This window comes from Cupressus sempervirens, chromosome 9 (assembly GCF_028749045.1).
Source record: "Cupressus sempervirens isolate cs-2001-9-10 chromosome 9, ASM2874904v1, whole genome shotgun sequence".
Classification (NCBI taxonomy): domain Eukaryota; kingdom Viridiplantae; phylum Streptophyta; class Pinopsida; order Cupressales; family Cupressaceae; genus Cupressus; species Cupressus sempervirens.
The window spans coordinates 583,491,290-583,779,647 of NC_143126.1; the positions used below are offsets into that span (position 1 = coordinate 583,491,290).

The window sequence follows — 288,358 nt, forward strand, 5'->3', positions numbered from 1 at the left end:
ACTAAATTGGTGTAGTGATGCTAAGTAATTGCATGACATTTTTTTATGACAAATGAATCAATTATTAAATTGTCATTTGATTGCCTTAGTGTTTTCAATATGTTACTAGATATTATATGAATAAAGTTGTTATCCTAAAGTTTCATAGTAGCTACTAGTTGTGGTATGTTTCTAAAGTTATTATTCTAAACTTTCATAGTAGCTACTTAATCCTAGCATAACTGGTGTAATGATGCTAAGTAATTGCATGACATATTTGATGACGAATGAATCAATTATTAAATTTGTCATTTGATTGACTTTATGTTTTCACTATGTTACTAGATATTGTATAATAAAGAATGATTTGTGGTATGTTTTTAAAGTTGTTATTTTAAACAGCCATAGTATCTACTTAATGCTAGCATAACAAGTGCAATGATGCTAAGTGACTGCATAACAAATTTGATGGCAAATAAATCAATTATTAAATTGTCATTTGATTGACTTGGTGTTTTCAATATGTTACTAGATATTGTATGAATAAAGAATGAGTTGTATGTTTCTAAAGCTAAGTGATTGCATGACATATTTGATAACAAATGAATCGATTATATTGTATGAATAAAGAATGAGTTGTGGTATGTTTCTAAACCTAAGAATGAGTTGTGGTATGTTTCTAAACCTAAGTGATTGCATAACATATTTGATAACAAATGAATCGATTATTAAATTGTCATTTGATTGACTTGATGTTTTCAATATGTTACTAGGTACTGTATGAATAATGAATGAGTTGCGATATGTTCCTAAAGTTGTTATTCTAAAGGACGATTGTATTATGTATCATGATATTACATAGGTGCTCCAAAACTTTTGATATGAAAATGAAATTGGGTAACTGCTAAAATAATTGTTAGTGATTTGAATGTTATTTGAATGAAAAATGTTTGAAAACATAATTAAAAATTAAAATTAAGTAATTTGAATGTTATTTAAATAAAAAATCTTCAAAAACGTAATTAAAAATTAAAAAATAGTCGTCGACTAATTGTTGCACATAAGTATACAACTACTATCACATTACTCTTATCGAGTAAGAGGAAATCGTTGTCTTATAGACCTAAATTTGTTAAACCATAAAAATGAATACCCAATCTTGTTTTCTTGAACAGCTGTTCTGAGTATATGATTTGAACGAATAAAATTGACTCACAGGCTCTAATCCTTAAAAGTTGATTTCAAAGTTATCCAACTTAAGCTACCCGTCTGTCCGAGCTCAAACTCCTCATCTGTCAGTAATAAAACTACCCATCATTTGTTTCATTAATTTACCACACCAGACACCGTGGTAGCCAGCTCTTTCTATAGATTTTCATCATCCTCCGATCCACACGAGTTATTCAGCTTTAAAATGGAACTGCCACCCCTCCGACCCAAAGAAGAAGAAGAAGAAGAAAAATGGATCACATTCGCAAATGGCACTGTCCGTGAAAATTGTTCATATTTTATACAGACATTTCAACATGGCTAGTTGATAGAATAAAGAATAAAGACAAATGCTGCCTGTAAAAACAATAACTATTCTCGAATGAGATTTATAAGTGGAATGCACAAACAGATGCTTAAATTTCTACAAAACGACTTTCAGAAAATAACAATCAAGTCGTGCCCAAAATGGATTGATCCTAATATGCAAGCAAAACTGATATCTTGATCCAGATATTACAAAAAAGAAATGGTTTTGTTTGAGAATTGGGTATCGGCAGCACTGCAGCGATTTACAGATTTAGAGATGGTGAACATTTGAAGTAGCCACGAGTAAAGCCAAAAACAATAGCTAAAAGACAATTGGCAAGACCCAGTTACAGTGCAAAATGGGGAATCTATCATGTCTTTCTAAAATTAGGTTTTGTTCTTTTATTTATGGAGTGTTTCTGTGCTGAGTTTTGTCTCGTTCTTCGACATTGAATTCAATATAATAAAAACTTGATAATTGCATTTAAAATAGCAAGGGCTCATGGATATATTGGATGAGGAGGATAACATCCGAGACGAAGATTCAAGCTTTTCTTCGATTTAATACACAGAAGGAGTAAGACATATATATGATTCACTCTGCTGAAACAAAGCATGAGAGCATTGAGCTGAAAAAACCCTTTCATCAACAGCCCAAAAGCCTGAGAGAAATAAAGAGCTTAGCTTGGCTTGTGATGAAGTGAACTCCACCGGTGGGCTCTCCAAGAGAAGTTAGAATGAATGAAGAATGAGCATTGATCAACTGGAAGAGGAATCCATGATTCTCCCAGCACCTCCCCTTTCTGCAACACAATGAATACAGTCACTCCCACTGGATATCTCAACTCAACTGCAAATTTCTAACATTAACAACAGATTTGCACATTATGGTACGAAAAGTATGATCCTTCCAACACAATGTAGTATATAAAACAATGTCTAGATGTAGTTTTCCCCCAACAGTATATATATTACTGAGTCTCTAAACCATGAGAATGAGGAAACCGTGGAGGTGAGGTCATTGTAAAGTCCTAGCTGTGATCTTCTATGGAGGGAGAAGGGCTTATGAGGAAGCAATTTGGCTTGATGAATCTGTTTTGGAAGTTGTTGTGCTGTTGGTGTCTGAAACACAACCAAATGTTTTCTGTAGAACACCTGTTGGTGATGATGCAATGCAGCTTCCATGGCTTTGTTTAAGCTCCTCACGTTTGATGCTGTTGTTCTTGTTGTTGCTATTGTTGTTGTTGTCTTCCTCCATGAGATTGAGCCCCGTCTTGTTCCCTCCTGACTGAAGAACCTCTGCCAAAGGACCCAACATCCCCATTGGATTGTTCTCCCATGCAATGGGTATCCAACTATGAGGCCGGCCATCATGCCTTTCAGCTTCTTCCACCTCCATATTCATGTTCATATTCATCCCCACACCGAGACCCATTTCAATGGAATCCATTTGAATAGGATCCTCCTCGTTTCCATCCCCGGACATTGTCAGTTTGAGAGGGGAAAGTGATAACTTGCCCCGAGGAGACCAGCTGTTTGTGGCACTGGGAATCGATATGGAGAGCTGGGTGGTAGAGGAGTTGTTATTCTGTTTTGATCTCGAAGTTTCCTCGGTATCTGATCTCGGCCAATCATCCAAGAAATGCCGCAACGGCCGTTCCTCCCGCCCACTCCCACCCAAAAATGAATGCTGGTGCTGCTTTGAATCGAAATTCTCAGCCTTGTTTCTTTCACCCAGAACCCCAAATTGCTGACCCATTAGGCTTTTCAGCTGTGGAGAAGACCCATGATTGTATTTGGCCGCCACCCCCATCCGCCATTCATGGCTGCTCGAAACCTTCATATCATCCTCCCCTTTGTTTCCATTCAAGTACCTGTAAAAACCATTGCATTCCATTCCACAATTAACATTACAAAAAAGGGGTTTGGGGTTTGCAAAATTGGATTACGATGGGTGCTGATAAATTTTTTTGTGCTAATGGCCAAGTTTACCTGATATCTTTGGTTTCATTTAGTGGGGCAGATGGCCCACAATGGCCACCACCAGCATATTGCACTGAAAAGTGCTGAAATTGGTTCCCATCACTGGTGAAGGACAAGTCTTTTCTACCATGGTGAAGATGAAGATTACTACTAGTAGCATTGGCAGTACTAGTGGCGGTTGGGCCTTCCACAGGCTTTCTTGAACCGCGATGTCGGCCCCTGTGCATATGCCGTTCACAGTATTTCTGATCGGGAACCACGTCTCTGGAGCACCGCCATTTTTTCCCATCAGTTCTCCGACATCTGCCTGGCTCAGGATCCACATTTCCGCCATAGCCCATCTGAAAAGGGCTCCAAGCACTCACTGCAAACGACAATTATGCCCTCATTTTCTGAGGTTACAACACAAAAAAGGCCTTAACTACTAATTGAATCGTCTAAAACATAAACTGAAACGTAAATCTTACCAAGGGGTACACTCAGTTAAGTGTTCCCTTAGTTTTAGTTTATGTTTCAGCCAATACCCTTACCAATTGGGTATGGAAAAATTTGAGGTTTGAACTTACGTGTTGTGTGAGGAAGACGATGATAGGGCGATGATCCTGCAAAGGAGGGCAGGCTTTTTCGAAAGGAGATGAGCAGATCTGATGGGACTGTAATCCCTGCAGTCATGTACTTGAAAATCAAGGCCTGCTGTTCCAGTTCCCGCCATTGTGATGGGCTGAATGGAGAACGTACTGCTGCTGCCATTCCCATCTCTCTTCCCACTGGTGGAAAACTCAAAGGCAAAGGCAATGGCATCCCTGCAAAACAACAACAATCACACAAACAACCACAACAACATCAACAAACAAGCCAACCAACCAGCCTCGTGAAACCGACATGTAGTCGGTAGAGTGACCCATAGTACTCATATTTGCCATGCAAGAATATTAAATTCGTTGTTGTGTTGCATGTGAAGGGGCAGTAAATTTGGGGGCGGTGTTCTTGTGATCAGCCACCACCACGGCACAAAATCACTGTACCTGATAATACCACCTGAACTTCTCAAATCATTCATCTCAATCAGATGTTTCATATGAATCAAATGATTCAGCTCAGGCACAAACCCAAAGGATGGTGAGAGAAGAAACCCGAAACATGAAATGGAATTCAATTGAGCCCAATTACCTGAAGGTTTGTAGTGGTGAAGGTGGAATGGAACAGAGTCGCCTCTGCAAAAACTGCCGCTGCTTTCATGACTGAATATGATCGCCTCAGAAGGAGTTGAATTTGAATTTTCTGACACAAGACAACTGCTGCTGCTGCTGCTCTGCCCACTGTTACGCATCAGATGATCAGTATCAGTGGCAGTGGCAGAGGAAGCAACAGAGCCCATTTCCATTTTTGACTCAGGGCAGTTGAATGCGTCAGTCCGAGGCATCTTCCATGTCCCCCCACCGCCCATCTTCCATGAAAACTTCTCCATACAAATACAACCCTAGCATAAAACACAATACAATACAAATACAATACAAGACCTTTACGCAAGATTCTCAAATACCCAATTCTCAGCACAATGCTCCATCTCTCAGAGAAGCCCCAAAACAGGACGAGACGCCATTTTTATGCAAGAATTTCCTCAACATGTAGTTTCTCCTCGTCCCATCAATGTCAAAACCCTAAGACGACACAGCACCTGCGTGAATGTAAGTGATTCGGTGGCAACCCAAAACTCCTTTTTGTGCTGATCCATACTCATACTCATCCAGAGCATACCCATACTTCCAAAACAGCAATGCCCATGATCATCTAGCAAACCTGGACTTTCAATTCAATTCAACTCAACTCAAATCCGTACCATTTTCATGACTGGATTCCCACATACATGAACGAATGGATGAATATGAAAGGTATCATGTCTCTACACCTCAGACAATTGCGGGGAAGGGGAAAGTATGGAGTATAAATGCATGGATGATTCAGGCGGCGATGGAAGAGACGTGTTGAATAGAGAGTTCACCACGTGAGAAGGGGCAGGCCCACCCGTACAGCCAAAATCTAGCCACATCCAAAACTCGCCCTTTTCACAGCCTCCGAGGGGAGTCGGGAAGGAAGTTTGTAAGTGCGTTCCTCCTTCCCTCACATCCATCCATTATTCCTACACTCCTATTCATTCATTGCACCAGGCACGCACCTCTAGGCTCCCCCCACAATTATTACTTTGTTTTTTGGTTTGTAGAGAGCTTGAAAGCGATGAGAGCCCCTTGGACCAGAGGTTTTTCGGTGTTGTCCTAAACTAGAGGCGCAGTACCCACTGCTTCCCAAAAAGTGCCCTTTCACATGGTGAAAAGTATATAAATAGAGCGGAAAGCTTTTACCTTGCAGGCCTATAAATCACCTAACTAGTTGGTCAGTAGTGAGGTGGTCCTCACTGGTCCTCACTAGCATGATAATCCCTATCATCATAATGGTAAGGAGAGAGAGGGGAGGTGGTTAGGGATTAGCACAAATAATCAGAGTTGTTTAGGCTAATTTTGGGTATTTAGAATTTTTAAATTGTATTTTGGATTTTGTCAAAAACTTATGAGTGAAGAACTTAAAGCTAAGGTTTCTAACTTTTGGTATTCGCGGATCTTTTATAAGGATAGTGTAAAGTGGTCAAAAGTTCTATTTCAAAACATTTGTCTAATACCTGTTATGACCACAACTAAAGAACACGACTACTTGTGGTTAAATATCCTAGTATTGTCAAGGAAACGACATAGTAGCCGCCCAAGCTAACTTTGGCCCCTACAGTTCTTAATCCGTAAATTGAAATTTGTTGATTTATTCAGTGAACTCTATGGGTGAGTGAAGAGCTTAAAGCTAATCTTTCAGTTTTCCCGCATTTACGGAGCTCTTTGTAGAACTTGTAGAGTGCAAGGTGATCTAAAAGTGTCATATTAAAACGTTCACCCGATACCCACTGCTAAGACCCCCAATAGCCACTATAGTACTTTTTGCACAAATTGACCAATCAGTAACCAAGAAAACTAAAAAATGATCAACTATTAGTACATGTGTGATCTGTTATTAGTACATGTGTGATCATTTTTTGGAGCTTTTTATGGCGATAATTGGGGGGGAAGGTAGCGGTAATGAGGTTTGGATGTGGTGGCAATGCGTACATGGCAGCAAGTGGCTCATTTCCCCTATATGAAATATCTCAATAGTGGTGCACAAATTGGTCAATCACCAATCAAACAAGCTAAAACAATATCAACTACTAGGGGAAACGGCCCAGTAGCCTCCCAAGCTAACTTCATGCACCTATGGTTCCTACTCCGTATGTTAAAATTTGCCAACTTTTTATGTGAACTTATGTAGGTGAGTGAAGAGCTTAAAGCTAACCTTTTGGCTTTCTTGCATTCACGAAGCTCTTTGTAAAACTCATAGAGTACGAGGTCTAAAAGCGTCATTTTAAAATTTTCTTCCATAACCCATTATATTCACCCCCTAATAGCCACTCACAAATGGACCAATCAACAACCAAAAAAACTAAAAAATGATTAACTATTAGTACATGTGTGATGGATTAGTAGTACATGTGCGATCATTTTTTGGAGCTTTTTATGAGCAGTAATTGGACTTTCTGATGTGGCAGTCATTCATGCATGGGTGGAAACTAACTTGTTTCCCCTACTACATATGTAATCGACTATTTGTACATGGCTTATTATTTTTTAGGCTCTTTTAAGAACGGTAATTGCAGGGCATTTATGACAACACTAACACGGTTATTAGACCCCCTTAGGTTATTGAGTCTCTTCTCTTATAACACATTTCTACAATCCATAGTAAATAACTTAGAATGTTTTCGAATGCAAGAATTCAAGGATACAAAAGATTCTGCGGATTCCACAAAATTGAAGAAATTTCAATAATCACGCATTCCATGCATTTTTTTTTGGCAAGTAATTAGTTCATTTGTGCATCGCTATTAAGGCAAACAACTCGATAGCCGCCCAAGCTAACTTGACACACCTACATTTCCTAATCTGTATGTCAAAATTTATTTATTTATTCGGTAAACCTCTATAGGTGAGTGAAGAGCTTAAAGCTAACCTTTTGGCTTTCCCTCATTTTTGGAGCTCTTTGTAGAACTCGTAGAGTGCGAGATGGTAAAAAAAGTGTCATTTAAAACATTATCTCAAAACCCACTACTAAGACCCCCCAACAGTCACTCACCCAAAAAATAGTACTTTTTGCACAAATGGACCAATCAACAACCAAGAAAACTAAAAAATGATCAACTACTAGTACATGTGTGATCATTTATTAGTACATGTGCCATCGCTTATTAGTACATGTGCAATCATTTTTGGGGGCTTTTATGAGTGGGTAATTGGGGTGGAAAGGTAGCGGTGGAATTGGTGGTAATACAAATATGGGCGACAATTGGCTCATTTCCCCTAGCAATTGTTTACAATTTTGAGTGAACAATTAATGATGTCAAATGACACTTTTGAAACATCCACTTTTTTACGACTCTTGGAAGAAGTCTTGTTAATAATGCTCAGAAGTGCCAACTTGCATACAAACACAACAAAGAAAGTGTCAGAACCCAATTAGAGTGTGTGAGTATTGTTGTTCTTCCCCTTGCTTAGTAGTTCAATGCTAAGCAAATTTGTAAGAGCATTGATAATTTGCACATTTGTGCATGGCAAATCTAAGTGAACAATTATGGGTGCATCTTTGAGTAGGTATGCGACATCATTTTGAAAAAATAACTAACTCTTTGATCTTTTGATGTTTGACAATGCATTCAAAAAATTTCCACATTATTCCATTTAGAAAATATCAACTGACATACATCAAAATCCAACATTTAATTTATACTCTACAACATGCAAATTCTCTTCCCCTATATTCATAATTGTGAGACAAGAAGAAGCCAATAGCTTAGCAACTCAATGCTCGTGGTTTTCAATTCCTCAGTATCCTCTTTACTTGCCTTAACAAGCCGGTAAATAGTAAATATGCTTTGGACAGACATGTTAAATTGAGTTGTACGTACGAAAGACCACCTCGGAGAAAGAGCCTCCTCCGGTGGGTCCCGCATCTGACCATTGCCGGGGATTTAAACTGGCGTCGGCCGAAAGTTCTATAAAACTTTTTAACTCCATAATAATTGGAGAAGTTAAAAAATTACACGCAAACAATTGGAAAGCCGAAAATGAAGATGGGATTTAAATGACTTTACCTTTCACTATGAGTAAAAACAATTAATGTATCATAATATTATTTAAATGTACGAGGATAAAATCATATTAAAAGGAGCACGTAGAAGATTCTACATGAGAGAATAAGGAATATAATGTAGAAGTAACGAAATTTATGAGCAATCTAGCATCCATCTATAAATAAATAAAAGTACATTTATAAGAATTTTGGATCTGTATATTTTTAAAAGAGTATTACCTAGTATAGTTAATTTTGTTTAATTTAAGTTTTCAAATAGTATATTGGGTTGGATAAATATCATGTTTAAAATTAATGAGTTTGAAAAATATCCTTGGTATGGTAGGGACACTTAATTTTGTTTATATTAAGTTTTAAATGGTATATTCGATGAATTTTTTTTTTTTTAAATATTAGATTTTTATAGTATATATGAATGTTAAGATAGTTTTTGAATTTGATTGGACTATATGGTTGTTATCATTTTTTTATGCAATTTAATTTTTGATGGTAGTAGTAAAGATGGATATTGTTGAATTTGTTATTGATTAAAGGGTCAAAAAGTAGTCATTTCAAAATGTCATATAATACTTATTTTCTATTGTCTCATTCCTAGTCCACTTTGACAATTAAAAAATGTGCACAATTGATCTAATATGTATGCACAAGTGTCCTCATCAATTGTGCAAACGAAAATAAAAAGAGTGGAGTAACTTGCTTCATGGAATGGATTCCAAAATGAGTGTTTGACATGCAAAATTTTGTAAATTTGGTACCAATATAGTTGCACAATTGATCTAATTACCGTTTTTTTCTTAGAAAAAAGGGTTGTTATTAGTCCACTAGATATTTTTTACCAGCTTTTAATTAAAGAAATCCAATGAATGATAATTAGAATATAGACTGATTCTCCTACCCAAGTAAAGAAGAATACAATTGTTTTTTTCAATTATGATTCTTTATGTTTTTTGTCTTAAAATATCTCTTTATTGAACAAACTTTTAATTATTAAAAAAAATATATACATTATTTCAATGACCAAATTTTTGTGTTTATTGTCTTTAATGAATTCTTGTTAATATGTAGTTTTAAAAAAATAAAAAGAAGAATAATATTTGAATTTGTTAGATAATATCAAGCAAAAATGGTAGTTGTTATATCTTTGTTGGAAGTGGACATATCCTAAATTGTGGAAGTACAAAAATTAGTGTGGGAAAAGTTAGATCATGGGACAATGAATTACCAAGATTAAAAAAATCATAAAATAGCTCTAAGAAAAAGGACAATCAAAATTTTATGGATTATATTTAGGGTATTTTTTTCATGATGGTAAGTCTTAAAAGACAATGTAAGTGAATTTGATGTTATCATTTGACATGGGAATGTTGTTTGAAAATTGTTTTAGATTGTCTTATTACAAAAAAAAATTGTTGGACATCCTAACTAAAATACAACAAAAATGTGTCTTTTCTACATATCAAACAACCTAGAATTGACTCTACATAAGAGAATGTTCCACATGCAATATCATTGAGGCTAATCATAGAACGACATATACAAAATATCTATGTCTACCATATTTTTTAAATATGTAGATGATAAATATTTTAACTTATTGGGTAAAAGCATGAACTTGTGTCACTCTTTTATAAGTAAAAGGCTAGCAAAAGTATAACTATTCAACTTCAATGATATAAAACTGGTATTATTATTTAGAGTTTGAAAATGAAGTAAACTAATAGAATGTGTATAAATGGACAAAGTTTAGGACTATTTTTTTTAATGATTATTTGAAATTAGAATTGATATATTTTCCTAATTTTTAAGGATAATTTTTTAGTTGCTAAAAAACATTGAAAATGAGGGCTCTAGTTCCCACCAAAAAAACTATTTGGAAATAAACATTTTCCCCTTTGATCTTGGATTATGTTATAGATGACATATATAGCTAGTTCAATCAAAAATAAAAATTGACTTTTGACCTATATTTTCTCTTTTATTATGATTCAAATTTTAACTAACCTGAAATTGATAGTTTTCATCTCCTACCACATTTTTCAAAATAAATCTATTCTAACCAAAACAAAAATTATGCATTTTGGAAGAGGACTTTGTCCTCTAGAATGTCATATGATTTTTAAATTTTTTTAATAATATTTACTTTTTTTTCTTTCTCAAAATCAACATCTTCTCGAATGTTAAAATACTTACTTATGGTATTTTTTAATTACAATATACTATATCTAAGTAAAACACTATGAACTCTATATGACAATATTCTCAACTTTGATCTCTATAAAATGGTGCTTATAAGTTACTAAAAAAATCAGAAAGAGTAAGAGTTATTGAAATGTTAGTTTTCTGAGGGGTAAAAAAAAAAACCTTTAGTAATTGGACACAAACTACTATAAACATGCATTTAATAGACATTTCCAATTGGAAGAGTGTGAGAACATATCTAACTTAGCTAGAATGAATTTATTTAGATCAAATGTTAAAAATAAAATTGATTTTTAGATAGAAATACTAGAATTCAGTCATTCTGAAAAGTAAGCTTGAAAGGTGACACAACTATGTACTTTTACCTTATTATAGTAATTTCCTAATCTCGAGAGTTCAAGTCATATGAATTTGTTTAGTACTAATGATCAAGGGATCTCTGATCCACTAAAGTTATTTGTGATTAAAAAAATGTAGAAATATGGTCAAGCTCTATAATAAGAGAAATGTCATTTGAAAATAGAAAGATAGTTGGGTGAGTGCAGCGAGATGGTGTACAAAAAGGGGGTATAAGTGGACACTTTTTTTCTAAAATCAGGTAAACCTAAACTTGGACGAGACATTTGAGGGTCATCCACTAAAAATGACAAGATGTATAAAACATATAAATTGTAGTAGTCTGAATCTACTTTCTAAACTACTAGAGTTTTTACGAAATGGATAAGATTAGGTGGGTCAAACCTTGGGCACACAAAAAATAGTTCCTGATTTTTTTAGAAAACATAACATAGTTGTTTTTGTATGCGCAAAAGATCAAGTTATATTTAGTATCTTGTATATCCCTTTGGTAGAATGATAGTTAAGAGTCATATCTAGAATTTGTGTATTTTTTTGTAATTTTATGATGAGTATTCTTTTAATTATGAATTGTTGAACTAACTACATCCTAAAAAATTTGTACATGTTCATGTGTTGAGCATAACTTGCATCAAAATAATCGAAAATGAATTATTATTTTTAGTGTATAAAATCAAGTGTAGAATAGTAATATATAATTTATTTTGAATTTAGTTAAGTATATAAAAATTTATTTTAAAAATGGTAGACATATGTCTATGAGGAATGTCAAGGCATTGGAAAAAGTAATTAAACTTTGCAATGTTAATGTTGTCTAAAAAAAGAAAAATTTATATGGTTAGAAAGCTAAGAAGACATGTAAGATTATGGTGGTGATTTTAGAGATACACAATTCACCATTAGAGAACCTGATGAAGGCAAAGATGAGAATTCATCTTAGAAGATGAAAAAATGTCTAAAGGAAAAAAATGGAGGGAAAACGGTCTCCCAAGCCTTTGGTGATGCGGAGCAATCACATACTTGAGTATAAAACAAAAAGTATCGAACCAAAAACATAGGGAACCTGATGCGGAGCAATCACATACTTGAGTATAAAACACAAAGTACCGAACCAAATCCTTATACTTTTGGATTCGTTTTAATACAATTTAACCAATTCAATCTTCTTAGAGGTGACGTGAAAACTTTGTTTAAAAAAAAAACTTAATAGATGACCCATTACAATAATATGAATTCTAAGGGTAAGGTGGTGCCCTTGCACCATTTGGGTCATTTTCCTAGGCTATAACCAAGTCATAACCCGATCGGGTTATGAAAATAAAAAATGTATTCAAAACCCGATCAAGTTCTACAAAACCTAATCGAGTTTTGTATTACTACTTCACAAGGTCATATTGAGAGATATATATATATATATATATCAGGTTATGTATTCTAATAAAAAAAGTGTCTATCATATCCTTGTCTCCATCCCATCCTTTCTTTACATCACTCCCCCTCTCTCATTTTCACTCTTTATCCTATCCTTGTCTCTCTTTCTCCTATACCCTTCTCTCTCTCACTCTTTATATCGTATCCCTTAATCTCTCTCTCCTATCCCCCCTCCCTCTTTCTCCTATCCCCTTCTCTCTCACACTCTTTCTATCTTTTCCCAAAACCTCTCTTTCTCTCTCTCATCTCCTTCTCTCTCACATCCCCTTCTCTCTCTCACTCTTTCTATCATATCCTCTAATTCTTCTATCTATCTCATCCTCTCTCTCATCCCCTTTTCTCTCTCACTCTTTCTATCATATCCTCTAATTTTTCTATCCATCCCATCCTCTCTCTCTCCCTCCCTCTCCCTCTCTCACCCCCTTCTCTATCTCACTCTTTCTATCATATCCTCTAATTCTTCTATCCATCCCATCCTCTCTCTCTCTCTCTCTCTCTCTCTCTCTCTCATCCCCTTCTCTCACAATATTTCTATCATATCCTCTAATTCTTCTATCCATCCCATCCTCTCTCTCTCATTCTCTTTGTCATACCCCCCCTCTCTTTCTGCTATCCTCTTCTCTCCCTCTCTCTCATTCTCTCTATCTCTCTCACTCTTTCTATCATATCACCTAATCTCTCTCTCTCTCTCTCTCTCTCTCTCTCTCTCTCTCTCTCTCTCTCTCTCTCTCTCTCTCTCTCTCACACACACACACACACACACACACACACATTCTCTCTTTGTCCTATCCCCCCTCTCTTTCTGTTATCCCCTTATCTCCCCCCCTCTCTCTCTCTCTCTCTCTCTCTCTCTCTCTCTCTCATATCCCCTCTCTCTCTGTTTCTCCTATCCCCTAACCTCTCTCTCTCCCTCTCTCTCTCACTCTCATGTCCCCTCTCTCTTTCTCCTATCCCCTAACCCTTCTCTCTCTATCATCCCCTTCTCTCTCTCACTCTTTCTATCATATCCCCTAATTGTTCTATCCATCCCATCCTCTCTTTCTCTCTCTCTCTCATTCTCTCTTTGTCCTATCCTCCCTCTCTCTCTCCATCTCATCCTCTCTCTCTCTCATTCTCTTTGTCTTATCCCCCCTCTCTTTCTTTTATCTCTTTCTCTCCCTCTCTCTTATTCTCTCCATCTCTCTCACTCTTTCTATCATATCCCCTAATCTCTCTCTCTCTCTCTCTCTCTCTCTCTCTCTCTCTCTCTCTCTCTCTCTCTCTCTCTCCATCCCATCCTCTCTCTCTCATTCTCTCTTTGTCCTAACCCCCCTCTCTTTCTGTTATCCCCTTCTCTCTCTCTCTCTCTCTCTCTCTCTCTCTCTCTCTCTCTCTCTCTCTCTCTCTCTCTCTCTCTCTCTCTCTCTCTCTCTCTCCATCTCTCTTAGTCACTCTCCCTCTTCATATCCCCTTCTATCTCTTTATCTACCTTTGTGGAGTAGTAAATCATAACTCAATCAGGTTATACAAAAACTGATCAGGTTATTTGTCCAGTGCAATCAGAACTCAATAACCCGATTGTGTTATTGAAAACTATAAATAAAACAACATGTCAATGGTTATTATGTTGTTCCAGTGCAGTTTGGACTAGATTCTACTATTATTTACATGTATTTGTATACCAAGTATGCAAGTTTATGTTTCTTTATGCTTGGAAATGCTAAATTTGATATTTTTCATGTGCCAACATCTTATTTTATGTTAGTATCTTATGATTGAGCATAAAATAATCATATTAGTGTCTTATTTCTTATTTGATTCAAGTTATTATTTGTAGGGTAATATGCATCTACAATAATGGGAAAGAACAATAGAGGAACAATTGAAAAATGAGAGGCAGCAAAGGCAAAAATAAGGGTGCATATGAGGAGATTATGTGAAGGTACGTCATCAAATGCCTCCAATGTAAGTGAAGAAAATCTACCTATTGATATTGATGTTGAAAACACACCTAATTTGACAAACAAAAATGTTCAACATACCCCAATTGACATGATTATGACAAATACACTTACATCACTTGGTGCCCCTAATGCAACATCTCAAGTTGAAATGATGAATGCACATGATGTAAGTAATGAAAATATAGAGCATGCTCATACATCAACATCTCCTAAAATAATTCATAGAAAACCAAAGTTTCTAATTGACATTGATGAAAATATTTTGAAGCCAATGCCTAATAAAATGTTAGAAAGAAATTATAGGAGAATTGTTCAAAAGATTTGGAATAACTATTTTGAAAATTTAAATCAAAGTGGAAGATGCCAACTTGTTGTTGAAATGGTTAAAAATCTGAAATTTAGAGAGAGAATGAGAATTTTGGGGTTAAGAACATACGAAAATAGTAGTGAAAGAACTACTGTTAGAAATTTCTTTGATGCATACAAATCCATTGGTTCAAAATCATGTACTAAAGATGCTAGTACAATTCGACAGGTCCTCACATCAACCATAATGGGAAAGGAAATGACAAAAACTCGTATGGTAAGCAAAACAATTAAATCATTAAGGATAAGTAGAACAATATTATTCAAAGCCTTAGTGAGGCGAGAGAAAATTGCAAATTCTAATGAGACTTCTTTGTGGTCATTCCAAGGTAGACTCCCACATAACGATAAAGTTATTGTTGATGCACAAAGAACATTAATTTAGAAAACTTTTGGCATGACAACACGAGGGCTTCACCAAACCAAAAAGATGTTGTCAAAAGATGAATTGGAAAAAAAAACCATTAGCCACATGTAAAACATTTTTTGGATACGACTCAAACACAATTTTATAAAATGTTTCTTCAAATATTTCCTCAAATTAAAATCAGCTAAAGGTTTTTTGAGATGACAAAACCATTCTACGTGAAGATAAATCATACACACACTACATGTTGTTGTAGGGTTCATGTTGAGTTTTCTATGCATTATGATGTTTATCGTTATATATGTTGTACTTTGCACACTAACGAAATATTATGGGAATGTGATCTACAGTTACCTCCTATGTCATCGAGAGAATTTATTGCAAGTGTACTATGCAAACAAGATGATGGGTGCATTTATTATAAGACCATGTGTTTGAAAGGTTTTTGCCCTCAATGTGGTGGTTTGCAAAAGTTGCACGGATGCCTACATCTAGATAACACACATGAAATTGGTAAGACACTAGTTTCTCTTGCAAAGTACAAATTAGTTATATATGATGTTAAAGATGGAAAATAATTAAAGAGGTGTGAGTTAGTGAAAACTGATGTATGTGTAGTTGATTTTATGAAATTATTTCAAGAGAAAATAGTTTATGACTAAATAGGTCATACACATAGAGCTAGATGGTTAGATGAGCAATTCAAGTTGTGTAAGGACACTTTTCCCTTGGGTACAATTGTGTCAGTTGTTGACTTCACTGAAAAATATACACTAAAACCTCAAAATTAAGTGCAACCAATGTATTACAACTCTATACAAGTGCCAATTTTTGTACACATAGCATTTATTCATGTATATGATAGCACAAACCATGATAGAAAAATATTAAGAGAGTATCACTTCTATATTGCTGATGATCGAACTCATCCATCAGAGTTTGTGCAAGGATGTTTTAGAGTTTTCTATGACAATTTGAGGGAAAGAGATGAAAGATACAATCAACACATTATATGGTCAGACAATTGCACCACACAATTCAAGAATGCAAGGATGCTCTATTGGTTGAGTAGGATGCATGTGACAAGTGGAGTGCAACACATTTGGAATTTCATTGGGATATGACATGGAAAGGGAGAGCATGATGGTGCTAGAGCATGTGTGAAAAGAGCCCTTAGTAGAGAGGAATTAAAGTATGAAGGTGGTGCAATATTAGAAAATGCTGAAACAATTGTCCAATGGTGTAATTTTACAATGGGACTAGGTAATACAGGTAAGTCTATGGTTTCTAGATATTTTTGGTTGATATGTGAACCTAAAATTGAAAATTTGCAAGATTGTTGTACACTTACAGGATCAAGTGAGATGCATTCATTTCGAAGCTCAAATGCAATGTCACTAGCTATTCATACTAGAAAGCTTGCATGCTTTTGCTCTTCATGTATGCATTATTTATGGGATGAATGTGAATCAAAAGAGTGGTTTGACTAATGGCCTTGTAGACCTTTGCATCCAATTGATTCATATCAACTTCCTACATCATGATAACTCAACCAAGTTGAAGCATCAATAGATTTTGAGCATGTATCTGACCTAGTTGAACCAGGTACTAAGTTATCAATTTAATACTTGGTTAAAATATATTACTTTGAATTTTTCCATTAACTTATCCTTCTATATAATGAAGGTCATGTATATATAGTTATTACATATGAGAATAATGATGAAGGAACAAATTAATTTCTATGTATTGAGCCCAAAACACTAAGCGAAAAAATTATAGATTTGGATACCCATTTGGCTTCTCTACAACATATGAAAAACTTGGATTAGGTTGTTTTGGACCATGTCCTTTTTGTCACATTATGTCACCCCTTTTTAGGCTTAAATTAGCCCTCTGATTGGCACAAGGCATGATGATGACATCATCATGAGGTCAATAAGGTCCAGAAGAGTTAGGGTTAGATTTTTACCATAGATAAGTTTTGTGGTTAAGTTTGAGGTAGAGTCAATTTGTAACTTTTTGCAAAAATTGCACAAGTAACTTTTTGAGCAACTTTGCAACTTTTGAGCAATTTTGTTGTTGACATCTTTTGGTCAAATGGGTCCATCTAGGACTATTCTAGGACCCTAGTTAAGATTCCTAGGAATATTTAGTAACCTAATACCTCAGTTGCTCATCTCTAACAATTTTTAACCTATTCAACAACTTTTCGCTTATTGGGCAACTTTTGACCAACTTAGGACCTAATCAACAATGTTGGCTTTTCCTAGAAATCCACGGCTGCTCTGTTAGCTTGGGTTTGTTGGGTTTTGTCTAGGACCAACCTTGTTTCAGCCACAACGTCCCTCTGATGGTATCAACCACATTGAATGAAAGCATCCCTAAGGGTCTTTAAGCACCATCGGGCTACAATCTTTGGTCAGGCATTTCTCTGAGCTCGTGCAAGGTATTGATGAACTCTCAGGTGCTACAAGATCCTGTTATCTAGGCCCACAATAACCTATCTTAGTTGTTAGAGATTTGAATTTGTTTGGATTTGGCACCTATATCTCACCTATTGCCAAAAGTTGTAATGTTACTTAGTTAAAATGAGCAAGGTTGTGTATATTTCAAATTGTTGGTCCTTGGATTGAATTCTTTGATCTGTTAGCTCAGGTCAGTTGGGTTTAGGCTAGGAACAACCTCATTTTAGCCACAACATCCCTTCAACGATATCGACCACACTGAACGGAAGTGTCCCTAAGGGTCTCTAAGCACCATCGGGCTGCAATATTTAATCTGGTATTTCTCTGAGCTTGTGCTAGGTATTGATAAATTGTCAGGTGCTATAGGATCATGTTATCTAGGCTCACAACAGCCTATCTCAATTTTTAGAGATTTGACTTTGTTTGGATTTGGCACCCATATCTCACTTATTGCCAAAAGTTGCAATGTTGCTCATTTAAAATGAGCAAGGTTGTGTATATTTCAAACCGTTGGTCCTAGGATCAAATTGTCTACTCCATTAGCTCCAGTTGGTTAGGTTAAGGCTAGGACCAACCTCATTTTAGCCACAACGTCCCTCCAACGATATCGACCACGCTGAATGGAAGTGTCCCTCAGGGGTAAAAGCACCATCGGGCTACGATATTTGATCGGGCATTTCTATGAGCTCATGCAAGGTATTAATAAGCTATCAAGTGTTATAAGATTGCATTATCTAGGCCCACAACAACCTATCTCAATTTTTAGAGATTCGACTTTGTTTGGATTTGGCACCTGTATCTCACCTATCACTAAAAGTTGTAATGTTCCTTAGTAAAAATGAGCAAGGCTATGTATATTTCAAACCATTGGTCCTAGGATCAAATCATCTTCTCTTTTAGCTCCAATTGGTCGAGTTTGGGCTAGGACCAACCTCATTTTAGCCACAACGTCCATCCGACGATATCGACCCCACTTAACGGAAGCATCCCTAAGGGTCTCTAAGCACCATTGAGTTGTGATCTTTGATTGGGCATTTCTATGAGCTCATGCAAGGTATTGACAAATTTTCAGGTGTTACAGGATCATGTTATCTAGGTCCACAACAACCTATCTCAGTTTTTAGAGTTTGACTTTGTTTGGGTTTTGCACTTGTATCTTGCATATTGCCAAAAGTTGCAATGTTGCTCAATTAAAATGAGCAAGGTTGTGTATATTTCAAACTATTGGTCCTAGGATCAAATTGTTTACTCTGTTAGCTCTAGTTGGTTGGGTTTAGGCTAGGACCAAGCTCGTTTTAGCCACAACATCCCTCCAATGACATCGACCACACTGAATAGAAGTGTCCCTAAGGGTCTCTAAGCACCATCGGGCTATGATCTTTGATCAAGCATTTCGCTTAGCTTGTGCAAGGTATTGATGAACTTTTAGGTGGTATAGGATTGCATTATCTAGGTGCACAACAACCTATCTCAATTTTTAAAGATTTGACTTGTTGGACTAACCGCCAATGTTCCCCTTCAAGATTCATAACATGGCTTAACCACCTCCTTTTTTCTATAAGTCTAGTGGTTATATTAGAAATTAACAAGTCAATGTTTTGGTGCAACGACAACTTTAGCTTGTAACAAGTGGTATCAGAGCTTGGTCATAGGTTCGAATCTCCTTGGGTAACGCTGAGGGGGGATTGTTGGACTAACTGCAATTGTTCCCCTTCAAGATTTGTGACATGGCTTAACCACCTTCTGTGTTCTATAAGTCTAGTGGTTGTATCGGGCATTAACAGGTCAATCTTTTGGTGCAACAAGAACTCTAGCTTGTAACATGACTTTGTTTGGATTTGGCACCTGTATCTCACCTATTGCCAAAAGTTGCAATGTTGCTCAGTTAAAATGAGCAAGGTTGTGTATATTTCAAACCGTTGGTCCTAGGATCAAATTTTCTACTCTGTTAGCTCCGGTTAGTCAGGTTTAGGCTAGGACCAACCTTGTTTTAGCCACAATGTCCCTCTGACGATATTGACCACACTGAACAAAAGCGTCCCTAAGGATCTCTAAACACCATCCAACTACGATCTTTGATCAAGCATTTCTCTAATCTCGTGCAAGGTATTGATGAACTATCAAGTGATAAATTATCTAGGCCCACAATAACCTATCTAAGTTTTTAGAGAATTGACTTTGTTTGGATTTGGCACCTGTATCTCGTCTATTGCCAAAGGTTGCAATGTTGCTCAATTAAAATAAGCAAGGTTGTGTATATTTCAAACCATTGGTCCTAGGATCGAATCATTTTCTTTGTTAGCTCTAATTGGTTGGGTTTAGGCTAGGACCAACCTCATTTTAGCCACAATGTCCCTCTGACGGTATCGACTACATTGACATCCCTAAGGGTCTCTAAGCACCATCATGCTATGATCTTTGATTGAGCATTTCTCTGAGCTCGTGAAAGGTATTGATGAACTATCAAGTGCTACAAGATCATGTTTATCTAGGGGCCCACAACAACTTATCTCAATTTTTAGAGATTTGACTTTGTTTGGATTTGGCACATGTATCATGCCTATTGCCAAAAGTTACAATGTTTCTTAGTTAAAATGAGTAAGGTTGTGTATATTTAAATCCATTGGTCTTAGGATCGAATCGTCTGCTCTATTAGCTCTGGTTAGTCAAGTTTAGGCTAGGACTAACCTCATTTCGACTACAACGTTCGTATGATGGTATTGACCACACTGAATGAAATCATCCCTAAGGGTCTTTAAGCACCATCGGGTTGCGATCTTTGATCGGGCATTTCTTTGAGCTCGTGCAAGGTATTGACAAACTATCAAGTGCTATAGGATCATGTTATCTAAGCCCACAACAACCTATATCAATTTTTAGAGATTCAACTTTGTTTGGATTTGGCACCCATATATCGCCTATTGCCAAAAGTTGCAATGTTGCTCAGATAAAATGAGCAAGGTTGTGTATATTTCAAACCATTGGTCCTAGGATCGAATCATCTACTCTATTAGCTCTGGTTGGTCGAGTTTAGGCTAGGACCAACCTCATTTCAGCTACAACATCCATCCTATAGTATCCACCACACTGAATGGAAGTGTCCCTAAGGGTCTCTATGCACTATTGAGCTACGATCTTTGACACAAATACAAAAATCATGACATATTTTTACTTTTCATGTCTTATTACATCAAAATAAGTGACATGTGATTACATGTTATAATGAATTTGATAAACATGTTACATTTTCTATATTAAATAATGAACATTCATGTGTTTGATTAATTGCAAGAAAGTAAGGTGAAATACAAGTTTGTATGCACACATTGAACAAGTTGGATGGAAATCCAGGTTTAATTTATATCAAAATGAACAATATATTATGTTATATCAATCATATAGTTACAAAAAGATGTTACATCTCATCAATACAATACAAAAGTCGAATACCTGACAAATGTCGAATACCTAACAAATGTCGAATGTGTACAATAGAAATGTCGAATGTCCACAATACAAATATTGAATATATACAATACAAAAGTTGAATACCCGACAAATGTTGAATGCATACAATATAAATGTTGAATATTCACAATACAAATCTTGAATATATACAATACAAAAGTTAAATTTATGTCAATGTCATGTGCTGACCACAACTTCATATGTATATCACTTACAATATCTATGACTGTGCATAATCATCAAAATTGAGCCTCTTTGGCACAATTGTGGCTCGCTAAGTGTCCGGAGAAGAAAAATTAAAATACACCATCAAATATCTTATCTATAAGTAATATGAAAATAATTAGAAATTGGATTCTAAATTATGGATAGTTGAGTTGTTCATTACCTCATCCCTTTGTCCCACAGTTGGACTGAATGATAGCGGTAATGGGCTCCTTCATCGGTGGGTGGAACTCCTCACAAAATGATGAGGTAGAGTGACTATGGGAGACACAACTACCGATGAATCAATGCTCATGGAAGACGCAACCTGTATGATAAGTGATAAAATATTAGCATTATAGAGTGGCATTAGGGATTACAAATAGAGTTTAAAAAAAAAAAATGAAAAACGTATTGCAGCCTAAGCTAGATCTCTAGTGCTAGCAGGAGTTACAAGCATTGATGAATCAATGCTACTATGAGGCACAACCTATATGGTAAGAATTAAAATTTTAGAATTGTAGAGTAGGTGTTATGGATTTCTATTACATACACAAGCAATCCAAATTGAGATCACAAAAGGGCTTCAACTAAGACTCTACATACATACCTCTAGCCTCAATTGTGTTTAACCTTGTCTTTGATGCTTGGGCTCCTAACAAAATGAAATGGGAAAGGATTTGTATGAAGTCTCAAAGACTTTTATAACAAGTAAAAGATATATAACATGTGTTAATAAGAAAAATTGTTGATAATTATTATAAAACTAAAAAAAAAACATGTACTCATTTGTAAATGCAACTATTTAATATTTACATAGAATAAATGCATACTATGACCTAAAATTTATGAGAAGGAAAATATGAAATTTTACCTCTTCCATTGCCTCAACATCGACAGTCTTGAGAGCATTCATCAACTCTACAAAACTAAATTGTTTCTACATATATTCAACAAACAAGTCAACATGTATTCATCAATATTGAGTACATGTATATACATTCATTCTTATTAAATTTCAAAATATAAACTTGACTTGTATTTAATACCATTTTTTGTTCTAGTGCTCTTGCTGATTTCTTTCCCTTTCCTCTAGACGTTGAACTATGTGGAGTACCCTAAAGAAGAAATAAATATAAAATAAGAGGAATCAATAAGACACATCATGCGTTCAACTCAAACCATAAACTTGATAGGTCTGCAAGCTATGATACCGCATAGCTCTCAAGGCCAAAGTTAATGGCAGAAAGTGTGGCATCATCAAGTTGAGAAATTTCATCCCCCGACAAGCCCTATAAAATAGTAAACAGTATTATTATAAATAGAAGGATAATGTTGTAAATGGAAAGAAGGCACAATAACAACAAGAAGATCATCTGAGGGCAAGAAGACAAAAGGACTTGAAGGACGATATTGAAAGGATAGTACAAGGCCTATAAATTGAAAACAAAGAGATTGAGAAGGAAAAGAGAGATGTGAATAAACTTTTGGCACCTTGTCAAGAAATAAAAGTGGAGATTCATGATCTCCACACTCCTTCAAGACACCTTATGTGATATGGAGGTGCTTCATGCTTATGGGTATATGGAGGATGAACTCACATGAGGTTGATTAGATGGAGTTCGAGTATGCTAGGAGCAAGATATGTGGATGGGAATTGGATGGATTTGATGAATTTGGGAGGATTTCAATGATGGTAGGGGATGGAAAGGTATTATTGTAATTTTAAGAATACCAATTAAGAAACAATATTTTAAATCCAATGTATTATTGTACTTTTAAGAATATTTGAAAAACTTTACCTCAATTGTTCTTGCTCCTAGCCTCACACCTCTGGCAGAATGAGTACTATGTGGTGTTCTCATACCGCTTGTTGCACCCTACATTGCATATTGTTTAAACATATCAATCTAAAGTTCTCTATAATTAATTAAAAAAAAATTACTTTTACGATATTTCTAGGTGATTAAATAATGTCATGTCAAAACTAATGAGATTCATTAGATGGGGGTTGGGTAATGCTAGGAGCAAGAGATGTGGATGGGAATTGGATGGGTTTGATGAATGAGAGGGGTTTCAGTGATGGTAGGAGATGGAAGAGGATCTATAAGTGAGTTGTTAGTGTCATACCAATTAAGAAACAATATTTCAAGGCCAATGTATTATTGCACTTTTAAGAATATTTAATTTTTTTTACCTTAGGTGTTCTTGCTCCTAGCCTTGTACCTCTAGCAGAATGAGTACTATGTAGTGTTCTTGTACCACTTTTTGCACCCTGTATTGCATATTTTTTGAACATATCAATCTAAATTCTCTATAATTTTTTTAAAAAAATTACTTTTACAATATTATAGGTGATTAAATAATATCATGTCAAAACTAACGAGGTTCATTAAATGGGGTTTGGGTAATGCTAGGAGCAAGAGATGTGGATGGGAATTGGATGGATTTGATGAATGGGAGGGTTCAATGACAGTAGGAGATGGAAGAGGATCTATAAGTGGGTTGTTAGTTTCATACCAATAAAGAAACAATATTTTAAAGCCAATGCATTATTATACTTTTAAGAATATTTTAAAAACTTTACCTCGGGTGTTCTTGCTCCTAGCCTCACACCTCTAGCAAAACAAGTACTATGTGGGGTTCTCATATTGCTTGTTGCACCTTGCATTGCATATTGTTCACATATCAATCTAGAGTGATCTATAAAATATATTTATTTTAAACTTTTATGATATTTATGTGATTAAATAATATCATGTCAAAACTCAAACAAACAAACAAACCTGTGTCCCCTATCCACCAAAGACCATCACCATCAAATCATCTATGAGTGTGAAATCTCCACCTCCTTATATGAATAACAAGTATGTCCACAATGTACACATGGATGAGATAAAACTCCATCCTGAGACACATCTATATCTATCCCATCACACATGCTGACAACTAAAACAAAAATGTTGATTGAACCCTGAAGACTGTAATGATGCACGTGATGATGATGCAGGTGGAACAAGTGAGGATGACATTGGTGGTGTAGATGTCACAAGCAAAGATGATACTAGTGGTGCAGGTGACACAAGCAAAGATGACACTGGTGGTGCAGGTGATGCTGATGGAGTCATTGTAGGTTGTGATGATCGAGGTGTCATAGGTGATGATGATGGAGTTGTCACATGATGTGATGACCTTGGTGCCATAGGTGATGATGATGGAGTTGTCGCATGTTGTGATGACCCTAAAAGTGCATCTAATGATGGTCAAGGTGCCATAGGTGAAGGAAAACCACCTAACTGTGAGCCATGTTGAATGATAACATCTATCAATGATGCAGCTGCATGAAGAGTTTGTAAATCAATAGACTCCTTTACAATTGATGGGAGCACAACATGAGGCATGGTTTTTCATGTTGTACATCTCCTCTCATGTTGTGGTACCACCCTATGAGCCCCAAGTCTATCTTGCGTAGAGCCTCTCCCTCTACCTTGGAACTGACAAATGTCAAAGTAATTTGGCTTCTCGCCAAAGATGAACTCACAATATAGCTTTCTCAAAAAATATAGAGGCACCTCATAATTATTACATGGTGGTAGGTCAAATACCATATACCACCTATCCCAAAAACATGATCTCATCCTAGCATGAGTGCACTAATAAATAGGATAAGTTTTGATTGTGTGTAATAGGGAGTTGTCAGATATAGGATTGGTGAAAAGAGAACATATGGTACCTTTCTTTATGTCTTTATCTTTCATTTGCTGATATGATAACCCATTGGCATAAAATGCACGAAACCTATCCCTCTATGTACCCCATTTCGTAACCTTCCTAGACACATCATTTTCATTTTAGGCCATTTGTTCAAGTGTATTTGCTAGGGTTGAGTGGTGATCAAGTGTAGATGACCACAACCTATTGACCATTTGGGTAATGTTAGCACTATTTTGTGAGAGGCAATTTATGAGATCCTCTTGTGTAGGAGTTAAATTGTGTAATTTTATGTGCAAAGGGTTTATAGGAGGCAATGGTTATTGAATAGGAACTTTGAGTGGAGGGTCTTGTGGTTGTGTCACTACAGGTGGAGGTTTTTGTGGTTGTGTCACAATGGGGGGAGTGTTTTTTGGTTGTGTCATGATGGGTGGAGAGTTTTGTGGTTGTGTCACAACAGGGGAAGTGTTTTGTGGTTGTGTCATGATGGGTGGAGGGTTTGATTGTGTAGGAGGTGGTCTTTCTTCTCTCCCTCGTTTTCTTGGATTCTTTGATGCATCTATATTTAAAAAAATTTAAAAACAATTACAAAACTTATAAATTACAAAACCAAATTATAAAATTTGATTAAAAAAATACATAAACGATGAATAGAATGGAGAATTACCTTGATTGTAGGGCACCATGGATGGAGATGCAACTGAAAATTGTATTTTATGGTAAACTCAATTGGGTTTTGCTGGTCTCCTTCGCAATTCAAGCTGCTGATGTCATTTGAGGGTTAAAAAATGCCCTCAAATGTGACATCAATACAAATATATAGTTCACAAAACCCGGTCGGGTTTTGTAAACTATAATGGCCAAGCTTGGATACCAAGCCTGGCCGACATTTCACTTTTCAAATAACCCAATCGAGTTATTGAAATTTTCTTCTTCTTTTTTGTTGGGGGGCGGGGGGGGGGGGGTGGGGTTGGGAGGGTGTCCACTTTTTTTTGTAAATCATCATGGTGCACTTACCCACTTAAGATTCAAACTAAACCATAAATAAGGAAGTAGTTTTCTAATGTTGAAATAATCAAATTTTCTTAGTGCGAAAAATTAAGTAATGGCTATTCCAACAAGAGACACAAAACATCATAGTTTATGTCATATACATAATGGTTGTAGTGTTGTAGGTTGAAAAAATAAAGAGTTGAAATGAAGTGAGAAAAAAAATTAGAAGAATTGAGAAAAAAAGAATAAATACTACAAACAAATTAAAAAGTATCAATGGAATGATATATTTATTTAAAAATAGTTATATAATTTACAAGAACCCCTATTACCAAAATGAACAACTTTTAAAGCGGTGTGTACATTCAAATTAGAAGACACTAAAATAAATAGACATGAGATGCTTTATTAAAAAAAAGTTACAGACTTAGGTTGACATGGGTGCTATATTTAAGCATCAATAGAAAGTAATTTAATTTCAACTTGGTGCATAAATTTCTTGGTGTTCAACTAAACTCTAAGTCCACCTAAAATGTTATGCATACTAATATTATTGAAGATATAGAGAAGAGTAAAGGATGGATAAATTTCTTCCTATTAAACTAAAAGATAAGCCCACCCAATAATATTTACCAAAATACAGATAGGCATAGTGGAAGTTGTTACACAAATATTAGAAAAATAATCATGTTGTGTGGGTATAGTAGCCAAAGCAATAGTGAGCTTTATGCCACCCACTACACTTAGCCAGGAAGTGTACCGTGACGTATAAAAGAAACAAAGTTTCCTAGAGGCATATTATTAAACTATCATGTTGTGTAAATGTAACATGTAAATGATGTTTAAAAACTTTGTGTGCATTTAGTTATAAATCAAAGTTTCCTAGAGGCATATTATTAAACTATCATGTTGTGTGAATGTAACATGTAAATGATATTTAAAAAAATTGTATACATTTAGGTATAAATCTCACAAATGTGAGAAAACTACTTAAACAATTTGATTGATGCCACTATATAACTCTTTATTTATCTTAAATATCTCAAGTTTCATTCTTCAGTAATTCAACAATGTACAATGGTTTTTAATAACAACAAAAATATCTATTTAAAACTTATCGTTTTCTGTGTTTCTTATTTGTTGATTTGTATTCTACTTTGCTGAAATTATGACAATAATTTAGTAGTGAAGAATAAAAAATAAAAATCCCTATTTCACTTGTAGACAACATTTTCACAAAAGGCAAATTCAAAGGCTACAATATTATGGATAAATGCAACAATTGATGAAGATTTGCATTTTTAAAAAATCAACTTAAAATTTGACTGGAACAAATTATGCATGAGTAGCTAGAGTGATATATGTTGCTCTAACTGAGTTATGAGAACTTGGCATTTGTTCACCTGTGCATGTGGCCTATCCATGCTTTCACAACTTGCGTTCTATTTTAAATGTTTTATCAAAGAAATAATTGAATGCTTCTTTAATTATCATTGATTGCTGTGTTGAATTCATTATGGAGGAACAAATTAAAGACTATAAGGAGTGAATGCTTAATAGTCAAATACAATATTAAAGATGTAAAAAATTCCTACAACCATTCTTAGGTTCTTCAAAGTTTTGCTGGGAGATTTTTCTGAAAAACTGGTAGAATGCATACAAGTTTCATTATTTTCTTTTGCTTGTTCTTGAGAGCTCATTTGTTATTATCTTGTTTACTCTATTGCAATGTATTCCTCTTGAATTTGTTCTGAATATCATAGATGAGGTTTGTGCCAATATGGTCTTGCATGATCCAAATGGACATCAATAAATTGTAAAATTATGGAGTACAAGTACATGACTAGCATTTGGGCAAAGATGGGGGAATTTTGTGCATAACTGGATATTACAAATGAGAGATTTTTTTTATGTTTAAATATATCTCTAGGTCCAATTTTAGAGTTTGGAAATTTGGGAGAAATGGGTGTGAAAAAACCATTGATTTTGGTGAATCTAAGGAGACCCTTTACGATTTACAGAATCGATGCCCTGTTAATCCTAGTATGAGAAGTTTCCCCTCAATTCTTGAATAATCGTTTGTTGAATGATTGGGTTTCTGATAAGAAAGAAAATAATCAGGGGAAAAGACCCAAATCGTCTTCTTCATCTCACAATAAGTATTTCAGTTTCTGAATGAAATAATTTGTTGACTCAATTTTATTTCAGTTTCTGAATGAAAACATTGATATAGGCAACATAAGCACTAGATCTTAGTCGCCCCATTATTACCCAAGATCAGAGGGAAAACATAGAACCAACCCATTATTGGAGGAGAGTACAAGCTTTTCTAGGCCCCCAGACTCCAAGATAGCTCACCTAATCGATGATGCCACACGTACCCATGAAAAATGCAGGAATGAAGTTTTTTCCCAAGGAGAAGAAGACATAGAAGACATGCCAAAAAAGAGCGAGAGTAGTTAGAACTCAACATAGTTATGTGGGGGAGAACAATCTCCCTCTTCTTCCCAAAAATGTCCTGTCGAGTCTATGATGAAACCCATTTGACAAAACCAATGAGAAAATAAATTAGATTTTGGGAACTTGACATAACTCAATCCTCCATTAGATTCAATTTTCTGTAGTTAATCTCATGTGGATTGTCAAAAATGCTGGCGTTTAAAAGAACTACATAAAAATAATAAAAACACAATGTTTTCTTGTCACAATGAACATTATGTACATGCTACGCACCGATATTAAATGCATCTGAGTTACCATCGTTTGGATCTCCATTAGTTGCTTCATTCTGTATAGGTTCGTTGAGTTTGCAATGACTCCACCAAGCTTTCTAGCAACGTAAACTATTGCTTCGATCTTTTTATCCTCGAGGGTTCCTGCCCAATCCTAACTGTTATTCATTAACATTGTTCCAACCTTCTCTTTAATGTGATAGTTAGAATATCTGCTAACAATTTGTTATAAATAGGGAATATTGAGGGAGGTTGGGGGGTGAATTAGTATTCTACAAACTTTTTTCGCCAACTAGATATTATTAAATTTTTTTTCCATGCATAAAAAAGTAAACAAGAAATGTTGAACAATAATAACCACCATACACAAAGAGAACTCATAACACCATATTTTGTTAATTAGGGAAACCCTGGCAAAGGGAAAACCTTGGTGGGGATGGTACCCACTAGATGATATATTGATATATATGTTTCTTGTTAGAGGATGGACCTTGTTAGGAGTCAATGAGAAAATTTAGTATAAAGAGTCCCTATTAGGAGAATTTGAATCCTTGTTAGGAGATTCCAACCCTATTAGGAGTTGCAGTACAATAGATGCAAGAAGAGCTCACTGTCCAAACATGCACTCCCAATTACAAGAAGAGCTCACTGCCCAAACAAGTAACTAAACTCTAAGTTCCTCAAATATAGATGTATAGATGCTATAATTTCTTCTAGGTTGATCTATGACCTCAGCTCGATCCCAAATCACAAAATCAAGTTCTCAAAAACTTCACATATATCGCTTTACAGAAAGTTCACATATCGTTTTTCATATCACAAAAGCATACATCAAAACCATTCTTAATCTTGCAAGATGTCCTTTGCATAAATACCATGCCTTTTCACAAATTGCTGCTACGTCGGCTAAGATAATAGTATACTTTTCCAACTTAGAGTAAACATCTAGGATGTCGACCCTAATTGGTCAAGTAATTATTTTGTAAACAAAATAATTCCTTTACCTTTAATTCTATTGTTTTGTTTCATTGGTAAATCGTGACTATCTCTTTTCCATATTGTTTGTACTAATGTCCAAGGTTATACACATCATCACCAACATGTATACTGTCTCCATCTAACTTCGCTAGTCATAATATGATGTCAGAAATATTTTACATATAAAAAAATGTATTGTTGTAAACTAATTTCATACTTAGACAATTTTCTGAGTACCAAAAGTTAAGTATCTTAATTTTTGAGGTTCACTACAAGCATGTATATCATGTGTTGCCATTAATGACAACAATTACATCACTACATATAGCCAATTGTCAACATAATCTATGAACCTTGTTCATCAAGTCAACATATGAATTAGTATTATGCTCTAGCATGATTGTGTACACCTCCAAGCTGTTATTTGCTACATTTTTTCACCTCATGCATGAAAATGGTTATCGACTTGTGAGATCTTTAGGGGCTACCCCAACACGAGTGTCAGTTGATTCTAATAATGATGTTCAGATTCAAACAAAGGTTGTTACATAAATTATAAAGATTAGCAAATGGGCAGGAAAAAAAATAGGCTAGGTGGACCTCAAAAAGCAATTCATTTCAATAACTATGTAATGCTCATTTTGGACAAATTTGAATTAAAATAAGAATTAGAGTAATTCCACCTATTTATATGGAAGAGAAACTATAGGTTTTGGGGGGTAAATGAGCATTACCAAATTCTGATTTCTTCAAATTCCAATTTCAATTTTGCAGACCCAAACAACGATTAGAAATTTTTAAGTATTCCAAATGCCAATTCCATTCTAATTTTGGCAACCAAATGGGCCCTAAGGGAAGATCATCCAATGCACAAGAAAGGTGTGATGAGAATGGACAAGTGAAATAAAATCTTTAACATGGTAATAAGCTATACTCATCAACAAAATTGCTTCTACAAAGAAGAAAGCATCTATATGAGATGGTTTTCTACAATTCCAATGAAAACCCTTGTGTTGAGAAACTATAATATCAATGCAGTTCACTATGTACACACCTATACATCATTTGGATATGATTTGTTTTACCGACTTTATTGATAGTTGCATAAACACTTTCTTTGCTTGAGTAAGGTTCAATCAATCCATCTTCTTTTGATGCCCTAATTTATAGCAGTGGAAGTGAGGAGGTCTTCTATGTCCTTTTTGATCAAGGGGGCATTCCCCACATTTGTGTCAAATTCTTGGATAAGGTAAAAGAGAGAGCTTTCTAGAAAGTTCTTCCGTAGAGCTTTTTGGAAGCTTGATGCAATTTTCAACTCTTTTTAAAATATAATTGAATTTTTCCTTACCATTTTTCATAAGAACCAATAGAATTATCAATAATTACTTATTTAAGATTTTTAAAATATATACAAATTCTTAAACTTTAGATCAAACATAAATGTAAGAAAAATAATCAAATGTGATTGGTTGGATTAGTTGAATTAATTGGTTCTATTGCATTAAATGAATGCAATAGTATCATGCATATGACAGGAACTAATAAAGCCATTTGTAACACAAAAGAGGAATGTTGAAATATAATGAAATTTTAATATTACGAGAAATCTTCTAAGGTGGTAAAATAATGAAGATTTAAACTGAACCACAAATACATATTTTTTGCAATGCATAAATTGTCAAATTTCCTAAAGCTAATGACTTAAGGATTTATTTTACTTATGACACAAAAAAGAGATGTTAAAATTAAATTGATCAATTCCAAACTGAACCTTACACAAATATATTCTTATAGAACAATTAATTAACCGCTAGTCTATTGGTGAAGTTAAAAGGCTTTAAATGAGTCCACCAGGGATCAAGTCTTGTTGAGTGCAAGGCTCCAACATCATAAGGGATGAGGTCGAGATTGTGTTGCAGACAATTTTTTCAGAATGGATACCCTTTAGACTTTGGCTTCTAATTGAAGAGGTTTCAATCTATAGGCTCGTGCTCCCATATTCGGTAGAAAAACATTCTTTGTATGGCCACTCTCGTTGGGACTAGTTTACTCGCAACCTTCATGTGCCTTTAATGGACAATCTTACTTGTAAGTCTGAACCTCCATAAAAAAAAAAAGTGCTAATAATTAAGGAATGTTTATTCCACTGAAAATTGAAAAATGATCACATTCGACAATAAAATAATGAACCATTGATATTAAGAAAATTAATTAAAAAGAATAGTAAAGATTTAGATTTAACACTTTAAATTTCAAAAATCTATTTTTCCCTAAAACATTCAAATTCTTCAACCGTAAAACTTATTCTCTAAATATCATAAACTATCTTTACAAAAAAAAAATTCAAATAGATTGATGGATCACTATATCGTATGCGACATACATCCAAATCAAAAAGTATCTTTCAATTGAATTATTGAGGAAGAGAAATCAGATCAACAAATACAACGAAAATTGATTCCAATCTAATCATATCTTTAAAAAATTATATTTGTTCCCAATTGAAAAATATAACATTGAATCTTTACCATATATCTTTATGATCAAACTGAAAAACAAAACATAATAAATCATCTTCAACATAGATCTCTACAGCTTGATGCAAGATATAATTAACCATCTTCATAACAACAAATTAATTAGATAGATATATGCTTCTCTATCATTTAAGTAGACCACAATTATCTTTATAAAATATATGTGAATTGTATAGAAATTTCTTACTCTATTATTTAAATGGATGACCACATTGTAAGTGGTAGGTATACATTAAATAAAACGACATATTTAAATTGAATTGTCGAGCAAGAGAAATCATATTACAAACACAAGGAAAATTAAATCCAACCCAATCATACCTTAAAATTTGTAATTTTCTCAATTAAAATTATACCATCACCTTCACCATAAATCTCCATAGTAAAATAAAACATATATAACGTCATCTTCACCATAAATCTCTATGATCTAGTGTGAGATCTCATAAGCTATCATTACATAAACAATTTAATTAGATAGATATATGCATTTCTATCATTTAAGTATGGTACAACTATCTTTATAAAAGTGAAGTGGATTAGATAGAATTTTTTTTTCTCTATCATTTACGTAGATCACTATGTCATAAGTGGCGTACATGTAAATCGAAATGTATCTTTTAATTGATTAATCGAACAAGAGAAATTAGATTGTCACCCATAGAAATAATTTAATCCAACCTCATTCTACCTTCAAAAAAATTACTTTTCACAATGGGAATACATAATATCAGCTTCACTGTATATATATATATATATCTATGTTCTAATTGAAAAACATGTCATCTTCACCATAAATCTTCCACAAAGTTGTATGATCCAATTGAAAAACATATCATAATCTTCACCATAAATCTCTATGATCCAATTGAAAAAAATACCATCATCTTCATGATAAAACTCTATGAATCAATCAAAAAATCATACCATCCTAGCTTCACCATAAATCTCTATGATTTAATTAAACTTCACATCACTATCTTCTCCATAAATCTCCATGATTCAATCAAAAAACACACCACCATCTTCACTGCAAATCTCTGAGCCAATCAAAAAATTCATACCATCATCTTCAACACAAATCTCTACAAACTAATCAATAAATTAAACAACATACTTTCATCTTCACCATAAGTCTATTTGATCCAATCCAAAAACATAATACCATCTTCACTATAACTCTCTATGATCCAAACTAAAAACATATCGTTGCCATAAATAATTATGATCCAATCTAAAAATCTTACAACTTCCCCATAAATCTCTACTATCTAATTGAACCATAGATCTCTATGATCCAGTCTACAAACTATCCATCATCTTCATCGTAAATCTCTACAATCCAATATCAAAAAACTATATAACCATCTTCACCATTAATCTCTATTATCTAATTAAAAAGCATACTACCAACTTCCCTATAAACCTCTACGATCATATCAAGCCATAAATCTCTATGATCCAATGAAAAAACATACCATCATCTTCACCATATAAATGTATGATTCAATAAAAAAACATAATATCATCTTCACCATAAATCCCTACGACCTAATCGAAAAACATGCAACCATATCCATCATAAATCTTTACTATACCCAATCCACAAAAAGAGCACTTACAATCAAACAAACATACCATCATCTTCACCATAAACTTCTATGATCCAATCTAAAAACATACCATCATCTTCACCATAAAGAATTCAAAAACATACCAGCTCTTCACCATAAATCTTTATTGTCCAATCCAAAAAAAGAACATCCACAATTTTAAAAAAAGGTACCATCATCTTTACCACAGATCTCTAGGATCGAATAAAAAAACATACCACCATTTCTAACATAAATCTTTACTATTCAATCCAAAAAAAGAGCACCCACCAACAAAAACAAACATACAATCATCTTCCCCATAAATCTCTATGATCTAATCGAAAATATACCCCAATCTTCACCATAAACATTAAGTATTCAATCCAAACAAATCAACCAACATCTTCATCACAAATCTCCATCCAATCTTAAGACATACCATCATCATCACCGTAAATATCTGGAATCCAAAAGCATACCAAGATATTCATTGTAAATCTCTACTATCCCATCCAAATAAAGCAACCACCATCTTCATCATAAATCTTTATGGTTCAATCGAAAAAAATCTTTGCTATCCCATCAAAAAAAAGTCACCACCATCTTCTCCATAAATCTTTACCATCTAACAGAAAACATACCACCATCTTCATCATAAATCTCTATGATTCAATCGAAAAAAGTCTTTACTATCCTATAAAAAAAGATCACCACCATAAATCTTTACCATATAATGGAAACATACCACTATCTTCATCATAAATCTCAACCATTCAATTGAAAAAAATCTTTACTATCCCATAAAAAAATCACCACCATAAATGTATACCATCTAAGGGAAACTTGCCACCAACTTCATCATAAATCTCTATGATTCAATCGAAAAAAGTCTTTACTATGTCATTAAAAAAATCACCACTATCTTCACCATAAATCTTTACCATAAAATCGAAAACATACCACCATCTTCATCATAAATCTCTATGATTCAATAAAAAGAATCTTTACTATCCCATAAAAAAACCAAGTTATCTTCACCATCCATCTTTACTCTCTAATAGAAAAGCATACCACCACCTTCTCATAAATATCTATGATTCAAGTGAAAGAGTTATCACTATATATGGCCATCTTCTCATAACTATCTATGATTCAAGTGAAAGAGTCCTCATAAATATCTATGATTCAAGTGAAAGAGTTCTCATAAATATCTATGAATCAAGTGAAAGCGTTATCACTATATATACCATCTTCTCACAAATATCTATGATTCAAGGGAAAGAGTTCTCATAAATATCTATGATTCAAGTGAAAGAGTTATCACTATATATACCATCTTCTCACAAATATCTATGATTCAAGTGAAAGAGTATCTTCACCGAAGACCTAGATATTGTCCAATCTTAAAAACATGCCACCATCCTGATATGCCAGTGGATACGGGGCAACATATATGCACCCCTCCCAAGTGTTAAATAGTGGAAGTCTTTTATACTTCCACTGAATAATGGTACATATATGTTATCCTGTAGACAACGCCTCTTGATATTGGCTAAAACCCAAACTACAACTTAAGTAAGAGAGAAATTTGAGGAAGTTCAAACAAAAACAAAAACTAAGTGTCCTCCTTGGTAAGCAATGAGTTTTAGTTTAACATTTTGACGTCGCTGGCCACCCCCATCACACACTAAGGAAAAAATTAAGCTTGGTAAAAAAAAATTCAACTTTGACTATTTAACAAGTTTCGTTTAGAAATTGAACTTAGTGTGCGATGTTTAAACCTTCCAATGTCGCCCACCATCTTCCCCATAAAATCTATATTATCCAATAATAAAGTCCTTTTTTTCACAGTGCCCAAAATTGAGAACGGTGATAGTAGAGGGTCCCCAGATTGAACCCTACCTAGTGCACTTCAGCTGAGCTCCGTAATGGCAACGAAATCGTCGGTCAAAGTCGATGTCAGCCGTCAGATTTCTACTCGGGAAAATCCCGACAGTCGGCACTGCTCACGGACAACCCTAACGGAGACCAGACCCCATTCTTTATTATTATTATTATTATTATTATTATTATTTTCCAATTATTTATTTATTGTTTAATTCCTGAAGAAAGAATTTTTGAAAGGGGCGCCAGCATCTGACATGTGTCCCTGTAGAAGGCAGACCAGGCCAATATGGAATTTAGAAATAGACACCTTCATTATTGTCTCCTTCGCCCGCGCATTATTTTACATGTTTCCGCCTGGGGAAGAGCAAGGAATATCATCTTATTTTATTTTCATTTGTCATTTCCAACGCACACCTGAAAACTAGAGCCAAACCTTCCTTCCTCCGTAGATTCTCTGCTGAACTTGGAACGCACACATTTTCATTACCTCTAAATTCAGTTGCGCAGACAAGATGCAGCCTTGAGCCATCATTTGACCTGCTTTTACCATTTTCTTTGTACCTCCTCTATACTTTCATTGTTGAGGGCGATGGTTTTTTTATATTTTCAAGATGTGAATGTATTTCAATTATGACTTAATATTTATATTTGTTGATTTAATATTTACAATTGTTGTATTTTATTTTATATTGTACTCATCATGTGATGTCATATCAGTTGTTCAAGTCGAACTGTCTCTTTTGTTGAACCATTTTTTAGGTTGTTTTAGACACATTAGTTAAAAAACACTTATGATGTGGCCCTAAACCTTAACTATAAGTAAGTTGTAGAAAGCAAATTTCCACAATCCATAGAATACTTAGAATGTTTCTGGATTCAATTGTGTTACTGTTTTTTTATGAAAAAAAACAGTAACACAATTGAATCCATAAACATTCTAAGCAGGTTTTTGATGGTCGTTCTAGCCGTTTTTCCACTTTTGAGCCGTATATGATGGGCTGAAAATTTGTTGGATTGTATTGATTGACAGGCCAATTTTTTATAAAACCATCAATATGATACTTAATTTTATTAATAAACCGTCAAAATTTGTTACAGGCAAAATTAAAATATTAGTATACAAAATATAAGCTTAGAATTTTTAAAAAAAATTAAAATATATTGCTAATTTATAATTGTTTTATAAAATCTTATATTATTTTATAAAATATATAAACTTACAAACTTCTAAATAGAAGATTTTTTTTAAATATTACTAATTTATACTTATATATTGATTAAATGTTAAAATTTACAAGGACTATTAAATTAGTAAAAGCAAAATGAGAAGTCAATATTTATTATAAAGCTTAAAATAAAAGGTATTATCATCTGTCATAAAAAATACTCATGATAGGAGTAAGTTGCTATGAAAAATCTAAGTATACAACTACCAAGTTCTTTGTCCTACCAAGTATATAACAAGTGTCAATGTGCCACATAGTGGCTAAGTACTCTATTTAGTTATAGTGAAAACTATCTAAAAGTAATAGTATATTGATTTTCTAATTATTATTATTTTATTTTTTTGATCAGTAAATGGTCGTAGCCATGATTAATTTTATTAAATTAAAACTTAAAAATACAAGTAGTCCCTCGTTCTGACAAGCACTAGTAGGAAAGAATGGAGAAAGAAAACTTCCAGTCTTGCCAAGGACCAAAGTCCTATATTATACATCAATAAGAGGGGCATACCCCAATTATTACATCATAATGGCGTCAAAAGACGATATCTTTATCTTTCTTGAGGAGTTCTAAAAGAATGGAGAAAATGATAATCTAAAATCTGCCAACAAGTCACCACATCCAACAACACATTAGGGGTTAGAGACAAACATAATCCTTAAAACCTCTTTGTAAGACTAGAGGGAGCTTATTTCATTAAATATTTAAGATAAGAGATTTTAAGGAACTGAATAATTAATTGATTAACTAATTTCATTATAATTATTAATCATGTTGAAATATGGTAAGTTATAATTACAGATTGTAAAAGTTAATGATTAAATTAGGAGTTTGGGTTTAGGAATCATTAAAGCTTAATATGAGTAGTACTGGTGATAGCTATACAAAAGATAGTTATCAGTACAAAATTAAATAATTTTAAAAACTAAACCCAGGGGGAGCAAACCAAGAACATGGCACCTGAATAATGAGAAGAACACCCAAGCTGTAATGTAGGAGTGATAAGAGAGCCAAAACTAAGGGTGTGGTAAAAGTAGTACTCATACTCTATTTACCGATTTAATAAATGCTTGAGACTTAGTGAATCAATATACAAAACCCAGCCAATTAAAGAATTGAGATAAACCAAAATTAATTTGGAAGCTTAACCAGAAGAGCCGAAATGATATCTAGATCAAAACTGAAACCAAATCCATATAATGAGGCTAGATTTTAGCTTTAAAACGATTTTCATTAATATATTGATTGATATATATATAGAAACAAAAGTTACATTGTTTAATATTGATAGGGACACTATATTTAAAATGTGCCCTGTATACTAATTTTGACCAAAAGTAAAGGCAAAAAGACTATCTACAGTGGTGTCCATAGTAATGGCATAGCGTTAATAACAAAAATTTTGGGTCTCAGTTTCAAACAAAATGACCCAACTTACATATATTTATCATATTTTCCTAAAAACCATAATGATTTCCGTAGATACATGTAGAGAGGTGGCCTTAGATCTTGGGGGAAACTCAAAAGTTGATCTTCTCCTACTAGTCTTGTCATAATTTGGCAAACAGAATTTCGCATCCTCCAAGTTATTGAGGTCTACATCCAGATGAATGTAAGCATCATATGCCCTCAGGTAGTTGATGAGCCAGTCCCTACCTAGGTCTTCGACGATTCCCCTCCATCTTAATAGAAAGTTGATACTTGATTCCATTCGTGGCCATTCCTAGAAGAACTAAACATTGTCCCTGATTACCAAGCATGGTTGCCTTGGACTTCTGCCAATTTTAGGGCTACCCACTTCAAATTCCACATAGGCTTCAAGGAGAGGGATACGAAGCCTTTCATCAGTATTTGTAGCTACAATTTCCAACCCAACTAACCAATAGGGATTGAAAATGTTTTGGGTGAGCCTAATAATATCCCATTTTTCTACTCGAGCCCTAGCCAAACAACCTACCTAGAGCCCTATAATGTTTTTGTTGGTCCTCCATGAGTATTCATAGCTAAAAGTACCCTCTCTTAAAGCCTGACTGACTGCAACACGACTCATATCATCTATGGGCCGAAGGAGCCGATTCCATCTCTCTTATTTAATTGGCCCACATAATGCCATGGTATGATTTTCAAAAGCATGGAACAGACTTATATTGGAATCCATAAAGCCTAGCCCAAACCGCTACCTATCTCACAGGTGAAATCAATTCGCAAGCTAAGATGAAATGTGAGTAAGCCTCAATTTCACTTATAAATATGTGAAGGCAAAAATTTTGGAAGCATAATAACGGTGATGGCATTCTAATGATTAATGCGGTTCCTCTCAAATTCATCATTTAAAGGATAATATAACTCAAGTGAAAGATTTTTCTCAAATTTGGTACTCTGTCCAATACGTATGAAATCACTTCACACGTAGGAAAAATTATACCATAATCAATGAAGATTAATGGATATGATTAAAAGTTAAGGTATTAAAACCATCAGTGCCTAGATTAGCTAATTTATCAGCCTCCTTGTTGCCTTCTCTGTAAATATGCACATATCTAACTTCTTCAAATACTGAAAGGGATTTGATGATAGTTTCTAATTTGGAATTTAAGACCCAATTTGGGGTTGCTCCTTTTCTGAGAGCATTGATGATAATTTGGGAGTCCCCTTCTATTATAAGTTTTTTAATTTTAAGTTTAATACATACTTTGATTCCCTCTTCTACAGCTTCGAGTTTGGCAATATTATTTGATGCCATATCTAAGGATTTTGATCATTTTATGATCCACTCTCTTGATTCATCCCTTAAGATACATCCAATTCCAGCTTTGCCTAGATTTCCTTTTGATGCCCCATCAAAATTCAGCTTCTTCCATCTTGGCGGGAGGGGGGGGGGGGGGGGGGGGTTCCCATTTACATGTTTGTCTGGCTAGATCGTTCTTCTTTTTGTAATACAGGGGGGGTTGATTAATAGAGGCCATTGTTTTTTGATTTCTGCATCCCATTCAGAGAAGGATCCTTCTTCTCTTGGTCTCATCCTGAGATCACTATTCATAACTTCTGAAATTGCCACTTCTATTTTCTCATAAAGAGCTTTCTTACAAAGACATTGATTTAAGAAAATCTAGCAATTTCATTGTTTCCAAATTTCCCATAAAGCAATTGCTAGGGTGATATTCCAAAGTTTACCATAGATTTTCTTTGGATCATCTTTAGGCCATCCCAATAAGTGGTCAACCCATTTGCCTGCTAATGGGGAGGACCAAGATAATTTACTTTGAAGCCACCTCCAACATTCCTGAGAATATTTGCATGCATATAATAGGTGTTATGTGTTTTCTTCTTCTTCTTTGCACATAATACACCTTGAGGGCCCTTCGAATCCCATTTTTTGGATTCTATCTGCTATTAGTATTCTCTTTTGCATGGCTGCCCAGAGAAACATTCTTGCTTTAGGAAGACTAGCTGGATCCCAGCATAGGTTCATGAGGAGGGTACTGATTTCCCATTTCTGCGAATTTGTGATCATTCTGTATCCTTCTTTAACTTTGTATGTCCCATCTTTTGATGTAGCCCAAATTAACTTGTCCTCCCTATCTTTAAATGTAATAGTTTGATTCCTTAGAGTGTTTTCAAATTTCTCTTTATCCTCTTGGTTAATGCCACAGTCTGATAACAATTTCCATTTCCATATCTTACCCATATCTGAGTCAATTTCCTCTATATAATCTTTCACCTCTATTCCCCATAAATTTTTTAGGAGAGATATTACTTCTAAAGACAAGTTTGTCCCAATTAGAGGGGAATTTCCATTCCAAGAATCTTCCTAGAACAATGCTTCATCTCCATTCCCTATGTCCCAAGTTAGGTATTTGGAAATTAAACTTTAGTTATTCATAAGGAAATTCCAACTTCCGAATCCTTTGGGGGGGGGGGGGGGGGATTTAGTTTTGAATAATGAAGTTTTGTCTAAGGGGTTAAGATATTTATTAAATAATATTTTAGCCCATTTTCTATCCCTTTCTTGATAAAGTCTCCATACTTGTTTGGCTCCTAATGCTTCATTCTGCTATTCTAATTTTTTTATTCTTAGTCCGCCAAATTCTTTCGGTTTGCAAATTTTACTCCAGCTGATTAAGGCTGCTTTTTTCTTGTCCTCTAATCCTTTCCAGAAGAAGTTGTGTAGTTTACTTTCCAATTTGGTGTTGATATTTTTGGGCAGATGTGAGCAAGAAAGTTGGTAAGATGGGATAGCTACTAGGACTGCTTTGACCTTTGTTGTTCTCCCTGCCTTTGTTAACCATCTTCCTTTCCAAGATTCAATCTGGTTATCAACTTTCTTGAGGACATGTTCGCATCCCAAGTTAGAATGATTGCTCTTGTCAAGGTAGATCCCTAGCTATCTGAATGGTAATTTGCCTTTTTAAAATCCTAATCTCTAATAGATTTGATCTTCAACTTCTATATCAGTATTTAGGAAAAAGATTTCTGATTTCTCAGCATTGATCATTTGCCCGAAAGCTTTTGTATATGTCTCCAAGATGTTTTTTATATGGTCAGCCTCTTGCAAGGTGTTGATTCTAGCGAGTATAGTATCATCAACAAATTGTTGGTGGGTAGTATTGTCAACTTCGTCTGTGACTTTCACCCCTTTGATTTTACTTTCCTCTTGTGCTGCCTTGATTGCCCTTCCAAATGCATCTGCCATAATGATGAACATGAATGGGGAGATCGAGTCTTCTTGTCTAATGCCCCTTGAGATATTAAAGAAACCTTCCAAGGTTCCATTAATGAGAATAAAAAATTTGGGGGTTGAGATACATTGAAAAACAATCTTGATCCATTGTTTAGAGAAGCCAAATGCCTCTAATGTTTTACATAGAAATCTCCAATCTATCTTGTCATATGTTTTCTAGATATCTAGTTTAAGCAACATATACGCTTCCCTATTTTTAATTGCCGAATGAATAGTTTCCTGTATAATCAAGATGCCATCTAATATAGATCTACTAGGGACAAATCTAGTTTGTTCTTCTGAAATGAGTTTAGGGAGGAAACTTTTGAGATGATTAGCTAAGATTTTTGAGAACACTTTATATATAGTGTTACATAAAGAAATAGGCCTGAAATCCCTAGGCACTACACTTTCATTCTTTTTGGGAACGAGAGTAATAAACGTATGATTAATTTCTGTTAAAATTGATCCTCCATTACATGTGGCTTCTAAGGCTCTTCATAACTCCTCTCCTAGAATGTCGGGCAACATTGTTGAAAAAATAATGCTTGGAAGCCATCTAGACCCGATGATTTATCTAGGTTCATACTGAAGAGTGCAGATTTCACCTCTAGAAGGGTGAAGGGTTCATTAAGGAATTTATTATCCTCCTTTGAGATCAACTTAGGAATGTGTTTTAACATCTCATTATTGGCAGATTTGTTTGAAGAGTCAAAATTATTGAGCGTATCATAGAAATACTTTATGAGTGTATCAACAATTTCCTCTGAATTTTCAATTTGCTCCCCCTTTGAATTCTCAATTTTGGAAATGTTTATATAATTTATATTGTTAATAGTGCTATTTTGAAAAAAAAATTGTATTTCGTTCCCCTTCTAGGAGCCATTTTTCTCTAGGATTTTGTCTCTAGAATATTTCTTCTTTAGCGAGAATTTCTTCATGTTTTAAAAGGCACTCTTTTTCTAATTGGTAAGATTCATTATTCATTCCTTTCAAGAGGATCTCTTTACTTAATTTGCTCATTTTTTCTTCAATTTCAAGTTTTTCTTTAAAAATATAGGTTATTCCATTTTAAGATCTTTTGTTTTATACTTTTCAGTTTGGAGACCAAACAAAACATTTTTGAACCCTCAAACTATTCCTCCTACCACCAATCTCTAATCTGGTCCATAAAAGTGTTATCCATAAACCACATTTTCTCGCATTTAAAGGGGTTTCTGTTAGGTTTTATCTGCTCTTTGATTTCCATTTTCACTGGGAAGTGGTTTGATCCAACCATTGGTAATATTTCTGCATTTATTAGATTATCCATACTGAGTTCTCCTTTTAGAAGAAACCTATCTAGTCTTTCTGCTATATAACAAAATCCTTTCCTTTGATTATTCCAAGTGTAGATGCCATTCTTTGTTTTGATATCCATAAGAGAGTCTTTTTGTATCCACTTTTTAAAATCTTCCATAGCTTTGCTTATTTGATTACTGCCTCCCTATTTTTCTTCCTTGCTTAAGACAGCATTAAAGTCTCCTCCTACAATGACAATTTCTTGGGGCAAAGAATTAATAAAGGTATTAATCTCATTCCAGACTACAAGCTTGTCTTTTGTAGGTGTCGATCCATAAACATTAATTATAACTACCTGCAAGTTAGATTTTGTACTGACAACTCTAACTCCCATCCAATTTATTTGTGAGGAGAGTACTTCAACATTGATTTTCCGAGGATTCCATATTAGACCAAGTCCTCTTGAGGCACCCTATGACTGCTGAAATTCTGATTTCCATTTTCCTAATTTCTGACTCAGTTTTATTCCTTCTTCTTTGTTTAATTTAGTTTCTTCTAATAATGGAATATTTGAATCAAATAAAGTGAGATTATGCTTTAGCAAGCATTTTTTGCTAGAGGCATTAAGGCCCCTAGCATTCTAGGTTGTGATTTTCATTGCTCCTTGGGAAGGAACTTCCCCTTCCCACTGTAAAGTATATCAAAAATCTTTGTCTAACCCTTGACTTGCCCTGTAGCCTCTTTGAGTTATTTTAGAGATTTCCTACCACATTTCTATTTTGATTTTCCACAAATTGGTGTTTTCATTCCTTCCTAATTCATAGCTATACCAATTCTTTCAAAGATTTTTCTCTTCTAATACCTTTTCTGCGATAGCAAAGACCTTGCCCTCCTAGTTTTCTTTCGAGATGATTTCCTTGATTAACTTTTTGTTGATTTGTTGGTCCTTTCCTTTTAATACCTCAGCTTCTTTGTAGCAATCTTTTTTGTTAGGACTCTCCATTGACTCACTCCCCCAATTGTGTTCTATGTCTGCTGAATGTAATGATTCTCTTAAGGCTGATCTAGTGTTCTCTGTTTCTACTACAAACATATATTTTCCATCATTAGGTGTTTGCCAAAACTTATAACTTTTCTTTTTCCCTTTCTTCCTGATGGTTATATTGCTCCCCTAGGCAGAGTGTACTGGTGGGATGATAATCTCTTGCTCTTTTACTCCCTCTTGAGTAGCCTCTTCTTGCAGTATTTCCGAATCTTGTTCTACTCTTCTTTCTGACCTTTGCTCCTTTTGTCTTGGTTCATTAATTTCAATGTGGTCAAATTCGTCCTCCTGCCTCTGATCCTTATTCTGACTTGCACAAATTCCTAATGTCTCCCCTATTTTTGTGATTTGAATCCTCTTCCCTTTATGTTCCTTATGTATTTCTTCTGCTAATAGACTTTGATCAATTAAGTCATTTTGAATTAGGAGAGTTTCATGGAGGAGCTTGTTTAATTTGATGATATTCAAGTCCATTTCTTCAATAACTTCTTTTTCCAACTAACAGTCCTTACAATTCTTGAATTTATTAAGTGAATGCTGGTAACTAATATTATCCTTCCACTCTGTTTCCTTTGATCTGTCCAAATGCTTCCCATTATTTATTTGGTTATGTTATGCTCTCTATAGATCCTTTTTTAGGAATGTTTGCTACTACTTCTTCATTCAAATCTTCTTTGAGGTTTGAGGTTTTTATTATAGCCTCATCCTTCTTTTCTGATTTTTGGTCTGGTCTCCTTTTTGTGGTTATATGGTCTTGATATTATTTTTAATACAAGATTTTGAGAAGTTTGCATCTAAGATTTTATTAATTTCTCCTGCATATTCTTTAAAAGTTAAATTGTATATAGATCTATTTGTGATGATCTTCTTACTGACTGGATTGTTTTGGTTAGTTTTAACCAAAACCTTGATTTTGTTGGTTTTATTTAGATTATCTTCAAATCTAATTACAGTTCCTAATGAGTTACCAATTTTTTTAATAGTGGTCTCCTCCATTAATTTTGATGGGATTTTTATGTTCTCCATCCATTTGATAGTTAGTATATTATTAATATGGTTTTTGTTAAAGTTTGGTTTCCATCTTAGAAATTTAATATGATATCCTTTATAGAAGAGAAGATCTATTTTCAAAATTTCCTCTTTATCTTGTGCATTTCGACATAAAATGAACCAAAATTTATCTACAAATGAGTTAAGAGTACTTACCTTGTCACCCCAAATCTTAAAAATGATGCGTACCAGCCTAGAATTTTTCCTTGATAGACCATTCCAATACATGTAGATACTCTTATCCTCACAATCCATCCACTTTCTTTCACTGTGTAAATTGCTGATGATTACTTTGTCACAATTTGCGCTCTTATCTAAGAAACTTTGCTTTAACCTTTCTACTATTCTTTCTTTGGATGTTGTTGGATCGATCTTCCAATGTGGCAAGATATAAACTAATTTTCCTTTATCGAAGTTTTTAATTCATGGATTCCTATCGTGTGATTGCTTTGAAGGAGCCATGGTATTTTTGGGGAAATTTCCCATACCTCGTCCTAGAGGGATAGGATTAGCTTCAGAAATCCATCATGGTCTTTCTGGTTGCTCCTTTTGATTGAGGTATTTTCCTAACTTGAAGTTAGGGTTAGTCTCTGGTTTTGATGCATATTTGATTTGACAATAGAAGACTTTTTGTTTCTGGATTTTTTCTCCCATTCCTTCTTGTTCATGCTGAATCTAGGGTTGCTTTCTTCTTCTATGCACAGATTGCCAGCCATCTTCTTTTTTGTGGATTTGAATGTCACGAATTTCCAAATTTTGTCTGGTATGTTGCTTGATGAATGATTCAAATTTGTTTTGGTCAGCATCGCGAGTTTCTCCTTGATCTAAGTGTCATTGTGAAAGGGCTTCATATTTATTTTTAATTGCTAGAGGAGGCTACAAATAAGTCTTCTACTGATATGCAACGAATCTCGAAATGGGGTGACTGAGTTTTGATTGAAATTTTGCTTTTTTCACCATTATAGCAGAGCAAAGTGGAAATTAATTATTTTATTTTTTATGAATATAATAGAAATAAAATATTTTGTTATTAACATATAGTAATAATTAGTAATAATATTCATATAGTTAAAAACTACTCTAAAAGTAATAGTATATTGATTTTCTAATATATATATATATATATAATAGAAATAAAAAAAATAAAAATTTACAAATAGTAATCATTAATCACAGTAATAATATTAATATAGTTAAAAATTTAAGAGTGAAAATTAATTATAATTCTAAAAGGTATTAAATTCCAGTAGACTTAATCACAATTTATGATTGTGTTGTAGGCTCTTGCCTACTTTTAAAAAAAATATTATTGTTTTAAATATTTATAATTTATAATAAATTTAAATATTTATTTTAATTTTATTTGTATCATTTCTCTTAATTTATTTATTACTATATATTTTAATTTTACATCATCAATATGAAAATGATAATTTTTCATATGGCAATAAGAGCTCAAAGACTAATATATAATTTTTCAATATTATAAACATAAAAATAATAATTTCATAAGAAAAATGACAACTTCTAATTAGTTTATAAATTATTATTATTTTTAAATTGGTAAAGTCAAAACCTTTTTATTATAATATAATATTAAATAAAATTATAAAGTCTTCGTTCAAAAGTCTTGCCTAGACCAAGGTCTTATACTATACAAAGAACAAGTGCCACATAGTGACATGTATTTGGTGTAATTTATAATAGCTTAATTAGATAGAGTAGTAAAGTTAAAATTTTAATAGAATTTAATAAATTTTATTAATATTTAATTAATACTTTAAATTTTTTAAAAATACTGTTACATTAAAATTCTAGTTTGTAATTTAGAAAGATTAAAAAATAAATTTTTTATTTTGAATATTTAAATATTTAAAAGAAAAAAAATTAATAAAAAAAATTATAATTAAAAGTAATTTCCAATTAAATATAAATGTAATCGTACTATTATAACTAATTAAGTTGTATCTTAAAGTATTAATATTTTATTTAAACTAAAAATATATTATATAAGATATTATTCATAAAATAAAAAAATTTAATAAAGATAATTATAATTAAAAGTAATTTCTAATTAAATATAAATGTCATTGTACTATTATAACTAATTAAGTTGTATCTTAAAGTATTAATATTTTATTTAAACTAAAAATATATTATATAAGATATTATTCATAAAATATAATCAAAGAAAAATATATTATTAAAATAATTGTACAATATATTATTCATGTAATAGTTTTACATAACAAAATATTTTTATACTTTCATGTATTTATGTATATAGTTAATAGCCCTCTTTCATATTATAAAAGTTAATATGATGTATATTTTTCATTCTAAAATATGCGGCAATGCTTCCTCAAAGTCTCTCTTATAAGACCCCAAATTTATAAGCCAATGAAATTCAAGTAAAATAAACTTTTAAATTTTAAAAATTAAAAATCTCACAAATAAACATTACAAAAATTAAAAGCTAAAATCAAAATGAAAAATACTTACATCTAATTGGTTGAGATAGAACAAATTAATAACTATTGTGATATTGCTATCATGATTTAACACTGTGATTTTTGAGTCAAACTCATTGACCCATGTTTCATGAGTAATGATTCAACATGAATCCATCTCTCATGAGAATAAATGGAACACTTAGCACTCATTAGATCCAGGTGATGTGGAAATTATCTCCTACTTATCAAATTAATAACTAGTTAAGTACAATTGATTGCAATAGTATAGCCTACAAAAAATAAAATAGAAGGGCTTGAGAGGTTGTCCATTCTTACAAATACTTAAACATGACATCTTGTTGGTAAACATATTTGTCATTGTACAAATTGTCCAATGGAGTGTATGTGGCAAACCCTTCACAATAGTTGGATAGGCCCTTGTTATGTGGCCTTCCTCTGTGTTTAGAGGGGCAACTCCCTCGTATGATATAATTTTAAAAGATTTTCAAATAAAGAATCTAATATTTTAAAAATCAAGAGAAAGCTGTTTAGGATGAATGCACCACACAACCTCACAACTTTCTTGAGTCAACAAAGAATGATAACAAAGGCAATCAAGAACTATGCTTGGAAATGACCATTATTACCATGTTGATTCATGATTCACAAACATTCACACAATACCATGAGAACACTCACTACAAAAGAATCAATAGTTTATACTGCAACAATCTTGATTTTAGAACAAGAAACCAAAAGCATATCTCATTTCATTTTCTTGCACCAAGAACATAATAGAGATTTTCAATTTCAAAGACAAAAGTTATACATAGTTTCTAAAATTTATCTCCTAATCAAAATTTCAGCATAGTGTTCCCTTATTCTAAAGTCGAAAAAGTCCTTCTTACAAAGCCAAAAAGAGCCCTTATATAGACATAGAGGTTAATAACTACCTCTTTGTGGTTAGTAACCACCTCCAAAATACGTAATTCTGGAGAGGTTAATTAACCTCAATAAAATTAACCTATACAAGGAAAACTTTCAAAAACAAAACTTTAGCTAGAATTTCTAAGGATGTATACATATTCAATCACTAGTCTTCTAGCTATGAACTCTATCTAATCGAACATGACTGACTTATCCCAGAAAACTCTGTAAGCATCAAGGATGATCATCATCAAATCATAATTCGAAATGAACACATTCTTCATCCCGAGTTTGGCTGTGAAGTATTTATCTTGGATCTCTTCTAACTCTTATCAATAGGCTGAAATGTTGCAATCTTCCAAAGTGATTGCGAACCAGACTGAGCTTCATCATAGTTTTGACATCCGATACTTGATTCTCTATTTCTGAATGAATTTGGATACTGAAAGAGTCAAGAAGAAATTGGCAATCACTATGTTGAAGATCACCTACTGCCGCCCCACCTGTGATAGTAGAGATTAATTCATCGATAACTTTCATTTTTAGTTGCTCCCAAGAAGTTATTAGTTTTTCAAACTTAGTGATCCCTTTGCTGATATTTATCATTTTCCAATTAACACTTTTACTCTAGATATGTGTATGATTCTCACTTGGATCAGCAATAATTTTCTCAAGAACTAGAGTGCTTGTGTCTAACTTGAACATTTCTTATAATTCATCAGCTACTTTTTGCCAGGTGACTTTCTGTTCTTTGCTACTTTCTAGCTCTTTAGAAATTTTCTTTATCTGCTCGATGGCTTTTCCATATATTGCCTTCACTCCAGTAATGAGTTTTGAAGTATTTTCTATCATTATGCTTATCTAAGCTTCGATCATCATACTGTGTGACTTTTGTTTGTTTACTCTTTCAACAACAACATGATCAAGAATGCCATTAGGACCTGCGAAGGCTGGTGAAGTAACTACTATCTTCACATTAGAGGAATTACTAATCAAATTGATGTAAGACACCAGCATCTGAACTTGCTCCTTGAGTTGCTCCTTGGTTCTTTTCTCCTTTTCTCTTTGTAATTTTTGGGCAGCAATCACTTCAAAATTTTGAAAGTCTCTTTCTATAGTAGATGGACCAAGGTCAACCTTATCCAAAATGAAATCTGACTCAGATGCTTCATCAACATTCTTTTCAATTATGGGCTTGGCTATTTCTATGCATAGATTGCATGAAGTTTTATCAATGACTAACCTCAATATCACTTTAGTCTTTTTCACTTTAGGAGGCTTCTGAAGGAAACAAGAGATCACATCAAATGGAGGCGAGATCAATTGAACAACTTTCTTCTTCTTCTGAAGATTGGTCTAGAACCGTGAATGTGTAGTATCTGAAACTTGCATGTCACCTATTATATTTTCAATGATCATCATTAAATCTTCTAAATTAGAAAATTGATTATCCAACTGTGTGATATCTATTAATGATATCTCAGGAGGAGAGAGACTTGAATGAGGAATTCCTACATCATGAGAAGATGTAACGAGGATGTGTGGTTCAATAGCTTGAGGAATTCTTTGATCCTTCTCATTATATTCATTTCCTTCCTAATTCACTCTAGTAAGTTTACCTTTCATTTTCATCCTTCTTCTTTTGACTGTAAACTTAGCTAGCTGATTTAGATCTTCATCTTGATCTAGAACACTTGTATCTAATTGTTGTATTTTCTCACTAGAAGTTGCCTTTAATGCCATTCGAGATGATTCTCCTTGATCACCTCTTCTCTCTCTATTTTGGAATTCAACAGTCACCTTTTCTACTTTGACTTTACTAACCCAATCTCTTGTACTTTTAAGGACATAGGTAGTTCTTTCTTTTAGGCTTTTTAACTCCTGAACTGACCAATCAATAGGAGGAAGATCTAGTAATTCGATTTTATCATAGTAGAAGGGATTGACCAAGGAACCTTCATCGTCATTTACACCTGTCACATCAATATCCACCTTGAAGTCTATTACTTGCCTTACTGTAAGTCGCATCCAATCTCTCTTCCTGACTTCGAAATCATTTTCATAATCCTCCCAGAAGTCCTCTAGAGCCGAAAAGTGATCGAGGTTGGGGTTTAGCTTTAACTCATTAACTGCATAGCCTTTACTATCATAAGGGAAACACATAGTATAAGGATGCAAATTTATTGTGGAAATGGATCCCTCTATATTCCTCACATCTGATGTAGTGTCACAACTATAATATCTGATGCCGATAGGAAAAGCTATTTCATCTATCCTCCTATTCTTGCAAAGTTTGTTGATTTGACTAATCTTCTTGCACATTTCAATCAAGAGCAATTTATCATCAACAAATCTAGGTAGCATTAGGGGACACCCATCATAGGTAGCTAACCTAATATAAGTGAACTTCGGGAACTATATGAAGACACTTTCATATTTTTGTACTTTCATCGCTACTTCTGGTGAAATTCTGAGTCCCATGTTTCCTTGGATTTCTCTTACAATCAACATTGTGAACGCATCATTCACTCTTCTAAAATGGTATAGGCTATTGTCATACTATATCTGAGGAAGATGATTGTAAATAATAGCTGTATCATCATATATACCTTGCCGATTAAGCCTTGGCCAACTTTTAGTACTTGCAATAGCATAGAAAAGGTATGAAGTCATGTAGAAGCAATCATTTTCCTAAAGTTCCATGAGTTGTCTATGCAGTGAGTCACTGATAATTTCAGCCCAATCAATGTGTTTCTTCCCTTCGCAGACCATGTTAATAAACATGAACATCCAACCTTCGAACTCATGTGAATACTGAAGTCCTATTATCCTGCTTAATAGAGTTACCATGTTCGCTACATCTTCCTTTAACAATTATCTGTGGATGGATTTGGCTAGTTGAGATTTCCCTTTCCTTGGCTGCAAGAGCCATGACCAGACAAAAATGTTTAAACACTGATTTTGATTCACCATATAATACTCCTTAGCAGTTCTTGGATTGACATTGGTGTATTGCACTTTGGTAGGTAGTTGGAAGGCAATGACAATAGAAACAGGATCCAGATGGACAATCGCTTTATTATTTGATGAAATGACTTCCCTGGTATTCGGATGATAGGCTTTCATGCATTCTAGTACTGGATTAGGGCACTGTGCTGAAATGGGATGCCCTCTGGCTCGAGCTAGGCCGCTTTCCAATATCTTTTGAGCTAAAGGGGTCCTCTCCTCGCTCTCAGGAGATGACCAAATATCTTGAAGGCAAACACTTCCTAAAATTGTATCACCAATGTCTGGAAGTGTACTTTTTAAAATATGTGCATAATTTGGCCTTTGATATTTGTATTTCATGGTTCGATTATTGATTTTTTCTCGATTACACCAAATGTCTTCAACCTCACATTGCCTCTTTATTTATAGCTTCAAAGTAATAAACTAGACATTCTATCAAAAGGATCTGTCAACATTATTCACTATGTATTTGATTGAGGATCACCATGTTTTGGAGCTCGTATTAGGCATTCACAAGGATATTGTTGACGATCATTTACTCACACCTACAAATTGTAATGAATTGAATATTTATGTGTGATTCTTCTAATGCCACCTTGATATATCTGTTACCTTTATTTTTGATTGTTGTAATATTATTGCCTTGTGATTATTTTGTCATGTCTAACCTATCATTTCCTCAAGGATTTGGGTAACATATATGACACCCCAGTCTATATGTAGGTTTCCAGTTGCCAAAGAAGATAAGGATGATAATATGAATTTGGATGGCTTAATGTTTGGAGATAAACTCAGTGAAGCTTCTAGAGCTACGGGCTAGGAGGAAGACACGAGCATTTCATTTTGTCAAGCATTTCACATGCTTTGCCATCCTTTTTATATTCTCACCAAGTCATTGAGTTTAGCATGGCATGGTTTTGAGTCCATTCAAAATCTATTGCGAGAAGAGATTCAATGCTTGCAGATTTGATGTCAATGGAGTTGATTCTTAGTGATATTGCACAATTTCCTCCCACTTGATCAAGATTGCAGATGCATACTGAAACTCTTTGCATTATATGACTTCTCTATAATGACCATAAGCTTGTCAATCATTTTGTTAAACATTTTACATGCTTTGTCCATGCTCACCACCTTTATATCAAGACATTACATCAAATGATCTATGACTGTGGTTGTAACTCCACCATTCCGGATACCGTGGGTTGAGAGTAGAGATGTTCAAATTTTCAAACAATAGGTAGTATTGTGGGTTGGCAATGAGGTGATCAAAGAATTCCTTACCCACATGGATTGTTCACATTCATGGCGTGAGGCTATGTAATACGTTGCAGGTTCATTTTTGTTGACTGCTCATGTGAATATGTCCCTTTTGTGCGCAGACATGAAGGAGAGAATAGTGCATCTATGTTGACCCATATACAATCTTGATGTTTTAGATTAATCCCAAGCTAATGAAGGCAATTCTAGCAATCAATATTTTTAGAGCATTTGGTCAAACAGTTGCTGTGTTTCCATGCATGAAGTTTGTACCTTCATTGTAATCATGTATATGGCCAATTCACAAGCTGTCATAACTAGAGGCACCCCATACTTAATCTTTATTAGGTCACTAGTATTGCCATTATCTTGAAATAATAAATCTGATCGACAACACATTAAACCCCCTAATTTCCTCACAACCGCATGTAGAGAAGACTCAAAATCATAAGAAGAGAATTGCAAACCACAATGAAGCACTTGGGTAAGGATATTGTTCTTTGACCTATATTTCATAGTTCACAATCTCCATCACGTCTATATTGAAGTGTCTCCTTACACCTAAACTTTATTTCATGTGATGTCTTCTTCTAAGAGATGTTCATATTTATCACCCTTGTTCATGTAACATGTCTTTAATGCTGAGGAGTGTATGGGATATTATTTGAAACTTCAAATTTTCTACTCCCGATGCTAAGACTTTTATGTCAGATAGATTACATGCTTAAATTGCCAGTTACTACTTCCACATTTGAACACCCTTCAACTTTGGAAATCGAAACACAAATTTTCATTGCCTCTACCTTTCATTCCCTTCACTTTATCATTTGAAAGGTTAATAACTGCCTCAAAAATGTGTATTTTGGACTTGAATATTAACCTCTTTTTAAGAGGTTAATGGTTAATGATTTGTTTCAAAATACGTGTTTTGACCCATGAACCTTAACCTTTTAAGAGGTTAATGACGAGAGGGAGAACACGTAATTTTGGAGAGGTTAATTAACCTCCTCCAAAATATGTAATTTGAAACTTAACCTTTTGAGAGGTTAATGGTTAATGATAAAACTGAAAATACGTATTTTTGGGTCTCTCCATTAACCTGCGATAACTTTGGGCTCAAAAGCTGGATTTTGAAAATTTAAAGTCCTGAGCAAAGCTGGGAATGAGCTGGGGATATTGGAGGGCAAAAATTCTCAAAAACACAGAGATGAAATAACCATTTCAACGGTTAAAACAAGGCATATTTCAAAAATAACCATAGGATTAACAAGATCAAAATTGAGACAATTTTGATAACCTAGTAACACATCTTTACAAAGATTTTCCTTTATATTAGAATGCTTCTCTTATTTGTACATTTTACATCATTTGTTTATTACAATTTGTTAAATTTGCACAAGTTTGCCCTTTATTCGATATGAATGTCCTTCCTCATCCTGTAGAGTTAGAAATCTGCAAAGGGAACATCTTTTTTCGCCAAGATCTTTGTTAGGAAGAAAATAAACCATGTGAGAAATATAGATTGTAACAACTTGAATTAATTGTTGTTAGATTGAGAATTTCATTAGCCTTGTTTTAAGTCTTGGGGATCTTAATGAAGTTTATAAATATAATTTTAATTACTAATTAACCTGTTCAAAAAGTTTGAGTGAGATTGTTTGTCTTAAGGTGAAGCTAATTATGGTTGAAATGTTATAATTTGATGCATTTGCAAATGACCTTTAGAAACATCAAAGTTTAAATGAGTTTATAATAGAAAAATAATTATTATGAACTTTTAAAATGAGCCACTAAATTCAAAATTGAGTAACCTCAAATAAATCCTCAAAATTCACATTTTCCATTAAATACGACTTAAATGTAATAAGCACTAATTTAACTAACCATATTCATAAAAGAATGTGTAACATCATCATTTTATTAAAAAAAATAAAAAATCAATATTTTTTAAATTAAAAATTATGAAATTCCATAGAAGTAGCCTCTCAAGAATCCTCAATATTCAAATATCACTTAAATACGAAGCAGACTACTTATATTCAATAAAAAAAATCTACAAACATCATGTTTATAAAAAAGTAAACAAACTTAATTAAAAACTATAATATTATAAATATTTATAATTTAATAAATGTATTTATCATATTATAATGTATGTTTCCTAATTTAAATGTTTTTTTAACTCCTCGTATTAAAGTCTACTTTAAAAAGTGCTTCTATTAAAAATGAACAAATTTAAAGGAGACAAGAAATAAAATGCGTGCATGCAACTTTTTCCTAAGATCTCCAACACACCATGTGTTAAGCAATTATTTAACAAAGCATAAGTTTGAATTATCTTTTTAAAACTTAAACTTTATCTTTAATCCACAAAACATACAAATTAATCTTAGTATCAAGCAAGCTTTAATCACGTGCTCACGTGCAAACAATACTTCGATTTTACTTTTTGGCCGGATGTTTGTGAACTCGTAAATTTTACTTTATTCAAACATTATGGTTAAGCTGTTAATTATATTAATAATAACTATTGAATTCATTTAAAAAGGAATGTTGGTATATAATTTAAAATATTTATTAAAATAAATAACTTGAGAAACTAAAGTGTATTTTATAATAAAATATAATAATAGTAATGAATACAAATAATTTAGTTTTTCAATTTTTTTAAAACAAAAACAAATATCTAAACATTTATGTAAAAGACGTTGAGATTTGTAAGATATCATTTTGAAGTTTATAATATGATTGAATAATTAACTAGCAGTCGCATGCTTTTGTAAGTGGGTCGATAAGAGATGAGATTTAAGAGAAAAATGTAGAATGAACTTTAAATAATGTAAATATAAGCTTTCTAAAATGAAAATACAAAAATAAAAAAGTTGATGATTAAAACATAGATATAAAATTTACAATATTTAGGAAATTTGAATATTGCTTAAGAAAAGTGTTCAATAATTTCAATATTTTACAATTAAATTCAATTTATCAAATATGAAAAAAAATCATTTAAAAACAAATCAAAATATTTATTACGAAAAATTAATAAAAGAAATACAAAAAATAATAATATGAAAAATAGTAACATCTCTAACAAATATTCTATTGACTAAATAAATTATATAAAGTGAAAAAATAATATTTAAAGAAAAAATTAAACTAATAAAAAAAATAAGTTAAAGTAATTTAAAAACTAAAAGCTAAATCAATTTAAAAAATCAAGAGTTTAATAAATAGAGATCACATAATCTAATGAATAAGAAAACACAAACAATAGTTAAAAGTGGATATTTAAATTATAATCTTATGTAAACAAATTAGATTATTAATAATTTTTAATTTAGATAACATAATATTTACTAAAATCTTTTTAATAGATTAATAAATATTATTTATTTAAATTAAATTTATCAAAAATGAAAAAAAAAATCATTTAAGAAAGCCCATAAAAAATTCTATTATGAAAAATTAATAAGAGAAATAAAAATAATAATATGTCTACTAAATATTCTATTGACTAGATAAATTATAGACACTAAAAAATAATATTTAAAAAAATCTAAATTAATAAAAAAAAAAAAAATTTAAAAACTGAAATCTAAATCATTTTAAAAGTCAAAAGTTAACTGAATAGATCACAACATGAGCTAATGTGGAGATCACAACTAATAAATAGAAACAGAAAAACAATAGTTAAAAGTGAAGATAACAACTGATAAATATCAAAACAAGAGTTAAAAGTGGAGGGAGATAAAAATTGGCCAGTAAATAATTAACGGGAAGGATTTTCTATTTTCCAGCCAAACTCTTGCAAATTTTCCGTCAAAATTTTAATTTCCGAGAACAAAGTTCCCACAAATAGCCTATCAGCTAAAGTAATAATATTTTCATATTTTATTTATTTATATTGATCTAGAAAATCATTATATTTTTGTTAGTTAATTTTTAAAACTAGATAATTAAATAATGTTTGAAGATAATTCATAAAATTATATTGTGTACATTTCAAAAAATTATTAAAAAAGAAATATCATTAAAATGCTTGCGAGTTGTTTTCAAATTTGATTGTGTAAGAGTTTTTAACATCAACGTTTTGGATTACACATGCTGATGTTAAAAATTCTTACACAAAAAAACTCTACAACATTTGAGGTCAAATTGTGACAACAGCGTTGGTATTGCAACACCTGCATGAGCATAAACAAAAAAAAGAAAAAAAATGACATAAATCATTCCCTATTTCTTTTGATTGTGCGCGAAAGAGGTGGAGAGCTCTGAATGAGGGTGGAGAGTTGTGAACGTTGTCCTGCCCTTGTGATTGGTGCATTTCATTGTTATGCCCTTGTGATCTCTGCATTTCATTGTTATGCCCTTGTGATCTCTGCATTTCATTGTCATGCCCTTGCAACTCTATGATTTCATTCCAGTGTTGTGCCCTTGTGATCTATGTGCCCTTGCTCTGCGATTTTCTTCAAGGGTGAGAAGAGCTGCCTATGTAAATGCCCTTTTCTTTTTCTTCTAAACATGTATGTCTTTATATTTCCTTCTAAACATGTATCTCTTTATATATTCAGAGAAATATTTTTTAAGGTGTTTATTACATATTAGCTCATAACAAAAAAATTGATCCAACTGCATACATACTCTAGAATCCAAATAATAAAACAATAAAACTTGCTCAACCCGTACTAAATGACTTACCTCAAGATCCTGCACAAAAATAATGCAGACCATGAAAAATGGGCAGAGTTCGCAATAAATTTTACAAAAACATATCATAGCAAATATTTTTAGAAAGAAACAAGCCATAACCTAGTCTTTATATATACAAAGAGATCTTTTTGAAGGTGCTTATTACATATTAACACAACAGTAAAATTGATCTAGTTGCATACATATTCCAGAATCAAAATAATAAAATTATAAAACTCACTCAATTCGTGCTAAGTGACTTAGCTCAAGATGCTGCACAAAAATAATACAGACCATGAAAAATGGGTAGAGTTCGCAATAAATTTTACAAAAACATATCATAGTAGATATTTTTAGAAAGAAACAAGCCATAACCTAGTCTTTATATATACAGAGAGATCTTTTTAAAGGTGCTTATTACATATAAGCACAATAAAAAAAATTGATCCAACTACATACATATTCTTGAATCCAAATAATAAAACAATAAAACTCACTTAACTTGTGCTAAGTGACTTAGCTCAAGATGTTGCATAAAAATAATGTAGACCACGAAAAATGGGCAGAGTTCACAAGAAATTTTACAAAAACATATCATGTAGCATATATTTTTAGATAGAAACAAGCAATAACCTAGTTAAATTCGTCTAGTTGATGATTAGCTAGGTTGATTACAAATTCTTGTAGAACTGTCATCATATTAGGTACAATAAAATGAGCAATCAATTGTTCCCAGCTAGCAGGATCAAATACAGTTTCTGAAGGTGATAAAATTGCATATGTTGATGCATCACTTGCATGCCAGGCATGAAGTGCATTCCCCAACTTATAACACATGGTTGGATATAAAGGCTCCATATGTTGGCCCAACAATGGAAGCCAAGGATGTAACCATGCATGTATTGGCACACTCTCCTTGGGAGGATCCCAAGTATCTATTGTTGCTATTAATTTGGGCATCCTATGTGATCAAGAATGTTATGAAGTACTAAATCTGGTAGTAGCTTCTCCCATGTCTCTAGAAAATGTAGCATAGCTATTCTCACTACTGGAAGAATAACTTCAGTGAGGAGTTGAGTGAAAGGAGTTGAAGAAGCAAGTTATGCTTTTGTGTAGATGCCATAATCATGACGCTCATTCCCTTGCAGAAGCCTCTCCCACAATGACATTGTCTCTAAACCATGCAAAGGATGTTGAAGTGGTTCCCAACCTTGAAAAACTCTTATAAGCAATGAAAAAACAAATATAGATGTAATATATTATAAATTCCAAGGTGATCAGATGTTATTTCCAAGGTGATCATGACAAATCCTAATATCTTAATATCTTAAATGCAATAAATTGGAGGGTAAGAATCTTGTGAGAAGTGTGTTTTCTTTAAAGATCCCATGCCAAATCTAGGAAAGCACATTGTTTGACTACAAATAATTAGAGAACAAATATAAGCTCAAAAAATTCAAGAGAGTATGTTGACAATTAGTATGAATGAAAGCAACAATCAACTATAGAAGCAACTCATATAGTTGAGTTACTATACCCTCCAATTTATTGGATTTAAGATATTAGGATATGTTGGTTTAAGCAAATGCACATGTTATTTCCAAGGTGATCATGACACAACAAGAAAGAATGTAATTCCTAGTATGGATTGGTTGAACAAAGATGAAGTTTTGACACAATAATGATTCACGTTTAACACCATTCACTCGCACATGGATAAACCAATAGATGGTTAAGTTGAAGCAAAAAATAATTCCATTGAAATATGAACTAATCAAAGATTTAGAAGAACCAAATGAGGAATCACGTGAACAACTCCCTTAATGTTCAAGAAAACAAGAAGGCCAAAACAAGAAGAAGAATGGAGGCAGTGACAAGAAGTTACAAACAAGAGGAATGAAGAGGAAGGGGATAGAGGACAAGGGGCCACCTCAAAAGAAGAAAAGGTCACCCTTATGTCCAAGTAAGCAAGAGATAGATTCCCCCTCTAATGAAAGTAAAGAACAACATATTGAGAGACATCTTGTGGTCAACTTTCAAGCTCTTTCAAATGATGTTTGGGACATTAATTTGAGCACCCAAGATCGTGATTAAGGAATTCAAAGTCATGAGGATGAACTAGGTGAGATCACCTCCCTAACATGGCTATCAAAGTGAATGCGATGGGAACAAATCATAATAGCCCAACCCATTAGGAATTAGCAAGGTAGATCTAATATTTGCCTTTGGATTTGGTTTTATCAATGCAATCTTATTTACCCCAACACTTTCCTAGATTCTATCTAGTGTTCCCATAGTATCCTCTATGTTGTCTAGTTGTTGTTTATGTCATGCAGTCTCTTTCTGAAGACACTCCTCCTTCTGGTATATTGTCATAGACTCTCTCTTGTGCCTTAAATTTTGATCAAAATTTTGAATATCTGCCTTTACCATATCTAAAATCAACTCCACATTGTGTTGCAACTCTGGCATAGGTGTTTGATCCTCGATAGCTTTCATTACAACATTCAAGTTTTTAAGATTGGTCAACACCCTCACTTGCGGATCTCTCATGTCAAGCACTTTCTATATTGTTTCAACACCGTGTTCTTGCTTCTGAGTAGGGTAAACTTTAAGAAACTCCCCTCCAGAAAAATATATAAATTATTGGCGAATCTTTCATTATTTTGAAAAAAAATAAAAATCAAAGAATCTCTCATTTTTTTTTTAATATTATTTACATTGGTGATTATTTTGGAATCATAAATTTTGAGTAGAAAATATTAGCAAATTTCAATAATAATAGGAAGTTCACTAATCATCATGGAATATTACAAATTAAAATTGAACATGTTTTATCTCATGAGAATTATGAGGGTAATTACATTATATTTAAATCAATAGTGAAAATTAATTGGTAATATATCCCTAAAGTAACCAATAATTATGATAATTATTGGTGAATTAATTTTAATTTCTTTGATAATATATAATATTTAGGTGAACCAAATCTAATCATGTATTGAATATTGTGGTGAATCTTTGAGTTTAATTTTTTTAATAAAATAAATTATTGAGCGATTTTAAATATTTTAGAACTAAATTTAACAAAAATGTGGTGATTTAGGTTGCAATAAATCTTAAATTATTAGCCAAATTAATCACAAAAAAATTCTAAAATTCACAAAATTACAAATATTCATCACTAGAAAAATACCCTACTTCTGAGCTAACAGTTCTTCAAGTCTATTTTCTTGTAAAAAATTAAATGCATTCTTGTTTTCTATTACCACTGACAAGCTTCCCTTGAACGAAATCAAAATGAAGAGGCACAAATACACCAAATATTTCTTTCAAAACCATATGTGTAGATATAAACATTAAGTACAATATGTCCAATATTTTTGCAGATATACACATTAATTACACCAAATTTTTCTTTCAAAACCATATGTGCAGATATAAACATTAAGTACAACATGTCCTATATTTTTGCATATATACACATTAATTACACCAAATTTTTCTTTCAAAACCATATGTCCAGATATAAACATTAAGTACAACATGTCCAATATTTATGTAGATATACACATTAATTACACCAAATTTTTCTTTCAAAACCATATGTGCAGATATAAACATTAAGTACAACATGTCTAATATTTTTGTAGATATACACAACCAACTCAGTAAGGGTACAAGAATAAGTTATTCTCATGAAGAAGGATCATGTTAGATAATACAAGGGGATTTGATCAAAATAGGGAAACAATCAATAGATTGTTGTCTAACTTTCAAAGAGAAGGCGATGACAAATGTTATTGTCCTTGCACTAGTACATTTTGACTCATTTTTTGACAAAAAATGGTCAAATTTTTTACCAAATGCTTTGTTGCTATTTTTTTCATCAAAAATTTGACCAATTCTTGTAGGTGTTGAAATTGTGACAATGCATTTGGTCAAAAATGGTCTCCCTTGTTAATAAAACCATTGGTTAAAATTTCAACCAAGTTTGGTCAAAATGTCAACCAAAGCATTGACTAGGATGCCAAACCCATGACGATATCCTAGTTGATGCTTTGGTCAAAATTTCCACCAAAGGTTGGTCAAAAGTTCAACCAATTTTGGCCCTAGATCGACCAGGTTGCCAAACCCATGACAACAATTTTGACAAATCTTTGGTAGAAATTGTGACCAAGATTGATCAAAATTTCCACCAATGTTTACCAACATTGGTTGAAATTTTGACCAACATGTTTTGTTTAAAAAATTTTTACTGGAAGATAAATATCCAAAGCAATCATCGACGACAACCTAGTCAGTGATTAGTTTTGACATTTATTGTTAGGTGTTTGGTGGGTCTACCACCACCCTGAGATGAGATTTCATAGACCTATATTGATGGCACTACAAGTGGCTATAGATGGATGAGGTTCTCATCTATTAGGGTGTCTCATTTCCTACATCTAGACCATGGAGAGGGAGAGAATATATGTTATTGCTTAATTAAATGAATCTAACTACAAGAGAATTGCATTGCCTCGAGCAGTCATTGCTTGAGGAGATGTAACCTCAGACTCACGAGTAACCTTAACACATCATCAATTCAGTCACTTTATTCCTCTGAAATAGTACATAGTAGAAAATTGTAGTAACAAATTAGCGAATAAAAAATAAAGGTAAAATTCAAGTATATCACATGTGCATTAGTTGATCCACCAATTGTTGGCAAAACTGAACTTTATACATAGTCTGAGAGAGTGGGCTTAGTTACATCTTAAATTCTGCTAGGGAGACATGTTACATCTCCCTAACATTGAGGGTGAATTATTCCTTTATGAAACTAAAAGTCCTCAACTAACTAAAAGGTGTCTCAATCATGTTTGAACTCTTAATTAGCAGACAAGAATACAAGAACATGCAAGAATCACTACATAAGTTAATGAAACATGAAAACTCCTCTAGATCCTTTGGGTGTTAATTCCTTTCAAGATAGAGTTGGCAAAGTTTTTTGGCAATTGCATTTGGTTTGTGTCCTCTAACTTCTTCTACACAGGTTGCAAGGGCCCTCTTAACAAACAAGCATCCATTCACATTTTACCATTAATAACAATATGACAGTATAATAGCCATGGAAATCAGATACCATAATCATTCATTATATATAACATATATATCATAATTAAGTGAAAACAATGTCCACACATTAAAGTTTGATGGAAGTAATGAATAGGATAAAGAAGCTAAAATAGAACTAATTGCAGGGCTTGTAATTTCCCCCATTACACTTTTAGTTGTCCTCACACAAACAAGGGCCTAAGATTAAAATATACCACATCACATCTATAACCTATGAATTTTTACTCAGTATCTTTTTTAATTGATTTTTATTATTTTATTATTTTGGTCTGAGTAGAATTTTTTTAAGAGTTTCAGTGTCTTCCATCTCATCATCAACATCTTCTGCCTCCTCCCCTGCATCATCATTCTCATGGTCTTGCTAATACAAAACTTAACTAAGAAAATTTGAAACTTCATATAAAGCACTACTATTATTTCAAGCTTAAATGCAAAAAATGAAAATCAATCATTACCTCATGTTGATGTCCAGAAAATAAGTTGGCATTTAGTATTTACTAGTTTATCTAAAAAAAAAATTATAAAAGTTGAATTAGACTTACCCTAAGTGGCATATCATTGTCGGACAAGTCATATTCTAAAGCAATATCTTAAACTCCTCTTCTTGTCACTTGCATATCTTTCCCAGTCAAAACCCACAATTCCCACAACATCAATTCATCATTCCCTAAATATCTCATACCAAAATGTAATGTGCCCTTCAATTGCAATAACTCATTGTATCTACCTTGACTATTTCAAAGACTATTTCTAACATAACTAATAGATGTGTATTGTATGTCAAAATACAAATCAAAATGGCATGTTCTTTGGAAAAAAACGTATTGTGGTTGTTTGGGGGAAAAATCATTAAAATGAGCGCTCTTTGAAAAAACCACTCAATTGGAAGTTATCAATTTAGGAACTGGCATGGTAATGGGTTTTGAAAGACCATTTGGCTATAATGAATTCCCTTTATTTGGCAATAAAGATGTAAATTAACCTGTATTGGCACCTCCAACATTTACCTCATAGATTTGACTACTTCTAAAGCTAAACCAAACAATGGATATATGGTGACATGATGAAGTTTGGTGGTAAGATAGACATGTTGGCTCCAATTTTCTATATAGTAAAATAAAATGAGTACACCCATTATTTAGCATAGTAATATAGGATATCATTTTTCAAAAAACTCTTGCCATTATAAAATAATCAAGAAGCAGAGAAAGGTCAAATTAGCTAATGAATTGAAAAATAATGATTCAAAAAAGCTACACAAATTAGATGTTGTAACATGTAGTAGGATACAATTAATATTGATAAACATCTTACTTGGGATCTTGAGTTATGCGGTGCAACACAAACAATGACTCCACGGTCTCAGGTTGTAGAAGATTATGGTAGTCTACATATCTAATTATTATGTCATCTAGGACCTCATAAATTTTATTCCCTCCATCTAATACATCTTCATAAAATTCTCATTTTAAAAGTTTCAAATTCATACAAGCTATAGAAAACATGAGCAGTAAGAAAAATAACAAAATGTATTTGATGTAGGTTATTAATTCCTCCAAAATATCTCACTTGTGTATGAAAATGTGCAATTTTAGGTGCCAGGCCAACCAATAATTATTACAGAATACATCTCATAACAAGTCTTCATGATATCCTCTATAGGCTTCAAGTTTTCTATGTCCTCAATAGTCATTAAAAATTCTTGCATTTCCCTCTATTTTGTCAGGCCTCTAGTTGCCCCAAGTGCAAGGATGCCAGGTAGGAAACATACCTTCAAATACAATTATAGGAAAAATTGTTGGGTTCTAATAGAAACAACTGATCAATGTAACATGAAACATGAGCAAGAAACTCATTTACCTAATTCTTAAGTTCTTAACAATGATGATGAAAGCATGACATCAGTTCAATTGAGAATCAAGAAAATAGATTGCAATCAACTCTTCCATCAGTTAGATCCGACTGTATAAATCATTCATACATCAAATGGTACAAGAGAATAAATTCATAGAAAATTATTCTAAAACAATATCTTACATCTAAAAAATAATTAAAACTTCTTTTAAAACAATATTTTATATCTCAAAAGACCATAAGTGATATTGAGATGTTCTCATTGATAACCATTTAAGTAGATATATAAAACAGTTAAGGGAGTGTTGATAATTTTTTATTAGATTATAAAGACATTCCAATACAAAAGAAGAGAGCAACTATTTGAGCCACATTTTAGGTACTATTTTTCAAGTCAATTGTCCTTTTTATGGCATATAAGTGGATGATAGAGTTAAAAACATCAATAGACTTTGAGTTGAGAATTTGCAAGAGTATATGTACAAGGTGCAATGGAAAGTTAAAGCATGTGAAGCATTCCCTTTTGATGGGATAGTTGCTAGAGAAATCTATCAAGATGTTTAAAGAGAAATTGTATTAGACATGTTTTGAGAGAGATTAAGATAAATAAGTGCACAAGACTAGCACATGACTTCTACCAAGGCATGTGTTAAAGTGCCTAATACCTATATTAACATGCATAATAGTTTCACTATATGTCTAAAGTAATAATCTCTATAGTGATTAAAAACAAACACTGGTTTTTTGTATAACACTGATGTTTCACCTATATGAAAACCATCCAGATGCAATAAATGTTTGGTAAATTTTAAGCTTCTAAAATATAATTTCTTAAATTTTTTTATAAAACATATAACTAAATATTAAGAAAACATAACAAATCATAAGTCAAAAAACTAAATTGTAACAAGAATTTATAGTCACATAATTAATAATAATAAGATTAGGTATCACAACAATTGCATAGAACTCATCTACATAAAATTCCAAAATGTGTATATGATATTTATTAACAATGTGCAGGACATCTTCAGGGATTTAGTTTTTGCAAATGCTTGAGCTCAATATCTTTTCTTGCAATGATTTCCTTCAATTTGGAAATTTGTTCCTTGAGATCTCTAACATCCTTACTTTCCTTGTTGCTATGTGTAACACCCAATCCAAGCTAGACACTCTCTTTGCAAATTTCAAAGTGTTGATTGTCTCCGAGTAAGAGTTAGTGTTTGGATTGAGATGTACAAACATGAGTGTCTTTGCTTGGCCATCCAGGGAATCTTGAAGAATTTAGGTCAGCTTGCTATTATGATATGGGACATGTGCAATCTTATTAGCTAAAGAAAATATAACATCCCCAATAGAAGATAGAGATTTTTTTATATATGTTGCTTCTTTAAGTCTTTCCCTAGTGACCTCTAACTTGTCAATCCTCTCACTCCCTACAAGATCAATCAAATTAAGCCACCCTCTTACACTTGCTCCACAAAATAAGTCTATCCCTTTTGGTGGAGCTCAACATTTTGTAAATATTTGTTCACCTTTTACCTACTTTCATTTCTTACCTTTTTATGTCCTAGATAGATTTTTTTATCAAAATAAGGAATCATTTATTGCATCTCTTTGTGTTTTAACAAAAAATAGTTATTTATCATTCAAGTCAAAGAATCTATTATAGAATTGCACTCCTAGGTCTTACTCATCACATGGAAATATCCATTGATCAATCTAGGACTTGGTCCTATTTGAATTCATGAACATAGCCTCATTTTTTAGATTACCACTATAGCTATAGCGATGAGGCGTCAAATATCGGGGTATCTTTCAACAATTACAGTTTGGGTAGCTTGAAGTAGGGTATGATATTGCTATAGCATATAGTGATTGGATTCATTGTTGTGTGCAGAAGACTCATTATTGATATGGCAATGAGCGATGAAATGTAATTATCACTATAACTTATAGCAATATATCTTATTGGTGAGTGGAGAATATGAAATTTTAGTATAACGATGAGTGATAAGTCTTCATATATCATTGTATGTTATAGAGATCATGATATATCGTTGAGCGGTGAGAGCACAAAAAGGATATAGCGATTGTAATACCCCAAAATTGGCACATTTCCATATTAACCAATTCTAGTCTATTAAGTTCTTCCTAAGTCCTATTTTACTAGGCAATTCTAGATTATCGCTACTTGACCTAGGTGTCAAATGCAGAAAACCCTAATATGCATTAATCACATTATTTATTTAATTCCTAAAGTATTGACTCAAATTAGCTATAATAAACCTATTGATTTAATTTAATCTAATTATAAGTGTTCATACTTCAATTAAATTAAAATCACCTGTTTAGCTAATGTACAAAGGAATTAAATGTATTTGATTTAATAAGATATCTCCTCTTTTTAATTATTGAATTTAATTATTCTATTAATTAAAGTTTATCTATTTATGAGGTCATATAATATTTTATTAAATTAAAAATTCTCTTCAAATCTTCTCCTTAGTTCAAAAATGGAAACTCTGGATGAACTAAAATAAAAAAAAAGGAATTAAATCAGTTAACTCCTTATTCCACTCAAAAGCAATCAGTTAACTCCCTTTTCATAAGGAATCTTTCATTATGACTGAGTCTCATCTTCAATCTTGATCGTCCATTTTGATTAATCTTGACCGTTGATCGATTTTGAGGTTCTATCTAAGAAGCCTTTGATTCCTCATTACAGAGGTGGAATTGAATTTGCATCGAACTTATGCTAGAATATCTACTCATTTGCTCTTGCATTCTTAGCTTAATATTCTTGCATATCAATCTCATATAGTTTAATAATGCATCCATTTAGATTAATTGTTCTTTCTTATTCTTAGAATAATATTGCATACATTTAGATTAATCTTGCATAATCTTGCAATATACTTAGAATAATCTTGCATATCTCATATAGCTTAAAATCTTGCATATCTCAAATAGCTTAAAATCCTGCATTCTAAAGGTCTGGTTGCCCGCTTCTCATTCTGAGAGAAATGACAAAATCCTTCTAGTTAGAAGGCAATAGGTCAAACTGTTGGATTACTTGGATGAATAATCTCATATTCATTCCAGGATGATCTTTCAGATAATGACTGTGTTGAAGTGTGTGTGAGGATCTGAGGCCCACATTTCACATATACAATGATTAGAAATGAAACTTGCATATCATTGTAACTTATAGCAATGGATGGTTGTACTATTAAAAGGACATCATTGTGAGTTGCATCGATAAGTTGAATGTGATCGCTGATCACATTTTGTGTTATGAAGATATAGCAATCATTAATGAGTTGTGGGATATCGCTACATGTCATAGTGATATTTCAAGTGCCAATATCGAAGGCTGAAGTTGTAGTGCCTCTCCCATTTGAATTTTGTAAGTCATCCTAATGGATGCAACCTTGTTGATCTTTTTTTGAGATGGGATCATGATTGTGACCATGAGTGGTCTACACAGTTGAGGTGATGTTTCTATATCAATTGCTTTAATTATGCTTTGGCTAATTTATGAGATTATGATGTGATTTTTGGTTCACTAAGGTTTGTACTAGTGGTTACTAGGATTGATGTGGTATCATGAGGTTGTTCTGTGATTACCTTGAGATGTGTGTAGATATTGCATTGTGTACTATTACCATGCTACATTGGACTAGGCTCCTATAGTAGTGGTTAGCCATGTTTGTGACTGTGTTTTAAGTACCTTTTTATATTTTTTAATCAACCATTATTAAATGCTTAAATGATTAGAAATGGATTGTCCATGTTGGATTATTTGGTTATGTGCTGTGAACATTTACCTTGTTATATTTTGATTTGAGAGATATTTATTACTTATGTTTTACATTTGAGAGGACCTGAGGGTCAGATGTTATAATTTGATTTTAGTATCATAAATGTTAGACTACTATGCTGTTCATTTGATCATTTTGCATGATGATGTCATTTTGAGATGACAATGTGTTTTATGATTGTTAGTGAATAGTTTTGTCCTTCGAATAGAAATGCAGACAATGACTCAATATGTTTTAAAAGAAGAACAAAATGCACTAAAAATTGGATAAATTATCATTTTATTGATAATCTTCCTCTGAATTGAGAGGTCCAACTCCCTCATAAAGGATATTCAATGAAAGTGATATCTGGTTATGTCTTTAACTTGAAGACACAAAGGGTTTTTTAGACATTCATCCATCAATATGGAATAAATGCGATTAAAAAATTGCTAAACTGGAAATGAATGAAAAACCAATAAATAGCCACAGGACTATCTACCATGTTTTCATATTACAAAGAAAATTGAGGAAGCTGTAAACATCTTTATGCAAAAACGTGAATACATAACCACAAGACTACATATATCACAGCCAACATAGTAATAAAGAACTACATCTAAAATAGAAATAAAAGGACTTAAAATCCTTCCAGATTAGAAACACAAATGTATATGACTGTAAAATCAAACACACTAATGTTCCTCTTTATTTCAGAAACATGATAAAACAATAATAGTACTATTCAATCCCCTTATCACAGTCGATCTGCATAAAGAAAAACTACTTCCTCTATTACAAAATAGAACTATCTTCTCCCTATAGCAACAGTTGTAGAACTCCCATCCCCTAAAAAAGAAGAACCCCTCATTGTGTAGAAATCTTCACAATAAATAATAAATTTCACTTGCATTTCGGTTCTGGTAACTTGTTTCTTGAATATCATTTTAATCATTCTCAGGAATAATATTCTTCTTATCACTGTATAATATTTAATAGTTGATCCATTTTAAAGTTTCATAGATTATAAAAAATATATTTACCAAAATTAAAATGAATCCCATGTGCATTCTTGGATAGGTGGCATATGCTAGTAACAAACTGTTGTCATGATCTTGTAACAATCATTGATATATTTCTGCACTTAAATAGTCATAACTTTTGATCTGTTGTGAATTTTACAAAACGACTTAGAGAGAATTTAGATAATTAGGTGTCATCAAACATATCCAAAATTCAGCTCAATCCAATGGTCAGATTAAAATCTATGAACCCCACAAAATGACTTTTTTTTTTTCTAACTACAACACATTTGTATTTGTTGGTATGTTGGCAGATCTGCATACAGTCCATTATAACTTTTGACTTTGGCTAAATTTTGAAGATCGCTTCAATTCACATTTAGAAAACTTGATTTTGGGCAACATATCCAAAATTCAATAAGATCCAATGGTGGAGCTAAAAGTTATGCCCCCAACATTGTGATTGTTATTTTAATCTAACATAAATCTATGGTTACAGGCTGTATTAAAACTTATAACATTATATACACCAATACGTGCACATGAATCACATGTTGGAATTTACTTGCTGTACATCTCATTATCCACCACCCTCTTCTAGCCTTGGATCTTGGGCTTGGAACATTGAAATAGGATCTGAGCTTGATTTTGAACTTGAGCCACAAATTCGAACTGATGAATCTAGGCCTTTGATCTATGAACTGCATACTTGTAATTGTTCACGAGCTTTGAACTTAATAATGGTGAATTCTTTTTAGGCTTCACCATTTCAAATACATGTCTAAAGATCCCAATCTTGATTGAGTCATAATGATTCTCAAGCTTCTGATTGCCAGGGCTAAAACTGAAACTTTGAATCTACATCTTCAAATATGAACTTATTGAAACTTTATATCTCTGAACCACTGAACTACACCTATAATCATTTCTCTGAACATAACTCTGAATTAGAAGCTAAACTTCGGTTGAAGTTGGACTCAAACTAGAACTTTGACTTTACAGACTTCGACATGAACTTGAAGTTGAAGTTGAACTAACCCAAAACTTCAACTTCAACTTCAACTTTCCCATATGCGAATAGGAATGCTGACGAATAGGAGAAGGACTGGCCTATTTTTAAGATTTTGTGCTAGAGACATAACTTGAAGTTGAACTTGAATTGGCTGAAGGTTCAACTTAACCTTCGACTTAGGCACTCCCATGACTTAAACAATTGACTTTAAGGCTGAAGAAAAATACAAGTGTAACAATGACGATATCTGGTTATCTGGTATTTGGACATACCTTTGATTATGTTATGTGATGGATTAATGCTATGGTTATTTACTTCATTCCTACATTGTTATGCTTTATGTGAATGTGAGTGATGTAAATAGATTATTTTAATATAATTAAATAAATGGTTAAATTAGGTGATTTGATGCATTTATTGCTTCAGCTATGTTATTATATGCAATTGCTCTTGATTGTGTTGTTTAGTGTGCAGGATTTATATCCCCAACAGTGGCACATAGAGTTAATGATTCAGCTATTCATATTTTACCAATGTCATCCCTATATGGTTGACGTATCCTTATTTTAATTGTTTAATTAAACCTTTCAATGATTATTAAATCTAAATTCATTTGCATTATGTGATTAGACGAGTGAGCATGTCTGTGCATTTAGAGTTTCACATTGTCGTGAAAGTTGTTAAGGATATTTTTGTGTTTTTGGGTTTTTGGGCTTTTAAAGTGATTTATTTTAATTTTTGGTAGCTTTTCCATAGATGAATTTCTATTACTAGGAATAGCCTATTTTTATTTGGGTCAATTCAGGGTTTAACTAGGTTGGCTGGTTATTTTCTCTAATCGATTATTCACTCAAAAAGTGAATAAATATCCAAAAAGGGATTTAATTCTTGACTTCTCACTTTTGAATTAGAAAGTTGGAGAGTAAAACCCCAAAATTCTTTTCATGAGGATTTATTGTTTTGTTCATTGTGGGAGCTACGAGCATGGGATCATCACGAGGTTGAGCTCATTGGATCTAGCTCGGGAAAACCTTGGATTGTTGCAATTTTAAGCTACTTCTGCGACCTATTTATTTTATGGTTCACATTCCCATTTTTCCCTTTTGGCTGTGAGGTAGGGCTTTCCTATTTTATTGTTTCGGCTCCATTTCTGCTTTTGTTTTTGGTAGCCATTTGTTTAGAGACTGAGAATTAATGTTTCTCTCTGTTTCTATATGTTAGTTCTACCCAATTGGTCAGGTATGAACATTTCCCTATTTTTTGAGATGAGGGTTTGGGGTTTTGCGCTGTTATGGTAGCCATTTTTGCATATTGTGTTTGAACTTGATTATTTTTGGATTTTTGGAGATTTTGTACCCAAAGGCCAAATGGGTTTTAGTTTCAAAGTGTTTTCAAAATTTGGGGTTTTTACATCATTTTGTGTATTGCCCTATTTTCTCAAGTTTTCTTAGCACAATGTGGGTCATGGACTTTGATGATCCATTTGGATATCAGTTAGACCACTATTACACTTTTATATTTTCATTGGGATGTGTGTCACATTCGTACTCCCAACTTTGTGTTCGGTTGAGTTATTTTATACCTATTATTTTGGTTTCTTTAGATGTTTGTTATTGTTTCATGGACACTAGGATTCATGTAGAATCCATACTCCTAGATTGAGGCCGGTTGAGTGAGTTCATGATATTTGGTCTTGTTGCATCATTGGGATTCATGGAGAATCCATACTCCTTTTGATTGAGGCCAGTTGAGTGATTTCATGATGTGTGGTTTTATTGTATTTGGGATTCGTGGAGAATCCATCCTTCGAGTTGTTTTTAGTTGAGTGATCTTTTGCATTGTGTTCTCATCCAAGCCTTGTGTTATGATCTTTGTGATGGTGGTGCACCACACACAAGTACATGCACATACATTTTTTGGGTGACTTGCAAGGCCTAATCTTCTATGGATTTGCTAGAACTTATGATCATTGGGGTTGGGTTGGGAGTATGCCTGCCCACGGGCACTTGTCGTAGGATGAGCATGGGTAGGGTAGGGTAGCATATGGAGGGGATTCTATCTAGCAACTTGGTGTCCATTTCCTGGTTGGAAGAGGAAGTTTTATATAAGTGATAACTAAATAAAATGTGTAAATGTTAATAAAACTTAAGATAATAAAATGTGTGAGCACCTGATTAAGTTTGAGGACACAATGTGTGAGCACCCATTTAAGTTTGAGGATACATGATCCAAGCTTGGGCTTGTCGATGCCAAGTGACTATCCATGATGTTAGCCCCTACTTAGTAGTCTATTGAGTGTCTGACCAAGATGTATACTCCTTGTATTGTCTTAGGTTGTTGGTTACAACCATCATACTGTCTGGTGTGAGTGTTAGCCTTGGATGTTGTGCTTTATGTGTGTTTGTGGTTGGATCATTATCTCCATCAGCATGGCGGGTGTGGACCTATGGGTACCACATGGTTGGGAGGCATAGCTAACTTCACCACTGCTAGGGATTGGTGTACAGAGATGATCTTTTGTCCTAGTGCAACCGTTGCTAGATGTTTTCACTTAATACTTCAGGTTTCAGAGTATGCTTTCTTGTGATTTATGCTTTCATTGGAATGCTTGGATATCATGTTTAGATGATGTTATTTTATTTGGTGCATTCCCATATTATGATGTTTAGCATATGACTAGATGATATGAATTGTTGTATTGGATTATCTATTGCTTATTGGTTTAGCATGTTAGATTTCCTTATTACGATGATCAACATGTGATAGGTGATGTTATCTACTTGTAGGATTATCTTATACTTTACTACTAGCAAGTTAGATTTCTTTATGCTTATATTGTAGCATGTTTTAGTAGTGATGTCCCTATTACAATAGTACTAATGATTTGATCAATGACTTGGGATGTTATGTGTAGGGGATGGCTAGGATCCATGATGGTCTTATGATGCTATTGACAGTTGGGAGGAATTGCGTACTTAGTTTGGTTGTTTATTTATTGAGATGTATTTCTGTACATTAAGATGTTGCTTCTATTCACTGTGATGTTTCTTTCAGTATGTTCTTTACTACTATGGTTTAGATGGATAGATGTTCCTCTTTCCTTGTTGTTTATGCACTTAAGTGTCCATTCCATGATTTACGTGGATCTGGTACTCCCCAATGTGAAGGTTTTCATGTTTTGATGCTATTTATTTATGTTCTTTTATCGCGTTGATGTGTTTTCTCGCATGGAAAGGTAGTTCCTTGTGCAAGAATGTTCTTCCTCATATGAGAATGTACTTCCTTGTGCAAGAATGTATTTCCTCATGCAAGGATGCAAATCCTCATGTGGTGTGCACTGAATCCTCGTGCAGAGCTATGCACTTTCTCGTGCGTAGTGATGCAAGGTCTCGCACAAAACTCAAGACCAGTGCACTTTCTCGCACGAGAAATAGGGGGTAGTTAGACTTGGTTGAGGAAGGTTTGAAAGTTGGTTTTGGACACCTTATTGGATCTCACACCTTTCTAGTTCAAAACAATCTTTCTTAGGGGTTTAAAATATATCGTTTAAGTACAAGTTGACATATATTTAATTCCTTATACTTAAAATATATTTTATATGTGGCAAATCTTTTGAGATAGGTTTTAAACCTCTCCAAGATAAGATAAAGATTCTAGGAAATTTCAGGGCTTCAAGATTTTAGACTTAGCCAAATTTTAGGATTCTACATTTTACCTCAGCTTTGTGTTTTGTTGATGAGTGGTCATTTCTTTCTTCCCTCATCATGTGCATGGTTGTTATTGACTTTTGTTTGCATGTGTTAGTTTGGTAGTGGCATTCAGAGATTCATTGGATGCCGAGATTGTGGTGAAGTCTTCTGTTGCGATCCTTGTGATCCCTGTATGATGTTGTCATGTGCATTCATACTTGTAAAAAAAAAATATTGGCTTGTATTGAATCCTTGTTCCAAGGATCTTTGGGCGGGGCATTATAGAAGTTTTGATATTGCCATACCTAATAGTGAGAAAGTGTATCAGAGATCATAGATGAAGGGTTTCTAGTATAGTCATAAGCAATAGTGATGTTGTCATTGTTATGGTGATAGACATGAAGTTAAAAGTAATTCATTATTTGTGAGAATTTCCTTTTCCCTACGAGAACTCTCACTACCTGTGAGAATCCTTGCCATTTGAAGCACTTGGACATATTTTTTAGAAGAAGTAATAATATAATTTAGATACATCAGATAAAAATTTGGAGGAAGGGGTGTTGATTTTTTTATTTGCATGTGAGAACACTCATTTAATTGATTGGTACAAACTTTTAAAGTAGAACATTTCTTTCATTATCATCTATTTCTGAATTCAATATCTTCTTCAAAAGAATATGTCTTTACTTTCTTGGCTACTCTTGGTTTTCTCCATACTCACTGCTTGTCATGAGAATAGCAATTATTTTCTACAATTCAGAAGAAAGCGATATTGACAAGGATTCAACTTGTTGGGTCTATTTGTAGTTTGATTAGAATGTACAGTACAAAGTATCTAGATTATCAAATAAGTTTTCTTCTTTCACATGATCCAATCTGAGAGTGTAGGAGAGTAGGTTTGTGAAATTAGGTAATTACAACCTTGATTACACTAATATCAAGACACGACAACTTGCTATTAGAAAAGTGAATTTTATTAATGGTGTTTCAAGTTACTTTCCTAGTTTCTCTACAAGACCATATACACCTTCATCAAGCATCATGTACATACTATTGTAAACTTTAGTAAATAGATAACATTTAGGAACTTATTGCATTGGACATTGTTGCCTTCTTTCAGCCTCTACCACCATTTGCTAGCTTGAAATCTTTTGTATCATTCTTTTCATTAGCCCTCCCTCTTCTATTCCAACCCCTACCAACACCTCTTACCTTAGGCCAAGGAACTTTTGCATCACTGTTCTCATTTGAGCCCTACTTTTCCATGATATAATTAGAAGACTAGTATGCAACAACTACAAGAATTATTTTAAAATAAGAAACATAAAATAAAAAAGGAAAAATCTTCATCTCATCTTCCAATACAGATATTGGTGAATCAACATCTCCTTCAACCTTGGCAGCCACAACATTAACCATTTTCAAAATCTGCATGATGAAATGGAAATTAAACCCAAAAAAATCAAAAGAAGGAAAAATTACAACCATCAAAATATGAGGTTTCTACTTTGGTTATTGAATAAACCAACAAAATGAATGCACAAGCAACCTTTTAGTTATGATTAATCATGAAAGACTAGAAAAGAGGTATCACCTGAAATGTCCCTTTCTCTAATTTTTTATGATATTTCAAGCCTCAAATCAGATCTTTAAAATCAAACAACCAATATTCCGAAGATCCACCAATTTCTCAATAAACCCCAAATCGGGTATGCCAGAAATAGTGCCAAAAGCTTCACAGCTTCACCTATTATTAATAAATCTGAAAGTGGACATTTTTACAAAAATTTGAGAAGCATAACAGCCTATAAAATGATATTTCTAGATCTGTATAACATGCACACAATAGCTCCCAAATGGAGGACAAAAACAATGCTCATCGGGCTCCCAAAAATAACACAAAATAGCTCGGAATCACCACAAAAACTTAATAATCTATCACAGAAGTATAATCATATCCAAATAAATATATTTATCTCTATTTTAACATTTAAAAGTTTTATATACATCAGCAACCCAAACTGATATGAAATACTTAACCGGAAACACCAAACTCTTACAAAAAACACACCCGAAAACTCACAAAACTGCACTGTTCAACACAAAAGAAAACTCTGCATGAGCATGCACATGGAATGGCTTCAAAATCCCATCCTTATCCTTCCTAGAAACCTGAAAACTCCCATTCTTGGGTCTCCTTCTCCACAGGTTTGGCAGCCTCTGAAGAACAACAAAGCAATGCGCAAAAATCAAGTTCTGGAATGAGCCCAAAAGGCCTCCAAACCCCTTAAAAGAGGGAATAACCCAACTCACGTCCAAGAGGGGTTAATAAAACATATTTTAATAATAATTTTCATTTATTAGTCCATTCGCTTCCAAAGATTATCCCCTTTTGTTGAAACTTCGCATTTTTGGGCCTGCCTGCCTTAGCAAAGATTATTATTTTTTAATTATTTGAAAAGGGGACATGACAAGTCCTCCCCTCCCAAATATTGCTTGTCCTCAAGAAATGGCTAAACAATAAACCAATCAATCCACTTGGATCCCAAATGTAGTCATGAACTATACTACTACCAATTAACACAGGCTCTTGCAATATCCTCTGCAATATGACCAAGAGGAATCCATAATCAAACTAACAATTATAGCTCAACCAAACTCCAAAATCACCACTGCCACAGTCAGAAACCCATGAGACACAAACTCTTAGAATATCAAAATTGAAGTAAAGTGGACAAATCAAACTGCCAACACAGTAAATACCATCAACACATCCCACTAGCCTATATGGAATGTACAATCCAACTCTGCAACAATGGTGAATGCTGTCGAATGAAACTGTACCAAGTATGGAGAATCCACACACTATACAACTCCTGCAGTCAACACAACTCTGCAAATCACTGGCCACTGTCTCATAACCATAACTCCCATGCACTGTTGATGGTGAAAAGACATTATAAGATAAAGAGTAAGAAATGGAACCCAAACCAAATTTGCCATGAACAAGTGATATAGCCCACTGTGACTGACCACCAGCTAAGTCAGGAGATGTCATAGCCAAAGGAGTAGAATTAGTAATAACAACTGCTAAAGCATCACTTCCAAACTCCTGCTCTAAGTCATGTATTATCAAGATGTCAACTGCATAACCTATTGCCATGTCATGCCCATCACAACTCTCATCCCGAGGCGTCAAACCATCCCATAACTGATGACAAGCACTAGGAACCAAAGTACATCTCTGTATCATCATCTCATCAACATGGTCATCAAAGGTGAATTGATGAGCATACCTCACAATGTAATGTTGATAGAATGTGCCAGTCTCAGTCAGTGGCTCAAACTGCAATCCAGATGTAGCTAACTGCAATCGGTCACTAACCAGGTTGGAACTGACTACTACCTCTAAAGACATCACCAAGGGAGTAGTATTACTAGCAAGAACCATGCCAACTATTAGCTCACCAACACCACACATGGTCTTTGATACAACATCTCTAGTCTTCATGCCATTAGTACTAGAGGTCACCACCATGTCAGGCATACCACAACAATCTGCTGCAGCATCCAACTCAACTGAACCTAACTCTAGTGTGGATGAACCTGATATGCTAATGTTAGTATCAAGGATGGATGCATCCCCATCTCCACTATCTTTGACAATCTTGACCATGGACATCCTCAGATCACCAGACACCATAGCTTGTGACTGTATAGAATTTGGTAAAGACTGTAGTTGCTCTAACTCCATGGTCACCTTAGCCAAATGAAACTGTGACTCCTTGAAAGCCAACTGTGTACTCTCAAGAATCTCAGAAGTCACCTCGAGTTGCTGAGTAAGCTCACTCACCTCATCTTCCTTGGCCAATAATGCGTCATATGCTATAATCCCCCACTCCATAAGATAATCTCTGTCAACTACCAACTGCATATAATTCTATCTCAAAATTCGAATAGCCTCCCATAAAGAGTGGATCTCTATCAAGGAAAGATAACTACCTTCCCACTCATCACTAGTAGGAGAACCCCATCCATAAACTGCTAACAATTGACGAGCAGCATCGAAATGCTGGCAAGCGATAGTAATGTCTCGCTCACTAACTCTCAACTGATTAGACACATGATGGCACTGTCTAGACTGTCTCCTACAAACCTCCTCTAGTGCACTGCCTAAAGGAATATCCTCAGAGTTACTAGTCTCTAGAGTATTACCATCCATATCTTGTGAATCAAATCCAAAGCTCATATCAACATACAGAGTATCAAAAACTATAGCACTATTTTCCAACTCCTTTGTACCAAAAGAAACTGCCAAGGAAACTAAGTCTTCAAAATTGCCCACTGCATCCTCTTGGATGTCATCAATGCCAATATGATCCTGGGACTCATTTGTACACACTGCCAAATATGAAAGAACATCAACACATTCTGGCAAGTATGGTCGACTGGATATATGAACAAAGCCCAACATCGGTGTATAAAAACTAATACCAACATCAGACAATCTGCTAGCACAAGAAAAGACAACACTGTGCAATCTGCTAATCAAATCCATGATAGCACCCAAACAAACACTGCTACCAAAAAGTGTTAAAGATCTCCAGTCAACTGAATCCCAAACGCCAATATAACAATCTTGAGTCCATATCCATAAACTAGAATTAGCTGGTAACTCAAACAAACTCCTCACTTGAATAATATGACCAATACCAACTAACTCCACATACCTGTCATGATGAGATAATGAAGTCACAATACTGTCTTTGTTCACTTTCGGTTGGTTGGACAAATCATGTGAAGTACTACTAGCCTCAACCTCATGTGACAAAGCATCTAATTGTGCCTAGTACTCTTTCTCAGCAAAGTCATGAATGCTCAATGTCTGCTCATCTCTATCAGGTATCTCACCATCATGCACAACAACATCCTCATAATCATCATGTAAACCCACTACCTCCTGTGGCAGAGTAGAATCTGAGACCTCTGCTTGGCTATAAGCTAGTTTCTCAAACTCCTCATGCAAGTCCTTGGTAATTGTGTCATCTGCCCTGTGAGAAAATCTGCCAAATAGAAATCTAGTCAACTTATCCACCTTAGCTGGGTTAGATAACATGTCATTCATCATACGGTGGTGCTCAACCAACTGTTCAGACATGTCATGGCTTATTTTCCTAAGTTTATCATGAATGTCTAAATAACCATCCTTTCTACTGTTCTGACTCTGGATATCAATTGTCCAAGATCGTGTCCACTGAGACTCTGTACTATACCTGTCCATTCTGGATAAAGTAGAGTATAACCCCAATAGGTTATAACTTCTTCAAACACCAAGAACTAACATGCAAATGATTAGAAGTAACATGCAACCATAGATTTTGACATGCAACTGATTAGAAGCAACATGCAACCACCAAATTCACCAAGAACTAACATGCAAATGATCAGAAGTAGCATGCAACCATAAATTTTGACATGTAGCTGATTAGAAGCAACATGCAACCATAAATTATGACATGCAAGATTTGGGTAGTTCTCAAAACTGACATGCAAACTTCTACAAACCCTTAGGCTAGCGAGATCATAGCTCTGATACCACTGAAATGTCCCTTTCTCTAATTTTTAATGATATTTGAAGCCTTAAATCAGATCTTTAAAATCAAACAACCAATATTCCAAAGATCCACCAATTTTTCAATAAACCCCAAATCAGGTATGCCAGAAATAGTGCCAAAAGCTTCACAGCTTCACCTATTATTAATAAATCTGAAAGTGGACGTTTTTACAGAAATTTGAGTAGCATAAAAGCTTATAAAATGATATTTCTAGATCTGTATAACATGCACACAATAGCTCCCAAATGGAGGACAAAAATAATGCTCATCGGGCTCTCGAAAATAGCACAAAATAGCTCAGAATCACCACAAAAACTTAATAATATATCACAGAAGTATAATCATATCCAAATACATATATTCAGCTCTATTTTAAAATTTAAAAGTATGATATACAGTAGCAACCCAAACTGATATGAAATACTTAACCGGAAACACCAAACTCTTACAAAAAACACACCCAAAAACTCACAAAACTGCACTGTTCAGCACAAAGGCAAACTCTGTATGAGAATGCACATGGAATGGCTTCAAAATTTCATCCTTAGCCTTCCTAGAAACTTGAAAACTCCCATTCTTGGGTCTCCTTCTCCACAGGTTTGGCAGCCTTTGAAGAACAACAAAGCAATGCGCAAAAATCAAGTTCTGGAATGAGCCCAAAATGCCTCCAAACCCCTTAAAAGAGGACATAACCCTAACTCACATCCAAGAGGGGTTAATAAAACATATTTTAATAATAATTTTCATTTATTAGTCCATTCACTTCCAAAGATTATCCCCTTTTGTTGAAACTTCACCTTTTTGGGCCTGCCTGCCTTAGCAAATATTATTATTTTTTAATTATTTGAAAAGGGGACATGACATCACCTCTAAGGAAATATTGGCAATTCACCCTTACCAAATGGAAGAGATATAGGTGTAGAATAGTTCAAGTTTCCAAAAACTAAATTAGAGTCCCTTGAAGATGCTACATACAACTTTAGCCACATGGTATTCAAAAACCAAAGCTACATGCTTTAACATTTATGATAACCACATTCAAATAGATATACTATTTCAGATTATTCATCATTAGCAAGCAACTAAACAAAAGCTATCAATTAAGAATAGCTCAAATAAAGAAAAAAATTTTTATTTTCAAAGAATACCTATACCATAAAGTATCATCCCATCATTATAGACCTACAATGAGTGAAATTTGATTAATTAATAAAGGTATGTTAGTTTGAGCTTCACTTGGTTTCAAAAATACTTTAATTCTCTACTAAATGAAGCCAACCACAAGAAGGTGGAAGCTCATCTGGCCTCAACCCCCCCCCCCCCCCCCCCCCCCAATCAATCTAAATTTCCCATTATCATCTAATTACATACTTCATTCATTCATTCATTCATCTATTTATGAATTGTTACATTCAATCAATACAATCACATTACATTCATTAATACACAATACTAACTGTAAGAATTTGGCATAGGCCAGAATTCACCCAAGAACTAAAGAACTCAACATAAGCACACAGTAGACCAAAATAGATAGAGTATGATCGGAATGATGATATTCATTCAATAATTGGATTCAAGAGTACACTAGGAGTGCCTGAATGTAGAGGCCTCATGAGAGCTTCTAAAATGCCTAGAAGTTAGCATCATGATATGTCATACAACTAGGCACATGTCCACCAAAGATGGATTACCCTCTATTAAGCACGAGATTAAGTGCAATGATGTGAGGATAAGCCTACAATGGTGTAGCATGCAAATCAGTGGAGTAGACAACATGTGCTAAATGAGGAGTGCTAATAACTGTGTTGTCATCATAACAACTCAGTGAATGATGCATACTCCTGTGTTGTAGACACCATGTGCATAATTAGAGTTGCATAACTCAATGAGAGTTCACAAACTCCTAAGTGTCTCACCTAAAATAATAATAAAATAATGCAAAATAATTAAATAATGCATTAACCTAAGTAAAACTTAAGTAACTGTAATAAGTAAATACTTATTTACACCAACACCCCCCCTTAAGTACAACTTAGAGGAATTCCCTTAAGCTTACGAAATCTAGGATGCAATGCAATATGGATCCCGGCTACAAGGCCATGTTAGGTACCCATGTACATAGTGATATGCAATCTCTCATAAAGCAGGGAAAGAGGGAAAACCTCATGGGAAAAACCCTCCCCCAAAAAGAGAGATAAAGGAGGATGCATGGATTGATGGAGTAATCAAGACCCCCCCATTATGACATACATCCAATATATACATAAGAGAATGATAAGAAGAGGAAGAGAGACAAGATTGGCTCCCCCTCCCAAAGAAGAATGTCGAACAATGACTGCTTTGATAAAGAAGCTAATCCAAGACTGCAGAATGGTGTTCCTCCCCTTAAGAAGAAACAATGCCAAGGGTACAAATGAGATGCTTCTGCTATGTGTGGAAAGAATCCCATGGATAAGTGATGTCTCTGAAACCTACTCAACTAGCTGAAGAACCCGTCCCAAAGAACTATCTGACTCTGCAACTGATGAAGAACCCTGCTGCAACTGCTAATCATAAGTATCCACAATCACTTCAACCTATGAGGATCGATCATGTAGAGAATGAACAAGAGAGTCAAATGGATCCCTCATGACAACTGAAGAAGGAACTTCTACATCAAGAAGAAGAGGCAGATCATCAATACTGTCCCCCAAATCTGTCACTGAACCTGTCTTTGGAAGACTGGATGTACCCTACTATTTTGGACCTATCATTGTGGCGATGTATGCATGTGGACTGAACTAATGAAGTGACCTCTCACTGTATCTGTCGACAAAACTCCATGTGTTTGAATCTGTTGAAGCACTCTTGCTGGAATCACTATTAGTATCCACACTATATGATGTGCGAAGAGGAGTAAAGGACAAGCTGGGTGAACTTTCCTCAAAATGAACATCCTTCTCCACAAATATTTGATGTGTCTCAGGATCTAGAAGTCTATATGCCTTCACAATGTCTTCATAACCAATTAAGGTACAAGGCTGAGATGACTATGGCTTGCATCCCCTGGAAGATCTCTTTGCCCATTCAGGACAACTGAAGACTCTGAAGTGTGTCACAATAGGTTTTCTGTCGTACCATGCCTCAAAAAGAGTTTTTCCATCTAAGGTTGGATGAGGAGAAAAATTAAGAATGTGAGTGGCACTAGAGATTGCTTCGACTTCTAATGATGGATCGAGAGACTTGGCATGAATCATGCAACTTGCCATAGACTTAAGAGTTTGAATCCTCAATGCTGCAACATCTGTCTTATGCGGACCGAATGCTGGTGGAGTCTGAAGATTAATTCCCTCATGTTTGCAAAAATCCTTAAGTCTTTTGTTCACATCAATGTTACCATTGTCCAAGCAGAGTACTTTGATGGCCTTTCTAGATTTCCTTTCTACATGAGCCTTGAAGTCTAGAAACTTGTCCAACACTTCACTCTTACTATGCAAAAAGTAGACCCAAGTAAACCTTGAAAAGTCATCAACTAAGGTGAGTATGTAGCGACCCTAGCTGAATGCAAAAGGACCTGCTAATACCATGTGAACCATCTGTAGAACACTTATTGCTCTAGAAGACTTCCCTCTTTGTAACTTCTCATCTGGATGCATATCCACTAAATCTGTTGAACATTTACCCTTAGAAAATTTGATTTGAGGTAGACCTTTCACCATGTGGTATGTGCAAAGTTGCTAAAGATAGCGGTAGTCAAGATGACCATGTCGCTCATGCCATTATTGCATGTTTGAATGTGATTGAGATAACAAGGCTTTTGAAGAAGACTTGGGCACAAAATGAGAGAAAGAGTACAACCTCTTATGATCATTCACTTTTCCCAATGCAACCAAGGAATCATCTTTAACATTGTGCACTTCTACTGAGTCTGGAAGGAACTCAACTCTATGTCCATCTCCGAAGTGAGTGACTTGGTAGATTGAAAGGAGATTTAAACTTAGGTTTGGAACATAGAGAACCTCTTGAAACTCTCCATTTTCCATTTCCACATTACCTTTTCCTTCAAGTTCCATTTTGCTATCATTCCCCATGAAGATGTGTGGTACCTTTGAGTGATTCAATGAAGAAAAATCCCCTTTTGAAGAACCCATATGATATGAGGCACCAGAGTCAAATATCCATTCCTTTGAAGAGTTTGCATTTTCCATGAATGCTTGCCCTTTTCCCTTTGGATGTAAAGAAGATCCCTTCTCCTTATAAGCATTAGGTAATGGAACATTATGTTTCTTCATGATGTTGGTTAACTCATCAATCTTTTTAATATAACACTCATGCTCTTCATGACCCATTTTCTTGCAATAAGCACACTTCTTCTTCTCCTTATTATTGTCCCCTTTCTTGTTGGAATTTGAGGACTTTCCTTGTTGATTTGATTGAGGTGTCGTCTTTTCTACATCCTCAGATTTACTCTTCCATTTCTTCTTACCCTTTCCTTTGTTTGAAGATTGTCCAGCTGAATGTTGAGAACCCTCATTGGCCACCAGGATTGAAGAGATTTGAGAATCCCCATTGATTTAAACTTCTTTTCTTCATCATCCAACAGTTTTGCATATTCATCAAAAGTGACTTTCTTGTAGGCAAACCCTAAGATAGTCTTTGATGTGTTAAAAGAAGATACAAATGTGGAATACTCTGATGGCAGCTTGTTATGGATGAGACAGATCAGTTTGTCATCTTTGATAGAACTCCCACAATTAGTAAGCTTCATCCTTAATTCATTCACCTTAATGATGAAGTCTTGTACTGAGTCATACGACTTAGGATCTAAGGATACAAGCCCATCTTCTATTTTGAAAACATCCTCTTCAAACACTATACCATAAAGGTTTTCAAGGGTATCCCAAGTGTCCTTGGATGTAGTACATTTCTTAATTTGATACATGATCTTATCATCTACCCCCAAACATATATCACCTAGGGCTTTCCTATCCATGGCTACCCATTCAAAAATTTCACTTGTTGATACATTATCACCTGTTGGTTTAGGAAGAGTACCATCTACATATTGTGAAACTCCATTATGCATTAAGTGATACAACATTTTGATTGACCATGAAGCATAGTTATGAGGAGTTAATTTAGGAAACTTAAAGTTTCCCATAATGCAGAAAATGAAAGAAAATTGCCGAAAAGAGAGAACACAACACCAAGAACACCCCCCCTTTTCACTAAATCAAGAAACCCCTCCCCCCAAAAAAAAGATGCTTTGGGCACTTTATCAATAGTGCGATTACAATGGGCCACTTGCCAATTTTGGCCTTCGTGGAATTCTAATTTTGCTTGTTACAACCTCTCAATGGAATACAAATCTGAAACTTTACAATGTGCTACAACTCTGAAGTATTACAAAGAAAAGAAAGGCCCTATTGCTGAAAGTGACAATTTTGTCCACACAACACTACAATTTGATGCCAGATCTGGAAAGTAGATAAAAAAATATGCACTTAAAAAAAAAATAGAACCTGTTTTCGACTCCAGATGTGCCCGTATGGAGCATCTGAAGTTGCAAAATGCAAGATTATCTAGGTACAGTTGCCAAAAAATGCAATTTTTGAACAATCTGTGCACCAAAACTAGAAAATAGCCACACCACTGAAAAATGTAGAAAATTTTACCCAATTTAAAAAAAAATTACACTTGATTTGGAGTCTGGATGTGTGAGTTATGGCCTCTTGAAGTTGGACTACCAAAACCAAAATCAATTGGGTGAGGGGTTGCATCAGTGAATGAAAGGGTTAAATTTGACGATCATATGACTGTCACAGTAGTTCCAATTTGGCCTGTGATGACGTATAGACAGACATCAATTTTAGGCTCGTACAAATGATGACATCAGCAAAAATTTGTCCCTTAATTGATGTGGCAGTGACGTGTCTCTTCCGTACCATACAGATGGTACAAAGAAAAAGTGTGGCAGATGATTGTATAGTCTAGTCACTGCTGACTATGCAGATGATGTGGTTGCACATGTGTCTGCTGGCATATGGATCCGGTCAGATGTTAACTGTACAATCAATGATCTGAATAACACATGGTAGGAGTGGATTCACCCACATGGCAATGAAGGAGCCCCATATTATACTTAGAATGCTAATTTTTTTCATATCACGCGCCGAAATTCTGTCAACATCGTCGGACTGTGCTAAAGGCGATGCCGAAGATCGAGCAGGGCTTGCCAATGTTTTTGAGGATTTATCCCACATGCGTGGGTCGAGTAGCTTATTCGCTCTTTAAAATGGAGAGCTTGTGACCTTAATTTCAAAGCAAAGGCAAAGGTGCCAGTTAATTGTGATCGCTTGGAATTGGTGAATGGCTGATAATTGCTACTGGAAATTTAGGATAGGCTGATTTGCGGAATTGGAACTTAAGTGGAATATTTACAAGATTTGCAGGTGGTAGGGCTGCTTGTAATTTAATTAGCCCATCAACAATAATAGAGCTCTGCAAAATAATTAATTCCACCACACAAAAATATAGAGCCGAGTTGAGGTGTCACTGCCCAATTCGACAAAAGATTTTCTCTACCTGATTATAGAAATAAATTCAAAAATATCTAGATTCAAAAATTAATTGCAAAGAAGAAAAAAATATTTAGATCTGGAAAATAAATAAATTAGATTCGAAAATGACCATACCCGAATTGCAAGTCGGGGCCTCCAAGGTCCATTTGCAAATTTTTTTTGCCTCACAATCAACTTTCATCCAATATAGGCAAATTTATAGTTGATCTTCATCGAATTGACACTCCAGATGCAACGGTGAGGTCAGATTTGGCTCTAGATGCTTCCAATTTTTTTGGATCCTCTAGATGCGTGTCAAAGTGTTGAAGCATGAATGGTCTCAAATGGCTACATGATGAGAATCTTCCTTAGCTCTAATACCATGTAAGAATTTGGCTTAGGCTAGAATTCACCCAAGAACTAAAGAACTCAACACAAGCACACAGTAGACCAAAATAGACAGAGTATGATCAGAATGACAATATTCATTCAATAATTGAATTCAAGAGTACACTTAGAGTGCCTGAATATAAAGGCCTCAGGAGAGCTTCTAGATTGCCTAGAAGTTAGCATCATGATATGTCATACAACCAGACACATGTCCACCAGATATGAATTATCCTTTATTAAGCACAGGATTAAGTGCGATGATGTGAGGATATGCCTACAATGGTGTAGCACGCAAATCAGCGGAGTAGACAACATGTGCTAAATGAGGAGTGCTAATAATTGTGTTGTCATCATGACAACTCAGTGAATGATGCATACTCCTGTGTTGTAGACACCATGTACATAATTAGAGTTGCTTAACTCAATGAGAGTTCACAAACTCCTAAGTGTCTCACCTAAAATAATAATAAAATAATGCAAAATAATTAAATAATGCATTAACTTAAGTAAAACTTAAGTGTAATAAGTAAATACTTATTTACACCAAAACTAACCAAGACTTCATTAGCACATAACCATATTTATTAACATGACATAAAAATCAATGTTAATACACAAGATTCATAGATAATTACTTAAAACAACGTTCTTTCATTATCCAACAAAGTTTATCAAACAAGGTTTATCAAAGAGCATTTAAAAAAAAAATTATTTCTTCTTTTTGTTTTTCTTAGCCTTCTTAAGGAAAAGGCTGATAGGAGCATCAATATCTTCCTCATTCTCCTCCTCTTGTGGCACATTTAATGTCAAATTATGATTGGAAGAACATAGCACTTATCTCCAACTAGCTCAAATGACTTTGTATTAATCATTGTAAATCCATTATCATATTTAATAGTAGTCCTATCAGGATCATTTTGATTTAGCCATAGCTTGTACCATTTGAAAAAAAATAGAACTAGTTTGCATGGATTAAAGTCACACTCAAGTATATCATTCAAAATGCCATAGTATCTATTTTCATATTGCTAAAGATGTATGTCATTTCTAGATGAAATATTGGTGACCTCAAAGATTGCACTTATCCCAAAATCACAAGTTTTTTTCATTTTGTCTAACTTTTTAGTGCAAAATTTACAACCATGGTAGTACATAGCTTTATGGTGTTTGATCTACAAATTTAAAAATATGTTAAGATTATTTGCATCAATTTGTGAGTTGATATTAAACTTATGGGTCATGATTGGTAATCTTTTATGTACCTTTCTATCTATTAAGCCATATGCTAGATCAGGTACCATTGGCATAACAATGGGATGTCCATTATGATGAGCTTCTTTAACCAATGATGCAACATTGTCCCATGTTAACGAGCGACCATTTTCTTGAGACTGTTGAATCCATACTCTCATCCAATCAAAATTATCTGCAATATACAAATGTAGTACATCCCATTCATGACCAACTATAAAGAAAATAACTAGACTAGTTAGAAACAACTTATATTGATGATGAATAATAATTAATTAAGTACAATAACATCTTATAATTACCTATCACTTTCTTCAATCTACCTTTCCTTGTCAAGTACTCCTCTTTGAATCTGTTAATGGAGTTGGGATCCCAAATGTGATCTACATAGAACTTTGATGCAAACTTGGAAAGATATTCACTAATGTACACCGTGGTCTAGTATACCATATATCCCTCTACCATAGAACCCTCAGGATGTTCTATTTGTTGAACCAAACCCTTAATAAATTTTAAGTGCCTCTCAACCATCCACATTGACTTAGTTTGTACAGGTCCACACAATTCAATCTCCTCAACTTGATGTATGAGGTAGTGTTCGTAAACATTGAAAAAAGTTAAAGCTAGACACTTTTACATTTTACACATAAGCTATGGAATTTTTCTCTTCCAATATATATATATATATATATATAATCAATTTCTTTAGATGATAATCACCTAAAAGAGATTCAACATGCAAGAATATATAAACATGATTATAGATAAAAATATACAATAAATTACATAAAAAGCAAAGTAAGTCATAAATATAATGTATGTACAAAAAATCTGAGAAATAACACTTCTAACTTCATGTATTTTCTAAAATCATATATAACTTATTTAATATTATTTTCAAACCAGTGTTAGAGAGATAGAGGTAGGACATATTGCAATCATTAAAAATGATCTTTTCAATATATTATGAAATAATACAATAGGTAGTACATGCAATTTTACAAATATATTGTAAATAGAGAACATGACTTACCTTGACAAAGGTATGCTAATAATGTGTTTTCAACCCTAACCCAAAATCACCTTTCTTTGATACAAGACTACTTATATTTGCAAAAAATCCAGTGAATTTTTTTTTTAATGACTTCTTTTAATGCATCACTTTTTTGCTCCATTAATAACCAAGGAAGGACATCCATAGTTCTGCAGTCTACATTGCCATTTGATTTAATAAATTTTTTCAATGCATAATTGGATTCATGAATGTCATTACAAATTTTATTAATTTTTCTCTATCATGCCTTCCATCCAATATTTTCCATAGTGTCTATGTTGCATTCTTTTCAATATGCATGGGATCAAACAAATGCATGATTGGAAGATCCTTGTAGTACGACAACCTACTAAATTGAGTAGGATAACTTTTTATTCCTCTAGGAAGTTGGTCATTGATGGCTTGACAAACTTCACGAGCATAGGTTATATCATTATTATAATAACAAAATATAAATTTCAAACTTTGGACCACAAACTAGACATTGCCTCAACAATTTAGTTAATCTTATTCCAACTTCCATAGATTAGGTGTCATGCTTCGTGGCCTTGATGTTTTCTCTTCTTTCGCATTAAAAAGATGTTTTTTAGTAATTCAATACTTATGATGATTGTGGAGAAAGTTCCTAAACCCATCGAACATCTGTTTTCCTAAACTTCTTGAATGATGAAATCTCATCTTCAGACCACAAATTGGACATGAAAATTTTCTCTTTGTCTAAAAACCTAAAAAATAATGTACACTTATCATGCGCAACTTAAACATACAACAATAACATGTAAGCACTATAACAGATCAAAAATATGTAACCTTAATAATATTACATACCACAAAAATGAGTTAGTCTAGGGGCATCATGTATTGTCCACACAAACATTGCATAGAATTGAAATTGTCTTTGTCCTATTTATCTAAAGATGTCATACATAGTGACCCCATTCCACAACTTCAATGACTCATCAATAAGGGGCTCAATATATACATTCATGTCTTTAACTTGGTGCTTACCTAGTAATTGAATAAAGAAAACATTACATAGTTATTATGACCATTTTGATGCAATGTTTATAAATTATTTTAGATAACTATGAAATAAAAAAATACATGGTACAATCATTTACAACATTATGTTCTCTCTCTTTATGGAGATCCAAGGAGGAATGTTATTGTTAATAACAAAAATAGGCCACATTGAGTAAACATAGCTCATATCTCCAAATAGATTGACACCATCTTCTGTCAATAAAAGCTTGAGATTACGAGATTCTTCTTTAAAGTGTGGCCATATTTTCTCTCTCTTTAAATGCATAACCATCCACATGCATTCACATAATGTCATCTTGATGTCTATTGCTTACATGGTAATCCATAAATTGTGCCAAGCTAGTGCAGCTAAATAATTGTTCAAGATGTGGAATAATGGAAATGTACCATAGAACCTTGTGAGGTACTTTTTTGTTATTTGATCTAACCGATATCTACTAATATGAAAATCACGGCATTCAATTGTAAAGTCATGTTGTTTATTATATAGAATGTGATCATTGGGACATGCATGTATTTTATGATACTTTATTCTAATTTGATTAATAATGGTAGACAATCTTGGTACGAAAGAGGAAGAATGTTTGATGGTGGCAAAAAAAATTAACTCATCAATCTACAAAAACAAATATGAATTGTTAAAATAATGAATAGTAATGGTATGCTAACATCGAAAATGAAAAAAATGACACACCTTAGCATACGTGGCATTTCTACATTGGATAAACCATTCATAACCTTAAAGTTCACCAACAACACTATAACAAAAAAAATAGTTGTTTGGGAGCCTTGGTATAGGTGTTGGTATGCCTTCTCAAGTATAGATATATCAAAACCATCTTCATCATCATTATTAGATGTGCTCGTACCATCATTGTGATCATCTTCATCAACTACACCAATACCATCTTCTTCAATCATGTCCTCTAGCACATTATCATCTTCTTCCATGGGAGCATTATCCTTGTCTTGGATGTTCACACCTCCATGTTCCTCTATTTGAAAATCCACATTCACCAAACAACAAAAATTGTGCCCCACTTCAACATGACCATGTTGCCTATAATGACTCTGAGTTGCTGCAATTACAATTCTTTGATTCTTTAAGCCCTTACACTTTTTGCAAAGACAATTACATTTATCAACTTTTCTTCAAAACTGAGACCATAATCTAGCAATTGTCTTATTATTTTGTTCTGGGTTCATATTGCCAAGCATGGTCTTTCTTTATAGGAAAATATATCTGCAAAATTATTAGACATGTTGTACTTAATGTTTATAGTTGCACATATGGGTTTGAAATAAAAATTTGATGTAATTAATGTGTATATCTACAAAAATATTGGACATGTTTTACTTAATGTTTATATCTGCACATATGGTTTTGAAAGAAAAATTTGGTCTAATTAATGTGTATATCTACAAAAATATTGGACATGTTTTACTTAATGTTTATATCTGCACAGATGGTTTTGAAAGAAAAATTGGTCTAGTTAATGTGTATATCTACAAAAATATTGGAAATGATATACTTGATGTTTATATTTGCACATATAGCTTTGAAAGAAAAAATTGGTCATCTCACTCAAATTCACCCATATAATAATCAAAGAATATTTTTCCCTTATAATGCTTTGTTAATATCCTCCTTTATGTGACTTCATTCTTAATTCTTCTTGAAGATGTAAATTCTTAAATAGTTTTGATTTCACTAGTTTATGAACTTCATTATTAAAACACCTAATTCTTGGTTTATGAGTGTTTTGGTGTTCAATAATGGAAAACAAGTTTGTTTCACCTTAGACATGCATTTCCTACAATTCCTAAAGGTTTGGGATCAATTGGTGTCCATTAGGATTAAAAATGCAAAAATGCAAAACATTATCATATTTGACAAGAAATTGGAAATATGCAAAAATACAATTTTGGAAAAGTTGTCAAAAATGTTTTTTTGGCCTCCCAACATTCATAACCATCAAAAGCTAGTTTGAACATATTGGATGAAGGTATTTAAGACTCATTGTCTCTATTTCATAACTGATCATCAAGTTGTTCTGATGTAATATCTAGATTGTATCCTCACACTACTTCATGATATTTATGCTGGTCAATAATTTGGTATACATAAGGCAATTAGGATTTCATATATTGAATACAAATATTTTTACAGACAAAACAAGTGAACACTTTCACTATCTATATATCAATGCCAGTATGCTGGAATTTCTCATTTACATACAATTGTAAATTGATTCCATGATTGGTAGGGTTTTATTCCAACATGCCTAACTATACTCCCATTGCAAAAGAATGCAAATATACTTGCAATTTGTCATGTCACTTCTAAAAAATATATCTTTTGTTCCAACATCACAGCTTCTCATTTTTTCATGATCAAAGTTGATTCATTCTTCCCACCATTCTTGGTTTTAGATGGTTCAATGCAAGTCATTAATTAGAAAACCTTTTATTTTCTGTCACACTATTATGCAATTCACACTCATTTTAGTGTATCACACTCTCCACCATCATGCAAATATGTTGTATTTGTCATGCCCAAAATTCAACAAGGCAGATACACAACTAATCTTTTCTAAAAGATATGTTAATGTTTATAATTTAGTTGAATGACTTGATGTTTAATTTAAAAGGGTTTACACTCATATCAGGTTGTGGCTATTCTTGAATGGTACTCGTTATGACTGAATGAGTATAAGTTGCATTCTAAGGTTACAGGATTATGCCAAAAATTTAGATACTGCTGATTGATTTGAGTTTTTGATTACATAAGAAGATACATAATCTACACTTTAACTTGGAGATGTTAAAGTTAGTTGATGGGACAAAGATTGTGCCATTTAAAATCTAGATTCAAGTTTTCTATGGTAGGTTGTCGGGTTAACTATCAATGTTTACAATACTAAGTTAAAATGATATTTTGGGTTATAACAGGGCATTTAGCATTTTACAAAATATAATTGAAGAGGTTGTTAGCAAAACCACAAAAGTATGGAAGATTATTTACAAGAAAATTGATGATGTATTTGATGAAGAATACAAGGTAGAAGCAAGTGCCCAAAACAAGGGAAATAAAAGAAGCAAGAAGGAAGAAGGTAGAGGAGAAGAAAGTAGAAGAGAAGAAAGTGGAAGAAGAAAAGAAAGATGAAGAAGAGAAGGAGGAGGAAATGAGTAAAGAAGAAGAAAAAAGGATAGATGAGCAACAAAAATAGAGTGTGCATGACACACAACTGCCACCTCCTAGCCCTTCTCATTCTACCATCACACCTACAGAAAAAATCAAGATAAAGGATGTTGTTGATACTTCTAGTCAAAACATCAATCCATTAACTACAAAGGATCTAGTAAAGATCCTTGACCAATCAACATAAGCAGCTAGACTATGCTCAAGCCCAATATTGTTTAGTGTTGACGAGTTGTAGAAGGTAGTAGTGAAATTAAAAGAAGTCAAGGTGCAAACAGAAGAACCACATATGACCGCACAATCTACTAGAATTCTACTCCTTCCACCTCCATCTCCACCAAAAGCAATCACACAAGCACTTCAGGAGCCGAGTGCAGTAGCAAGGGATGATAAAGACAAATCAGAACAATCAATAGGTACACCCCCAACCAAAATGACAACATAAGAGAAAGAAGAGAAAAAAGATAAGGATGAATCTGCAATACAAACTTTTATTGAACTACCCAAAATAGGCACTCCTACAAAAAATCTTCACCAGCTGAGCACTCAAATGTTAGAATTTCAAATTAGAACACCAAGCTCGAGCTCAACTAGGGTAGCTAGGACAATTCATTATGGAATTCCTAAGCTTGATGAAGAAATAAAGATACCCTATTATGAATCCAACACTCTTATAGATGAAAAGATGAATGATATATAAATTGCATTGAATAGAAGAAGGAGACAAGAGGCACTTAGAAAGGATTATAAATATAGGAAAACATTAAATGAAATCAAGGACATATTCATGGATGCCTTCAGCCTACTGTCTCCAGATGAATCAAGACCAATTATAGAGCAACTATCAAATATAGTTGATCATGTAACAAATGATGACCATGACACCAATGCTAAACTAATGGACTGGTAAGAGAATAAATTCCAAGGTAAGGTCAATAAGAAGATATCAAATGATATCATTTTGGGACAAGTTGACCAAGCTAAGAAATTAGATAGAGTCAAAATTGTACTTGGAAATGTATTCTCACTTTACAATAAATTGTGTGATTTTTCCAATTTCACACAAGAGATTAGCCAAAAGATATTGAGCTTAGAGAGAAATCTAAGGATTTCTAGCATGCAACTTCCTACCAATCTAGCTCAAAGTGAGAAGCATTTTTCTCAGACGCTTCACACTCAAAGGGAACTAGCTATATTAATAACAGAGGAGGCTAACATAAAAGCCAGGCTAATGCAAATTCAATCCTCCATCACCCCTCACTTGGAATTACTTTACAAGGAGCAGATATATGCAGAGATAGTACTAAAGAAGGATCCCAATCTTTAAACACATGAAGGACTTGTAGACCTGACAGCAGAGCTTGCACTCCAACACAAGTCATTGGATATTGCATTAAACAACTGGGATGTAGCTCTAAAGATACTCTTGGAGGTTAATAGCTCATTTTTTTCCAAACAAGGTATTACTCCATAGGACCCTTTAACATCAGTGTCAAAAAAGGGGGAGATAGATTATAGGAGGAGTAAGTAAAGGAGGAGACATGTAGATACTATGGGTAATTACCACATTTTGACAAATTTTGACAATTTTGATTACATTCTCTCACTCCATTCTTTCATTCATTTTGAGAATAAAAGTGGAATGATTGTAAATAGCCAAAAAAGGGAGACAAGGAATAAACGAGTGAAGGAGAGATGTAAAATTTTGGTAATCACATGGAATACAGGGACATCACATAGATCAGATACAACATACAGGCTCATAATGCAAAAATAGGTCAAAGGATAGGGAGGATTAGGCACATTGGTACAAAATTTCAATTTTAAAGGCATAATCAACTCAGGGGAGTCATAAGGTATATTGCTACTCATAATTTTTGAAACTCTTGAAATTTTGCATATAAGTCGAGCAAGTAAAGAATGTATTCAATAAGGTTAAGATCACTAATGCATAGTTAAGTGTTTTTGACACTCTTGTCAAAGGGGCAGATTGTTGGTTAAATAAATAGTATTGAAAAATGAGTGTCAATGAACTTAACCATTTTCATCATACATGCTGAGTACACAATGTATGCTGAGCCATAATTTCAATGGGTGCCAAGTCATAGTTAGTGCTGAGCAGATCACAGTGTAGTATGTGTTGAGTGATACAAAATTATTCATGTGCTGAGTAATAGAATCATTCAAATGTCGAGTAATTTAGAACAACATATGCCAAGTAATACATGATATAACAGGTGTCGAGCGAACCAAAAATCATAGTTGATGCTAAGCAATCCAGAAATAGTATGTGCCGAGCATCAGTAATACTTCATGTGCCGAGAAATGTAGAATTAACATATGAGTTTGTGCCCTCAAAAACTAAGATGTAAACCATTTTTGGAGCTGACTTAGAGGAATTTTGAAGGAGAAAAGGGATAAGAATGAATCATTTACATTCCCTATGTAATATGCATGCAACTAATTAGAGAAATGGTGAAGGCATGCAACCAATAAGAAAAGTGCAAAGTATGAGTGGGAATTTGAGATTCAATATGGATCATAGATCCATACCTAACCCTAAGTCTTTGCACTCTTTATAAGGAGAATGAATGCATCATTGTGTGTAGTTGAAGAAAATAGAAAAAGGGGATATTATAAGAAAATTTCAGTGTGAAGAGAAAAGACTTAGTGGAAAGAACAACATATATACATCTAGTTAATCAGAGTAGAATAGGGGACATATTCAAAGATCAAATCAAGCAAGGATTAGAAGAGGACGAGTAGATAAAGTGCCAGAACTCAACAATTTGAGATTGTATTCAATTAGGTTAAAAGTTCTAATACTCTCTAACAATTCTATTAGAGGTTGAAATCCTATGGTGATAGGTTAACTTAACAACTAGCTAGGAGAGTCTTTGGAGAAGGTCAAGAAAATCCTATGTATTAGGTGGGTTTAACAACCTATTTAAAATCCTTTAACAGGGTGACACTTCATGTAAGTATTTGTAAATCCTTTAACTAGGTCACTATTGACATAGTGTAAAGCCTTTAACAGAGAAAACCATCAAAAATGGTTGAACTCATTGCTACCGTGATTTTTGTGGGTGTCATCCCCACCCTAGTTTTACCTTCTTATTCTTGGAGGGTTTTTGGGTTACCAAATCTTTGTGTTATGTGTTGATGCATGCTTTCATTTCATGTTTGTTTACATATTTACTTGCATGCATGTTAGTTTCATTTATATGTTATTAAGAGTTAGAAAAGAATAAGAATTGTGTACTTCCAATTCAACTCCCCCCCCCCCCCCCCCCCACTCTTAGAAGTACTTTTCTCATTTGAACATTCTAAAAATTGGTATCAAAGCATTAGTTCTCTTAAGAAGAAGCCTAAAAACTTGGAGAAAAAGGTCAAAAGATGAAAGTTTTCAAATTTGGGAAGATCATTGATAGTCAGGTGATTGATGTGCAACTAGCTCTACACAAAGTAGTGGAAGCTAGGGAGGAACTGAGAAAATCTTTGAAAAGAAGAAATGACATAGCCATAGCTGAAAATGACATACACTACAAGGAGATTGACACCTCACAAGTGTTTTCCAATGGAGACTCCAAGGAATTTGATGCAGCAATAGTAGAATTAATGGAGAGAAAAAAACACTACTACATCTGAGGCCATTTTTTGACCATTATTGGTCAAAATTTTGACCCACTTTTCGACCAAACTTCGACCAACTTTGACCAACTCATTGGTCAACATTTTTTTGGTCAAAAGTTTGACCAACCTTCTGGTTGGTCAAAATTTTGACCAATACTTTGGTCGAAAAACTTCAATATCGATAGTGCAAGTTTTGCCAAGAATTGGTCAAAATTTTGACCAATAAAGGTAGAAATTTTGACCAATAAAGGCGAAAAGTTTGACAAATGAAGGTAGGAAATGTTGACCAAGAAAGGTATAAATTTTGACCAATGAAGGTAGAAAATGTTGACCAAGAAAGGTAAAAATTTTGACCAATGATGGTCGAAAAGTTTGACCATTGAAGGTAGGAAATGTTGACCAAAAAAGGTAGAACTTTCGACCAATGAAGGTCAAAAATTTTGACCAATGAAGGTAGAAATTTTGACCAATGCCTGGGTGTAAATTTTTTTTCAGGCATTCTATAAAATAGTTCACATGCTTTGCATATGATATGACCTTTTGCATGCATCCTGCAGTCTCTCATTCGACTGATGATGGATTACGAAGAGTGATCTGAAATGATGACGCTAAAAAAAACACAATCAAATCCAAAATGAACTTGCATTACAAATGGATTGTGGAAATCTGATATTGTAAGCATCACCTTTATCATATGCTGTTGGTGTTGATCATATGCAGGACTGAACACTTGTGAATAACATTTAGTGGTCAGAATCCACCTTAATGAAGGCTGCACCCAAGATTTTCAAAGTAGATTCAGGTGCTGAGAATGAAAAATCACTAAAACATAGCTATTTAGGAGCTTGGAAAACCTTAGGAATAGTCCATTACAGCTTGCAAGACCAAACATGACCATCTTCATCTTCACATCTAAGGTTTATCAAGCTAGAAAAAGTGTGTAACTGTTGAACGAAATTTGAAAATGTTTTGCTTAAATGGTATACTCTCAATTAAGCATCTAGTTGTTATATGTTGTTAGTTTTGCCTTGGACTAAAAGCTTCAATGGAAAGATAAAACTGAAGCTAACTACAGTATAAATTATTATTACTTTCTTGCACGAACAAGTCTCGAAACATTCTCTTCAAGTACACCCTACTCCCTCTTATATATCTATAATAGCGGCTCCCTCTTACATATATAAGACTTCACAATATAACCAATTCAACCAACTGCTGTTGGGTTGAAAGGTTCCTTGTTAGATGAATTTGAACCAATGGTATCATCTGAGGAACATCCACAAAACTTCTAACAAACAAAAACCTTGAAGATGGATTAAGTATCTAGCACCAATTTAGAAAGATTCATACCTGTCTAAGCCAGTTGTTGGTTTATCCAGAAACAACAACCTTGGCCTCATTAGAATTTCTAAGGCAATGCTCACTCTTCTCTTTTCTCCACCACTGATTCCCCTCAGGTGCCAAATTCCTATGGGAGTGTTGGTGTTAGTGTAGTTTTTTATTTTTCCTATTTTGCTAGTTTTTTCCTACACTTTTTAATAATCTCGCTTAGGTTAATAAAGCATGTCTTATTAGGTGAATGGTTGTGAGCTGTCATCTTCCTACATATGAGCATCCATTAGCTATCTTGGGAAGATACTTTGCTATCTTTAGTTCGATAGATGGTTGCTCCTCATTGGTTGGTGTTGCCACCTCCTCCCTCTTCCTAGCCTATATAAGCATGCTACCTAGCTTGTATTTGCATCTCTTGTTTTTGCATCCTCTTAATGCTATTTTGCTTCCAGCATTTGCATTACTCTCTTGGAGACTAACTCTATGATGCTATTTTGATCTTGTATCATTTGCATTCATAGTTTAGATATTTACTCTTTGCACTAGTTTTCTGGGTTATTAATCTTTTCAGATTCTAACAGTTGGCACATTCCTAAAGACCCATTTCCACAAGTGTAGACTCTACTAATGCTGATTTCTTTGACCAGTCCATTTTATCAAGGAGCCTTACACGACCAGAGCATGCTATGCTTTCTCGCACCATCAATGTCCCAATTAGAGTATCCTCTTGAGTTACATATGCCTACAAGAAAAAAGAGGAGAGGAAAACAAAACCCATGTAAGAATATAACATCAAACATCAACAATTCACCCAAAAAAAACTTCTTTGATTAAATCATACAATAGTTCCAAAGGAGAGGTTTTGCTTTCGGCCATTCAACTTGATAGATCCAACTGAAATGCATTAGTTGCCAATCTACCTAATTTCCACAACACAAATCAAACATCTAAAAAGCTTCATGAATTGATACTGACTAGAGGAGCCACATGAGTTGATGTTCTTTTTCACGTAACAGGAGACCCTGTAGTAATGGAGTCGTGTTTCCCTAGCACAAGATCCAATTCATCATTCAATGCAAGACCCTGACCAAGAAGCTCCTCATTCCATGACATGCATCTTGTTCCATGAAATGCACCCTCCCATCAGCATATCCAATCCAAATTCTTGTTCCTAAAGCACACAAACATTGAATAGCAGCAGATGAATGCATGACTTCCTGAATACTTAAGTTATTATTTGTTAAGCTATATAATCCGAGCAGACAACAATGCGAATAGGAGATTGAATACACTAGGTGCTCACAATATAGGCATCTGGGCAAAGATACTAGAGAAATAGAATTAAATAATTAAAAATAGTGTTTAGATTGAATCAGGTACAAAACTAAATAAACAAAAATTGGACTTACATATTTTACTCAAACTAAACTCAGGTTGGGTTTGGAATTCATGGTATGGTAGTTCTATATATCAAGATCTCTTCCAATTCGATATCAGAACAACTATCAAGAAAATATTTTAAAAATTAATGTGCACCCCAAAATAAATGTGCTTTTAAACAAAGAAACTGTAATAAAATGTAAATACAATCATTCATTAAACAATTGTATGATAAAACAAACTTGTATAAAAACAAATTTGTGCATAACATAAGGTCAAGAAAAATACCATCAGATAGCAAAATAATTTATATAGTATTAAATCCTTTCAGTCTCTGTAAAGTAGACAATAAGCTCAAGGAAATACATTTTTCAAAATACCATTAGATACCAAACAAACACTTACACATAATCCTGAAAATAAATTAGTGTGTAAAACATACTGCCATTTGAAGTAGAGAAGAAATATCTCATTCATAGGGTTCACAAATAGCACTTGTTAAATGTCTCTGGGATAAAATATAGGCATGACTCTTTTTTCATTAAGTACATATTGCCATATTGCAACAATGTTTGATTGTAGAAGATGGGCTTAGTTAAATTCCCAATATCAATATCAAGTGATAAATCAAGATCAACAATAAAAATATGAATCAACTTTCTAATATTATTTAGATTACATTTCATGATTCATTATAGTAGAAAGTAAATAAATGCTAAGCAATTGTATACAAAAATATTATATACTTAATATTATAGATTGCAGAAATCTCTTCATCTCTCTGATAAAAGATACATTTCTTACAAATATATGAATACATCATCAAAGTTTCCAAATAGTCATTAACAAATTAGGATTTCAAGATTTATTATTCTATAGACTATCAATAACCTGATAGAAGCTAAAATTCTTCGTTTCTATTATAGTCAAAAACACACATTTGTAGAAATAAGAGTGAAGTGTAAGGGGAATGAAGCCTGGTTCGAGAATGTGACCCATAAAATATTGGAAGTTCTTTTGAAAGTACAGGCTTGAATCAAGCCACATTCCCCATAGAGAAACTCTCATTGAAAACTCAAACAACTTTTAGTGTGCAGAGATAACAAATAACTACCTACCTATAAGTCGGCATTAAGAAAAGGCACTAGACACCTCTGAGATCACTGATATCTTTTGCCAGACAACAACAAAGTCCAAGGAAGCTTCAACATTTTCTTTGGCATCTTTGAATGTTGGTATTTTTCTTGAAATACAATCAAGTTGATGGAGTCCTTTGGCATCTTGACCTGCAATCAATTAAAACATTTGATTAATACTGCTTTATGGATTACTCACACATGTTGTCTCCCACTGCACCAATGTTGTCTCCCTATTTTCCCTATCTTCTGATAGCTATCCCTTGTTGTCTCCTGAAAATGGCCCAAAAGTATGCCTGCACCAAAAACACATCTTGTTACCAAAACTTGGAGGAGCAAAAGCCATAAACCACTCACTCTACACGAATACTATTTAGAAATTAAAGGAAACACACATGAATGATTAAGGTGACTTGGTAGGCTCATCTGAGGATATAAGGTAGCTGCTCCAAGTGGGGACATGAAGTTTTACAAGCTCTCAATAAATATTTCTATGTGGTGCTAGTTGCTCCTAACTATCACAATCATATATCCTTTGGGGACATGTCAGATGTAAGAGGGATGTGGGGGAAATTTGAGGTAAGGTCGCACATGTGTTAGTAGAAATATACTACTCTTCTACCATCTATAAAAGGAAACAACTAATACCATAAGCATGTAAGGGCATTGCCCTAGCCAGTAAACTTGGAGTTGAGCTCCAGGTCTACCAGCCTCGCCTTCTCTGTAGTCTATAGGGCATTCTTAGACATTAATCACATACAAGGCTATTGCTGACTTCTAAGTGGTGTTGTCTATCAATTATAAAGGCGTATGCATACAAACCATCATTTTAATCTTTGAGAAAGCTCAGAATAATACTTATTCTCCTTTATCTAATTTTGCATGTAAGAAATCTATCTTGTAAAAGGAAATACCAAAAATAGTCCAAGGTGACAATATGAACCTGGACATCGATTGGTCCAAAGGTGGAATTTGATTTAGATTTTGTTTTCTAGGTTGATTTAGTAGTTTTGAGTCTTAGAATGATCACTCAGAATGGTTAGAACCCATTTAGGTTGGAGGTTAGTTGGAATTCCAAAAATGCATAAAAATTGCAAAATTGCATTAGCAATTTTTGCAACAAATTAGCAACTTTTTGCAAATAACCATAAAACTATCATTGGTTGGTTAAAACTATTGGAAAATCCCTTTATAGGCCCTGTACACCTGAATGAGAGGGCAAGAGAAGTTTTCAAATGTATTTTGCTTCCAAAATCTAATAGAGAACCTGCTGTTACAACATTTTCACTCTTTTTTCCATACTATACGAAATTTTTAATGGTTGTAAGGTTGCTGTTTTGCATTGTTCAGTTGGAGGTTGTATTTTAGAGAATTTTGGCATCGGTTTGGAGGGAAGATCAATTTCCATTTGAAAGTTACACATTTTTCTTCCTCACTGCCTGTGAAACCCTCAAAACAAGGGTTTGGCCAAAGAAATGGCCCTAGTTTGAACTCCCACCATTGGAAATCCTTCCAAATTTGTATGGGGCAAGCTAGGGTAATGAAATTCCATATTTTGAAGGTTTGGAGGCAGGAGGTTGCAGCAAGGATTTATGGGAGAAAGCCCTAGGTCTAATATGCCCATGTATTAGACCTTATTTGATGCAATTTGATGAATCAGTGTGAAAGAGGGAAGTTGAGAGTTGTGAAGACAAAGAACCTTTATTTGGACTAGAAGCACACTCTAAAGTTGGGAGTTTGATCCATGAACCCATATCATGGCCATTTTCCTTGTAGACCAAGCCGAAACTTGCTAATTAGGCCTGAGTGCACGGTTGGGTTAATGCATGTTGGAGTGGAGTCAGGGTTCAAAACTTTGGAGTCTTTTAGCACTTTGAAAAGGGTATTTGAAACTTGTCTTAGATTGCCAAGTCCTTTGTACAAAAATTAAGTGGTTGGTGAAAAATAGTGTTGAGAGACCTAATTGCCTACTAGGTTTGTGGTATCAATGTTCATTATTTGCTGGCTGCAGGGATTCTAATTAGTGGTATTCCTTGTTTCGATCATTATGAATGTGTCTTAAACCATCTTTGGTGTTTGGAAGTTGTGAAGTCTAAAAATCCCACTTTTGCTACTTTGTGAAACAAGCCTAAATGCTGCATTCTTATTTGGGTGCTGACAACAGTCAAGCTGCTCATAAATCTGATCACTATTTGGTATAGATGTTTTCTAGGCCCCTACTATTGTTCGAAGGTTTGAGGGGGTTGAGAACACTTTGTTTTAAGTTGAGTGTGGAGGGAGTCTTGCTTGGTGCAAGGGAGAAGAAGTTGGGGTTCAGCCTAATGTGGAGTATTGGGTTGTGAAACCTGTTGGACAGTGGTAAACAACAATATATTCCCTTTCGATGTGAGCCAAACACTGAATAACCCTGTGGTGTTAAGGAAATTTGGAGTAGCAACTTGATTTTTCTTGATACCTCCAAGGCGCTTAGACTTGTTTGGTGCTTCCAAAGTATTGCCTCTGCATCATATTGTGTAACCTATACTCTTGAAAGCCTCTCATCCACCATGTTTTTTGACTGAAGGCTTGTTGGTTGTAGTCTACGGGGCTTCAAATCATTCCAATCTACAAAACCAAAAGAAAGGAAAAAAATATGGTTTTGGCAATACATAATATTTACAAAACCAACTCCAAATAATCACTATATAACCTAAAACTAATCCAAGTTCATGTTTAAAAGAACTATTCATTCCTACTAGCTTTTTCAAGAGCCTTAGATATTCACGAAGATAACCCGCAGGTTTTGGTTATGGACTTGTTGGCTACCATTTCTTTACCTTTAGTTTGGGACATGCTGAGAACATCCATGATAGAGAGAGAACCATCAGACCTCAAGGGCATAGTAGTATAGAATGGCCCCCCTCCACCTTGTCCGTATCTGTGATGAGTTATACTTGAAAGAGGATCCCTACCCCCTAAATGGGGTGAGAGGGAGAATGCAAGCCAGCTATTATTGTTAGTGGTATTCATAGATTTCACTAGGTCTTATCACACAGACCACAACGCTTCAGCACCGGTGTAAAGAATATAGCCAATATGCTTATGATTTCATTGAAAAAACTTCATCTAACTTAGAGAATTTCATACATTAATCAATGCAGGTTAATCAATAATTTCATCGCCAATATTGCGTCAATGCAAATATAAGACAATTCTATTTTAAGGATTTGTTTATATGTCAAGTTAAAATTATAAAAAACATGCATCCAATACATGATACAAACCTGCATGGCCAATACAAGGAAATAAAGAACATAATGATATTTTCCCAAGATGATCAACTTCATTTCCAAACACGCATGGAGCAAAGTTATAATACCAGCTACTGCAGAGCTGCAAAACAATTTAGGTTTTAGATTAGCAAGACACGAAACAAATAAATAGAAAAAAAGTGCAAGGAACCTAGTAGGCCAATTATATAGATAACAAGCTGCTAAAGTCCCAATATATCCAAATCAATATAAAACAAGTGCAAAGAGTGAAGCAAATTGAATACAAGTAGATGGGTTCAAAAGTTTGCAATTTTAAAATCTTGCTTCAGGAATGCAATATGTAGGTACTTACTATGACAACAAAAAGTGGTCTGAATGATATGGAGTCAGTGTTAACAACCCTTTTCCTAAATGAACCAAACCTTGAGCAATGCAGACCTACAATATATCTATTTATGTCAAATTTCTTGAATTAAGATTTGTTAGACATTGTTAAACTTAGAAAATAAAATTGTAGCATCAACATTAATAATTGGCAATATAGCATACACAGAATATAAGGCTGGGATCTTTGTAATAATAGCTCGATAGATTTCATAGCATGCTAGCTCATTGATCATTATTTGTTCTAGCACCAATTAATCCTAGAGCTAGTCTTGCAGCCTATAAATACACATTGTTATTTAGATTGTCAAATTTTAATCAAATTCATAAGAAAAACCTATCTGGTGGAAATTGGAAAGATTATAAAGAAATATTATAATGAATACCACTCACCATAGCAACTTCTGAATTGGTATCATGACTAAGCCTACTCAAAGTATCCATCACGTTGACCTAATATAGATGTTTACATGTCAAATTTCAGCAATAAACTTCTATCACATAAATAATCAAGCAAATTAAGGGGCCAAGAATTGAGTATTTAAGCAAATGGAAGGACAAAAAAATGAACATTACTTTTGGATTTGATATTGACAATAGGCCTAGAGCCAATGGGACTGCTCTTCTAATATTCTACTCTCCATACTATAGGAGACGCTCCAAAGAATGAATGGCCATTTCAAGTCCTAGTTCTTCAGCCATTGCAACTAATGCAATTCAAATTGAAGGAATATTCTTGAAGAACTACAATGATAGTTGGTTGCTGACTAAGAACAAGCCCTGGATAGACACTAGTCATATTAAAAGTTATTTACTTCAGGATTGAAGATTTTTGGTGATCAAATGCGTATGGGGGGATCAGTTATGAAGTGTTTATGCAATTATTTTGTTCTGGTGATTTGGTTAGAGGTCCTGTTGAATAGGCCCTAGATTAGTGACCCCAAAACCAAGGGTTTGGTGGCAAATGTGTTGTGTAAAGGGCAGAACCTTAAAATATTGAAAATCTATTATTTCTCAACCCCTAGAAGGATTTTTTCACCCTTTGGAATCATAGGGTTGAGTGGAGTTGTGGGTTGCTATGTAAAATTAGAGAATTAGGCCTAGTGTAGATAGGCTAGGGGTATCGAATCTTGGGTATGGTCCAAAAGAGTTGATATTGAAACTTTGGGAGGATGTATAGATCCCAAAAGGGTATCTTAATTAGGTTTTAATTTCCCTAGTTGTTTGGGAACTATTGGAGAGAAATCCAAATTAGTGACTGGTGAGGGCTACTAGATTTAAGGCTAGATATGAATGTTGGGTAAGAGATTAGTTTTCCAAAATGAATGGATGGATGGAACATGGTGGAAAAGCCATGAGGGGATGATTCAAAAAGGAAGAATGAAGGTTGAAGCCTTGGAAGAAGTTATGGTGTTTGGGAAACTCTAAGTGCACTTGGGGTAGCCTGGAAGGTAAGTCCTTGAAGGGACATTAGAGTAAAGATTTGTTGCTAAATGAATGGATTTTCTATCTCATATGAAGAAGATGGATACTACACACCACCTCTGCATCATAGACCAAGAGTGCATTGCGCTTGTTATGGCGCTTGGGAATGTAGTTTCTTCATGTGATGCATTGGTCTTGGGGATCAATCTTGATTGGGTGTCAATGTTGGGATTTCTCAACAAGAAGTAATGGAACTGGTTGGGATCCACTGGAGTGACCTTGGAAGATATAAGGATGAAAGTTTCAGATGTTTAGGTGTTATTCACCATTTGACTAGTCACTTTGTGTCCCTGTTTCATCTAGAGATTGATTGGGACAAGATTCTCAATAAGGATTGGAGCATTGATCAAATTGGTACACTTGAGATCGTTGCTTGGCAATCCTTGGTGAAGGAAGGCCATTCCTTTAATTTTGAACTTATTGGTTGGTTGCAGAACAGCCACACCACTTTGTAGTTTTCCATAATAGTAGAGAGTTGGCAAGTTCTTCTTGGCCAAGGCGGGGAGAGTTCATAGTCTCAGACTCGTGTAGGCTTCTTCCAGCCACTTCTAAGGCAATCTGGACTGAGGCATTACTCAAAATTCATGCTAAGACTATAGGCCACTCCTATTCTTCGAATAGAGTGTTGAAATTGGTGATATCAGAATGTATTTCACAAATTCATGTTATGGGCAGCAGCAGTCGTGGATCATTTTAGACCTACCACATGCGAAGTGTCCATTTTATGTTAGTTTGAGCTTCACTTGGTTTCAAGAATACTATAATATTCTCTACTTAACAAGGCCAACCACGTGAAGGTGGAAGCTCATCTAGCCTCACCCCCCTCCTCCTAACATCAATCTAAAGTACCCATTATCATCTAATTACATACTTCGTTGATTCATTCATCCATTTATGAACTATAACATTCAATCAATACAATCACATAACATTCATTAATATGATATAAAATTCATTAATACACAATGTTAATCAAGACTTCATTAAGACATAACAATATTCATTAACATAGGATAAAAATTAGTACTAATACGCATCATTCATACATAATTACTTTAAAAAAAGTTCTTTCATTATCCAACAAGGTTTATCAAAGAAGATTTTTAAAACATCATTTCTTCTTTTTGTTTTTATGAGCTCTCTTAAGAAAAGCACTCATAGGAGCATCCATATCTGTATCATTCTCCTCCTCTTCTGGCATGTGTAATGTCAAATTATGATGGCTCCTTCTCTTTGAAGGAGCATGAGGCTGCTACACTAAAGGGGGCTCTATTGCAAGAACAAGTGAATGGGATAAATTGGCATACTCTTTTTCTTTTTTTAACTGTTACTAGTCTATAATTAAGTACTAGTACAACATAACATGCATTTTTCTTACCTGACAATGCCACATCATGTACATTAACATTTTGATCTGCCGCCATGTCAACATGTTGAACACTTGGAAGATGTTCCACTCCTTCGACATGATGTTCAACATGCTCTGAAATATTCAAAAAAATATTATCATGAGAGATGGATTCATTTTGGGCACTGCGCATGAAATATGAGTCAATAAATTTGACTCAAATACTACACAGTTAAATCATGATAGCAATATCACAATATTTACTCTATGAGATTTGTTATAACAAATAATTTATCAAAGTACAGAGTTGGAAATCATAATCAACTACTGATCAAAAGCTTAAAGATCCCTATTTTAAAATAATGAATATGTTTCAGCAACCATAGATAATCTTTAAAGTAGTGATGTTAGAGAAATAAGAAAAAAATTATGTGTCAGTTCCAAATCATATAATAAATTGCCTTGCCAATCTATAAACTTGGTTGTCATTGCTCAAGAATACCCTAAATACATAATACAAGAAATGCAAACAGTTTACTTAACCCAAATCAGAAAAATAGTAGACAGTAAGGAGAGATAACAGTTTTCCTGAAATCATGTTATATTTTTGTTACCATTTGCTTCATAGTGATTAAAGTCTGTTATCCTCTTTCAACTATGACCAATATTTGAACTTAGATGGTGTATATTCAAAAAGACTCTCGACGACTATAAAGTATAAAGATACACACATCTTAAAGACTGGGAAGTCAAGTCTCTCATGTCATTTGAGATGCATATTCTTGAGGATGCTAATAAGTGGTCTTTTATTATATTTTTATTAGCATGGAACCCTCACTTGGAGAAAAGTTTGAAGAGGTTGTAGTCTTTAAACAATACATTTTCTAAAAGATCTGCACAATGAGCATAGAATATATGTTTAGATAAGACCATGCTTGGACAATAAATGGAAGGAGAACATTTCATATTTCTGATTGCATAATTAATTTCCAATAGAAAATTAATACCTCCACCACTATAATGCACATTATGGCCTTCGTCACGAGCAGGTTCTGTGGTAGGATATGAAGGCTGCAATAAAATGTTATGCACACTGTTATGTAGTCAATTTATGTTCAAAACTAATACCAAAAAAGAAAAGGATCAACTATTCAATTTCATTTACTTTTCATCTAACCAATTTACCTGTGAGATATCATTTGGTGAACTAGATTCTTGGGCAAGGCTTACAGATTCTTCGCGTAGGCGTGCAGCCACGACTTTGTAGCCTTCCTTCAAGGCAAGTTTTCTATCTTCATCTGTGACCTCCACATTGAATTTTGTGCCCTGTATTTTTTGCTTAATATCATCAGTTTTGTATGTATGGTTTCACTAAACAAAATTGTTTACAACATTATATTAAAAAAAATGATTTCATTTCATTGCTCCTACTTACAACTCGAGACTGGAGATTCATATATCCACCAGAGCCAAGTTTGTGTTGGCCAAACTTTTCTAGTCTCTCTTTTGTAGCCATGGATGTGTCCTGCAATCTATGAACAATTTCAAACATCTTAGATTATATATTTACAAATATGAATAATTAGTGCATGATTACAATGTACTTAATACTATCATGACATACCTCTTTTTGCCCTGTGCTGCTTCATTATCTCTATCTTCACATAGCCTTTTCTCCTTTGCATCTTGTACTATTTCATTCCACTCCATTGGTGGAATCATAGCTAGATGGTTGTACTTTGGGTTATCCTTAAGAGCCCTTCTATATTGATCCCTCACAGTCTTTATATGCTTTGCTGCTCTTTTGAGAAGTAGGCCATTGTCAAACATGTCTTTTCCAAATTTCTCGTCAAAAGGTGCAATTAGCTGATTTTTTAATTCCATGGTTTATAAATCCCACCTTTTTAAAAACAAATAGATTGTTAGATCAATAGCTTTAATATATTACAGTAAATGGAAGAAAAGAAAAATTATGTAGCAATGATATGAAACTACGTACCTGTTATGTATGGTGGGTCCGAATAGTCTCAATGTCAATGAAAAAGATGTTCAAAGAAAACATTATTACCTACAAAAACATAAAGGATTTATCAGTCCAAAATGAGTAATATAAAAATAAATTAAATTTACCCTTTAAATTAACACAATTCTAAAGCACCTGGAAGCTTTCGTTCTTTTAATGGAAACATAGTTTTCTTATTCAACAATAATGTCCCTTCATATGAACCAGTACTAATGAAATGAACTACTCAAGGAAATGGATCAACTTCAGCAGTACCGCTCTCTACTGGTCTATCAACTAAAACATCGTGACAATTAAAGCAGACACCAAATGAATTAAAGCATACTTATGGATATAATCAAATTGAAGAAATTGACTAGCAAAAATGTTTTTTCCTCACATTCCATTAAGGATTTAATTCAGGATTTGCTTTCCATTTATCTTATTAATAAGATCACATTTTTGGAAAATCATTCATTCTAGACATAATGTTTGATATTGGAGTAGATAGTGTCGGATTTGTTTCCATGAAGCAGTTGTGGTGTAGGACACCTAACCAATGAGGCAGGGGAACAAGTATCTACGAGGCAAGAGAACAAGTACCTATGATGCAGGACACCTTGCCACTCCATGAAAGGGAGATACAAGACATAACCCACTTTGTCCATTTCTAGTAAACCCAATTCTTACCATTACATATCTAAGAAAATTCCAATTAACCCTTTTGTATGCTTTCAAATTATCCAATTTTAGGATCATAGATGGGCTAACTTCAAACTTGATAGATTGTAGAACTTCATGGGCCACAAAACCTCCTTGTTGATTTGAAATAATAGATGAAATAACCTTGGCTAGTATAGAGGCAATTGCCTCGGTGAAGATCTAGTATATTGTATTACACAATGAGATTGGTTTGAAATCTCTAAAGGTGGATGGTTGATGACACTTTGGAATAAGTTTAATAAATGTAGTGTTGAAATATTTCAATATGTAGCTATAGATTCTTGGCTCCTCTACCACCCTCCAAATATATATGCCCATGAGAACCCAACAGTTTAGAAACAAATGAGGGCTGAAAACATCTGGGCTTAGATCCTTGTCAACCACTAGAGAAAACTTTATTTTTATAATTCCATCTAGAGAGAAAGGTTCTATTAGCTTAGAGATTTTCGAGTTAGAGAGAAACTTAGGAATTCAATCTGACACCTTATTAGTATCTTGGGATGGAAAATCTTGAACATTCAATATCCCTTTAAAGACCCAAAAATATAGAAAGAAAGGTTCCATGAGAATAGAGTTTTGTTGGTCAGAGACCAACTTCAGAACACAATCTAGCACCTTATCACTATCATGGAATGGAAAATCTTGAACATTCAATAGAGTGGATATTTTTACAAACAATTGGTTCATCTAAATGTAGAGATGAATTTTGGTTATCAATAAAATAATATCATTTCTTATAAACACATTTAATATCATAATGTAAGTAACTCATAGCTTCATTATTCTTATTCAAGAATATAGTAGGGTTTTGAGAAATAGAGATAATAGGTTTTGAAGCTACTCAAGAAATTTTGCAACAAGGTAAAAATGAGTAGAACATGTGTAAATCACCATAATATCAAGATAATTGTTAATATTAGACACATTGTTATAATGAGATTATAACCATTTAAACAATATTCATTTTTGTAAATTGAGGAAAATGTTTGAAGTATAAGAGGAATTGTTGATAAGTCTTGTGAATTATAGTAATTAGAGAAAAGAAAGATGCATAGTTATTTTTCTTAGTATGATATATATATATATATATATATATATATATATATATATATATATATATATATATATATAAAACTATGGGATGGGTTTTCTATAATCAACATAAAGATTAAAAGATCTACTTTTTCCTGAAGTATTCATGTATGTAAATAGATTGTCACATAGGCACTATGATAAACTTAACGATAGAAGTCTAGTGGAAATTATAGCTTTAGTATCTAGTGACCAATGCTATAATTGTGGTTTACTTCACTACCATTCATGTAGTTCTAGAAAGATCATGAAGGTTGCACTGGCACTAAATCCAAATAAACCACATTGTTTATGTGATTCTTGTTTTGAACTGGCAATGGTATCTTATAATAACAACCAAAACATGCTTCCTACGCATTTGAATGATATATGAGATAGACCATAAAAATTAAAAAGAAAACATTCAAAGACACAATCTACAACTCTGGAAGTAAAGACCCAAGGCGACAAGTGTGGCATAGAGCTAAAATCTTCATCCCAAGTACCTCCTTTGCTACAGCTCAAGGATATTACTATCTCAAACTTACTTGATTCACAAGAAACACAAACAAAAGCAGCTATTTCAATTCCATAGTCAACAAACAACTTACAATCAATATCACCACTCTCAAGGAGATCTAGTCCAACACCTTGTTCTACAACAACAACTACACCAACTCCAACAATGGGAGCCCTTTCTTCTAACAGAGGTCTGTTTGAAAACCTTAAGAAGACAAATTAAGTCTTTAGTGAAGAAGTCCTCAAGTTGCAAAGGCAGGTACTTCAATTATTCAATAACATTTTCATTATATAAAAATGTAACTCTGTTCCATAACACTTTGTAATTCAATATGGGGCCTAGAGCACTGGCCTCATTTCATTATCAGTGCCTGTAGAACCAGAATCAGTATGCAAAGAACATTAACAAATAAAGTAAATATTCACAAACCAAAAACTAAATTCACATATATGCTTAGACAAAGAAAGAGAACAAGAAGTACAAACCTCACAAGAGAAAACACTCCATGCTTTCTTGATTCTGTAGATGTGTCCTTTTGCTGTGGATGTATGCTCAAGATGCTCAAAAGCTGCTTCAATGGAGATGGGTAATGGCAAATTGGTAGCTTTGTGAGCTCTCAATTTGGCATTATAAGGGTAATATTGATGACTTTGGTTCTCAAAATAGCATGGTAACTTTAGCTCAAATATTGTTGATGAAATGGCTTGGGATGGGATTCAATTTATAGGCTAAGGGGTAGAGGGATGGAGGGCTTAGATGCAAGGATGGATGAAGGCTTAAGGAGGGCTAAGATGCACTCAAAGGGGAGCACATGTATTGTGCTTGTTTAGCACCAATGGTAAGGTGACACTTGTCACAAGGAGGATGAGTGTGAGAGGGTAGGGTTAAGGGTTGGTTAAAGTCATGATGAGTGGGGTTGAGTATGTAAGAGGGATGTAAGAGGAATGAGTGTGGAAGAGGGAAGAGTGTGGAAGATGGGTGTAAGAGTCATGAGTGGGTCTGTAAGAGTCTTTTATGTTTTGTAAGAGCACTCATGACTTAGTGGTTGGGTTTTTTGAGGGGAGACTTTGTTTTGGATTAGGAAAGTCTTAAACTTGTTTAAGGAATGTGACAACATTAGGGGGTGGATTAGGCTTGGGTTTAGGATTAGATTAGGGATGTTAGAGATGTGCAAGTGGATGGCATTAATGAGGGTGGGTGAGTTAGTGGCTAAGCTTGGTTAGTATGGGTGGATGGGGTGGATTAGGCTAAATGGAGGATTAGAGATAGGTTAGGGGTTTTTGAATTTGAGGATTTCATTTATCAAATAGATTTATTTAATAAATGGGGATTTTTGGAATTAGATAGAAGAATAGGATTTAATTGATAAATAATAGATTATTTGATTTATCAATTAGGACTATAGATGATTAATTAAATTAATCAACTAGGGGATGACAAAGGATTAATTAAATAGAAATTTAATTAATAATGCCTTTTTAGATAACTAAATAGGATTACTAAAATAGTGTAATCAAATTTAGGTGTCTACATTTTGCCCCTCTTTGACATAGTGTTGAGACAACACTATTTCAAAGAAGTTCGAATGAAGACGACACGAGGAAGATGTTTTTGCAACGAAGTTGCCCCAGTCTTAGATAAGAAGAGGAGAGACTAGACTTAGATGATGCCCCCTCAAGAAGGTGACGGGGAGAGAAATGAGGTTCGATGACTTCTTGAAAAGTACAAGAATTTGAGGCGAGCTAAGACGCAGGTTAGCGAAGAGAAGGGGCTGAATTAGCTCAAACTCTCACTATGGGAGAATGATAAAGGGAAATCAGAGGCACAATAGTAAAGCAATCTTAAGACTTTCCAAGATGGGGGGGGGGGGAGATGGAGGAGCGGAGCGCTATAAAAGGAATCCATTGAAGCTTTTTGAGCGGGGGGATACTTCAAAGAGAAGTACCACCATGTAGTTGAGCACTAGATTTGCTATAGGACTGTTGGTTAATTTCCAAGGTTACCAAGAACATCAAGGCCTTTTCACCAACTTTCCAGAGGACTGACGAACTGACTCAAAAAAAACACACAAGGATTGCCCCAGTATCACACATGAATCCCAGAGGAAGCAGCGTGGAAACGACACTAGGTAACCCACAAGCAGAAAAAGAAAACAAGCAAAAGACCTGATCAAGACCTTATGCTCTAATTGCCCCATTTGCAGCATACCATGATATGGAAGATCGTGGAAACCTTGAGGAGGGAACAAGGAGATTGCTTGGAAAAGATATTTCAAGACCCAAAAGGGAAGATCCCAAACCAAAAGAAAGTGAAAATCCAAAAGAGAACTGTTTGCCAACGAGATGGGTAGGACGAGGTACTAACGGACCAAGATTAGACATGAGGAAAGCTATATCCTGCAAGGACCTATCGGAGAGCACCTAAGCTGATGGATCGGGATGAGTAATGCATCTGGCAAGATGAACTAAGAAGGATAGCACTTTGGTGACATGAGATCTAGCTAAAGGATGCATTGGAATAGCTAACCAATGTGTGCGATGTGTGCAAGATGTTGATCAAGGACAAACTGACACGAACGCTGGATAGATACAATGATACTAAGCTAAAGAGGATATACAAGCTGATAGACCAAGATATGTTACAAATGTACAAGTTTGTTCATGTTTTGTTTTTTTGTGAGATGGAAATGTTTGTGAAGGATGGGGTGTCTATAATAGTTGATAGGTGGATAGGTAGATGGTTTGTGAAAAGCTTAAGGAAAATGGGATTCTGTGTGTGCATGTGATAGGATACAAGCTAGGATACAAGATCATTTACAAGATGGAATATGGTACAAGCTTTGGATATATACAAGGTATGGTACAAGATTTACAAGGTATAATACAAGCTTTGGTACAAGATTTACAAGCTGTATAGGAGGTATTGACAAGCTCCATCAGATTTTGGATATTTGATTGGAACACCAAGGGAACAAGCAGGTGTTTTATGGGAAGGTGGGTGGATGGATGAGGGATAGGATAGTGATAGATAATGGATTAGTCTTTAGCACACAAGGTGCCTGAATTACCAGGTTTTCACCAAGGTACCTATCCAAGGCGCTTGAATTGCCAAGTTTTCACCATTGGACGCTTATTTCTCTTTACTATTTTTTTCTTGTATTTTTCAAAAGCTGGGTATACCAAGGATCTTCAAGCATAGAACTTCTTGAGATGAATGATGTTAGTGGGATCATTCAAGAGTTCTCCTTCTAGTGTAGATAATTGATAGGCTCCGGAGCCAAAGGAGGCAGTAACCACATAGGGACCAAGCCATGTAGGTTCAAACTTGCCTTTCTTTTCTCGATCTGCTTGGACTTTCATATTTTCTTTGAGGACCATGTCACCTGGCTGAAAGTGTCGTGGGAGCACCTTCTTGTTGAAATTCCTTTTGAGAAGAGTTTGATAGACTATGAGATGGTCATAGGCTTGTTGTCTCTTCTCATCTAAGAGATCTAGCTGGGTGAGTCGAGCTACTCTATATTCTTCATCTGAGATTTGTCCTCGCAAAGATATGCGTAGTGAGGGAAGTTCAACTTCTATAGGTAATTGAAATGTCCCTTTTCTAATTTTACATGATATTTCCAACCTTTAATCAGATCTTTAAGATCAAACAACTAATATCACAAAGATCCTCCAAATTTCTCAAGAAACCCCAAATCGGGTATGCCAGAAATTGTGCCAAAAGCTTCACAGCTTCACCAATTACTAATAAATCTGAAAATGGAAATTTTTACAGAACTTTCAGCAGCATAACAGCCTACAAATTGACATTTCCAGATCCGTATAGCCTTTACACAACAGCTCAAAAATGTAGGACCAAAACTATGCTCATCGGGCTCCCGAAATAGCACAAAATATGCCCGGAAACACCACAAGAACACTAATAATCTATCTCAGAAGTTTAATCACGTCCCAATATATATATTCAGATCTATTTTAATAGCTTAAAGTCTAAAATACAGCAGCAACCAAAACTGATATGAAATACTCAACCGGAAACACCAAACTCTTACAAAAATACACCCGGAAACTCACAAATCTGCACTGTTTAGCACAAAGGCAAACTCTGTATGAGCATGCACATGGAATGGCTTCAAACTCCCGTCCTTAGCCTTCCTGGAAACCTGCAAACTCCCGTTCTTGGGTCTCCCTGGAAACCTGCAAACTCCCGTTCTTGGGTCTCCTTCTCCACAGGTTTGGCAGCCTCTGAAGAATAACAAAGAATGAGCGAAAATCAAGTCTGGAATCCCCCCAAAATGCCTCCAAACCTCTTTAAAAAGGGCATAACTGTAACTCACGTCCAAGAGAGGTTAATGAAACATATTTTAATAATAATTATCATTTATTAGTCCAACGGTTTCCAAAGATTAACTCCCTTTTTCCGAAACTTCACTTTTTTGGGCCTGCCTGCCTTAGCAAAGATTTTCTTTTTTTTAAATTATTTGAAAAGGGGACATGACAGTAATATCGCTTCGGCACCATAGACTAGGGAGTGTGGAGTTGTGCCTGTGGATGTACGGAAGGAAGTTCGATAGGCCCATAGAGCCAGATTTATTTGAAGGTGCCAATTACGTCCAGAATCATTGACAACTTTCTTTAGGATTTTGAGGAGGGTTTTATTAGTTGCCTCTGCCTGGCCGTTACCTTGTGGGAAATATAGGCTAGAAAAGTGGTGATGGATGCGGAGGGAAGTGTATAATTCTTCCATGTTGAGATTTTCAAAGTTACCTCCGTGGTCAGTGAAGATGGTGGATGGGATGCCGAAGCGGCAAACAATGTGGTACAAGATGAACTTGGAGACTTGAACTCCTGTAGCTGAGACTAGGGGGACTGCTTCCACCCACTTAGTGAAATAGTCTGTAGCTGTTATTATCCATTTATGTCCATCAGATGAGAGAGGGGTGATAGTTCCAACTAGATCAAGGCCCCAACAAGCGAAAGGCCAAGGTGGTGCAATAGGCTGTAGATCCTGTGCTGGAGCGTGCACAAGATTTGCACGCTGCTGACATGGGAGACACTTTCTGACAAAGTCACAAGAGTCTTCTTCAATGGTAGGCCAATAGTAGCCTGCTCTAAGGATTTGTCGTGCTAGGACAATAACACTCGTGTGGGCACCGCAAAGTCTGGAATGTACTTCTTTTAATGCCATTGTGGCCTCATTTTCATCTAAACATCGAGAGAGAGTATCGTGATAACCCTGACGATATAGGGTATTGGCTATGATAACATAGCGGGATGATTTTTGGATGAGGTTCTGGCGTTGGGTGCGTGTGAGGTGAGGGGATATGATACCATCGTTAAGGTAAGCGTGAATTTCATGGTACCAAGGGGATTGGGGACCAACCAAGATACAAACACTGTTTGAATCCTCATTCGCATAAGCGGGTGTGAGGAGCTGCTCAACTAAAAATTCATACTGCGTAGCATCTTGGGGAATTTCCAAGAGCGAGCCGATAGTGGCCATGGCATCTGCTGCCTTGTTCTGCATTCGAGGCACTTGGGTAAACTGAAGCTTTGTAAAATGCTGGGTCAACTGATCAACTAGCTCTTTGTAGGGTAATAGCTTTTCATCTTTGGTTTGATATTCATTTAAGACTTGTTTGATAATGAGTTGGGAATCACCAAAGATTTCTAACTCAGTGATATTCCATTCTGCAGCTATCTTTAATCCTGCTACAAGAGCTTCATATTCTGCTATATTGTTGGTGCTAGGGAATTGTAGCTTGAAGGCTTTTGGAATGTAATCTCCTTGATGTGTAACTAATAATATTCCTGCCCCTGATCCATGAGAGGTGTATGAGCCATCAAAATAAAGCTTCCATGGGGGCTGTTCTTCAATTAGGCAGATATGCTCATCTGGAAATTCTGTGAGCAAAGGATATGCATCTACTAGAGGTGCATCAGCTAGGTGATCTGCTATAGCTTGCCCTTTGATTGCCTTTCTGTCCACATACTGGATGTCAAACTCACTTAGTAGCATAACCCATTTGGCCAAACGGCCTGTAAGTGCTGTTCTGGAGAGCATATACTTGAGAGGGTCAATCTTGGAGACTAGTTGGATGGTATGACTTAGCATGTAGTGGTGAAGCTTTTGAGTTGAGAAAACAACTGCCAAACAAACTTTTTCCATAGGAGTGTAATTGATTTCATAACCAACTAGGGTTCTACTGATATAGTAGATGGCTCTCTCTCTACTATAATCATCATGTTGTGCTAGAAGTGCCCCTAGAGCAGTAGGTGTTGCTGATATATACAAGATCAAGGGACGACCAGGAACTGGTGGAACCAAGATAGGGGGATTGGTGAGATACTGCTTGAGCTGATCGAAGCTACGCTGACATAAAAGATCCCACTTGAAGTTCTCATTCTTCTTTAGCAAGTGTGAAAATGGTTTACACTTATTTGCAAGTTGGGAGATGAAGCGCCGAACAGATTGAAGTTTCCCCTAAAGAGAGCAAAGTTGTCGCAGTGTCTGGGGAGGAGGCATGTCTAAGATAGCCTTGACCTTTTTGGGGTCGATTTCTATACCTCTTTTAGAAACTATGAAGCCTAGAAGCTTGCCAGATGTGACCCCAAAGACACACTTCTTGGGATTTAGCATGAGATGATATTGGGCCAACCTATCAAAGACTTTTTCCAGGTTAGCAAGATGATCCATGAAGGTGTGAGATTTGACTAGGATATCGTCCACATAATCTTCCAAAATGCTATGGATAAGATCATGGAAAATGGCTGTCATAGTTCTTTGATAGGTAGCCCCAGCATTCTTTAGGCCAAAAGGCATCATGGTGTAGCAAAAGGTTCCCCAAGGGGTAGTGAATGCTTTCTTATGCTGGTCCTCTTCTGCAATCTTGATCTGATTATACCCGGAAAATCCATCCATAAGGGACAGAATTTCATGTCCAGCTGTGAGATCTACAATCATATCTATGTTGGGCAAGGGAAAATCATCCTTTGGACAAGCTTTGTTAAGATCTCTAAAATCAGTGCAGATTCTGATGTCACCGGAAGGCTTAGTGACAGGGACCATGTTGGAGATCCATTCTGAGTAGTCGATAGGTCGGATAACCTTAGCAGCTAACATTCTTTTTAGTTCAGCTTTGACTAGTAATGCCACCTTGGGGTGCATTTTTGTGAGCTTTTGTCTGACGGGCTTGATCTTTGGATCGACTGCAAGATGATGAACTACAAGCTTTGGATCAAGTCCTAGCATGTCCTGATATGACCATGCAAATCGGCCAATGTTCTCTCATAAAACCTCAAAGAGGAGGTCAGCTTGGTCTTGTGATATGGATGCAGCAATGTGAACAGTTCTAGGGATCTCTGAAGAACCAATGTTGACTTCTCTAGTATCCTCTATTAGAATAGAAGACACCTCTGGTCGATTATCTTGAGGAGGCAATACTAAATCCTCATGTTCTGCTTGTGGCTCTGGATTTTCTTGCTAAGGGGTTCTCTTTGCTGCCTTAGCTAGTCCCGGTTTTACCTTAGTTCCAGTTTTGGGTGTATCGAAACTAGGTTGGGGATTTTCTCCAAAATACCCCTTGGGATCTAGCTTGTAGATGTAGGCAGAATCTGGCTTTGTCTTCTTATGAGGAGTTTCGGCTCCCATGAATCTTAGAAGCGCTTCCTCTGATGCGAACTCATCAATATGTATGACACTTGGTTGGTCCCAATCTATGAGTTGTGGATGAGCAAGTGGTAGGTCAATGAGATGGATGGATAGTTCTCGGAGAACAGAGTCTCCTAGGAAGATTTGGTCTAGGATATCGTTGTAGGCTCTCTTTTCAACTTCCTTAGGAATGTCTTCGATTTCGACAAGGTCGCGGTGGATGTTCAAAAAAGCGTGACCATTCTCGTTGGTGCCCCCAGTTGTGGGTATGCCAAAGCCAAGACCTGACTTTATCTCCCAATCATGTGCTTCGATGGGACATTGCATGCCCCTTTCTTCTGGTCCTAGTCCACCTCCTTGATAGTTCCATTTTTCAGTTACAAGCTTATGTTGTTGGGGATACTTCTGGCTGAAGTGATCAAGGCGCGCTTGATTTCTTGGAGGTGCATCCTTATGTAGGCAATTGTTGATATCTGAAGTGAGCTCCTCATGAAGAGGGGTTTTTGAGGACACAAAGGTGGTTGGGCCAAACTGTTTGTATCGAGGAGGTGGAATCTCCTTAGCTTTGTGATATGTTGGCCGTCCATGGGTATGTGGATCAAGTGGGATTGCTCCGACAGCAAATGCATCTGATAGAATATATTCTCCACATCCTTTGTTGTTGATCTTTACAGTAGATAGGGTGGAGGCAAGGATGGTTTTTGCGTCATTACAAGTGTGGGATGAGCTGGCGATGGCTGTGCCGATGTCTATTCCAGGGCAATGGTTTGTATATGAAGCTTCAACTGCATTGCAGTAAGCAAAGGGTTCTGGATCGGCATGGATGGTTACCTCAGTGCCTTGATGCGAAAATTTGATGCACTGATGGTAGGTGGATGGAACGACCTTCATAGCATGAATCCATGGGCGACCGAGGAGGATGTTAAATGGTAGGTTTAGATCAACAACATGGCAAACTGTCTCTTGAATGACTGGCCCAACCTTGATTGGTAGCAAAATAGTCCCTTCTGTGGTCCTTTCCAAGTTGTCATAAGCTTTGATGGTGATAACCTCACTGATCATATCTGCCTCAGTATACCCAGCTTGTTTTATGAATTTTAGGGTGCAAATGTTCAAGGCTGATCCATTATCTATCATTACTCTTTTCACGGCAAAATTGGATACCATGATGGCTATGCGAAGTGGAAGGGTGTGATCTGGCTCAACCGCGGGTATGTTGGTGGGTTTGAAAGATAGGGCACATGAGGATGAAAGGTGTCCAACAAGATTACAAAAATCAGTAGCATTGATATCAGAAGGGACACGGGATTCTATGAGAGCACTGTCAAGGATGTCTTTGTACACAGGACTAGTGCGGAGAAGGTCTAAAATGGATATTTGGGCTGGCATGTTCCCAAGGTGTTCCAAGATATTGTACCAGCTTTTTGATGGAGCTGATGGTGTTGATGAAACTGGTGGGCCTGCGATGTTAAATCGTGCTCTTCGAGTGGTGACCACACACTCATTGTCTGGTCCTCGGATATTGATAAGATTGACAGAAGGCTCTTTCTCAGATATACAACCTATAAGGCTACCATAGTCTATATAGGATGAAGTGTGGTCATTGTTCTTCCCATGCTGTTGGTTTGGCTGGCGGTTGTTGGTGTGGTTTTGGATAGGTGCTTTTCCAGGATTTTGGTTGTTGTGTGGAGGAAAAGCATTTTGATAAATCTGTAAGCCTGCATTGGGAGAGGTTTGGGCACCAACAATGATTTCCTTCTGATCAATGAGGTCTTGCACATAGTCTTTCAGTTTCATGCATCTGAGGGTGGTGTGACCGTTTACCCTATGGAACTTGCAATACTCATTGTCCTTGTACCATGCAGCTTTGGATTGGCTTGGATCAATTTGCTGGGTAGGAGGAAATTTGATGAGGTTTTACTTAGCCAATTTCTCAAAAATAACATCCAATGGCTCACCAAGGGGTGTATAGTTTCTAGGTGCAGGTTGGAATCTGGGCTTTTGCCCTACAGCTACATTGATGGCATTAGCTTGATTGTTAGACCCTTGAAAGTTGGGTCTTGTATTGTGGTTTTGATAGCTTTGGTTATTTTGTTGTTGGTAATTGGTAGCTTGTTGGTTGTTTGTTTGATATGGTGGGTTAGACTGGTTTTGAGAAGGACCAACGATATTCACATGTCTGGTGTCAGTAACCCCATCTGTTGCAACATGCTTGTTTTTGTTCCAATACCTAGACTTGTCATTGGAATGTGATTGATTTTGGTTGGCCTCTTTGTAAATCTTTACCACACCATCTTTGATGAGTCCTTGCTCAAGGATCATTCCTTTCTCTTTGATATCCTTATAGGTATGCAAACAGTTCATGGTCATGTGGTGAGCCAAGCTGGGATGTGCATTATCAATAAACATTTTCACCACATGGCATTCTGGCAAGGTGCAGGATATGCGGGTGGTAAGGGTTTGCCATCTTTGCAGGTATTCGGCAAGGCTTTCTCCACCTTTTTGCTTGGTGTGGACAAGATCAACTATTGATAGCTCTGTTTCAACAAGATGGGCATATTGGGCTACAAATGCCTCAGATGATTCAACAAAGTTTTTAATTGTGCCATTGGGGATTCTATAAAACCATTCAAGAGCTGGTCCAGCCAAGCTTTTGGGAAAAAGGCGCAAGAGGAAGACATCATTGTATGCCACGTCCTGGCAATGCATGTAAAATTCTTTGATATGTGTGACAGGGTCTCCTTTTCCTCTGAACTTGTCAAATTTAGGTACCTCAAAGTGTTTGGGAAATGGTGTCGTGGTAATGGCTCTGTCAAATGGGTAAGGACACACATTCTCAAACTTGAATGTCTTTGGATCATTCCCTTCTTGGATGGCTTTCAGAGCTGTCTTCATTTGCTCCCACTTTGAATTGATAGGTGATGGTTGGGGTGCCCCCAATGTAGGAGTGCCTTGAGGTAGGTATGTGCTGGATGGGGCCACTGAATATGGATGGCTATGAGGGATTTCCTGATAGGGATTGTACATTGTTTGGGCAGCTGCATGGTGGATGACGGGTTTTTGAGGGGGAGGTGGCGCATATTGCTGCATGTGCTGCGAGGCTTGCTGTTGATATGGGATTTGAGGTTGGGATTGAGGAACATAAGCTGGCTGTGGGATAAATGGATTGCTTTGTGGAGGTAAGGTATAAGGTGGTTGTGAGGCTTGGGGAAAGGATTGGAGGGCTTGTGGGGTTTGACCAATGTATGTGGGTTGTGCCCCCATTTGGGATGGCATTTGCAAATAATTGGTGGTTGGCTGGGGTGGTGGATTACCTCCTAGAAGTGGGATTGAAAAGTAGTTGGTAATTGGAGGTAATGGATTAGTTGGTGGTGGAGGTGGTGGGAATTGAAAGCTTGGGAATGAAACTGATGGGGTTTGATAGCTTTGTGGCTGGATTTGGAAGCTTGGTAGAGTGGTGGTGGGAGCTAGGGTCACTTGGGAGCTTGGTAGAAGATTGGGAGTAGCTTGTGGGTTTTGATAGCTTTGTGGAGTGAAGGTAGTAGCTTGTGGATTTGTGGCTGGTGGTATTGAGCTCCCAAGACCTAATAGAAATGATGGGATTGTGCTTTGGGCTGTGGTGAACAAGCTGGGGTTGATGAAAGGTTGATTACTTGGCCCCATGGGTGGCATCCCTGTTGTATATTGCTGAGGTTGGCCAAAGATGCTAGCACTGATTTGGGAGATGGGTGGATTGGGAAGGCTAGGTTGGGGAGCAGTAGCAATAGTGAAGGGGGTGAATGGTGAGGTGTTTTGGGTAAAGGGGGTTTGGAGCGGAGAGGTATGAACCAAGGATGGAGTGGTGGTGGTTGGGTTGGCTTGCGGCATGGAGATTTCAACTTGGTTGGATGATGGTATGTTTGGGTCTGTTGGGTCATATGGATTGGCTGGAGGCTCTTCTTTTGGAATAAATTGAGGATAATTTGGATCATAAGAGCCTATGGGTGGTGGCAGCTGCCCAAACAATGGGTGAGATGAATCTAATAATGGAGGGGGTCTTAAAAAGTCAAAGGTTCCTACATTGTCCCTTCGAAAAAATTAGCCATGATTGTCTCTTTGTTTTTGTCTATAATGGCGTTTACCAATACTGCATTTCCTGGTTGGTTCATGAAAGCTTCAATGTTAGTAGGTGATGGCATAGCTTGCTCTAGGCTGAAGGATGGCTGAGTGCTCAAGGGGGGTGAGGCTGTTCAATCCAAATGATAGGGCTCCATTGTTTCTTTCTTCTTGGCTAAGCGAGTGACGGGTGGCATGAAAAATGCTCCTAGGGATGAGATGCAATAATGCTGATGGATGCAAAAGGGGGAAGGCTTTTCTATGCAAATGATTTCCTAGGTTGAGGCAAAGCTATATGAAAAAACCTAAGGAGGATTGGGTTGGGGATTCTAACTTCAAAGATATGTTGTCAAAGTACAAAAGGTCTGCTTTCCTATGTGCAAGCTTGGTGGTGATTGTGTCAACTTAAGGATAGACTGATGATCCTTTAGGAAGAACACAAGATTGACCACTTGCGAATCCCAACCTTTAGCTCAAGGTGATGAGGGATAAAAAGTGACAAAGCTAGATTACCCTAGACAAAGCTCTGTCAAAGGGATAACCTTGGTGAGATTGGTGGATTTGGAAGATTTTAGGAATGGCAAACTTTTAGCAAGGTGACAACAATTTTGAAAACTTAGATGTACAGATTTTCGATTACTAGCTAGATGGTATGATTCTAAATGAGATGGATGAGCTAATAATGCTTAAGGGGATAAGCTAAGATGGCTAGCTTTTCTACAAAGATGACTCTAAAGTGAAGCTTATCCAAGAATATGTGGAGAAACAAGGGTGTCTAATCATAGAAATCATGCCTAGTTGGTAAGGCATAAGCAGGATTAACTCCTGGATGTTGGCTAAATTTGATGGTGCGCTCTAACCAGGCCTCTTGAAGTGCTTCGTCGGTAGCTTTTTCCTCTACTTTGTGGAGTTTGGAAATTCGTGGGCTTGGTGTTATTGCTTTTCTCTTGGCTAAAAGTTCTTGGTATGCTAGAGATGGCTTGAGTTTGACCTTGTGAAACTTCTATTTGGGTTTGGGTTTGGGTTGTTCCGACATAAATTCTTGAATCTGCTTGGCTTTGGAAAAAATCTCAGTTGTTTTGCTTCAACTTGTTCAACTTCCAAAATAGGCAGCGACTACGCTAAGTGTGCCCTAAGCTAGGATTGACCAAGTTTGGCAAACATTCATTCAACAAGTAAAATAAAAACAAGCAATAGATAGGAACACCCAGATAGAAGTTTGTGGTTCTCAGAATGTGGTACTTGCGCCAAGGAGTGTGTATGTTCTAAAAATGTTTTGATCAGTCACTCCAAACACATTAACATCCTAGATGGTTTTCTGCAAGGCAGACAATTGGTTTAGCTAGGGAGTCCTCAATATAGGCAAGGTACATGAGGCCCAAATCCGTAGATGAGACCAAAAGGATGTCACACAGCCGAGAGGAGCGGTAACCCACTTCTCCTCTTTCACTTCTCAAGGGTATAAAGTTCCTTGAGGCTTAGCCCGAATGACAAAATCTTGATCCCAAGAGAGGTGTCTTTCGATTCACCTCCCGATTCTTATACTCCGCCGGAACGCTGGAGTTGAGGTCGTCCAAGGGGTGATGAAATCCCCAAGCAGGCCTCCTAAAAAAGAAACAAGGTTTTGGATCCTAATCTTATGCACCCAAGATGGCCTCGAAAGACGACAAGGGGAGAGAAGACTCGGATGACCTTGGGCTAAAAAACATGCTTGTTCTTTTACCAATTGACTCTTATGTGTGCTAATCTAGACTTTGCAAGCACTCATGTTTAAGAGACAATGTTCAATTCCAACTTGAAGCGCCAACAAAAGTAAATCGATCGAAGAATGCACACAATAAGAAGAGTTAGGGTCAACAAAAGAAAACTCGCGCGCCCAGAGGCCCTCCACGTCAAGTATCGATTAATTTTCTTTAAGGCATTCAAGATTGAGTGTGAGTTTGTTTTAAGCCCAAAACAAAAGTGTGTAAGATTCCATTTCAAGCGCATGCCCGGAGGCTCTCCACGTCAGTTGTTGTTCAATTTTAGTGCCCAAACTTGAAGTGTGATCGATTTAATCTAGAGTTTTGGCCATTTAAGAATTTTGATAAAGTTAAAGCAAACATTCAAAGACCAAGTGAGTGAGTTAGATTGTGGAACATTTAACACCTTTTTGAAGTAGACCCATCCCCATAAATGGCGCTGAAATTGCAACCAATGGTTAATATTTGATGGGTGATTAGAAAAGAGGTGAGTCCAAGGAACTACTCAAATTGATTTTTGTAAATTTGTATTTTAACTTAACAAAGTTTCTTAAATGTCCAAAAATCAAACTTTACCTGGATTGCCTGTGAAAAAGAGATTTGTAATGGTTAATTGATCCTTGGCATTCAAGATTGGATTTTTTTGTTTTAAGCATGCATTCCAAAGAAAGTTGATTTTAATCCATGACATTCAAAAGTGTGTTTTTGAGCAACATTCATTCAATGAAAAATGTGTTTAACCATTCAAGTTCATTTTTTTTTTTAGCAACATGCATTCAAAGACAAATGGTTAAACATTCAAGTTCATTTTTTAGCAACATGAAAACTTGCAAGAAACATGGTTAGTGGTTCCATATGTGCTCCAACCTGCAATGAGACAAAAAAAAAGCAATTTAGTTAGTTAGTCAAAATCTTCAAAAATGAGAGCTTAACTATGGGAAAATTTTTTTAAACTTTTTTTGTTGTTTTTTCTACACGTAAAAATGCTTAAAATGGTCTAAATCCTATGGAACCACTAAAAGTCAAATGTTGATTTATACTCTTTTTTTTTTTTTTTTTTTAAGCTACAAAGTGCAGAAATAATAAAGCAGAAATGGAACATAAGCAAGCAGAGAAGACAGTCTGTCAAAATATGAAGACGCTGAAATACAGAGATGCCAAAATACGAAGAGGACAAAACAGATTTGCAGCACAGAACACAGGTGAGACGCCGATTTGCGCAGATGCGGATTTTCGCAGACGACGATTTTCGCAGACGCGAATTTTCGCAGATGTCAATTTTCACAGATGTCGATTTTCGCAGACGCCAATTTTTGCAGACGCGGATTTTTGCAGATGTCGATTTGCGCAGATGCAAATTTTCGCAGACGTCAATTTTTGCAGACAGAACAGGTTGCAGACGCCAAAACTGTGCCAAAAAAGCTGAAAAACGCGAATTTTTTTTTAAATTTTTTATAGATGGTATTTCTTCTTCCTAAGTGCGTTCTTTAACCTGCAAAAATAAGCAAAACACCCTCACAGCACACTCAAACAACAACAAACATTAGATGGTTAGAAAAATGACATATAGATGAAAATAGATGATTAAATGACCCATAGTGGGGTCCCACCGGGCGTGCCAAAATGTAGAACCAGAATCAGTATGCAAAGAACATTAACAAATAAAGTAAATATTCACAAACCAAAAACTAAATTCACATATATGCTTAGACAAAGAAAGAGAACAAGAAGTGCAAACCTCACAAGAGAAAACACTCCATGCTTTCTTGATTCTGTAGATGTGTCCTTTTGCTGTGGATGTATGCTCAAGATGCTCAAAAGCTTCTTCAATGGAGATGGGTAATGGAAAATTGGTAGCTTTGTGAGCTCTCAATTTGGCATTATAAGGGTAATATTGATGACTTTGGTTCTCAAAATAGCATGGTAACTTTAGCTCAAAGATTGTTGATGAAATGGCTTGGGATGGGATTCAATTTATAGGCTAAGGGGTAGAGGGATGGAGGGCTTAGATGCAAGGATGGATGAAGGCTTAAGGAGGGCTAAGATGCACTCAAAGGGGAGCACATGGATTGTGCTTGTTTAGCACCAATGGGAAGGTGACACTTGTCACAAGGAGGATGAGTGTGAGAGGGTAGGGTTAAGGGTTGGTTAAAGTCATGATGAGTGGGGTTGAGTATGTAAGAGGGATGTAAGAGGAATGAGTGTGGAAGAGGGAAGAGTGTGGAAGATGGGTGTAAGAGTCATGAGTGGGTTTGTAAGAGTCTTTTATGTTTTGTAAGAGAACTCATGACTTAGTGGTTGGGTTTTTTGAGGGGAGACTTTGTTTTGGATTAGGAAAGTCTTAAACTTGTTTAAGGAATGTGACAACATTAGGGGGTGGATTAGGCTTGGGTTTAGGATTAGATTAGGGATGTTAGAGATGTGCAAGTGGATGGCATTAATGAGGGTGGGTGAGTTAGTGGCTAAGCTTGGTTAGTATGGGTGGATGGGGTGGATTAGGCTAAATGGAGGATTAGAGATAGGTTAGGGGTTTTTGAATTTGAGGATTTCATTTATCAAATAGATTTATTTAATAAATGGGGATTTTTGGAATTAGATAGAAGAATAGGATTTAATTGATAAATAATAGATTATTTGATTTATCAATTAGGACTATAGATGATTAATTAAATTAATCAACTAGGGGATGACAAAGGATTAATTAAATAGAAATTTAATTAATAATGCCTTTTTAGATAACTAAATAGGATTACTAAAATAGTGTAATCAAATTTAGGTGTCTATAGTGCCTAGTAAAGCCATGCAGCTTCAAGATCTTAAAAATTAGCATGCAAAGAAGGCACAAGAAGCCCTATCTTTTGCTGTGGCAGAATCTTGTAAATGCAAAGCTGCAAAAGAAGCAATCAAATCCTTGAGTGAACAAGTAGATTCATCTAGAATTCAAGCATATTATGTAAACTTGGTTTTCACACTGATTTGCTTTGAGAAAATGGTTGGGCACTACTGTTATTTGTCACTTAAACTTGTTATACCCCTTTCTTACAAGAACCACTGCAAAGGAAAGAATGTATATGATAGCATGCTTTTTATTACAATATTTTCTAGATGTTGGACTTGGGATGTTAAAGGCAAGCCCAACTAATTACAATATGAATATTCTTCATTATAAAAACTACGAGTTTTATGGAAAATTATCTTTTCTGCACTCTGGCCATTCTATTTATAGCAGTTGGCATAGATATTGCTTTTTGTTCCAATTAAGTCTTAATAGTTGAAATATTTCAAGATTTGAATTTTTTGTGCATTCAAAGGGGAAGATTGATTGGAAATTATTCCATTGTATGATTCAACACTACAGATTTAAGTTTCCTTGTGTTGATTGAAACGAAAATTTAACAATGCAACTCAATGCTTCTTACGAGACTATGACTGACATCTATAGATCATATATTCATCAGGTCATTGCACAAATGCTCATATATATGCTTGTAGTCTCTGCATATAATATATCTGACCCTAATCTATGCTAGGATCAAAATGTGATTTGTCTGGTCCATAAGATTGTTTCCTCAACTAATGTGAGAACTGGTTATGCTTCTTACAACTTTTATGAACAAGTACTATTCTACTCACTACTCATGAAACATGGGTCGATGAGTTTTAATCTTTAGGTGCATTAGAAGTCTGGTGGAAAACTTCTAGGGGAGGGTATGTCATGGTAAAACTTGGATGGTTCACACTTGTATAAGGTGTCTTGACCAGCTAGGGATGCATTCCAATGTCCAGGATACTCAAGCTTAGGAAATGGTGAACCAGAACCAAAAACTCCTGGCTTTGGTGATACTAGTTGACTAGTAGGACTCCTTAGATATAGTTGGTATGCAGCTTGAAGATCACTTGTAGCAACATAACCTGATGTTATATAAGGAGAGCATGAGAAAGTCACACCATTCTCCTTATTGACAGTTTTTACATCTAATGAAGATGCAAGTAATTGAGAAAAAGGCACATCTGGGGATGATGGAGTTGTGAGATGAGCTAATTCGGGTGGGGGAGTTAATGGAGCAGTTGAAGGTTTAGTAGTAAATATTGAGAAAATAAGAGGTGATACTGATTGAGTCTCGTGTGCATATGGTCCTGTAGCAAACATGGTTGATGTTGGTCCACCAGGTGAACAAACATTGGCAGATAGAGACAAGAAAAAATTTGGTGACTGAATGGTATAAGGATTGCCTGAATTTGTAAATGAAGCCGAGGAAGAGGGAGGTGCCAGTAAGGATGGATTTAAACCTATGGGTTGATTAGCAACACTAGCTAGTTGAGATCCATTTCCTTGATTAGCTGATGTATTTCCTTCTAGAGTACATGATGTTGGCACAATCCGACATGCTCGTTTCTGTGATCCAAAACATGATAATCCTTTCCAACAACCTATCTTCCATCTTCTATGCTGTTACATGCATGCATAATAGGATTCAGAATGACAAACTTGAAAACATGTGACAACATAATTTGTGGATCAAATAACCATGAAACTTATCAAACAACTATAAATAGAAACTAAGAACTTAAAAGCCTATCCCTAGTAAGGCAAAGAACAATAGTATTGGGATAACCAAGACCTAATGACCACATAACTAACATTCTGAGAAGTTCTACTGGAGAAAAAGAGAAAAAGTCTCAAAGAATCCATGAAGTTATAAGTACATTTTCAAAAAATGATTTATAAAACACCCACATACAACCAACAATACATGAGTTTTTCAAAAAACTAAATACAAAAATAGTGTATTAAAGATACCATATTTTTAGAATTCATGATGTATTATTGTTTATGTTTATGATAAGATAATGTGTGATTTTAATAATCTATGTTTAGGATAGCTTTCAATGGTCCATGGTCTATTATCACAGTGAGAGTTCAAGAATATAAAAGTATCTATGCACATACATTGTAGAGAAACATAAAAGACAAAATTAAAATATATTTTTTAAATGATGTTTCAGTTTACTTTTGGATTCAAAAGTTAGAGTGTTTTTTCCATGTGAATCTGAAACATTAATTCAAAAAGTAGCACAATTTTATTTTCATAAATGCATATATAAAAAATTCTTAAATAGTAGGTTGAGTAGAAATATATGCAAAATGATTTTTATTTAATCTTTTAATAAATCTTTAAATAGAGTAGAAATTTCTCAAATAGTGATCAAATGAGATATTTTTAACAATCAAATTTTGTAATAGTTTATAAGGATTTTATGAGTAGTTAGTTCACAAGAATTCATCTCTCATGAATGGAACACATAGCAATCATTGCATCTAAGCAGGGTATACAATATCCGGTGACAAAATCTTGCCTACTTAGTACAATAAATGTATGCATGTATGTATGCGTGGTGTGTGTATGCATGTGTTTGTGTGTACGCAGGCTTCTGTAGACATCATTTAAGCATTGATATGCTACGTCGTTGTTCATCAACTTGTACAAATACATTACAAAATATAGCAAAACAATGTTTTACCAATTCTAGTGGGCATAGATGAGGATGTTTGCATGGCCCTTGTTGCCAACAATGCACTAGGCAATAGTGGATCGGCAATCGAAGGAGGAGTCTGCACTTCATCATGAGCTGAAGAATACAATATTATTAGCAAAGACATTTGCAATGGGTAAAGATCAAATGGGATACTAGCTAGAAATATCCAAAAAAAAAGAGTAAGTGTTATAATGTTGATGAAAACAAACAAAGTGCTACTTACACGAAGGTTGTGCGCAATGACTGTCACCATGTTCACCATGTGATGTCACAAATGGCACAAATGTCTATACAAGTACACATAAAATTAGAGATCAAGATCCATAAGATAGTATAAAATATTCATATCTATTAAACTTCTATTATTGCTTTAGTCGAATTACTGCTTACCTATAAAGATTGGATTCTACGGCCCAATTTTGTTCTCAATGCCTCTTTCTCCTCACTTTTGTCACCCTTGATGATAATGTTAAAAAGTTCATCAGTGTATCTTTGCTTGATTTTCTGGGTGATGAACATAGGGTTAGTACTAAGGGTGATGTTATGTAGATATGAAGCCCGTATTTTAGATTGCATTTGATCAGCGGTCATTCTAGCTTTTTCCTATCATTTGTGACATCAAATATTAGTAAAATTTCATCAAAACAACTCCAAAGCCATAAAGAAAAGAACATAATAATACAACATTTGTTTTTATATTAACATTAAAATTTACAATATTTAATGTTTACCTCTACTGAAGGTGTCTGAGATGGTGCATCCATATCGCCCTGTGAAAAAAATTAGTAAGTCTTAGAAATCAGCAGCAAAATTAAAGTAATGGAATTATCAAAATAATAATAATAATAATAAAGTAGATTGTATATGTAAATCATTTGTCTTAAGTTAAAAATTTAGTGTGACTAATGTGTATATCTAAAAAAATATTTGACATGTTCTACTTAATGTTTATATGTGCACATATGGTTTAAAAATAAAAGTTTGGTTATACAAGACCCCATCATAGTTGACATTGATCCTAGCTAGACATTTCATTGATCATCATGATCTTCATCCATGTCATCATCATCATCATCATCACCATCACCATCATCGTATTTGTCACTTTGATGTTCATCATCACCACCACCATCTTCTTCGCCATCATCACCATCTTCATCACCATCATCATCATCTTCATCACCATCATCATCATGACCATCATCACTATGATCATGATCGTCATCAACATCATCATCATCATTATCACCATTATTGTCAGCATGACCAAAATCATCACCATCTTCTTCATCTTCATCACTAGGTAACTATTGTTCCTGATAATCATTTCCTTCCTCTTCTGCTTCTTTAATTTCTTCTTCTTCGATCATATTATACTTTACTTGCCTTCCTCTTGGGTCATGTCTAACAACAAATGACCAACCTAGTTTCTGTGGAACACCAAAATAAAACACTTGCTCGCACTAGCTTGGAAGAACATAGGGCTCATATCTGACTGGCTCAAATGACCTTGTATTAATCATAGTAAATCCACTATCATGTTCAATAATAGTCCTATCAGGAAAATTTCAGTTCAGTTGTAACCTGAACCATTTGACAACAAATAGAACTATTTTGAATGAATTAATGTCACACTTAATTATATCATCCAAAATTCCATAGTATCAATTTTCAGATCATTGAGGATGTATGTCAGTTCTAGATGAAATATTGGTGACCACAAAGATACCACTTATCCCAGAATCACATGTTTTTTTCATTTCATCTAACTTTTTTGTGCAGAATTTATAGCAATGGTAGTACATAGCTTTGTGGTGTTTGACCTGCAATTATTCAAACATGTCAAGATTATTTGCATCGATCTGTGAGTTGATATTAAACTTATGTGTAATGATTAGTAATCTTATGCCTACCTTTGTATCTCTTAAGCCATATATTAGATCAAGTACCATTTTTGTAACATTGGGATCTCCATTACGATGAACTTCTGTAACCAACGATACAACACCATCCCATGTTAATGAGCGACCATTTTCTTGAGACTATTCAATCCATATCGTCATCCAATCAAGATTGTTTGCAATATACAAGTGTAGTGCATCCCACTCACGACCACCTATAAAGAAGACAATTACACTAGTTAGAAACAACTTATATATATTGATGATGAATAATAATTATTAAACTAAAAAAAAAAAAATTCTAATTACCTCTCACCCTCCTCAATCTACCTTTCCCCATCAGGTACTCCCCTTCGAATTTGTCATTAGAGTTGGGATCCCAAATGCGATCTACATGGATATCTGATGCAAACTTTGGAAGATATTTAGTAATGTACACCATGGTCTGGTATATCATATATCCCTCTATCATAGAACCCTCAGGATGTTCTCTTTGTCGAACCAAGCCCTTCATAAATTTCAAGTGCCTCTCAACCATCCACATTTATCTAGCTTGTACAGGTCCACACAATTCAATCTCCTCAACTTGATGTATGAGGTAGTGTTCTTGAGCATTGAAAAAGGTTGGAGGTAAACACTTTTGCATTTCACACATAAGCTGTGGAATTTTTCTCTTCTAATATTTTATATCTTTTTTGCCAATTTCTTTAGATGATAACCACCTAAAAGAGATTCAACACACAAAACCACATAAACGAGAAAATTATACAATAGATTTTAGAGAAAAAGCTACAAATCTAAGAAAAAATACTTCTAACCTCATGTATTTTCCAAGATCATATATAACTTGTTTAATACTGTTCTAAAACTATTGTGGAAGGGATAGAGGTAGGAAAAACTGCAATCATTAAAAATGATCATTTCAATATATTATTAAATAATGCAATAGGTAGTACATTCAATCTTACAAATATATTATAAATAGAGAACATGACTTACCTTGATGAAGGTATGCCAATCATGCGTTTTCAACCCAGGCCCAAAATCACCTTTCTTTGATAGAAGAGTGCTTATATTTGTAGCAAATCCTATTGGAAATTTTTTTTTTTTATGACTTCTTTTAATGCATCACTTTATTGCTCCATTAATAGCCAAGGAAGGACACTTGTATTTATGCAGTCTCCATTGCTATTTGATTCAATGGAAGCTTTTAGTACATGATTGGATTCATGAATGCTGGTATAGATTTTGGCAATTTGTTCTCTATCACACCTTCCATCCAACATTTTCCATAGTGTCTCTATTACATTATTTCCAATATGCATAGCATCAACATATGTGCAATTGGGAGATCCTTGTAGTACAGTAACCTACTAAATTGAGTAGAATAACTTTTCATTCCTCTAGAAAGTTGGTCATTGATGCCTTGATGACCTTCACAAGCATCAATTACAATGTTAGTAAATATAAGACAATATTAAAATACAAATTTTAAACTTCAGATGACAAATTGGATATTACCTTGACAATTTAGTCGATCATATTCCAACTTCCATAAATGAGGTGTCATTCTTCATGGCCTTGATGATGTCTCTTCTTTCCCATTGAAAAGATGCTTTTCAATAATTCGATACCTATGATTATTTTGGAGAAAGTGTCTTAACTCATCAAACACCTACTTTCTTAAAGTTCTCGAATAACGAGATTTCATCTTTGGACCACAAATTGGACATGCAAATTTTCCCTTTGTCTGAAGACCTACAAGATCATGTAGAAGTGGATGATGTACAATTATCATGCACAACTTAAATATTTGATAGTAATGTGTAAGCACTATAACAGACCAAAAATATGTGATATTAACAATATAACATACTGCAAAAATGAGTTAGCCCAGGGGCATCATGTATTGTCTATACAAGCATTGCATGGAATTGAAATTGTCGATGTCCTATCAGTCTAGAGATGTCATACATAGTGATGCCATTCCATAACTTCATCAACTCGTCAATTAGGGGCTCAATATACACATTCATATCTTTAACTTGGTATTTACCTAGTAATTGAATGAACATAAACATTACACTATTATTATGACCATTTTCATGCACTATTTATAAATTAATTTAGATAACTATAAAATGAAAAAAATACCTGGCACAATCATTGACAATATTATGTGCTCCCTCTTTATGGACATCCAAGGAGGAATGTTATTGTTAATAACAAAAATAGGCCACACTGAGTAAACAGATCTCATATCTCCATATGGATTGACACCGTCCGCTACCAATGAAAGCTTCAGATTACAAGGTTCTTCTTTAAAGTGTGACCATGTTTCTTCTATCTCTTTAAATGCAAAACCATCGGCAGGCATTTGCATAATTTCATTCTGACTTCTATTGCGTGCATGGTAATCCATAAATTGTGCCAAGGTAGCGCACCTTAATAACTGTTGAAGACGCTGAATAATGGGAATGTACCAAAGAACCTTGTGAGGCACTTTTTTTGTTATTTGATCTAACCAATATCTACTACTATGACAATCAGGGCATTCTGCTGCAAATTCATATTGTTTATGATATAGAATGTGATCATTAGGACATGTATGTATTGTTTGATACTTCATTCCAATCTGATCCATAATGTTAGATAATTCTCGGTACGAACGAGGCAAAATGTTTGATGGTGGTAACAAAAACTCACTAATCAACCTACAACAAAAAATATGCATTGTTAATATAATGAATAGTAACTGTATGCTAACATTGAAGATGAAAAAAATGACATACCTTAGCATACATGACATTGCTACATTGGATATACCATTCATAACCTTTAAGTTCACCAACAACACTATAGTCGAGAGTAGAGTTGTTTGGGAGCCTTCGTATAAGGGCTGGTGTGCCTTCTCAAGTAAAGGTATATCAAGACCATCTTCATCATCATTATCAGATTCACTAGTACCATCATTGTGAGCCTCTTCATCGCCTGCCCCAATACCATCTTCTTCAATCATGTCCTCTGGCACATTATCATCTTCTTCCATGAGAGTGTTATCCTCAGATTGGATATTCACACCTCCATGTTCCTCCAGTAGGAAATCCACATTCAAAAATGGACAAAAATTGTGGCCCCCTTCAACATGACCATGTTGCCTACAATGACTCTAGGCTATTGTGATTAAAATTCTTCGAGTCTTTAAGCCTTTACACTTCTTGCAAGGACAATAACATTTATTAGGTTTTCTTTGGAATTGAGCCCACAATGCAGCTATTGTCTCATTTTGTTCAGCGTTCATATTGTTAGGCATGGTCTTTCTTCACAGGAAAATATATCTACAAATAAATTGGACATGTTGTGATTAATGTTTATATCTGCACATATGGTTTTTCTTGATTAATGTTTTCAAATGCAACTAAAATGATCCTATAATTTCTAGAAGGCGTAGATGTTTGCAAAATTTGCAGTACCACCCTTCTACCAAAAAAATACACCTAGTATACAATAATGGATAAGATCAAGACAACAATAATACTGGTCCTTCTGTTGATATGCCTTTTGAAGGTTGAATAAGATCCAAATTTTGCTAACCCACTCTGTTTTATCTGCTATACTTTCTGCTTTCAACACAATTGCACTATGTGCTAGAATAGAAAGCCATGAAACAAAGATCAACAACCATTTGAGCATAGAAGGCGCCAATATAATATACAAATATATGCACTTGCAGTTTGAAATTTGAACCCCAAAAAGACACACACCTTTTAGTACTATTTTGTATGAAACCTTGTTGTTGATTTTGAATGTAAGACTTATAGCTACAGCATCAGGACCATTTGCCTTTTTTGAGTTTTTAGAACTTGATTTAGCTAGAGTTGGAGAATCAGAAGTACCATCATTAATTCATTAATTCATTAAAAAGTTTTGTGGTGCTTGCTAGATAATCAAGAAAACCAAATACTCCATATAAAATTACACAATGGATAAACAGACAGAAACAATCAATCTCATTTTTCCGTTACTTGATTTAGAAGTTTAAAGGTTCCAATTACAAAACAATTTTTGTATCCTTTGGGGAACTTTTGAAAAAGACCAAAAGACTTTACAATCACAAGATATAAACTTATAGTATACTTAAATGTTAGTAAAGATCTGCATTGTAAAGTTTCTTGGAAGTGACTGGCGCACATTACAATTACTATGCCACTTAGGCACCACGATATTGCCACATAGGCACTACGATAAACTTAACCATTTCTATTGGTTGGATAGGCTATGGTGAATTAAAGCATATTGTTGTGAAGGAAGAAGGTATTCTCATCAAAACCTTATTAGAGTAGTTGGAAATATATTAGTAAAGTTCACAATAAATCTTCATGTGAGAATCTTTTCCATGAAGAGTTGGGCTGCTAATAACTTCATAGTCCACATGTTCAGTTGATGGTATAAATAGCTATGTAGTTCGTACTTCTAGCCATCTTAAGCTAGGCATTACTTTCTTATGTCAATCATATTGCCTGAATTGGGCATAGCAAGTCAGCAAGAACAAGGCACATCAAAATCCTTTAAGAGCACTCAAAAGTCTTGGCACTAATTGGTGGATACTTGCTGTAACAACTTGGTCATCCATTGCTATCTCGGATCTTGGTCATCCATTACAATTTTAAGAAAATTTTTGGTAAATATTGTAGTTTGATGTGAACCAATATTAGGAATTAGAAGATAAGGAATCATATTAAGAAGTCAAATGATATGAAGGTATCATGTCGATACTAATGATAAATGAATTCAATCAAATAAGACATATTCATATGGAATTATTGAGTAAGACCACTCTTAAAGAGGAGAGATCCACTTTTAGAGTAGGCCACTGGTGTTCATCATTTACCTTGACATCCTAGTAGGTGCTTCCAGGTCTACCAAGACACAAACAAATATGTTGCCATGCATCCTCTTTTGAATAGGGCAGCCAAAACCATATGTCTATAAAGGGCTTTCAAAAGCCCACATCTGTGATATATGGGATATTTAGGACTTTCATTTGGCCTGTAAGTCGGGCATGCTTAATACATAAAGAAGAATGCCTAATCACTTGAAGAAGAATAGATACATATATACTTGAAGGTGCTTTCCCATGATTAGCTTCTCTGAGAATGCTCCCACATGCATGGCTAGCAAATCTCCCCAAAGTCTTGGGAGCATTTAGTTGAACAGAAGCATGTTGTGTATTAACTGATTCAAAGGTCTTTCTTTTCTTCTAATTTTCTCCATAAGTTGATATTCCTTGCAAGGATGGAATTGACTGCACACTATCTGAAAAGCAATGCTTTCAACTACTTATTTTTGGAGTTATGTCAGATGTGTTACCATGACAAGTTAAAGAATCTAATGTTTGACCTATAAGATGTATACCTCATGCATTAGCTAGGTGATATTCAGTTAAAAATAGAAGGCATACAACAGACACAATTGACATGCCCAACCCAACATGCTACCATTTTCCATCTGAAAAGTATAGTGAATTAGAAATAGAAACTTGCATGCTGGGGGGATCATGTGAAAGCTAGTTGCAAACCGTTTGAATATAGTTGATGTTTGACCACCAGTTGAAGTCTTAACAAGAGAAGACCTTAACTGTTGAATGGAATTCCTATGCACTAATGATATTCTTGCTATATATGACGAACTAGTTTTCTAATGAGTAGAATGTGATGGGAGCCCCTCCTTTGGAGAATCCATTACTTTTCTTAGATGATTATCCTCCATTGATGGATAACCTAAAGTGTCTCCCAGATGCAATGGAGACTTTGAAGAAGTGAGAACATGGTTAAAATAATACTTTGTAGATGATTATAGTTTATTAAAAGATTGGATCCTTGCAGGGTTGAGTGTGGATGTATTGGCTCCATAATTGTGTCCACCAGCTGGGGGGCTTGAGCCAGTTTTCCATATATTCTTATTATTTGGTTCAAACATCAACCTAGTGTTAAAAGGTGAGCTTCCAATAGAAGTTTTTCTAGTATTATTAATTAAGGAAAACTGAGAGTTCCTATCCCATGTAGTTGATGGACCATACTTTCCTCCTTGCTGAATACCCTACACAACACTTAGATGATTTGATGGTGAAGATTCAACAAGAAAATTATGTTTTGGTGAATATCAAGATAATGGCATTCCCTTGTCAAACTTAAATACATCATCTACTAGAGATGAAAATGTTGACTACAAGCACCCTTGGCCCTGAAGATCAGAATCTGTAAATGCATCAAGATTAGACACAAATTCTAACATTAAATTTGAAAATTTTGTTATCTCTTTCTCTAGAGATGATTGCCCATTGTCTAAAAGGCTCAAGTTCACCTCATGATCCACCATTTGCATTCTTCTAATATCAATCTTGTTGAAATGAAACATGTGGATGGAACTCGAAAGAAGACCAGATCTGCTTGTTGAGTCTTGCTTGGACTCCAAAAGGGTAAAAAGAGGCTTGAAATCCATATCCAATTGTATTAGAAGGTAATAAGAATTTCCATAGTTTAGAAAACCCATGAGCAGTAATTTTGAGCCTTTAGTTATTGATTTAGGAAGCTTAACTGTAGCCACACCTTTTTCATACACTTGTAATAGGAACTATCGATAAACCAAAGCCATTAAAAAGCATGTAAAAACATTTTAGTATGATTCTATTTCAAAAAAACATCTATACACTTTTCATACAAAAATAATGGCAAAAATTGGATAAGAAATAAGTTCATAAATGCTCTGTCTTGCTAAAAAATATTGGCAGGCATACAAAAAATAAAAAATATGGTTTCTTAGATAAACTATTAGAAGTGCATTTAATGGACTAAATGGAACATTATGTTTCAATAAAAGAAGTTTTTACAGGTATTCAACAAGTCTCAGAAACCCAATGCACATCTCTATACCCAATTTGGATCTTGCATCCCTATAGAGCCCATATCCACTCCTCAAGATGAACATACATGTATACCATGTTCCTTGAAATCAACCTCGAAGAACATTCTATCTTTAAATGGAAGTGTATTACAAGGGTTACTAGTCAACGTATGATCTTTCCAATGAATGAGAACCATGTACTTGTCTATTATCTAGATACTAGAAACAAAAGTACATTACCTTGCTCCCCACAAAGAGCTTCAAAGATACTCTAGACTTCTAGAATTGCATTGTGAGACTAAAGCATCCCTAGGTTAATAATATTTTGTATTTCCCTTGCATCTCTAACTAGTGCAAGTTCCTTTGAACTGAAGTTACATTGATGAATGAATCACACAATACACTCACTCTTTACAAGATTAGTTAATGTCAATGCTAAGTAGTGGTCATTCTATTTGAGTCAAACACTGAATAGCTTTTCTGATAGCATGCTAAGCTTGAAAGGAAAAAAGAATGTCAGTTCAGATTTGTTGAGGAATTGTTGGATTGTTCTTTGTTAAATTGCACCTCGCTGGCTCAGCTAAACAGGGGGGAAAGACTTCTTTTGAAGGCATGGAAGACTAGATAATCATAAGATAACCATAGTAAATTCTGGCCTAAGATATAAGACAGTTCTAATATGCATAAAGGGAGCATAGGAATTAAGGAAGGATTGATGGAAGAAGGGAGGGGAAGATAGTAAGGAAGTACCTTCATTTGGTCAACAATGATGAAGAGTTTGACCTTATTTGAAGGGTGGTAATTGTGAAAGGCTGTGACCAATGCAAGGGGCACATGTGGTGAAGAGAAGTGACTCTTACATTGTAAGATATAAAGAAGAGGTTTCGTTTGAGGAGGGCATCCAAGGGAGATAAAGTTGGGGAATAACATATTAATCTAAAGTGGTGATTCAATTTTTATGACAGGTGTTGAACCTTCCACGAATAATATATAAAAGAAGAATTTTTTTTATGATCATTTACCATTTATCACTTCCAAATACATTAAATCAACACACAATCATCACTCCTCAATTTATGAATTACAACATTCATTTAGTCATCATTCACTATCTATCAAATTGTCAAATCAAAGGAAATAATTCTATCATTCATCAAACATCAGTTGGGAATCAAATAGACTTGCAATCAATTCTTCAATTAATTCAATCAGTCTATATTAATCATTCAATCGTCCTGAGTGAATAAAGAAATATAAAAGACAAGAAGACCATATGATTTAGATTATTGGGTATTCTTATTTGGTAGTTTAGCTTTAAACTCATGTTTTGTTGAAATCTTGACTAGTGCTATGTTTATGCCTATTCTTGGCCTGATTTTGTTGATAAAATTTTAACTAGGGTATTGGAGAAAGAAGAGTTGATCAAATTTTAGAACTGCGAGAAACTTCCCAGAGGGCTTGAAGGAGGTAGTTATATCTTTGAATGTATTTAAAAGTATTTTTTGACGAATGAATTTTTGTGGGAATATTTTTGCTAAGTAATACACTAATTTTGTTTTGCAGCTCCGTGATCTGCAAATACAAAACATGTTCAAGAGTACAGCTCAGCAAGACTTTGGTTGAAACAAAAAGAGTTGTTCCCTGTGTTAAGCCTTATTTTTTGTAATATATGACCTCTTCTATGCCAAAAATTTGGCATTCATTCTCGAAGTATGAGGAAAAGCTACTTTTTCCCTTAAAATGGTAGACAAAGGATATAACTTCTAAAATTCAGGAAGTGTGAGATACTCATCCTCTAATCATATGAGCAACATGAGTCGTGTATTTTTAGATACCTCTTGACGCTTCTTGGAAGTTCATTCCACATAATTTCTATGAGCTAGAGGGTTCTCTAAAGTCCAATTGAATATGAGAATTATTCTTAAAAGATACTGTGTTCTCTTCGAACTTTGGAGCTTTAAGTGGTAGCTGAGAAATTGTCAAAAATTACTAATTCAGTTCCATGGACTAAGAAGGTGTTGAGTTCTTGATTGGGAAAGAAGACTAGGCACAAGGTCTACATGGAATACCTAATCAAATGGAAGGGAAAGCTAGATATTGAAGCTACATGGATACCACTAACTGATTTCAAGAAGAAGGGAATAGATCTAAACTTGATTTCTCCCACAGTCCCATGAGGACTTCTTTTGTTGGGGAGAATGGTGTAGTAGCACTCTAGGACATGTCAAGGTCCTATTGAAATTTTTTTGTGTTTGGCTCTTTGATTGGCCATGGTATCTAATAATAGATAAATGAAATCTCAAAGTGATATCCAAGTGCATCTTGGCATGTTTTCTAAGTCAAAATTCAAAAGTTGTGGAAAAAGATGTAAAGTTGCATTCCCTAGGTAAAAAGTTGTCAATGGGTCCAATTGTCTCTAGGAGTATAGTATATGATCCAAGGTGTAGAATGGCTTGGAATAGAGTCTAGACTCATGTGAGATTGGGGAACCATTTGGTAAGGTTCTACACACCTAGGCTGAAAGGAACCAAACATTTCCAAAAGTTGTCAAGAAATTGAAAAGTTGTCAAGTCGCAAGTTTGACAACTTTATGTGAAACTTTTGTAACTTGGTTCAATATTTTACCAATTAGTCACCCACTCCCAGAATTTAGTTTGGGGAAGGTTTAGGAAGGCTATTTAAGCCCATCCAAACTAGTTTGTACGGTTGGATGTTGTGTTTTTCAACTAGAAGCAATTGAATGCTAAGCAATTTTGACTGTACAACTATGCAATGGTGAACATCCAAGATCATATTGATTGAAATTTGAGTTATTTTACATTTAGTAGTTAGAGTATGTGGTCTTGATATTCCATCGATAATTGTGTGTATTCTTGATTATTATTTTTGGGTTAATACTTATTATTTTGTACTCTGCTAGTCACTGGAAAAAACCCAAGCAGTTTCAAAAAAATGGAGTCTAGATTCATTTCTTGTGGTTAAAAATGCATGGAATTATGGGAAATGAAAGAAGACGCTATATAAATTATGTTATTTTTCATTGGAATGGAGGAGTTACAATTTGCTATTGTTACTAGCCATCCCTAGGCGTGCCCTACAACAACCTGGCTAGGTGGTTGATAGAGAAATGTGCTTGGACATTGCAGGAGTGGATTGAACTTCAAGAAATTAATTTGGATTGTGTTAGGGGAATGTATAAGGAGTATGCAATATCCTTGGTAGGAATTGATCAAACCATTTGAAGGGGTATTAAAAGCCTAATTCAAGACTGGTTTGTGTAGACCTACAAACCCATGGAAACCATCACCTTTGGGTTTGATATATATGTTTCCTGCCTTGTAGGATAGAAAGGTCTTCTAATGAGCCTATTCAAAATAATTTCTTTCTATTGTGAGATTTTTAGGATTTTAATTAAATTGACATTTCACATTATTTTTCGGCATGCTATAATGTTGTACATTATATCTGGCAGAATGAAAACTTCTCTATTGTTTTCTTCATGTAAATAAAGCCAAGACAATTTGTGTATTTTTCATCAGTATAGATTTTACCTTGTGAAACATCTGCATAACATCATGAATTTGATTTTGCTTTCTTCTAATGTCTTCCAAAGGCTACCAATAATAGAAACCATTAACCTTTTTTTTCAATTGGCCCTTTGAGCATTTAGAGGGCTGAAGACTCTATTATTGATGAAGTTTAATATTCTAATCACTTGTTCACCTTTGCTCATCCCTAAGAACCCTAACGTTGGCATGATACCCTCAAACTATCTAGCATAGTTGGCTCGATTACATAGTGATAGATTTGTAGGTTATTCTAGTAGTTGATTTTATTATTTTGAAGCAAACTTTTTCTAAGCTTCATCTAGATTGATCTAGTAAGATGCATACATGTGTATAGAATGAATGTTGTAAGTATGGATAAGTTTGTAATTATACACAGGGATAGTAGATGCAAATTAGATAGGGATACTCAACTTTTTTATAATAGATATTCTTTTTGACAATTTTGGAATTTGAATTGTCTAGAGTTTAGAAATGATAGGGGTAATACCTTGGATTTCATCTAAGGATTATTATTGGAGGGCCTTTTTGTGCCCATTGATTAGATCTTGATAGTTTTGTGTTCTATTTTTTGACTCATCAAATTTATTTTCCTTGCTTTTGGATTACTGGTATTTATAAATATCTTAGGAGGTTGTTATAAGCACTAGTTTGAAAACTCAAGTTAGGGAACAAAGCAAATGAGAAATTTCTAGTCCAAAAAAAGGCAAACATTGTATAGGGATGGAATCATTAATAGATATCAAAACTAAAAATATAAGTTTTTGGCTTAGAGGAGCCTACATTATTCATATCAAGTCCTTATATTGTGGCAAGTCATGCTCTGGCATTTTAAGATAGGTCTTTGATGATGATGTAGCCATGATATTAGCTTGCATCTTAATGATAGGTGTTCTTGAACCCTTCAAGACTGTATTTTTGTGTCTCTTCAATTTGAGCCATTAAAATCTTGCATAAGTGGGCACTTTGTTGGTCATTCATGACATCTTGGGTGTCATTTACATGCAGTTTGAACTTAAAATTCCATTGTCTATATTTGCAAGGAAACATGTGAATTAATTCAAGATTTTAATATGTGCACAATGGAAAACACTCCTTTATGTAGATTCAAACCATACATTTTCCCCATCCAAAATATTGGCTACTAATAGCCCAAAAATATTTGGAAGCTAAACAACCATAATCCCTGTTGGCATGCATATAAATATATTCAAAACAAGGCAAGAAAGAAAGCAATCAAAGTGCAAATTACAATGACTGATGATTTTGTAGAAATGGGGTGGATTATTAAGAGTATGATGAGATCAAATGTCAATCTATAAAACAAAACTTGAACTCGCCTTTGTAACGCTAGGAAGGAGACTCTTCAACATTTCCACCTGTTATTTTATCCTTATATGCTACCTTCTTTTTGAAATCTCTTTCAATGGATCAACTTTGAAGCATTCACGAGCTCTCCTCTGCTACATTCAACCAATAAAGAACCCAAGATGTCAAACCCTACTGGTACTGATGCTATAAAACCCTTTTGGTGTGTACTTCTGGCCAAAAAAATGCAGTGATAGCAAATGGTTTAGTGCACGAGCTATCTTCTAGGTCGCGTAACAATAAGATTAGGGTGGCAAATGACACTTTTTTCAGTTTTTACATAGTGTGAGCCCATGTTGGTTGAAATTTTGACCAACATGGGCTCAAATTTAACAAAAGTCATCACAATTTGACCAAATTGACCCCAATTTATCATATGGTTGAAAGTTTTGGTCAAAAATTAGGCTCAAATGTACTAGTGAAAGTACAAGCTAAAGATATTAGATTACTCAAGCTTGAACAAGAATCACAAGTTATAATGCTTTGTGAAGTGATTGAACAAAAGAAGAGAGAAATTGAAGACAAGGCCATGGTAGAATATGACAAGAGAAATCTCATCAATAGGCTGGAAGAGAAGACAATTGTATTTGAAAAGATTTCAAACATGTAGTTAGACACCTTAAGCCAGATAATGAATGCTCATCATGAGCTAAACATGAAGGATATTGAGATCTCCACCTTAAAGATACAAAATGAACAATTGCAGAATGAATTGAAGAGAGAAAAGTAAATAGCAAAAAGTTACAATAAAACTAATGAGGCCATCAAGTACTTTGAGCAATTGTTGAAATCACCAAGGGCTAGTAATGACACTACAGGACTTGGCTATATTAGCACTAAACAAGGAGAATCATCCAAGCCTGTAGAAGAAAGAAGCAAAAAAGGTAAGAAAACTAAACCTACTTGTCATTTTTGTGGTAAAAAAGGACATACCTCAAATGTATGAAGAAGCAAGAATAGTCATCAGCATGATAAGCCTACAAATGCAAATTTTTGTAACAATTGCAAACAGCAAGGACATTTAACACAAGACTGCAGAACCAAGGCCATGAGGACACCATTGGGCATAGAGCATTTGAATGTAGATCAAAGCCTATGTGGATACCTAATCAGCCTACAAGAGGAATCAATCATGCACATCACTACAATTGGCATTACAATACCAGGTATAGCTGTCACTATTGTCAAGAGTATGGACACATTCCTAAAAATTACATAAGGACACATTTCAAGGGAAAATATAGTAGATGGTTAAATCAAACTACTTGTTTTAGTTGCTTGAAGACTGGTCATATCAGTAGAAATTGTCCAACAAAGGTCAAATCACCCAATACTAAAGGTAACAAGGGCAAAGAAAAAGTTAATGTGGAACACATCAGGGAAGATATGAAAAAGACGTGGTAGAAGAAAAGTGAATGCAACACATTAAATGGAGAGATCACTTCACCCAAAAGGTCAAGTGATCACACCTCATCAAATTATGCACTAGAAAGGCACATGAGGCTGATACATATAAAGATGTATCATACATCAGCCCAAAAGAACATAGGAGCGCTGCAAAGAAGAAATCTGCATAAGTTAAGATGTCAGGATAAAAGTTGGAAGATGATGTTGAGCTACCTTTGGTTGCCTAGTAAAACTCCATTACATGCTGAGTTGAACAGTATAGTGGATGCCAAGTAAAGAGATGTTAGTGGCTATTGAGTAATTGAAAAAGGTTTAGTTGATGATGAGTAAAATAAGATAGTGGCTACCGAGTAATTAGCAAGATTAGTAACTGCTGAGTGAATGAAATAGAATTGATGCTGAGTTGGAAAATCCTTTGGAAGCTGAGTGTACAGCTATAAAGCATGAATGCAATAAATGCTAGGTTTGAAGCCTAATAAAAGTAAAAATTGATCATTTTCTTATCATTCGAACAAAGAGCAAAGATGAGTAAAATGATTAAGCAATTTCTTAGTGATCAAAAGGCAATTTACAATGATTCAACAACAACCCAACTTCATTTCATTGATTTACCAGGTATTTCATTCAAGTGCTGAGTTACATAGTTTGAAAAGTTTGTTTAAATAGTAAACCCTAGTTTGGTTAGAAATGGCATCTGGTTCTAAGTTTGCAAAGGGAAAGGAAGGTTTGGAGATTGAATTAGTTAGCAACAAAATTAAACAACTTGAGTTCAAACCAATCCCAGAGGTTGCCTATAGAAATGATCCCGCTGGTGCCCTATCTATGATTCCTGATAAAGTAGTAATGGTTCAGGATGTACGCAAATGCTACAACTGTAAAATTGGAGCAATAAGAGATTTAGAGATTTTGAATGCATTTGATAAGCTTTGTGAAAATGGGAAACTTAAAAATGAATTCTCCATAGTTGAGAAGAAGGGTTGAACCAAAACCCTAGTTTTCTCTATTGTCTTTAAAATGGAATGGATACACATTGTGTTAAGAAAAATCCATGATGGAGCTTTCTAGTTAGAAAGAGGGCCAGTAAGATTCACAAGGAATACTGTACATAGGGTTACTAGTATTCCAACCATAGATCGGCCCAAGACCCTAAGGAGTGATAGGAGGGAGGCAATTGAGAAAAAGATTGGTGCCAAGTGGAACAATAGGCGTATGACAATTGACACCATCAAAGATCGCCTACTAGATTTTGCTGTAAGGATTATATCTCACAAATTATACCAATCCAGTAGGTTAAATAGTGTACCCTGCATAGCAATGGATGTTGTTTACAAGCTAGTGAAAAAGGATCATACATATGATCTTGCAGAGTTGATGATGCAACAAATCAATGAAAACTTGGGAGCCATAAGGAAATAAAAAGGGGCTCAATGCAAGTTTGGCTCAATCTTGATTTGCATGTTTTTCTACATTATGAAAGAATTCTGTTCAGTAGGGAAGGTGAAATGGGATCCAAAAAAGACTATTGTTGACCAAATAAATGGATTCATTGATCAAATGGGTGAAAAATTTGATGCCCAAGTGACTAGTTACTTTTAGGACTTCAAGAAGTCCATGAAACAAAGAATGAGGATACTAGTCTCACTGGTTGAGAAGCATGAAAAGGACATTTTCTTTCTAGTAGATATTGATTATACTTACATACAAGTAGTCATCCCTAGAGTCAAATGGCTTAGACCACTGGGTTATGAACTTGATGTGGATCAGGCTTCAACAGCTATTAGAGCATTGCTTGCAGAGGAAATTGATAAGATTGCAAAACACTTTGGAACATATGATGTTGTCAAATCAAAGGTGGTCACAAACCTCAAGACAAAAACAATAGTCAAGAAGAAGGACAAGATTTTAAAGAAACTTAAGAAGAAATTTGGTGTTGAAGAGGCATGCACAACAAAAGAAATAAGTGCTGATGAAGAAGAAGAAGACAATGAGAAACATGAAGATGAGTCAGAGCAAGGGCCACTTCAGTTAACTCAAGGCCTAGGTGAATATGAGGATCAAAGTGATAAGGAAGAACAAGGCAAGGAAACATCCATCGAAACCAAGGTCATCAAAAGAAAGGCAAAAGCACCACCTGCTCCTCAACCCAAGCCAAAGAAAGTGACAAAGCCTGCACCTAAGAAGCCTTCTACTAGAGCTACTACACAAAAGGCAAAGGAAGAGGCAACTAAGAGGAATGAATCTACAAAGAAGACTAAAGAAGAGCCAAAGAAAAGAAGAAAATTTGTGGCTCAACCTAATTCAGATGAAGAAAGGACAGAATCAGAAGACCATAGTCAGTTTAAAGTGGTAAGTCATCCACCTAAGTTTTCTATTGAAAAATTATGTGCTAAGATTAGGAATGATGACATGAATGACCTGAAGAATGTAGATTTTAATAAACTCACAAAGGATGAGCAGAATAAAATAGAGAAATCTATCTATAGTATGATGGCAGAATATAAACATACGGCTCTTGAATTGGATGGCTCATTGGCAAACGAATTATATAAGCTTGTAGAGGATAAATCAATTTTTTGTCTACAAATTGAAAAGGAAATAAGGGAGTTTACCTTAGTAGGGATGTTGCTTGATTTGAATAAAAGTCAAATAACAAATGCATTCAAAAGGCACAACAATAGATTTACTCCCAAATATAGGGCATTTAACATTTTACAATATAAAATTGAAGATGTTGTGAGAAAAACCACAAAAGTATGGAAGATTATTTGCAACAAAATTGATGATGTATTTGATGAAGAATACAAGGTAGAAGCAAGTGCCAAAACAAAGGAAATAAAAGAAGCGAGAAGGAAGAAGATAGAGAAGAAGAAAGTGGAAGAAGAAAAGAAGGATGAAGAAGAGAAGGAGGAGGAAATGAGTAAAGAAGAAGAAAATGGGATAGATGAGCAACAAGAACAGAGTGTGCATGACACACAACTACTACCTCCTAGCCCTCCTCATTCTACCATCACACCTTTAGAAACAATCAAGATAAAGGATGTTGTTGATACTTCTAGTTGAATCATCAATCTATTAACTACAGAGGATCTAGCAAAGATCCTTGACCAATCAACACAAGCAACTAGACTATGCTCAAGCCCAATATTGTTTAGTGTTGATGAGTTGTAGAAGGCAGTAGTGAAATTAAAAGAAGTCAAGGTGCAAACACAAGAACCACCTATGACCACACAATCTACTAGACTTGTACTCCTTCCACCTCCATCTCCACCAAAAGAAATCACACAAGCACTTCAAGAGCTAAGTGTACTAGTAGGGGATGATAAACACAAATCAATACTATCAATAGGTACACCTCCAACTAGAATGACAACAGAAGAGAAAGAAGAGATAAAAGATAAGGAGGAATTTGCAATACAAAATTTGGTTGAACTACCCAAAATAGGTACTCCTACAAAAGCTCTTCAGTAGCCGAGCACTAGAATGTTAGAATTGCAAATTAGAACACTAGACTTGAGCTCAACTAGGGTAGCCAAGACAATTCATTATGGAATTCCTGAGCTTGATGAAGAAATAAAGATACCCTATTATGAATCCAACACTCTCATAGAAGAAAAGATGAATGAGATATAAAGTGCATTGGATAGAAGAAGGAGACAAGAGGCACTTAGAGAGGATTATAGATGCAGGCAAGCATTAAATGAAATCAAGGACATATTCATGGATGCCTTCAGCCTATAGTCTCCAGATGAATCAAGACCAAGTATAGAGCAACTATCAGATATAGTTGATTAGGTAACAAATGAAGACCATGACACCAACGCTAAACTAATGGACTGGCTAGAGAAGAAATTCCAAGGTAAGGTCAATAAGAAGATATCAAATGATATCATTTCGGGACAAGTTGACCTAGCTAAGAAATTAGATAGAGTCAAAATTGTACTTGGAAATATATTCTCCCTTTACAATAAATTGTGTGATTTTTCCAATTTCACACAAGAGATTAGCCAGAAGATATTAAGCTTGGAGAGAAATCTAAAGATTTCTAGCATGCAAATTCCTACCAATCCAACTCAAATTTAGAAGCATTTTGCTCAGATGCTTCACACTCAAAGGGAACTAGTTGTATTAACAAAAGATGAGGTTAACATAAAAGCCAAGCTAATGCAAATTCAATCCTCCATCACCCCTCACTTGGAAGTACTTCACAAGGAGCAGATATATGTAGAGATAGTCCTAAAGAGAGATCCTAATCTTTCAACACATGAAGGACTTGTAGACCTAGCAGCAGAGCTTGCACTCCAACAAAAGTCATTGGATATTGCATTAAACAACTAGGATGCAGCTCTCAAGATACTCATGGAGGTTAACAACTCATTTTTGGCTAAACATGGTATTAATCCATAAGATCCTTTGACATCAGTGTCAAAAAAGGGGGAGATATATTATAGGGCGAGTTAGCAAAGGAGGAGATATGTATATACTATGGGTAATTACCACATTTTCACAAATTTTGATCATTTTGATTACATTCTCTCACTCCATCTCCATTCTTTCATTCATTTTGAGAATAAAAGTGGAATGATTGTAAATAGCCAAACAAGGGAGACAACGAATAAAGGAGTGAACGAGAGATGTAAAATTTTGGTAATTACATGGAATACAGGGACATCACACAGATCAGATACAACATATAGGCTTAGAATGCAGAAACAGGTCAAAGGACAGGGAGGATTAGGCACATCGGTACAAAATTTCAATTTCAAAGGCATAATCAACTCAACAGAGTCATAAGGTATATTGTGACTCATAATTTTTGAAACTCCTGAAATTTTTTATATAAGCCAAGTAAGTAAAGAATATACTCAATAAGGTTAGGATCACCAATGCATAGTTAAGTGTTTTTGACACTCATGTCAAAGGGGGAGATTGTTGGTCAAATAAATAGTATTGACAAATGAGTGTCAACACACTTAACCATTTTCATTATACATGCCGAGTACATAATGTATGCCGAACCAGAATTTCAATAGGTGTCGAGTCACAGTTAGTGCCAAGAAAATCACAGTGTAGTATGTGCTGAGTGATACAGAATTGTTCATGTGCCGAGTAACAAAATAATTTATATGTCAAGTAATTCATAACAACATATGCTGAGAAATACAGGATATAACATGTGCCGATCAAAGTAGAAAAGATAGTTTATGCCGAGCAATCCAAAAATAGTATGTGCTAAGAATTAGTAATACTTCATGTGCCTAGCAATGCCAAATTAACATATGAGTTTTTTCCCTCACAAACTAAGATGTACACCATTTTTGGAGCTAGCTTAGAGGAATTTCAAAGGAGAAAAAGTATAAGAATAAATCATTTACATTCCCTATGTAATCTGCATGCAATCAATCGAAAAAATGGTGAAGGCATGCAACCAATAAGAAAAATGCAAAGTATGAGCAAGAATTTGAGATTCAATATGGATCATAGATCTATACCTAATCCTAAGTCTTTGCACTCTTTATAAGGAGAATGAATGCACCATTGTGTGTAGTTGAAGAAAACAACAAAAGGGGAGATTATAGTGAAATTTTGGTGGGAAGAGAAAAGACTTAGTGGAAAGAACAACATAAACACATCTAGTTAATCAAAATAGAACAAGGGACATATTCATAGATCAAATCAAGCAAGGATCAGAAGAGGATGAGCATATCAAGTGCCTGAACTCAGCAATTTGAGATCGTATTCAATCAAGTTAAAAGTTCTAATACTCTCTCACAATTTTATTAGAGATTGAAATCCTATGGTGATAGGTTAGCTTATGAGCTAGGTAAGAGAGCCTTTGGAGAAGGTCAAGAAAATCCTATGTATTAGGTGGGTTTAACAACCTATTGTAAATCCTTTAATAGGGTGACACTTCATGTAAGTGTTTGTAAATCCTTTAACTGGGTCACTATTGACATAGTGTAAAGCCTTTAAGAGGGCAGGCCTTTAACAGGGCAAACCATCAAAAGTGGTTGAACCCATTGTTGTAGTGATTTTTGTGGGTGTCATCCCCACCCTAGTTTTACTTTCTTATTCTTGGAGGGTTTATGGGTTACCAAATCTTTGTGTTATGTGTTGATGCATGCTTTCATTTCATGTTTGTTTACATATTTACTTGCATGCATGTTAGTTTCAATTATATGTTATTAAGAGTTAGAAAAGAATAAGAATTTTTTACTTCTTATTCACACCCCCCCACCCCTCATAAGTACTCTTCTCATTTGAACATTCCAACACAAGGGAAAAATGGTTGTACACCTTCACATTCACATACCATGCGAACTATAAGAACACAATAGAATATAACCCATCCCAAGGCTTGCACATAGATTCTACCATAGAATCAAGATATAGGGTGAAGCTGGGCTCTCTTAATGAGGAGAATTTCAAATCTATTAATCACATATATTCAGATATTCTTATAAGTAACATGCCCTTTCAAGGCTTAACAATGTCTTCCTTCTTCATACACCTCCTTATACCTCCCAAGAATGCAAGTAATCATGAAGTGCATACTCCATTGAATCACATCAAAATTATATCCACACATGGGAGAGTTTTCTCAACTACATGGGTGAGCTCAACTAACCCCTTCACCCAATCATCTCTTCCCTCCCAAGGGTGAGTGATGCTTCACACCCATTTTACACAAAAAATCAACATGAACAAAACAAGATTCAAGAAAGAAATCTAATAAAACTTCTCACATTCAACACATGTACCACAAGATTCTTCACAAAACCACATCTACTCCATAAAAAATTTACAATGCAATGAAGAAACACCATAGAAAATCTATAATGAAATGAAGAGACACCATGGATCATGGATACCAACCTTATTCCAAGAAATGGCAAATGAAAGTTGTAGTAGAGCTCATTATCCTCTTCCTCCAAACCCTAAATGTCTCTAAAGTTAGAGAGTGGGCAAGTGGGTTTCCAGTTTGGCCATGCCCCTATATATGACTCTTTTTGGGGTCTCTTAGGTCTTGTAGGCATCCTAGTGGTAACTATTAGCCCCCTAACTTAAAGTATTATCATGGGTAGGGTTTATTTTCACCACAAATTCACCTTAGAGCTACTTTTTGGCCGTCACAATGCTAGGTAAAGTCCAATTCCAAATTTCTTATGGGGTAACCCTTATTTCCCTTACTAAATCAAGGTAATTAAGTCTAATTCTTAATTAAGGAATTTAACTTGAGATAAGGTGGCTACATGATCCATCTTCAGAGAATATGTCATTTCCACATAATGAGTACAAGTGTCAAGTGACACACAAAATTTCACTATACATCACACATGTTATGTTATGAATCTACTTGTTAAATACATACTACACACATACATCTCACGTTTATAAAATAAACACATCACAATGAGCTTTACAAATCTTCTAAAGATTCACCTTGGTAGTGTCATATTAACATGTGTTTATACCTTGTTTCCTGTTATGTTTCCATGGTTCCTTTCCTGCACACTAAACTCGAGCATCAGTAATCCAATGAATAGTCCCATATAAAATACATATGAAAGTAAAGATACATGATAAATTTTTTTAGTCTACATTTCACATATAACACATTTCATTATTAACTTCCTATTCTCCATCATTTGCTTGCATACATTTACTCATTAAACCTCAAAATCTTAATATTATTGACTTTCCTAACAAGATCAATTTAAACATTTTGAATCACAACATAATTCCATTTTTTTTTTTATCATAGTAGCAAAGTACTAAATAAATATCCATTAATTCATTGATTATGCCAAATGAAGTCCTAATAAATATCATAATGGAAAATCACAAGGTAAATATCATTCGATATGTAGCAAAATTTATTGTCCATCAAGTATCAATATATATGTTGAGATATCCAGTCCTAAATAACAAAATGGAAATACAATATCTATGCTATGATTGGTTAAGGTGAGGCCTCATAGTATTTAAATATTTATAATGTAATCTAAACTATTCACTTGACAACAATAACCATCAAATATTTTGTACAATATAATGACTTTTGTGCAATCTATAATAAGTGCTCGCCTTGTCTGCACAAATTGAACATTAGTCATTTACATCTCAAGCCAGACTATTTCAAATGTTTCAATTATGTAAGGAGGAAGCTTCTAGACAAAAAAAAAATTGAATCAATTTAAAATCTTAATGGAAAAAACCATCTAAGAAACTGTCACCTTCAGTCACAAAAATACCACAATCAGTTATCTAATATTATATGACGAGGAAACCAAACAAAGAAACCTCTCATTGTAGATAGTTGTGTATATGATAACTAATTGAGGATTTTATATCATTCATAATATCTTCTTGTTATTTAATATAAAAGGAGTACTAGTCGATTTCTTTATTATATAACCTTGATACCAAACTCAACCATGTTTGATAACCATAAAGTAAATAATAGACTCTCTAAAGTTTACTACTTGGAATGATACACCAATTAAAAAGAAAAAGACTATGACATGATTTTTTTTACCAATTTGATACCTTGATGCAAGATCAGCCACCAAGTATAACACATATACATCTTAGCATGGGAAATCTTACCATGGGACTTACCACAAGTTCGACACCCAACACAAAAAGCCACTAAATACTCCAAAGATTGAAACTTTCTAGTATTAAACTTAGGAAAAGAGAAATAGCCTATTTCAAAATGAATTAGTCCAATATAAACCTCATACTATTTTTGACACTTACATAATAGAGATTGAGTATGGTAGAAAAAAAATAGCACCTTTCCTGTTGTCATTCTTTTATTATTTTAAACTAGATCTTAGTATGCAATTGGAGGCAATACTTCACCAAGAAATGAGATAATTGATAGGATGTTGGGATTGGGAATAAGTTATTATATAGTCTAGAAACTGATTTGGTATTTTCCTTTTAATTTCTCCAATGCTTGGTCTCACAGATTTTGGCTTATGTTCATGCCTAAGCGCATAAGTGTGTTTCTCCAGAACTTTATAGATGTTTTTGTTTCATTTCATATGTCTATTATCTTAAATTAAAATTATTTCTAATTGCTACTCATCTTTGAACCTGTGATCAAATATAAATTTCCATTATAATAAGAAGATATCCTCATTCGTTTTGATACAAAACAACTCAAGCAAAATAGGAATAGGTGACAATAACCAAATGAAGTTGTCACACTTTTCACCATCTTTGTAGCATCTTAGAAATATATTGCTAAAGTAATCTACTGTAATGATATAAATATGGAAGAAAGGAACCATCACTTGCATCATTAAACACTCATATTTTTCCTTAAATCTAAATTAACTTGGTTGAATTACTAAGCAAGTAAAGGGTGAAAGACCTGGTAGACTCTACTTCACACTCACTACAACTAAGATTGAGTACCATAGGCTACATTCCCTTGAAGAATATTCTTATTTTAGGAAAATACCATAGATGCACGTGATGTGCTTGATCAAAATAATGGTATCATTTATTAGTTAGCTCTCATGGTTTTAGGCAAATCTCTTATAGCTTTATGTAATTACTCTGTGTGTGTGTGTGTGTGTGTGTGTGTGTGTGTGTGTAGGGTTTAGTTTTTTTCACCAGATATTTTCCAAGACATGTCTTAGTGGAACTCAATCCAATGGTCAACTTTGGTGGTCTTGACAATGTGGAATTCCTCACAACAAATTATGGGAGGCTCAATGTGCCTTGTGATGCCAAATTTCTAAAGATTTTAATTTGGGTTTAGCTATATCCCATTATCATAAAATTCATCACAATAGTTTCTATTCTTGTTTGGTAATCAGGTTCAATTGGATGCTAGCAATAAGTTATGGTAGGGCTGGTCTAATCTTCATAATCAAATGAGAATTTCAACAGGTATGACCTAGCCTTGGTTTAATCTTCACATGCAACTCGTTGTTTTCAAACACACATTTATTGATAACTTGTTACACTTCATGTTGTTGGGCTAACACCGATGAAGTTTCGAGATTTGATGTTGCCTCCTTAAATGTATGTCATAATTTAGTAAGCATTGCTTAGCTAGTAAACAATGACCTAAGAATGCAATAATCCTTCTAATGATGGAAAAGTTAAAAAGAAGCAAATTTAGCCAAAACATAAAATTCAAAGAAGAATATAATAATCTTGGTGAGAAAATGAGAAAGTTGAAAAACATATTGCGAAAATGTAATTGACCTTGAATTAGCTTGGATGAGATAATTGAGTACATATAGTTATAAATGGAAAATCAAAACTATTAAAGAGGAACACAAATGGGGCCATAAATTATCTTGCATATGCACTAACTTGAAATGGCTCTCATGTTGTAGACCACTGCCAAACACACTCTGCCAAATAACAAATGAAGAACACGTTATTATTATTATTTTTTTATGAACCTGATATGGTCAAAATTTCAACCCAATTGGGAAACCCTAATTTGGTTAAAATTTTGACCAACACAGGCATAAAATAAATTTAAAAAGTATTCAACAAGTCCATGTAGGGCTTGGTGAAAATAAAAGGTCAAAAATTGATCTATAATGTACTAGTGTTGCAATTGTAACAACTTAAAGATAAGAAGAATCGAAATCAAAATAGCTAAGAGACATTGTAGGGAGAATGGTCACACTAAATTTGGGTTTGATTATTATCCATTAGTAAGTTGTATGTTATATTATTTTTGCAATTAATATACATATGAACTATAGAATATAGGTTTGATTATCATCATTTTTATATCAGTCGATCTCCCCAAGGTAGTACATGATATGGACCAACACATCTTAGAGGAACATGGAGGTGTTAATATGGAGGAACATGGAGGTGTGGGTATTGAAGGAGAATATCACGATCCCATGGAAGATGATGATCATGTGCTAGAAAACACATTTGAAGATGATGGTATGAATGCATTGATCCATGACACATTTGGTACTAGTGATGCTATTGATGATGATGATTATGATGAGGATGACATTGAGGCTATCCATGATTGACCTCTATGTGACAAGGAGATCATGAATGTTTATGAAGGATCTCAAACAAATCTTCTCTTTGTTGTATTGTTTTTGGTGAATTTGAAGGTTATGAATGGTTTATCCAACATAAAAATGGCACGTATGCTAAGGTTTGTGATATATGTCATTATAGTATATAAAAGGTGAGATATGTACTTTTAAGATTGTTTATACTAATGACTTATATTTTTTTGTTGTAGATTGATAGGTGATTATTTATTACCACCATCAATTATTCTCCCTTGCTCGTATATATGACACTATGAAACATATCGGAATGAAGTATCAATCAATAGATGCTTGTCTTGAAGATCATGTAATTCATCATAAAGAACACAAAAATGCAACAGAATGCCCTGAATGCCATATGAGAAAATATCAAGATGATCAAGTGACAAAAAAGGTGCCTCGCAAGGTCCTTCATGACATCCCAATTACTCCACATCTTAAATGAATATTAAGGTGCAATAGCTTGGTACAATTTATGGATTACCATGCAGGAAATAGAAGTCAAGATGACATTATTCAAATACATGTGGATGGTTCAACATTTATGGACTTAGAGGAAAAGTGGCCACACTTTAAAGAAGAACCTCGAAGTCTTAGGCTTTCTGTGGCAACTGATGGTGTCAATCCATTTAGAGAGATGAGATCTGTTTACTAGGTGTGGCCTACTTTTTTTATCAACAATAATCTTCCTCCATGAATGTCAATAAAGAAGGGAGCCCATTATGTTAGAAATGATTGTTCCAGGTGTTTTATTATTTTATTGTTAGCTACATGTAATTATAAGTCTTGGAGTGAAATGACCAAAATAATTAACTAATATTGTTCATTCAACTAGGTAAGTACCAATTGAAGGATATGAATGCATATATTACACCTCTTATCAACAAGTTACTGGTGTTATGGAATGGTTTCACTATGTATGATATCTCTATATCAATTGGACAAAACAAATTTCAATTCCATGCAATGCTTGTATGGAAAATTCATGATGACCCAAGGTTGACACATTTTTGTGGCATGTTATGCTGAAATCTAGTTGTACAAAATAATACTAACTCCAAAAATGAACATATTTAATCCAATTGTATCATTGTCTTATAGGTTTTCAAAGGGAAAATTTGCATGTCCAATGTGTGGTCCAAAGATGAAATATCATCATTCCAAAAGTTTAAGAAAGCACGTGTTTGATGAGAATAAGCACTTCCTACACAAATCATAAGTATCAAAGTGCCAAAAAAAAATCAATGGGAAAGAAGAAACTACATCAAAGCCACAAAGAATGACACCTCACATATGGTAGTTGGAATATAATAGAATTTGAGGTCATCAAGGCAACAATTTTGACCACCTTCTAATGGGACTAAAATGTTATCCCAAAAAATTTAGTAGTGTGCCCTACTATGAGCAGCTACAAATTGTCAATTTGTTTGATACTATGCATATTTGGAATAATATAATAGAGAAACTGTGGAAAATATTGGATGGAAGGTGTGATAAATAAAAACTTTCCAAAATTTGTAATGACATTCATGATTCCAATCATGCAATGAAAAATATCATTGAATCAAATAGCAATGGAGACTGGATTAATGCATGTTCCCTTCCTTGGTTAATAATGAAGCAACAAACTAATGCCATAAAAGAAGTCATACAAAAAATTTGATTTCCTACAAGATTTTTTGTGAATACAAGCAATCTCATATCAAAGAAAAGTGAATTTGGGCTAGGGCTGAAAATGCATGATTGGCATACCTTCATCAAGGTAAGTCATAGTCTTCTATATTTATGATATATTTGTTAAAATGCATTCAAATTTCATTGTATTACATTAGAAAAGAATGAAATGATCAGTTGGAAATTGTTGCAATATGTGCTACCCGTATCACTCCCAAAGAACTTCGACAATAATATCAAACAAGTGATATATGTTCTTGAAAAATACATGAGGTAAGCAATGATATTTTTTCAATATATCAAACAAGTAATATATTGTAAAGTCTCATATTTATACATTTTTATGTCTTGAATCCCTTGTAGGTGGTTATCATCTAAAGAAATCCATAAAGAGGTATAAAATATTGGAAGAAAAGAATTTTTCTACTAATATGTGAAATACAAAAGTGTTTACCTTCAATTTTTTTCAATGCACAAGAACACTATCTCATACACCAAGTTGAGGAGATTGAATTGTGTGGACCTATACAACCTAGTCAATGTGGATGGTTGAGAGATACTTCAAATATTTGAAGGGTTTAGCTTGAAAAAGAGCATGTCCCAAGGGTTCTATGATTGAGGGATATATGGTATACTAGATGATGGTGTATGCTACTCAATATCTTCCTTATCTTGCAACAAAGACTCATATAGATTGCAATTGGGATCTTGACTCCATTACAATTTTTGTAGGGGAGTACTTGGTGGGGAACGATAGATTTAGGAAAGTGAAAGGTAATAAATTATGAGATTCTATTGTAGTTAATTAATTCTTAATCTTCAAAATAAATCTATTGTAAGTCATCTATTTACTTTTGTACAATTGCTAAAGAGTGGGATGCAATATATTTATTTATTGCAAACAATCAAGATTGGATGATGGTATGGATTGAATGATGTCAACATTATGGTCATAGATTAAAATGGGAATCTATGTCTTCATTGGTTAAACAAGCTCATTTTTAATGGAGATCCCAATGTTACACAAAAGGAAATAGATTTAGCATATGTTTTAAGAGTTCTCAAGATACATATAAGTTTGTTAATCAACCGTATGTTTTTGAACTCGTGATGCAATAACTTATACATGTTTGACATTATTCTAGGTGATTAACAATAAGTATATGTTATTCAATTTTTATAAATTTCACATAAAAAATTTAAATGACACGAAGAGAATTTGTGGTTCTGGGATAAGTGCAGTCTTCCAGGTGACCAATATTTCATCTAGAAATGACTTACATCCTCGAGAATCTTAAAATTGATACTATGTCATTTTGGTTGATATACTTGACTATGACTTTAATTCCTTCAAATTAGTTAACTTCATCATCAAATAGTATAGATTAAAACTGAATCAAAATGATCGTGATAGAACTATTATTGAGCATGAGAATGAATTTTCAATGATTAATACAAGATTGTTTTGAGCTAGTTGGGGATGATCCCTATGTGAGCAAGTATTTTACTCAGAGATTCCACATAAACTGGGTTGGTCATTTGTTGTTAGAAATGATCCAAGGGGAAGGATGATAAAGTATAATGCGATTGAAGAAGAAGATACTGAGGAAGAGGAAGAAGTGGATCATGATCAAGAGTTAATCAATGATGCTTGATGCAAATGATGTTACTACTGATCATGATAATGCTTCTATTGACCACAATGATGATGATGATGATGATGAAGATGATGACGACTAGGATAGTGGTGGTGATGATGTTGATGAGTATGATGATCTTGATGATGAGATGGATGAAGACTAATATCTTGTATTATAGTTGCAGGTGATGCAGAGGTTGTTCCTAAAGAGTGTGTTGAGGTCCAAGCCATCAAGCAAGATGATTTCGTTGGACAAGGTAAAGAGTGCTACAATGTTCTTTAAAATATTTAAAGTCTCAACTTTTAAAAATTTAACCTTTTTATTTGTTATTGTAGAGGAGCCTTCTTTGAAAAGGATAGCGAGTGCATGTCCATGAGTGAGAAGAAATATTGCCAACAACATTGATATGCCTTTGCAACAATATAGGGAAGGACAGAAAAACAAAAAAGAAATGATTCATATGAACTTATGTAACTTATTTATGTAATTTATTTGATAATGATCGATGTTTATGTCTACATGTTTTATTTATGTTCTATAGAATGTTCATGTGACTGTTCTAATGAATCTTATGTTTTAATGTTAATGTGAATGTTCTAATGAAACTTATGTGTTAATAAATGTTATGATGAGATGATTCATGAATGCTACATTTTATTAATACAGTGAATGAATTTTAGATGTTAACAAGAAATATAGATGTTGGGATGGTGGCAATGAGCTTCCACCTTCATGTGGTTGGCATTGACTAGTAGAGAATATTAAACTATTCTCAAAACCAAGTGAAGCTTAACATTAACCTATGATTGCATGACAATGAACTCTGTGAATCTCTTGGTTTTAGGCAATGCAGAAGGATGCCATAGTAAAACTCATTGATTTATGAAATTTAGTTGTAGTGTATGAAGTATTCAAAAGAATGCCTTTCTATGAGATTACCTCAAATTATTCCTCTCTAAGGTATTCTATTGTTTCTATTTATCTGCAATCCTATTTGATTGCATTGTAATTTTTTCATCAACATCTTTGATCACATTCTATGATTGATCATATAAATAAGAGAAATATATTAGAAAACATGATCCAATGTAAATTAAAAAATTAAAGTATTTAGCTTGATTTCTTTTGAATTGCTTGCAGAATTGATGCTGTTGGTATTTATCTCACTTCTGCTTATTGTTGGGCAGACAAGAATTGCAAAGATTTGTATATCTGGGAGCTTTGGAGACTCTTTACTTCCATGTCCATAGGTGGAGGCCTCAGAAGAAGAATATAGTAGTGTTGAGGAGACTAAAATTTTTTCAATACATAGAAAGCTCATGTTCATAGCTTCTCATGAGACACCATTAAGGTAGAGCTTGGCAATAGATGAGGTTACAATTGGTCATTATGCTTCAAAGGTAGATTTTTTTTTCTTGTATATTTAGATCAAATGGAGTTATTTTTCTAATGGAAAGAAAATTAAATGGTATTGTCATTTCTTATTTTGATGCAAGGGAAGGTTCTTCTTATATCACAAGATGGACTCCATCAACTACATCTCTTCATTTTTGTATTGGTAGTTTCTCGTGTCTTGTCTTTCATTGGAATTATGACACTAGGATGGGAAAAGGTATGAGTCATTAGGCTTTCCTCCTCTTATTGTTATATTTTCTACTTTCTCATTGAATGATTGTATTTGATAATTTTTGTTGTAAATTGGAACACATGAAGAAGAATTTGAACAATGGAAACAAATGATATTAGATCATTCTAAAGTATACATTTATTCATGATATTTTTAAAAAATTTTTAAATGAATCTTGTCATACAAATTGACTAGATTTGTTGGGAGGTAGTAAACTTAAAGGGTGAAACAAATATTATAGCGTATATGAATACACTAAATTCATGTGCTTGTGCATTCTATTGTTTCACAATATTCTCATGAACTATTCTCATTATTTCTTTTAAGCATGGTGATATGTTGAATAATATTATAGGGAGGAAGTAGAGGATCCTAAAGTCCAATCAAAGTTTTGTCTTCAAAACATGGACATATTAGCAAAGGAGGCCACCACAATATGTTGTGTACTTGAACCTATGTTTAATCTTTTTGATAGTGGGAAGCATTGGTCCCTTTATAATGTACTCACACTATGTGTTCTATATGACATGGAACATCAAATGACATGTATCTCAAACTTGGTTTCCTCAGGCTAGTGAAATCTTTGGATGGATGGTATCTAAATTAATGTTATGAGTGACATAATAGTTTACAAATCATAGGAATGAGTTTGTTTGAACCAAGGACAACCCATCAAGAAAAATGAGTTAATATAGTTGGTTCAGGTGAGTCAAGGAGCTTGATTAGTAGGGTCACGTGGCATAGGCCTTGCCATTGACATTGCATAAGTAGTTATACAAAAGACAATTAAAAAAATAGTTGAAGAAAAATAAAATTTTCCAATGGAACTTTTAAATTTTTAGCTTTTCCATGTAACCTTTTCCATTTATTATCACTTCCAAATAACAATTAAAGTGTAATTATGTCTTGTAGATACATGTTTTTTCAATGATAGAGAAATATATAGTTCCATGCTTAATCTCTCATTCTATTTTATGTACTAGTGTGTATGGGTAGTTTATCTTCCTTTGAAGGTTAAAAAGTTCATAGAGAAGACATACTAGCATACTGGTTTATTACTCAATAGTTTCCTTAACTTTGTACTTGGTTTGTTATCATACATGGTTAGACTTAGAACATTGGTCAATCACCTTTAGATAGTTTTTCCTTGACTGTCATTTTTTGTCTCAATAGTCCTAACATTTACATATTTGATGTGGAATCAACTATTTAAATATTTTTGGAAAGGTGACCAGATGATATAGTATGGTAAGTATGACATGTTTCAACATGGGCACAATAAAAAAAGTAATTGAGGTCCACTAGATAGTTTTTCCTTGACTGCTTAATATCAATATCACACATTTAGTATGCATGATATTTACATATTTGACATGCAATAAAATGCACAAATATTGTTGGAAAGGTGACTGATTGATATAATATTGTAAAAATGATATGTTTTGGCATAGTATAGGTTGAAAATTAATCAAGGACCATTAGATAGTCTTTTCTTTATTACTTTGCATCAATATCATACATTCTTCTATATGATATTTACATGTTCAACATACAATTAAATGCATAAATATAGTTTGAAAGGTGATGAAAAGATATAATTTAATAAATATGCTTATATTTATTTTCGAGGTTTCTTATCCCCCATTTGGATGCATCCTCATCACTTGCTCCTATCCTTGATCCTTGTTATTTCCATTTTGAAATATTGTTCCCATAATTTTTAGGGTACTTCAAAATATCCCCTTTAAACATTCTTACATTTCTCGGATTTTCCCAATAGGGGAATGTGGATGTGGTAGGATCATACTTTATTTCACTGTCGTTCTAATACATTTATCACCTATGAATCTATGATTCTATCTCTAGTGGATGTTTGATATTGAAAAAATTAATATTTAGCTATACATGCTTGTACTATTGAAGCAAATTAGTTTTTTAAATTTTGGGAATATAATTTTTTCTTGGTACAGTAATTGTGAAAGCAAGCAGTGGGCTAAGATATGTTGTTGGGTGTCAGAATAAGTTAGATAAAGATAAGCACAAATTATTTTAGAATCTTTGAAGGGATTTTTTGAAAAAAGGCTAATCATTTTGTTTGTGTTTATTGGATGTAGGTGGACCCTATTGTTTATAATATGCTATATGATGATCCTAGAAATGTGAGATACTCAACAATAGGAGGGTCAGCATATCAAATCAGGGAGCCAAGAGAGTCTATTGAACTTCCTTTAATGAATGTTGAACTCTTTCTTAGGGTTGGAATCAAACCTCCTAAGGTAAAATTTGTGTGGGGTGCAAATTAATCATGGTAATTACTTGTTTATGCAAAGTTCAACTTGCATGTTTTATTTATTCTTGTTGGAATTCTTTCATAGAGGCTGATTCTTTTTTCTCCAAGTTTAGGGAGGAATTCTATATGGCTCTACTAGAACAGGAAATACACTGTCAGTAAGAGCTATTGCTAGTAATATTGATGTCAATTTCCTTAAGGTTGTGGCTTAGATTTTTTGATATCCATCTTACTTATATGCAATCCAACTTTCTTATTTCTTGTACCTGAGGTTTGATTTATTCCTTCTTTTTGTAATATTATTTTTTAGGTGGTTTCAAGTGCTATATTAGATAAATATATTAGCGAAAGTGCAAGGTTGATTAGGGAAATGTTTTGTTATGCACGAGCTCATTAGGTATGACTTCTTATTCATTTGAACATCAAAAGACTATTTTTTGGTGTTTGTAAATATAATTACCAATGCTACTATATATATATATATATAATTTTTTTTTTTTAAATTTCAAAATATTGTGTATGTCAAATTATTAGCTCATCACATTTAAGAATTTGAAGGTAATGACACTAAAAGTATTTCTCTATATGCTTGCAACCCTATTCCTCTTAGTAATTGCATTGCAATCTACTAACAAGTATTTTGATTAATATAAATCAAATTCTTAATGTTATAGTGGGGCTTTGTTGTAGCCATGCATCATATTTATTGATGAAATTGATGTAATGGGTGGATGTCATTTTAGTGAAGAAATAAGTTCTAATCAAGAAATTCAAAGAACTTTAATGCAATTGCTTAACCAACTAGATGGTTTTGATCAATTAGGAAAAGTATTGTGTTTTAAGGTACTCAAGCTATTGTAATTGACAATCAACTACATTAAACAAGAAACTATGTTATTTAACTTATTTAATATTTTTCAAGGTAGTGTATTTTTCATTGTGACCTAAAAATCTTGTTAATTTTAACATTAAATGTTGGTAAAAATGATCATGGCAATAAATCATCTTGATGTGCTGGACCCAGCCTTGCTTAGACTTGGTCATTTGAATAGAAAGATTGAGATTCCACTTCCAAATGAATAAGCAACAATGGGAGTATTGAAAATACATGCTCCAGGGATTACAAAATAGAGAGACATAGATTATGAAGCTATTGTAAAGCTTTCCAAGGTCTTGTTTTGTTTTTAATAGTTTGAAATTTATCCAAAATATTTGAGTTTTTATCCTATACTATTATGGTATGTTTTGGAGTTGGTAATTTTTGTTTGATTAATTTCTGTATAGCTAAGATTATTTCAACTTTAATTAGGGCTTTAATGGAGAAGATCTTCATAACATTTGTACAAAAGTTGGTATGGCAGTCATCCATGCAAAGCATGATTACATAATCTAGGAAGATTTAATGAAGGTGAATTTTCTTTCCCTTTTTGTTTAGCATTTTATAAAATTGGAGTTGCTTATGCTCTCTAACATGTCACTCTTACTTATCTTTGCCATTTAGGTTGTTTCCAAGTTGAATCAAGCAAAGAAATTGGAGTCAAGTTGTTCAAGAACTAATCTGTGTATTAAATATCTATTGTTAAATTCAAAACAAATGTACAAATTTTATGTTTGGCCTTATGTGAACAAGCTTGTATGTTCAAGTGGTAGACAATGTGATCCAAATGATGTGATCATTGCACCAATGTGGTCCTTATTTTGTTTAAGACTTAAGTCATGCTTTTCTTTTTAAAATTTCAATGTAATATTGTTAGGCATTGTTTGAATCTCCAATATGATTCATATTATTTCAATGACTTCAATCATGCTTTAAAAAATATTAAAATGTTGATTCAAGGCTTCTCCTTTGGCCCGTGGGTCAAAATGAGATTTAGGGTGTGTTTGCGTGCATGGAGGCCTCAACCAAGGTGGAGAAAATGCAAGAGGTGGCTGGATAAAATTTTATTCACTTTGCACACTTTCCTACAATTTCACCTTGCATCTGAATTAGTTTCTCATAGGATACTTTATCAAATAGTCGAGTATGTCACTCCTACCATAAATAGAATGGAGAGAAGACATTTTAAATGAGAGATCTACATATGTTGCACACATGTCTTTTACAATTTGTTCTACCAACTTCTTCATTTTGTCACTACCAAAATTTTACAAGTGAAGTCGACAATGATAGATGAAATAGGAAATTGAACCCATGTGGAAGTATATTGACGATGGTTGTGTGGTATGCAAGCCAAATTTATTTAAAGGTGACAAATGAAAACATGGTTATAAATGCCTTAGGATGCCTACACTTCTAGAGTTCTCTGCCATGGTAGGAACTAACAATAGAATACAAAAACTACCAATTCTTTTTTGATAATGCAATGAGTTGTCGCAATTGCAATGTCTTGCCCAACAGAAAGCCATCACTCTCACAACATTATCATCACATACCATCACACTTGAGATGGTAAAATCTATTAGATGGCTATCGCTCAAACAATATTGTCGTTGCATGTCATCGCTATTGCAATGTACAATATGATGGATTGATGTCAGCCTTGTAGCAACTCCATCACAGGTGCAACTTTAGACTGAAAATGTCAGTCTTTGTAATTTCAGCAGTCAGTCATCTAAATTATGATGACATGAAGAGGTACTCTTCACCTTTCTTTTTTCCAAATTGTGATGGCTTTAGGTATCCCAATTGTGATGGACTAGCTTGTCGTCACAATTTATGACAACAAAAGTCTGATATCCATCCTAAGGGGGCCAATTCATGCTAGTGACACTCAAGCGACATGTCATTGTTGCAATTGCAATGGTTTGTCATTGCAATTGAAGCCCAAAAGTAGGAGTGTGATATGTTAAGATTAACTGCAGACATAAATAATAGTTACATGTAAATATAACCAATATCACAAAATAATAAATCCCACAAAAGAGAACACAAGACACAAGGTTTTAACGTGGTTCACCCAATTCTTGGGCTATGTCCACCAACAAGTTCAATATTATTATTACCCAATGATTACAATTCATAATCCCTTACAAATCAATGCTGCCACAAGAAGCTACAATCTCATCATACATTATGAAATCCCTAACCATAAGCCTTTTTATACAAGCTTTTGTCACTTACAAACTTAGGGCTAAAATAAGTCATCCAATAGAAAAAATAACAATTGATGGTTTTTTACATTAGTAGAGTCATTTTTAGCTTCATGGGCACTGCTTCTAGATAACCCCTACCGGGGTGGTCCCCTACACCCCACCATGTACTACAGTAGGGAGCACACCTGAGGTGTTGCCCTTTAACCTCGTCTTGGGGGCACTGCCCTCAAATAATCTAAGGGGAAACCATGCTAAATAAACCATTGAGTCTAATTAGGCTCCACATCACAACATGATAGACTCATATGCCACCTTCCTATGGCCATTAGTGAAGAAGCTAATGGGATACTCCTTTTCCCAGTCTCTGAAGAGGAGGTCAATGTTGTTTTTCTATGGAAGCATATAAAACTCTAGGACAAGATGAGTTCCCTTTGACTCTTTTCCAGGAATTTTGGGACATGACCAACCTTAATGTCACAAGACTTGTAAGAGATTTCCTTGGGATGGGTAAAATGTTGAAGAATTTTAATGAAACTCATATTGTTCTTGTCCCCAAATCTCAAGACCCTAAAAGCATGAAAAATTTAAGGATAATCAACCTATGTAACACCATCTACAAGATTTTAACTAAGATGTTGGTGAAAAAAACAAAAAAAATTCTAGACAAAGTTATCAGTCCCAATCAAAAGTGGTTTGTTCCAAGAAGACAAATTTTGGGTGTTGCAATTGCTACACATGAAATTATTCACTCCATGGGCAAGTGCAAAGACTGAGGCATGGCTTTCAAGCTTGACATCTCTAAAGCTTGTGATAAAGTGAATTAGTATAAGGTTATCCTAAAGCTAGGGTTCAATGATAGATCTATTGGTGTTTTGAAATTTCTCACTTCTGTCCAAGGGGTTTATCTTAGTTGGTTGAAGCAATGAGTTCTCATTGTGGAAACCCTAGTTCAAATCCCAAGAGGGACATCTTTGTGAAATTCTAAGTTGTGACTCTTGGTCTTCTATTGTTTGTATTTGTCTCATTATAAATGATGGATTCTAAATTGTGACTCTTAGTCTTCCAAATGTTGTTTCTAGTGTGGTTGCTCAAAAGGAGCTTGAATAAGTTTTTAATTCTCATGGTGTTGCTTGAATAAGCACAAGATTTATAAACAATTTCAATATAAAAATTTCTCACTTCTTTTTTCTTGTTAATGGAGTTCCTTGGAGTCTTTTCAAGGATAGCAAAGGCATAAGGCAAGGTGACCCTTTATCTCCCTACTTGTTTATTATGGTTGTTGAGGTTCTTGGTTGTAAACTAGAACTGGTTGTAACATCAAGGGCATAAAACTTTCCTCTATGCTCCCTCCCTTTGTTCTATGGCAATTTGTGGATGCTAAGTTTCTATTTGGTAAATCCTCAACTGTTGAAGCAATAGAATGCCAAAGATTCAAGAAAATGCATTAAATATAATAAAGCAACATATATGTTTTTAACACAAAAGAAAATCTTTAGTCCAAAAATCTTAATATTTTTGGCTATTAATATGTGTTGGTTAACATATTTGTCACTACAAGTGCTTATGTAAAACTAACCTTATTCGCCTTGAGGGAAGTGACAAATGTTCCAACAGTTAGAGAGATTGCAATTGATCACTATCAGATTACAATCTTCCTCTATGTTTGAGAGGGGCAACTCCCTCCTATGATGTAAGTATTTTGGATTTTGGTGTACTTTTCACTTTAAAGTATGAAAGGATAGAACATGAAATCAAATAAGATGAATGGAAGAAGCCCAAGAGATATACATATGAACATCAAATGGGATTCCTAAGAGATAACAATTTGAAAGGCATTTTCAAACACAAAATGCAATGATGACAAAGAATGAATAATAGACCCTAACATATAGAAAGATACTAGTGCATTCACATCAAGATTCCAAAAGATTAATGTTTTTCTTTGCATCGATTACATAACTTAGACAAATGTATAAAGGAGATACTAATTTAACATTCAAAAAAAAGTAATCATAACTGAGAGATATATTTAGACATATGAACATATGCATTGTTTATTATTTTGCTAAAGTACTAACTCAAAAACCTTTATACATAATATGAGAATTTATTAAAAGTTTCTTAGTATTACTACAAAGTTTCCCCTTTTCCAAAAAGTTCGTCCCCCTTACACATTATAAAGTACCTCTTATTTATAGTTCTTTTCACATAACTAACTCCTTGTTGGGTTAATAGCTAACTCCCTTTTACAAATTTTGGGAGAGGTTTATTTCTACAAAGTTTCCCCTTTTCCCCAAAAGTTCTTCCCCCTTATACATTACAAAGTGCCTCTTATTTATAAGTCTTTTCACATAACTAACTCCTTTTTGGGTTAATAACTAACTCCCTTTTATGAATTTTGGGACAAGTTAATTAACCTCTACAAAATTAATCCAAAATGACAAAAATCATGATTTACAATATATAACTAGAAGTTTATATCTTGTAAGACAAGAGTTAGATAATCAGACCCCAATCAAATAACTATTCACTCCTCCAACAGGATTTGCAATGTATATCCACATTTCTCTCTATTCAATATCATCATGTGTTTTGATTTCCATCTCCACACCTTCGATCAAAGGGTAACCTCTATTGACATGATATGCAATTTCTCAAAGCACATGATGAAACATTTGATATACTGCCATGTCTTAATTCTCACCAAGAGTAACTATTTAGATCTTTTTCAATATTTGTTACTTCATGCCTACTCTATAATTATTACATTTCTTTTGATTTCCAAGGATTTTTATTAAATAGCTTATATGTGTCCATTACATGTTTCCCATGTTTAATCAAAGCTTGTATTTTGACCCACGGGGAAGATGAAATTATGTTTTTGTTGCCCATATATCAAAATTGCCTAAGTTCTCAACTTTTTGATGCTATGGTTATTTTTGGAATATGCCTCAATTTAAAAATTAAAATGGTCATTTCCTCTCAGAGTTTTTTGGGAAAAATTTCCCTTCAAATCCTCTAAATAATCACCAACTCTGTCCAAAACTTCAAATTTTTAAAATTTTGGTCCTCGAGTCAAAAGTTCTCATAGGTTAATAGAAGGAGCCAAAATACATATTTTCAACTTGATCATTAACCATTAAACTCTAAAAAGGTTAAGATTAATTGTCAAAACACATATTTCACTTAGAAAGCTTAACCATTAACCTCTCTATCAAAAGGTTAAGATAAGTTTGCAAAATTAAACTTTTAAAAGGATAAGTTTTAAGGGTCAAAACACATATTTCAAACCAAACTATTCACCATTAACCTTTTAAAAAGAGGTTACTGTTTGAGTCCAAAATATGTGTTTTTGGGACGGTTATTAACCTCTTAAATTTCTTGGTGAAGGATTAGGTATATTGGTGGTTCACGATCAATCATAATGAAAACTCATGTATTTACAGGCGAAAAGCTATTTTTACAGAATTGACACTATCACTTCTCATGCAAACTAAAGTATGAAAGTGACAAAGAACTAAAATTTATAGTTATAATGCATATGTTTTTGGAAGAACTTCATCACCCCATGCAAGTTTGATGGTAACAATTCATTGACTATAGGCAAAACCAAATGTAAAGACTACTAAGGTGGCAATGATTACCCCCAAGTTGTAGTATTAGATGATTTCAAAATATTGGTTGCCTATAGATATCAATGAAGATAGGATTATAAGGTGCATATGCAATGTTTGACTAACTTCCCTTAGCCTTGAGTCTGTGTAGAAAGAGGATTGAGTTAGCGAAGGTATGAGTAGGTGAATTGAGACCAAGACAAGGCATCCTCTCAGCTTGTGGTTTCCAAAAGATATCACTGATTTTTGTTTTCTATTTCCTTTCTACTTATGCAGTGAATGGAGGGAGTCATTACGTTGTGATAAAAATTATCTCAAACTATGATACATGATTTGTTTCACATGAAAGAAGCCACTAATATGAAGATTATATGGCTGAATACTTCTATTCTTAGCCCGTGATAACCTTCCATCAAATTCCAGATAAGCATTTTATGATTCCCAACATTTTTACATTGGCGGTGACTATGGACAATGCCTGCCAACTATTTGATAGAGTTCACCAGGCTTTGAGTGCATGAGTGGTAAGACATGAGATCCTTATGCCATTTTTTCATTCCCCATCAGGCTAAGACAAGCATGTGAACTATTTGGTGGAAAACCTCAACGGTTCTAGTTAGTGAAATAATACTCTTTAGCATGTATGCACTTTGGTATAGCTAGATAGTTCAAGTCATATGTGACAAAGGTTTTGAGTTTTGAATGAAATATATGAGCATCAAAGCAAGTGAGCTATTTAGAGTAACATCTATACTCTCAGCCATGGTTTTCTCTACATCTCCCAATCCACAATACTCAATGTAGATGCATCAAGAATGAACACTAATTCATTTAACAAAAAGCTGCTACAGACGTCATATCCCTTATACTAGATTTGATTTGTTTAAAGAAATGAGTAATTAGAATGTGATCAAATTGTTTGACCAAATATCAGGCTTCCCTCAACTCGTGGTTTTGAGAATTAACTTGACAATTAGATAGGTACCAAGAAAGAGTTCTATGTATATGTTTCTTCAAACAATGCATTGATCAAATATATGCAAAGTTATTAAAAATAATAGAACTAAATATTGGAGCTAGCTCGGGTGCTTTTACACGTAATATATGGGAATTGATGGATAAGTTTTAAAATGGAGTAGATGTTTGAGCATCTCCTAATAAGTTTCAAATTGAATTGTGAAGTCTTTGATTTGCGAAGTAAATTGAGGAAATTGAAAACATTTAAAATAATTAATAGAAAGATCAATAGTCGAACCATGAAATACAAATACCTAAGGCTAGATTATGCTTCCATTTTAAAAAGTAAACTTCATGACATTGGTGATACCATTTTAGGCAGTGTTTTCCTTCAAGATTTTTGTTCATCTCTTCAGAGCAAGGACATGAATCCTTTAGCTGGAAAGATATTGGAAAGCAGCCTGGCTCAAGCAAAAGGGCACCCCATCTCAGTACAGTGCCTTGATCTAGTGTTGGAATGCATGAAGGCCTATTATCCAAATACTAGGGAAGTCATTTCATCAAATGATAATGTGAATTATTGTCTAGATATTGTTTCTATTGCCATTGCCTTTTGATTAACTACCAAAGTACAGTACACCAAAATCAATTTAAGAACTGCTAAGGAGTACTATATCGCAAATCAAACACAATGTTTGAACACCATTGCTAGGTCATGGCTCTTGCAACCAAGGAAAGGGAAATCTCAACTAGGCAAGTCCATCCATAGATCATTGTTAAAAGAAGAGATAGAAAATATGTTAATTGTATTAAGCAGGATAATAGGACTTTGGGATTTGCATTAGTTCAAGGGTTGGATGTTCTTATTTATTAACATGATCTACAAAGGGAAGCAACACATTGATTGGGCTAAAATTATCAGTGACTCACTATACAAAAAACTCATAGAACTCCAAGAAAATGATTGTTTCCACATGACTTCCTACCTTTTCTATACTATTACAAGCACCAAAACTTGGCCAAGGCTTAACTAACAAGGTATATATAATGATACAACTATTATTTACAACCATCTTCCTTAGATACAACATGACAATAGCCTAGACCATTTTAGAAGAGAAAATGATGCATTTACTTGAGAGAAATTCAAGGAAACATGGGACTCAGAACTTCATTAGAAGCAGTAATGAAAGTACAAAAATAGGGAAGTTTTTTCATATAGTTCCCAAAGTTCACTTATATCAGATTAGCTACCTATGATGGGTATCCCCTAATGCTACCTAGCTTTGTTGATGATAAATTTATCTTGATTGAAATGTGCAGGAAAAGTAGTCAAATCAATAAATTTTACAAGAATAGGAGGATAGATGAAATACCTTTCCCTATCACCATTAGATATTGTAGCTTTGATACTACATCAAATGCAAGGAACATAGAGAGATCCATTACCACAATTAATTTGCATTCTAATACTATGCGTTTCCCTTATGATAGTAAAGGCTATGTAGTTAATGAGTTAAAGTTGAACCCCAACCTTGATCACTTTTTGGCTCTAGAAGAGTTTTGGGAAGATTGTGAAAATGATTTCAAATTAGGAAGAGAGATTGGATGCGGCTTACTGTAAGGCGGGTAACAGAATTCAAGTTGGATATCAATGTGATAGGTATAAATAATGATGAACTTTCCTTGGTCAATCCCTTATATTATGAGAAAATAAAATTACTAGATCTCCCCCTATTGATTGATCAGTTCATGAGTTAAAAAGCCTAAAGGAAAGAACTGCATATGTCCTTAAAAGAACAAGGATTGGGTTAGTAAAATCAGATCAGAAAAAGTGATTGGTGAATTTTGAAGTAAATAGAGAAGAAGTAATCAAGGAGAATCATATCAAATGGCATTGGAGGAAACTTCTAATTAGAAAATGTGGCAATTAGATACTAGTGATCTAGATAAAGATGAAAATCTAAATCAACCATCTAAGTTTACGGTCAAAAGAAGGAGGACAAAACTGAAAGGCAAATCTAGTAGAGTGAATCAGGAAGGAAATGAAGCTAATGAGAAAGATCAAATAACTCCTAGAATTGTTGAACAACACATCCTAGTTACATCCTCTCATGATCTAATAACTCCTCCTTTGAGCCTCTCCCCTCCTGAAATATCATTAATAGACATCACATAGTTAGATAATCAATTATCTAACTCATAAGATTTAATGATGATTGATGAAAATACAACATGTAACATGCAAATTTCACTTCCAGGTACTACACATTCATGGCTCAAGACTAGCCTTCAAAAGAAGAAGAAATTTGTTCAAATGATCCTACCTCCATTTGATGTAATCTCTAGTTTCCTTCAAAAGCCTCCTAAAGCAAAAAAGACTAAAGTGATGTCTAGGTTGGCCATTGATAAAACATTAGGTAATCTATGCATAGAAATAGCCAAGCTCGTAATTGAAAAGAATGTTGATGAAGCATCTAAGTTGAATTTCATTCTAGATAGGGTTGATCTTGGTCCATCTACTACAAAAAGAGATTTTCAAAATTTTGAAGTGACTACTACCCAAATGTTACAAGAGAAAAGAAAGAGAAAAGATCCAAGGAGCAACTCAAAGAGAAAGTTTAGATGTTGATTTCTTACATCAATTCTATTAGCAATTCCTCTAATACGAAGGTAGTAGTTACTTGACCAGCTTTAGTGGGCCCTGATGGTATTCTTGATCATGTTGTTGTTGAAAGAGTAAATAAACACAAGTCACATAGTATGATGATCGAAGCTTGGATAAAAAAAATGATAGAAGACACTTCAAAACTCATAACTGGAGTGAAGGAAATATATGGAAAAGTCATCAAGTAGATAGAAGAAATGTCTAAAGAGTTAGAAAGCAACAAAGAGCAGAAAGTCACTTGGCAAAAAGTAGCTGATGAATTACAAGAAATGTTCAAGTTAGATACAAACACCCTTGCGCTCAAGAAAATTATTGCTGATCCAAGTGAGAATCAGACACATATTTGGAGTATAAGTATTAACTGGAAGATGATAAATATTAGCAAAGGGATAACTGAATTTGAAAAATTAATAGCTTTATGGGAACAACTGAAAACAAAAGTTGCAAATGAATTAGTCTCCACTATCACGGGTGGGGTGGTAGTAAATGATCTTCAACATATTGATCGCCAATTTTTTCTTGATTCTTTCAGTATTCAAATTCATCATAAATAGAGAATCGAGTATTGGATGCCAAAACTATGATGAAGCTTAGTTTGGTCATAGTCACTTTAGAAAATTGCAACATTTTAGCCTATCAACAAGAGTTAGAAGAGATTGAGGATAAATACTTTACAACCAAACTTAAGATGGAGAACATTTTCATTCTTAATTATGATTCAATGATAATCATCCTTGATGCTTATAGGGCTTTTCAGGATAAGTGAATCATGTCCAGATAGATAGTGTTCATAGCTAGAAGACCGGTGATTGGATATGTATACATTCTTATTAATTCTAGCTAAGATTTTGTTTTTGGAAGTTCTCCTTTTATAGGTTCATTTTAGTGAGGTTAATTAACCTCTCCAAAATTATGTATTTTGGAGGTAGTTATTAACTATGAAGAGGTAGTGTCTATATAAGGAGTAATTTTTGGCTTTGTAAGGGACTTTTTGGATTTTAGAAAAAGGGAACACTATGCTAAAATTTTGGTCAAAGATGATATTTGGAAAGTGTGTACAAATTTTGTTGTTTTAATTAGAAATTCCTCTTAAGTTCTTGGTGCAAGAATATAAAGGAATGTGCAATTCAAGAAAGCTATGAAGTCATGTGGTACATTTGTCATCATGAGCTTTCTCATCTTTTAAAGTTTGATTTCATCTTTATTTAAAAACTTCAAAATTATATCATATGAGGGAGCTGCCCCTCTAAACACAAAGGAAGGCCACATACCAAGGGCCTATCCAACTATTGTAAATAGTTTTCCACATACACTCCATTGGGCATTTTTACAGCGACAAATCTATTTACCAACAGCTTTATATTTACCATTTACATTTTCTTGGAAGTCTCTATATGCTTCATTTAATATTTTTGTATACTATAATTGCCCTTAACAATGAGCTTATTATTTAGAGCATTTGCATTTTGAGTAATAATTTGTCAAAGACTTGTGATCTTTTTTTGTGTGAGCACTTTCCACCATATAATATTCCATAACTAAAATACTTTGATGGATGTAGATTGCTCAATCCCAATTTGGGGGAGTGTTAGGGAAGTTAAAATTGATAATTTCATGTTGAGTAGACCCAATATTTCTAACTTTTATATATTCTATAGGAATTTCATCGTGTGAGATGAAATCTCTTTGAGGCATTCGGAGTCCAAACAAACAATTATAGCAGAGTCCATGTTTCCTTAACTTTCATGCATTTCTTTATGGACGTAATGTCAAATAGTTAATGTGCTTGTCTATGCTTCCATATTTGGCATTTATTCTTCAAACATTGTGTTGAATTTGGTTGAAGTGCCTCGATGACTTCCATTTATTGTTTACGACATGCCCAATATTGAGAGATCAATTTTACATATGTTTGCAAATTTTCTTATGCTTCCCAAATGCATGCTTTGAAAATTTTAATGAGTGTTTATCTTTGGGATTTGAGACATCATTCATCTGTATGTCATGCAGATGCTTCCATATGATTGGACACTAAAGAAGAAAGTGTATGCTATGACATGATTAGATGGTATGAGGAGATCACGTACCTATCACATGTTGACATTTTGTCAAATAATATGTGCTCCTTTGTATCCTCTTGCAAACATCACACACTAAGAAAGAAATTAAACTTGAAAAAATAAGACAACTTTGACTATTAACACTTTGTTCTTAGGATTCAAGCCTTAGAGTGTGATGTTTAAGCCATCTACTCACATACACATCTTGTCCAAAATGGTGGCATGAGATTTTATCCATGAGGCTAGTAATACCATGAGACGAAATATAGCAATGCATTTCAAACTATATATTTGTATGAACACTCATTTCACGACCTTGCATTAGATCAAACACTTGCTCATAGACATTATGTAAAATAGTTTGTTTGCAAGGAATTCTTTGATTACCAGATTCCATTATCATTTAGATGTTTGTGTCCAGTCATGATGAAATGGTAGATTTCCTTGGGTGTAATGCAACAACTAATAATAATTTGGAACATTCAGGTAATCAATTCCACCTTCCACAAATAGGGATTTCATGGCTTAGTTGATGCTAACTTAGTCTTGTGCATTTTCATGCTACGTCTGACCTATTTAAGTAATGAGTTGTGAGCCTCATAATATCTTTCTTTGGGACAACGAAATGGTGACCCTGCCATAGATGTCTCCTACATGCTAAGGGCATGCTTGGTTGCAAGCATAGGAATTGACAATAGGAATGACCTATTCCAATAAAAACTATTTTTTGGAATAGACATAAGCTCATTTGAGGGGTAAAATGGGAATATGTATTCATATTCCCTATTCCAATTGGCACACCAAATAGAGAATATAAAAAAAATTCATAATTTCTTATTCCTATTCTAGCAACCAAATGGGCCTTAATTGTGCACCCTTCCTTATGGTTCGAGTATTCATCATGTTCCCACTTGTACAAATGAGATCATATCACCAGATAAGATTCTGTGATATCTTCACATTGGAATGTTGATAGCTTCGTTGCAAAGAATCTTTAGTCATAATTCTTAGTTGTATCATTTAGAGGATAACTAACTTTTTGGGAGGTTAATTATCCTCTTTATTTTCAACTTCTTATATTTGGCAGAGATGGTAAGAATTGTCTCCAAACCGCATGTTTTGGGTCCTATGCTTAACCTTTTGGTTTTTAGAGGTTAAGGTTTGGTGCTCAAAACATGCACTTGGAATGATTTTCTTAACTCTTTTTCTTGGATGGGGAGGTTAAGAATTTTAATGAAAATACAAGTATTGAACCTCATTTCTTAACTTCTTTAAGTTTTAAAGGTTAACATTGCAATAAAAACATGTGTTTCGAGACCTTTCATTAACTTGTCATAATTTCTAACTCAGGAATTGGATTTAAAAAAATTGAAGTGTTGGGCAGAGCTAGGAATGAGCCGAAGGCATCAAGACCTTAAAATTATTAAAAATACAATAAAATCACAGACTCTTTTAATGCTCAAAGTTTGGTAGATTTGAACTTTTTTTGATCATCTAGAAGATGATTTTTTTCATAATTAGATAAGTATGAGAATTAAGGCAACAATATGTTCATATCCCAAGCACTTATTTGGGCCTCCCTCTCACCATTAAGGAAGCCACCGTGCCCTTTTGTAATATAATCCTTGAAATAATTCAAAGAGAGCTTTTTGGATGGAAAGGAAAACTCTTGAGAAATGCATGAAAACTATAACTCATTTTTTCTTTACTCTAAGGTATTCTAGTGTACTTCCTCTCCATCTTCAAGATTTTTTGAACTATGGCTAATAAACTGGGAAAAATACAAAGAAATTTCTTGTCGACTAGTATCGAGGAAGAAAAGAGAATTGGAATTTGTAAGCTAACTAGGTCGAATAAGAATTTGATCATTATAATGAGGTGGAACCTTGTGGTTGGTATTGTGGACTAGTCCAAACTTATGGAAGAAAAATACGTCAATATAAAACATTTCCATAGAGCATTGGGTGCTAGGGCTTGTCTTATAGATTACAAAATCTAGAACAACATCCTCAAGTATATGATCCTTTTAAGAGATGGATTAAAATGAAAGTTTGGGAATGTAATAATTATTAGATTTTGGGAGTATAATTGGATTGGTGATAGACCACTTAGGGATGGTCACTTTTTCTTATTGATTGGAAGACTTAAGGATTGAATTTGTGATTACATTATGGACTATGTTGATCCTAGTGGGAAGTGGAAAAATCTTGCTCAAAGTTTCAAAGATAGGTCTTATTTGATAGCTAGAGTTGATGATTTATAGTCCCTTTTCGGTGGCTTGAAAATTCCCATCTTCAGAAGGCAAGACAATTGTCTTTATTAGAACTAAATTAGAGGCTATTACTATTAAATTAACTTAGAATCTATTGCTAAATTCAAAGGTGATCTAGATTGTTGGAAAAAAAATTTGGAACCCACAATTGATACCTAAAGTCAATTTTAGTGGGTCTTGATACATATGATTATATAGTGAAGAGGGGCAATCCTCTACCTAATAGATGTGTTATGTGCAAGAGGGCTGAAGTATATATTCATCACTTATTCATCCACAATGGGTTTTTAGGAGGAAAATGGATCAATTTATTGCCAACTTTCCCTTCCCCTCAAACCACTCTCTTATATAACAACTTTGGAGCCAAATTCTCCTATGTGTGTTGGAGAATACAGAATAAGAGAAATAATAGGATCTTTAGGGTTATCATTAACTCTTGTGACAATGTTTTTCACTCTTGCAATAAGTTGTTATTAGAGAACATCTCAATAAAAAAATGGAAAGTCCCTAGTTATCCACTATGAATGGATGAAAGCTTAATTGATGTTAGCTGGAAACTACCTCTACAATTTGATAAATATGACAACTACAAAAAATTAGCTAAGCAAAACACTACATGGAAGGACCCTTGTATGCATTGGCCAAAATTAAATTTTGATGGTGATACATATCTTGGCATGGGAGGTAGTGGTGGGGTTATCAGCGACCTTGAACGTCAATTTATTGTTACCTTTTCTATTTAGTTGTAGGGCCTTATTATTAACTAGGCTAAAGGAATGACACATATATGGGGTCTTAATTAATTTTTTCCTTTCAATTGGTATAAAAAACCTAGAGATTGGGGAAAACTCTAAATTAATAATTAATGTAACACATGGTTGAATATCTGTTGGTTGGAAATCTAAGAGAATTAATAAAGATACTAGATTGTTTATGACTAGTATGGAGAATTTTACTTTAAAACATAGCTTCAAGGAAGGAAATGTTGTAGTAGATTAAATGAATGCTTTGGTTTTTGTTAAAAATGACTTACAATGGTGGAGAGATGAAAATGTATAGCCAAAGAATACTAAAACCCTCCTAATGTACAATAAACAAAATAATTCTATCCATTATGGTTTTTAAACTCATAATTATTATCTTCTAGGTTAGAAATTTATAATCCATGAGGGGCATTCCTTTTTTGAATTGGAAGTTCAAGTCGTTGCTCTATTGACATGTGAATCAAGACTAATCACATGGCAAAAATTTTGGACATGTTACTCCCTATGTTTCTAAAATATGTTAGTTGGGACTTGGGATAATAATGAAGTCTGTCATTTTTTTTAAGATTTCAAAGTTGGAATAAAAATATTTCAAGCCATCCTTCCCCACATATGATGGACTACTCATATGTATCAGGGACATCTTTAAAAAAAGAAATGAATGGCGAGATCACTTGCAATAAAAATGCAATTAATTATTTCTATTATTATGATATTTTGTTCTAGTTTATCTATATTTTTCCTTTTGAGTTTTATTCTGGTATGCACTCTTTTTTAGAAGAATTATCAAACCACTTATTCTAACAACTAAATTTTGGAATGGAAGACCATGGGTAGAGACATAATTCATGAAAAAATTGATAAATATAGAAATGACCCTAGTGTGTGGTTTATTTGTAAGGAGGTCAATATCAAATACTTCATGGAGAGTATTATTGGGTCTGACAAGTGTTTCTCTCAATAATTTGTTTCTTCTTGGGAGGAAAGAAGTGACACTATTAGAGGCATTGCCTTTGAGGTGAATGAGGAAGTAATAGAGGAAGAAAATGGTCTCTTTACTAAGGACATATAGTGGAAGAAAAAAAGTAGGACTACAAACATTGCTAGTCTAAACTAGTTATTATGTGGCAAGGACTAACTCGTCAAATTTCATGGTGGTTTCAACCGTGAAAAAATGCCAAAACCTTGAGCTCAAGTGTGTGTTGTTTTCATGAAATAACTTTTTATTTAAGGCCATCTTTTATTTCCTATCACTACCTCCCCTTTCTTAACCACCTTAGAAACCATGCCCTTATTTATGTCCCTCTTATCATGCTTCATTCAATGAGTAGGAATGTTAAGGAAATCACTAAAGCTATGAAATAGGAAAATAATTCATTTGAATTTATGGGTATGATTGTGTAAATATTTTTTCATCAACATTTTGAATCACTCTACATGATCCATCATCACGATGCAAGATAGCTGAAGAGGACAGAGATAGATTACAAACATAGAGACCACTGTAAAAATGAACAAGGGGGAAGGAGAGAGAAAACCAACCATTGCGCTCAAGTTGATAATACCTCTCAAAAACCTAAATGAAACAAAAAAAACCAAAAAATTCAACCTAAACACTAATAACCCACAAAAAAGAAAACAAGGGAGAAAACACAATCGTAAGAAAATAGAAATGATGGTGCCTGCAATGATGTATTTTCTACAAATTGTTTGCATCAAAACTCAATGTATCAGGTATCCAATACTCAATTTTGGTCACCCAAACTAGTGAAAAAAATCACATGGAAATTGAAGGGTGTGGATTCAAGCTTAATAAAAGGTTTATATTCTCCCCTTTATGATTCATGTGATTTTAATTTCTTTGGCCAAGTATGTGCCTTTTTAGTTGTTATAAATGAGATGAATCAAAAATAGTATACAATCCTCTAATTCCCTTTTTATTACAAATTGTTATAAATATAGTTTATAGGATATGTTACATTATATTATATATATTATTCATTTAGTATATATTATAATATAGTAATAATATGGTGTCATTGAATGGGTCAATTCTATGACCCCTTTTGACCCATTAGAACAAATGTAATATGTTCCTAGGGGTCCTAGGACCCCTAGCAACACATGTTGTCATGGAACGGGTTAAAAGGGGTCATAGGATATCCTATGGACACTTTCGACCAATTTCATGTCAACATGTGATCTCATAGGGGTCGTATGACCCATACAGACATGTATTATCATAGAATAGTTTGAAAGGGATCATAAGATACCCTATGGCACCTTTCAACCCATTTGATGACAACAAATGAACTCCTAGGGAGGCATACGTTATCATAGAATGGGTCAAAAGGGGTCATATGATATCCTATTGTCCGTTTTGACCCATTCGATCACAACATGTGAAATCCTAGGGGCCATAGGACCCCTAGGATCATATGTTATCATAGAATGGGTTAAAAGGGGTCATAAGGTATCCTATGGTCTATTTTGACCCATTCAATGACAACATATGAACTTCTAGGGGTCTTAGGAATGCTATAGACGTATGTTATCATGGAATGTGTTAAAAGGGGTCATATGATACCCCTTTCAACCCATTTGATGACAACATATGAACTTCTAGGGATTCTAGAACCACTATGGACATATGTTATCATGGAATGGGTTGGAAGGGGTCATAGGATATGCTATGACCACTTTCGACTCATTTGATGATAACATATGAACTCCTATGGGTCCTAGGACACCTAGGGACATATATGTCATCATATAATGGGTCAAAAGGGGCCATACAATATCCTATGGTCCATATAGACCCATTCAATGATAACATATAAACTCCTAGGGGTCCTACAACTCCTAAGAACATATGTTATCATAGAATGGGTCAAAAGGATTCATAGAGTATCCTATAGCCCCTTTCAACCCATTTGATGATAACATATGAACTTCTAGGGTTCCTAGGACCAATGCGAACATATGTTATCATGGAATGGGTCAAAGGGGTCATATAATACCCTATGAAACCTTTCAACCCATTTGATAATAACATATGAACTTCTAGGGGTCTTAGGACCACTATGGACATATGTTATCATGGAATGGGCCACCAGTGATCATAGAATACCCTATGACACCTTTTGACCCATTTTATTAAAACATATGAACTCCTAGGGGTCCTACGATCACTAGGGACATATGTTATCATAGAATGGGTTGAAAAGGGTCATAAAATACCCCTTGAGCCCTTTTGGCCCATTCAATGACGACATATGAAATCCTAAGAATCGTAAGACCCATAGGAACATATGTTGTCATAGGGTATCCTATAGCGCCTTTTGACCCATTCGATGACAACATGTGAACACCCCTAGGGACATATGTCATTATAGAATGGTCAAAAAGGGTTGCAGGATATCCTATGACCCCTTTTGACCCAATTGATGACATCATATGAACTCTTAGGGGTTCTAAGACTGCTAGAGACATATATGTCATCATATAATAGGTCAAAGGGGGTCATACGAATACCATGTGGTCCCTTTTGACCCATTCAATGACAACATATGCAATTGTAGGCGTCCTAGAACAACTATAGACATGTCTAATCATAAAATGGGTTAAAAGTGGTCATAGGATAGCCTATGACCCCTTTCAACCTATTCCATGACAATAAATGAACTCTTAGGGGTCCTAGGACCACTAGCGACATGGGTTATCATCAAATGGGTCGCAAGGGGTCATAGGATATCCTATGACCTCTTTCAACCATTCAACGACAACATATGAAATCCTAAAGGTCCTAGGAGCCCTAGGGACATTTATTATCATAGAATGGGTTGAAAGGGATCATCAGATAACTTATGGCCCTTTTCATCCCATTTGATGATAACATATGAACTCTCAGGGGTCATAGGACCCCTAGGGAATATATTTTATTATAGAATGGGTCAAAAGGGGTTATATGATACCCTATGGTCCCTTTTGATCCATTCATTGATAACATATGAACTCCTAGGGGAATGGGTAAAAATGGGTCATAAGGTATCTTATGGCCCCTTTCAACCCATTTGATGACAACATATGAACTTCTAGAGGTCCTAGAGCCACTATGGACATATGTTATCATGGAATGGATCGAAAAGGGTCATAGGATATGCTATGAAACTTTTCAAACTATTTGATAATAACATATGAACTCCTCAGACTCTTCAGACCATTGGGGCAATCTATTATCATGGAATGGGTTGAAAGGGGTCATAGGATACCTATGACCCCTTTCAACCCATTCGATGACAATATATGAACTCTTAGGGGTTTGATGACCCTTAGGATCATATGTTACCATGGAATGGGGTGAAAAGAGGTCAACTGATTAAAATAAATAACACCTAGGGACATACTATATTATATTATATTAAATATATTATTATTTATAGTATATGTTATAATATAGTAATCATATGTTGTCATGGAATGGGTTGAAAGGGGTTATAGGGTACATCTTATGACCCCTTTTGACCCATTAGAACATATGTAATATGTCCCTAGGGAACCTGAGAACCCTAGGGATGCATCTTATCATATAATGTGTTGAAATATGTCATACGATACTCTATGACCCCTTTTCTACCTTTTAGAACAAATATAATATGTCCCTAGGGACCCTACGAACCTTAAAGATATATGTTATCATATAATGGGTGTAATACACCTCTTTGCTATCACTGTAAACTAAGTTGTTAAAGCTCTATATGACTCTTCGACATATGCGTTAGCCTTTATTTGATTTTTAAATGCAATACTTTGATATGTTGAGTAATTGATTATGTTAGGTTGTAACAATTTTCTACTTATAGTGATGATGCTTTAATTTCTCTTAGTTAATTAATGAAATTACCTTTATGATAATGGCATATGGTGTGTCTTAGAAAGATGTTTATTATGTCATCACGATGATATGATGTTCATGTTAGAAAATGATTTTATTTATATTTAGGATATACTATTATACTTACCTCATACTTGCATGTTTATAGTGTGTGTATCTATATTACATTTATATTTGGCGTGCCTGATATGGCTGAGGGAGGTAGTCGTAGTCACCTGCTAGTTGCGATCTACATGATGTACTACTCTTCGTCATTGCATGTTTATCTTAGATATATATGCACATGTACATGCTTGTCTTTTATACAGATTTGCAGGTATCAAGCATTGACTTTCCTAAATTGTCAGAATGAGTGTGCCCTATCACAATAACTCAATGGTAAGAATGGGGAGATAATTTTTATGTCCAATCTCATCCATAACCTAATTTCTTGTACTGAGAAGGAGGACATGTATCTCATTTTCCACTATTTTTAAATCCGTGACTTTATATTTGCATGTGTTGTTTGATTTTGAGTTTTGATCAGTTTTGGTAATGTTGTTTTTATGTGGATTTGACTATGTGATTTATTTGGTCAATGATTTAATTATAATATTCGAGTTTTTTCTTTTTGATCGATAAACAGCCAAGGCCTCGATTATTTTATTTATTCAAAATTAAAATACAATAGCTTTCTCTATTCAAGCAAGCATTGGTAGGAAAGAATGGAGAAGAAAACCTCCAGTCTAGCCTGAGGCAGTTACAATATTCAAGTTAATCATATAATATTGAGAATGATTAAATATTATTTGACTACAAAAAAATTAAAATATGAGAATATTAAATAAATTATGAATTATTTAATTATTAATTAAATACATGCTTTAGTTTATAAGATTTAATTTAAGAGGTTGGATAAAAAGAATTAAAAGATTAAAAGATTAAAGATTTAATATCATTACATTGTAATGATCTAATTAATAATAATTAAATTAGAATTGTATTTAAATAATGAGATTTACATATTATTATTAATTTAAATTATAAATTATGCTTTAAATAGTGCTTACACTAAGTATTTAAGTGGAGGAAAAAAAGAAAAGAATATTTTAATTAAAAAGTTTTTTAATTGTACATGAAAGGATTAAATAATTAGAGTAATTATTATTTAATAAAGTTAATGTTTTTTAGTAATTGGGGAATAGAGACCCGAGTTAGGGTTATGGTTCTTTATTAGAGGGTTTGTAGTTCATTTAAGACATCGTTTTTGGGGCAAAATTTTTGGAATGGAAGCCAAAGAGTTATTGAAAGTTTCAGAGGGTTTCGATTTGTATGCATTCACATATTGTTTAAGATCTTGGCTATTATTTTGAGGAATGGTGGTGTGAACCATTGTGCCAAAACCCTGAAAAGCTAGTCAAGGTCGTCCACCAGGATCATAACATCCCACCATGCTCTGCAGTCCAAACTCTGGGTTGGATGTGCACCCATATGATGGGGGCCCTCCTTTGGTTGTATGAGCCTCAGACAAACACTACAATGCCGACATTGCCACCCACTCCGAGACTCAAACTTGGGTGGAGGCTCTGATACCACATGGTATGAAGCATTATACCAAAACCCTGAGGTGCTAGTGAAGTCCGCCCACCTGGATCATAACATAGGGTTTGAAAACCCATCGTATAATTTTATTGGAATGTATGTCTACTTCATGTCTTCCTAGGTGCTTGCATAATGCTTAAAAAATAGTGTATTGATTTTTGGATTAAAAATTATGTTGTAGATTTTGAAAGGAAAACTTATTAATCAAGAAGACTTGAGTGAAGAAAACTATAGAAAATTTTAAAAAATTATTATGACTATATTCTTTAATAACCCTTCTTAATATAGAGAAGATTTGGTTGTAGAAAATTGGAAGAAAACAACAAATTGAACATATAAGGTTTCAACTTTAAATTCGCCATTAGAACTATGTGATTATCATGAATTTTCTAAATAAAGATAAATATTCTTCATAGATCTAAAATAAGTAGAGGAAAACATGTTGTAACTAAACTTATACATTCATGTGAAAATAAATATACTAAAGATAGAAAACTAAGTATATTATGGTTACATGATTTGAGAGATCAAAGGCATGCAAAAATACTAATTGTGTGTTTATTGTTATTTTAAAAAGAAAAAATTAATTTTCAGATTTGTTTAAAAAAAAGCTTTTTTAATGATTATTTATTAATTTCAGAAATTATAAAAAACTATTTAATTTTTTAAAAATATGATTTATTTATTTTGAAAAATAAATAAATAAATACTACTTATTTTCTTATAAGTGAGTCTTTAGTATTAATTATTTTTGAAACTCTTAGCAGATTATAACTTATTATATATTTATTAAATGCAAGTGGAGTTATAAGTTAATAAATATATATTTGTGATGTAGTTATGTTATAGTGGAGTTCAGTATATAATTTTTTTTAATCGATAAGAGGCCAAAGCCAAGATTCATTATTATTATGTGATATGATTAATTATTATTATTTATTAAGTTTGTAGAGAGTCAAACCCAAGACCTCTCATATAAGAGGCTCACAATTTACCATTGTGTTGTAGGCTCTTGCCTAAGGAGTTCATTATATAATTATCTAGTTATGTTAAATATTATGAGAGAAATTGTAAATAAATAAATTATAATTATAATTTCAAGTTTGAGCTATCTCCAGTTGCATTATGAAGTAAAGGGAAAGTAAATATTAATATTGGACTTAAATAGAAGCCTAAATTAATATTTTTAAAAATGAAATTGATTTTAATATTTAATTTAATAATATAAATTTTTGTTATTAATTGAATCATTCATGATTTAAGATTATTTAAATTAATAACATAATAATTTGACATAATATTTTATAGGTGCAAATAGATTTGACATTAAAATACTTATTGATTTAAATAAGTATATTAGCATATCAATTTATATTAACTTCTATATTCTTATTTTATTTTTAAACATATCTTTATGACCCAACTAAACAAGAGAAGATGATGGAATCAAATCATATGGCTGGAAACTATGTGTTTTCTTAAATATTCTATTTATAGTCTTGTGATGTTATTTTAGTAATGGTTTTCTTTGTGGATTATTTAGTTGCACAAGTTAGGATGTGCACTAGAGGCATTTTTGAGATTTCTTTTACGATTATTTGACTGGATTTCATGATGTATTTTATGATTTAAATTGATATTTTTTTTGATGAATATTTATGAGAACTTGGGTTTTGAGAACCAATGTCATTTTTGGGTTACCTAATAAGGAACCAAATTCAATTAGTATTACTTTTGTTGTATGGGACACAATTGTGGTTTGTGAGTTTTGGGAAGGTAGTCTAGGTACATGTCAATGGGAGTGGCTTGCAATGAGGTTGGGGCCCAAAGTGGCTATCAGGGTAACACATTTTAAGTTGTGTAACACATGATAACATAGTAATTAAAATACTTTCCTCCCCCATGCCTTAAGATAAATTAAAAAGATAAGTTAGATATTTTGCCTCATCCATGCCTTGAGTGCTTGTATAGGCTAAGGATGGCATTGGGATGATACCTTGAGAGGTATGACTAGTTTTCTCATCTTCATGAGAGGGTATTTTGGTTCCACAGAGAGTTACAAGGAGGTCAGGGTCTTGAGAGACTACCAAGGTAATCTTAGAATTGACTCATGTGATGACACTCCATAGTATGTAGCCTTAATATACTTTATGTTTTTTTTTTATTAGTCTCTAGTGGTGTACTTGTTGGATGTTACTTTTGATGGTGTATTAATCGTGAGTTGTTATTTATTGATTGGATGTTAGTTATTGATTTTTAATTGCCTTTTATTGATGAGTGTCAGTTATTCATTGGTGGTGTTTTTATTGTTGGAGTTATTAGTTGGTGGTTTATTTTTATTGATGACAATTGTTATCTATTGGTTAATGTGATTGTGACACTTGATATTTATTTGGAGATGGTTGTATTCATTTGTTTTTGATGCTTGATTTATACTTAGTGTTTGAATTTGACTTGTTCTATGGTGTAGGATTGGGTTGAGCATCTTGTTTAACTTTGGTTATCTTTCTTTATTAATAGTTTGTGTATCCTTGAAGTAGATTTTCCTATCAAGATTCCTTGTTTGAGATTTTTTTATGATTTGATTATCCATTTGTGGATCATTTATTATATTCTTTGCATGGTGGAAGTGTGAGCCTAACTATATGACCACATGGTTGGGAGGTAGTGACTTCTTACCAATTTGTCTCCCTCTGATTGACAGATGTTGGATGCTCATTGATACGAGTGTACCATTATCACTCTTATTTTTATATTAGAGGCTTCTATTCATTTGATGTATATCTGTATCATGTATTTTGAGATTCTATAGGATATTGTATTTTATATTGATGTACCTGTGTTTATTATAGCATACTTTGTGACATGACCAGTGGATGATATTATCTGAATGTACTTTAATATATCAGTTGCTTTTATGTATATGTATATGAGATTATTTATTTGTTTATTCATTTTATGATTATAGACATTGTGATATAGACTTAAGCTATTAATAAAACTTCTTAAATGTGACTCAATGCAAAGGAGCTCTTGAGTAATGAAATCTGTATTGTAATTGCATATGCATGATTATTGTGTTTGTGTATATTGCTTTCACATTGTTACTTTAATGTTATTTTTAAACTTAAAAAAATAGTTTGGTAAACTTTATAACAAATTAGATTTATTTCTTTGGGGTTTCCAAGTAGGGCATTACAATGGGTCAAAAGGTTCAACCCATTTCATGGTAACATATGATCTCCTAGGACTCCTATGACCCCTAGGGACATAGGTTATCATATAATGAGTCAAAAAGGGTCATAGGATACCATATGAACCCTTTCAACCCATTCGATGACAACATATGAACTCCTAGGGGGACATATGTGTTATCATAGAATAGGTCAAAATGAGTCATATAATACCCTATGGTCACTTTTGCCCCATTTGATGACAACGTATGAGATCTTAGGGATATATGTTACCATAGAATGGGTCAAAAGGGGTCATATAGTATCTTATGGCCCCTTTTGACCCATTTGATGACAACATATGAAATTTTAGGGGTCCTAGGACCACTATGGACATATGTTATCATGGAATGGGTCAAAAAGGGTCATAGAATACCCTATAACCCCTTTTGGCCCATTTTATGACAACATATGAGCTTATAAGAGTCTTGGGATCATTGTGGACATACGTTATCATGGAATGGGTCACAAGGGGTCATAGGATACACTATGACCACTTTCAACCCATTCGATTACAACATATGAACTCCTACGGGTCTTAGGATACCTTCGGATATATATATGTTTATTAAATATCCTATGGTCCATTTTAACCCATTCAATGACAACATATGAATTCCTAGGGGTCATAGGTGCATAAGAACATATGTTATCATAGAATGGGTCAAAAGGGGTCATAGTGTATCCTATGGCCCCTTTTGATCCATTTGATGACAACATATGAACTTCTAGGGGTCCTGGGACCACTATGGACATATGTTATCACAAAAATGGGTTGCAAGGGCTCATAAGATACCCTATGTCCCCTTTTGACCCATTTGATTGTAACATATGAATTCCCAGTGGTCCTAGAACCACTAGGGACATATGTTATCATAGAATGGGTTGAAAGGGGTCACATGATACCCTATGACCCCTTTTTACCCATTTGATGATGCCATATGAACTCCTAAGGGTTATAGGACCCATAGGGTCATATTTTTTCATAGAAGGGTCAAAGGCCCCTATTTATCTATTTGATGATAATATATGATCTCCTATAGGAACATATGTTATCATAGAATGGGTTGAAAAGGGTCATAAGATACCTTGGCCCCTTTTGACCCATTTGATGACATGATATGAATTCCCCTAGGGACATATATGTTATCATATAATGGGTCAAAAGGGGTTATACAATACCCTATGGTTCCTTTTGACTCATTCGATGACAACATATGAACTTTTTGGGGTTATAGGATCACTATAGACATATATTATCATGGAATGGGTTGGAATGTGCCATAGGATACCCTATGACCCCTTTCAACCCATTCCATGACAACATATGAAATCTTAGGGGTCCTAGGACCACTAGGGCCATATGTTATCATGGAATGGGTTGCAAGGGTCCATAGGATACCCTATGACTCGTTTCAATCCATTCGAAGACAACATATGAACTCATAGGACCCCTAGGCACATAAGGTATTGTATGACCCCTTTTGACCCATTCTATAATAACATATATGTCTCTAGGGGTCGTAGGACCCTTAGGAGTTCATATGTTGTCATCAAATGAATTGAAAGGGGTCATAACATACCCTATGACCCCTTTTGACCCATTTGATGCCAGGATATGAACTTTTTGGTGTAAATACATATTTACTATTTACACTTAAGTTTAATTAGGTTAATGCATTATTTTATTATTATGCATTATTTTATTATTTATTTGGTGATACATTTAAAAGTTTGCATACTCTTATAAGTTGTCATGTTGGCAACATAGAAGTAAGCAACTGTAATTCAACACATGGTGTGTACAACACTGGAGTTTGCATAATTAACTAAGTTGTCATGTAGACAACATAGTTATTCACACTCCTAATTTAGCACATGGTGTCTACAACATTATTTTGTGTACTACACCTTTGTAGGCTTATCCTCTCATTATTACACTTACTCCTATGCTTAATGGAGGATAACCCACACCTAGTGGACATGTGCCTCATTGTATGACTTATCATATTGTTGATTCCTATGCATTCCAGAGGCCTTTATATATGGGCACTCCTAGTGTACTTTCACATTGAACTGAATAAACATTGATATTTTGATCATACTCTTTTTGGTCTACTGTTATGCTTGTGCTTGAGTTCTTTGATCTTGGGTGAATTTTTCCCTAAGGAAAATTCTTACATGGTATCAGAGCTCGGAGAATTTCTCTTTCCATACCCATTTGAGACCATTGTTGATTTACCACCTCAGCTCAAATTCAGAGTATCGCAATCATTGGGAGCATCTAAAGGCAGAACAAACTTCACCATTGCATCTGAAACATCGATTCGGTGAAAATCGGCTATAAATTCACCTACCCAAAGTCAATTTTGACGAATTTTCTTTTTGCAAAGTAGCACCCAAAGGCTTGATTTGCAAGTTTGATATGACCATTTTTTAGATCTACATAATTTTTTTCAGATTTGATAATTTATTTTTTCTCTGCTTTTGTGAATTTTGCATTTTTCAAATTTTTTACCCTTCAAGTAGCAGAGAAATTTTTTTTGTATAGGCATCAAGCAGTCAAACCCTGACCCTGCACCCTATGTAGAATATTTTATTTTGTACGACAAGAATATTCCTTTTAAGCAGCCACTTAATATAATTTTCTAGTATTAGTATACAAATTTGACAAAAGCACAAGCCAAAGTCCAACCTTATCACTACTGGTTGCCGAATCACAAAGTCCTGCTTCACATACATCATGGCCTCTTAGCCACTTTGACTGCGGAGGCCTCTTCATTTTAAATGATAGCAACATCCTTTTTTTAAAAATGTATGTGGGACTAATTTGAGTTAGTCCTCTACTAGCAGCATAATTTTTTTGGCCTCGGCAAACTCATGGTCGAGCGTGAAACATCTTTCGGCATACCTGTGGTTTATTTTTTGGTGCCAACAACATTTGTGCATTCTCTGGCAGAACAACGTTTACATGACAATGTATTTTTGTCCCACATAGCTTTGTACTAGCTTCTTGTAGTGCCAACCTAACCTCCTACCACATCACTCAAGACAATCACATGCATAGTGCACAGAGCCCTACGAATATGTCAGCTTCAAAGATTTCCAACTCCACGACCTGCCTAGTTAGCTAGCTAAACCACCACATGGCATCCACATAAGTAGACATGCAAGCGGACAAATTATAAGGTGTTGTACAACTAGCTAAGTGGTCCAGCTTAGTGCACATGTCAGCCCTCCACTTTTTCCACATTAGTTTCTTCTGTACATTTTGTATAGTATAGACATGCGAAGTCAGCCAGCTATACGTTGGCATCATCTGCATCATCATTTCATGGTATTAAATTTGAAGACTATCTAACCATCATTTCCTATTATTTTTGAACTATTGTGATGTTCATTTGACCATCAAATATAAGCTCTCAATTTTTTGCCCAGATCCCTCTCCACATGCAATTTTGATTTGATAGTCTAAGTTTGGGAGGTTATAACTCAATCATTTAGACTCAAAATTAGGTGCAATTTTGTTGATTTTGGATAGAATTTTTTGAACCTTTTAGTGGTGTAGTTCTTTTCTAGTTTTGGTGCACAAATTTGTCAAAAATTTCATTTCTTGGCAACTGTACCTATTCAATCTTGCATTTTGCAACTTGAAACGCTCCATATAGGCTCGTTTGGACACATTTTCAAGTTCTATTTTTTTTGAAAGTGCATTATTTTTTGTCTACTTTCCAAATCTACATTCATATTATAGGGTTGTGTGGGAAAAATATCACTTTCAGACTTAGGGGCCTTTTCTGCATTGTATTATTTTGATTACTCTTCAAAATTGTTGTATATCTGAGATACAGTGTTTAATAATAGATTTGAGCCTCAAAGGGTAGTTGTAAATAGAAAAATCTGAAGTCCACTTCGTACATTTTGACAAGTTTCCTATTGTACATGCACTACATATAAAGTGCCAAAAGCATCTTTTTTGTTGGGGGGGGGGGGGGGGTCTTTTTGATTGAGTGAAAAGTGGGGGGTGTGTATTGTGTTTCTTGTGTCTCTCTTTTGTGCTCTTTTTATTTTTTGCATCATGGGTTCTCCTAATGTTCCACTTCTAACTTCACACAATTATTCTACATGGAAAGATATTGCATGGAGTAGATCAATGGAAAAAGGTCTAAGTCTTTATGTTGATGGTACAATTCCCAAACCCACTAATGCTACAACACTTGCTGATTGGAAAACTAAAGACCAACATGCTTTAGGAATTATCAGGAGCTGTGTACATAGAGATCTCTTCTTCCACATTTTCAGTTTCAAGGAAACCAAACCTACTTGGGAAAAACTTTAATCATTTTATGGTAAGGTGGACGAGGAAAAGGGATACCAGATTGAGGATGACCTACTTCTCTTCGATCCAAATAATTTTGAGACAATTCAAGATTATATCAACAAAGAAAATGAGTTTAGAGCACTACTTAAAGATTTTTATAATCCCATGAAGGATGATAGGTTGATTCATCACATGCTTAAGAGGCTACCTTTAGAATATGCTTCCTTTGTTTCGAGTTATAACACTCACAAATTGACCATGGGAAGTGCTTTCCAAAAGACTACATTTAATGCATTTGTAGAAATGTTATTTTTTGAACAATCCCACTTGATAGATATGGGACTTATTACATCATCAAAGACCAAAGCATTGGTGGCCAGTGATGAGAACCACTCAACTCAAGGAGGAAAATTTTCTAACAACAGCAAGAAAAAGTAGTGGAAGAAAAAATAACAATCTAAGACACAACAATCCTCCTCAAAACAAGGCAATTCTTCTTCCAACAAGAAGGGAAATAATGAAAAGAAGGACTCCAAACTTTTTTGTGCATATTTAAAAAAGCCAAATCATGATGAGCATCATTGCAAGACTAAGAGAATTGATGAGTTGGAAAACCTACTCAAAAAAAAAAAAATTCAAGTGTTAAATGCTTCCAAGGATCCAACTCCAACCACTTCAAAGGGAAAAGGGAAAGCACTTATGGCTGGATCAAGTTCTTCATTAGAATTGATTCTTGACTTAGGTGCCTCATATCACATGGGTTCATCAAGAGGAGACTTTTCTTCATTGAAGCAGTCATAGGTACCACACATCTTTTTGGGAGATGATAGAAAAATGGAAGTTGACGGGAAAGGCATTGTGGAAATGGAAAATGGGGAATTCAAAGACTTTATCTATGTTCCAAACCTTAGCTCTAATCTCCTCTCAATTTACCAAATCACTCAGCTTGGAGATGGAAATAAAGTTGAGTTCATTTTTGATTCAATGATGGTGCGTAGTCTTAAAGATGATTCATTAGTTGTAGTGGGGAAAGTCAATCATGACAAGAGGCTTTATTCCTTCTCCCATTTTTTGCCTAAGTCTCTTTCACATGCCTTGTTGACTCAATCACATTTCACAAATCAAATTATGGCATGAGTGATATGGTCATCTTGCCTTCCGCTGTCTTCAACAACTTTTCTCAAAAAACATGGTCAAAGGTCTACCTCCAATCAACTTTTCTAAGGGTGAATGTTCAACATGTTTAGTGGATATGCATCTAAAGGAGAAGTCCAATAAAGGGAAGTCTTCAAGAGCTCCAGTTGTTTTTTAGTTGGTTCACATGGTACTAGCAGGTCCATTTGTAATGACATCAGTCAACTAGGGTTGCTACATACTCACTTTCATTGGTGACTTCTCAAGCTACACAAGGGTCTACTTTCTTCATCATAAGAATGAAGTGGTTGATAAGTTTCTAGCCTTCAAGAGTCATGTTGAACAACAAACAAGGAAAGCCGTCAAGGTTCTCTGGATGGACAATGAAAGTAGATATGTGAACATAAGACTTAATGACTTTTGCAAACTTGAGGGTATTGATCTTCATAATCCACCAACATTTAGTCTACTTAAGACAAATGTGTTAGATTATGGTGACTGATCAAGAAAGTATTGTACATACTTCGTAACTAGAAATTTTTTTGGGCAGTGGCCAACATTGTAGCTGACATATGGCCAACATATGGCTGGCATGTTGTAACCCTAAAATGGCATAAAATACTTGTATAAAAGGGTTTAGGGTTAGGTATTTTCATTATGTTATGATGTGAAATTTCTTGTTGTGGTGGTATTGAGCTATAAGGGATTACAGATTGTAATAATATTGGACTTGCAGTTTGGTGGATGTAGCCCAAGGATTGGGTGAACCACGTTAAATCTTGGTGCCTTGTGTTCATTTCTCTATGATCTATTTTTTTTTTATTGGTTATATTTGCATGTAGTTTTTATTTTTGTTTGTGGTTTATCCTAACAAAATGTTGCAGCACTAAGGATACAAACTCTTAAGTCAATGGGAAGTTGCATGATACAAGTGAAGTCTCTTGATGCTACACTTGAGTTCAAAGCTATTAGTACTTCCACTCACATACTTAATAGGTCTCCTCATAGTTCCTTAGATGGTAAGAATCCTTTTGAGGCATGGTGCGGTAGAAAAGTAGCTGTGAAACACTTTAGAGTCTTTAGTTGTCCAGCATGGGAAATCATATCTTCTAGGGGATGCAAGGAACCACCACCTAGGCCTTGTACTTTCATTGGATATGAAGATGGTGTTAAGACATACAAACTTATGGGTCCTAAGACTCATGAGATCTTTGTGAAGAAGGATGTACACTTTGAGGAAAGTTCGCCCATCTTGTCCTCCAATCCTCTTAGCACTTCATACACTATGGAAACTGGCAGTGACACTAGTCATAGTGATTCAACAAACTCAAATTTGTAGGATCCTATTGATACACGTAGAGAGAGGTCACATCATCAACACATTCCACATGCATTCATTGCCACAATGATAGGTCCAACACAATAGGGTACACCTTGTCTTCCAACTCTGGCAACAGGGGATGACTACATAGCAGATATTTTAGGTTTGTTTGTGGAGTCATATATAGTAGACTTGGGAGACATCATCAATGATGTACATCTTCTATTTAATGAAGAATATCCTTCTTCAGTTGTTGTGAGGGCTCACTCTGACCCTCATGTCCATTCTCTACATGATCGATCTTCCTAAGTTGATATGATTGTGGATCCTTATGTACAACAATTGCACGAGGTCTCTTTATCATTTGAGGAGACAATTAGGTCTCTTTATGATTGTGGATCCTCTTATCATCGCACTTACTCATGTGCTTAATGGAGGATAACCCACACCTAGTGGACATGTGCATGGTTGTGTGACTTATCATGTTGCTCATTCGTATGCATTCCAGAGGCCTTTATATATAGGCACTCCTAGTGTACTTTTAAATTGAATCAAATACATATCAATATTTTGATCATTCTCTTTTGGTCTACTATTGTGCTTGTGCTTGAGTTCTTTGATCTTGGGTGAATTTTTCCCTAAGGAAAATTCTTATAGAACTCATAGGGGACTTAGGACCCTTAGGGCCATATGTTATGATTAGATGGGTTGAAAAGGGTCATAGGATTTTCAACTGATTAGAATAAATATAATGTCCCTAGGGGTCCTATGACACCTAGGGACATATGTTACCATAGAATAGGTTAAAAGGGGTCTAGGGTATCCTATGACCCCTTTAGACCCATTTGATGACAACATATGATCCCCTAGGGGTCCTTAGACCACTAGGGGCATATTGTTATCATGGAATGAGTTGAAAGAGGTCATAGGGTATCCTATGATCCTTTTCAATCCATTCCATGATAACATATGATAATAAAATATGATGTAACATAATATTTAATATAATGTAATGCAATATAATATAATATAATATAACACAATAGAACAATAGAGCAATATAATTGGTTATAAGAAGGTGACTAGAACTCAAGGTTCTTTCATCTGACCACCCTAAAACATCGGGCAAACAATAGGATCTCTTCCATTAAGAAAGGCCAGATTCTTTTAACCAAGGATGATGAGATTAGAGATGAATCTATTTAGTTCTTCTCCTCCCTCCTTTCCAAGGATCCGTCTCTCTGGAATCTCGACCAAGTTGACATTTTGTCTGCCATTTCATCCTTGTTGCAAGTGCACCACAATTCGATGCTGAAAGCTATCCCCTCCCCAGAGGAAATCTTCTTGGCTCTCAATTCTCTCTTGAGAGACAAAGCCCTAGGCCCGGATGGTTTCTTGACTTTCTTTTTCCATGTCTTTTGGGAAGTGGTAAAAAAGGATGTTATTAAGGCAATGCAAGAATTCTTTGGCGCTAAAAATATTCTAAAAGAACTAAATGCCACCTTCCTAGTTCTCATCCCTAAGAGTCCAGGAGTTGACTCGATAGATAAGTTTAGGCCCATTAGACTTTGCAACTCTTTGTACAAAATAATTTCTAAGGTTCTTACCTCAAGACTTCTCAGCATCCTTCCTTTGATTATTTCCCCTCAATAGATTGGCTTTGTTCTTGGGAGATAAATTCTTGACTCCATTATCAAAGTCCATGAGGTCATACACTCTCTTGAGGCTAGTAAGAAGGAAGGTTTCTTGCTCAAACTAGATATTTCTAAAGCCTATGATAGGATGGATTCAAATTTTCTTATGGTGGTCCTATAGGCTTTTGGTTTTGACACCCAGGTTTGCAAGCTCATCTCTCAACTTGTTACTTCTCCTTCTTTATCTATTTTGGTTAATGGTTCCCCTTCTCTTTTCTTCTTTCCTTCAAGAGGACTAAGACGGGGTGACCCCATTTCCCCTATTCTTTTCATCATTATGGCTGAATGCTTGGGAAGACTCATCCAAAGGAAATTTCAGGACAAGAGTTTGCTTGGTCTAAAGCCCTCTTAGGGTCCCTCTACCTTCACTCACTAACAATTTGTGGATGATACCATTTTTGGGGGTGAAGCCACTATCAATGAGGCCAGAGTTTTCAAGGGCCTCTTGAACACCTACACTAGGGGCTCAAGCCAAGCAATCAATTGGGATAAGAGCTTGATCTTCTTCATCAACACCCCCTTGGAGAGACAAAGGAAGATTGTCTGCATCTTGGGAAGTAGTATTGGGTCTCTTCTTGCCAACTATCTTAGCGTACCCTTGGGCACTAGACCCCCAGATTCTTTCTGGAACAACATCCTAGATAGATTGAACAAGAAACTCACAGGTTGGAAAGGTGCCACCCTAAGCTAGGTTGGCAAGTGCACTTTGGTTAAATCCATCTTTCAAAACCTCCCAACTTATGCCTTAAGCCTTTTTGGCATCCTAGTCAAGCATGTTGGCAGGATGGAGAAGATTCAAAGGGACTTTCTTTGATCAGGGTCCGATGACCATAAAAGATACCACCTCATCGCCTGGGATCTTGTTTGTCTCTCCAAATGCTCTGGTGGTCTTGGCATAAAAAAAATTAGACATCTCAACAACACTTTCCTAGCTAAGCAGATATGGCACATTTTTCAAAGTTTAGGTGTCTGGAGGGATATCTTGACTGAGAAATACTTGAGAAGGCAGCCCTTCATTTCCTTGTTTGATGGGTCTGAGATTCCCCAAGGGTCCTACATTTGGAATGGGATTTTGAAGGCAAAGCCTCTGCCAAATCTAAGGCCATGTGGAAAGTTGGCAATGGGGAAAATATCCTTTTTTGGCATGACAACTGGACATGTCAAGGACCTCTAATCAATCACCCTTTCTTTGGTAGATGGGTTGAACAAAGCATAGAAAGATATGCTCTATATGTTAGAGATTACAGATCTAGAAATGATTGGCATGACCTGTCCGAGCTATCCTTGGATCTTAACACTCTAATGATTTATTTGAAAGCCACCTTCCTCAACAATCATAGGGATACCCTCATTTTGGGGGGATTCTTTGAGTGGGCAGTTCTCTGTTGCCTCAAGATATTTCTCCATATGGGGATAGGATGGAGAAGCCAATTTGGGCTAAAGCCTAGATTTCTAGTCTCACTCCTAAAATCAACATTTTCTTCTGGCTTCTCTTGCAAGAGAAAATCCTTAACCTAGACAATTTAGCCAAGAGAGGCCAAATTATCCCTAATAGATGCAACCTCTACAAACATGATCTGGAAATGGTTAATCATTTGTTCATTCACGGCCCTTTCTCTTCCAAGGTGTGGAACCTCCTAACCAAGGCCCTTGATTTTAGTTGGTGCCCCCAGGTTAGTTTCCAGGACTTCTTTAGCCAATGGAGAAGCCACCACTCTAGCATGAATTCACATTCATTTAGCTTATGGATTCTCCCACTCTTCTACTGGGGAATTTGGAAAGAGTGCAACAATAGAATATTCAGAGAAAGGAAATCTCCAGAATTCATAATTGTTGAGAAAATTGAAGGTCTCACCTTGGAGAACTATGCTATAACCAAGGGTGGAAACATCAAGGAAGGAGGGAACTATAAAGTTAGAAAGGAAGATAGGGAAAAGAGGAGACAGGAAGCCAAATGGTCCTTTCCCCTTGAGGACTGGCACAAAGCCAACTTTGATGGGGCAACAAAAGGGAATCTTGATCCTGCTGGAAGTGGAGGCATTATTAGAAACCATTTGGGTAGAGGAATTGCTGCTATATCCTTCCCTCTTGGTCATCAGACTAACCACTTTGTTGAAGTCAGTGTGGCCAACCATATTGTTAAACTAGCTTTGGTGTTTGGAATCGAGCATCTCTGGCTTGAGGGCGATTCCTTAAACATCATCAACTATATCAAAGGTCTCACCATGCCATCCTGGACTATTGCCAACATCATTGAGGATATCAAATCTAACCTGGGCAATTTTAGAAAGACTTATGTCAGCCATATTTTTAGGGAGGCCAACCCAGTTGCTAATTGGTTTGCCAACGATGTAGTCACAAGAAATTTGGTGATGATTTGGAGGAATGGTGACAAATTTCTAGTTCCAATGACTGAATTACTCCAGCTGGATTGAATCCAAGGCACAAATATTATCCCTTTTTAATTATGATAGGATTTTCCAAATTACACGTCAGCAAAAGAGTAACAAGAAGTAATGCAGAGCCCTTTTCAATATATAATTACGCTTACGGAAGACACGCTTTGAAGGCTGGCTCAAAAAAACCACTAAAAATCATTAAAATGTTTTCATTTTCTGCGTCCCAAAAAATTATGTGCTCTATAATACTGCTAGTGGTTTTGAGTTTGCTAAGCCAAAGACTACCATGGTGGGTGAAAGGATTAGAAGAGAGCCTTTGGGGGAGTCGGAGAGCTGGAAGGAGAAGAAGACAGTTTGGCATAAGCTTAGAAAAGGTGGAGTAACCAGGTTCATAGAGAAGGTGTATGGTTTTGATGCTGAGGCTATGAAGGTCATGGTGGAATCTTGGAGCAATGAGAGAGTCAAAATTGATTATGTAACCCATCAAATCACTGAGGGCTTAATCGTGAAGGTGACAGAAATCCCACTGGAAGGCATAAAATTTTATAGGGACAAAAAGATGTCGTCCAATGCTATAAATGATTTTTTCAAGGGTGACAAGGAGAGAGACAAGCTCATCAAGATCGAAACCTACTATGATATTGAGTCCATCTAGAAATTATGGAGGTATGTTCTCAGAATCCTCATTGATTACATTACTCTTGATCCCAAGTTTGACAGATTAAGAACACACCATTTTGTTTTGCTGAACCACTTTAGGCATGGTGTTAAAATTTCTTATCCCTTCTATCTTTACACCTCCATGTCTAAGGGTATTGAGGGTTTCAAGAAAAAAATTGTTACTAATCTCGCCATCTAGGAAGGCCTTCTTCTCTTGGTTTACGAGTTTTTGAAAACCCAAACCAAAGGAAAATCCCTTGGTGACTCAGATTGTGAATCAGAGGATACTGCCAATTCAGACTTAGAGGACATTCAAGTCATTTAAACAGAGGATGCCAAAGCCACCTCAATTGCTTGCAACCCTAGTATGCCCAGTAGAAAGAGTCCTAGAAGCCATCCCCCCTTCCCCCCAAGCCTGAGCCTCAGGAGGAGAAAATTGATAATGGGGAATAGGAGGAGATGGAAACTGATTTAGAGGAAGAGGACAAAGAGATGGGAAAGGAAAATGTGAGTGAGAAGGAGAAGGGGAGGGATAGCAACAAGGAAAAGAAAGGTTGACCAAGCCCTAATTTAGGAAGAAACCTAGATTCTTGAAAACCATGGCCCTGACTCACCCATATCCCTGCCTGAGGAGATGAATGATATTATGGTGGAAAGAAGTGGGGAGGTGGCAAGGAAGAACAGGAGGAGGTCTTGGATAAATTTCAACATTGACACTGCTAGGCTGGGCATTGTCAGAGAATCGATAAAAATCCAGGTGTTGGAGGACCTTGACGGCAGAACCCACTATGACGATTTAATTGACCCTATTATGTTGGTCATCTCTGACAACACATGAGAAACTGGCCTCAATTTCCTTAATAATGTGAAGAATTTCTTGGTAGAAAATTTATGTTCTATCAAATGACTGTTTCAAGAAATTGAGGCCCTTAAAGAAAAGAACAACCAGGACACTAGTCAAAATACCCGTAGGGTTCAGGAGACCACAGGAAAGAACATTGCCCGGGTTGGTAACCAGAACATCCATGATGGCCAGAACACTAGGGATGGACAAGAGGATAGACTCTCCTTGGTTGAACATAAAGTCCAAAAGTTTGAATCCATCCACCAGGTGCTGACTAAACAAATTGTGGACACCCTGCACACTCTGAATGAGAATATTGTCAACTTGGGTGACTCTCTGATGAGGGTTGGCTTAGGAAGGGACATTTCATAGAAGACTGGGAAGGATTTCAGGCAGGTGGAGTTTGCTTAGACTAAAACTAGGGACCAGGTGAACAAGGCAGACCAAGTGGAGACATAGAAAGAGAACCAAGAAGGAGCAGATAGTCAAAAGGACAACGAAGCTATAGAAACTCTACAAGACCTAGAGAAGGACAACCACTAGTCTACTTCACTTTTGGTTTTGTTCTTTTTTTTGGTTTCTAGCCTTTGCCTCTTGGCCTTGGGCCTTTTGTCAGTTTTTGGCTTTTAGCAGCAGTCTCTTGTTAGCTGGACTTTTTATTTTCTTTTTTGTTATGCTATAAACTTTTGGGTTTCAGGATCCTTGTAAAACCTGTTTTAATTAATCAAAAACATAATATAATGTATCTTATAAACAACTTCTCTGCTCTTTCCCACTAGTGCCTATTTGAACAGAGACTTTGTAACTGTTATTTTATTAAAATTATTATGACCTCAGCCTTTTATTGATCAACACACACACACATATTTGTATGTGTGTATAATAATATATATGTTTGTGTATATATATCTGTGTGTGTGTGTGTATATATATATATGCATATGTTTATATATATATATATATATATATGTATACATATTTATGTATGTATATATACAATAATTTGTAATTAAAAGAGAATTAAAAATCTATATTGTAATGTTGATTTGTCTCATTTATACAACCAAAGAGACATATAATTGACCAATAGAATTAAAATCACATTGATCATGTATAAGAGAATCTAGACCTCTCATTAAATTTGAATCCACACCCTCCAATTCCACGCCTCCCATTTTCACAAGTTTGGGCACTAACGTATTAGGTATTAGATATATCAAGTACCTAATGTATCAGGTATCTAATTAGGATTGGAAATCATCAAGCCTATGCAGTCAATTGTAAAAATGTGATTTTGTAGTGTTTAGGTGGCTTCTAGACTTCAAAGAGGCACATGACAAGTTTTAATATTGTTGAATTTGCTAAAATGAAAAGAGTTTCTTGAGGATGTTATCAACTTTGTAGTGATATAATTATCTTGAAAATATGAATTCGATAAGTAATTATTAATTTTTTGAAATGAAAATACCTTTAAAGTGTTTTTTGACATATTGATTAAAAAAATACTAGAACTTTCAAATTGTAAAATATTTTTGAAATATGAAAGATGCATCACATTTTACACTTCACCTACTACATAAAAGAAGGAAAAAAGTAAATTTCATAATTTTTTTCTATTGAGTATAAAAAGTAAACATGATTACATTGTATGCTTTACATTATAACGAACGCCATATTTGTGGCTGCATTTGAGAATCACATCATTATGTACGGACATATACACAAATTTTACAAAATATTTAGCTTGCTGATATTTGTATCACATCATAAGGTTCATATATGTTTTTATTCTAAAATCATGTCTCTAGAAGTAGTAACAATCCAACCTTGGGTGTTTGGATTAACAATTGTGACCAAGGCTAGAAGCCTTGTTGCAATTGGGATTGCAACTTTTCTCTGTCTTCTCTAATCATGTCATCAGATCTCCTCAATGCCTACTCAAATGTTGGAGGAACACTTGAGATGTTTTTAGAAACATATCCAAATGTTACTTCACTTTTCAACACAATGGTCACTTCTTCCTACAATAACTCTTTGTTGTGATGTGGAGCCAAATTAGTCTTAGAGGTTTATTTGATGCAGTTTTCCCCTAGATTATTTCTATGGGGGGTTTGGGGATAGTACCCCTTGGAGGGTCCTAATGTAGCTCCCTCAAAGCCAAAAATATTGTATAAAATGGCTTAGGGTTAGGGATTTAATTATGCATGATGATATTGTAGCTTCTTGTGATGGTATTGAGCAATAAGGGATTGCAGGTTGTAGTCATTGGATAATAATAATATTGGACTTGTTGTTGATGGATGTAGCCTAGGGATTGGGTGAACCATGTTAAATTCTTGTGTCTTGTATTCTCTTTTGTGTGATTTATTATTTTTTAATATTGGTTATGTTTGCATGTAACTATTATTTATGTCTATGGTTAATCCTAACAAGTGGTATCTAAGCCAAATTGTCGTCATTTATTTTTTAGCCCAGACTCTCATCATTTTTTTAAGCCATCCTTTGTAGGAAGGTCTCATGGCTGAGTGGGAGTAATGGCAGATGGGGATAAGCTAAAGGTTGAGAAGTTTAATGGGTAGAAATTTCAATTATGGAAAATGCAAATGGAGGACTATCTTTATTAGAAGGATTTATGGCAACCATTGGAAGGAAAAGCCAAGAAACATCAAACTTCAACAAATGAGGAGTGGGAAGTTTTGGATAGAAAGGAACTTGGAAGTATTCAATTATGCCTGGCACAATAAGTGACATTTGATTTTACAAAAGTGAAGATGATAGAAGAATTGATGTAAATCCTAGTGAAACTATATGAAAATCTGTCCACTTCACATAAGGTATTTCTCATGAAGCATTTACTTAATATGACGATGATAGAAGGTGTTTTTGTTATAGATCATTTGAATAAGGTTAATACAATTACTACTCAATTATCATATATAAATGTAAATATCAATTATGAAATTAGGGCTCTCTCAATTTTGTGTTCTTTGCCTAAAATTTGGAATGGTTTGGTTATGGTTGTGAGTAATTATATTTCTAGATTTAATACCCTAAAATTTGATGATGTGATTGGTGTTATTTTGAGTGGGGAAAATTATAGGAAAACCTCACATGGATCTACATCAGGAAGTTCTTTGAATGCACAAAGCAGATGCATGATGACTAAGAGAGGAAGTCATTCTGGAAATCATGGGAAATCAAGAGGAAAAATGAAGGGGAAGAGGTCTTAATCTAGAGGATGAAGAGATTGTTAATACTGTGGAAACTAGGGCAAAGAAGAAAGATTGTTGGACTCGAAATAATAATGAAGGAGATAAATCAAAAGGGAAAAATGAGGAAAATGTGATAGGTAACAAATCCAAAAAAGATGCTTTGTTTGTTTCTTTGAAAAGTGTTGATGATTCTTGGGTTTTAGATTCTAGGGCTTCATTGCATACTACACTCCAGAGAGTTTATGTTCTTGATTATGTTTGAGGAGATTTTGGGCTTGTTTATTTGGGGGATAATGAACCTTATCAGATTGTTGGAAAGAGAAAAGTTAAGATTAAGTTGTAGAATGAGAATCATTGGCTACTATATGAACTAAGACATGTTCCAAGGCTGAGTAGGAATTTAATTTTAGTAGGGAAAGTCGGTGATGAGGGTTGCATATTTACTTTTAATGATAAAAATTGAAAGATTTCAAACTATTCTCTTGTAGTAGAAAAAGGTGTGAAAGTAGATGCCTTATATCTTTGTACAGGTCATATTGTCCCTTCTACTTTAGTGTTTTTAGAGAAAATAAATATTTAGGAATAATTGTTTTAGTTGAGTAGGGAGAACAAATAGTTGTTGTAGATTTTGATACCAAACTATGGTACAACAGACTTGAGAACATGAGTGAGAAAAGTATGAAATTACTTCATTCAAAGAAAGTGTTATCATGTCTAAAATGTGTCATTATGGATTTTTGTGAAATTTATTTATATAGAAAAAAATTAGAGTGAGTTTTGTGAAGAGTGGGAAGGAAAAGAAAAATGAGAAATTGGAGCTTGAGAATACACGTATGGGAAGTAGCTCAAGTATCTTCCCTTAGTGTCTCTCATTATTATATTACATTTATTGATGACATAACTAGAAAAGTATGGGTTTATTTCCTTAGACAAAAATATGATGTATTTCAAACTTTTAAGAAATGTAAATGCTTGGGTGAAAATGAGGCTGGTAAAAGATTAAAACTCAGATATGATAATGGTGATGAGTATTGCAGCCATGAATTTGAAGATTTTTTCTCCACTAATGGTATTCATAGAAAAAAAATTGTTCCAAGGACTTCATAGGAAAATGGAGTGGCTGGACAAATGAACAAGAAAATAATGGAGTGTGCAAGGAGCATGAGGTTTCATGCTTGGCTACCATTAAACATGTGGCCAGATGCTATAAATATTGATGTGTATTTTATCAATAAAGGTCCCTCTACTGCTACGTCAAAGAAATGTATATTTTTTGGATATGGCATTAGTGAATTTGGTTATAGGATTTTGGATTTTGAAAATCATAAAATTGTAAGAAACAAGGATGTCATATTCAATGAAAATGCATTGTACAAAGATTTGTTGTAGCAAAATGAGAAGAAAGAAAATGAGTATGTAGTGTTGGATGATACTCAAAAGGAAGATATTCTAGAAATCCCTCATGCTCTACAACCATCATAACAATAAATACCACACACCCAGTGAATGTTAGTGATAGTTTTATGCATGATCACGGTTACACTTGGTGTCATTCTGACTATTGTGTTTATTTTAAGAGGTTAGATGATTACAAGTACATTATTTTATGTCTATATGCCGATGATATGCTTCTAGCTAGGTTTAACATGGATCACATTAAGGGGGTGAAATGATAGTTACCACATTCATTTTCTATTAAGGATTTCAAGGCAACAAAAATTTTTTTTGGTATGAAGATTTGTAGAGATAGGAAAAATAGAAAATTGAATTTATCTCAGGTTGATTATATTGGAAAGGTGTTGCAATATTTCTCTATGGAGAGTGCTAATGTTGTTAGCACACCTTTACCTAGTCATTTAAAATTCACTAAGGAGATGTGTCCAATACACAAAAACAGGAGGACAAAATGTGCAAGGTACCCTATTCTTTAGCTATAGGAAGTTTTATGTATGTGATAGTAGGTACTAGGCTAGATATTGCATATATAGTGGTAGTTGTTAGCAAGGATATGATTTATCCTAGAATTGACCATTGGAATGTAGTCAAATAGATTCTAAGATATTTGAGAGGAACATCCAATAAATGTTTATATTTTGGAGGCTCTACTTCTAATTTATAGGGCCATGTTAACTCATATTTGGTAGGGGATATTGATACCATATGGAGTACTATAGGTTATATATTTACTATTGGTGGGACAATAGTGAGTTGGATTTCTCAATTATAGAAGGTGAATGATTTATTCAAATAGAAGCAAAGTATGTTGCAACTATAGAGACAACCAAGGAGATGATATGGCTTCAATTCTTCATGGAAGAAATGGGACATCCATAGAGGGATAATTATTTTTTCACATATCGAAAGCATTCCATTCATCTTGTAAATAATTCTACTCTACATTCAAAGAAAAAATACATAAAGTTAGGTACCATTTCATTCATTCAATTTTGGATGATGGACAGTTAAAGGTAGAGAAGATACATGCAAATGATAATCTAATAGATATGTTTACCAAGGCTACTAGTAACAAGGGAGAATTTGAACTCTTCTTCAGCTTTGGTTGGTCTTCTAGACTAAACAAAATAAAAGAACAAGAGAGTCTAGGGTGGTTGTATATTCTAGTTGGAGCTATAGGTTTAGCAATGTTATGATCAATCTCCAAGTGGGAGATTGTTTTTATGTGGAACCAATAAAGACTTAGAGTTTTATTTGGCACAATTTCCCCCTAGATTATTTCTATGAGGGTTTGGAGGAAATGCCCCTGGTGCACTCCCTATCATAGTGTAGGGTGAGGTCGAGGGGCAATGCCCCATGGGGGCTTTCAGGGGCAGTACCCCCAAAGCCAAAAATGACTTACTATTGTAAAAGGCATCAACTACTATTTTTCTATTGGATGAATTAATTTAGTCTTAATTTTATAAGTGACAAAAAAAATGTATGAAATGGTTTAGAGTAAGGGATTTCATAATGTATGACAAGATTGTAGCTTCTTTCTATGCTATTGAGCTGGAAGGGATTGTGGATTGTAATCACTAGATAATAATTATATTCGACCTGTTGTTGGTGGGACAATAGTGAGTTGGATTTATTAGTTATAGAAGTTGAATTCTTTATCCACTATAGATGTAGAGTATGTTCCTACTATAGAGGAAACCAAGGAGATGATATGACTTCAGTTCTTCATGGAAGAATTGGGACATCCATAGAGGGATAATTATTTATTCACATATAGCTGGAGTGTCATTCATCTTGTAAATAACTCTGCTCTACATTCAAAGAAAAAACACATATAGTTAGAATACCATTTCATTCAGTTAGTTTTAGATGATGGATAGTTAAATGTGGAGAAGACATATACAGATGATAATCCAACAAATATGTTTACCAAGGCAATAGCAAGGGAGAAGTTGAACTCCATTTTAGCTTCAGTTGGTTTTCTAAATTGAACAAAATAAAAGAACAATAGAGCCTAGGGTGGTTTGATATTCTAGTGGGATATACATGTTTAGCAATGCTATGACTAGTCTCTAAGTGGGAGGTTTTTGTTGTGTAGTCTGATTAGTCATCAAGTGGGAGGTTATTGTTGTGTAGTGTGATCAATATCCAATTGGGATATTGTTTTAATGTGGAGCCTAATCAAACTCAAATGTTTATTCAGTGTGGTTCCCCCCCTAGATTGTTTCTACAAAGGTTTGGGGACAATGCCTCTTGTGGGGTCCTAGGGCAATACGCTCGAAGCCAAAAATGACTCTACTACTACAGAAGGTGTCGGGTGTTATCTTTTTTTTTTGGATGAATTATTCTAACCCTAATCTTGTAGGTGGAAAAAGCTTGTATAAAATGGCTTAGGGTTAGGGATTTTATTATGTATGATGATATTGTAGCTTCTTGCGATGTTATTTAGATTTAAAGGATTGCAGATTGTAATCACTGTATAATAATAATATTGGACTTGATTTTGGTGGATGTAGCCCAGGGATTGGGTGAACCGCATTAAATCCTTGTGTCTTGTGTTCTCTTCTGTGCGATTTATTATTTTATAATATTGGTTATATTTGCATGTAATTGTTATTTTTGTTCATGGTTAATCCTTACACTCCTTGAATTTTCTTTTATCCACCCTAACAACAAGAGTAACATGCATAGAGATGTTAAAATATATGAGTCTCCTAAGAGACTCAGTAAGATTCCTATCAATACCAGCAAAAATGTCTTTTTTGTTTCTTCCAAAAAAGTAATAAAATTTTAACTGATATTACTAATCAAAATGAACTATGAATATTCTTGATAGCCTATATTTTCCCTGTTATGATATTGATTAGGTTGAAATTATGATGCATTTTAAACCCAAACATAGCCCAAATTTCTTTAGAAAACTTGCATTCAAAGAAGATATGTAATATAGTCTCTAGTTTCTTATAGCATGAGCAGAAGTTATATCCCTTGATTGGCTTAAGTATAGGTAGCCTATGCCAAAAAAAGGTTCCATATGAAGCATATTTTCTTAGGTTCAATGTGTTTGTGCCACAAATCATATAGAATGGTATCCCATTATTTATTGATGAAATAAATATTCCAATAGCTATTTAGATGGAAAAATATCTCATCACTAGCTGTGATCAAATTATGCACAATTTTAGCCTTGGTTTGTAGAGGGATTCCATCAATCCATGTATAGAGGTTTTAGGAAGCCTCAAATCCTCACAAGAAGCCTTCACCATGGTATAGGTTCTCTTTTGAGTTTGTGGGAGGTTAAACTTGGCCTTGAGGTATTCCCACTTAGTGAGAAGCCCATCTAAAATAATGTTATCAAAAGTGCAGATGCCCCATGAGTTCCATTTTTCACAGAGCATCATTGAGCAAGTTCCAATGGTTTCTCATCATGGTATAGGTTTCATCAAATAGATTTATCACCAAATATTTGATTCTTAATACTAATCACCTTAGTCTTACTGATAAGGTTTCTGACAACTTCCCAACCCCTCCATCGTGTTTTAAACACACTAGAACCTTTCACTTTAATAGTAAACTTGCCTAACAATAGGTCATTTGTGCCAAGCCTCTTCTAGTAGGCTTCCTTATTAGGGTGTCCTCTTAAGATGTTATTTCTAATTAGGACTTTCCAAGGCTCGTTGCCTTTTATGGATTTGGAAATCTATTTGACTACTAGGGCCTACATCACCTAACTGAGTTAGTGTAAAAGGAATACTAATACAAAAAAAAGCATTCACAATAACCAAATGAGTAAAAATTTATGATAGGACCAAAGAAGAAACCATGGAGGAAAGCACACCAAAAATGGTAAGCTCCTCAAGTGTTTCCTACGATGACAAAGCAATGTCCCAATGGATGGGAATGTATGCTCACATTGTGCTCAAGCTTCCAAAGGATGGGGTTTTTTTCCAAGTAGGTAAATGGATGAGGGTTTCAACAATGGAGGTATGGATGGATTTTAGCATTATGATGATATTTTGGTAGTTTTTAGGCTTTCAAAATAACATTATAAGTTTGCATGAATGTGGTTGAAGAATTGTGAAGGGGAAGGACTTTATTTATAGGCCAAGGGGTAGTGAAATAGAGGGTTAGGATGCAAGGATGGAGATTGGTGAGGGAGGGCTAAGATTCTTTCAAAGGGGAGCACATGGATTGTGCTTGTTTAGATCCAATAGGGGAGTGACACTTATCACAAGGAGGATGAGTGTGAGGGGATGAGATAAGGGTTATTCAAAGGGAGTAATAAGGAAGCTTGAGTATGTAAGAGGGATGTGAGAGTCATAAAGAGAGATGAAAGAGCTATTAATGCTCTTGGATGTGGATGGAAGAGAGTAAGGAAGATCTTTTGACTTTGGTTTGCATTATCAAGTTTTAACCCTTGCTTAAATTTGTGCACATGTTTAAGAGGGGGATCAGGATTAGCTTAAGAAGGGGGCTAGGCGACAAGTGGCTTAGCTTTGATGGGATGGGTTCGTTAGGAGGCTAAGTGAGGTTAGTATGGGTGAATGGGTTGGATTAGGGATAAAGGTAGGTCTTAGGGATTTTTAAGGGCTTTGGATATTTTATTAAATGATTTATTTAATAAAATGGGGATATGAGATTAAATTAAATAGATTTGAGACTTTATTTAATTTAATAGAGGAATAGGAGTTTAATTGATAATTTGATTTTGGGTTATCATTTGATTTTATCAACTAGACTATAGTTAATTAAATTAATTAATTAACTAGGGAATGACAATTACTTAATTAAATAATAAATATTTAGTCATTAATTCCTTAGAAGATGACTAAATACGATTACCTTGTAGTGTAATCAGATTTAAGTGTCTACATTCTTCCCTCTTTGACATAGTGTTGGAACAACAATATTTCAAAGAAGTTTAAATATAAATGAGGTGAAGAAGACTTTCAAAGAAATAAAGTTGCCCTAGTCTCAAGTAGAAGAGGAGAGAATGGACTACATGATGCCCCTTCAAGAAGGTGGTGGGAGAGAAGGCAAGGCCTGACAACTTCTTGAAAAGTACAAGAATCGAGGGCGAGCAGGAGGACTAAGAGTGGCTAAGAGAGGGGGTTTAAGGAAGCTTATACTCTCACTATGGGCGAATGATACAAAAGAAAACCTTATGCATAAAGTTTTGATTGGATGTTTAAATTGAACCCAAGGAAGTGATTTGGAATATGGTAGGGTTGGGGAGATTATGATGCTAGGATTATGATTGGTGATGACTAAGATTATGATTGATGCAAGAGCTATGATTATGATTGATGAAAGAGCTATGATTATGATTGATGTAGGATTGGGTACTATATGATTGATAGATTAGCTGGATCATGATGGCAAGAGTGATTGGATGGGATGATTTGATAGGATGTGATATTTTGATAGGATGGGATGTTAGGATAGGATGGGATTCTTGGGATACTTGGATAGGATGAGAGACTTGGATAGGATGAAAGTGTGAAATAATCTATCAAATCTTGAGAATAGGGTCTTCCAAAGGGGAGCACCACCATGTAGGTGAGCACTTATTTTTATATAGGAATATTGGGGATATGTCAAGGTTATGAAGAAAATGAAGGTCTTTGTACCAATATTACATAGAACTGATATGAAACAAATACACAAGGATTGCCCCAACATCACACATGAATCCTAGAAGAATTAGAGTGGAAATATTACTGGATAACCCATAAGAAATTTATATTGCCCAAGTCCACCATGTAATCACAAGTGGTCTCATATTTGTAATATGCAAGGGTCACATTTGACTCACTCACAAGAAGAAAAATGAAGATGAAAGCAACCTAATCAAAACCTTGCTCTCGAATGGCCCCATTAGTAGCACACCATGATATAAAAGATCATGGTGACCTTGAGGAGGGAACAACTCAAATTTCTTGTAAGAGATACTTTAAGAACCAAACTTGAAATCTCAAAAAGAAAATAAATCAAAAGAAAATGTAAATCCATAAAAAAAGCTAACCTTTTGCCAAAGAGATCGATAGAATTGGATACTGATGGACAAAAATTAGACAAGAGGAAGGATGCATCCTATAAGGATCTATCATTAATATCAAGGACTAGGATGAGTCGGGCAATCAAAAAATTTTAGGACAACATTTTGATGACAAGGGGTCTTGTATGAGGATGCACTAGAGCATCTAGCTAAAATAATTACAATTTGTGATCAAGCATGAACTGGCATGAAGAGATGAGAGATATACAATGGTACCAAGCTAAGGACTAATGAGTAAGGACTATAAAATTGATAGACCAAAGTATTTACAAGGGATCACTATACAAAAAGATCATCATGATAAGTTAGTAGCAAGAAACATAGAGATGAGAAGATAGTAGATAAAAAGATCAGGATGAGGAGATAGAGGGAAAGCTTGAGATAAGGAGATAGAGGGGATGAAAAGCTTCAAACGGGAAGATAGTAGATAAAAATATTATGAAAAAGCTTAGGATGAGGAGATAGTGGATGAAAGCTCAGGAGGAGGAGATAGTGGATGAAAATCTCAGGATGAGGAGATAGAGGAAAAGCTTGGGGTAAGGAGAGAGAGGGTATGCAAATCTTGGGATGGGAAGATAGTGGACAAAAAAGATCAAGATGTGGTAATAGTAGATGAAAGCTCAAGATGAGGAGATATACCTAAAGACAGGGAGTGGGAAGTAAGGGATCCCAATGACGATGAGTGGGGTGTGACCAAGGCTTGCAACAAGGATAGGCAAGTGATTAAGAAGGTGATTGGATGAGTTAAAAAAATGTGCAATGGAATGGTACAATTGATGGTAGATTTCTAGGAGCATGAGGATATGAATGGATGAAATTGGGGTGTGTGGGGATAGCCTAGTACTAGATACCAATGACAAGGGATGTACCAAGTGATGGAAAGATGGAGAGATGGTGAGGGGTAAAAAAACTTGGCAATAAAGAATATAACCGTTTCCACATAACCCATAATAGATCTGAAATATACACGAAATTAAAATCCACATGCAAGAGAATAGAAAACATACCCACAAAATGTGACACAAGATATACCCTAGGAAACCCTCATTGAGGGAAAAACCCAGCCTCCAAAAGCATTCATCACCATGTATTATTCAGCAAAAATACCATTGCCATACAACCATGGAAGCCTTCATGGCCATAGCCACAACCGAGCAAACTATGTGAACAAGCATAAATCCACACATCCCATGCCATGCTTTCAACCTTCACAAATGCTCTCTTGGCTAACCTGTCAAGCCTTGTCCCGCTCGACTCTTGCCTTTTGTCTTCTTCTTGTCACTCTTTCTCTCTCTCTCTATAACAAAAACTACCCTTGTGGCTGCTTATATAGTAGCAAGTCCCACAAAACCACTAAGTGGTATTACATAAACCATGTGCTACCTAACCCACTGACCCCACATTTAATATTGGGCATTTAATTCTTTTCCCCAATATTAAATAATTACATAAAATATTTTTACAATGTTACAATACAACTCATCAAGAATATTCCATGGAAATCTTTACATGTTGCACGTCCATCTAGGTACAACATTACATAATAAAATAAAATAATAAAATAACAATATTATGCAATGTGTGCAACACCCATTATCTCAACAATCTCCCACTTGTTGTATACATTGCATAGGGTCAATCTGTAGCCACATAAATGAACAAGGGAACAATCCCTCCCAGCATATCCACCATCATGGATCAAAATACACCAAGTGCTCCATCTTGGTACCCGCAACAAAATCAAAGTATCCAGCATCTCAAACATGAATGATCTCACCGCCTATTATGCCACTCCCACTGGACATACATAGAAGCCATCCAAAGAGAAAGCCACCCAACCTGTCGCATTAGAAGATCATAAAATCTTGTACCAACTGAAATTCCAAGCACAAATAACCTGATCCAAATGTAATCACATGTATCCGTATTTGTCAAAATATCCATAGCTGAAATAGCACTCACAGCAAAGTTCCAAACCCATCCAACTATCCATACCTCAAAGGTATAAAAAGTGAATCTTATATCACGGACATATCCAATCTACAACCTACAATCTAAAGCCTCAAGAGCAATACCTGCCACATATATACCAAGAAGCTCCCACTGCAAAAGATAATGTCAAATCTATAACCAATCCACTCAACACATCTCAAAGAAGTGAATCCATGTAGTATCAAGGACATCCACAATACATAATCCAATATCCTGCAAGAATAACTCTCATAACAAGTCTCCAATAGTCTCTCAAATTCTCCACAACAAACAAAGGAAAGAGATAAATGAATAACCATATCATCTCTCACATGACATACATGAACACAAACCAGTGATCACAATCTCTAACCAATCTCAAATTCAATGTAGGCAAAATTGAACATCCAGGAAGATAACCAAGACTGGAGAAACCATGCAAATCATAACCTGTATCATGTCCTTCTACACACACCTCTAGATGTAAACTGTGCAAGTATGATCTCCTCCATAAAACCCCAACAAGAAGCCTCAACAACACCCAAACCATACCATAAAACTCATCATGGATGTAAGCCTCTCACAAGAAGATCGAACTCATAAACCATTCCTAAACCAAGGAATAACCATTCCTAATCCAAAGAATATGCCCAATATAAAACCATCTCCCAAACTCAACCAACATAACAACATATGCACATGGAGATAACCAATGCTAAACCATCTCTCAAATGAACCCTCTAGAACTAACTCATGTACCATAGCTCAAGATCCATATCCATGAAAGACAAGCATAAATATAATGCAACTAAGAGTAATAATGGGCTATACCTGTCAAGTAGCAAACCGCCGAGTAGACCAAGAGTGGGGAATGAGAATGCTCATCAAGATACCCAAGTCTCCAACCAAGACTCATCTAAGAACAATCTCCTCTCAAGTCCATATTAGGTGACTACCCCTCGGACTTCCTGCTGAAACCATCAACCGTCCCAACAAATATTTCTCTAATCCAAGAGAAATCAGCATCACCACTATCTCTAAGTATCCATGAGCACCTATAACCAATCAATCCATGCCAACTCCAAATGCAACATAGCAATATCATGAAGTATCCAACTTATGATCAGTGTACTCAATACCAAGAAACTAAACCAAGATCAATGTCAACCATGGCCTCAGGAACATAAATATGACAACATGATCTTACCATCTCAACTAAAGAGATAACATGCTCCATATGAACACACCATAACATGTCACAACTCTAAACGCGTATCAAGAGTATACCATGACATAATAATGAAACTATCCTCACACCAAGGATAACATGCCAAATAAAAGCATAAACCACACCTTTGCCAAGAACCCTGTGAGTCCTCAAGATGCAACCATCTCCACACACCATGAAGAAAAACATCTCCACATACCAGGAAGAACCATCTCCACATACCATGAAGATAACCAAGAACTCCATGAGTCCTCAAGATCTAACCATCTTCATACACCATGAAGATAACAAGTGCACCATGCAAATGTCAAAGACGCTTCTACAGCAACAGGATCTAAGACAAATCTCCAACATCTGCAAACACTCAATAAATATATCAATACCAAAAAATCTCACTCAACTGTGGTACCAAGTCACCTATGGCATCATAAAATCTATCCTCTCCAAATCAAGAAGATATAAACCAAATCAGGAACTAATCCTGCACTGTCACCCCATCACTATCACAAGCTTCCACTAAACTGTGTATCCAAGCTATCCATGACATAATGATGAAAAAACCATCCTCTAACCATAAGAATCAACCGAGGCATCAAACCATCAAATAACTCAAAGTGCACATCATGAGCTCCTCAAAAGAAACCAAATAACCATGATCCTCAACCAAGAAGATATACCACCATAACTAAATAAAAAATCCAAGCTAATGAACATCAAGGATGTACCTGTATATCCAATCATGTCATGCCAAAATCTATGACACCATGATCACATCCATGAACCGAGCATCTGGCTCTCAAAGTGTCCAACCTATCAGCATAAAATAGTCAACCGCAATCCTCCACCATGATTGTACCTGGTAACAACATCTCATCCCTTCTACATGAAGAAAATAGTAAATCATGTGACTTAGGGCATAGACAACCCAAATCCAAGCCACCAATCTGAATATGCATCAATAATGAAAGATCAATGGGCAAAGACAACCCATAACCAAGCTATAAATGCAACTTGTAAGTATAGACTGCTTACAGCACTGCACAACTTGTAGATCCAACAAGTCATCATACATATCCAAATCAAACATTGATAACCATATCATCATGATACCAATCTGAAATATGAACTAAGTATACAATGACATCAAATCTTAAATCTCCAATGCCATAAACTCATAATGTTACCATAGTCAAAATATATCAATAAACTGTTCAGATCAATATATCACCAAAGAAATCATTCCAAATCTGCACCAAATCTGAACCAATGTGTAGAGCTCTCCAAGAGCTTTCCGTTGACTACTCGAAGTCCAAAATCTGACTCCGTATGCCCAAGTTATGCCCTAATCCATGCTCAAAATAAATAACATCTGACTTTAGGGCTTTTAAAACCTGACAAAATCTCAAAATCATAGAACCAAATCTATTCCATGTTGTAGTGCTCTAAATTAGCTTTCTAACGCCTGTAAGAACTCTAAAATCCGATATTCTGAGAGAAAGTTATGGCCATTTTACTAAGACAGTCTTTTTACCATTTTCAGTACGATTTTTCATTTTTAAATTATTTTTTCAGTGATGAAAATTCCAACGGGATTAAATTTGACGGCGATCATGGGCTAAAACCAAAAAAACTCTTTCATTTCCTCTGAACATGGTCAAACTAGGCCATATTATATATCAAAATTTATGGAAATGTTGACTCGGATCCAATGGTGAGGTCTGTTTTTACCCAAGAGGTCATTTCTACATGCTACCCCCCAAAACCCTCATTTAAATGAAACATCCAAAAAATCTTTTTGTCCAACAATTTCACATGCCCAAATCTTTTAACATCCCATCATAACAGCAAATCCAAAACCCTCAGATCTGCAATAAAGCATTCATATATCTAGCCCATTTCTTTTATCCTCTCATGCATTCCCATGGACTCAATCTAGGGTTACAATAATAAAACCATAGCTCTGATACCACTTGTAAGGAAACTTGGCAATAAAGAATATAACCATTTCCACATAACCCATAATAGATCTGAAATATACACGGAATTAAAATCCACATGCAAGAGAATAGAAAACATACCCACAAAATGTGACACAAGATATACTCTGGGAAACCCTCATTGAGGGAAAAACCCAGCCTCGAAAAGCATCCATCACCATGTCTTATTCAGCAAAAATACCATTGCAATGCAACCATGGAACCTTCATGGCCATAGCCACAACCGAGCAAACTATGTGAACAAGCATAAATCCACACATCCCATGCCATGCTTTCAACCTTCACAAATGCTCCCTTGGCTAACCTGTCAAGCCTTGTCCCGCTCGACTCTTGCCTTTTGTCTTCTTCTTGTCACTCTTTCTCTCTCTCTATAACAACAACTACCCTTGTGGTTGCTTATATAGTAGCAAGTCCCACAAAACCACTAAGTGGTATTACATAAACCATGTGCTACCTAACCCACTGACCCCACATTTAATATTGGGCATTTAATTCTTTTCCCCAATATTAAATAATTACATAAAATATTTTTACAATGTTACAATACAACTCATCAAGAATATTCCATGGAAATCTTTACATGTTGCACGTCCATCTAGGTACAACATTACATAATAAAATAAAATAATAAAATAACAATATTATGCAATGTGTGCAACACCCATTATCTCAACATGAGGAGTGCAAGGATAGGAGAAAAAGGTATGACTGGTTTGGGAATGACAAGATGAAAAAAATTAGGGCTAGAATGGGGGGGATGGAAAGATGGACACAACATGGTCTCCAAGGAATATAGTGCCCCCAATTATATCTTATTCAAGAGGAGGTTTTATAAGGGGTGGAATAGGATGGAGGATTTGTCAACAAGAGGATGAGAGAGATAGATGGAAGCTAGGATGTGAAATGTGAATGTCGTAGAGGGTAATTCATGATGGGTGGATGAGGCTCATGGAGGGGTGATATGGATGAAATAATGGGTGGACAAAGGATAGGTGGATACAACTATGATGGGAAATGGATGTCAAAAAGGATGACCAAAAGCATGTATCTGGTGACAAACTTTATTTCTATCAAGATCTGATGGAGGATGGTGGGTGATGGAATGTGCCCCCAAGTATATAGATCATTTGGATCAAAGGGATTACACATGATGCTTTTTTGCCAAGTTTTCATCATGGTACTTGTCCAAGTTGCTTGAATTGCCAAGTTTTCACTAGTGGATGTTTTTTCTTTTATTCTTTTTTTGATGTTTTTGATTTTTTTGATGCATTTTTATTCCTAGATGTTGGTAGGATGGGGAGAAAAATATTGGATTAAAGGAGTGGAATGGGGAGTGGGAGTTGGCAGGTAATGGATGAAAAGACATAAGGTTTGTGGGAAATGGATGAGAAAATGGAAAGATCATCATTGGCACACACCTTGAGAGGTGATGAAGTAGAGAGAAAGATGATGTTCAATGAGGTTAAGGAGAAAATGGAGGAAGAAAAATATAAGGACTAAAAGTAAAGTTGGAAGATGGAGGATTGGAATTTTAGGATAAGAAGCAAAGGGAGGAAAAGTGGGTTGGGGGCGTGAAGGATGTATATATGGAGATTTGGATAAAGTATGAACAGATGAGGCTTTTTGAGTAGCGGGAATGGATGCCAATTGAGATTTTTCTTTGAGATGCATTTCTTTTATGAGCATCCAGGGTATCCACATGAATTTTGACTTCTTTAGCTTGGGCCTTTGTGGCCTCTTGACTTTTTCTTTGATTAGGATTAAATGTATTTTAGAAGGGACATGTTGATACTTGGATTTTTGGACTTATACTTTTTTATTTTGGCATCCAATATGTTTCTATTAGCCATGGTATGGGAACAAGATGATGCATGATATGGAGGGATTATGGATGGAGTGATAGATGTTGAAGGTTGGAAGGGATTCAAGGACAATTTCTTGTGATGATCTAGCTTGTGGATTTGAGGGGATGGAATGATGGATTGGAATATAGGATATGGATGCATATAATTTCCCAAAATGGATGTTAGGAATGAAGAATATGGGCCTAAAATAGATGGAAATGAGGAAGGAGTAGTTCCCAAAATAGATGGAGCAGATAAAGGATTCATATTAGGCATATAAGGCCCAAAATGGATGGAAAAGATGGGGAATTTAGATAAGGGATATATAGACCCAAAATGGAGGGTTCAAAACAAGTAGTAGGATAAGGGCTCATAATAAATGGAGAACAAGATGGATGGGAACTATGGGGTGAAGATGGAAGGACTTGGGGCCATACAGGGATAGAAGGTATACCAACATCTAGAGATACACTTTTATTTCTTTCTTCAATATGATGTTCATTATTTGGAACACAAGATGTGAGTCCATTGTTAGCTAGAGGAGTCAAATCTTTAGATATGATAGTTTTTCTTCTATGGATTTATCATCATGGAGTATGGGAGATGTATGATTGTGAAGAAAAGAGGATGGAAGGATAGGATCTTGATTTTGATGGGTTGATGGGAATGGATCTTGAGATGGAGTAGGTATGATGGTAGGATTTGGATATGGAGGAGATAGTGACTTCTCTTTAGATGGAGTGAATGGTGAAAGTGGATCATGAAGGGGAATAAGTGGGATGGTGGGATCTTCTTTTGTGGCATGGGATATTTCAACATGCTTTTGGACAATATCTTGACAAGAATGGATGTGAGTGGATGGTATGATAGGAGAAGTATGGATGGCTTCTTTAATGGGGATGGATAATGGGGAGGGACTTATTAGGTTCATTACACAAGATTTGGTTAATGCTAGGAGGATGAGAGGTGGATGGGATTTGGAGAGATTTGATGGATGGGAGGTAGAAAATGGAAGTGGATTGATAAGTGGGGTAGATGATATAGGAATGATAGTGATAGGATGATGTAAGAATAATGATGGATGTAGGAGATGGAGTTGCTTTGGGTTTCCTTGTAAAATTCCTTAGAGACAGGCATGTTGGACTAGGAAGAGTAAGGGGATTGGGGTGATTTTTTTAGGGATAACTTTAAGAAACCCCTCCCAAAATAAAGCCTAAAATGCTAGCGAATCTAACATCTTGGGGGCAAGAAAATTTTAATATTGAGGGAAATTTTTTTTTTCCATATAGGGAAATAAAATATTATATTTTGGCGATTTGTTTCTTGCCCAAACAAAAGTCATTTTAAATGTGGTGAATTAATATTTTTTTCACTGATAGATACATAAATGATGGCTATTTTTTCCCTTGCCAAAAATGAATTAATAATGTCAGTGGTGAATTACTTGTTTTGTAGGAAAATGAATAATAATGGTCTTGGCTAATCTTCAGTGGTAAACTGAAAAATTGTTTAATCTGAAAGTGAAATTTGCACATGTATTGGTTAGTGACTGTACTGACTACTGAGTGGTCACTTTCAAGTTTCAACTTGTGTACTACATTAGGTGTGTTATTAATAATGTCGTAACATCGTTACGTTAGTGTCACAATTACCAAGTCAACTATCATCACTTTTGTTACGTTAATAGTAAATACAATAGCTTTATGACCATTAATTAGTTAGAGATCAACGATAGTAGATGCATCTCAAGGCCACTCGCTTGAAAAGACTTCGAGTCGCACGTAATTTTTCGGAATGGAGACACATGGAAAAGTTTACATGGAAATCATTTATCATGTCAGGCACTATTGACTGTCCGACATTAATGTCAACACATTGCGGCATTTCACACACTTGAAAATTAATAGGAATATGAAAAGATAAGATATGGAAGATCGTGAATGCCAAAGAATTAAATGCAACTATAGTCTGCCATTAAATAGGCTCTTCAATTCCTCTTTCAATATCATTTCTCATATTCTAATTTCTTCAATTTGAATTTGGTTTGTAGTTGCACTTTGCAGAGTTTTTAGTTTCTTGACTCGTAGTCATGGATACGCCAATTCACTTGAAATGCACTAATATGGCTCTGCAGAAGCCCTTTTTGGGCAAAATTCCTAATGATGTCCTTGCCATGGTTTGCAAGGTAGATGGCCAAAGTCCTATTATCCGCCATGCTATGTGCATGGTACTCATCCATAAATTCTTGAGAAATGATAAGAGGTACCATGTGTCCACGGATATTACCTCTTGTCTCTTCTCGACCTTGGAGGTAGGCAAATAGATATGTTGATGCTTCTGCGTAACAATTTTAAGGAAACTTTTTTAGAAGATGATGTCAAAATTATTGTATTCGCCGAGCAGGTATAAGGGCCAAGTATTGGCATCCTTTTTGCAGATGTAGAAGACAAGTGCTGGGAGGAAGGCATAGGGTGCATTATACATAAGCATCCTTTCTTACTCGGCATAAACGAATGACAACTGACTCGCCATCAGAAGTGGGCGCAGTTCGAAAGAGATTTTCTATGAAAATGGTTATTGTTGGATGATGATGTCAGCGAGCCAAACTTCACATGGCTGGACGAGTTTAGTGACATCATCTTCTCCAATAGATTCCTCACCAACAAAATTGAAGACCTTTCTGATTAAAGGCTTCAATCCTTCGGCCCCTCAACCCGCTCATGCTTCTAGCCTCCCTAGTTCCTTGGTTCCCTGTTCAGTGTTCCTTGTTCCCTTGGCCCTTTAGGGCAAAAAAATATTTTGATTAGGGCAAAAGTTTGCCAAAAAAATGTTTTCAAGATATCTATAGTTTTCTTTGGATTGGGCCCTGCCCTTTTTTGTAAATTACGAAATAGTAAAACCAAGCTACTTAGTGATTTAATCAGCTATTTTGAATATGTAAGCTATGAATTAGTATTATGTATATTGTACAGTCTAAAATATTATAAATGAAAATAATAGTTTTTGGCTTCTCAAATCGTTGTTCTTCTTAGTCTACGACTTTGTAAGTTTGTTTCAGATTTATGTGTCAAATTTTTATAATTTATGTGCCAAATTTTTATTTCATACCTATCTTGTCACCTATTCCTAACTTTTTTTTCGTTCTGAAAATTTTTAATTGATGAAGAATAGTTTATAAATAATTATTAGAATTTTCAATATATGTTAAATTTTAATAATTTATAGATATTATAACTATATTATATTTTAATTTTGAAACTAAATAATAAATATGAATAAAAATAGAGCATTTGCAATTATATTTTTAAATTGTAATTATAACCATATAATATACATATAATATAATTAATTATACTATACTATACTATAATATAATATAATTATAATTTATAACCATATAATATTTATATAATATAATAATAATAACAATGAGTATGACCATCTCAGATAATCATGGATTCTGTGACACGTGTCACGATTCCGGATGAATCTGGGCAGATGGGAAAAGATTCCCCAAATCGGCTTGAAAATCATCCTCGGTCGTCAATCTATCGGATTGAGTCTACTGTCTGAGATGGTCATTATATATTTTATTAAATTTATTATTATTATTATATTATATTATATTATTATATTATATTACATAGTTATATTTATATTTTATTATATGGTTAAGATTATATCATATGGCTATAATTATATTATATTATAGTATAGTATAAATAATTATAGTATATGTTCTATTATATAATAAATAACTATAACATTTAATATTTATATAATATAATAATGACTCGAGTCATCAACAGCCCAGGAGGAATTTCGAGCCGATTTGGGGAATCTTTTCCCATCTACCCAGATTCATCCGAAATTGTGACACGTGTCAGATTCATCCAAAATCTTTTTCCATCTACCCAGATTCATCCGAAATCGTGACATGTGTCACGATTATGGGCAGATGGGAAAAAATTCCCCAAATCGGCCCAAAATTCCTCCCGGACTGTCGATGACTCAATGATTCTTCTTCTTATTATTATTAATATTTATATAATATAAATAATAATAATAATAATATTATACCATATAATATTCATATAATGTAATAATAATAATAATAACAACTCGGGTCATCGACGAAATTATTATTATTATTATTATTATATTATTATTATTATTATACCATATAATATTTATATAATGTAATAATAATAATGACTCGAGTCATCGATCAAATTATTATTATTAATATTTATATAATATTATGTCTAATAATTTTGTCGATGAGTCATTGAGTCGAGTCATTAATATTATTATTATTATTATTACATCATATAAATATTATTATTATATTATATAAATATTAATAATAAGAACCATCGAGTCATCGATAGTTCGAGAGGAATTTTGAGCCGATTTGGGGAATCTTTTCCCATCTGCCCAGATTCATCCGAAATCGTGACACGTGTCATGATTCTGGATGAATCTGGGCAGATGGGAAAAGATTCTCCCAGGCCATCGATGACTCGATTCATTATAATAATAATAATAATAATATTTTTATTATTATAATTCTGGAGTCATCGACGGCCCGAGATGAATCTCGATCAATCAGATTGAGATGGTCATTATTATTATCATTATATTATATTATTTAATATAATATAAATAATATTATATATAATATAATATTAAATAATATAATATAATAACAATAATAAATTTAATAACCATTTTATAGTCTATAGATCGACGGCCCGAGATGAATTTCAGGTCGATTTGGGGAATGCTTTCCCATCTGCCAAGATGCATCCAGAATCGTGACACGTGTAACTTATGTACATCACTACATTATTTAATATTGATTTTGAGTCTTGACAATTTATTACGGTTAGATGTACATTGTCCATAAAAGTTAAAACCATTAATTTCTTATTACTTTCATTTTAACTAATAAACTTCAAGTATTACCTTTTTAGAGTGTGAAGTTGAGAGTTCTAGAGTGTAAGACGAGAGTCTGATAGAATAGCCATAGGGTTTTCAAATTTTAAATTTTCAAAGACTGCCAGTTGTGTTCTGGTTTCTAAAGATTGAAAGTGTGAAACTTGGGTATCAGATGACAACACCAATTATCCAATCTCAATTCCAGGTATTTAATTTTTTTCAAAAAAATTCTATTGCGATTTGTAGCAATAGAAATCTTGATTTTAATTGTCTTAGGCTTACACTTTACAATTACTTTGAATAGGGTCTGAAGTCTAATAACCAGTAACAGCCAGGCATGGGCAAAACAAAGTCAAAAACCTCCCAAACGAGTGCACCCATAAAGGAAAAGAACACCATTATACAACTCAGACAAGTGCTACAAACCCCAGGTTTCACCGATGAATTTAATGATATTTTTTATCCTGTTATCCATGGAGATTTTGGAATCATGGCACTTAGACATTCATTGTTTAGTAAGTGGATTAGCATATACAAATAAACTAGCTACTCTGGTTACTAGATTAGCAAACCTCGCTATACCTGAAGTATTCCCTTGCCCTGAAATTGTAATGCTATGTGCTCAGAATTATGATGAAAATAGAAAGGCAATTGTAAACCAAAACACTCAGTAGGAAATTTTATTAATAACTGAGAGTGAATTTTTCACTCTGTTAGACCTAGGGTTAGGGTTTAGAATAGAAAGCTCTAATGAGCGCATTGACTTGGATAAACTAGCTCAGGCTTATGACAAGCTGGAAAGAAGTTTTCAAGATTCATATATTAAGGGTTTAATACCCTCAACGTCCACTAGTAGTGTTACTGTTACACTGGACAAAGATTAGTAATGATTAAACAAAGTAAAGCTACAGGCAAGACGAAGATATTTAGGTTCACAAGTTACTTGTGCTACCTTCTTTTAGTAAAGCATAGCCCAATATTTGAGACAGAGAACAAGAAGCTTGATATTGAGGTCTATATGTTTGATGAGAAAACCTAGAAGAAATTAGAGACACCGAGTCTAGTATATGAGTGGACACATAAGATGAGGATGACTACTAACAATAAAAACTACAACCATTTTGTAGACTTCTTTTTGGCACCTATTTATCAAAAAATCACAGGCACTACAATGCCTAGATTGCCTGTGTCTTGTAAAGATTGCATTCAATTGGGAAGTCAAATTCAATTGGCTAACTAGTTCTTCATGGAAGAGTACACTGTCTTAAGGTTTTACGGTTTAGCAGTTGAACCCTACAAACTTCCAATGCATGTTATAGAAAGGGTTTTTGCACTGGAATAAGTAAGAGAGATGGAGAGCACAGATGAACTTTTCAGTGGACAACAAAAGAAAACAATATTTCCTTCCTTTCCTTTCGCAGTTGGAGGCCTCACATTTGAGAGAAAGGCGTTCAATGTGGCAAATGAATTGGTAACTTTTTTTGGCTTTCATTTTGTTAGTCACTGGAATTATGATCCACTGAACATAATAAAAATAAGACTTATTTCCAATGGGAACTCTGTGAGCAAATATCAACAGCAGGAGATGCCATTGATATAAAAGTTAAAAAACAAGAATTTGTGGGATGAGGTTAAGAAAGAGATGGAGAAACATGCAGCAGAGAATAATATTTCAATGCAACAACTGTCATCCCAAATTATGACATTGCACATATCAGAGTCACACAAATCAGGGCCTCTGACATACTTAAATTTTTATGAGAAAGCACCTGAACCTTCTAAGAAGTCTATACCGAAAGCAATTAAAGAGGCATGCATATCTGAAATGTGGTGTCAAACCAAGATAACTGAGTTTTGGAAAATGAGGCAAAATTTGGGTGAACCAAGACATCAGCAAATTTTGAGGAAATTTATGAGGATGACCTTTTCAGCACTTATTGGAATAAAGAGCATCCAACTGTACTATATCAACTTGAGAGTTGCAGTGACAGTGATATTCAAAGATAGGAGGACCTCCAGTCTGATGCTGACATTCAAGGTATTGAGGATTTTGGGTCCACCAGGGGTAGAGATATTATTAAAATTCAAATGAGTAATTCTACTAAACAAATGTATGGTAAAGGAGAAACTATGATACAAAAAATGGGTTATGCAGGTATAGGGCCCATGGGTGCAAGTGGTGATGGCATTTCGAATCTAGTTCCAATACTAGACCCACCCAAGAGAGGAAGTAAACCAATCATTGGAAGCTCTGAGATTGAAGATGATTCATCTAAAAAGGGAAAAAAACATTATACTTCTGCTTCTGAAGGTCATCCCAAAACATTATTTGTTAAATCTTCAAATCTAGTTATAGTGGATCCCACTGGCACTGGCACTGACACTGGCACTAGCATGGATGAACCTTGTGCAAAAAAGTGAAAACTTATGACAATTACACTGTAAGAAATGTTAGTGGTTACTTCAGCAATGTATGCACCAGTGGTTTCTGTACAAAATCCTGAAAATAGTCCTAAAACACCAAGATTTGGAATGGGCCATCTTCAATATGTTGGCAATCTTCAAAATAAAGTTGTAGGTGGAGTAAGTTTAGCTAGAGATGGAGGAGAATCAGCATTCAATGATACAGTTGATAATTCACCTTTCAAACACTCAATTGTGTCAGAAAACCTAGATTTTAGTTTGAATGAGTTTGCATCAAAGTTTGAATAGACAAGCAAAAGAAATAGGCAAATTATGAAGACTTTGAAAAGTGATGTAGTTGCCGAATGTTAGGGATCTACTAATAGAATATTTCCAACATATGATCCAAACAATGAAATGATGAACTTCATCACTGTTATGCCCCTAAGTAGAGATAATAATCCACCACAAAATGTAATAAATCGTCTCGATATACAAGTTACCAGTCTTCAAATGAATTTGTCAAAAGTGAAAAATATTGACAAAATCAATATATCAAAAGAGAGCAACAAAATGATCTACTCTACACTTCTGAAAGCAGACAGGGAAAACAAAAGGCATACAAAGCAAATAGAAAAGCTACAGGCAGACCTTGATAATGTGAAGGCGAAGGAGAAAGTAGCAGACAATAGGTTCAAAGAATTGCAAAATAGGATAAAGAAATCTTCTCCTATAGAGGCAATTGTCCAACAAGAAAAGATGAATGAACAAGTGCAACATTTGACTAAAGAAATGGATGAGTGCCAAAAAATACTTAAGAATGAACAAGCGTCTACTGCATAGTTGTTCAAGTCTATAGAGAGTAGTGCACAGGTTATGAATCAATTGAAAACTGAGCTAGAATCTACTACCAAGGAAAATACAATTTTGAAGGATGAATGGGAGGAGGAAAAGAAAAAAAATGAAGTCTAGGGCAAGTATGATTTTTAATTTACAAAAGGAATTGGGGAATGAGAAGAAAAAAGAGGAGTCTACTGCAAAAACAATCCACAATTTGAATAACCAATTGGAAAATATGAAACAAAAAGAGTTATCAACTGTAAAAACTATCAGTGATTTGAAGGAGGAATTGGAGAATGCAAAGAAAACGGAGTCTAGTGTTACTGCAAGCACTAACACAATCCACAAATTGAGGAGGGAATTGGAGAATGCAAAGAAAAAAGAGGAGTCAACTGCAAAGCAAAACTTTGATTTGAGAAAGGAATTGGAGAACACAAAGAAAGAGGAGTCTACTCAAAGTCTCCATGATTTGAAGAAGGAATTGGACAGTGTGAATAAAAAGGAGGAGTCCACTTCAAAGACAATCCATGATTTGAAAAGGGAACTCGAGGAAAACAAGAAAAAAGAAGTAACTACTGCAAATAAAATCCAAGATTTGAAGAAGAAATTCGAGGATGAGAGGAAGAGAGGAACTGATTTGCAAAGGCAACTAGAGGAAATGTAGAAAAAGAGTGAAAAAGAGATATCTAAAATGAAGAAAAAGGTGGAGAATGTAATGGCAGAAAATAGAACGACTTCTTTCAAAGACCATCAATTGAAGGATACTATAATAAACACAGTTAAGCTTATAAAAAAAGAAATTTGGGACAAAATAATGATGATCAGTGATGGTTTTGTTGAATGGCTTGATTTAAATAGCAATCTCAAAGTTGTCTTTGAAAATGCAAAAATTGATTTTCAGGGTAAAAGACAAATCTTCACCAGTTCCTTAAAAGATCTTTCTGACCAAGTTTGCAATAAACTAAAGAGATCCAGTGACAAGGATTTGACAAACCATGGAATAAAAAACCACTTGGATGCCTGTGTAATGGCCATTAATGGCTCTCAACATTGTCAAGAAGGAACGCGAATTGGTGAATCGCTCAATTCTGCTTCCAAAGAGTTGATGAAGATGAATAACACCATAGTGAACTTGCTGAATGTTGGATTACCAAATCTTGCTAACTTAGAAAGCACATTCATTGGAAATAAAAATTACATGAAAAAGTTGTAGGGCAGGATGAATTCTCATTTAGGGGAATTGCCTGACGAATTCACTCCGGAGGGAATTGCAAGTTGCATTAAACCACTGTCAACAATGAGTGATGCTATAGATAGATTCCTCCTATCATATGATTCTATCTCTCAGAAGTATTTTTTGTTGAAAAGACTACAACTAATTAGCTACAACCTCAAAAAAAGGGGCTTCCAAATGATGTAGAATGGAGTGCCCTAAAGAAATTCAGTGAAGCTGGGTCATCTTCTCAAACTGTTACTATTGCTATCAATGGTAGTCATAACTTATAGCACTAAGTAGTAGCACTGTAACAACTTAGTAAGTGATAGAACTATAATCGTTTTTTTACTTGTTGCTCTTTAATTTCAAATTTTGGATTTAATTTCAACTTTTTTTAATGTTAATTGTTACAGGAATCAAGAGCCAACATATCAGGATAGTTGGGCTGCCAGACACAAGCATAGTAGCATACTATGGCATATCAGGAATCAAGAGCCAACATATCTGATCATATATACAATTTCAAACTGACCTATAGCTATTGTTTCTCCCTTGTATCTGCAAAAGGGAATTCACGGTCATTGCAATTTGACATTGAGTCATTTGCAAAGGGTTGTAATTATTTGTAATTGACAATCGTTAAATGTATTATGTTACAGGCTGATTTGTAATTATAAATTATAATACAATTTTTTTTAAATGGAGCTTATTCTATTAAATGCATTATGTTACAATTTCTTAAAGAAAAAACTAGAATCAATGAAAATCTCAACATTTTACAAAAATGCAATCAATGAAAATCTCCACCTGTAAGTACTAAGTTTGTAACATCAACATGTTCAAAAATAAATAAATAAAATTAAGCATCTATAAAGGGACAGTGAATGAAGGGTATAAATTAACTTCTACAAACATGTTACATAATTAATTAGTAGGTAGAGTCTAAGATCAAAGCTACTAGCCTACTACTTGACTCATGCAAAAGGTTGAGAAGTTGCTATAGTTGCCATTCTGCCTAGACCAACTAAGCATCGCTATCATTAGAATCCTCCTCATTTATTGCATATAATATTTCATTGTTTGTTGTGTTTTCTTCAGATTCACTATCAGTGTCAGACTCACTATGCATGCCAAATTCAACATCAATATCATCTTCATTTCTTTGATTTTCAATATCACGATATGAACCACTGCCACTGCCACTACCACTGCCACTTGTGTTTGAAATGTTGGCAATCTATCTTCTTTGACATTGCCTTCTCCAAATGCTAACAACCCTATCATAAGGGAAACTTTCTACCTCATACCTAGAATTATAGAGCCTCAGACAATTATCCAAATTTTTGTCTAATTTGTTTCTAACCTTTGACTTAAGGAAGCCCAAAGCATTGAAAATTCTCTCATCCTCCACTAAACCCAATATCATTCTCAAACATAAATTGGTAAGCTTGAAATATTCTAGTATTGCCTCTCTTAACTAATTGCACTCACTAAGTTTTTTCCAAAGCTTTATTACTGCTCCCTCTTCATTTGGGTTCTCCATAACAACATATTGTTCCCTCATTATGTTTGCAAAAGAGTATGATTGATCTCTCAGTCAAGTTTCATCTAAAATTTCATTTATGGTGACTCCATTGATTACTTTAGGTGTACAAAAATGTTGAATTAGAGTCATCATCCTTCTTTGAAAATCAGTTGGACTGTTTAGAGACCAATATTATGGAAAAAAAATTGACAATGCTTCCAGCAGTTCCTCTGGAGGGAATCTAAATCTGATTTCTAATGATAGATTGTAGCAAACTCACTTGACAGAGTCAAGCACAGAGTCTTTGATTTTCTTGAAGGCTTCACTTGTAACACATGAAAGTACCTTCTCTGGTTCTGATTCAACTTCGCTTCCTGCTTCGTTGGTGTTGATGCAGGCATAGTACTGCATTAGTATGTGAACTCCACGTACCCTGGAATATACCTCATCGTTTGCACCAATATGTAAAAAGTTCCCAGGATTGTTCAAATCTGATATTTCTAACCACTTTGCAAACTTTATTTCATCTAATGGTAATAATCGGTACAGAGTATCCAGGCTACTACATGTCATTTTACGCATCTTATTATATTTTGCAATATACATAGCTCTTTGTTGAACCTTTTTTATAAATTTTCTCATGTCCTGTAGCATGGGGAGAATAGCTGCTAAAGCTAAGAGTACCTTAACATTAGTTAAGCTTGAATATAGCCGAGGGAATCTATCTCGCATAGAGTGGATTAGTCCAAGCAATGATGGGTATTCAAACATTACTCAATGCGCTCGTCCATCCAAAGAGATCCATCTGGTATCATTGTCTTTAAGAAGCTTCCTCCCATCAGTAAGTCCTGCAACAAAGTGTTGAAATTCCTGGACTTGTTTTGGACTTTGACAGAAGTATTGGTAAATCTCTTTGATCAAAGATTCCACTTTACTTACACAATCAAAATTGCTAACAATTCCAAAAGCTAGATTCATTCGATGGGCCATGCAATGAATGGGAATAGCGTAGGGTGCCAAATCATTCTTGATCTTTTTGCAAAGACCGCCTTTATGACCTTGCATAACCGAAGCACCATCCACTCCAACACACACCAAATTTTTGGCAATCTCCATGCCATCCAAACCTCCAAATTCAACTAGAATAGTCTTTAATAATTCATATAAGTTTTCAGCTATTGCATTACGATTCAATTTAGCAACAGATAGTAGAAATGGTTGACGACAAAGATTGTTTACAGTAGAAACATGCATGCACACCTAGGAAGTATTATCAATTGTTGTAACTTCATCTAGAGACAATGCAATGAATTTTGAGTTTTTTATAGATTCCTTCATATCTTCTATTTCAACCTGTGCAAGACATGTAGCCCATTCCCACCTGCTGTTTACTAACCAATGATTGTTAGGATAGTTTCGAGTTTTCAAAAGATGCAATAATGCAGTCATTGTAGGGTAGTCCGTCATAGGATATCCTCTACTCAATATATAAAAGACCACACCTAATTGAACTACTTTTCCCATATTTTGCGCTTCCGTTGCTTTCCCAATGAAATCTTCAATGGAACCTTTTACTACAGAACGCTTCTCCCATATTTGCTGGTGTAACTCGTATATTTCAGCATTCCTGATATGTAGATAGTTCTCCTTTGTTTTCCAAGTTAGCATAGATTTTTTGACTCCATCTATAATTTCCTTCTCTTAAACTTTACCGACATGCTTTTCTATGGTATCAATTTTAAGCTGCAGCCTGTTCTCCTTCTTTGTTATCTTTGTGCAAATCTTACATCTGCATTTTGCAGGAGGCTCACCATTATTTGGATTGGGCACTGGTTCAATGAACCAGTACTTTTCCACCCATTCTAACTAAAAATTCTTTTTTGACAGATCCCAGCGACATCAATCTTCCTTTGATTCTAGTTTTCTTTTTTCCCCCTTTTGTGCATGAACCTAATTTATGGAATCATTTTTGGTTTTCTCAATTTACTGGTCTGGGACTGACTCCAACTCTATAATCTTAGTTTGTGACTCCCTACTCAGGGGAAGTTCCTCCAGATATTTTTCAAGTTTGTCCTCGACTAAGATATCAAGTTCACCAACTTGAACTTCAATACTGTCTAAGGGTCCACCTTGTGATGAATCTCCTTTTTCAGTAACCACTGGAGATCTAACTTATGAATCTTGTAGGTTGCCAACATTTTGACCACCAAAATATGCTGCTATGGTTCTACATTTTGGTAATGGTGGCCTCTCTTGGATTTTAGGGATCAGACCCCTCTTGTTTGACATGGCGAACTGATAAAGTCTGCAAAAAAATATCAACTTAGTTGTTGAACAAAAGACTTAACTACTTATACTACATATAATAAAAATAATATGATTCATTCTCAAAAAAAGGGTATTACTACTACAGTACTACAGTCTACGATACTACCCAATATAATTCACAAACCTAATACCTATAGGCTATCTTAGCATGTGAGATGTCTAGTCACCAACGAACACTGGACAGTGAAACTAAAAAAATAACCAGTACCACTTACAAAATAATTTAAAATTCACTAACCTTTTACAAAAACTAGGTCCACGAGTCAATGGAAAATGCACTCAGCACTCAAAAATTTTGGCAACAATAAGAAATGCTAGTCTCTAGACCAAAAAATAACGAATTGTGTAGAATAATAATTTCTTATACTCCAATCTAGGTTGACGAATTAGGTGAGATTAATAAGCAAGAATGTCAAATACAAGCGAAATGCACCTTCCGATGCAAGCCTATAGTAAGAAATAGTTGGCTAAATGGGGTGGGTGATCGACACACGTTGATAAAATGGTTGGCGACACCCAACCCAAGGAAAAATTAATATGGTTGTAGTAATGGTGAAATAACATCAGCCAATAAGAAACAACATGCAAAGGCTGGTGAATTGTTTAAAATAAATGTATCCAAACTATATATCACGTTGGCGATTGCACCAATATTTTTGACCAATCATGTGATAACTAATGGGCAACCACCCCGGGTGTTGGACCCAAATATGATAAATATCCAGTGACGCGGTTGGACCCAAATATGATAAATATTCACCAAATGATGATTGACCCATCAGACAGGATCACCAAAAGGCGAAGATTTGCCACTAAAGTAATCCTTGGATGTTTTGTATGACTAGGATTGGTTGGAGGATTGGGAAAGGGGTTAGGAAGATATTGGGATGGTGGGATTGGACTAGGGATGTAACTATAAGTAGTCTTCTAGAAGGGTGGAGATTGGGAATAGATGAAGGTGGAGGAAGATGGAGATATGACTTATGTATAAGAGGAATATGTGGGCACAATATAGGAAGGAGGTAAGGATGAGGATAATAATGGATTTCTCTTATCAAAGGTATGGTTACGAGTACTAGTGGGTATGCACAGAGGAATGGTGGAGTAGTTTGGAGGAATGTTTGGATTTTGGAGGATGTTGGGAGCAATATCTCTAAGGCTTTCAATATACCTGTCATAATCAATGAGATCTTCATCACCATTGGAATAGGATGGAATGGGGGAAAAGGTGGGATGACCAAACTAATCATAATAAGATTGTGACATTATGTTTTGGGATGAAGGATGGATGCGAAGGAATACAAAAATGTAGATTAGGATAAGTAGGTAAGCTTAGATATGCATTTGGATTAAGCACGTGATAGGAGGAAAGATTGACTCTAGAGGATATGGAAATAGGGTGGGGATGACTAAGAAGACTTAGCTATCTCAAGATAAAGAAGACTTTATGGAAGACATAGAATGACGTAAGTAAGGATGTGATTAGGATAACAATGTTGTGGAAATTTTGGATGAATCTTTGATGAGGGAGTGACTACGCTAAGTATGCCTTTAATTTGTGGTGAATGATTTACCACTGGATAAAGCAGAGCAAATAGACTTAGAGTTGTTGTGAATGGACTTGCTAACAATTGTCTCAAAGGACATATATGTGATCTCTTTAGCTAACAACACTCAAGCACATCAAACATATCAATAACCCTATAAAGTTTTACAAGGATATACAAGCTCAGCTAGGGGTGTCCTCGATATATGCAAGGTATGTGAGGCCCAAATCTATAGATGAAAGAAAATAATGCCACATAGTCAGGAGGAGATGGTAACCCAAATCTCCACCTTCACTTCCCAAAGGTATAAAGTTCTTTGGGGCTTAGCCAAGAGTGACAAGATTATGCTTCCAAGAGAGATGTCTTTCGATTCACCTCTTGATATTTATACTCTACCAAAGTGCTAGAGTTGAGGTCATCCCAAGGGGTGATGAAATCCCTAAGCAAGCCTCCTAAAAAAAGTAAAAAAAGACCACATAAGTGATCTCAGGTTTAAAAGGAACTTGTTCGCTCCAATTTAGGCTTTATATTTTGTAATATATGGTTGAGGACACTCATGTTTATGACACACAATGTTCTTTCCAACTTCAAATCATCATCAACATGATAAAGATCAAGAGTTCATCAACATAAGAAATTTCAGCATCATCAACATGAGAAATTTGATAATGAATGAGTCAACGAGTCAATTCATTTATGCATTCAAGATTGAGTGATTTCTTTTTAAGCCCCAAAGTTGAAGTGTGAGTTATATCCTTGGCATTCAAGATTGAGCTGAGAAACATTCATTCAATGAAAGATTTGTTTAAACATGTAATTTCATTCTAAGAAATTTGAAGATGCTCCAATTTGCAATGTGACAAAAAACCAATTTGATTAGTCATACAAAAATCTCCAAAATTGAAGCTTAACTATGGGAAAAAATTAACTTTTTTGTTCTTTTTTATAGGCATATAAATGCTTAGAATTACCCCTATCTTATATAACCACCAAAAGTCAAAATATGATTTATAATCTCTTTTTTTTAAATGATCCTACAAGCCAAATAGGGATCTTGCATGTGAAACAATGATCTCGCTAGTTTAAAAAATGATCTCACAAGTGAAACAATGATCCTGCAGGTAAAACAACAATCCCATTGGTTTAACTAGTGATCCCACAATGTGGAACATAGCTGAGAGGCGGCAGGGTTGCAGTATAGAGAACTAGTTAAACTACAAAAAAATGGCCCACATGGAAAAAAATCACAGGGCGATCCCATGAAATGATAATCATGTGGGTCTATATAGGAGCATTCCCACTAGCAAGTTTATCTATGGAATTGAGGGCGAAAGGATAAAAACTAATTTTCTGGGCTTAGATATTTTGGTCAAGTGTTCTCGTAGGCTATACAACAATCCCACTAGTAAAAACTCATATTCTCATAGGAGGATTGGTCAGTGGGATTAAGGAAGTGTTTTTTAATTGCATGTGGTGATGGGGTTTAGAGCAGAGAGTGATCCCACCTTCGCAGGGATGCATTCTAGCTAGTTTAGGCCATGATCCCAGGGCCATGGGTTTGTAATCTTGTTGTCATTGGTTTCCTATTTGGCATTCATGAGATCATGAACAAGAGGTGAGAAAAAGTGGTTTAAGTTGGAATTTTATTTTATGGCTGGGAGCGTGATTCTTGATAAGAGGCTTTGGTGCTTGCAAAAAATATTAGAAAACCACCTATGTATGGAAGTAAACACAAAATGTTAGTTTGGTTAGTTCAAATACTTAACAAGCAAAAGTGAGATTGTACTGACCTAACTGCGAGGTTCAACTAGGTGTGCCAAAATGTATCACCTAATTTAGTTAGTGTAAAAGGAATACTAATACGAAAAAAAGCATTCACAATAATCAAATGAGTGAAAAATTATGATAGGACTAAAGAAGACACCATAGAGGAAAGCAGACAAAAAATGGTAAGCTCCTCAAGTGTTTCCTACGTTGATGAAGCTATGTCCCTAATGGATGGAGATGTATGCTCATGTTATGCTCAAGCTTCCAAAGGATGGGGGTTTTTACCGAGTAAGTGGATGAGGATTTCAGAATTATGGTAGTATTTTGGTAGTTTTTAGGCTCCCAAAATAGCATTATAAGTTTGCATGAAGGTGGTTGATAATTTGTGAAGGGGAAGGGCTTTATTTATAGGAAAAGGGTTAGTGAAATGGAGGGTTAGGATGCAAGGATGGAAGATTGGTGAGGGAGGGCTAAGATGCTTCCAAAGGGAAGCACATGGATTGTGTTTGTTTAGATCCAATAGGGGAGTGACACTTGTCACAAGGAGGATGAGTGTGAAGGGATGAGATAAGGGTTGGTCAAAGGGAGTAATGAGGGAGGTTGAATATGTAAGAGGGATGTAAGATCCATAAAGAGGGATGTAAGAGCCACTAGTGCTCTTGGATGGGGATGGAAGAGGATAAGGAAGATCTTTTGACTTTGGTTTTGGTTAGCAAGTCTTAACCCTTGCTTAAAGTTATGCACATGTTTAGGAGGGCGATTAGGATTAGCTTAGGAAGGGGGTTAGGGGGCAAGTGGCTTAGCTTTGATGGGATGGGTTAGTTAGGAGGCTAAGTGAGGTTACTATGGGTGAATGCGTTGGATTAGGGATAACGGTAGGTCTTAGGGATTTTTAAGGGGTTTGGATATTTTATTAAATGATTTATTTAATAAAATGGGGATATGAAATTAAAGTAAATAGATTTGAAAATTTATTCAATTTAATAGAGGAATAGGGATTTAATTGATAATTTGATTTTGAGTTATCATTTGATTTTATCAATTGGACTATAGTTGATTAAATTAGTTAATTAACTAGGGGATGATGATTAATTAATTAAATGATAAATATTTAATTAGTATTATCTTAGAAGATGACTAAATATGATTACCTAGTACTGTAATTAGATTTAGGTGTCTATAGGGCCAACCCCTGAATTCTAAGGTCTTTTAACCCCAGACCTCCCAAAAGTTTACCCATTGTGCACCACTTCTATTTCACCACATGTGATTTTCTATTACCTTTCCCATCTGACCATAGGAAATTTCTAACCATTTTTTGAAAATAGTTAATTTGATTTTCATTTAACATCCAAGATGAAGCATAATAAATAGTGTAGGAAGAGAGGTTTGTTTGGGAAACCTAGACCCTACCTGCTAAAGATAGAAACCTATTATTCCACTTGTTAAACTTTTTTTCCAACATACTCTTTACCCACTTCCACGTTTCACCCAGATTAAGGGATATAGAGAATGACATGCTTAGGTACTTGACTATATGATTGTGATCTCCCCGTGCTAGGTCATACTGCTCACACCAGGAGGGGGGGTTGTATTTTCATCCAAACATAATGGATTTGGGGAATAATACATTACTACCATATGCTTCACAGAATAAGTCTAGCTTCAACATTAAGTATTGAGCATTTATTTCTTCCATTATTAGGTTGATTGTTGTATCATCAGCAAATTGTACATTAGAAACTTCTTCATCATTGGGTAATAATATGCCTTTCATGTAACGCCCCACCAAGGGATCCAAAATAATTAACCTAAAGTTTTACTAAGTTCGCCAAATTTTTTTTTCTTAAGAAAGTATAACATGCACTTCAAACACATAGTAGCGGAAGCAATAACATACAATCAACTCAAGCATACATAAAAGGTTACATTCCTTAAGGATCCCATGATGTTGAGTCACATTTAAATTTAATTAACTCTAAGTCTATCAAATACCACATCCACATGAAAGAATAATAGTAAAGACCAATGTCCATTTAATATACATTTTTTTTGAATGCCTCTTGGCAAATTAATTCAGAATGCTCAATCATCCACTAAACATGTCATAGGGTACGAAAGGCTAAAAGAATATAAATATGAAGGAATATAATTACAACATCCTCTTTAGATTCATAATACAAGTACAATAAAATAAATGAAACCATCCACCATACATGATACATCCATACATCATAAAGGATATAACATCCAACATGAAATGCAATTATCCATCATAAAACACATCTAACTGTGTGGTTCCTCCTAACTGTCAATAGCATCATTAGACCATCATCCCAAGTCATCGATAAGATCGTTGGTACTATAGTAATAGGGACATCACTACTACACATACTACAACATAATCATAAGGAAATCAAACATAGAATAATACAACATAAGATGATCCTACAAGTAGATAACATCACCTATCTCATGCTAATCATCAATATGGAGAAATGGCATCCTCAAGAATAAAATGGAGCTATTGAAAAAGGAAATGGATCAATTGAGAAAAATGGCCAGAGGGGAAAGAACCTTAGGAAAGTACATTGATAAGCTTTTGGAGGTCATAGAAAATTCAGAAGAAGTGAAAAATCTAATGCAGAAGATTCCTGTGATGGAAGCTATGCAAAGGGTTATGGACAAGGACATTAGTAGTATCCAGGGGAAGGTGTCAAAACTTGAAACCAGTATGGTAACATGGATAAATAGCTTAAACAACTGGTGGATAATATGACTAATTTCCTAAAGAAGAATGAGGCAGATAAATGCCAAAATTTTCCCCCGAGGGCTGATTCTCAAGGACCTAGCAAGCGAGCTCAAGCCCATTCGAAGAACATTGAGGAAACCAATAAGAAAGACAAGGTGAATACTGCTGCTGAAACCATGCATTCTCTTATGGACCAGGCTATGAATTTGATTAATACTCCTTAGCTAGTTAGTTGTTGTACCTTTGCTGGACTTTTTCTATCTTTTCCAACACTGTCTTTTGTGACCTCTTTTTTGCTTACTGAGGTCTATTTCATGTTGCTTTTGGTATCTTCGCTCTGTTGTTCTTTTCTCTTGCTGCTCTCTAGAACATTTCTATTGTAAGGTTTTGGGTCCTTTAAAACCCATTTTTACTTAATCAAAAAATCACCTAATCATGATAAACAAGCATCCCAAGATGCTCCAGCCACAGTGACTAGAGATGGATCTCAATGGTAAGAGTAAAAAGAACTACCACCTGACTATGTGGAACCTAAATGGCCCACTCCCATCGTGCTCTGGAGATAGTCTCAAGTCCCAAATAGGATATCAAATCACATAAAACAAATGCTCTCTAAGTCCAATGAATCCTAAAAGTATAATAACTCAAATGTTCCAACATAGATTGAAATCTAGACTAAGAGGCACACAAAGACATGTAGGAATCTAGTATGTAAGCAGGAAAGTGTCAGTGCATGAATCATGTAGGAGTTACCCTAGCAGTTAGCTTAGGACTCCAGGGTCCCTAGTGATCCCTATGTGGCCACTAGTATACTCTTGTACTAATGAGGCATAATATGGAATGCAAGGTCATAACCAAGCATTCTCTCTACTCCCATCCTAGTCTATACTAGCACTTGAGGCATGGGAGAGAGCATACAATTATCTTATTAGGTTCATTTTACTCTCATTTAGTGTAATGTTTTCACTTATTAAAACAACTTACAATGAGTTTTCGTGGTAGCCACTTAGGGCCCTACCCCTCATTGCAAGACACTTCCTGACACTGCATATAGATTACCTACCCTATGCTCATAAATCACAAAACAAAGAATCATAGTAAAATTACCTCAGTCCTAAACAAGGAACTGGAAAGAATCAAAAGATAATTCACAATAATCACACCAATTCTCCATGAGCAACTGGAAGGCACCAAAAGATAATCATAATGATCACAACAGTTCTCAACGAGCAACTGAAAGACATCAATAATAAATCACAATATCCATTGGTTCTCAACGAGCAACCTGAAACTATCCCAAAGTAAATCAAAATCTCCATTGGTTCTCAATCAGCAACTAGAAAACCTCCCAAAATAATATTGATCAAAGACTCCAAAATGGTCAAGTCAAAACATGACATCATCAAGAACAAATCATCTAAAATAGTTCAGTCCTTTCAAAGCAACTAGAAAGAAAATCAAATATAACTAATTGATGACTCAAAAATGGTTAAGTCAGGTATCTCATTTACATACACCTCAACTTCACACAAGCAAACTGGGAAGCAACAACAAATAGTAAATACATCCATCATAGAGCACACTAAACACATTACCATAGTTGGGTTTAGAAAGATCAAGAACAAATCAACATGATACCACACTCACACAACTCCCAAGCCTTTGGTAAATGTCCTATAACTGGTCAACAATCTAGTCAACCCCAAAAAGACCCAAAGCATAGACAATACATAGGAAGTATAAAAGTCTAGTAGTTTGGTTTAAGTTGAAAGTATACTATTCAATTAATGTAAGGTTCTTTCAGTTTTCATTTTCAAAGTACATTATAGGTAAAAGAATTCTCTGTTAACCCTCTACGTTAACCCATTCATTTATTCGAACATGAATGTCTTATTACCCTAAGCTCTTGAAACGAGTGTAATCTCTATTAAGGTTTTTCTTAAATTTAAATAATAAATAATTAGTTAACAATTACTTAATATTACTAAATTTGAATAGAAAATCTCCATCATCAGTTATAACGTTCTTTTGACAATTAATAATTAATAATTAAACTAATTAAATTAATTTTTTATAACTATTTTCAATTAAACCCTCAACGATTTCTCTCATTTAATAATTTAAGAAAAATTATTAAAAATCCATATTGATAAAACCTTATTGTAATTATATATATATATATATCTATAATTACATTTTAAATGGACTAAAGTTTTTAATATCTAAAACTTTGAATTTAAATTATATTAACATAACATATATTACAAATTTAATAAACTACATTTTAAATATCTAATAACTTAAATTTTATTATATTAAAATTTTAATAAACTAAATTTTAACATAAATTAAAAATTTATTAAACTAAATTTTAAAAAATAACAATTTTAAATACATAGAATTTTTAAAAATCGCAGCTGCTGCCCACAGTAGCCCTACCACTATGGTAGCTCTATTGTCCACGATAGTAGGTCTACTGTGGCAGCTTCGCTACCCTCTCGCGTGAGCCTTTATGGCCACTGACGTTTAAAAGGGGAAGGAGAAAGGTGGGTGGGGGGTGGTGGCCCCCACCCACCCAAATTTATATATTATTATTTTTTAAATCTTTTTTATATGTTTATCAAAACAAGTCTCCCCAATAACAATTTTTTTTAAAAATATATTTTTTATAATTCATTTCCTTAACACTAAATTTATTTTATTAAATTATAATTTAATTAAAACAAATTTCCCTTTTGCACATTAAAACATATATATATATATATAATATTTATTTATTTATTTATTTTAAATGTTTTTTTTTAAAAATAACATTTACAAAACTAGTCTGATAGGAAAAATAAGTTTATAAATCTCAAACCCTCCCTAGTTTAATATCTAATTTCTTTCAATTGGAGAATGGGATTTTCTAAATTGTTTTTCAATCCAAATTTATAGATGGAATCGAATAACAATGATTCATAATGAAAAGTGGCAAGATTCATACACCAGATTTCAGAAAACAAATTTCTACAAGCATGAAGTAGACATAATATATAAAGTTACATAATTCATTTAGTGGTCAAAACACAAGACCCTACCTGAGCCTGATGCTAATACGCAACCCTCGACAATTGTGAGAGAATTTCCTTCTATCCAAAACTTCTCTCTAAAAATTTCCAAAATTTCTTTCCCAAAATTCATTTCCCCTTTTTGCTTCCAAAATCCGCATCCCAATTCGTCTCCCCTAAAAAATAAACCCTCTAATTGTGATAAAGAGTTCTCTCCTTAAATCAAAGCACTAATTGTGCGTTCACCCCAGAGAACTCCTTGCTCATAGCTCCTAACTCATTAACTTTTATTTATCTTTTTCATGCATGTTTATGAAATATTAGATTACTTACACTACTACATTTAACATCCTTTTTTGACCAAAAATTTTAACCATCAACTAAATAAATTTAGGGTGGTCGAAATGTAAAGGCAAAAATTTCATTTTTTTACATATAAGACCCGTGTTGGTCGAAATTTCGACCAACACAGGGCTTATACATCTACAAAGTTCAAAAAAAAATTGCCCAATTACATTGTTCACGCCCAATTTCATTTGACATTTTTGGAGCATTTTCGCATGGTTATCTCTACATTTTCGCATGGTTTTCTCTGAGCCTAGTTTTGTTTCAGGTTTTCTCCACCCACTTGATTAATGACGCTTGCTAGCCCTGGGAATAATATGAAAGGGGGCCCTGCATTTGCATCAATATAGGGGGGGCAAAATAGAAGTTCAAAACTCTCGATATTGTCTTTCTTTCATTCTTCCTAATGTGCTCAACTTCAAAAGTTGTTCCATTCATGACCTCCAATCACACCTGCATCTCCGGTGGTCGAGGAGAGGGATTTCTCTTTGAGCATTTTTCCATAGGTACATGTGTATTTTTGTTGTAGGTTTTTATGATAATATTGAAGATGGAAGTGAATACTATTACTATCATTATTATTTTTTATGCCAAAGTTCAGCCATTGTTGTGTAATATAAATGGGAGAGTCTCCGCTCATGTATTTTTTCTTAGTGATATTTTGATGATAAGTGTTAAAAAGAGTCTAGTTGCAAAAAGAATGTAATGTACTTGTTGTTTCATTTTATTGAAAGAAAAGAAAGGAAATCTATATAATGTAATGTACTTGTTGTTTCATTTTGTTGTACTTTTTGTTATAGTAATGAAATAAAAGAAAGGAAATGTATTTGTAGAAGTTGTAGTTGTAAAAGCTTAGAAGAAATAATAATGAAAAAAAATTTGTTTTATAAATATAGTTGTGTTGGTATCATATTTTTCTTGTATTTTTGTTTTAATAATACATAATTATATTGTATCATTTAGACAATAGTTTCATATTCAAAAAAAGAACAAAAAGAAAAAAAAATTGAGTGTGTTTCTCTCTTCAACTCTAGAACATTCAACTTAAATATCAACACATAAAGATAATAATTTGAAATTTGGTGTGTTTAGTGCTTGGAGTTGTACCCTCAATACCTAGGCCATGTGGGCTATAAAACATAATATTCATGTGATTCTATGTTAGATGATGATGATGATAATGAATAATCACCATCTACTACTAGCTCATGTAGTGATAAAAGGTCTTCATTGCACCTCTAACTACAAGTATGCCATGTTAAACTTGTGATGGAGATGACTCCTCAAACTAATAGACTATCATGGAAATTTTTTGATGAAGATGACACCTACAAATACTGGACTATCTTCAAAAACTTATGATTAAGATGGCACCTAAATTTACTAGACTATAATTAAATTAATGTACTTTAGATCCTTCACCGAAAGTCTCTGTCATTTTGTTAGAAGATGATTTATCTTCTAGTTCAACCAAAAGAATCTCTGTCCTATATTTCAACATTAGATTTAATTGTTGCATTGCAATTAGGTCTTCCTACAAGGGTTTCCATTTGGATGAATAACAAACTTGTTGGTGTTTTAAAACTACTAAGCAACAAAATGCTTAATACCAAGATGACAATACTCACACAGTCTAAAGACTAGCCAATTCTTATTATCAATTGTATGTGCACACCATTTGGGCCAAACTTCTACAAAACCAAGGGTGGTTTTCTACTCTTTTGGCTCTGCAAAACTAGGGTGGGTATGCCCAGGGGTGATACAAGATTGGGAAAATTGTATGAGAATTATCTTAGTTTCATTCTGATTCTCATCTCAAATTCTCCAATACATGTACAATTCTTGATACTTTAATAAACACATCCCATATAAAAAATATGGCCAAAAATCTTCTATAGGTCTGCAAATGTTCTCAGCAATAATGGCTAACTAAAGGTAAAACATTCCATGCAAACAAGTAGAGGCCAACTTTAAAGATCTACAGGAAATAAAAGTAAAGTTGATTATAATTCTGCATTTTGACAATCATGTGTGACACATTTTACTTTTAGTTGGATTAAATTTGATCAGTGCCTAATCCATTGGGGTTCATAGTCTACTACAAATCTCTAGATCTAATTTGTTGCCTTACAACAAATTTTATCCGCAATTCTTATCAGAAATCATCATTCAAAATCCTTTTCACTACTGTAGTAGCCTTATCAAATTCATCAAAGCTTTTACTTAATCCATTGAATTAATAGCCATGATAAACAGATATACAACCTAATTAAACTGCATTCAATTGCACAAGCCTTTACTTATACAACATCAAGATAACCACGTAATCAAAAGGAGACAAAGTTCAGAAAGAACTGATATGTGGACAGTTCATAATTTGTATTCATTTTCCTTGAAAATTATATACAATTTCCAATAGACTCAGAATGAACTTCAGAAAGAAACATAGATCATTCTATATTCATGTATTCTCAAGATCTGATAGAGAAAATATATCACAAATTTTTGCTCAAAAATGGTGGACCAAAAACAAACTAAGTGTATCACTTAGCAAATAGAAATTAGACCTTTTCTCTTGCCCTAAAATTTTGCTTATATAGTGTGAAATGCAACAAGCTTCAGGCTAAGAGAAACTGATAGGTGTCTTTTACAAGGAATATCTACATACACCTATCACAAAATGACAAAACTATGGGTAACAAAAGATATCAAAATCAAATCATTCCTTTCAGTGGGTCAGCTTCTGTTACATGTTGTAATGTTGCCGAGTTGGCTATTGATCTTATTTATCTTCATATGTAACTGCTAAATTAGCCAACAATGAAGCTTTTTCTGATGAGGGCACATTAACCTCCACCTACAGGCTTCCACCACCTTCACTCTGCATGGTAAGGACAACTTCTACCTTTTCCTTTTCTTTAATTGTATTGGCATCTTGTGGTCCTAGTTTTGCAATTGAAAGTGATAGGTTTTTCTTGTCTTCTTCTTCTGATTGGGTTTGAGTAGTGATGGTATCAATGATTTGGACTTCCTCACCCTGCACCTCATCACTATCAATTTTATCTACATCAAACTATTCACTAGAAACCATTTATGCCATCCACCTGTCAAATAATGTGTCATCTGGCCAATTGAATTGCAAAATATCCTTCTGTTTCTTTATTATATAATCAACATCATTATCAATATCAAAACATTCCTATTTTAAAGAATCAAAGAATATTTTGGCTTTCACCATTTCTTCTATTGTGGTGGCCCACCATGCATGCCCTGTTTCATTTATGACTTGATTCATTCTTAAACAAAATAAATCATCAAGTTCCTTCACCCATTCCTCTTTTCTTTTCAAACTATTTTTCTTATCTAGGGCATGAGGAAATAAATTGAATTTTTGGCTCTTATATTTGTCTAATTAGCCTATTATTATCTTTTGTAAATGTATCCTTTTGCTATCAAAATCAGCAAAATCAGAAACAATGTCAAAGGTTTTATCAATCTGATCACGAGAATTATTTATAACAGATAGAGACAATAAGGTTAATGATTTCTCCCTTCTCACCCATTTTTTCACAATAGGCTTTAGAGCCTCATCATCTACTTTTAACTCCTCCCAGATGTTAATTACCCTGGCCATTTGATCATGGATTAGTGGCCATTCAAACTTGTCTCCTAGATATGTAAGAGATGTTCTTCGTTTATCTTCATATTTAGATTCCAGCTCTACATGTAAGGCCCACAATTTACTCTTTTCTTCTTCAAAATCCTTAGCAGTGTAATACTGTGGCCCTTGGGGTGTGTCTAGTATTTCAACGAGGGGGGTAGATTTGAAAGGTTCAACAAGGGGGCGAGGGTATGTTATTTTAGGCCTGGTGGATTTTTCCAGTAGCTTGTTCTCAAGCTCAACTCTCCTTTTTACCTCTTTACTATAGGCATCCACAACTACCTCATATTTACTTTGTAATTCAAACATTTCCTTTTCCTCCCTTTTAGCAGTAGCCAAGGCAAACTGAGAATAATCCACATTCATGTGGGATGCCTTTATGTGTGAGGTATCAACAACTCTCCTCACAATAATATTCCCTATTAGTCCTGAACCATCAGACTGTGCTGATACAATCCTGGATCCTCTTCTTAATGACCACATAACAAGAGCAGCTTGATCATCACTAAAAGTAGTCCCTACAAATTCCATTTCATTTTGGTCTTGTAACTCCGGTCTATTAGAAACAGAGTTGAAAATCAATGCATCTGCAATATCCTAATTAGGCAACAATAGTATGTTAGAAGTTTTTACCATTTGCCTTCCCTCATCAGGGGTAATGTTCTGGAATTCTTGCATCATTTGCATCTTTATTTGGTTTTGGATGGAGGCTTCATCCATTTCTGGATGCTCTATTTTCATGTTCTTACATCTTTCCTCAAAATTGTGGATGTTTTCCCTCCAAGCAAATTGATGGAAAGCCCTAGACCTTACAAAACTGTCATCTGACAAAAATTGCTGGCTGGCTTGTTCCAAAATAGGGTCTAATTCCCTTCCCTTAAAATAAGCTACAGTTAGCTCGAGGCTTGGCACAGGAGGTTCTTGGGGGTTCCCTTCATCGATCTCTGATTGAGTGACAAAAACTCCCCCTTGTGTTCCAATTTGTTCAATTTTCTCAATAGTGAGTTGCTCCTCCTTGGTTCTCAAAGGGGTCTGTGAAGGTGAATACTCCTCAACATGAGAATCCTCCTCTCTTATTATTTTTCTTCTCTTAGGGGAGGGCTCAATAGGCCTCTCTTCCAAAACCCTACTACTGGCCTCAATTATTTGTTTGGCTTTGTCCACTGTATTCTTTTTATTTTGAACAATAGTATATCCTGACCCTTTTTGGATAGTTAATTGACCTGCCCTTATATTGGGAGTAAAACCCAATCTTCCCATTACTTCCTTGGCCTTATCCGAGTAGAACCTAATAAATAATTTCTTCTTTTCATTCATTGCCTCTATTATTTCAAGAAAATTATTGATAATTTTTCTCATCTTATCTACATTTGTAACTGCATCGTCCAAAGGACTATAATCTGGATCAAAACAATGAATGAAATCCAAAATTTTAGAAAAGGATTTCCACTTTTCTTTCCTAGTCTCTTCCTCATGCAAGGAGTACTCATTCCTTATTAAGTCTTCACAAAAATAAAATTCATGCTCAACTTTACCAAGCTTGATTCTCTGCCTCAGAACGAAATGATAAAATCCTTCAAAATCAAGAAAATGAGGATGGGAAGTGGCCATCTTATAAGGATTCAAAATCTCATGCAAAGAAAGCCAACCTCCTTTTGTGATTACAAAATGATGAGCCACTGTGCAAGTAGGAAAAATTGACCCCTTTTGTCTTTTCAATGGAAGGGCTTCCTCCACTCCTCCTAGCTGCCACAATATCTCAGCAACTCCTACCTTCAAAGGCACTTGATAGGGTAGTACGTGAGGGCTTCCTTTAAAACCATATATTCTAAATACAGTAGAAATAGAATATGGAATGACATCTCCCCAGTTATGTGAAACTTTCAAACCACTTGGGTTGTCCATAAGCCTAATGAGATTCATTAATGCTTTGAGGATTCTGGGATTGTCCCTTAATAGGAGGCATCTCAGGTTTTAAGTGAAATACCTATCAAACCTAACAAAACTAGCATTCTCTACATCCCAAGTCATATCTACACTCCACAATTGAACTGGTATTCCTTCCCCACTCTCTTCTCTGTCTAATTCCATTTCTTTACTAAAATATGTTACTCCCTTGAATAAGAACATGTGCATTAACAGAGAATAATGGCCAAAAGTTTTTCCCACCTTACCCTTAGCAATTCCAATCAGTCCAATGTGAATCTCCTTAGCTAAGTAAGAAGCAAAATCAAAAATTATATCCACACCAAAAGAGGAAATCTGAGTAATCATATACATAAAATCCACAGGCATGAACTCTTCTTCATCTCTCCCAAAAACTTTACACAAGGACCTATATATTTCTATAGCCCTAGAATTGAAGTATGCCCTTTTGAAAGACTCCCTAGAGGATGCTGTTATTTTTGGCAATGTTCCAATTCTACCTATGTGTGCACTCAACACTCCTTACCTAACTACATCTCTCTTAGACATATACTCATTTTCTAACCCTTTCAAATCAATGGGCACATGATAATCAATGATAGGCCCTAAACTGAGAACTTCCCTAATCTCCTTTGTGTTGATTGTAATCAAGATTTCACCATCAGTTCTCCTCACTATCCTAAGGGCTTGGTCATAATTCTTAGCTACAGCTTCAAAAAGATCATAATCCATGAAAACACTGGGAACCACCGATTTCCCTAGACCAAAATTCCATATGTTGGCATGTGGGGCAAAAAGGTTCCTCTTTGAAAACCATTTTTTGAATAAAACAAGACCAGTCTGTGAAGTTGTTGCATCCCTAACCTAGTTTCCTTTGTCATATAGCCCATCTACTATTTTCAGCCTAGGGTTTAATGAAGTTAGCCTCTTAACTTCTACAGTTTCAAAAGTGGAAGAAGGAAGTAGTTCAAGCAAATCATTGTGGACATTCCTATCCAAATAGTTCTCTTGACCAAAAAAGCTTTCTATTTTGGAGCCATTTTAATTAACTCTCGAAGGAATTGAAATAGCAGAAGGATTATAATGCAAGTTACTTACTTTGAATTTTGCTCTAGTTCTTCTCAATGTTACTGCAATCTTTCTACGAACAAACTGCTTCACAATCTTACCGAATCCAGCACAGTCTTCTCAACAACTGTTTCTACTTAGAAATGCTCTAAATCTTTGTTCGAGTACGGTGGAATTAAGAAAATCTTCTGTGTTATAGTATATTTTTCTTCACACGTGAAGCTTTCATCTCTCATAAATGCACAGGGTGGCATTGCCTTCTATATTCAAATTTACACCGTGGATTTACAAAAAATCTTATGATCCAAGGATGCAAGCAAAGACGACTCATGTTCCTCTTGACAAGCTGGTAGTCAACTCAATGAAAATTTTCCATGTGTACCTTTCCTTCATTGTTGGTGCCTCTGAACTAGACCCACAGAACTCTGAGGACACGTGTCACTTAGGCACTATCTCGCTATACATAAAGAGTGAGCACCTTGCCATAGCGTATTAGTGCCTGTCATTGATCCTGATTTGATCATGCGGATGACATTTGATGCATTACTCAAAAGAAATATGGTGGGCCCCTTGTTGCCATGTCGTTATTCGTAATTTTCATGCAACTCGCCATAGCGAGATAGCGACGATCATGGATCTGTGATAGATCTGATGATTAGAGTCTTGCATATATTTTTTGAATAGGGCATGGGTCCAATCATTAATGACGTGATGAAATCCTGGCTATATTACCTGCTGCTTGGGGCCCATATTTGTTTATTTCTCGGTCGGGCGCTATGTTGCTAACGTATACGTGTAGCCCATTAGATGCCAGCATGTTCCAAAGCTTTATAATTGATATCTGATGGAGTACTTTTTGGGACTCACTTACTTTGAAAATTTATCGTAGTACTACTTTCTATCTAGGCACTATGTCGCTAACAGCGAGAGACACCAATTCTTCGATAGCGACATAGCAATTTTTGGTGACTCACCAAAATTTAGGGTCAGAAAGATAAAGGCGACTGAAGTCATAACTACCCTCGTTAATGCATATGACACATAATAAAACAACACGTCCACCACGTAGCCTGAAAAAACTTACGATCATCAAAAAATTTAAAAGTGACTACTGGCCATTATTTTGGGTGAAGGCATCATGTCGCTAATGGCGAAGTGCCCAATTTCTCCGATAGCGACAAAGCGACTAATCGAAAAAGCTAAGATTTTTGTTGACACCTTTTGTACCTTAATGTTTTAATTCCTTTTCAAGTTCTGACATGTCTGTTATAAATGTGATGAAATATCTTTGAAACAACACAATCTCTGGTCACCCTATTTCCACTTGAAAGTATCGCTTTTCAACTTAGTGGTGGTCGCTATGTTGCTAAGGGTAAAATACTTGTATCTTTTCATAGCGAGATGGTGATTGCCATAGATCTTTTAGGGATCGAGTGGTCAGAAACACAAAAGAAAAGATGTGACTCAGGGTGTGGAAAGTTTGAAAAGGATGGGAATCTTCACATATTTTTAGTTTCGCGCTCAAAAAATTTAAAAGAAAACAAGACCTAGGGTTTTGACAAAAATTTGCTTCAAAGACCTACAAAATATGACTTGGCCAGAAACCCTATTCACTATAGGTGGATCCCAATCTGAATTCTTCTATACCTTGGACAAAGGAATTTGATTATGCAAAAATTTAAACCAAAAAAACTATCATGGAAAAATTGTGACGAAGATGCCACCTGCAACTATTAGACTATCATACAAAAATTGTGATGAAGATGACATTAAAAACTATTGGACTATCATGTGTACAAGTCACAAAATGATTCCAACATATGAAATTAAGTGTACTACATAGGATAGTGATAATTGAATTTCCATGCCCTCCAAATTTGGTGGTTGTAACATTTATACAAATTTCATTTGTGGGATACACACTCTTGATAAGTTAGTTAGCCTTGTGACTAAGGTCGATGGGGAATGTTGACACATGCAACCTGAGCATGAGTTTGAATTTGATATTTCCTTGGAGATATTTACTTATTTTCCAAATAGAAGGTATCATCTCCATTTTGTTTGTCATGATAAGTTGTCACAGGTTTTTTGAATGAATTTATTTTCTTATGTGTATTTCTTCTCATAGAATGAACAAAACTTATTAATGCTCCACCAAAAGCCGTAGAAGGAACAACAATCTAAAGTTTGGGCTTGCTATTGCCAGGATCTCCTCCCTTTCCAAAGAACCCCAAATAGCAAAAGAAAACAAAAAAATTCAAGACCATTTAAGCTTTACCCAATAATAATATCCCAAGAGTCCAAGAACAACATTTGACTACAAGGGTGGTGACGAGAAGTGTGGGGCAGCATCCCTTTAGACCATATAAATTCTTCTACAATTCATGTTTTGAATGCCATAAAAACTGAGAATTAACATTAGAATCCATGGTTTGAATAATATAAAGTCTTAGAATCAATCAATACAAAATCCATGGTTTGATTGCTATGAAAACTTAGGACCAATACTAAATTTCATGCTTTGAATGCAATAAAGACTCAGAGTAGTCATATAATGTTTTGTAACTCAACATTGCACTCTTCCCTAGAACATCCAATGTAAAACCCTAGCTCACATTGCACTCTTCCCTAGAACATCCAATATAAAATTCAAAACTCATAAACAAAAAATCAATCAATTTCATTTCTAGGGCTTTTATAATTCCTCAATAAAGTTTGACTCATAAGACTTCACCAATATGTCACTTTAATGACTTATATAACTATTTTTTGTGTTTCAATTAAGTTATGTCATTATTAAAGGCATAGTTTTCCATTAAATATAATGGCTCCTCAATAATACTTTATGAAGATAAGTAATAAATTTACAATATAACCATTATAAATAGCTTTATTACTGTTACTATAATTTTAATATCTCATTGATTACTCATCATCTCTCTATCTCATCTGAACCAGTTGGTTAACCATTGCTTCCATCACACAGCCAACTGCCTTACTAAAAATATTAATGGTTCTCTCTATTAACTCCTAACCTACTATAACAAGTAATTCCTTGAATATTTGATAAAATCAGTAGTGCCAAGGGTCATCACTACATTGAGATCGGTCCAAGTGCCTTGCCAAATGTAGAAATGTTGGATACATAACTTATTATAAATTATAAGTGTACCTAATTGAAACAAACTAGGAGCAATCATAAACACTTTTGTACTATAGAAGGGAAAGATCCTCTTGCTTTGCTAGATGGGGCCCTCTGGTCATCAGCCTTAAATTACGAGGGCCAATAATAGGTCAATCCAAACATAAACCATGGCAAGCTAAAATGAGGACATTACACTTTATAACCAATCCTACTTTTCAAAAAACACATAGGACACTTCAACAAACACTTTGATGAGCCCTCTTAACTTCAACGAGCTCTATTCATCTTTATAGATCCCATTTTTCATCACCAAATCTCCATTAAATGATCTCTAGCTTCTCATGAAGTTCCTATATTAGAAGCTTCATACATAGTATCACTTCCATCATCTGCAATAGTTGGTGATAATCCAGATGTAACCAATGCACGATTTCCAACTAAAGAAATACTAGAGCCAATGTTGAGATCTAACTCCACAATAATAGCTAATTTCCATGTTTTTTTATCAATGGGTTAATCTATTGAATTATTAGAAAATTTACGAGTCAATAAAAAAAACTCATCAAATCAAGCTCGATGTTATTCTCAATTATAACAACAACCATTTAGGCCAACTGTTCGTAAACTACACATTGATATTTGGTTGAAACTCAATAGTTTGGATGGTGAATCTGATAATGTTTTTATGGTTGTAGAAGAAGAACTCATTTTTAGCTTATCCTTGCTCAAAATAGTTTCCACAAAAATTAAGATCCACCAAATATTCTACACCTCAAAATAGAAAACAATCAAATGATTCTAGTTGTGCGCACCATGTTTACTTTGGTTCTAATTATCTTCCTACCAAATAATAGTATAGGGGTTTTCTATAAAACAATGCTACTAGCTGCCACATTTCTATAATGATCAACTACATGCCAATATCGACTATACTCTTGCACCTATGCTTGGTGCAAGCACTAGTATATAGTACTTAAGATACCACTGAATATCTAAATCATTGTTTTTCAAAGAAGTTGTAAGGCATAATTTGAGTGAATTTAAATACTCCAGGAAATTCCTGAGTGCAGATGTTTCAATTCCTTAGTGTCAAAACTTGAATATATTTCATGCTTATCATTTCCTCTAGCAATTCTTATGTAAAACATCATTAAAATAATTATTCCCTTTGACAGCATCAAAGAGTGTATATATACAATATTTTTGAAGTTTTTATGTGCTAATTAAACCTTTTGTGATCAAGTCTTGTAAATATCTTGGTTGGTACAACTGTAGATTTCTTACTGGCTTTGTACTAGTACCCAAGATTAACATTGATGACATTAGTAGAATTCCAAGTTTTGCTCTTGTATTCCTATTAATTGTACTTGATTATCAAATATGTTAAAGAAGAAACAAATGCCAGTTAATTTATAGACTGTAACTGACTTGAATTGCTTGATGTATTTTTTAAATGTTTAGATGCATATACTAAAAATTTTTTGTTGTTGCAAGCCAAGCCACAGCTGACAGATAGGTCAAAGCTTCCAACTATTGTGGATCCTGTGATTAAAGAGTTGCTGAACTTGAAATATCTTCAGCAAGTAAGTTGCATGCAAAATATTTCTTTTGAAGGGAATTGACATTATTTTTAAAAATACATTCAGTTTATACAATTTTACTCATGTTTTGGTGGATAAAAACTTAACGTTCTTCCACATTTCTTGCCCATTTTATTGTATATCTGAAATAAGACATAATCTTGCCATTTTCCAATAGCTAAATGTCTTTAACTATGATTGGAATTTAGCATAAAATGTATTTTTTAGGTTAGATTGTCAGCTAGTTCTGGTTGATCGCCATTTGAAAATTAGAGGTGCTTACAATTTGAATTCATAACAACCATTTCTCATCAACTTAAATTGTTTGTTTAGTACCCATTGCATTGACATGACACTTACAAGGTTGAAGTATTGTAACTTCCTAGAAGGTCTACCTACTCAATTCCATGATGATCTAACTTTACTTGATCCTTGGGAGAATGATGCAAGAGCATCAAGGTCAAGGTTGAAGGCATGAGAAGACATTAAGGTCTCAAGATAACCAACATGACCATGTTAGAATAGTTGATGTAATAAGACCCTATGAAGATCCTTTTTGATATGTTTGTAATCATTTTAGTTACATTTGAAAACATTAATTAACAAAAACCATATGTGCAGATATAAACATTAATCACAACATGTCCAATTTATTTTTAGGTATATTTTCGTGTAAAGAAAGACCACGCCTGAAAATATGAATCTAGAAGAAAATAATGAGACAATGGCTGCATTGTGGGCTCAATTACAAAGAAAACCTGATAAATGTTATTGTCCTTGCAAAAAGTGTAAGGGTTTAAAGAATCAAAGAATTCTAATCACAACAGCCCAGAGTCATTGTAGGCAATATGGTCATGTTGAAGGGGGCCATGATTTTTGTCCATTTCTGAATGTGGATTTCCTACTAGAGGAACATGGAGGTGTGAATATCCAAGCTAAGGATAACACTCCCATGGAAGAAGATGGTATTGGGGCAACTGATGAAGAGGCTCACAATGATGGTACTAGCAAATCTGATAATAATGATGAAGATGGTCTTGATATATCATTACTTGAGAAGGCACACGAGCCCTTATACCTAGGCTACCAAACAACTCTACTATCGGCTATAGTGTTGTTGGTGAACTTAAAGGTTATGAATAGCATATCCAATGTAGCAATGTCATGTATGCTAAGGTAGGTCATTTTTTTCATCTTCAATGTTAGAATACAATTACTATTCATTATATTAACAATGCATAGTTGTTATTGTAGGTTGATTAGTGAGTTTTTGTTACCACCATCAAATATTTTGCCTCGTTCGTACCAAGAATTATCTAACAGTATAGATCAGATTGGAATGAAGTATCAGACAATACATGCATGTCCCAATGATCATATTCTATATCATAAACAACATGAATTTGCAATAGAATGTCCTAATTGTCATGTTAGTAGATATCGGTTAGATCAAATAACAAAAAAAGTACCTCACAAGGTTCTTCGGTACATTCCCATTATTCCACATTTGGAATGGTTATTCAAGTGTGCTATCTTGGCACAATTAATGGATTACCATTCACGCAATAGAAGTCAGGATGACACTATGCGAATGCCTGCCGATGGTTCTACATTTAAAGAGATAGAAGAAACATGGTCACACTTTAAAGAAGAACCTCGTAATCTAAAACTTTCATTGGTAGCGGATGGTGTCAATCCATATGGAGATATGAAATCTATTTACTCAGTATGGCCTATTTTTTTTATTAACAATAACATTCCTCCTTGGATGTCCATAAAGAGGGAGCACATATGTTGTCAATGATTGTGCTAGGTATTTTTTTTTTATAGTTATCTAAATTAATTTATAAATAGTGCATGAAAATGGTTATAATAATTACGTATTGTTTATGTTCATTCAATTGCTAGGTAAATACCAAGTTAAAGATATGAACGTGTATATTGAGCACCTAATTCACGAGTTGTTGAAGTTATGGAATGGCATCACTATGTATGACATCTCTAGACCGATAGGACATCGACAATTTCAATTCCATGCAATGCTTGTATGGACAATACATGATGCCCCTAGGCTAACTCATTTTTCCGATATGTTATATTGTTAAGATCCCATATTTTTGGTCTATTATAGTTCTTACACATTACTATCAAATGCTTAAGTTGCACATGATAATTTTACATGATCCAATTATACATGATCTTTTAGGTCTTCAGACAAAGGGAAAATTTGGATGTCCAGTTTTTGGTTTGAAGATGAAATGTCATCATTCGAGAAGTTTAGGAAAGTAGGTGTTTGATGAGTTTAGACACTTTCTCCACAATAATCATAGGTGTCAAATTGTCGAAAAAAATCTTTTCAATGGGAAAGAAGAGACATCATCAAGGCCATGAAGAATGACACCTTATTTATGGAAGTTAGAATACGATCGACTAAATTGTCGAGGTAATGTCCAATCTATCATTTGAAGTTTACAATTTGTATTTTGATATTGTCTTATATTTACTAATGTTGTAACTGATGCTCGTGAAGATCGTCAAGGCATCAATGATCAACTTCCTAGAGGAATGAAAAGTTATCCTACTCAATTTAGTAGGTTACCATACTACAAGGATCTCTCAACCAAGTATTTTTTTGATGCTATGCATATTGGAAAGAATGTAACAGAGACACTATGGAAAATTTTGGATGGAAGGTGTGATAGAGAACAAATTACTAAAATTTGTACTAACATTCATGAATCTAATCATGCACTAAAATTTTTCATTGAATCAAATAGGAATGGAGATTGCATAAATACAAGTGCCCTTCCTTGGTTATTAACGGAGCAACAAAGTGATGCATTAAAAGAAGTCATTAAAAAAAAAATTTCCAACAGGATTTGTTGCAAATATAAGCACTCTTCTATGAAAGAAAGGTGATTTTGGGCCAGGGTTGAAGACACATGATTGGCATACCTTCCTCAAGGTAAGTCATGTTTTCTATTTACAGTATATTTGTAAGATTGAATGTAGTACCAGTTACATTATTTAATAATATATTGAAATGATCATTTTTTAATGATTGCAGTTCATCCTACCTCTATCCCTTCCACAACAGTTTGACAACGGTATTAAACAAGTTATATATGATCTTGAAAAATACATGAGGTTAGAAGAGTTTTTTTTCTTAGATTTGTAGCTTTTTATCTGAAATCTATTGTATAATTTTATTTGAAATATCCTCTATGTGTTTTTGCGCGCTGAATCTCATTTAGGTGGTTATCATCTAAAGAAATTGATAAAAAAGATATAAAATATTGGAAGAGAAAAATTCCACAGCTTATGTGTGAAATGAAAAAGTGTTTACCTCCAATGTTTTTCAATGCTCAAGAACACTACCTCATACATCAAGTTGAGGAGATTGAATTGTTTGGACTTGTACAAGCTAGATCAATGTGGATGGTTGAGAGGCATTTGAAATTTACAAAGGGCTTGGTTTGGCAAAGAGCACATCCTGAGGGTTCTATGATAGAGGGATATATGATATACCAGACCATGGTGTATATCAGTGAATATCTTCCAAAGTTTGCAGCAGGTATCCATCTAGATCACATTTGGGATCCCAACTGTAATGACAAATTCAAAGGGCAGTACCTAACGGGGAAAGGTAGATTGAGGAGGGTGAGAGGTAATTATAAGTTTTTTTTTTTAATTTAACAATTCTTATCCATCATCAATATATATAAGTTGTTTCTAACTGGTGTAATTGTCTTCTTTACAGTTGGTCGTGAGTGGGATGCACTACACTTGTATATTGCAAAAAATCTTGATTGGATGACAGTGTGGATTGAACAGTCTCAAGAAAATGGTCACTCATTAACATGAATGGTGTTACATCATTGGTTAAAGAAGCTCATCGTAATGGAGATCCCAATGTTACGCTAATGGTACTTGATCTAATATATGGCTTAAGAGATACAAAGGTACGCATAAGTTTATTAATCATGAGACATAAGTTTAATATCAACTCACAGATCAATGAGAAGATTCTTGACATGTTTGAATAATTGCAGGTCAAACAGCACAAAGCTATGTACTACCATGGCTATAAATTTTGACAAAAAATTTAGATGAAATGAAGAAAACGTGTGATTTCGGGATAAGTGATGTCTTTGCGGTCACCAATATTTCATCTAGAACTGACATACATCCTAAAAAATCTGAAAATTGATACTATGGCATTTTGGATGATATACTTGAGTGCAAATTTAATTTATTCAAAATAGTTCTATTTGTCATCAAATGGTTTAGGTTAAGACTGAATCAAAATGATCTCAATAGGACTGTTATTGAACATGACAGTGGATTTACTATGATTAATACAAGGTCATTTGAGCCAGTCGGAGATGAGCCCTATGTTCTTCCAAGTCAATGCAAGCAAGTGTTTTACTTTGGTGTTCCAGACAAACCAAGTTGGTCATTTGTTGTTAGACATGACCCAAGAGGAAGGTCGATAAAGTATAATGTGATCGAAGAAGAAGATATTGAAGAAGCACAAGAGGAAGTAAATGATTATCAGGAATGACAATTACCCAGTGATGAAGAAGAAGAAGATGGTGATGATTTTGGTCATGCTAATGATAATGGTGATAATGATGATAATGATGTTGATCATGATCATGATCATGGTGACGAAGATGGTGATGATCATGGCGATGATGGTCATGATGATGATAGTGATCAAGAGGATGCTGATGGCGATGAAGATGATGGTGGTGACGACGACGATCAAAGTGACGAGTACGATGATGGTGATGATGATGATGACATGGATGACGATCATGATGATCAATGAAATCTTCAGGTACGATCAATGTCAGCTATGATGGGGTCTTGTATGACCAAATATTTCTTTCCAAACCATATGTGCACATATAAACATTAAGTAGAACATGCCAAATATTTTTTTAGATATAAACATTACTTACGCTAAATTTTTAACTTAAGAAAAATGATTTACATATACAAGCTACTTTATTATTAATATTTTTTTTCTTAAGTCTATTACTTTAATTTCCCTGCTGATCTCTAAGACTTACTAATTTTTTTCACAGGGCAATATGGATGCACCATGTCAGACACCTTCAGTAGAGGTAAACATTAATTATTGTAAATTTTAATGTTAATATAGAAACAAATGTCCTATTATTATGTTCTTTTCTTTATGGCTTTGGAGTTATTTTGATGAAAGTATACGAATATTTGATGTCTCAAATGATAGGAAAAAGCTACAATGATTGCTGATCAAATGCAATTTGAAATACAGGCGTCATATCTACATGACATTAGCCTTAGTACTGACCCTGTATTCATCACCCAAAAAATTATACAAAGATACACTAATGAGCTTGTTCAAATTATCATCAAGGGTGACAGAAGTGAGGAGAAAGAGGCACTGAGAATAGAATTGGACCGTAGAATCAAATCTTTGAAAGTAAGCAGTAATTCGACTAAAGCAATAATAGAAGTTCAATAGATATTAATATTTTATAGTATCTTATGGATCATGATCTCTGATTTTATGTGTTCTTGTATAGACATATGTGCCAGTTGCGACATCACATGCTGAACATGGTCAGGGTTGTTTCACAGTACCTTCGTGTAAGTAACACTTTGCTTGTTTTGATCAACATTATAACACTTACCTTTTTTTTGTCGACATTTCTCACTAGTATCCCATTTGATCTTTATCCATTGCAAATTTCTTTGCTAACAATATTCTATTCTTCAGCTCATGATGAAGTGCGGACTCCTCCTTCGGTTGGTGGTCCACTATTGTTTGTTGCATTGTCGGCAACAAGGACCATGCAAACATCATCATCTATGCCCAGTAGAACTGGTAAAACCTTGTTTTGCTATATTTTGTAATGTGCTATATTTGGTAATGTCTTTCTACAAGTTGATGAATAATGAAGTAGCACATTAGTGCTTAAATGATGTCTACAGAAGCTTGCATACACACACCACACATACATACATACATACATACATACATACATACATACATATATATATATATATATATATAGCCACACATAGAGAGACATGGACATAGGCAGGGAGGTAGACCAACAAAGAGCAGCACTAAAATTGTCAGTTAATTGTTATGATGTTTCAGTTGATAGAGCAACTGAGAGCAGTACTACTGAAGCTGATCCATTTCCTGGAGCAGTTCGTGTGATTAGTACTAGTTCGTATGAATGGACATTTTTGTTGAATAAGAAAACTATGTTTCCATTAAGAGAACGAAAGCTTCCGGGTGCTTTAAAATTGATATTTTTTAAAGTGTAAATTTAGTTTACTTTTACATTACTCATTTTGGACTGATAAATCCTTTATGTTTTTGTAGGTAATAACACTTTCTTTGAACATCTTTTTCATATGACATTGAGACTGTTTGGACCCACCATACATAAAAGGTATGTAGTTTCATATCATTGCTACATAATTTTTATTTTCTTCTATTTATTGTAATATATTAAAGTTATTGATCTAACAATCTATTTTTTTTTTAAAAGGTGGAATTTACAAACTGGGGAATTAAAAAATCAGCTGATTGCATCCGTTGAGGAGAAATTTGGGAAAAAAAAATTTGACACTGGCCTACTTCTAAAAAGAGCAGCAAAGCATATAAAGACTGTGAGGGATCAATCTAGAAGGGGTCTTAAGGATAACCCAAAGTACGACCGTCCTCCTATGATTCCACCAATGGAGTGGAATGAAATAATAGAAGATGCAAAGGAGAAAAGGCTATGTGAAGATAGAGATAATGAAGCAGCACAGGGAAAAAAGAGGTATGTCATTATAGTATTAAGTACATTGTAATCATGCACTAATTATTGATATTTGTAAATATATAATCTAAGATGTTTGAAATCGTTCATAGATTTCAGGACACATTCGTGGCTACAAAAGCGAGAATAGAAAAGGTTGGCCAACACAAACTTGGCTCTGGTGGCTATATGAATCTGCAATCTCAACTTGTAAGTAGAGAAATGAATTTTCTTTTTTCTTTTTAATATAATGTTGCAAATAGTTTTGTTTAATGAAACCATACATGGAAAACTAACATTATCAAGCAAAAACCATAGGGCACAGATTTCAATGTGGAGGTCACAGATGAAGATAGAAAAATTTCCTTGAAGGAAGGCTATAAAGTTGTTGGTTGCACGCCTACGTGAAGAATCTATAAGCCTTGCCCAAGAATCCAGTGCACCAAATGATATCTCATAGGTAAATTGGTCAGATGAAAAGTAAATGAAATTAAATAGTTGAGAAGATTCTTTTTTGGTATTAGTTTTAAACGTAAATTGACTACATAACAATGTGCATAAGATTTTACTGCAACCTTCATATCCTACCATAGAACCTGCTCCTGACGAAGGCCATGATGTGCATTACAGTGGTGGAGGTATTAATTTTCTATTGGAAATTAATTATGCAATTATGAATATAATTTAATATCTTCAATTGGAATTTGACGTGTATCCTTTTTTTGAATATTTCAAAGCATGTTGAACATCATGCTGAAGGACTAGACCATGTTCCAAGTGTTCAACATGTTGACGCGGTGGTAGATCAAAATGTTAATGTACATGATGTGGCATTTTCAGGTAAGAAAAATGCATTTTATGTTGTACTCCTACTTAATTACAAACTTGTAACTATTAGAAAAAGAAAAAGAGTATGTCAATTTATCGCATTCACTTGTTCTTGCAACAGAGCCCCCTTTAGTGCAGCAACCTCCTACTCCTCCAAAGAGAAGGAGCCATCGTAATTTGACATTACACGTGCCAGAAGAGGAGGAGAATGAAGCATATATGGATGTCCCTCTGAGCGCTTTTCTTAAGAGAGCTCAGAAAAAAGAAAAAAAAGAAATGATGTTTTAAAAATCTTCTTTGATAAACCTTGTTGGATAATGAAAGAACTTTGTTTTAAGTAATTATGTATGAATGATGCGTATTAATACAGATTTTTATTTTATGTTAATGAATATTGTTATGTGTTAATGAAGTTTTGATTAGTATTGTGCATTAATGATTTTTATATCATATTAATGAATGTTATGTGATTGTATTGATTGAATGTTATAGTTCATAAATGGATGAATGAATGAATGAAGTATGTAATTAGATGATAATGGGTACTTTAGATTGATGTTAGGGGGAGGGGGGTGAGGCCAGATGAGCTTCCACCTTCACGTGGTTGGCCTTGTTAAGTAGAGAATATTATAGTATTCTTGAAACCAAGTGAAGCTCAAATTTGTTAAGTCTTCAAACACACATCCCAATTCTCTTTAACGAGACTAAAGTTTTTTTCGCTTGTAATAGTCTCATTGTAGTCATCTTTTGGTTCCTTGAACATATAGTTCTTGCTTAGTTTAAATCCCAATTATTAGATATTTGTCCACATTGGAGTTAGTTTGGCATAGAAACCTGCATATTTTATTATATATATTTAGTCAACTGAAAGCAATGTAGAAAGCATTCACATAGTTGATGTCTAACAAAAGAAGACAAGATGCATATACTATTTAGCATGGAAATCCTTGTAGGTGAATTGTGTGTGTATACACACACACACACATATATATGTATGTATGTATATAACTTCAAAAAAATGTGTAGACTCAATTAGCAAGAGACACCAACCTCAAATCCTGCAATGCAGAAGGAACTGACCTTTGAAATGTAAAGTGTTTATAATGTAGGTAAATTTGCCTTTAATCTCCTTTGAGGTCATCAACAAATCTGCCTTGTACTTATGAATAATCCACCAAGATTTGAAATAGTGTTTTTCAATAAATGCTCTAAACTTGGAATATACCTTCATAAAAATTCTTCCTTAGATCTGCTCATCATATTCAAAATAAGCCTTCACATGTCTATTCACTTAGGTCTGATTTAGGTCTTCCACAAATTTGGCTTATAATTATGCTCTTGAATCTCTTAAAATCTTCTTTGTATTCAAATGATATTTAATGAATTGATTGATACAAATTTCCTCATACTTGAATCCAAATATCATTGTCATTGTCAAACATAACACAGACATAAAATTATTTTGGTTATTTGCTTGTTATACAAGTTAGTCTTATCTTTTTGGTTTTCACAAGTCATGCACTTATGCATCTTTGGGATATCCACAAGCTATTGGAGATGTTTGGATGGTACATGTCCTTATTTTTTTTGTGTTGTTTGTAGGGTTTTTGCCATGATGTCTAAGGACAGACATGTTGGATGTTTGTGACAAACATGTCCACCTATAAGAAAAGCATCAAATGTAGAAAAAATGCAAAGAAAAGCTTATAAGGGTTTTAGGTGTCTTTAGGCCTAGTACAGCTCGTAAGGGTTTTAGGTGTCTTTGGAAGGGTTAGTGAAGTTATAAAACCTTTGAAAAGGTTAGTGAAATATATTAAAGGCATATATGATTGTAAGTTGTCGAAGTTGACACTTTGTGTCAACTTAGACAACAAATTTTAGTTTATAACTAATTGGTAACAGTCAAATAGTTAGACAATAGTGGTTGTTTACTATTTTTTGGTTATTTAGAAGGGATTTTTAGAGTTTTTGGGGGAGAAGTAGAGTTGGAGTGGTGAGACAAGGCATTGTGAAAAAATTATAATCAATAAAATAATCTTGTTCTCTGCAATTCAGTCTCTGTCCCATGGAACAGTGAGTTCCTATGATGTATCAAATTTATTTTGACTAATATTTAATGTGAGAACATTTTATTATTTTTGTTATCTTGTGCACGCATTCTTTTAATTTTCATTGCGGGTTGAGTAAGGAATAATAGACTGGTGCATTCAAACCAGTGATTGGTTAGGCACAATCAACTGTACTTATTCTAAAGTTTCCAATGTAGATTCTCTCCTACCACTTGTAGTCACTATTATTAGTGGGAGAAAATGAGGTTGTGATAATTTATTTGTACTATATTAACCAAATTTAGGAGAGTGGGAAAACTTGGTGCAAGTGCAGTGTTGGATGGTAATTGCTAATGGAGGTTTAGCCTGGATTAGACACCAGTCTAATAGACAGTGGATCATTTCATGTTTGAAGATGTTTGGGGGGTGAATCCTTCATGTTTGGGGGGTGTCTCTGTTACCAAAAATGAGACAGTAGAGCACTTCTAGTGTTATGATGGGAAAAATATGTCTTTCATTGTGATAGACTATTTCTAAGTCATCTATGTTGTTTCTTGCTATTGTCAAGCAATCTTTGTTTTCCTTGAGACCATGAACAAAATTATCTACCATTTTTGCTAATGATAAACTTTTTACTTGAACAATGATAAAGTTTATTAGTAATCATTATAGTGGAACAACTTTTGACTTGTTCAAAAAATTTAGTCGAAGGTCTTGGAATTGATAGTGAACCCCAAGCTCCTAGAAATCACCTGCAACCAAAATGCATGTTACATCTGTGTCTAAGAGAGAATATGATCCAAAAAGCATGCCTACTTTGGTGATTTGGCTATTATTGCAGCACTACAAAGTGTCTTATAGTGTTTCTCATTTTCTTGAATAATAGGCAATTAGTTCATGATTTCATCATATCTTATAGTGGAACAACCCAGGGAATCTAGGGTAAATTGCTTGCTATGAGACTTTCTTGTATAGGACACTCAATAATGTGGGCTAAGTGGTGGGAACAAAGAGGAACAAGAAAGGATCTGTACATGTGCACGGTGCAGTAGAATTCAAAAATGAAATTATCTTAGTTTCATTCTGATTCTCCTCTGTTACCCTCGCATACATACACAACTCACTTCAATTCTTCAATGCTCTCAAACTTATACACATCCCTTATCAGCAGATCTGGTCATAATTCTCTTAAAATTTACAAATATTCCTTGAAATAGCAGCTACCTAAGACTTAGGAATTATATATAAATGAGTTGAGACCAGCATTTATTATTCTTGAACAGGATTGAAAATAATTTTGATTTTGTAAGATGATTTGATATGTAGCAGCAGAATTCATCCTTGTTTACTTCTGATTTATAGGACCAGTGCCTTATCCATTGGGCAAGAAATTGACTATTGGCAGGAGATCTAATTCAAATAACTTGTATAAAAATTAATCAATTGCAATCACCCATCTCCATTCTTATGCAGTATCCCTTTTATGAACTCATAAACCCTACTGATTTACTAAAGCATTTATATAATTACTTGAATTAAAAGCAACAATAAAACTAGCATACAACCCATCCAGACTGCATTCAGCCAAATAAACCTTATTTAAATGACTTCAAAGTAAACAAACTCATAAACTGGAGACAGAAATTGATGATCCACAGATATAGTGTAAATACCCCTTTGTATTATCCTTTTCATATGACTAATAAAATAACCAATAGAAAACCAATTAAATGCCTCGAATAGATTGCCATTTCTATCATTTCAATTTGCTTATCAGAAAGTACAATGGAAGAAAACTCAAAACATTTGCATACTATTGGATCAACTGAATATGTTCTCTTCTTGAAAGAAACAAAAAATTGCACAAGTCTCAGACCATCACAATGCCTTGAAAACTCATTTATATAGCATGAGTTGCAACAAGCAAAGGGTAATTGTGATCTAACAAGTGTCCAAGGAACAAAGGATCATACAAAAGACAAAAAAAATCACAACAAAATGCCAGGCATATCAAATATTCCTTCAGGTAGGCTCGTTCTAGTTTCTGTTGTGAATCATCAACTCCTGATTTGTCTCTCATTATTTCGGCTGCTCAGAATATGTGGCTACCAAGCTGGCAAAAGAAGGATGATCTTGTGATACCTCCAAATCAGTTTCCTCTTGCATGTTCTCACTGCTTTCACCCTGAGCAGGCATTATTACCTTTTCCCCTTCTTCTTTTTTTAGTTCTGGTGCAGAGGTGTCAATAACCTGCACCTCGCCTTCTTGTTTCTCATCATCATCTGAATTGTCCTCCTCTAACTGCTTGTCCAATAGAAGATCTACGATCCAAGTGTCAAATTGTATATCATCTGGCCAGCTGAACTGTAGGATATCATTTTTCTTTTTTAAAATATAACCAGCCTCCTTTTCAAAACCAATAAATTCTTGCTTCAAAGAATCAAAAAGTAATTGGACTTTAACCAATTCCTCTTTCATGGTGGCCCACCAGGCATGCCCCTTTTCATTACTAACTTTATTTATCCTTGTGTAGAAAAGGTCATCCAATTCTTTACTCCACTCTTCCTTATTTTTCAATTTATTCTTTCTATCCAAGGCACAAGGAAATAGATCAAATATTTGATTCTTGTACTTATTCAAATAAGAAACAATTTTCAGTTGCAAAGCAACTCTCTTGTTATCAAAATCTGACAGGTTATTAGCAATATCATACAATTTTTCAACATGGTCATTTGAAGACTTTATAACTGAATAACATAGAAGGGTGATTTCCTTTTCCCTTCTTCCCCATTTATTAACAATAGGCTTCAAGGTATCATCATGAGTTTTCAATTCCTCCCATATATCTATTACTTTTACCAACTGATCAAAGAATAAGGGCCACTCAATTTTGTCCGCTAAATACATTAGAGCCTTTCTAAGCTTATCTTCATACTGCGTATTTAACTCTACATTTAAGGCCCATAGTTTTCTCTTCTATTCTTCAAATTCCTCAGCTGTATAATATTCAGGCGTTTGAGGTGTGTTTGGTATCTCTACAAGGGGGGTGGATTTAAAAGGTTCCACTGGAGGACGGGGGTATGTTATTCTTGGCCTTTTGGATTTCTCCATTGCCTTGTTTTCAATTTCAATTCTCCTTTTTACCTCCCTATTATAGGCCTCAAGAAATGTTTCATATTTATTTTGTAACTCAGACATAACCTGTTCCTCCTTCTTAGCAATGGCCAACACAAACTTAGAAGAATCCACATTCCAATATGATGCATGTACATGTGAAGTGTTAGCAACCCTTCTTATAAGTATATTTCCCATCAACCCAGACTCATCTGATTGTAATGGTGTGGCTCTAGATCCCTTTGTCAATGACCAACTAACTAATGCAGCTTGATCTTCAATGAATGAAGTGCCTTGGAAGTCTCTTCTATTTGGGTCTTGCAACTCTAATCTACTTGAAATATAATTGAAAATTAATGCATCTACAATATCCCAATTGGGAAATAATAAAATGTTAGATGCCTTTATCATTTTCCTCCCCTCCTCAGGGCTTATATTTTGCAATTCCTTCATCATTTCTTCTTTAATTTGGTTTTGCATGGAAGTTTCATCCATTTTCGAATGCTCTATTTTCATCTTTTTACATTTCTCCTCGAAAACGTTCATGGTTGTCCTCCATGCAAACTGCTGAAAAGCCCTTGATTTCACAAAACTATCATCAGTCAAAAATTGATGACTTGCCTGCTCTAATACAGGGTCCAACTCCCTACCTCTATAATTAGCTATTGTTAGATCCAAACTTGGGAGAGGAATTTCTGGAGGGTTACCCTCATCTAATTCTACTTGAGTAATAAAAATATCTCCCTATGATCCCAATTGTTCAACCTATTCACCAATGAGCTACTCTTCTCCAATCCTCAAAGGGGACTGGGAGGGTGAATATTCCTCATCTTGAGGCCTTTCTTCTATCATTGCCTTTTGCCTCTTAGGACTAGGCTCTTCAGGTCTCTCCTCTTGGGCTATACTAGTAGATCCTATTATTTGTTTGCCCTTGTCTATAGGAACCCTTTTATTCTGAATTATAGTATATCCGAGCCTCTTTTGTACAATTATTTTATCAGTTCTCACATTTGGAGTGAAAGCCAACCTCCTCATGACCTCTCTAGCCTTATCAGGATATGAATCAATAAAAAATTGTTTCTTTTCATTCATGACCTCCATTATTTCAATGAAGGTATTCATGAGCTTACTTATTTTTTTAGCCTCTGTAATAGCATTATCCAAAGGATCATATTTATTATCAAAACAATGAATGAATTCTAAGACCCGAGAATAAACTCTCCATTTTTGTTTTTTTGTTTCTTGCTCCTGCAATGAGAATTCATTCCTTATAATATCCTCTAGGTAATAAGAATCATGCTTGACCGGTCCGAACTTTATTCTATGCCTCAACATCTGATTGAAAAATCCCTCAAAATCACAAAAATGGGGATGAGAGACAGCCATCATATACTGCTCCAAAATTTTATGCAAAAAGATCCATCCCCCTTTTGTAATCACAAACTAATGGGCCACTATGTAGGTAGGGAAAATTGACCCTAATTTCCTTTTCAACAAAAACATTTCTTCCACTCCCCCTAACTACCATAAAAATTCAGCCATTCCCACCTTCAAAGGAACTTGGTAAGGCAAAACATGAGGGTTCCTCTTGAAACCATAGATTCTAAAAATAGTAGAAATAGGGTAGGGGATGATATCTCCCCAATTATGTGAAACTTTCAAGTCATGGGGGTTATCCATAGGCCTGATGAGACACATTAGTACCCTAGGGATTTCTGGGATTGTCACTCAATATGAGGCATCTCAATTTAGCAGCAAAATATCTATCAAATCTGACAAAACTAGCATTACTTGCATCCCCGGTCATATCTACACTCCACGAATGGACTAGCAGTATTTCCCCATTCTCCTCTCTGTTTAGTTCCATCTCATTACCAAAATATGTCACTCCTTTGAACAAAAACATATGCATTAATAGAGAGTAGTGACCAAAAGTCTTTTCCACCTTGCCCTTCACAATCCCAACTAAACCAATGTGAATTTCTTTAGCCAAAAAGGAAGCAAAATCAAAAATAACATCTACACTGAAGGAAGCAATCTGAACCATCATGCACATGAAACCAATGGGCATAAATTCTTGCTCATCTTCACCAAAAAAATGGCATAAGGTCATGTATATCTCTATAGCCTGGGAAGTGAAAAGACTCCTCTTAAAAGGCTCTCTAGAGGCTGCAGTAATTACTAGCAAAGTTCCTATTGTACAAATATGTGACCTTAGTGCACCTCCCCTAATTACATCCTTCTTTTCTTTATATTTATTCTCTAATTCTAGCAGATTGATTTGCAAATGGTAGTCTGATAATGGTTCCAGGTGAAAAACCTCTCTAATTTCTTCAGGAGTAATCGAGACCAGAGGCACACCATCCTTTCTTCTTACAACCCTAATGGCTTGGTCATAATTCTTAGCAATGGATTCAAGCAAATCACAATCCATGAAAACACTTGGGACTACTAACTTTCCCAAATCAAAATTCTAGACATTAGCATGCGGGGAAAACAACTTTCTTTCCAAAAACCACTTTTTAAACAAGATAAGGCATGTTTGAGTAGTTATTGCATCCCTAACCCAGTTCCCCTTGTCATATAGGCCATCACCAATTTTAAGCCTAGGCTTTAAGAAAATTAACTTTTTAACTTGTGCAAGTTGTACAGTAGATTCTAGGAGTAATTCTAATAAATCATCGTGGACATTCCTATCCATATAATTAATTTTCCCAGAGAATGGTTTCTTAGGAGGCATTTTGACAGTATTGAGAGAATTGGAATGCCACAGAGGTTATAATATGAGTACTTACTTGACTTTCTGAACTTGTTCTTCTCTAAACTTCTAAAAATTTTCTCAAACGACAGAAGAATAGTTTCACATCTTTACCAGGCTTAACACGACACAATCAATCAAGCTCTTGTGCTCAAAAAATTTGCAATCTCTATTCGCGTGGGACTAGAATTAATGAAAATCACTATGTTATACTCTATTTCTCCCACATGTGAAGCTTTCAGTTATCATAAATGCATCGAACAAAAAAATAGAGTGGCGTCGCACTTTCTTTTTTAAACTTGTGCCGTTGATCCTTGAAAAATCCTACGATCTGGGAATGACAACTAAGCTGACTCAGCTTTCTTCTTAACACATTGGCAGTCAAGCCAATAAAACACCTCCACCTCTACCTTTCCTTCAAGGCTGGCACTTCAAACTGGGCCCATGGATGACTACGGACATGTGTCATCAACTCGCTAACTCATTATACATAATTCTTGAGCACCTTTCCACAACGAGCTAGCGATGATCACTGATCTTACTTTAATCGTGTGGTAGACAATTGAAACAACCTTTAAGAACACGATGGTGGGTCCATTGCTCGTTAAGTCGCTATACCTAATTTTTGCACATCTCTTTATAGCGAGTCAATGAGCATCGTCGATCTAGACTTGATCTTGTGGACGGCAATTTTACTTCAACAGTGGTGGGCCACACTCGCTAACTCGCTATACTTAACTTCTGAGCACTTCTTCAAAGCGAGTCAATGCCACCCTTTGATCTTGGCTCGATCTCACAATCAAAAATCTTTGTACCTAATACATGGAAAGTGGGTCCATAATATCGTTGTCCATGATATGGGCCCTGCAAATTTCTACTAAGCATTGGTCTAAAGTACGACCAATGAATGGCAGAAAATGTGCTGACAATGCCAACATTTTTTGACCACCGTATTGGTCGAAGTTTCCACCAACCTACTGGATGGTCAAATTTTTGACCAAAAAGTTTTCAACCAATGCCATCTAGTTTTCTACCATGCATTGGTCAAAATTTTGACCAATGTCTCATAGATTTCTACCAAGCATTGGTCGAAAGTTTGACCAATGAATGGCAGAAAATGGCTCAACAACCTGAACATTTTTCGACCAACATATTGGTCAAAATTTTGACCGAAAAATTATCAACCAATTTGTTGGTCAAATTTGGTCGAATATTGGTTGAAAAAAGGGTCAAAATTTTGACCAATAAAGGTCAAAAAATGAGCCCAAATGTACTAGTGTTAATTTAATTTTCCACTTAACTTTGCTTTCAATTAATTTATTGACTTTAATCCCATGCACACTTTATTAAAATATCTTTATTAAGTTCACATGTTTAATCTTTTTAATTAATTTTCTTATATTTTCAACTCATGCACGCATCATGTGATCTAGAATTTGATAATTTAATATCTTTTCACTTTTAAATTTATTTTCCAATGTTTAATTTGATAAAATATTTATTAACTTAAATAACAATAATATTTAGCATTTACTTAAAAATGATCTCTAAATATATTATTATTAAATTAAATAAATATTATCATGTTCTAAAATTTATTCTTATGACTTTTAGCTTCAAATTTAATTCTTTTTATTTAATTAATTTCTCAATTAATTAAATACAGTTAAATATTAAAGTGTCATAATAATTTTCCATTAAATCAAATCATTAATCTAATCTTTTAATTAGACTTAATTAATAGAAAATTCATCAAAGACTCATAAAATAACATACGAAAACCCAAAATAGCCAAACACATACAAAATCAAACTAAAGGGTTATAATCATGAATTAATGTCATTCAATGCATTCGAAAGGTACTCGACTTAGATACTTGTCCTAATTTTCAATTAGGACAAATGGCTTAAAGGTTTAGGATTTTGACTCAAGAATTTATCTCTCCTCTCTTACCATTGAGATAAGGTGATAGGGTGCGCTCATCCTGGCATTTCAAGGAAGTCGATACCCAGTACCTGCAACCTGCATAAAATCCATGCATGTACAAACACAATATTCTAAGCTAAATAGGCAATGGCAAGAAGTGGTGCATCGTGTAGATTCCAACTAGCAGGTAACTATGACTCCCTTCCTTAACCACATCAGAAACACCATACATAAAGAAAAAAAACACGCTCACCATACACATTTAGTATGGGGTAAGTATCCATAAGAAGACACATAATAATCCATCTAACTAATCATCATCAATAACTAAAGTCACTGAATAATCACCATGCATACATGAAATATAGAGTACCAAGTAATCTCATCATATAATAAACTGAATGTAAAACAATATCTGATAATCTCAAAACAATAGCACTAATCATCAAACATAAAACTAGCCTAAAAGAGTTTGACAATGATAACAAAAATGCGAGCTAGGGGCAAGCACTACATTTCACCTTGAAAACATGCTTTTGTCTCTTAAGATGTAACCAAGGGCATCAACTGCTATGACAAATATCGCAAGTGCAAGGGGACACCCTTGTCTAATAGACCTAGTGAGTAAGAAGGCACTAGATCAGTTACCATTGATCTCAATATGCATTTCCATGAATAGATTTTGCACCATACAATAGTAGTATTCTGGGAACCCAAATTGCTTCATCATCATAACAATAAAACCCCACTCTATATGTTGTTTGACAATTGATTAAAAAAAAACTATAACTTTTAAACTTTAAAATATTTTTGAAATCTCAAAGATGTGACACATTATACGCTTCACCTACTACATGAAAAAAAAAAAGAAAACAAATTACTAATTTTTTGAATTAATTAAGGTGGTCAGACATGAGGCTTTTTTTCTTAAGATGTTGTAGTAGAAAAATCATAATTAATTATTTTCTTAGAATAAAAATACCCAAAAACAAGCATCAAATCCAGGCATGAGTCTACTTCTTATATCTAGAACCTTATTAAAATATTATTATTTGATTATGATTAAGGTGGTCAAACATACACCTACTTCTTATTTTTGTCCTTTTTTTTTGTACTATTGCATTAAAATATGAATTTTTGACTAATCAAATTACATTATTTTCAAATTACATTATTTTCCAATTACATTATTTTCAAATAAGACTTAGTATCCTAGAAACTACATTCAATTTCATACATATTCTATTTTTACGACTTTTTATTATAAATTGCATAACTAGTTCAAAATTGTATGTCGAGTTTTCATAAACCTAATTTGCTGATTTTACATTGCCACTTCAGAATATAGTTTGGCCAACCATGATCCTACACATACCCATTTCTAATTTAATCATAAATTTATAGGTGTACAAATAAAAAAGTAAAATATGTACTTGTTAAAAAATAACTAGGTTAACTTAATTTATATGACCTTAGATAATTTAAGTAGGTTTGAAGTATGGTTAGACTTAAGGTTACAATTTGAAGGCTTTGATGTAGTCAAACATGCATATTTTGTTGTAAAGCTATATGTTTTTATGTAATATTTTCATGATACTTACAATGTAATATTTTTACATGTGTATATTTAGTAATGTAGGGTTATGTATGTCTCTTAATATATGGTTTTAATGTAATGTTTATATGTATGTTTCCTAATGTATAGTTGTATTGTATGTTTCCTAATGTATGGTTTTATGTACTTATTTCCTAATGTATGGTTTTATGTATGTTTCTTAATATATGATTTTAATGTATTTTTGCTAATATATAGGATTTTAATGTGTATCTTCTAATGTATGGTTTTTACATGTATATGTTTCATAATGTACATGGCTATGTATGGTTATGCTTCCTAGGGTTTTTCTAATATTTTAAATTGTATGCATGATAAAAAAAAATGAAATTAACTAACATATTAAAACTATGTAAGTAACTTGTTTTATTTTCATATTTTCTTTACTAAATCAACCTCAACTCATGTTAATTATTTTGTACAATTTAAAATAACTAAATTTTAAAAAAAAAATTAGAACATATTAAATAAATAAAACTAAATAATAATTTATTTTTTAAAAATGCAAAAAAAATTACCTAGTCCACTCAAAGATTGCAAACTGACTCCTCAAGTCTCAAAAGGATCCTTGTGTAAATGAGCCACTTCAATTTTGGGGTATATATAGTTTTTTGTATTTTTGGCTAAAACAAGTTTGACAAGACCTAGTTCGATTGAACCAATTTCAATTGAACATTGTTAGCATTACATGTGCTATGCGGCACTCTGTGTGCACCACATATATCTAAGCATACCATGTCTGACTAAACCTAGTTTAGTTGAAACCACTTTTGGCTGAAACATGTCAGTTGTCCTTTATTGTGATATAACATTGTACAATTAATCTAAAAAGGCTCAAATTTCCTTGTGTGAAAAATGATTCCTAAATGTAATGTAAAAGATGTGTGTGTGTGTGTGTGCGTGTGTGTGTGTGTGTGTGTGTGTGTGTGTGTGTGTGTGTGTGTGTGTGTGTGTGTGTGTGTGTACATACAAAGAAATAAAAAGGAACCAAGTCTATTTTTCTATAATTCCTAGAGCATCGAGTTTTGGTTGTAATAGTCCAGCCACATAAGCTAGTAATGACTGCGCAACAAAAGAAGCTAGTAATGACTGAGTAACAGTAGAAACTAGGAGAGGCTGAGTGCAAGCAAAAATTTCCAATTTGTTGAATGAGTATAAAGATATTGTTGTAGAAGATATAATTGATGGTTTACCACCAGCAAGAAGTATAAGTCATTGTATGGACCTAATTCCTGGAGCTAGTTTTCTAAATAAAGCATCATATAGATTGAGACCTACAAAAAATGAGGAACTTAACAAAAAAGTGCATGAGTTGTTGTAGAAAGGTTTGATTAGAGAAAGTTTGAGTCCATGTGTTATACCTATTGTATTAGCACCTGAGAAGAATAGAGAATGGATAACGTGTACTCATACTAGAGCTATTAACGAGATCACTATGAAATATAGGTTTCCTATGTTGATCGAGGATGGATGACATAATGGATTGTTTGGATGGAGTAAAGTATTTTACCAAGATTGATTTGAAGAATGGTTATCATCATATTAGAATCAGAGATGGTGATGAGTGGAAGACTACTTTCAAGAAAAAATATGGTTTGTATGAATGGTTGGTAATGCCTTTTAGTTTGACTAATGCACCTTGTACTTTCATGATGTTGATGAACAAAGTTCTCAAGAGATTTTTGGGTAAGTTTGTGAATTTTCATTTGGATGATAGTCTAATATTCAACAAGACTAAGGAAGAACATCTTGAGCATGTTAGAAAAGTATTGTACAGATTGAAAGAGGAAAAATTGATGATTAACTTGAAAAAATGTTCCTTTATGCAAGAGGAAATTGTCTATTTAGGATTTTTGATTTCAACTAATGGTTTGGGAATGGATGCTAAGAAGGTTAAAGCAATTTTGGAATGACCTACACTTGAGCATGTGGGTGAGGTAAGATCATTTCATGGTTTGGCTCATTTTTATTGGAAGTTTATAAAGAATTTTAGTTTTCTTTGTAATGCTATGACTATGACAATGAGAGGAGATAAAAAGGATTTCAAGTGGACACATGGGGCTGAAAAGAGTTTTGAGATTTTGAAACAAAAGGTTGTTCAGTTACCTGTATTGGCTTTGCCTAATTTCGATAAGGTATTTCAAGTTAAATGTGATGCAAGTGGTAGTACAATAGTAGTTGTGTTGAGTCAAGAAGTTAAACTTGTTGCTTTATTTAGTGAGAAGTTGAATGATGGGAAAATGAATTATTTTGTGTATGATCAAGATTTTTATGCTATTTTTCAAGCCTTGAGGGAGTAGAGACATTATTTTATTCCTAAAAAGTTTGTGTTGTATACTAATCATAAAGCTTTGCAGTATTTGGGAACTCAACATAAATTGAATCATAGACATATGAAGTGGGTTGAGTACTTGCAGAGTTTCACACTTGTGATTAAGCATAAAAATGGAATTACTAACTGAGTTTTTGATGCATTGAACAAAAGCCATTCTTTGTTGACCGAGCTGAAGGTTGAAGTTCTTGGTTTTGATGAGATGAAAATATTGTATGATATCGGACCTCATTTTTCTGAGGCATGGAGAGAGTGCAAAGCACCAAATCTATTAGATCAGATGAGTAAGTATGATGAGTATTTTATTCAAGAAGGTATGATTTTCAAAGGAATTCATTTATGTATACCAAGAAGTTGTATGAAAGCTAATTTGATTAAGGAAAAATATTGTGGTGGATTGGCTGGACATTTTGGAATTGATAAGACATTGAGTTTAATGAAGGACAAGTATTATTGGCCACAAAAATATAAGGATGCTCTTAATTTTGTAAAGATTTGTGGAGTTTTTCAATTTGCAAAAGGAGTAGTTAGAATATAGGTTTTTATACAACCATTTTTGTTCTTAAGAAACCTTGGAGTGACATTAGTATGGATTTTGTTCTTGAATTACCTAAGACAGTAAAGGGGTGTGATTCCATTTTATTTTTTTGCAAATAGATTTTCTAAGATGGCACATTTCATACCATGTAAGAAGACATCAGATGTCAAGCATATTTCTAAAATTTTCTTCAAAGAGATTGTTAGACTGCATTGATTACCAAGAAGTATTATTTCTAATAGAGACAATAAGTTTGTTGGTTACTTTTGGAGGATTTTGTGGAAGAAGATGGGTATTGAGTTAAATTTTAGTTCTACATTCCATCCATAGATAGATGGATAGACAATGGTTATGAATAGAAGCTTCGGTAATTTGTTGAGATGTTTAGTTGGAGATAAACTATATAATTGGGAGCTAGTGTTGGCACAAGCTGAATTTGCATACAATAATTCTGTGAATAGGAGTACATGGAAAAATCCTTTTGAGATTGTTACTGGAATACAACCTAGAGGAATATTATATTTGAGGGATGTTGTTGATGAAAAAAAGAGAAGTGTGCTAGGGGAAGAATTTGTTGATTTTTTGGATACTTTGTGTAAGGAAGTGAAGTTGAGGTTGGAACAAAGTAGTCAGAAGTATAAAGAGAATGTTGATAAGCCTAGAAGACATCATGACTTTGAAGTTGGTAATGAGGTGATGGTTCATTTGAAGAAAGGTAGATTTCCTATTGGAACATGCAGTCAGCTAAAGATGAAGAAGTTTGAACCTTGTAAGATCTTGAGGAAGTTTGATAGTGATAATGCTTAAGAAGTTGACTTACTTAATGACATGGATATGTCTCCTATATATAATTTTTATGATTTCTATAAGTATCATGCACCAGATGATGAAGTTGTTGTATCTAATGATTATCCTAAGAAGCAGATTGAAGAGGTTGAATGGGTATTGCATCAAAGAATTTGTAAAAGCACAAGAGTAAAAGATTACAATGAGTATTTGGTGTAGTGGAAGAATAGACTAGTTGAAGATGCTACATGGATTTCCCAATTTGAGTTGGATTCAACTCAAGTTGTGCTAGTTCATTGATTAAAAAGAATCATTTCTTTTAACCCTGGGTTGCATTGCTATCCTGCATGTTTTCATGTTTCTTTGTTGTTGTTGAGTTCATAGTGTTGATTGAGTTCCTAGTATGTGTTGAGTTTCTATTGGTGCAAAGTTTTTGTTGGTGTCCATTTCTTATTGGTGCCTAGTTCCTATTGGTGTCAAGTTCTAGTATTTCTAGAACATTGTCAAGTGATAGTATTTGTCTTGGTCCTTCTTTGACTGAGTTGTCTATGTCTGGTTCCAATTTTGGTTGACTTTGCATATATTTAATTTTGGTCTTTATATTTAGTAATTGTAGTTGGCTGACTTGTGGTTGCACATGCATTTAATGTAGGATTTAATTTATGTGATAGGCCAATCTGTGGTCATACAAGTATTTAAGGAAACCTATGATCAATTTCTAGAGAGTTAGTAGGTGTTAGAGGAATGGAACAAATAGTCTTTTTCTGGAAGAGTTAGAATGCGAAGATCATCATTGAAGATAAAAGTTTGAATTGCATTGTTGGTCATAACTTGGAAGGCCTCACAGTTGGAGATGTATGTTGATAATTTGATGAGTCAATAAGTATTTTTCTCTTCTATCTCCTTTGGTTGTTATTCTCTGTGTTGTGTTTTTGCTGTTCTTACTTTTGCAAGTGGCTGCTACGCCCTTAATATTGGTGTATATAGGGTTATGAATAGTCAATTTATGGCTATCTTAATCCTTAATTAAGTCCTATTATCATTATTATATTATTATTTAGGTAGGTATGTCAACCTAGATGTTATGTAGGGTTGTGTCTATTCAACCTAAGAATAATTAGGTATATATAAGAGGTTTTGAGTCTTATTTCAACATCATATTGTGAAGAGTGTTCTCATTGGAGATATTTGGAAGTTGCCCCCTTGAAGTGACCTATTACTCTCAGATATTATCAAGTATTTATATAATATTTCATATTATTTCTTCTATTGTGCAATTTATTTCATTACAAACGGTATCAGAGCATGATCGTGGCACCATTGAGGCAAGATTTTTTCTCAACATTGGGATAATTTTGGGAAGAACATAATTTTCAGATTTTAGCAAATTTTTCAAAAAAAATTAAAAGATTTTTTAATAGCACATTAAAGAAGCTATAGTACAAAATTTAAAGGAGCCTAAATTGCATAACTTGTATTGGGTTTCTAAATACATAGTAAAGGAACCTAAATTGCAAAGCTTGTAGAATTGTTTTTTTAAAAGAAAGATATTTCAAGATTAGGAAAATTCTCTCTCAAGGTAGCAAATTTGCTATTTTTTTGGGATTTTTCCAAGTAAAGGTATCTTGGCCCTAGTAAGTTACAATAAAAAAATAAAAAAATTAATTAGAGAATTTACATTTCATTGGTGTGATTTATTTCAAAAATATTGGTTTCCATCATGATGGGGCCTTCAACAAGAGGCAAAAAGGATGCTACAACACCAAGGAAATCCTCTGATCAAGATTGAGAAGCAACAGAGGATAATAATCCCAATAAGGAACTTAGTAAGTTCAAGGAAGAGGTTAAGAGGGATATGTGTGACCTACAATGAGATATATCAGATATATGAAGCATGTTAAGAACCTATATGAATGAAACAATGAAGGAGCTCTCAAGTAATCATGGTGAAACCTTCAAGTCAACTAATAATGACACAAATTTTAATAATCCTAGGGTATCTAGGATTTTTTTTCGAAAGGTGGATATATGCAAATCTGATGTCAAGGATCCTCTAACATGGATAAATCAAATGGATATTTTTTTTGAAGTACATCAAATCCCACATGGACAAAAGGCCATGATGGCTTCCTTATATCTAGAACTAGATCAATTCATTTGCTATCATTGGCTTTGTATTCATAGAAGGAAAAAGGGTCTCACTATATCATGGTCAATGTTTATAGAAGAACTCCAAGCACAATATAACAATAGTGTGACAGAAAACTTCTTTAGCCAACTTACTAAGCTTCTCAGTTAAGGATTATATTCAAAAATTCCAAAATCTATCCTTAAGAGTGGATACATATATAGAGGATAACTTGAATGATTTATTCTTGGGTGGTCTCAAGGATCACATTCAACATGAGGTATGCATGTTTTGTCCTAGCTCAATAAATGAGTCTTTTATATTGGCACACAAGGTAGAGGAGAAGTTCTTGATTCCTAGAAAGCAAGGGACTAACATGACAAGAGGAGAAAAGAGGAAAAGGATTGTGTTTCAATTGTGATAGAAAATATAGTTGATGACATAAATGTAGTGAAAATAATTTGTTCTATATTGAAGGTCCAAGTGAGGAAGAAGAGGATGAGCCCATATCAGAGGGGGATAGGGAGTCAGGTGAGGACGCACATGATTCTCAACCAATCATTTCTTGTCATGCACTTTTAGGTTTCGGTGCACCACAAACCCTCAAGGTAGTGTATTTCTTAAAGAAGAAAGAAGTAACAGTATTGATTAACTCAGTTAGTACTCATAATTTCATTAACAAAAAGTTGGCAACTCTGGTAAATTGTTTTATATATCTAGCCCCAGAGTTTCAGGTTTTGATTGTATATGGGGGCACAATTATTTTTTTAGGGAAGTGTCATAGCATCAAATTATCCATTGGAGATTATCAACTTGATACACCAATGTATGCAATATCCATGGGTTTGGTATAGAAATTGTTTTGGGAGTACAATGGCTTACTACATTGGCAACAATTGAGATGAACTTTCAAGAACTAGTCATGTGATTTCAATCAAAAGGAAAGGTAGTGGATCTAACGGTATTGAAGGAAAAATCCCCACAAATGGTAAGCTCTCATCAAATGCAAAAGTTTCTTAAGAATGGTGTGGATGGATTTATGGCCCATCTATGTTTATTAGAAGTCTCTCAATCTAATGCTCTTACTCATCCAAATTTACAAGCAATAATTGATCATCACTCAGTGATTCTTGGAGATTTTCCTAAAGGAATTCCTTCTAAGAGGGATCATGACCATGCCATACAACTAATTCCAGGGAGCCAGCCACCAAACATCAGGCCTTATAGGTACCCATACATTCAAAAAAGTCATTAAAAATTGCTGAAGAAATGCTAGAGGTAAGAATTATCAAGATCGTTGAAGTGCTTACTCCTCACTTGTTGTGATGGTGCATAAGAAAGATGAAACTTGGCACATGTGTCCAGATTATAGAGTTCTCAACAACCATTAAAGGTAAGTTTCCTAATCAGTCATTGATTATCTTCTAGATGAATTAAATGGAGCTATGTATTTTACCAAGTTATATCTTAGATTGAGTTACCACTGAATTCAAATTAAGGAGGAAGATATTTGTAAGACAAAATTTTGAACTCATGAGGGTCATTATGAATTTTTGGTGATGCCATTCAGTCTTACCAATGTACCATCTACATTCCAAAGTTTGATGAATTCCATTTTTAAAAAGTTCTTGAGAAAGTTTGTGTTAGCATTTTTTGATGATATATTAATTTATAGCAAGACTTGGGAAGAACATTTACAACATTTAGATCAAGCATTACAATTACTCAAAGATCATCAAGTCTATGCTAAGCCATCCAAGTGTTCTTTTGGTATTGAGGAGGTGGAGTATTTGGGACACATAGTTTCACATAAAGGAGTAAAGGTGGAGCCTAACAAAATTAAGGCTATCATGGAATGGCCTATTCCAAAAACTATTATGAAACTAAGGGGTTTCTTGGGATTGATAGGATACTATAGAAGATCTATGAAGAATTATGGTCATATAGTGGCAGCCCTTACCACTCTATTGAAGAAGGATTATTTTCATTGGAATGAATCTACTAATGTATCATTTGAGCAATTGAAGAAGGCTATGTGTAAAACTCCAGTGCTTGCCACTCCATACTTCACCAAGGAATTTGTTATGGAATGTGATGCTTCTAGAAATGGGATAGGAGCAGTTCTCATACAAGAAGGTCAACCAATTTCTTTTGAGAATTGTCAATTAAAAGGAAAAAAATCAACTCCAACCTATTTGCAAGAAGGAAATGCTAGCAATCCTTCATGCAATTAAAAAATGGAGGCCTTATTTAATGGGTTGACACTTCAAGGTTAAGACAAATCATGATAACCTAAAATATTTTTTGGAACAAAGACTATCATTAGAAGAGCAACAAAAATGGGTCACTAAGATTTTGGATATGACTTTGAAATTGTATACAAGAAAGGGAAGGAAAATATTATGGTTGATGCTCTTTCCAAGAAGGATGAAAGAGATGAAGTCTTATTGTGTGTCATTTCAATATTACAAGAAAATTGGGTGGTAGAAGCCAAAGGAGAGTCGAAAAATGATGTTGCAACAAGTAATCTCATCCAACAAATAAAAAGTGACCCTAGTAGTTTAGATAAGTTTTGTTTAAAGGGGGATGTTCTTTGGCATAAAGAATGTTTGTATCTCTGCAAGAATTCCACTCTTAAACACAAGATTCTGAAGGAACTACATGAGTCCCCAATTGGTGGTTATTCAACATTTTTGAAGATATATCATCAGGTCAAGCAAGATTTTTTTTGGGAAGGGCTAAATGTTGATGTTCAAAAATTTGTGGTTGAATGTTTGGTTTGTCAAAGAAATAAGGAGGAAACAATTAAGACACCAAGTCTCTTGTAGCCTTTATCTATTCCTAGCCAACATTGGGAAGAGGTATCAATGGACTTCATCATAGGGATTCCCAAATCTAAAGATCATAATATCATCATGGTAATAGTTGATTGCCTCACTAAATATGCACATTTCATTGCATAATTACATCTTTTTATAGCAAGTATAGTAGCAAAAGTTTTAATTGAGAATATCCAAAAGCTACATGGTACACCTAAGGTTATTGTTAGTGATCATGATATTATCTTTACTAGTCACTTTTGGAAAGATTGATTCTCATGTTTGGGTACTCAATTGGCTCATAGTTCATCATACCATCCTCAATCATATGGGCATACTAACGTTGTTAATAAATGTTTGGAAGGATATCTACGTTGTTTCACTTTATATTAACAATCTCAATGGGTAGATTGGCCACCTCTTGTAGAATGGTGGTACAATACTTCTTTTCATAGCTCATCAAAAATGTCTCCATTTTTGGAACTTTATGGATATCATCCTCCTTTCATCACATCATCATTAAAGGTGTCACCAAGAATTTAGGCAGTAGAGGACAACTTGCTTCATCAAAAATAGGCACTTTCAAGACTTAAGGAGAATTTAGCTATGGCACAAAATCAAATGAAACAACAAGTGGACCGACATTATAGTGAAAGAAATTTTGAAGTTGGGGACTAGGTCTTATTGAGATTGCAACCTTATAAAAAAATCTTAATGAAGAAACAAAAGAATAATATTAAGTTGTCTCCAAGATATTATGGACCATACCAAATCATACGAAATATTGGTAGTGTTTCCTACAAGCTTAAGTTGTCACCAACAACAAATATACATCATATTTTTCATGTTTCTTGTTTGAAGAAGGTAATTGGGTAGAAGGTAATTGTCCTCAATGCTAACAATGCTTCTTTCAATAGAGGGGGAATGCTATGCCCTTAATATTGGTGTATATAGGGTTACAATTAGTCAACTTATGGCTATCTTAATCCTTAATTAAGTATTGTTATCATTATTATATTATTATTTAGGTAGGTATGTCAGCCTAGGTGTTATGTAGGGTTGTGTATATTCAATCTAAGCACAATTAGGTATATAGAGGAGGTTTTGAGTCTAACTCAACATCATATTATGAAGAGTATTCGCATTGGAGATATTTGGAGGTTTCCCCCTTGAACTGGCCTATTACTCTCAATTATTATCAAGTTTTTATATAATATTTCATATTATTTCTTCTATTGTACAAGTTATTTCATTATAATGGATTTGGTAGATGAGTGTACCTTTGGCCCTAGTTTCCATCAGCCTCCCTACATTAGGTGGTATATGAGTGAAGGTTTTTCTTGAGTTTGTAAACTGAGTGTCAAAGCTTAGGCAGTTTGCACCAGGACTTGGGTGAAGGCTAGATGAGAAGGTTGATCTAGTGGAGTTGATTAATCTTCAGATTTATGGATCTATTGCTTTGGGTTTGTAAGGATCTTGAAAGATGCCTCCAAGAAGATTGGACCCTAGGGAAATTGATGATCTTAGTGATGTTGTGGAAGAAAGGATCTCAAAGAAGGTCAAAGCAGGTTTTAGATCTAAAATGGAGGAGGTTAAAGCTAGTTTTAGATCTAAGATGGTGCTAATGAAGAGTGACATGATTGTTGAGATTGTGAGTGCTATAGGTGGTGTACCTCAACATGTGGGTATTGAAGATGGTTATGATGAAGTTGCTAAAGAATTTGAAGTTGTTGGATCAAGTGGTGAGGACCAAAATGATCATGTGGAGAGACCTATGGGAAATAAGGTTGGCTAGTTTGCTACACCTAGATCCCAGTTGAAGTTGAAGCATAAGATGGAGGTTTCTAATTTTTCAAGTACTGTGAATCCTAAAGACCTAATTGATTAGATTGGTGAATTGAAAGACTACTTTGAGCTAGAGGATATTGGAGATCCACTCAAAGTAAGGTTGACACAAGCTAAGCTTAAGGGACATGTTGCTCTTTGGTGGAAAAGAACTACAAAGAGATAGAGAAGAGGAAGGTGAAATGAAGATCACTAGATGGAGATTGATGCTAACTAGGTTGAAGCCTAAGTTAATTCTTGCTAATTATGAACTTGAATTGTTCAAAAGATTGCAGAATTTGAAATGAAAGGATATTATTGTGAAAGATTATACCGAGGAGTTCTACAAGTTGACTAATTGGTCTAGCCATAGAGAATTGTCAAAGGAGAAGGTGGTTAAGTACATTAATGGTTTAAGATTCAATATTCAGGATGCAATTAGTATGCTAAATATTTCTTCAGTTAAGGATGCTTATCAATATGCTTTGAAGGTAGAAGATAAGTTAAAGAAGAAAAGTCAAGGTAATGCTAAAGGGAAGGAGAAGTAGGATAACTTGACAAAGGCTAAACTGAGTACAGAAGATGAACCAAAACCTATTGATTAGAAGAGAAGGATAGGTAGAGGTGATTTTAAGGGTACTTGCTACAAATGTGGAGAAGTGGGACATGGATTATATGAATGTCCTAAAGCTAGGGACAAAAGAAATGTTGTTGTGAATGAGGTTGACCCAAGCAAGGAGAGAGTTTTCTAGCTTAGAGAGTACTAGTTGTGATCTTCCTTATGCTTTAAGACTCTACAAGACCCCTTGCTTATACCCAAATAAGCCAAAAGTTGGCCTAATAAGCTAAAAATTAAATAAACCCTTACATTAAATACATGTTGAGCCACAAGTTGAACTCCAACAAATATTAAATGCCAAAAATCCTTTGAAGGCTTAAAACACAAATCAAATTTACACAGGAGAGACAACCAAGACCCAAATAGGTCCATACAAACTCCTAGATTAATCCATGTCACAATTACATGCTACAAGTATTAAATGCACCAAATCATTCAAGGAAATCTGCAAGAACTTAATCCCACAACCACACTCTTGAGCATCAGGAAGACCACAAGACCTGTTGACTCCCAAAAACCTTGTCGAATTACATAGGTGTCAAGAAACTAATACATGTCAAGCACAAAAGTGAGTGTTGAGCAATAGAAGATTTTGATCCCCTTCAGTGATCAAGCACCTCAGCCAACACTACATCCATTAATGACTAAGCACCATTCCATTGGTGACGGAGTCACAAATCCTAGCCAAAATCCCTCCAACATGTAGGATTGCTAAAAACCCTAGGATGCTCCTACATCAAACACACTAGGTTCAAAAAGATGTTCTTCGTAGCTAGAAGAACATTTTCTAGGATTCAAAACATAAATCCCAAACTCATCCTTCACATACATATCCTCCAAGTCCTCAACTTTTACAGTCTTTCAAAATCCCCAAAGGAGATGACTTAGCCCCCATCAAAGAACCACATGGTGGAAACACAACAAAAGATATACAATCTGATACCAAATCACAACCCTTTATTCATAAAATCACAAATTACATGCAATGTTTTAGGTCATAAGGCCTTCTTGGTTATGTCCAAATACAAAAGAAGTAATAATTATATAAGATCCCTTGAGATCCAATCCAAACCCTAACTAGTCTAAATCCACACTCTAGTAGAAAAACCCAAGGAAGATCTAAAATTGTGCTCACAAGCCCACCAAGAAATCTCCTTGTTTCCTAAGCCACACCTACTAGCTTTTGTCAAAGTTCTCTCCTCCTCTACATCCTCCTCTGATGATGTACCTTCTGCCTTAAGAGTCCACCAAACCCCATACTTACACCCAACTAAACCACAAGTTGGCCTAATTAGTGAAAAATTAAATAAAACCTTACATTAAGTATATGTTGAGCCACAAGTCAGCCTCCAACAGATATTAAATGCTAAAATGCCTTAAAAGGATTACAACACAAATCAAATGCACATAGGAGAGACAACTAAGACCCAAATAGGTCCACACAAACTCCTAGATCAATCCACATCATGATCATATGCTTTATGCATTAAATGCACCAAATCAATCCAAGAAATCTGCAAGAACTCCATCTCTCAAGCCAAACTACTAAGCGTCAACAAGACTGCAAATGATGTCAAGATCCCACGAGCCTTGTCAAGTTCCATAGGTATTGAAAAAACAATACATGTTGAGCACAATAGTGAGTGTCAATCAATAGAATATTTTGAGTCCCTTGAGTAATCGAGACCTTTCATGAACGAGTATCTCATCTAACACTACATCAATTAATGATCGAGCATTACTCCTTTCATGACCAAGTCCACAACTCCTAGCTAAAATCCCTCCAACATGCATGATTTCTAAAAACCCTAGGATGCTCTTGCATTAGACACCCTAGGTTCAAAAAGATGTTCTAAGTAGATGGAAGAACATCTTCTAGGATTCAACACATAAATCCCAAATTGGTTCTTCACATACATATCCTCTAAGTCCTCAATTTGTACACTCTTTCCCTTGGTCTAGTTCTGCTTCTTCACGTCCATCCTTGGTGTTCCATAGGACTTATTTCTATGCTAATTTATAACCCTTTGAGAATCTTACAACTCAACTTAGCTACCAATACTCAGGTACCTTTAGCCAAGCTCTTCATTTTGCAAATGAATCAAGGAATTCTTCCTACCACCTTTCACAATTATAAACACATTCTTGGCACAATCATGTAGAATCCTACAATCATATTGCCAAGGTCTACCAAGAAACACATGACAATTTTTCATGTCCACAATATCACACAACACTAGATCCTTGTACTTCCCTATCAGGAAATCAACAAGGCATTGATCCCTTACCTCCAAAACATTCTCACCTTGCAACCAGCCAATCCTATAAGGATAATGATGTCTCATTCTTCTCAAACCAAGTTTCCAAACCATCTCCTTAGCAACAAGGTTATCAATACTACCACCATCCACAATCACCTTTTAGACTTTAACACTAGACTTACAACGAGTCTTAAACAGACTAGTCCTCTAACAAGGTTCCAGTGTCCTCTAACCAACTAGTACTTGCCGAGATAGAAAACTCTCTCCTTGCTCAAATTAATTGTCTTGGACTTCAACATCATTTCTTTTGTCACTAGCTTTAGGAAAATCATAAAATCTATGTCCTACTTCTTCACATTTGTAGCAAGTACCCTTAAAATCACCTCTACTGGTCATTCTCTTCTAATCAAAAGGTTTTGGTTCATCTTTTGCACTTGGTTTAGCCTTTTTTGAGTTATCTTACTTCTCCTTTTGTCTAGCATTACCTTGAATTTTTCTCTTCAACTTATCTTTTGCCTTTAGAGCATACTAATAAGCATCCTTAACCAAAGAAATATTCATCATACCAAACTCATCCTAAATATTGAATATTAAACCATTAATGTATGAAGCTACCTTCTCCTTTAACAATTATCTATGCCCAAAATGAATAGTCAACTTGTAGAACTCCTCGATATAATCTCTCACACTCATATCCTTATGTTTCAAATTATGCAACCTTTTGAACAATTCAAGTTCATAATCACTAGGAATGAACTTAGCCTTCAACTTAGTTATCATTAATCTCCATCTACTGATCTTCATTTCATGTTCTTCTTCTCTATCTCTTTCCGGTTCTTTCCACCAAAGAGAAACATGTCCCTTTGGCTTCGTTTGTGCCAACCTTACTCTGAGAAAATATCAAATATCCTCTAGCTCAAAGTAGTCTTCCAATTCATGAATCGTAGAATGTATCGAGCATCAACAAAATTCAGTATTTGTCGAGTATCAAAAAATGGTAGTATTGACGGAGCAAGATTTCATTTATGCCAAGAAACCTAGTGTTTATCAAACATCAAAAGTCAGTTATTTTTGAGTGAAAACGTAAAGATTTTGAATGATGATTTGATGAATTTGAGCTGACATGTTGATTTCTTAAATTATGTGAATCATGTTGACGATAAGCTTGATGAGCCGGTGGCATAAAATTCAAGATAAATCATTTGAAGATGAATTTGATGAGGATTTCAAGAGAAGTTTCTATAGGGAACATAATGGAAAGAAAGGATGTTTCAATAAATTTAACTTAACCCTAAGATGGAAAATTGTGATTAAGTGGCAAATGATCAAAATTCTCTATTTAAGGAGATACAAGGCCAAAAGAAAAGTTTGAGTGAGAAAGAGAAGGAATATGAAGGCGTTGCTCCATATGGTGGATGAAGGGAATGAACCTATAGTTAGCATACTAAGCAAGAAGGCCTAAGGAGGTGAAGGCTTGAAGGGTGAACAAGAAATAATAGGCGAAGGGGAATGAATGCCAAGTTGAATGGAGAGCTGAAATAAGAGATCTAAAATTTGCAAATGAGTTGTTTAGTTATCAGATCAAGTCCTATTGAAGTATAGCATCAGTTGAAGTGATATACTCATTACATTGAGTATTTGTATTCATGATTTATATGAACATTGTTTTATGTCTCATATTACTAATAAGAATGAATATATATATATATATATATATATATATGACTTACGTAAGCTGTAAGACATGACTTTGTTGTAGCCTTTGTTGGATTGATTTTATTTAAGCTACCTCATTGATGATAAATTGTCCTTAATATAATATGCATTATATATTATTATATAATAATATTATATTATACTACATATATGGTTAATATATTAATATTATGTATATATTAAAGATGAGTTATACATATATTTATTTATAAACTAAATGGTGATTAACTATAGAGACATGTCTCTTAAAAAGACGTGTCTCCTCCTCTCATATTTATATAAGACCCAAATCTGCATTTGGAAATCATCAATTACAGTGGCAATGAAAGTACATTTGCATAAACGATCCTAGTTACTTTAACATGGTATCAGAGCCAGCTACAAATGTTGAAAATGTGTCTCCTCCTTGAATTATACCAACCAAATTAATATTTCAATTAATTTTTGGTATATACTCCAAGCATCTGAAAAATCATATAGAGATGTGGATTGTAGACGAATACGTCAGAAAAGGGCATTTCATTTTACTACAGATTGCCTTGAGTGTCATGTTAAACTATTGAAGGATATATCCACAAGATATATAACCACCACAGAATTATATAAAATGAATATATAAATAGATTATTATAGAGGAAAGAGCGACAAAGCTAGTAGGAAGATCATCAACTTGTAATATCTTCAAACCAACTCAAGAAGGGAAGTATGAAGAGAAGAGGATAAAGTAAGAAGACCCAATCAAACTCCATATTATATAACAACATTGTATCATGAGTTGGTGGTTGTCATCATATTTAACATCTTGAATCTTTACCCAGCGGCTACAAATAAAAAAATTTAATGAACTTTCAAACAATCTGAAGAAAACCCTCTATTGTGTAACATATATAGATCTCTATTATTGTTCACCCTTGTTTGCAATATTTGTTGCAAAAATATCATGC

General features: G+C 34.4%; 1 protein-coding gene and 1 pseudogene across 2 annotated transcripts; one reads left to right on the top strand and one right to left on the bottom strand.

The window, feature by feature from the left end:
* Positions 1–1,704: 1,704 nt before the first annotated feature.
* On the bottom strand, positions 1,705–5,174 carry LOC149540023 (growth-regulating factor 5-like). Of its 2 annotated transcripts, XM_089801207.1 has the most exons (5): positions 4,651–5,174; positions 4,047–4,283; positions 3,490–3,844; positions 2,653–3,371; positions 1,705–2,300 (listed from the first exon to the last, which is right to left on the bottom strand). In XM_089801207.1, exons 1-5 carry the CDS (start codon positions 4,946–4,948, stop codon positions 2,257–2,259), a joined length of 1,653 nt encoding a protein of 550 aa, XP_089657333.1. In that variant the 5' UTR covers positions 4,949–5,174; the 3' UTR covers positions 1,705–2,256. The 2 variants fall into 2 exon arrangements, with proteins under 2 accessions (XP_089657333.1, XP_089657332.1); XM_089801206.1 differs by lacking the exon at positions 1,705–2,300 and having other exon boundaries at positions 2,355–3,371; positions 4,651–5,065.
* An 80,635-nt stretch (positions 5,175–85,809) lies between these two features.
* On the top strand, positions 85,810–199,963 carry LOC149540024 (26S proteasome regulatory subunit S10B homolog B-like; annotated as a pseudogene).
* The last annotated feature ends 88,395 nt before the right edge of the window (positions 199,964–288,358 follow it).

Coding starts and splice junctions, on each gene's coding strand:
- LOC149540023 (XM_089801206.1), bottom strand. CDS start 4,948: ATGGAGAAGTTTTCATGGAAGATGGGCGGTGGGGGGACATGGAAGATG. Junction 3,845..4,046: donor TCGTCTTCCTCACACAACAC/GTAAGTTCAAAC, acceptor TGTCGTTTGCAG/TGAGTGCTTGGAGCCCTTTT. Junction 3,372..3,489: donor AATGAAACCAAAGATATCAG/GTAAACTTGGCC, acceptor TGGTTTTTACAG/GTACTTGAATGGAAACAAAG.